This window comes from Mauremys reevesii, linkage group 2, assembly GCF_016161935.1.
Source record: "Mauremys reevesii isolate NIE-2019 linkage group 2, ASM1616193v1, whole genome shotgun sequence".
In the NCBI taxonomy this organism is placed as follows: Eukaryota; Metazoa; Chordata; order Testudines; family Geoemydidae; genus Mauremys; species Mauremys reevesii.
In genome coordinates this window covers 153,855,080-154,143,437 of record NC_052624.1, presented here as the reverse complement: position 1 = coordinate 154,143,437, position 288,358 = coordinate 153,855,080, and the positions used below count along the sequence as shown (strand labels likewise).

Sequence of the window (288,358 nt, the reverse complement as noted above, 5' to 3'; positions counted from 1 at the left end):
GTTTTAATCCACTCTTACATTCACTTTGCACACAGATACAAAGAAGTGGAGAACCAGGTTCAGAGCACTCGGCTTACTGGACCAAACCACTAGAAATGGAGGCTTTCCTTCTAGTCAATCAAGTCTGGAGTCCTGTTTCCAGCAGTGGCCAAAACCTGATGCTTCAGATAGAGGCTAAAGGCAAAATGTCTCTGGTTAATTATAGAATGTAGTATTTTGGAGGTGTGGGAAATTCTTTCCTGTCCCCTGTGGATAAGAAGTCAATCACTTACCAGATAATACCTTTCTGTAACCTCCACATGTCAGCGGGGGTATATCACACAAACGAACTATTGTATTTTCTATCAGCTGTGACTCAGGTGTGCTAGGAGTCAGAAGCAGGAAGTTGTATTCACAGAAAACAAAAGGGCCAAATTCTCATCTCAGTTCCACAGGGGGTAAATACAGAGTGACTCTGCTGAAGTCATTAATAGGATTGATTCTTCACTTTTTTGTATCTTTTGTAGGGATTTACATGAATGCAAAGTAGGGTGACCAGATAGCAAGTGTGAAAAATCGGGATGGGGCGGGAATTAACAGGTGTCTTTATAAGACACAGCCCCGCATATCGGGACTGTCCCTATAAAATCGGGACATTTGGTTACCCTAATGCAAAGTGGGTGCATTCCTGGTTGAAGAACTTTTACATTCTTGTTGAATCAGGGCCCAAAAGCTGGAAGGCAAACTCCCATCGACTTCAGTGATAGGAAGATTACCAATAGGATAGATCAGGTAAAATATTTGGTATGTGCTGTATGTGACAAGCAATCAGAACCCATTGCAGAAGCATCATCCAGGTACAACTATCTCTGCTTCCCCCTTTGCAAATAAATAAATACAGACAAAAGGGATGTGCCTGACTCTCTTCTGAACTTTTCCCAGTGACGTAAACTCCCAAATTAAAATTAAAGACCAAACTGTGACCCAACTTGCAGGGCAACACATAGGACCAAAAAGATGTAACCGACCCTTTAACGTGTTTGTACTGGCTAACTATACCAGTGTTTGAAGCATGGACAGCAGACTCCACAGGTGGGATGGAGTGGAGTTAGCCTTTGCTCCATTCCCCCAGTGCACTGGCTAGAATGGCTGCACTGATATGCTGGGCCAGAGAGGCGAGTACGCTGCCCTAGATATAGTCCTGGAGTAGGGTGCTTCCTCAGTGGAGCATGGGAAGACCAGCATACAGGTTGTGAGACTGAGGCCTTGTCTACACTACCAAGTTTTGTCACCAAAAACTGCCTTTTGTGGCAGAACAGCAAGAGTGTACACACTATCAATGGGACTTTTATCGTGAAGAGCGCCCAGTTTTGGCGACAAAAATCTTCCACCCCTATGAGAGACTTTTGTCTCTTCCCCTTCCTTTATTGTCAACAAAGAGCCAGAACTGGCTTCCGCCAGTATCCCACACTGCCTGCCCTGATTGCTCTGCTGCCCTCCCCTTTCAAAGCTCCGGGAAGTATCTGTGGGCTGCTCCCTTTGGGGAACCAACAAAGGGCAAATCATTGGAATGCTCCTGTTCTGTCCGGCACTAGGAACACAACAGCAGGCAGACTGCTACTGCAGGGGGGAGGGGGACAGACTGCTCAGCTGCTTTGCAATTCCTCAGCACGGAGAGCTCACAGAGCTGCTCATGATGCTGCTCTCAGCAGCTGAGGGGGCGGTGGAAGAACTCGGAGAGAATCCCAAGATGTGCAGTGATCAGCTCTTCCATCCCACAACACTGCACGGTGCATTTCTCACCCTGTCGATGATGGTGTCCCCAGCGTGGACATGATCTGTTGACAGAGGGAGCAAGCGTGAACACCCTTTTGGTGATTTTTGTTCTGTCGACTTTTGGGTATCAATCTAAGTTTTGTCAACAAAACTTGGTAGTGTAAACAAGCCCCGAGTCACAGACTTGCTTCCTTCTCTTGTCTGAAGCCAGCATAATGACTTGCTGCCCCTTTGCAAAGCCACACCTTGATTTGATTTTAAAGGAGAAAGGAATGTCTTCTAAAAGACGAGTTTGATGATAATAGGGCCTGATCCTCCATTGCTTTGCCTCATCGTTTACACTGCACACTTTGCACGGATGCGAATGATGGCTTGGGATGCAGGGCAATGAGGAATCAGGCCCCTATTAAGACAAATTGTTAAGAAAAGTTAGTGTTTCTTGAGTATCAGAGGGGTAGCCATGTTAGTCTGGATCTGTAAAAGCGGCAAAGAGTTCTGTGGTACCTTATAGACTAAAAAATGTATTGGAGCATGAGCTTTCGTGGGTGAATACCCACTTCGTCGGTAGCATACCCACACCGATGAAGTGGGTATGCACCCACGAAAGCTCATGCTCCAATACGTTTGTTAGTTTATAAGATGCCACAGAACTCTTTGCCCCTTTTATAGTGTTTCTTGAGTTACTCCCCCTTCTGCCATGCTTCCTCCTGCAACATGTGCTATGCCAGTCTTATTCCTTGTAAGTACTGATGCGGTGGAAGGATGCGGTAAGCAAAACACAATAGACATAGCGGAATCGGGCAGGAAGCTGTAATAATACATGAATTCCTTTAAAATAAAAGGGGAAGGAAGGAATAGAGGGAGGGACCTAGGACAGAGTTTTCATTATCATCTATTTATATTATGCATATGCTGTTGCACAAGACAGAAAGTGTGACATGGGCCCAGCCACAAAGAGTTTGTGATCTAAGGCCCTTCCTTAGATTCTAAATGGACCTGAGTGAGAAGTGAGGGGACTCAGTATCACACTGGAGGGACTCTGCACCTTGTGAGATTGGACCTTATTACAAGTAAGACCAAACAGGGTAATCTAGGGAAATGCAGGGAGACCAAGAGAGGGGAAGGCTTCATGGAAGAAGTAGGTTTTAAGGAGGGATTTGAGGGACAGACCCAAAGTCCCTTGAAGAGAATAGCAAGACTTCCACTCACTTAATTGGGCTACAGATTAGCTGTAGAGGAGGGAGGAGATGCTAGGCTTGCAAGAAGCAGCAATATGTTGGGGGAAGGTTAAAATGTACCTGAGAACAGAGAAAAGAAACAAACCGGGAGGACAGTCGGCCTCGAACCCAGATGCTTAGAGACCATGCAAAAGCTTAATGGTTTTGTTTGTATCGCAGAAAATATTTTTTTTGCATGTGGCTTGGGTTTGAGTTCTGGGAAAGGAAATGCAGAGAAGGCAGGGGGAAGATGGGCATTATTATTTCATCCAAATCAGTTTGCCCATCACCGAAGGAATGTTCTGGGATGGCAATTGGGTCTCTGAGGTCACGTGCTCACTGAAAACGTACCAGTGGGGACTAACTTATTAACAGTCCCCATTCGCTGAGAACTAGAAGTTGAACCACTCACAAACTGAAATTGTGCAGGGGACCAGCATGAAGTCTCTGCTATGGCAGTTACATGGCCCTCATTACCAAAGTACCTGAGCACTTCACAGCTGCTAATGTCATGAACCTCACAGAACTCCTTCCTGTGAGATAGGGAAGTGCCATAATCAGGCCTCAGTTCCCCACGAGTAAAATGCTGGAGACCCAACTTCTATTGAAATTAATGGGAGTTAGGTGCTTCATCTGGATCTTTAGGCATCTCAAAACCTTCGATAATCGATTCCTAATTGACTTGCCCTAGGTCATACAGGGAGTCAGTAGCAGAGCTGAGAATGGCACCCTGTTTTCCTGAGTCCCAGCCTAGCATCCTAACCATTGGACCACACTTCTGCATTTAATCCCCATTGAATTCCTATTCTAAGGATGTAAATGGAGCATAAGGCTGTGTTGGGCCTCTGCACAAGGCTGAATTTCACCCTTAGAGATTATGGATTATTGTGGGATTTTGATAACACATCTGTTTTTTTCCTCCTTTCATTAAACAAAGCATGTGGTGCATATTTAAGGTAAACTAACTAGCAGTGAGATGCAAAGATGTTAGTTATTGAAATTAAAGGTGGAATGAACCAAACTTGCAAAAACTGTAATAAAATTTTACCAGCCCAGGAACAAAAATCTATTTGCCTGGCCATTACAGTGAGGATGAATGACACCAAAAAAGCAAATGATAGCTCACCTGCCAATCAGATCATACTGTATGGATATATTTCTGATCCCCAACCTCGAGACACGCTAGAAAGTATTAGGCCATTAAGGAATCCCTGAAACAAGAGGATAACCATTTAAAGTTACATCCAAGGCCCTTTCTACTCCATCCAGGGACTTCGTGCATCATCACATGGTCTGGTGCTAATATTGTCAGCTTCTTGGCATGCCGTAACCTTCTTCAGGATTAATTTGTATTCATTTAGATTTTGAAAGTGCAGTTTGTTTAAAAACAACAATTAATTTATGAGATCACTATGGACACGGATGATGTTCAAAGGCATTGTATTGAGTTCATGCCTTGGGAGGAATGCTTGGGAACAAGCCATACAATTGTAAGCAAAATTGTTCAGATGAAGGTAATTTTTTTTGGCAATCGAGTGCAGCCATATTTATACTAACTGAGGATATGGCCCAGTAGATTTACTTTATTAGTATTGTTTTAAACAAAAATGTTCCCAGATTTCTATGTACATCTACAATAAACAAGCAAGCAAGCAAACAAACAAGTAAATACCTAGCTCATTTATAGCATTCTTCATCCATAGATTTCAAAATGTTTTCAAGGAGGTCAGTATCATTTTATCCCCATTTTACAGATGGGGAAAATCAAGGCACAGAGGGGCAGAGTGGCTTGCAACAGGCACCCAGCAGGCCAGTGGCAATACATTCCAGGTCTCCTGAGTCCCAACTCAATGGTCTATGCAGTAGGCAACACTGTCTTTACTTATAGTGATACATATTTTCTCACTTGCATGAGACCTCTCAAATATCTTACATCAGCTAGACACCTTGCAAACACAAATTAAACCATGCAACCCCTCTGCGAGGTTTGCCATTATTAAAACACACTTACATTGTGTGTGCACACACCCTTTGCAATGAGGCCTCTTGAGGTACTAGTGTTGATGGCTCTTGCCCTATGTGGAGCAACCCTGACTGATAACACCTCTTGCTTTAATTGGAGGCAGCTGTCTTGCAGAAAGTAAACATTCTGTGTCACCAAGCTGGAGTGCCCCAAAGTACTTACCTCCAAAGATCCTTTCTGTCTCAGGGGTGTTGCATTACAACTTTGTCTCAATGAGGTTTCGCTCCTTACAGACCTATCACAAGAGGCCTGAAGTTAATGGAGATAGGAGGGAACCGTCCATCGTGGTGTTCTTTGCGTGGGCAACATACAGCCTGAAATTAAGACAGGTCACATCAGCAGAAACAAATAGAATTAGAGATCATCATTGGCATCAATAATAACCTACGAATACAATTGTGGCTTGTCAAAATGCCTGGGTTCCATTCTTTTAATATGTGAATCTATCAGTAGAGGTAGCAATTTAATAAAAACTGATTCCAAGATAAGGGCCCAATTCTCTATTGCCTGATACTTTTTGTAGTCATTATACTAAGCTAAAGCTATTGCAAAGTGGGTGTAAAACTCCACCAAATTAGAATGGTAGCATTTTGAAATCACTTTGCATTTACTTTGCACTAGTGTAAATGACTACATAAAGTGCAGGGCAGTGGAGAATCTAGCCCAAGCTTTGGCACAGTGACAGCGTTTTTTGTTGTTATTTTTTTACAGTGTCACGAATGTAAAATCCTTCTTCACAGGAGATCATGTGGGCCAAACACTCTATCTGGGCCCTGGTCCTGCTTTGGGATCTGCTAGTGCAGACCCTGTGGCTTATGAAGAGACCCACTGGCTTCAAGTGAAGTAACTGTGCTAATAGAACCTGCCACAGAATTGAGGCCTAAAAGAGTTGAACTGCACATATTTGTACCCAGTATCTTTGTTCCCTTTTCATAGAGGTTTAAAAAAACATTATTTAATTAAGCCTCCCAACACCCTATGCAGTGTGTCCATTTCCCAGATGGGTAACACGGAGGCATTTAATTGAGGGAAATTAAGTGAGTTGCCCAAGGCCACACAGTGGCAGAACATGGAAGAAAACACATGGAACAGTCCTGATCTCCAGTACTGGTGACTAGGTCTTTGCCCCTCCTTTGCAATCAGCCTTGGACTTGTATTACTAATCCTTGTGAATCTAAACTATTTATGAAAGCTCAATGTATTGAGACTTACAATATTGACTGACAGACAGACAGACAGACCCCTAACTCTCACTGCACCCTGTAGATTAAATATATGTTATCAAATTGTTTTAACCAAAGGTTAAAACTGAAAAACATGGAGGTTAAATACCAATATTTCCAAATGGGGATGCTTTGAAATAGACACCTAAAACTATGTTTAAATACCTAAGTAAGGCCTGTTCTTCACTTGAAAGTTTTTCTGGTATAACTACTTCTGTTAGGAAATGGAATTTTTACTGATATAGTATAGCAGGGGGAAAAAAAATCGAGTGTGGACAGGGTTATATCGTATAAAGATGGCTTATACCAATATAGATATTACACTTCTCAATGCTAAACTGGCATAAAGCCCCTTTATTCACCTAACTGCTTCCACTCTAGCGGGTTTGTACTGCTTTAGTTACACTGGTATAGTTAAAAAAGTACAACTTTGTAGTGTAGGCAAGGTCTAAGTTGTAGAAACTTACTTTGTTTCTTTCCCTCTAGATTTTTGACTTCCAGGTTGTTCTCATTATTGATTTCATTAATTCCATTTTCACTTCTCTGTAATTATGAATCTACATAATCAGCCCAAAGCGAACATCACTAATGAAGGCGTCATGGGGGAGGGGACATGAGTGTAGTGTTTAAAAAATAGAAATGATTCACAGACTGGCCATTACTTTCCCCTTACTTATTGCTCAGAGCCCTACCCTGCCTTACAAGTTAAATGTTAATCAGCACAAACTGAAATTCACATTGATTTAATGGTGATAAGTCAGGACCTGAAACCTTTGTGGTGCTGAAATCCATTGCATATCTTTCATTCTCCATGGAAGTATAAGGTGCTCAACATTCCACAGTCTCTGATCCTCTCTTCCCTAACCCTGTATTTACATGTAAAAGGCATGAACATACATATAATCCCAACTCTAATGGCATAGAAAGAAAAGCTCCCTGCATTGTAAGCAGCCATGTCTGTTTTCTACCAGCCAGGTCCAGGCTAAACAAAAAGAGCCTTCGGACAATTCCAGTCCCTTTGGCAATAGGCAGTAGCTCTGTGAAATCACTTGAAAGAAGCAATCAATATATCACAATTCAAGTGACACCAACTAACTAGCAGTAACTTCCGCATGCAGTGGCATTGCTGTAACTTGAAAATTGTGCAACACCTTTAGTAAACACTTCCTCATGTAGGAACAAGAATAAAGCCGAAGGACCCAGTCTCCCTCCTTCACTGCAGAAGGCAGGGCAGGTTAAAGTAGGAAGAAGCTAGAGGCCAGTCTTTCTCAAATCAAGGAGACCGCTTTCCTGGCTTAGCTGACATGATTAAAGTACTTCTGATTTCTACAGTTTTGCTCCTTTCTCAACACCGAGGTAAGTTTTTTCCCCTTTTATCAAATCGTTGCTAAGTAGTGACTGATAAGTTTCTATAGCTTTTGTGAGCTTTTAATTAACAACAGGTGGCTGATACTGAAGAACCATGATTGCATTTGTTGTACTCACACCAGATGAAGTCACTTGAAGACAATGGTGTTGCTGAATATAGAGGTTTTTGTTTCACTACTAAAGTTAAAAAGTAATCATTTAAATTCTCAAGAAAGGCAGATTAGTAAAGAAATATTTACCCGATTGACTACACTGGACACAGATTGACTCAAGACTTGGAACAAGTTTGTTCTGAGGAAGTGAGAAAGCCATTTTTTGATAATTGTGAGAGAATTTATTCAACTTGGCTAATTTGTTGCTTTTACAACATTTGAATTATAATTTTTTATTGGAATTAAAGGAACAGTCGTCTACTTGCAACTGAAATAGAACGATAAACATATATTTATGCAGCACCAGGATAATATCTTGAGATCACCCAGAACATGATTAAATAATTATATATTAAGTCCTTCCCAATATTAAGTATGTATAATTATTTAACCGTATTCTATATGAGGTGCCATACATTAGTTTTTTAGTGTATTCTTGCTTGCTTGCTATTTGAATCAGGAGCAGATTTTCAGACCACGACATGCACAAATATACACACATTTGCACATGCAATTCATGGTCACTTGGACATGTAATTGTCTTCAGTGCACACACATATTATGTACAGAATTAAACACATTTGTGTATGGAATTATATGCATTTTCTTGTGAAGAGTTCTGAAAATCTTCCCCTTGAGACTTTATATATCTTGATCAAAGAGATTTAATTCCTATATGTAGATCCACACTAACTAGCGCTGTTAATTCCTGATTTAAGATGGTTGGGAAATTGAGGTATTTATTTATGCTTTATCACCAATTTTTTACCTGTTGTAACAGATCCAGAATCCATTTCTTGCTCAGAAAAAACTGAGTTAAAATCATGCCTGAAGCAAAACAAGATGACCGTACATTCACTCTGAAGAACTGACTCTAGGAAAACTATTAGAAACAGAACAAAATATAACTGCCTACTTAACACACCCAGAATTTTGTAGATAAAAATCCTCATATGAAATACATACCAAAGGTATTAAACTGTAAGGCTTGTCTTGACTAGAGAAAAGGTCAGGTTTAGATCAGGCTACCTAGCTAAACCCAACCTAACTTGAGCAACCAAGGCTGTAATTTGACTTGCTAAAAATCAAGCTAAAGGCATTACCCTGAATCTGCAACAGGAAATTTTGGTTAGGTTAATTTTAGTAACAACACTCAACCACTTTTCCTATTCTAGACAAAGCCAAGCTAGGGGCTGTTTCAGGAACTCATACTCTCTGATTAGTGCTCACTCACATTATTCACTGAAGAGACCCATTGATTTCACTGAAACTATTTACATAAGGAAGTACTTCTCAAATGGAGTAGCTGCAAAATCAGACCCATAGAAAGTAACATTCGTTGAGTGCTGAGCTCTTTTGAAAAATCTATCTACAAGTGTCACAATGGGAGATGCTTGGTCCTGAGCGCTTAGGAAAACCTGGCATTTATTTATGTGATTAAAATAGGAGCTGACCTATTTTTGAAATTCTGGTCCCAAATGTAGGTGCTGAACCCTTGAAAATGTGTCCCTTAGGGTGAAATTCACCCCCATGCAACAGGATTAAAGGGGGCTTATGTGGTACATAGGCCTTGTGATGTCTCATAGGACAGAATCTGATTTTCAGGGACTCTGAACACCTTCAAGGGAAGTCACATGTGCAAGCACCTCTGAAAATTAGGTCGTGATACACTGATGTTCTTCATGTGCAGAAGTTGAAAAACTCTTCTTACGCTTAGTAAGCTCTTCACTACCACAATACCTCTACCACATACTTCACTACTATACAGACAGACATACAACATAACCACGTGCACAAGGGGAGATGGAAAAAGGCCATTTGGGTCATCTAAGATGTCTCTCCTGCCACCTCCATCATGTACATGTATGTTCCCTACCTCCGGCACATTTTCCAGTGCTTTGCCCAGTCCATTTCAAATACCACCAGCCACAGCAGGTCCAAAATGTCATTGAAATAGAAACTTTCCATGGGAATGTATCAATTTTAACTAAGTTTCCATTTTTCAAAAACAAAAGTTGAAATGAAGCGTTTTGACCTTTTCAGAACAAAGCATTTTGAAGGTATGCATTGAAATGACTTTTCATTACAAAAAATATTTTAGTTTATATTATAAATTATGATAACATTTTAAAAAGTCAAAAATCAGAAGAAAACATTTCAACTTTAACACAATGAAATGCTTTGAATGGCCCAAAACAATGTCTGTTGTCCCCCCCCCCAATCATTTTGGGGGAAATCTGGTTTTTTTTTGGTTTTCATTCCAATTTGGACCCAGGAGCCCCAGACCCAGATTCTAGTTCTGCACATCCTAATGCCCTCTCACTCTAGTGATCCTAATGGATTCTGGACGTGTCTCCATGCTCCAGACAGGGATATCAAGAGCTTGCACACCACATCACACTGGTACTAGCAGGGGCGGCTCTAGGAATCCCAGCAAAGAATCCTGTGGCACCTTATAGACTAACAGACGTTTTGCAGCATGAGCTTTCGTGGGTGAATACCCACTTCTTCGGATGCAATATTCACCCACGAAAGCTCATGTTGCAAAACGTCTGTTAGTCTATAAGGTGCCACAGGATTCTTTGCTGCTTTTACAGAACCAGACTAACACGGCTACCCCTCTGATCTAGGAATCCCATCGCCCCAAGCAGGGCGGCGCACTGCGGGGCGCGCTCTGGCGGTCGCCGGTCCCGCGGCTCCGGTGGAGCATCCGCAGGCATGCCTGCGGGAGGTCCATCCGAGCCGTGGGACCAGCGGACCCTCCGCAGGCATGACCGCCAGAGCCGCCTGCCGCCCTGCCGGCAAAATGCCACCCCAAGCGCGCGCTTGGCGCGCTGGGGTCTGGAGCCGGCCCTGGGTACTAGTGTATGATCCACACTGGGCGTGATCTGTCCAAAACAGGAGAGTGGCTGTAGTCCAGTGCAGGGGTTCTCAAACTTCATTGTACTTCAACCCCATTCTGACAACAAAAATTACTACATGACCCCAGGAGGGGGGACTGAAGCATGAGCCCACCCAAGCGGGGGGCCAAAGCTGAAACCCCAGGGCTTCATCCCCAGGCATGGGGCTTGTAACCTGAGCCCCGCCTCCCACAGCTGAAGCCGAAGTCTGACCCCAGGCAGTGGGATTCGGGCTTGGGCTTCAGCCCTGGGCCCCAAACAGTCTAACTCCAAATCTGATAACCCCATTAAAATGGGGTCGTGATCCACTTTGGGGTCCTGACCCACAGTTTGAGAACTGCTGGATTAGAGGATGAGGGAACAAGAGCAGCTTGGAAAACAAGAGCAGCTGTTACCATAGATATTAGATAATATTTCATGACTCAGTTCTGGATTGGTGACAAAGAAGCTATAGGAATATGGAGATCTAACAGGTGCAGAGTAACCATAATACTCTGATCCAGATCCAGCAGCTAGGATAGACTGAACCTCAGTGGTACCAGTACTAGTCATTGTTCCATACTTGATGTAGTGGGCATTGTACAGCCATTTACATTCGGATCACTTTGCAACGCAATGGCTAATATTGCTTGGAAGGCAGCATAAGAGAACATTTTTGGCTACTAAATATTTTCTCAGCCTGGCATGTGCTTCTAGCAGCAGCAATGCAAAAACTAGGAGACATATTACCCATTGGCCCAGAACACTCTGGGGCCAGGTGCATCCTCTTTCTGCTGGGAATGATAAAGGGGCCTTCCCTTCCATTGTGCGGCTATTTCTGATTGCTTCATAAAGTGAATAAATGTCAGCAGTTTTAGCTGAGCTGTTTGTTCTGTGGATATAGAATAGTGTCCAGAGGACACAAAGCTAGATCTTCTCTGGAATAGTTTAGACCAGGGGTTCTCAAACTTTATTGCACTGCAACCCCTTCTGACAACACAAATTATGACCGGATCCCAGGAAGGGGGTCCAAAGCCTGAGCCCTGCCACCCTGAGGTGGGCAAAGCCCAAGCCCTAGGCTTCAGTCACAGGCAGGGGGCCTGTAACCTGATCCCCGCCACCCAGGGCTGAAGCACTCAGGCTTCGGCCCTGCATGGTTGGGCTCAGACTTTGGCCCTGGCTCCAGCAAGTCTAATACCAGCCCTGGCGACCCCATTAAAATGGGCCCCGACCCACTTTGGGGTCTCGACCCACAGTTTGAGAACCACTGGTCCAGTGCATCAGTCATATGGCTTCTGCTATCTCAAAGCTTGTTGAAGGGGAGATCATGGTAGATGGAAATAATACAGGAGTAACAGATGCACAGCAGCCACCTGGGATAGGAAGATAGATGGACTCGTGTATATACCCACATATATATGTCTAGTAATGATCAACATCACACAGGAATCAGTAGCAATCCAGAACAATCAAGTTCTTCCTGAAGGAACTATCTCAGAAGACCCCTATGCAACTGGTCTGTTACAGCTATTAGGTAATATGTTAATCGTACCTAATGGTATGCTAGATGCTACCCAATATATACAAGTTCTCTGCTGCAAAGAGATTAAAAACTAAGTTAGACCCGGATTCAGGAAAGCATTTCTATTTAGGACAACACTTAAGCATGTGCTTAAGTCCCATTGGACTTACAGTTAGGGCCTAAGTGCTTTCTTGCATTGAGGCCTCAGATATAATGCAATAAAGGGGTTGTACAGAAGGTTGGAGGAATGCGCCCATGGTTAAGATCATGGGGTTACTCAGCAGAGGCCGGTGTACAGCATGATGGAATAATATTTAGAGTAAACGGACATTAGTTAGCACTAGTATATAAATGACACACAGGTGCCACATATCCTCTGCAGCCTGAGGGTAAATTCTATTTATATTCCTCCCACTCGGAAACAATCACAAAATTAGCCTGTTAACATGAAATAGGTCAGATTTTTCAAAAACCACTCATGCGCCTTGAAACAGATGCTCTGTCCCAGTCTTTCTTCCATGCACTGCTCCAAGGTCTGAGTTTGTCGAGTGTAACAGAGGGATCTAGAAGCAAAATCACATCTAGCCAGAGCTACAGGCTTAGTTAATAATTTAAGAAGGGCTGAGCTCCCAGAGCCAAATCCACAATGCCCATCTGAAATGCAATTCGCTCTCCTACCCTAAGCTCAGCATTATACCCAATAGAGATTTGAGAGCCCTGAGAGAAGAATTTTGCTCTTCAGGTAGGACAAAAGCAGGGGCGGCTCTAGGCATTTTGCCGCCCCAAGCACAGCAGGCAGGCTGGCGACAACCGGCAGAGCGCCCCCAGTGGCTTGCCGCCCCAAGCACGCACTTGGCATGCTGGTGCCTGGAGCCGCCCCTGGACAGAAGACACACACTGGCAAAAGAGCACTGGCAATATGATTAGGGCCAGATCATGATAGCACAAGGGGAGCAAGAGAAGGAATGAGGAGCCAGCTCCGCACAGAGAAGGTACAATTGAAACCCCCAGGCCCTCCTCAGCCCATGGCCAATTCCTTGCTATCATCCATCTGGTTGTAATCCACCCAAAAAGAGCTATGGTCCTGCTCCCATCTGCACACCCACCAGTGAAGATAGCCAGATGCACTGGGGGGGGGGGGAAGGGGGAGGGGAGAAGGGTAGCTTGCTGCACCTTCCTTAACACAATCCCCACCCACTCACCAGCCCCTGTGACAGCCGGATGCACCTGCCCCAAAGAACTATCCACCCTCAAGCTAACGCTGAGTTGATGCAGCTCTGAAATGCCCCCAGTGTGGGCAGGTGCCTATCAAGGTACAATCTGACCCTTAATACAGACGGCAGCTCTCCCACGCAATAATGGCACAGGAGATAACTACTGGGTATTGCAAAATGTGCACATGCTGATGTACTGACTAACCATGAGGCTCTCTGGTTACCTAACTGGTTTGCTTGTATTCTGGCATGATGATTAGTGCTGTGCACATCTGTTCACAGTGAAGTGTGCTGTCAGTCAGTCATTACCAAAGTTTCATAGCCTCAGGGCCTTTTGGCATTTAACTCACTTTGGTCTTGGATATCTACAGTGCTTTTGTGTGAATCTGTAGAACATTTAAATAGCCTCAAGAGGAGTTAATGAATGAGATTTGTCCAATCCAATGGCCATACTAATACATACGCTTTGCTGGATAAAATATCCATATTCTACCAACTCATACTTCTAGTATGCAAGCACCTGTATGCGGTCTTTGAAATGAATTTTTTCCCGATGATAGTTCCCTCTGAAATTTTTCTGAGTTTGGCATACAAAGATTCAGATTTTCAGGTTTTCAGTGAAAACTCTTTTTTTTGGACAAAGCCAGAACTTTTTTGGCAAAAATTTCTGTTTAATTGACAAGCCATTTTCCATAGGAAAAAAGGACATTTTGATGGAAATTTTCCAACTTACTCAAGTGAAGAGGGGCAGAGAAAAATGGTTAGAACACATGCCTAGCCATCTAGCCTCTTGGGGTTTAGTCTCAGCTCTGCCACTGACTCACTATGCAACTTATTTATCCTTTCTATGCCTATAAAATAGAGCTAATAAAAATACCTGTCTCACTCTGGTGTTATGAGAATTAACCATGCACGGAAAATGCTTTGACATCCTCAAGTGAAAGGTGCAGTCTCAGCCCAGGCTATTAATGAGTTCCGGCTAAATTTTCAAGAGAGACTAGTGTCCAATGTTTCCAATGCCCAACTTGAGACAGATGTTTTAGCAGGGCCTGATTTTCAGAGCACGTCTGCTTAGTCCTTAATGAAAATCAGGCGCTCTAAGGTTGTTGCAGATTGGACACCCAAAATCCAAGGCACCAAAAAATCACTAGTCACTTTTGAACGTTTTGGCCGCACAATCCAGTGTTGCATTTGGATTCAGCACCATGTGGCGCCCAACTGCTTGTGCTATGGACTGGGTATAGTTTCTGCATGAAGAATGCAATATGGAAGCTTAGTTCTAAGGAAACATGGTGGTCACCAATTCTGCTTCCAGAAGAGATAGCTGCAACCTCTTGGCCGGCTGAAGATGAGAAAAAAGCCAATATGGCTGTTGCTGTCCCTGGATATTCTAGCAGCAGCTGAGGAGCTAACCACAAACACAAATTATGAATCCAATCAACCAGTGATGGGCACACCCTCAGTCTAAGGGTCTGATATCACTCCTGCCATCTCTTACAGTTCCTTCCTGTGGCCAACATCACTTGGACTCTATTATGCAGGAAGCCAGTTTAGCTGATTGTAATGGTCCCTTCTGGCTTTAAAATCTATGAACCCCTCTTTCTCCTACAAATGTCCTTGTACACAACTATATTGATCACAAAACAGCTGGTTTGAAGTGTTCTCATAAGGAACTAAACATATTCCATATTCCTATATAAAACCCCAATAAAAAGCGGGAGCAGGGAGTAGGAGAGGACTGAACAAAAGGAGAGAAAAAGAAGACAATAAAAAGCAGAAGAGAGAAAAGTTTTCAACTATCACATGCACACAATTACACCCAGTAAGATATAATAGGTGAAACATGCTACAGGAGGAGGATTAACTGGAACTATTTCTGTGAAAAGACTAGTTGAAAATATCTCTAAAGAATTAATCTGAGATTGCTCCCAGTCCCAACTACCCATGAATACTGTAAACTTACTTACCTACCATACAGGAGAAATTCTTTGTTAATTTGCACAACTTTCTGTAATAGAGTCTGGCGATCATTAACTCTACAGAACCACCTGACCTCACCTGCATCAGTTGCAAAACAGTGAATGCAAAAGTAAAGGTGACATCTTGAAAATCTGGCCCAACGTGTTGGTATAAAAACTGTGCAGTGCTAGAATATGATTCTATGAAATGCATGAAAATTAAATAAAATGATACAGCATTTAGAAACTGTGGAATTTAAAAAAATAAATACATTTGTTTTGACAAATCTTTTTGTTTCCCCTAGGGACTGCACGAAGGGAATTACCTGGGGTGAAGGACTACGAAGTGATATATCCACACAAACTACACACGTTACATAAAAGAGATGTAGCAGGAAACCAAAATCCCAACAATGGGGTAATAAAGGAGGCATTTTTTATTTGTTAGCATGGGAATGGGATAGTTTTGTCTTGGGTCAGAGTGTACTTAACTTTCAAGACAAGTTAGATCCAGACATCAGATCATACTAATGGAACAGAATAACTAGACTATTGAATCCATTCCCCTGCAAGGGCAGGCCATGATAATCACACAGTAAAAGTAAGTGGCAAAGTCTAAATGTGATTGGTGTGTCTCCTCCTAGTTCATAACAATACGTTTATTCACAGTGTAAACCAACTCATTCGTTGGCATTAGTGGCACTTTTTGCTCAAAAGTAGAGCTCGGTGGATAGTGGAAAACAGTAGAGCAGAAGCACCTAGCATTCCGGGGTGTTGAGTTTTAGATCCAAAATATGCAGCACAGCCACATCCTCCAATCTACCTTTGGGTGGAGGTGGAACAAATCAGTGGGTAGGGTTCAGGACAGAGTTCTACTTCTAGCTCTGCCACCAACCTTCTGGGGGGATGTTGAGTAAGGCCAGGTCCATACTCACCGTGCAGGTCGACGCGGTGAGTTCGACTTCTCGGAGTTCGAACTATCGCGTCTAATCAAGACGCAATAGTTCGAACTCCCCGTGTGCTCCGGTCGACTCCGGAACTCCACCACCGTGAACGGCGGTGGTGGAGTCGACCTTGGAGCCGCGGAGTTCGACCCTGCCGCGTCTGGACGGGTAAGTCAGTCGAACTAGGGTAATTCGAGTTCACCTACGCTATTCGCATAGCTGAACTTGTGTACCCTAGTTCGACCCCCCCCCTTAGTGTAGACCAGGCCTAAGTCACTTAACTTCTCTTGGCCTCTCTTTCTCCATCTGTCAAATGGGGCAGTGAGATTGGCTGTCCTTTATAAAGTACTTTGAAATCTATGGATAAAGGCCCCAACACAGGAGAGCATAAGCACATGCTTAACTTTAAGCACTTCAATAATTATTACTATTATTGAGATAGAGCCTAGTGATCCACCAAGTGCCTATTGTGTTAGGCACTGCATAAACTGAGTAGTAGAAGGTCCCTGCCCTGAAAAGTTTACAATCTAAATAGACAAGACAGACAAAGGGTAGGGGAAAGGGATATAACATACCACTGAGTTCAGCTAAGACAATTCAAATGCTTAAAGTTAAGATCATGCTTAGGTGCTTCGATGAATAGGGATAGGATTATTCACATGCTTCAAGTTAAGCATGTGCTCGAGTGCTTTCCAGAATTGGGTCTTAAGTGAAGTAGAGTCTCCTATGGAAGTCAGCAGAGCTGTACATGTACCTTTGAGAGCAGACTTTAGATTTTAGAGTTCAATTTATTAACGTCATTTAAAAACTGATGCTTAGTCTAGAACTGCCAGTGAGTTTATTGTCGTGGGGGAGTTGCTGTTGGCATCTCAAGACCAGTAAATTCACAGTGAGGCTGGTGCTTATTGCTATTGACATTATAACACTCAAATATTTGCAGGCAAGATATGACGACAGGATGCAATATGAAATTAAAGTCAACGGTGAGAAAGTGATACTTCATCTAGAAAAAAATAAGTAAGTTCACTTTCTTTTCTTATAACAATCACTATCACCCATGTCACTGGAAAAAGGTACTATAAAGCACTCAGGATACAGTTTCTAAAAGCAAATGGGACTTAGGGTCCTAAGAGATAGGTGTATTTGAAATTTTAACTCTCAGATATCATAGTGATGGCAGCAGAATAAGAGCCTTAATAGAATAGAATAGAATCGGTGGCACTATAGCAGAGCCTGGCTAGCATGCCACAACTCCAAAACAGATATATGACATTTGCTGTGATTGTAATGACATTCCTGCAGCTCCTGCTGCTTTCTGTTGGATTTGAAAACTTTGGCTGCAGCAAATATGACTTGTGATCACCTGTCCATGCCTCAGTTTCCTTATATGTAAATTGGCGATAATAATACTGACTAACTTTCAGGGATATTGTGTATTCACATTTGTAAAGAATCCTGAGATCCTCATAAGGAAGAAATTATTAAAATGCGATAGGTAGATAGACTATTACTGCCCATTTATGAAATCATACCTGCCTTTACTGTTAACTTTGCTCTCTCACTCCTACTTATTGGTCTAAATTAACCTGTTGTTTATTGTCTAAATCCTAGATTATAAGATTTGTGTGTCAGGGGTTGTCTTTGTGTTATGTTTGTTCTTTGCCTAATGCAGTGGAGCTTTGATTCCTGTTTGCGGATGTGGAGGCGCTCTCACATTGGAAAATATTATAATAGTAATAAGAAGAAGTCATCCTGACATTTTACAAGTGATCAGACTTCTAAATCTTACTGGGTTCTCAATTAATATTGCAAAATAAGAAACACGTCCTGGCCTAAGGAGCTTAGTCTATACATATAGTATATGCAAGGTACATAGAGAAGAGGCTATAATACAAAACAGAGAATAGCAGAACACTATCGGACCATTCAGCGCAAACATGAAATAACGTGTAATCATTATTTTGCATTGGCTGGGTGTGTCTTTTGAATTCTTTATGTTTGATGTTGTGTCAATTTAGGTACATTTTAAGTGGCGTGTTTTTAAAGATTGTGTAACTATTCCTTAAAGTGGCAATCAATCAGAAATAGAAACAGAAACAGAAACAAATGTTAGTCCCTGTTTTAATCTAATCAAACTATTTGAAGGGAGCAGAGGAAGAGGAATTGGGAAGCCTTTCTGTGTTAGCTTCCTTTCTTTAAAAATATGGTGACCCATCGAACTTGCTCATAGAGGTTTGGAACATTAGTACTAGCTGAAGTGAATTGGGCCTCAATTCATGACTGACTTCTGTGGGACTGCTCTGGTTGCTTTAAATTAAGCATCTGTTTCAGTGCTTTTGTGGATTGGGACCAGAGCGCTCAGAAACTTGCAAGATTGAGCCACTGGTGATCAGTGTGCATGCAAGCAAGGCAGAATGCAAAATGAATGCAGTGTATTCAGTGGTTGCTGAATTAAAAGAACGTATTCCAGGGATATCATGTCCACATATTTAGTGTTTTACTATTTCTGTATCTACACCTATATGTATGTCTTTCTAAATGTAGATAGACTTACAGTGAAAAAAAAATCAGCTTCAACTACAAACCAAGTATGGACAATTTCATCCCCACGGGGGAAAGTTTGACAAAGTTATAAATAACTAGAAACAGAGGGTAATAATGGAAAGTATTGATCAATCTCTATATATGTGTGTGTGTTGTACATAGATAAGCCAGATCTTCCATTGCTCTGCATGTTAGTCAAAGTGGGTGGAAAGCACTAACACATCAGAATAGTAGCGTTTCACATTCACTTCGAACTGGCACAAATGACTACCCAAGGTGTAGCAGCCCAAGAAAGAATCAGGCCTGTGTATGTATTTTAAAATGGTATAGTCTTGTACTCTCAGGAAGTTATTTTATATTAATACAATGAATAGGCTTTGGTTTGACTTTAGAAGTCTCTCTTTGTTTGGATAAGGGTTGTGAAGAGGCCTAACTGTTCAGCGGCCTTAATTCTCTAGTCTTTTGATGCTAAAAATAACAACACTATGCATACTAGTGTTTAAAAAATGGTTTGAAGCTCATTATGTAATTACTTCTTCCCTTGATTACTCCAGCATCATTATTAGCTGGAATAACAGGCCCATTGTATTCTTTCCAGGGATCTATTTGCCAAGGACTACTCTGAAACTCATTACTCACATGAGGGTCGAGAAGTGACAACAAGTCCTCAGATCAAGGTAACATACGAAGGCTCTTCTACAAATCTGTAATCACATGGTGTTCCATGGGGGATTCACCGCCATATTAGCAACAGCACAATCCACTCTTTAATGGAAGATATAGGTCCAGATCCTAAACTCTTATAAATTGACATAGCTTCACTCGCCTTCATGAATGAGGTTGTGTTTCTTGACCTCAATGGAACTGCACTGATTTACACCACTTGAGAATCCGAACCATAGCTTTCTTTATAACAAAGAAAACATTTTTCATGTCTATAGCTTATGAACACATCTCCCAACCTGCTAGAATTCCCAGAGGAAAGGGAATGGGGCCCATTGAGACTAAACATTCTATGGCTCTGTATGCATAATTTAGTTTCACAAAAGGAGCAATGTTATTCATTTAACGAGCCTAATCTCAGTGAGATCATGAACTCAGATAAACACACCTTCACTCACACACTTACCCTGCCTCCCACCCACACAGCAGATGCATTAAAATGTATTACAGGTTATACCGGATGGCTTCCTTGGACCATGACCAATCAGTTACTCAGTTATAAGCACAAAGGCAGTCACTGTACAAGTTCTTTTTTTTTTTTTAATTAACTGTATGTCTGTGGGTCTTAACCCACTGAACTACAAAACTCCCCTATTTTAAGCCATTGTTCATTGTATTTTTTTTAAACAATTACAATTTGAAATGCAGAAATAAATATTCTTTGTCCTGGAGAAGGCAAGAGTAACAATAGAAATTTGGATGGGTAAAATCTGTGTAAGGACTTCAGGATTCCTCTTCTTAATATTACAGAGGCCAGGCCTCATCGTTCTATTTATTTCTCTCACCAAATGGAAGTTTGCATTTGGTTAAAGATTATTCCAAACAAGGCATGCTGCACAGACATCTGATACGCTGTATGACTGAGGAATTCCAGCTTTGCTCATACTGCTCTGTGGTTAAACATTTTTCAGCTTACCTTGCATCAGCATGAAGTGTACAGCAATTGTTTATTATTTTCTCTAATAATGTTCCTTTCGTCAATGACTCTTTCATTGTAAAGAAGCTGACATATCGTGATGAATGGCTGTTAAACCGTAATGTGAAACCCAGCATCCATGAGCAATAAAAGAAGTACATTTGTATGTGGGTTTAAATGCCATTTCACAAGCCCGTATTCAAGAAAGTAGTTAGGGTAACATTTTCAAAAGCACCCAAGTGAGTTAGGCATCCCATTGAACCCACTTGGCTCTATTGGAATTTAGGTTCTTAAATCACCTGGACATCTGAAAATTTTATCCTCAAGCACATATTCACTTTTAAGCATATTCTTAGCTTCAATGGGACTTGACAGGACTTAATCATGTTAAAGTTAAGCACATAATTAAGTGGTTTCCTGCATTGGCATCATACTGAAAGAACATAACCCCTGATTCTGCAAAGCACTTACGCATGTGCTTAACTTTAAATACAGGGGTAATCCTACCCTATTCCACATTTAAGCACATGCTTAACTTTGAGAACATGAGAAACACATGTTTAAAGTCAAGTACATGAAAAAGTGCTTTGCTGAATCAGGGCAACAGAAGGCAAATAAACTTGGCAGCTGTAATCCACTGGAAGATTCTTCTATGGAGGGGAAAGCCTGCGCTGGTTAGACTTGCCAAAGTTAGGGCATCTTTGTGCCAACAGACCAACAACAGAGCTACTGTAACTGACCTGGGAATTGTCACCCTCCATTTCCATTTCAAGCAGGAGGTACCACAGATCATAATTTCCTTTTGAAAGCATAGACAATTAAAGTGGATGGTGGAGAGGGTACCAGTCTCCTTTCTGACCAGAACACCGTAACTCAGATTTGATATAAAACAAAAACTACAATATTCGGCGAAAAATCTTCTCCAAATGGGACATATCCACCGATAATGTAATATGACATAATGCTACAGATGTAATTGGAGCTAAGCCAGTTCACACCAGCTGAAGATCTGGCCCAATATGACAATTTATCATTGCTTCCTAACAGGACCACTGTTTTTATGACGGTCACATCCAAAACGATAATGACTCAGAAGCAAGCATCAGTGCCTGCAGTGGTTTGAAGTAAGATTGTAGCTAATGGTCTTCATGGTGAAATGATACATGAATGTACTTTTTAATCTACAAGACTTTTTGTTCACTTGCTCTTTATTTACAGTCACAGTTGCAGCCAGTGCTATGAATCAGCAAGATCTCAAAAGTTTAGCTTTATAAGGGTGAAATCACTATGAGAATGGGTCTGAGTAGTTATCCTACAGATCTCCTGAAGAAAACTGTTTATAAAGAAAAGGGAAAAAGAAAAGAAAAAGCCAGAGGGTATCAGCAATTGTTTGGAGGGAGTACAACTGCATATTTTCACTCTGTTTCTAATACTAGATAGGAAACTAAAGGAACACCGATGTGCTGTAGGAAGTTATGTTGATGATTCAGCAGAATGTGCTGAATCTTCTCATTCAATGCTAAACCAGTGCATGAATATGGTGTTAGGTGGAGCTGTGTTGATGGAGATCCAGTCTTTTGCATAAGACAATCAATTCAAAAATCTATCCTTTTGTAACTATTAAAGAGTCCATTCAATTTGAAGGGCTGGGAACATTAGTCAAACAATTTTAAAAGGAATATTGTTCCATCAGAAAATGAGGTTTCATCCACACAGAAATTTTCTAGGGGAAAAGATTGATTTCAGCAGAATTCTCTGTCAGAATGTTTTGTTTCAGGTTAACACACAGAAATGAAACCTTCTGATTTTGGAATGTGAAAACATTTTGTTTTGATCACAAATGTCAAAACAAAACATTTTGACATTTCCAATTAAAATATTGAAATGAAAAGTTCTGCACAATTTTAATCTTTTCTTCTTGAATTAGGATGAACACAAATGCCAAAATATCAAATTTCCCATGGAATCAAAATTCCATTTTCTGGTCAGAGCTCATCTGTATAAAAGTCATGAACAGAATTCTGTTCCACTGGCTTAATTCCAGTTTGAGTAGTTTTACTTTTCTAACCTAATTTCCCCTAGAATTTCAGTTTTTCATGGCATTTTTTACTTCCTGTTGTGTACTGTATTTGAGGGCTGTTAAAATTCTACTATGTACCATTACACTGGTGTGTAGTGTGATCCTTATACTAGGGGAGAAAAGTACTCCACAAACGTGAGTCGTTATTATTCTGATAAAATCCTATGGATTCTCAAAGATCTCACCTTCATTCTAATCTGAGGGGTTTAAAAAAATGTTTCACAGAGGATATTTCAAGACCCATGGTCAAAGATACCTTATCCAACCCCTGAAGCTCACAGACAGCGAGGAACATGCAGTCTTTAAATATGAAAACCTGGAAGATGTTGAAGGCCCAAAAACTTGCGGCGTAACCAACACTACCTGGGAATCAGAAGATCCTATCAAAAAGTCCTCTAGATCCAGCACCAGTCTGGAAGTGAGTACCAGCCTGAAGATAAACTAAATCATTAAGAACATTTCTGAGAATTAGTTTTTGTGATTCAGGCATAAAGGGGTGAATTACACCATATTTTGAAAATAATCAATCAATTATTCCTACCCAGAAGGGCAATGTGAGACAGGATCTTAGGTGTAGTAGTTAGGGATTCACCATGCTATTGCTGGAATAGAGGCAATCCGTGTTTCATGTTGTGTGCGCTGGGTAACTCCATGAGAGAATTACATGCTTGTAAAACTAAATGGGTTCTTCATTAAAGCACCTATTTATAGAGATTCTGCAACTGTGACTAGCATTCTAGCCATGTGTACACAGACTGACTCCTGGTGCCTGCTCTGAATGCTTCTCTCCTGCAACCTGTGCTTCTCCCTCCAAGTTCCATGCAGGTTGCTACACTGTATAACTTGTTGTTTTAATTGGGAACCACAGCTTAGAAAGGGAGGAAAATATTATCCGTTTTCAGTTAATTTAGTTTTAAATCAGTACAGATACAATCCTAAAGTCAGCGTCTGTAACCATGGGCCTGATCCTCAGTTACAGCTCCTTTACATCAGAATCAGTCCCTGTGCATGAAAAATGCACACATCCATCCAAATTACACCTGAAATGGCTCCAATTTAATATGCAAATATTGCATCTGCAAATGCACATTTTGCACATGGAAATGGCACAGTTTGCACACACATTTTTGGAGGCATTTTGAAAATGTGGCCTTGACAGGTATACATTTTTAATATGAAATCATAGATCTGAAATGTGACTCAAGCTGTTGAAACCTGTACACAGCTGAAGGGAACCCAATTTATCTTTCATTAGTATTGTGCAATGTTAATTAACATAGTAGCAGGCAGCTTTAAACACAAATAAAGGCAAATTCTGCCTGCAGATACAAGCATGCAATTGCCAATGGGGAATCAATGGATTGAGTTCACCCACTACAGTTTTGAATATTATTGGTCAATACGAGTTGCGCACTGATCTAAGGCCAAAATTTAATTAATTTAAATTAAAAAAAGAACTATAGGCTGGATTTACAAAGGTATTTAGGCTTAGTCAATGGGACTTAGGTGCCAAACAATATCAATGGAAGTTATGCACCTAACTGACTTAGGTGCTTTTGTAAATTCTACTAGGTGCCTGTCTGCATCTTTAGGCACCTAAATACCTTTGAAAATCTGACCCTGAGCTTCTCAAGTGTAAAATTGGGATGACAGCATTTCCACTCTCAGTAATTTAGAGAGAGAGAGTATATGATTATAAAATATTCTTCTTGAATCTAAAGGGGGCAGATCGGAACAGGTCCTAACAATCTTTTGCAAAATGTTTTTCTTAGAAACAGGAATACCTGAAAGCAAAGAAGTATGTTGAAGTCTACATAGTTGTAGACAATGCTGCGGTGAGTATTCAGATAAACATTTTTCACTTTACCTTTACAACAACTATGGATTTGATTTTTCAAAGCACTCAGCACTGGTCTAACTGTGCTCCCATTGAGATAAAAGGGTATATTATCCTTGACTTCAGCGGCGGGCAGTGTTGAGCCAACTTTGAGCAAGGAAGATCCTGCCCTATGAAGATTTGAAATTCACAATGCACAGCCAAATACAGATCTCAAGTAAGACTGATTGGAAAATGTTCGTCAACACACTGACATTTTTTGTATGACAATATACGTGTATGGCCTGGTTCTCTGTTACCCTGCAACTAGTGTGAGAGCCTATCCCACATGCCTTCCCCAGTTGCACCACATAGAGCTATAATGAAGTGAAGGAAACCTAAAATCCCCAGTTCTAGCTATGGGAGGATTCCCCTAGAGCAGGCACTGAGAAAGACAGCTGTAAAGCTGTCCTCTGAAGATCCTTCTTAAGCCCTGGCTTATGAGGTGTGCTGGGGCAGGGCTGCAGAATCCCAGGCAAGGCTGCCATAACTGAGACAGACCCCCAGGGCTATCTACATTATATCAGGCATCCTGGAGCGGGCAGGACCCAAAGGTGACTTAGCCACCATAGTCTTCTCCGTCCCTCTGGGCTGCAGGTTCTGTGCTGTGCCTTTAAGAGGCTCAGGACAGGATATCATATGAGCTAACTGGTAGTAGCAGGAGGCTGTCACCCTCAATGTGGACTAGTCACATGACACACTTTGACCCTGATCCCACAAGCTGCTCCACACAAGCAAATCACTGTGCCCAGGTGGAACCCCCAATTACCTCAGTCGGACTCTGCAGAAGCGCAGGGGATAGTATGTGCAGAATAGCGTGTAGGATCAGTTCATTAGCCTGTGTGATCTTGACCACCATCTCGTCCCCAATACCTTTAACAAGTATTTTCAGCAGCATTTCAAGGATTTGGGGCTCACCTGACCAGAGGGAATATGGAGAGAGAGTTATGGCCACCAAAAGTATTTATGAGCCAGGAGAGGTTTGCAAATAAAGACGGAGATTTTGAATACAAGAGAATCGTAAATAAATAAATTGAATTAATGGAGATATACCTATCTCCTAGAACTGGAAGGGACCCTGAAGGGTCATCGAGTCCAGCCCCCTGCCTTCACTAGCAGGACCAAGTACTGATTTTGCCCCAGGTCCCTAAGTGGGCCCCTCAAGGACTGAACTCACAACCCTGGGGTTAGCAGGCCAATGCTCAAACCACTGAGCTATTGTAGCTAATCAGTTATACAACCTGCTGTGTAGGTAAAATATGGATATTATAAAAAGGCCCTGATCCTGCAAACAAATACGTGCTAAACTTCAAGCACAAGAGTAGTCTCAATTGTAACCAATGGGCTTAAAGTTAAGCAACCTGTGTTTGCAGGATCAGGTCCACAGCTGATCATATTTCTGATAGACACTTTCATGCTTACTGATTCATGCTCCTCTCATCCACTGGACCCAACACTCGGAAGTTACATCACGAATGAATGTGTTTCCATTAACTAAAACAGCGCAGTACCAGGAAAGGCGAATCATCTTGGCATGAAAAATAATGAACAAAAACTAGAACAATTTTTTTTCCAAATCGTTGTTGTTTCTTCTTCTTTTTTTTCCCCCCCTATCAGCATATTTTCTAAGAACATTACTATATTTGGTGCTGTGAAAGTAGGACACTTCCATCATATGTCCCAGTTTTCAGGGGGAAGTTTACTCAGCCTTAAATATTTGCCAAAGGCAGAAACTTGACATCAGCCCAGGAGCAATCTCTTTTAAACTAATTTTCATAAAACCGGCTATTACCCTTTTTTAAAATTTAAGATTCTAAGGGCCTCATTTGTACTACAGCCCCTTTACACCACAGTGAAAAGGGGCCTTAGAGTGAGTGGAAATTTACTTTACACCTATTCTAAGGCTCCTTATTCTGTCAGAACAGTGTAAAGGGGCTTTAACGTAAACCAGACCCTAAAAGGACAGGAAGAAACTCAGATCTGTATGAGCTTAGGCTACTTTGTCACCTTTGTACCGCATCCTCTAACACTCTACAAATCTGATTCTTCCTCACTTGCACTTGTGTCAATCAGGATTAAACCAACAGAAATCAGTGGTGAAAAGTGGATTTCGGTTGTGATCAGAATCAGGCCTGGGGTGTGTACCTTCTATTTTAGCACACAAAAACACTACCAGATGTAAAGCCCAATCCAAAGCCTATTGAAATCAAGGAAAGTCTTTCCACTGACTTTAATGGGCTTTGAATCAAGCCCTTCGTGTTTATTATGAGAAGTAGTGCCAATGATTTCATATTAATAAACACTTATGGTAATGCTACACCTGATAGTAAGTGTTTGCAGGCCCCTTAGGCTAAGCCCACCAGACCGCCTAGGCCTGAGAGCCTAAGCTGCAGTCCAAACCACAAAGTCCACACTGATACTTAGCTCAAACTCCACTAGCACTATTCTGTCTGCCTGGGCTGGGAGACTTGCTCCCGGCTTCAGTGTTGACGTAACATTAGATATTTACAGGTGCTGGTCATCCTAGTCTCTAGGCACTGTGCATTAAAAATAATAGGTCAGATCCATAGCTGGTGTAACTCAGCATTGATTTCAATGACACTATGCAGATTTACATTAGCTGAAGACCTGGCTTAATATCTAGAACGGCTGTTATTTGACAAAGAAAAACAAGAATAGGGGGACAGGATTTGGGACCTAGTCCCCGAGCCTTAAATTCTCAACCTACACTATTGTGATTGCAGTACAGTAGGTGTTGCAGGCTGCAGTACCTATAGTGCAGTGTGTAGTTGTATGTACAAAAGAGACAAATAAGGGGGAATATGATTGAGGTCTACAAAATCATGAATGGTGCGAAAAAAGTGAATGGAAAAGTGCTGTTTACTCTTTCACATGATACAAAAACTAGGGGTAAGCTGGTTAAATGAATAGGCAGCAGGTTTAATAAAACTGAGAGGAAGTATTTTTTCCACAAAATGAACATTTACCCTGTGGAACTCGCTGCCAGGGGATGTTGTGATGGCCAAAAGTATAACTGGATTCAACAAAGAACTGGATAAGTTCCTGGCAGATAGGTCCATCAATGGTTATTAGCCAAGATGGTCAGAGACATAACCCCAGGCTCAGAGTGACCCTAAACCTCTGACTGACAGAAGCTGGGAGTTGAAGACACAGGTGGATCACTTCATAATTGCCCTGTTTTGTACACTCCCACTGAAGCTCTGCTACAGGCCACTGTTGGAAACAGGGTCCTGGACATAGGGTGACCAGATAGCAAGTGTGAAAAATTGGCATGGGGGTGGGGGGTAATAGGAGCCTATATCAGAAAAAGATCCAAAAAATCAGGACTGTCCTTATAAAATTGGGAAATCTGGTTACCCTACCTGGACAAGATGAACCATGGTTTGACTCAGTATGGCAGCTCTTATGTTCTTAATATCACCATCTGCTCTCAAATAGCTATTCACTTCTCAACGACTAAGGGGTGAAATTCACTGCTCTGCAGACAGGCAATACAAGGTCTATGCACCACCAGGGCCGGTGCAACCATTTAGGCGACTTAGGCGGTCGCCTAGGGCGCTAGGATTTGGGGTGTGCCATTTTCTTCGGCAGTGACCGCGGCAGCCGGATCTTCGGCCGCCCCGGTCGCCACCGGCATTTAGGCGGAGGGAGCTGGGGCAGGGGAGCACGCGGAGGGCTGCCTGCAGCAAGTAAAGGGGGGGTGGCACACAGGGGAACTCCCCGCCCCAGCTCACCCCTGCTTCTCTTCCTCCCTGAGCACGCCGTGGCTGCTTCACTTCTCCCGCCTTCCAGGCTTGCGGTGCCTAAGCTGATTGACGCCGCGAGCCTGGGAGGTGGGAGAAGTGAAGCAGCGATGGCGTGCTCAGGGTGCTCGTGCTCAGAGCAGGGGTGAGCTGGGGCGGGGGGGTGCCTCAGGGTGGAGAGCGGCCACAAGGAGGGCGCCTCAGGGCGGGGGGGGAGGGAGAGTGCCTCAGGGCAGGGGCACGGGGGGGGGGGAGGGCGCAAGGTGGAAGTTTTGCCTACGGCGCGAAACATCCTTGCACCGGCCCTGTGCACCACTGAAGTCTCACTTAAATGCATAAAATAGAGCATAAGGTGGGGGACTTCAGTAGGCCTTGTGCTCTCTCTCTGCGCAAGGGCTGAATATCATACAATGTGAGGGATTTGAAATATACAATATGATATGAATAGGAGATAAATAGTAAACTGAGATCAGTTGCTATACTAATACCTTCATTTCACTTTAACAAAGACCACTAATTTGTGGTGCATTTTTATTTGAAATGTTTCAGGTCTTTTTTCCCCAATCGTTGTTTTATTTTTTCCCCTTATCTTGTTACTGATGCTTTCATATTTATTTTTGCAGTATAGGAAGTACAATCGCAACATGACGAGTATAAGAACACGGGTTTTTGAAATAATCAATTACATCAACATGGTAAGCCCTGTTATTATTAACTAAAAATGCTACATAATTGATTAAGTTTTGCAGTCTTGGGAGTTTTCTGTAATTACACCTAGAAAAGAATGAAGAAAATTGGATCTGCTGGCATTTATGAAAGTGAATAAAGCAGAAATAAAGGATCAGATGGAAAAAATGAAAGGAGAATCTGTGCCTTCACATCTATAAAAGCAACAGAACCATGATATCAACCTAATGAATTTTTTCCTCATAGTCCACAATGGTTTGGCTGAAAACAACTGTCGACACTGGATCTGATTCTTTACTGCCCCATGCCTTGCACATTTTATTCACAGCAGTGAAAAGTGGGTATGAAACGCTGCCAAATCAACATAGTGGTTTACACCATTTTTGCACTCAAGCAACTTACTACACAAGGTCAAGTCAGTGGCAATCCATGCTCATGTAAAAGGCAAAATTGTAATAAACACTAAAAAGGTCTTTTTTTTTTTTAATTAAAAGACCAGCTCTTCACAAAACCTTACAATTTCCATCAAATTTTCAAAGAAAATTCTTCCTTAAGAGGAAACTCTATGCCAAGATTCTTATAGACTGCATTTTTATACAGTTAGGCTCCAATCCTCCAAATGCTTATGCATGTGCTTAACTTTAAGCATATGATAAATCAATCAAATTCAACTCCATGTGCCTGATTCTCATTTACATTAATGCCCCATGTATTATATTGCTCTAAGGCCTGGTCTACACTGTGGGAGGAAGTGGGGGTCTCAATGTTAAGATACGCAACTTCAGCTACGGGAATAGCGTAGCTGAAGTTGACGTATCTTATTTCGACTTACCTCCCATCCTCATGGCGCGGGATCGATGGCCACGGCTTCCCCGTCGATTCTACTTCTGCTGCTTGCCCTGGCGGAGTTCCGGAGTCGACAGGAGCGCGTTCGGGGATCAATATATTGCGTCTAGATGAGATGTGGTATATTGATTCCCGATAGATTGATCACTACCCACCGATCCGGCGGGTAGTCTGGACATACCCTTAGAGGGTAAAGGAGCCTTACTAGCACAGCAGCTAGAGATCTAGTCCCGACTGTATGCCACATGTCCATAATATCCCATGCTATATGTTCAGAAGTGAGGGAGAAAGAATTACATAACTAAATCAAATATTTTAAGGAAGGGTTTATGGCATCGGTGTCTAAGCAATTGTTACAAAGAACTGATTAGAGTTCATTAAAAAGAAGGTGTAAAAAATTTCCACATTTTTTTCTCTCTTAAGTTTGTAATTTCTTTAAATATGCTGCTGCAATTTCAAAATGGGACTTATTTTGACAGTTTCTTCAGATGGTCCAAAAATTGGGGGGAGGGGGAATTAAGAAAAATCATATTTTTTGCCTTTTTTTTTTAAAGTTTCAAAACTTCATTGGAATTTCAGAATTCAGAAAAGTTCATTTAGTTTTAGAAATGATCAAATGTTATCAGAATAAGACCCTGCTGTCTGAAAAAATTATAAGTTACTTAGGGTATGTCTACACTACACGCCGGATCAGCTGGCAGCAAATCAATCCAGTGGGGATCGATTTATCGCGTCTAGTCTAGACACGATAAATCGACCCCCTGAGCCCTCTCCTGTCGACTTCTGTACTCCAGTGCCGCAAGAGGAGCAAGCAGAGTTGACGGGGGAGTGGCAGCAGTCAACTCACTGTGGTGAAGACACCACGGTAAGTCGATCTAAATACGTTGACTTCAGCTACGTTATTCACTTACTTCTTAATTCTTCTGTCCATGATCTCTCCTTATGGCAGGTTTATAAAGCCATAAACATTCATGTGGCTTTGATTGGTCTAGAAATCTGGTCAGCTGGGGATCCGTTCACTGTGAATTCTTCAGCCGGCACCACGTTGGACAAATTCTCAACATGGCGTCAAACGGACCTGCTGAAACGGAAGAATAATGACAATGCTCAGTTACTCACGTACGTATCATGTCCTTTTCCACTTGTATTTCCAAATATGCTAGAAGAATTTGTACCCAGAAATTTGTTTACAAAAGATAAGCAGAGGTGCAGTTTATAAGGGTCCTAGTTTTGTCATTTCAAACAGTGGGTTGTAATATTCACAGATCGATAGGGTGAAGCCCTGGCCCCATTGAAGTCAACAGGAGTTTTGCCATTGACTTCAATGGGGCTAGCATTTCACCTATAGGTTTTTAAGGGCAAAAGAGATTGTTATGTTCATCTAGTCTGAGCTCCGGCAAAACAGGAACACTATAAAATGTGGTACAATGCAAAGTGTTGGTATAAATGCAAATAAAATGAATGAATAGAGATGGACTCAAGCACCCGTGCATTTTGGAGGGGGGAAGTTTAATATCCAAATGAGGAGCTGGATATGAATTTTGCAGCTGGCTATCTAGCTATCTGGGCCTGAAATACAGAGCTCAGACCCAGATTCTGATCTGAATCCAAACTCTGGAGAGGTGCCCAATTCAGTATTCTGGCACGAGCCCACTGGGCCTGGTTTATCAAAGCACGTGTTTACATTTAAGCATGTGCTAATGTCCCATTGATATCAGTGGAACTTAAGCACATACCTGGCATTAAAAATGTACTTAAGTGGTTTGCTGAATCAGCTGCAGTGTCGTATTTGTGACCCTCAGGGAGAGAGCCAAGGGCACAAATGACAGATAAGTGCCTAAATCCCACTGAAGGCCAATGAGAGTCAGGCTCCTAAGTATTTGTGCCCTTGAAAATCTCTCCCCTATCACACTGGTTCTGACTAAGGGGACCGTGCCTAAGGGAACCTCCAGTTAAACCAACAAAACCACCAGCAACGTCATCAGGTTTGCATCCTTGTGACAGACCGCTGGGTTTCACGCTGTGTGTTTTTGCTTCCTTACAGAGCGATTGACTTTGATGGACCAACAGTAGGTCTGGCCTTTGTGGGAACCATGTGCAGTTCTACTCATTCCTCAGGCATTGTTCAGGTCTGGTTGGTTTTTTGGGTAACATTTAACCAGCAGGCAACTGTCACTAGAATTTTTAACATCTCTATTCGCTGTGTGGCATGATTTGGGTACATTTCATTGCTACATCAGGCTGAAGAGCGTACAAAGCTGTTTATTTATGAACTAATATAAGGGAGAGCAGAACCATATACCGCAATTTAAAAGAAAGGGATAAATGATGGAATCAGTTTTGACCAGGATGCCCCAAAACACAACACTGAGCATCTTAAATTAGAGACAGATGAACTGGTTTGGAGAAAGAAAAAAAACAAACCCTACCAGATATGGGCCTAAACCAGAACATTAGATGCAAAACCTCTCCCTGAAAGCAGGGGACGTTCACCTCTGGACCCAAAGTTCACTGACTGAGCCAAATGCTTTAAAGGACCGAGCCAAATCTCTAAAACCAAATACCCCCTGATTTTTAAAGCAGTTGAGATTTGGATGTGAAGCCAGACAGAACACAACACACAGGGGCCAAGAGGTAGCAGCATGTACTGCAGTGGCTGATGGGGATTTTGGAATAATGCAGCACACCTTGACTTTTATGCCCTTCTATTATCAGACACTGCTTATTTATTTAGATTTCCACCCAAAAGCAACTTCTTACCAAAGAGATAGCCAGCCAGAGTTCTGGGAGCCTTTGGCATATATTTAAAAGCACACAACCACAAGAGATATAAAAAACATGAATTGTCCCTAGCAAGAGTCGTTCTCTTTACCCCTTATCACTTCTCCCTACCACACATCATTTAACAGCATGTAAACATATTACAGTGTTAGATGTGATAGACAGAGGGAGAGAGGCTGGGATTTTCAAAGAAGTTTAAGGGATTTAAGTGCCTAATTCCTATTACAATTCAATAAAAAAATATCTGCCTCTCTCTTAGGCCTGGTATACACTAAGACGTTTTACCAATATACTTAGGTCAGTTGGGGGTGTGATTCCCTCCCGCTTCCCCCGATATAGGTATTCCAGTGTAAACCCTAGTCTGAATACAGATATATTGGTATGAAGATGCCATGTTTTGCTATAGTTTGCTTCACTTCCCGATCCAGAATAAGCTATCCTGGCATAAGCACTTGTATACCAGTTTAACTGCATCCACACTGAAGGGAGGCAGAGTTTTACTGCTTTAACTGTATTGGTATAGTTTCTAGTCTTAAGACTCTTTTGAAAATTCCAGTCTAGAGAGACAGATGGAGAAAGAATTTTGAGCTAAATAATTTTGTTGCTTTCTAATTAAGATGCAATTAATTAAATGCTTTTTAAAAATCCCTTTCCAGGTTTATACAAAGTAAAACAGCCAGTTCTTCTGCATTTGGGGATATTTATTTTGGGATTCCTATTTCTTAGCTATGTCATTTCTCTTATGCTGTGCTCTTATGCTGTTCCAAACCTGCTTGCAGGCTTATAGGAATAACTGACAGTTCTATTGTTCCCATCACTGCAGGACCATAATTCCAATCCAATTTCAATTGGAGCCACCATGGCACATGAGATGGGGCATAATTTTGGCATGAATCATGACACTAGCTTATGCCAATGCAAGTCTGGATCTTGTATCATGGCAGCACAACTCAGGTGAGGCGTTTGCATCTGCAAAAAGGGAACTACACCTCTACCCCGCTATAACGCGATCCGATAATACACAAATTTGGTTATAACACGGTAAAGCAGCACTCTGGGGGGGCGGGGTTGCGCGCTCCGGCAGATCAAAGAAAGTTCGATATAACGCGGTTTCACCTATAACACGGTAAGATTTTCTGGTTCCCAAGGACAGCGTTATATCGAGGTAGAGATGTACAAAGCCCATGAGTGCTTTAAAATACAGGTGGGCCCGATCCAAGGCCCATTGATCTCAATGGGGGGGTCTTTCCATTCGCTTCATTTTGGATAAGGCTCAGAGTGTACTGTTGAAATGGATCTATCAACTACGCCACAAACACTTACAGTAACTATACCATGTGAAACAATGCGCCCAGAAAGCATGACTCTTCATGCGTTTGTGGTGAAACAGAATTTACCCAGTCTTTGTATATCCTGTTTCATATCCTGAAAATCTTGTTTGTAACTTAAGTGGATTTCTCTTATAGGGAGACTTGCCTCTCCAATAAGCAGCCAATTGAAAGCATCCCTGAGGTTTCCAGTACAATTTTATGTAACCTTTAGATAAACACCCACCTCTCCTAGACATCTGTATTCACAGTTCCCACAGAGGCTTGCTTAAGATTAACTTCCCTTTAAACTCATGACGATGGTTCACTTCCTTTTGTTTGTGTTTAGCTGCAGAATTGCTCTTTTCTCAGCATTTAGTTAATGTGGGTTTGCCGCACTTCTGCCAGTGATCCCATTTATACTCAACTCATCCAGGGTCCACTGACGTCGATATAAAGACTCCCATTGATGTAGATGGGCTTTGAATCAGATCCCAGCTGATTAAAATTTGTGTAGAGCAAGCTTGACTCCTCTAGAAAGGTGGCTTTTCATTCTGTGTAAACCTCCCCCTCTCTCTCTTTAATTGTTTCACCAGTGTTTCTCTTACAGCCACACATCCTTTATTCTCTTCCCTTTTGTTATGTTATTTTTCTCCTCCTTTTTCACGTCTGAAGTAGTTGAGGCAATATATTTTTAGTTAAGAAAAAAAAAATCCTGCCACTTTAGTCCACGTGGTGAAACTCCAGTAAGAGAGAAGGAGAACTTCCTGAGGACAAACTATTCAACACTGATTTGAGACTTTAGGATGTTGGTGGTTGAGACATAGAGATCACTGATTAATCTTCCTGCCACAGGACCATAGTAGGGGAAACTGGGTACTTCAGGTGCCAGAAGTAACCACTGTATCACATTGGTCTTATAGAGCTAGGAATTTATGATCTAAGAAGATGATCTCTCCATGTTGTCAGTATCTCCAAAAAAAAATTATTATTTTTTTTACTTTTTCACCCCAACAAAAATATCTGTAAATGCCCAGAAATTAAACATTTCAGGTTTTTAAAGAGTATTTGGGGAAACTACTGTATTTGATTAATTGGGACGAGGGTATTCTTTTAATTCATATCCTATACACTGTTGTGTGTTGTTGTGTAATTAGTTGCCACTGAAATCATGTTGATTCATCTATGCAGCTACAACACCCCCAAGGATTTTACTGCATGCAGCCTCCAGGATTTTCAGAAATACATTTTGGACCGAACACCAGTATGCATCACCAATATGCCTGCCCTGAAAGACATAGTAGCACCCCCTGTTTGTGGGAACAACTTTGTAGAGACAGGAGAAGAATGTGACTGTGGAACTCCAGAGGTACCTATGAATAGTTGTGAAAAAATAATATTAATCGAGAGGCAGAAACCCTAGAGAAGCTTCTAGCTTTTTGAACGTAGCCTTGTTTTTTAAGTCCACCTCACTCTTCTACAAGTAACGCCTGATTGTCCAGAGGTCTTGGGAGACAGCTGAAACCTTCTGCTACTTGAGGATGCAGAAAACTCCAAGTTGCAGAGAAGGTGCCCGATTCTCTATTTCTCTGCCCTTTGGGTAGCCATTTAGCCCAGTGCAACAAGGTTACAAAATGCTACTACTCTGATTCATACCTTCCCACTGTCCCAGGTTTCATGGGGCTGTTCCACTTTAACTCACAAATGCCCTTGTTCCCAGTTAAAGCGACTCTGGGCTTGGCTTCCCATTCTGGGCTGCAAACATTATGACCTGCTCCCCGTCCCCCTTCTCCTCCCTGGCAGCCTCTCCCCTCCCTACTCTCCCCACTCCCAGCTTTGCCCCTTCACACACCCTCCCTTCAGTAAACCAGGCATGTGCTCAGACCACTGGAGCCAAGCCCAGCCAGCCCTGCAGGACAGGAACTGCAGGTGCTGCCAGTGCTGAGTGAGTGCAGGACAAACTTGCAGCTCCCCGGTGCTACCCCTCCCCAGTATCCCACCTCTGGGGGCAGGAACTGTCCCACTTTAGCCACTGGGAATGTTGGCAGGTGTGCTGATTTGGTAGCATTTTCCATCCACTTCGCAACTACCCCTATATTAAGGCCCCTGCCTGGGTTGTGCAAAGGAACCTTAGTGTAATTGAAAATGAGGCCCTTTGTCTTCAACCCTGAGAAGCAGAGGAACGCTGCAGGAGGGAAGGTTACCAGTCTTGCCAAGGGGGAGCTTCAGTCAGTGCTGCCTTAGAGAGCTCAGAACGCACCTTAAATTAACCCTAATCTTCAGTTAAGCCAGTGTTATGGCTTGTTGAGTTTTACATGCTTCTGAAGTATAGCTGGAAGAATCAAGGCTGACTCAAATGTACATTAGCCCAAATGAAAGAATTTTCTTGCTCGCTCCCAGAATGAACTTCTGCCAGAATATGCTTCAGTAGCATTTTTCCATGGAATATTCATTCAAATGCCACGAGACACACAGTACAGTCATTAGGGCCATAAAAACAGTCTTGAAGCTAGTGCGGAAACTTATTTCTAGGAACACCACGTTTCCAGCTGATTGTCAAGGCAGAATGTGTGTGTTGGGGGACAGCAGAAAGCTGAGTGGGGAGGCGGAGCTGAATTGTAAGCTGATTCAGTTACAATAAGGAAGAGCTGTATGTGATCTGTGCTGAAGAAAAAGAAGAAGAAAAAATCAGCCGTTCCCTGAACCACTTGATTCTGCAGTTTTATAATCAAGCACACTTTGTTGTCATGCACAATCCTCCTAAAGAATGATTAGTATCAGTTTGTGTTGTCGTAAAGCCATTTTAGATACGTGGTGTACAAATGCGTCTCATTCTCTCTCTTTAAGCGAAGTACAGGCTGTCCTATCAGAAATGTGTTACGGGGGGGGGGGGGGGGGGGGACAAAAAACAGAGCACTGTACCGTGCCCGTAACTTTCTCTGTTATTGTTTCACAGGAATGCACAAATAGCTGCTGTGAAGCTGCAACGTGCAAGCTGAAGCCGAATGCTAAATGTGCATTTGGAGAGTGCTGTGAAAACTGCCAAGTGAGACCCCTTTTGCTCTCAGCTATTTCTTCACGTTTTGGTGGTGTTTTGGGGCAAAGCCAGAGGACCCCTTTAAAATGGAACAATGGCTATTATTTATCATTGATGCAGCATTGTAACAACTATCATACTTTGCACTTCTCAAGCACCTTCCACAGGAGTACCTCAAAGTGCTCCACTGATATTGATTAATCCAACCTGATGTTAATTAACTTAACCTCCCAGCATTCCTGTTTGCCTCACGTCTCCAGATGGGTAAACTGATGCATGGAGCACCAGATTCTCAGTTGGTGTAAATTGACATAGCTCCATTGAAGTCAGTGGGACCACCCTAGTTTACACCCGCTGAGGCTTTGGCCCAGAAAGTTTGTGTGATTCATGCAGTGTGGCTGTGGAAGAGAAGGGAATAAGATCCACATCTGACTCTCATGCTTGTCTCTTAGCCACAAGATCATCCATTTCCCTTATATCCTTCCTGCTAAGTCATGGGTGGCAATGGTATGTTAAGGACAACTAAATAATCGCAGGGCTCTTCTCCAAAGAGCTTGCAGTCTAACTTAGCCATAAGACAGCCAGGAGTGCTTAGAAAAGGTGTGCAGGGGAGAGCATAGGAGGTACACAAGGCATCATTGCCACTCCAGCAAGCCTCAGGGCTGTCCCTGTGTGATATGCCGAGTACCTTTTGCTATAAACTGCAAAGTATTTTATTTGCATTATTATTAACACCCATTGTGCTGGGTTTGCCACATCTCCAATTCTCATAGTATGATGTAGCTTATTTTTTTCCAGCCTTCTTTAAAAAAGGCAGTTGCTGCTTAACCAGGGATATCTCTGAATCTCATTGGAAATAACAGTATCCAGCAAATAACTGAACTGCACCAAAGCTAAAATAATCCTCTCCCCGGAAATTATATTAGGTGTTTCAGAGCAATGGCACATGACACTGAAAGAGCACTTGCTAGAAGCATTTTACAGCTAGCACCAGTGAGTTTATAGGATGCCTGCTAACGTCATTGCTAAGCAGGCTCAATGAAAGGGCCCAGTGATGCAGTCATTATATATGCACAAGTCCCACTGATTTCTCTGGGAATTGGAAGATCTACTAGTTTCAATGAGGGAGGCATGCATGAAAGGACTGCACAATTGGTTCCAGGTGGCCTGGTTTTCAGATACACCAAACTCACCCTTTTCCCTTAATGGGTAACATGGGTGTTCAGACCATTAGAGACTTTTAAGTCCTGTTCAACCCTGGCGTAAGTCCATTGCTGGGTATTTTAAATGACTTGGGGGAATGGCATGCTTAAGACCACTGCACGCTCTCTCTCTGCTACAGCTTAAAAGAGCAGGGACTCTTTGCCGACCTGTAAAGCATGACTGTGACCTGCCCGAGCTGTGTACTGGCCAGTCCCACCAGTGCCCAGTGGATCGATTCAGAGTCAACGGCTACCCTTGCAGAGATGGCCAGGGTTACTGTTACATGGGGAAATGCCCCACCCTGCTGAGCCAATGCATTGCTCTTTGGGGATCAGGTGAGTGGATGCTGTCTTTAAATGAATCAGATTGTTTAAGGTGAGGGGGAGAGTTTAGGACAGATTTGAGACAATTTGTCAAGTACATTTTGAGAATGGGAGCCAATACATCAATGTAATTGTGCTATGAAGTTATGCAGGTGTAGTCCTAGAGTCTTAACATTCCACCTGTTGTGGAGGGGGGCTGTATTTACAGCATTGTATTTACTTTGTCAGCCCAGTTTATCATCAGGATTAACTGGTTTTCGCAAGTATTCAATTACCACTTTCTCAGCATGGCAAAACATGTGTATAAGGCATGGAGGGGGTGTGTAGTTTTAAGCCTTTCTTCCATTGGAGAACCTGGTTAATCTCCTTTTCTCATAGTCACGTTCATTTAGAAAACAAAGCCCACAGAAGCGTTTTGAAAATCTGTTAATACTTCCTTAAAAAAAGGGAGCAAGCGGGTAGTGAAACTATCTTCCCTTTTCTGTCTTAATGCCTCAGCGCAGATTTGTTAGTACCGAGGTTCCTTGAGTGCTTGTGTGTACAAGCCACATAGTTTTTCTTGCACTCTATTGGTAGATCAAATGGTTGATGGTGGCTGGGCTTCAGCCTCCCGGGTGTGAATTGCAGTGTGTATTAGCATGGGCTAGTGTGCTGTACTGTAACTGCCCCAGACACTTCCAGCGCGAACTAAGAGGTCCAGGATCCCAAACTAGGTATCTTTTAGTTTGCGCCAACAGTGTCCACACAGGAGAGCTATAGCACAGCATTGTAGTTCAAACTGCAGGGCCATGTAAATAAGTACCAAAGGCACCCTCAATGCAGAGTAAGTGTGTCCACACAGGGAGTTAGGGCTTTAAATTCACACCCTAGCTCACTCCCCACTAACTCTCCTTTGTAGAGAAACCCTCAGTATTTGCAGCTGGTCTATCACACATCTCCCCTCCTCCCCCCAAAAAGGAGGAAGAAAGCTTTAAAGATTTCATTCCATTGGGGGGGTTTTGATTGTTGTGTCGTGTGTGCTTAAAATAGTATTTTTACACTGCCACTGCATCAGATGATCCCTACCAATTTCATAAGCTCAGTGCCCCATTCCAGACACTTTTTAATATGCATTTCTGGGGAAAAGAGGAAGCTGGAAAGCAATTCCTCTTTTGCACAATGTTGGAAAAAAGGTAGCCAGGGACTGAGTGGGGAATTATTTACATGATAAATTGAAGCAGCAAAGAGTCCTGTGGCACCTTATAGACTAACAGACGTTTTGCAGCATGAGCTTTCGTGGGTGAATACCCACTTCTTCAGATGCAAGTCGTATTCACCCATGAAAGCTCATGCTGCAAAATGTCTGTTAGTCTATAAGGTGCCACAGGACTCTTTGCTGCTTCTACAGAACCAGACTAACACGGCTACCCCTCTGATACATGATAAATTGAGGAACTCTCTCTGTTTTCACACTGATGTGATGATGATGACCATGTTCCCTTTTTACTTAATAATCAAAAATTTGTTTTTGGGGCACTACAGGGCATGGAGAGCAAACAAGATGCTACGCTCCCTTGCTTGTTATCAACAAATTTTAAACTAGGTTCCAACTGCAGAGTCTTCATTACTGACGATGTTTTAGAAGACAAAGAACTCAAATTAATCTTTCGATAATAAGCATATTGCACTTGTTGTCTTAACACCCAGCCATCAGAAGCGTCAGCTACTCTTCACTGGGTATTATTAGTTTCATCACACCTAGCAACTCCAATGTGCAAGGCCCTGGGCGAATTGAGCTTATAGTCAATATAGGCAATGCAAACTCAGGGGCAGCAGAGGTACAGAGAGTGGTAGGGATACGACCAAGGCCACACAGCAGGTCAGTGGCAAGCTGGGAATAGACGTAAAGGCTCCTGACTTACACTCCACTGCCCTATTCACTGGACCATGCCCACCTCACAGTTTCAGGCACTAAAGGATCATCTGCAAATATTGCCTTCATTTATAGCCAGGCACCCCTGCGTTTATATAGGTTTACATAGGACCAGAGCCTCACTATGTGCAAGGAACAGACGGTGCAGGTTGGGGGTGAGGCAGAGAACAAAGGGGCAAAGGTTTGCATAAAGCTCACCTTTGCCTTCCCCTAAACTTGGTCAACTAGCCTGGTCCTCCAGCGTAATCTAGAGCCACCTAAAGTTACACCATGGGCCTCAAGGAATCAAAATGAAAAGCTGGGGATTGGCGTCTCCCAGCCATGCCCTCTGGCCATACACACACTCACTGATCTGAATGTACTTTATCCCTCATCTATTTCTTACAGAAATATGCTAGCACTTAGATCATGGGTGCTGCTATAGTGCAGAATTCATTTGAGTGATGTGCCACTGCAAAACGGATTAGACGTATGTGAGATGTCAACAGAATAGATCATTTCCTCAGTTGGCGCTGTCAGTGGAGTTCCACCACTTTTCCATCAGCGGAGGATCTGGCCCATGGCGTACTGTTTTCCATGCTCTTCACCGCTTGTCTGTCTTTTTTGCCTCCTTCCCAGGTGCTACAGTTGCTGCAGACTCTTGTTATAAGACTAACCAGAACGGAGTTTATTATGGACACTGCAAAAAGGCAAACGGCACGTTCATCCCCTGTGCAAAAAAGTAAGTAAAAAAGTACTTACCTCTTTGAAGTCTGTGGGTTCTAGGAAACAGAGGTAATTCACGTCCATATGAAGAGGCAAGAAACTAGGAGAACTCTCTTCTAGCAGCTCTTCCTTTCATATTGGGCTGGTTTGTTTTTCTCATTTTAACCTGGACATTGCAGTAAAGCAGGGAAGTTTCTGATGGAGAGAGAGAAGTACAGTTTCTAAATACAATTCTGATTCAGGTAAAGAGAACATCATAAACTAGAGTGAGATTAGTCAGAGAGAGAGCAGCTTTTGAGTAAGAAAGAATGAACCTGAAGAGAATCAGAGGCTGGGTTCAGATAAATTAAACATTCTGTCCTGCAAAGTACTGTGAGCATCCTCAATTCCCCATGGAAGTCAGTGAGAATTGAGCACCAGGACTTGTCTACACACAAACTGGAGCTGAAATAACATGGGTTATAATTTAAATCTTTAGTTACTTCAGTTCTAGTCTATGTGTGGACTCAGGGATATGGCATCTGATGAAGAGACAAAATTCCATAGGTTTGCTGTGCTCTGACATTATTCTAGAAGATAAGGATTGTTTTCCTCCCAGAGATACACAGTGTGGGAAGTTATTCTGTACTGGTGGCTCACGAATGCCTACAGCTGGAAACCTACTATCTTTTGACTCATGCAAAGGCAGTTTTTCTAATGACAATAATGAAGACACAGGCATGGTCGCTGCTGGAACTAAATGTGGCAATGGAATGGTAAGTGAAAGTTTTTATGCCTCCGTCATTTCTTTTCCATTAATTTTGTTAGTTGTTTCTGGTTTATAATCACAGACACTCTTACAAGACAAAAAGGACTTTTAAAAGTCATATTCAAGGTGACTCAACTGCGTAAAGTTTGATTTTCTACTACCTCACTCTTTGTGCCATCATTTATTCCTGTACAAAGTGAGTGAAAAGTGCTACCTTCTGATTTGGTTGCATTTTACAGTCTGCATTAGGATAAAGTTACTAATGGAGAACCTGCTGCCTGCATGCACATCGCCTCTCCTGCCTCCTTCCCTCACCTGTAGCATGAAGATGCTCTTCCCCTAGTCAATATTGTAGCTCTGGCTGATGAAGCACTGAGATGCTCCCTCTTCAGCACAGCCTCAACCCTGTTCTCCAGGTGGCCTGCGGGAGCCAGTGTTGTGGCACACATGCACTGAGCCGAGCGGCTGCCAGAGGAGCCCAAGTGCATGCACAGTGATTACAGCAAAGTCTATACCCTGTCCAGCTGGTTCTGACTGCAAGAGAGAGCACTAAGGGGACTGGGATGAAAGGCTGCCCTTTTAATTACCTCAACACCTGATTATCCAAATAAAAATCTGTGCTCCCCCTCCCTGCCCAGGCTATTCAGATAAACAGGAGAATGCTGTATTGTGGTAGTTTCTCAGTGCCCTAGTCATAGACCAAAACCCCATTGTGCTAGGTGCTGTACAAACACAGCACATGATATATCAAAGATTTAGTAACACCTCTTAGCTGCATTTGGTACAGTCAAAGCTGGTTTGAAAAACAGGGAAGGGGGATATTGGTATAAACACACATTTTCCCTTTTTAGTAACCTATTCAAAATTCAAAGTTTCAATGAAAAATGACATCAACATTTCCAGGTTTCATAACATTTCTACCAAACCTAGGTACAATGAAATAATGCTTTGGACCCCAATTTTCATTTACATGAACTCCCCTGTATGCTGCTGTAGCTTGAAATGTGGAGTTAATATAATTGACGCCCACTTTAACACCCTTTTAAACTGCTATAGCAGTGTACGGTGGTCTTGGTGTAACTGAAAATCACACTGTTTTTCTTTATACAGTGTCTGATTCTTAGTTTTATTAAGGACCCTTTACACCTATGTAAAATACATTTGTACAAACACTTTAATGCCCCTTTACACTGCTCACTACATTATAGTTGAGACAATTACTATATTGTGATGCAATTTATGAAACCTGAAAGTCCCTTCTTGTTGATCACACATGTGCTTTGCATTTCAGGTGTGCAGCAAGGGACAATGTGTTGATATCGAGAGAGCCTACAAGTCAACCAACTGTTCTGCCAAGTGCAATGGCCATGCTGTAAGATTGGAGTCTTATTGCTAATGACACTAAGAAAGGCTCGTGTGTGAACTAAAGTCCAGTTATGATGTTACAGTAACAGTTATAGGATGTTTAAGTCCAGGGGGTTGGGAACATGTGATCAAATGAAAGAATCCAATTGAACTGAGTCCAAAACTTCCTATGGTTTCAACAGGAGCATGTGTAACCCAATAACATATTAGTACCTTTGCTTAGGAGATCACATACATTGATAGCATAAATGATTTTTAGGAGGGAACATAGTCCTTGAGTAGCAAACTGGACTGGAAGGCAGGAGACCTCGGCTCTATCCCTGGGAAAAATTCACGCCTCTGAGCAATGTAGTTAGAGCGATCTAAATTTTAAGCGTAGACCAGGCCTTACCCTCCTTTATAAAGTGCTCAGAGGTCTAGACATGTGGGATCTGATTCTCTGCTGCCACAGAGAATCAGATAATAATTTACATTGGTGTAAAATGCCGAGACAGACAGAGCACTCTACATTGGCTTTGCACAGGAGTACAGGACTGTACGAGGTGCAAGAGAGTGGAGAATCAGGCCTGTGAACATGCATTGTAAGAAGTCAGTATTATGATTACGTGAGTTAACTTCTCATCCATCTGAATAGGAATTTTACACTTCTCTGCAGTGGGACCATCATTGGAAACCTGATCCAAAGCCCACTGAAGGCAGTGGAAAGATCCCCATTGACTTCAATGAGCTTTCAATCAGGCCTGATATACTTATGTATAATGGGCCAAATTCTGTTCTTACACTGGTATAAGTGTGGATTAACACTAGCCACTGGCATTAAGCCAGCTTCTTCACTCTCTTGACCCTGCTTTAAAGACTAATATCAGACCTCTGTTTTCTTAGGTGTGTGACCATGAACTGGTATGTCAGTGTGAAGAAGGATGGGCACCGCCCAACTGCGATAGCTCCACAACAGTTCAATGTGAGTAGGCTGTGATAAAGAGAGATACTGGTCAGACTATAAACTATGGGCCAAACAGAGCTGGTGTGAGCCGCACAGCTCCACTGACTTTAGTGAGACAACAACAGGGATTTGCCTCAGCTGAAGCTATGACCATAAGGGCTTGTCTACACTTAAAACACTGCAGCAGCGCTTCAGTGAAGACACTACCTACGCCAATGGGAGGGGTTCTCCCATCAGGGTAGGTAGTCCACCTCCAGAGAGACAGTAGCTAGGTTGATGGGAGAATTCTCCTATGGACCTAGTGCTATCTACACCAGGAGTTAAGTCAGTTTAACTATGTTGCTCAGGGGTGTGGATTCTTCATAGCCCTAAGTGATGCGATTATACCAACCTAAGTTCCTAGTGTAGACCAGGATACAGCACCTTTTTTCCCCACGTATCTGCTCTCTGCATGTCTGTCATAGCTGCTTATTTGAGTGACTAAAAAAATCTGTTACTGCTGATAGCCCTAAAGAACTGGCACATCTCGGGGGAGGGGGGGAGAAGGGGAGTTCGGTCTTCACTGCTTTAAAATGTGTTTACACCTGTAAAAGCCTGGTAGAGACCATCTTCCTGTAGTTTTTACCACAGAGTGAGGACAACGCTAAACTGCTTGCCCATGGTTGACTTCTCATAAATTTTGCCTCGTGGTAAAACTAAGGTGCATTTTCTCCACTAGAACTTTACAGCAGGATGGCTAATATGTTACTCCATGGTAGAAACACCATTTTAAGCAGTGAAGACGAAGCCCCAGACTCATTCCTGCTTTAAAGTATCTACAACAAAATAAAAAGCTAAATTGCAGTCAGAGGGGGTCACATGCAGAACTGGTGTACGCAGCTGCAAACCCATTGTGGTTGGTTAGAGGAAAGCCGCCTACACCAATTCTGAATTTGGTCCAGAGTCCCACAGAGGCACTATGAGGATTAGTGAGTACGTGCGAAATGCTTTGAAGACAGAAAGCACCCAAACATACTGAATTTTATTAAGTCCTCACCTGCCCTTGCCCCAACTTGTGTTATTGAACAGGAAACTTAAGATCATTATGTGCGAGATTGAGCTTGAAGGCTGAGCTCTGAGTACCAACAATCTGACATTACACATCCTCAGGAGCGGTACTGGGGAGACGGGAAATTGTGTCTCAGAGACACCACTCCAAATCACTATTTCTCTGGATTTCCATCTTTCATCGGATAGAGAAATATGCGGAGTCAGCCTTTTCTGTGACACATCCTCCTCCCCCTGGAAGCCCTTTGGCTGACACAAAGTCCTGATCTACTCCCTAACCTTCTGCCCATCTCCCCTGTGAGGTGATGAGTGAATATTGAGCAGACATGCAATTCTTGTTCTCCCCTTACATGCTCAGACCCAGGATCCAGCTAGACACAGCACTGATTAGTCTTACAGAAGAATGGAGTGGAGTCTGTCTCCCTCATGTGGCTGCTTGTGACAGAAACACAATTTAGACTTAAGAAAGCCCTTACCGTAGGAAAATGAGGAGGCCATATCTACATGCCTCTGCTACCTCTCAGTGTTGAGAAATAGTCACATATTGCAATGTATCATCCCTGCAGATTTCGCCATCATTGCCGGTGTGCTAGCTGCCCTTGCTATCATTGTGATAGTTGCTGCTTTAATCATCCGCTACCGAAACGCTAAGAAGAAGCAAGCTCAGAGGTACAATGTTTATCCTTTTGGAATAAAAAAAAATCTTGAAGGAATTTAGGCTGGAGCTCTTCAGTATGGAATGGGCTCCTGGCTCCTACAGGCTTCTATGAACTGTGCAGGATGGATGTGAGATGTCAACCAGGGACCTGAAAGTGCCATGGTCTTACCCCGACCTCTCAGGATGAATTAGTGTCCATACATTGCTCTTTAAAAAAGTAAACTGCTATATAAGTGCTAAGTAAACAGTAGTAAGTCAGCTATTTAAACTCAACATGTGGAAAGCTTTCCATAGTATAATGTCTCTTTTTTTAAGACAATTGAGATAACACATACAAACTGAAGTGCAAATTATAAGTCACATGGAATGTCTTTGTAGTGGCCAGAGCAAAGGTGTATCTGGAGAGACAAACCCAGGCTTCTCAGGGCAAGAACAGAAGAGAAGACCGAACATTGCACCCATCCAGGAGGTGAGAATCTGGATGTATGGCTGAGTCACAGACTGCTTGATGCACCACATATATTCTTCCACTGTAAAAGAGTGGCTTAAATTTCAAAACTTACTTGCAGTTACTGAATAATAGGTTACCTAGGGAGATGGTGCAATCTCCATCCTTAGAGGTTTTTAAGGCCCAGTTTGACAAAGCCCTGTCTGGGATGATTTAGTTGGTGTTGGTCCTGCTTTGAGCAGGGGATTGAACTAGATACCTCCTGAGATCTCTTCCAACCCTAATCTTTTAGGATTAATAAGGGCCGAGTTTAAAGATTAATTTAGTGATTAGAGCAGAGTGCTTGGAATCAGGACTCCTGGGTTCCGTTCCTGGCTTTGGTAGGGTGGGAGCGCAGCTTAGTGATTAGACCAGTTGGCTTAGAGTCTAATTTCTGTGCCTTGTCAGTCTGGAGTGGGGGGCTGCGAGCAAAATCAATAAGCAAGATAAAGATTTTAAAGTAAGACATGTCAAGTTCCTTCTCTTTTTCTTTTTTCAGGGCCATGGCACAAGATTCCTCCTTCCCACTCCTCCACGCCAGGCAAACAACCCACAAGTCTATGTTGTAAGCACAACTGGAGACTGTTTTCTTTTTAAAAACTGATTTTATTTTTTGACAAGGCCGCACACAGCATTCAAAGGGATGTAATGGTCAGCCACAGCGGGGGCCAGATCCCAAGTCCATGGAAAGGGGAATGACTTCCATTGATAGAAGTGGACATTGGATCAGGCCTCTCCGTGTTCTTTCAGGGCTAACATAGATGGCTAGAAAGAGGGAATAATATCCAAACAGATTCCTTACAAAATGGGCATTGGCAACTCATCCAAGGATTATAGATCCCAGTCTAGCAAAGCACTCAAGTACCTACTTGGACAATCTGTTCATTATCTGCTTATTCAATGAGAATTCATAGGCTTAAAGTTAAGCATATACCTAAAGGATTTGCTCAGTCAGGAACATAAAGAACTTGCAACTGAGAAAATAATTGAATAGCTGCCCAATAGCGTAAGCTTGTGAGCTCCTATTTGGCCTTTAATTGCTAGCAGCAGTGGATGTACATCAGAAGTAGGTGATATATGCACAAGAAAAGGTGAAAATGCTCTCAACCTTTTAGTGTTCCACTCATTTTGCTGAAGAATGGAGCCCATTTCACAGGAAAGTTTGCCAGATTTCAAAGTTTTCACAGGAAAACGGACCCTTTCAAAATTCAAAAAGGGTAACATGGAAATCTTAAGCTTTTGATGCAAAGATAGTAATTTCTTTACATTTTGCTGGAAAGAAAAATGTAATGGGTGTGAAGTCACCAGAAACAAACACAAATATACTTTGTGCAAAAATTGCTACCAGTTTTGCTTAGCTCTAACATACTTCAATAATTTTTGAAGATCTCTTTCCTCCTTGATGATGGGTGTCCAACTCCCATTAATGCTAACAGGGGACTTGCATGTGCATATCATGGAAGAATAGGCCTCAGAGTAGAAGATCATTAAAGCAATTAAAACCACAAATAGTTAAACTGATACAATGTCATCTCCAAAGGATTAAAGAGAAGACCAAGGCAAAAACTCCAACTTCAATTTGCAACCACATCCCCTCTGGTAAAAGCCTGGGGGAACAGATAGGTTTTTATCAGTAGTGTCCTAGATATCAAATACTACAATCTGTGCTGTTTTCAGCTGTTTGATGTTAATAGTTCAGCATCTTATCTGCCAGAAAACTGTAAGCTGCCTTTTTGTTCTGTAACACTAATATATTGTAACTTACTGTTGCTCCCTAGACTATCCCAGAGGAGAGATCCAATGGCAGGCCAGCCATCCACCAAAATACAAAAATGGTAAGAACCCCATAAGTGAAATACTGGTCCCACTGAAATCAATGGCCAAACTCCCCTCGACTTCAATGAAGCCAGGATTTCATCTCTAGACTTGTAAGGTTGGGACAATTCTGAATTAGGGACAGAGGCCTTTATGTTTTTTCTCTCTCTCACGCACAAGCTCTCAGAATAAACATTTTATTGTCTTCTTTTTCAGCCTATCGTAAAGCCAACCAATCCACCACCTCCCGTTCCTACTGCCAAACCAGCCTTTTCTCCTGTCACGGGTAATTCTGTAAGTAGACTTCCATAATTCCGGTCCATTCTTTTCTCATTATCTTATCTAACCAAATGACACATATGATGTAGTGGACACTAGCCAGTAGTTTCAGTTTCTGGTTTTATGGTTAAAACTGATGGAAGCTAATTCGATTGTAAACTCTTTGGGGACAGGACCATCTTTTTGTTCTGTTCTGTGTTTGTAAAGCACCTAGCACAGTGGGGTCCTGAGCCGTGACTGAAACGGCTAGTGATACAAATAATTAATAGATTTTGTATGTCCTATTTTTGCAGCGTTCCTATGTATAGCAGGTTGAGTAATCACTAAAATGGCCTCAGATGTACTTAAAAGGCCGTACCAGGAGAGTAGGTCATTGATAATTTAATAAAATTGAGAGGAAAATAATTTTAAAACACAGAGGGCCTGGTTTGCATTTACACTAAGGCCACATCACACTAACAGAGTTATAGAAAGCACCATTGGTGTAAATGAGAAAAAAGGCCAGAAAGTTTGCCTAAAAAGCAAAATACCCAACCAAACCGCCACTCAAACTCTTGCTGTCACAGGGATTGAGCCTCCAGTCCTTACTCAGACTAGCGAGTTCTACTCCTGCTAGTAATCCCATCACAGTCAGTCAATGCTACTGCTTGCACGAGCAAGGATTTTTCATTAAGGTTTTGATTCAGCAAAGCACAAGCATGTGTTTAAACTTAAGTGCAAGTCCCATTGACTTCAAATGGGACTTAAGCACATGCTTAAAATTCAGCATGTGCTTAAGTGCTATCCAGAATAGAGATGCTTTCCTCGGTCATTGCCTCAAACACATGCCTGGCTTTAAGCAGCTGAGCAGCCCTACTGAACACTCTTTGCTGATAGAGATGAATTTATATCCCATGAGTAAAGTTAAGCATATAATTAAGTGCTTTCCAGAATCAAGACCTGTATTTCTGTTTACATTTGTTGTGTGTGTAGGGGAAAAGATATTTAGGATCACAATGCTACTTGATCTACTTTTTGTCTCTGGAAATGTCTTGGTAAATATGAGAGAGAACCCCAATAGCAGCTCAGCTCTGTACTCACTTTAAAAGGAAAACAACTATATTTTTGTCACAGGTAGCACAGACGAAGTCCACTCCTTCACCAGTCCCTAAGGGCAAACCTGCACCCCCACCACAGGTAAGTCAAGTGCACCATACACAAGATAGAGATCAAGATGCTGCCAATTCAGGATTTCAGTGTGAGCTGCAGGATTCTTGGGTTCCCCCCGCCCCAAAGGCCCTAGTTCCTGGAGTCATGTTTCAACAAACTCAAAACCAGTAAGGTTTTAGCACTCCTGGCTGTGGAGAAAAGAAAAAAACATGACTCCTTAAAGGCTCAAAATTTTAAGACAAAGAGAATCCAGTCTGGTTACTTTGGGGAGAGAAATGGAGGAGCAGCTCAGAGCCAAGATTTTTGGACACACAGAGCTGTCAATACTGTTATTAGCACAGTCCAGTAGTTGGTATTTAAAATGCTTTTACTTTCTAATTTTCTTCCCTTGTTTGCATTACAGTGCAGTGTTTGAATCCTGTGATAAAAATACAGAATCTCAGCAGCACTACTCTGCATGCGATCTAGACTCTGACCCTGCAGAGTATACTTAACTTTAAGCATTTGACTTGTCTCAGCATGGCACAGGTCTTTGCAGAGTTGGTGCCTTTGAATGAGACCTCTTTCATACAGGGATGATCATATTGCTTTATACAAGAACAATGCCTAGCATAATGGGCCTCTATGTACTACTGCAATACAAAAATTATTCTGTAGAACAACTGTGGGCCAGATTTCAATGACCTTTACTCATGTTGAGTAGCATTTCATACAACATGTGATTCAGTGGGACCATTCTCAGAGTAAGGTGTCATTCAGAATGAGTAAGGGTATCAGATCTGGCTCTTAATAGGGTTGCTGGAATATAGGATCAAACCATTTGTCCATCAAGTGTGGAATCTACAGCAATAGTTATTCTCTGAGGCTACAGTGATATGAAAACCCCACAATGCATCTCACCACATCGTGCAATGCTGAATAGAATTTGTGGAAAATCTTGTGCCAGTCACTTGATTTGTTCATTTGTTTGTTTTCACTTAGGCTTTAAAACCACCAGTCAAACCCAGAGTATGAAGCTACTGAAGAAGAATTGATCGAGATTCCTGACATTCTGAGGGACTGTTTCCCTCTCTGTTCACCTTGTGGTTCCTGCCTTTGCCAAGGAAATGACAGTCCCAATAACTTTATTTTTTTTGTAAATGGACAGGCAATTTCCTTGAAAGAAAATGTGTTTTTTCAAATAATGTTGTAGTCCTTGGATAGTGACATCAGCCTGCCATTCCTGGCTTTCCTGAGGAAAAGCCAGGGGAATAGCAAACTGCCCTGAGGGGTAGACCATATGTGAGTTTTTAAAACCAGCTCAGTATGTGTTTCTGGTTGGACACTTAAAAAAAAAAAACACCAAAAAAACCCCCCCATCCTGTCAGGGTGGTTAAGCCCTGGAATAAATTGCCTAGGGAGGTTGTAGAATCTCCGTCATTGGAGATTAAGAGCAAGTTAGACAAACAGCAGGGATGGTCTAGATAATACCTTATATTATAATAATAAAACCTACCATAAGTGCAGGGGACTGGACTAAATGCCCTCTCCAGGTCCCTTCCAGTCCTAGGATTCTATATAGTTTAAGATTTAGGAAAGTCTGGTGCACTGGATTCTGTCTGTAAATTGCAAACTACTGTACATGTAAAGTTAAAGAACCATCAAAGTGGCTGGATCAATGACCCAACATTGCCTTTTGTAGTGAACAATTCCTGATGCTTCAAAAGGATGTGCAAAGCTGTCCATGGTAGAACAAAATTCCTTCCTGACCCTTGGAGGAAGTCAGCTTGTATCATTGAAGCATGAGGCTGGATTACCTTCCTGTTGGTCAGTTCATTAGCTCTTGCACTGACCGGCAACGCTTGAGATCTGAGAAGTATTTTGGTTCGGAAAAGATCCTTTGGGATTATAGTACCCCTTTAATCTCAATCTCTTTAAAGGCCCCACAAAGAGCTATTTCGAGCTGGGAAGATTGGAGACGTGATCAGAGACTGTATGAGAGTCAACCAGCTAGTTGCTTGGATCACAGGTCTCCTGGAAAGCATGCTTTGCCAACCTGACATGGAACTTCAGGTGTCATAATTGAACTCCAAGGACAATGAAAAAATATCCCTTAAATTTCTTTTATTCACCACTTAGTTCCAGAAATACCTACTTCGCCCACCCCATTCCAGCAGACACACACTGGTATTTTCTTAATTGTAGGATTACTCTTTGCACTCTGCTGTATTATTGTAAATTTGCTAATGAGTACTAGGCTGGGCACATTGATTTATTATTGTAAGACTGCTCCTGGGTATGGGGCTTTGCACACTAGAATGTTACTAGAGGGTTGTTCATTAGTTCTGGGCTGCTGGCACTGCTGTTATTGATACTCGTGGCATTGATATGATTGATGTTGCTAGCATCAATATATTTAGGTTAAAGCAGATGGGTGTATGTGTCAAGAAAAAATATGTTACAAAAAATAAGATGATGAACCTTGTATCCAAAGCACCCAAAATTTTATAGAGGTTCCAGTTTGAACCAGGTTTGGTTCTAGGTCAGATTAAAAAGCAGAATGGTCCTTTCATTTTCAGAACTGGTTAGGATGTGGCTCAGGAGGACAGATTTCCACCACCTGAGCACACAAGTGTCGCTAAGGGAGATCTTCTCCCTGCTGCAGTACCACCGAAGTGAAGTCATAGCCTTGAATTAGCCTCCACGTGAAATTTGGAATCGCATCCTAACTCAAACCCATATCAGGTCCTGAGCATTCCCTGTTTGGCCTGCTCTTTCAAATGAGCCATATCCTCAGCTGGTGTAAATCTAAGCTGCATAGATGTTAACGAAGTTGTGCCAATTTGCACGAGTTGAAATTCTGGCTTACAAAGTCTTATTTTGATAGTCAACAGCTACATTTAAAAAAAAAAGTAGAAGTATTGACCTGAGCACTGTTTCTCTGAAACAAAAACAAAAATGTGAAAAATATCCATTCCTTCTTTTATGCTGTGATTTCCTTTGGGCTATCAATCAAGCACTATAAAATAAAGAACAATGCTATGAAATAATAATATTCTGTTACTTGCCTTGTAAGCTGTCAGTTTTGGGTGTACATTTTTTTTTAGATTCAACTTTATTGTGAGAACATTTGTCTCCCCCACTGTGGGATCATTTCTTCTCTATTTGTATTCAGAGATGTATTTAATATAAGCAAGTTTAAACATGGTGTATGGAGATTTTAAAATGTTATTTTTATTACCTATAAATAATGTATTTACAAAGATTTCTGTATTAAAATGTTCTAACAGTATTTTTTTTGTAGATTATCCATTGCACATACATATGAAAGAGGAGTGGGATACTTTATAATCCTAGAAAATCCACGGGACTTCAAATTTTGCTCTAAGTGCCCAGCAAAGTTTTGTATTAATGCAATGGGATACATCTTCAGCTGATGTAAATTGGCATAGTTCCATTGAATTCAGTTTATATTAGCTGAGGGAATGGCCCAATTGCTCTAAAACAGAGCAGCAAAACCCTAAATACTTGATGTAAAAATCCACCTTCTTTCAATTTGTCTATCCAGCTAATTTATCCAGCTGGTGGCTATATAGATAATTATATGACCACAATCATCACAAGTATCTGAGCACTTTGCTTTACTCATTTCAAATGCCCAATGCTCAAGAGTTGCTTCTCAACTGGACCAGTCTTCCAGACAATAGCACATGTATGCAGCAACAACATATCGCTATCTATCTTCACTCTAGCATAGACTCCTGCCAGCCATAGCATATAAACTCCAGAGTATATTTGTACATCCCCATTGTTCTGTTATACAAACATGACATCTGCTGTTAGAGAGCCTCAACTGCAAGCAGAAAGCAGCCCAAATCTGAGCCAATAATATACAGGATAGAAGAATAGTTAGGACATTTTCAGATGTCAAAACTTCCAGGGCCTGATCTGCTCCCCGCAGCTGGTGTAAGCCAGCAAAGCTCCATTAAAAGCCAATAGAGTTGCACTGACTTATGCCATCTGAGGCTCTGCCCCCAAATATTTGCTATCTTTGATCTGGCGACAGATTACATAATGCGCAGTTGCTAATGACAGCTATGCTGGAGGGCTGGTAGGGCTGAGCGTTTGACAAGTCTCAAACCCTTGTGTTCTCACCAGAGTTCAGGCTGAAAAGGGGGCATGGCCAGAGAACAGGTGCGTCTTTGGAAACATAGGTATGTCTATACTGCAGTCACAGGGTGCAACTGCAGTTTGAGCTGATGTACTTGAGATAGCTAGCTAGGTTTAAGCTCAGGACCCAGATCAATGGAGACAGCAGTACAAGCTTCAGTGCGGCTTTTACAAACCTGTCTGGAACCCTGGGTAGTTACTCACGCGGCTAGGTTGCACTGAAGTTCTGGGACCTGGCCTAGCTTGATTAAAGCTAGCTCAGCTACATCATGTGGCAAATGGCCAACACTACAGTGGGGGGGTCCCGTGCTTTTTCTTAGTGTAGTGGGTCAGGGCGCTGCCCCTGCCCCTATTCTTGGGTATCAATGGCTCTGCTAGTGCCCTGGTCGGGGAGAGAAGCAGAGTGGGAGAAGGGACCAGGGTCTGCCCCCTAATCCAGGTCTCATCCCCTTCAGTTTAGCAGACTTCTTACCCCCTTTGCCCTTGGACAGGGTTTCTCTTGGTCTTCTGTGCTGGGGGGAGTCCCTCTGCTTGGGCAGGGTTTCCCTTCCCCTGGTACGCTGGTTCTTCGGTCAATAACTGTACCTCTCCAGACTACAGTCACCTCTCCTTCCCACCTCCTCTCTGACTGAAGCAGGGGGTTATTAGGTCTCTGGTCTGGCCTTAATTGGCCCCATGTACTCTAATTAACCTCTCCTTAGTCCACAGGGAACAAGGCTCTGATCATCCTGGGGCTCCCATCTCTCACTCTCCTGCTTCATCACAGTCAGCTCAAGCTGTAATTGTATCCTGTTAAGAAATGGTCTGTGCACAGCCTTGCCTAATGGGTGGAATTGGGTGACTGGGTATAGCAGCCAGAACCCAACTCAGGAGAAAGTTACCAAGTCCAGAGAGCAAGCCAGAACTGGGGTGGGGGGAGGAACCAGGGGACCAGGCTGAGATTAGGAGCTGAATATCAAGTCCAGGTCAAAGCCAGAGTCAGATACCAATACCAAGTCCTGGGAGTGAGATGGAGCTGAGAGCCAGAAGTCAGAGGTCGGAACCAGAGTATCAGCTGAAGCAGGAACCAAGAACTGGGAGCTAGAGACCAGGTGTAGGAACTGGGGACAGAGGCAGGAGCAAGTGCCAGGTGTGAGGAGGGAGCCGAAAAACAGGAACAGGATGCGGAACCAGAAACACAGCTGCGTGCAAGGAACACTACAGAGCAGTCAGCAACCTGGGAGACTGCAGGGCTTAAGAATTTGACTGCTAGAGTCTTCAGCCTGTCAGAAGGTCAGGTTCATTAACTTGAATCAACTGAGTGCAATGAGCTGGAAGTGCATTCCACTGTGGGTCCCTGACACACCCTATGATTGCAGTGTAGACATACTCTTATCTCTTAGGTGAGACCCTCATCATGCTATTTTGCTCCCATCTGTGGTTTCAATCCTACTACTAGGGAGCTCCCCAGCCATGTGCTCAACGTGCATAGGGCTAAGCCACCCTGTGCGCCTGGTTCATTCCACACATGCACTGGGCAGCATCATAAAGACCATACTGGGTCAGACCAAAGATCCATCCAGCACAGTGTCCTGTCTTCTGATAGTGGCCAATGCCAGGTGCCCCAGAGGGAATGAACAGAACAGGTCATCATCAAGTAATCCATCCCCTGTTGCCCATTCCCAGCTTCTGGCATCATGACCACTGTGCAACATTTTACCGTTATGGGTGTAAAAGATCTTGGCCTAGTGGGATCAGTGAATAAATACTCGGGCTGGTTGGGAATTTCAGTGAATTTTTTGGGGGGTGTGTGCAAAAATTTGTTGCAACCAAAACAGTTTGTGAAACAGGTGCAGTTTCAGTGCATCCCGACTCCAAAAAAACAGTGGTGAAAAAGTTCCAAAATTGTCAGAAATGTCCCACTTCAACATTTTTAACCGGAAAGATTTGTTTTTCCGAGCTGAAATGACCCTTCATTTTGAAATTTTAGTCTAAAGAGGTTAAAAACAAGGTTGAAATTGAAAAAATTGACTAAAATTTGAACTTCTCTAAATGAAATGTTGCAATTCCAATTTCCAGTTTGTAAAAGTTTGAAATTTTTATTTTTTGTCCCAACTTGGAACATTTTTTTTCACTCTCCCAAAGTTGTTCCGGACCCAGGAAAACAGCTTCCTTCCCCGCTGTAGTTAACAGGGACAGGGTCAGATTTCATAGATGCAGGGATTCAAGTAAGGGGGAATTGTGGGGGAAATGCATCACCCCTTCCACTACTACAAACAAAAAGGGAGAACTTCTAATCCCCTCCCTGGCTTGGATAAGTGCTCCTCCTACAGTTGTCTCCCCTCCAGGGCTGGTGTTGTGAGAGCACCTCCTACTGTTTTTATTGACTTTAAAACCCTGCGCTCACCCTCCCAAGTCCCCAAGAAATTTTGCTGCAAGAAGTGGCCACTCCCTTTCCCCTGCATACCCACAAAGTTCTTGCAGAGCAACTTCCTGGTGTCAAGGGAAGGTCAGTGCATACTGCAGAATTACCACTGCAGCCTGGATCCACTAACATCTGCTACCTTCTGCAGGCAGGCTCTTTTGATCATTCAACCCCTCTGGCATATGGAACATAAACTATTTGGGGAGGTGGGGGATATAGGATGAATCCAGCCCAGACAATCCACTGTACTGTGAAAAAAAGCTATTTAAATATCCAGTCAGAGCTTGCTTGGTAGCCATCATTTCAAATTAAATATGAATTTCAGTGAGTTGCATGCCCCTTGGCCTTCAGTTATAGATTCAACTGCATTAACAGTGACAGAGCAGGAGGGTAAAGGCAGCATGAGAGCCTCAAACAGGCACCAGCCAACTAATCAATAGGCTAAACTCACTCTCCAAATGGAATACCATGGAAAGTACATGCTCAAGGATATTCAGGTTTGGAGGAAGCCCTGGCTTTCTAAAGCCCTATTGACCATAAAGCTAACCTAAGGCTTACACTTATTCAGCACCAAATCAGACGGCTAAAAGATGCATCACTTCTTTTAGCTTGAGATTAAGCGCCCCCCCCCTTTTTAACAAACTCTCCAGCAGTCTCAACCCAGCCAATAAACATGGGTGCCTTACAACATTGCATCCATATTTATCTCAAGGCAAATGAAGGACTGAAAGTCAGATCCTTAGCTGGTGTGAATTAGAGCTGAGCAAATAACTGATTTTAGAAAGAAAGAAAAATCAGATTGGGACAAACAAGAATCTGAATTTTTTCAGTGACTGCAAGAGTCTATTGCAGGTCTGTTCCAGAGTTAGGATTTGAACCTGAGTCTCCCCCATTGCACGTGAGTGCCCTAATCACTAGGCAAAAGGTTATAAAGGGTTGAGGGGAGAATGGGTGGTGGCAGCACCAGCAGCTCTGGCCATTTTGTGAATGGCCAGAAATGTGTGTGTCAAATTTGTGACTAAACTATGTGCCTGAAAAAAATTCTACTCAGCGCTGGTGCCACCGTCCATTGAAATCAACGGAGATAGTCCAGCTGACAGTAGCTGAAGATCCAGACCCTAAAAGCTACTGTCCACTACCCACTATCCAACTGGGCCTAATGGCTCACATTTCCTATGGGACGGAAACAGCTCTTGCAGCAGGGTAGTTTGCTGTATACTGGTACATTTCCATATGTGAGCCTCAGCAACTAGCTACTTATTAGTGGGAGAGGAATGACTATTTTCCATCTTCGGCTTCTTGAAAGCTTCCCAAGTGTTGCATAATTGGACGCCTTTAATCTTCCTCTAGGCGATTGTGAAACTGAAGGCCCCAGTGAGGCACAGTGCTATCTGTAGAGCTGCCAGCAACTGCCATGGCCACCAGGTTACTTTAGATCAAACGTTGGAAGAGTGGCATGGCTATCAGCATGCTATAATTGGTATTAGATCCATAAATAATTCTGCACAGTACATGACCCCGGCCTTCAAAGGGTCTAGAGGGAAAAAATGGAGGCTGGAGTATTGATAGATGCCTCTATAGCAGCTATCAAAAGAGTGGAAGTGGTTTCCCTGGGATTTTGTCAATGTCTCTTTACAAAGAAAGAGAAGGAACCTGGATCATCTATTTCAAACAGGAGAACTCAAAGCCCACCAGGACAAGTGACTTAGTGTACAGTGGAGAGATTTGCTTCACTCCAGCCAAACATGAACCAGAGCCAAGTATCCAACCTTCCCAATCTCCAAGAAAAAACCTTTGGAGTTTCAGCTGAAATGAGACATGGATCCAAACTATTACCCCGGCTTTGTAAATCTAAAATGGACTCCTCAATTGACATTGCAACTATTTAGCTAAGTACAGTGGTGGTTTCCCCATTGGGATTACCTAAAGCACTGCCCCACTAAGTAAAAACTACAACACACAATCAGAAGGAGGCAAAAGAAATGTACCTTAATTCCAATTTCTCACGGTCACAACTTTGATAAAGGGGAGATTTTAGGTTTACGAAGCAGGGGTAGTTTGGATCCAGATCCCCTTTCTTCTGAAACACTTCAGTGTTACCAGATAAAGGACCCAAGGAAAGCCAACTTCTCCAAGACTATCAGACAACACGACGATGGATGCATTATATGGTAGATAGGTAGGTAAATGGATACAGTACTCATTCCAGTAGAGAGCAACATAGCATCAGAAGACTTCAGGGAGGGCATCTGCACTTCAACAGCCCAGAAGCCCCAGCCAAGGACTTAAGTGTTCTTAATTAATGGGCCCTGTCCACGTAGGTTTTATTTGGATTTAATGTATACTGCAGCTGGGGAAAAGGTTTTATCTTTGGATCTTTTACTGAATGCAGATGGAAAATAACTCCCTTTTCAGCATGCTGGACCCATTTTGTTCCGTCCTAAAATGCACCAGCGTGATGCATTTTCCACCTTACTCTTTAAAAATATTACAGGGGAACGTGTTCCTAATCCCAGTTTACTGGCATTTTATGTTTTAGTGCTGTATGGATTTGCTAAACATTATATACACATCAGCTGATTCCGAGAATCCCTGACATACAAGACAGTATCCAGATGATGAGGCTTTGTAGCAGTAAGATGTGAGACTCGCACAGGAACAACAACAAAGAGGAGGAATAGTCTAGAGCAGTGGTTCCCAAACTTTTGTACTGGTGACCCATTTCATATAGCAAGCCTCTGAGTGCGACCCCCCTGATAAATATATAAAAATGTGTTTTTAATTTAACACCATTATAAATGCTGGTGGAAAAGCGAGGTTTGGGCGGGAGGCTGACAGCTCGCACCCCCCCATGCAATAACCCCATGTCCCCCGAGGGGCCCCGACCCCCAGTTTGAGAACCCCTGGTGTAGAGGGATGGGACTCAGGAGATCTGGATTCAGTTCTTGGCTCTACCACAGACTGTGTGTGACCTTCCGCAAGTCACTTAGGCCTTGATTTTCTAGAGCTCAGCATCCTCAGGGTCTGGATTCTCAGACGAGCTTAGCACCAAGATGTGCACGTAGCATGCTGACCTCTCTGGAAAATCTGCCCTCAGTTGTGGATGCTAAGCACTTGCTCCCTATGCTTCAGCTCCTCATCTATAATGCTCCCTTTCTTTCACATGTCTGTCCTGGCTGTTAAAACCGCAAGAGCTCTGGAGTAGGAACCATCCCTTATTCTGTTTGTACAGCACATAGGGCACCGGGGCCTTGATGTTGGCTGGGGCCTCTATGCACCACAGTAATTAATGCAAATAACGTTGCCACAATACATCCAAAAAATTGAAGTGGATAGGTCTGCTGTGTTAGATATCGAAAGCAGCACTCCACCTAAATTGATCTTTGCGCTGTAACTATTTGAGAACCAGGGGTGGCTCTAGCCATTTCGCCGCCCCAAGCACGGTGGCACACCGCGGGGGGTGCTCTGCCGGTCCCGCGGCTCCGGTGGACCTCCTACAGGCATGCCTGTGGATGCTCTTCCGAAGCCGCGGGACCAGCAGACCCTCCACAGGCATGCCTGTGGGAGATCCACTGGAGCTGCCGGCTGCCCTCCCAGCGGCTGGCAGAGCGCCCCCCACGGCATGCTGCCCCAAGCACGTGCTTGGCGTGCTGGGGCCTGGAGCCGCCCCTGTTGAGAATAGCGAAAGCTTGAAATGGAAAGCAAATAAACTTACGCTCCACCGGGTACAGCACAGAGCAGGAGGTTGTCCTAAAAAGGGAAATGTAGTGCAGCAGGACCCACATGTCTGAACCTCCTGACGATCACCAGATCTCCGGATAGCTGTAATTCGCTGTGAATTTTTCATGCCAGAGTCAGCTGTGCACTTCAGGCATGGAACAGAATGGAAAACAAACCTGAAATATTAATGACATCTATCAGAGGGCAGGCAGAATACAGAGAAAGGAGATAACTAAGGACAAGGGCAGGCAGAATACAGAGAAAGGAGATAACTGAGAACAAGGAATATATAGACATTGGGAGAAATTGTTCCCTTTTTGTCCAAAGGCAGGCTAAACAACTGGTTACAACTAGCCAATTTTGGTTGGATGAATTCCTGGAGGTTTCACCCCATGACAAATCTTTAATTAAAGATTCATCTTTAATTGCTGGAGACTCCAGGACAATCCAGGAGGGTTGGCAACCCTTGTTGCAACTCACAAACCTGGTCCTTATAGTGTGGTTTGCAGAGGTGCTGAGCACCCACTGCTCCTATCGAAGTCTAAGGGAATTGCAGGTGCAAAGCACATTGGTCTCTAGGAGGTGTCTCAAGTTGGACGCCCCTAAAAATTAAAATATCTTTGATGATCAGTCCCTATTAGCGCATATAAAGGGCCAGATCCCTGAGTCCAGCCAAGCTGTGCTTGTTACAAGAGATAAGATCCCACCTTTCTCCCCTGATTTGCACCATGACCGAGGGTTGAACCATTCCTAACAAAGACAGACCCTGGTGCCAGGATTGTAGGATGTTCATAATCCATACATTTTACAGCTTTTATCCATCTCTGCACTGGGGGTATGAATCCATCTGAGCCAAAACCATTGTCACTAGTATTACCCAGCCAGGCCTGACCCAATTGTGCTAGGAGCTGTATGCACATTTAGTAGAGCATTTCTTGACTAAACGTTTTTGTTGGAAAATGTCCATTCATTGAAAGGGTTTCAGGTCAATGATAGAATTTCTGGTCATGGAGAGTGAGAGAAAGACCAAGAATAGTCTACAGCCCACTCATCTGGGATATATGAGAGTCAGCCAAGTCCCTGTGAGGACTTAAATCTGGATCACCTACATCCCTGATGAATGTCTAAAAACTAAGCTATACAGTCCCTCTCTCTCTTGCTTAGCCTCACCTTTTGGAGCTGTTCCACTAGTATAAAAATAGTTAAATATTAATTGGGCCAGAGAGAGAGAGAGAGACAGACTCTCCAACAGGATAGCTTGAGTCTAACTCTATAGCTCGCTGATTAGGGCATTTACCTGGAAGTGGAAGACCTCAGTTTACTTCGCTGCTCTGCCTGACATCCCAGGGAAGTATCTAACCACTGGGCTATGGAGTCAGTCTCTCAATCCCTCCTGTTGGAGCTGTTCTACTTTGTATCAATAATTACCTATATAAAGGGGGGTTAGGATAGAGGTCTATAAAATCACAAGTGGTGTGGAGGAAGGAATAGGGAAGTGTTATTTACCCCTTCACATAACAGGAGAACCCAGGGTGACCCAATGACATTAACAAGCAGCAGGTTTAAAAACAAACAAAAGGTGGTACTTCTTCACACAACGCATAGTCAAGCTGTGGAATTTGTTGCCAGGGCACATTGTCAAGGCCAAAAGCATAATGGGGTTTAAAAAAAGAATTAGGTAAGTTCATAGAGGACAGGTCCATCAATGGCTATTAGCCAAGATGGTCAGAGACACAACCCCATTCTCTGGATGCCCCTAAAAGAGTAACTACCAGAAGCTGAGACTGAACAAGAGAGGACAGATCACTCTAGGATTCTGTTCATTGTCTCTGAAGCACCCAGCATTGTCCACTGTCAGAAGACACAATACTGGGCTAGATGGACCAATGGTCTGACCTAGCATGGCCACACTCATGTTCTTATTCATTTCGCAAGAGAGAGGGAGACGCAGACAGTCTTTATAGCATGAATCGGGCAGAGCAGGAACTTGAAGCTGATTCTCTCACATCCCAGGTGAATGCTCTAAACCAGTAGTTCTCAAAATGTGGATCACGACCCCATTTTAATGGGGTTTCCAGGGCTGGCTTAGACTTTCTGGGGGCCAGGGCTAAAGCCGAAGCCCAAGTCCCACTGCCCAGGCCAAAGCCCACTGCCTGGGGCTGAAGCCCTTGAGCTCAGGCTTCAGTCCCCGCTCCTATGGTCAGGTAGTAATTTTTGTTAGAAATTTGAGAACCCCTGGTCTAAACCACTGCTATTCTGGGAGGTGTCTCTGGTTTTCCACGACAATTTTTAAAGAGGTCTAGCTTTCATTCCACAGCAGAACGCAAACAAATCTGAAAACTTCTGTATTTTTTGAAAAAAACAGATTTGTTTTCTGGCCAGCCCTAATATTTAGTAACAAGACAGTCTCATGCTTACAGTCTTGGCTAATGGCATGAAACAAGAGGTGGATTAAAACAACCAACAAGAGTGAAGAGGTAACAACAACACAAGGATGCTTTTGCATAGACTATTGGTGCACCCAATATAGCTTTCCAGTTGCTTAGCCTAAACTGGCAGATAACTCCCCCACCCCACACCACCCTTAAATAGGGCCTGATCCCAAACCCTTTGAAGCCAATGGAAGTCTTTCCATTGTCTTCAGTGGACTTTGGGTCAGTCCCATATATCATTACCTAGAAATGAATGCGAGCTTTAATTGGTATCATCCTGAATTTCTTCTGCCTCTCAGCTTTTTGTACTTATGTATTTTACTCTTACTCTTCATTTACCTTGCCAGTTTCCTGCCTTAGAAGGTTAGTGTGTTTTATCCAATTGCCTCGCTTCTTGGGAATGCGGCAATCAGGAAAATATTGACTGCTCATTATTTTAAAAATGCAAACCAGTATGGATTTTTGAGAAGCATAGTCCATCTGCTGGCCAAAAGATCCCCAAGGGAAAGGGTCACATTCATATGCACCATTCAAATATCTGCAAAATATGCAGAAGCATGTCAGAGCAATATGGAGAGAATGCTGGCTTTTTAAAAGTTAAGGGACAGTGGTCTCCTTCATTCTAACAAGGCTATTCCTGGAGTAAGGTTCTTCTCACGAGTAAGCCGCTATGCACCATAGACTGTAGTTTATTGACATTTACCAACAAAAATCCTTCTAAGCTGAGTCAACCAGTATTAACTGCTAGCCTTACCCCCATTTCCGTTTTAACACCTGTGTTACCATGACAAGGGAGAGTCTGCTTATCCCTCAGCCATGCTACAAGCCTGCCTTCTCGTACTTAGCACGAGGCATTCATCAGAAGTAGTCCTACATAGTGCAAGGAGCTAGCACATACCTCAGCAGGGCCAAAGGTGGTCAAGGGCAACAAATCTGGAGGAATTTTAAAAGCCCTTTAAGTGGGAGGCAGGTGAGGGTTGCTAAGGCCAGCTGACAGTAGCTGAGGATCTTGCTCTTGTTTTTAAGAAGTGAAAGATTCTGGAGCATGAGTCTGTGGCATGGGTTCTGTAGCATATTCTGTCCTTGTGGAATCATAGTAGACTCAGACCTGCCAAGCCAAGGGTAAATAGATCTCATTGGGGATGGGCTCAAGGTGCAAGATGTGGGTTGGGATCTGCGTTTGGATTTCAAACCTCCCCAAGGGTGAGGCAAGAATGCTCTGCCTATCTACAATCAAACCACCACCTGCCTCTAAAGCAGGGGTCAGCAACCTTTTGGAAGCGGCATGCTGAGTCTTCATTTAGTCGCTAATTTAAGGTTTCACGTACCAATAATACATGTTTAATGTTTTTAGAAGGTCTCTTTCTATAAGTCTATAATATATAACTAAACTATTGTTGTATGTAAAGTAAAGAAGGTTTTTAAAATGTTTAAGAAGCTTCATTTAAAATTAAATTAAAATGCAGAGCTCCCTGGACTGGTGGCCAGGTCCCGAGCAGTGGGAGTGCTACTGAAAAAATCAGATCACTTGCCGCCTTTGGCACGCGTGCCATAGGTTGCCTACCCATGCTCTAAAGGATGAAGTATTGGACTACTGCCAGAGGGAAGGATATCAGACTTAATGAACCAATGTAATAAATCCCGTGTTCCACTGTAGAGCACAAACAAAAATCACACCGAGACAGACAAAAGACACGTACATACTGTATGCTGGTCATGTGAGCTGCACACGGAATCAAGTTGGGTGTCTTTAGTTCCTAAAAGCTGCTGAAGAACCCATTTGCATTTCCTTCTCTTTGCCACTGGATGGAGTCAGGAAACTGCACTTCAGCATGTGGTTCCAAGCAGCTAGTACAAATGCAGTATAGATGCAAACACTGTAAATGTTGTCCCCCGGCTGAAAAGAATTGCTGCTGTCTGTACTGGTGGAATAAAAAACATAATAATACAGCCTTATTATAACTTTCTTGAGAGTTATTTTCACATTTAAAAGACTCAAAGCCAGATTCTCCTATACACAAGCAGTAAGCACCATAACAGTTACACTTGCAAACCACATCGAAATGTCATTCACATCATGACACAGCAAATGTGAGCTAGCAAATAAAGCGGTAAATTCTATCCCCAGCCCATCAGCTGTCCCCAGAAGTCCTCCTCCCAGATAGATAATTTCTCCAATATGCCATAAAGGTCAGTCAGTTCAGGCTACTTCAGAGCCAAGGGGCTTTCCCCAGGAACATACTACCTCCAGTCACCTCTCTGGATCTAATTCTGCATCACTTAAGTCAATTGGAACTTTGTAATTGATTTCAGTGGGTGCAGGATCAGACCCTCTTACAGGGCATAATGGAAAGCCCGTTGAAGTCAATGGAAATCTTTCTGCTGGTTTAGTTGGGATGTGTATCAGGCATAGAGCAGAGATGGGGCATTGCAGAGTCTGCTGGTTGTGGCGGTATGGCACGGGGAGAGAGGCCATCTCTCAAATAGACAGGCCCCATGCCATTCAAGATTGTAGACTATATTCTATTGAGACATGAAGATACCACCTATGCCACATTTAAAAAAGTAGTCATTTTTATGAACCTGAGACAAAAATCAAGGGCCATTGAACACAAACTTCAGGTTTCATAAATCTCAGATAGGTTATGATTCCTATATGTACTGTATACATGTCTATACAATATATGTAATACTGCATACATAAATATACACAGCAGATACAGAGAATACTGCATACATGTATGGAAGATGATGTACAACATGACCCAATAATCTTAATTTTTGTTTGATTATACTTTGGGTCATTATTTCCTTCCCTTCATTTTTATTACACTCATTCATTTATTTTATTTCATAGAATCATAGAAGATTGGGGTTGGAAGAGACCTCAGGAGGTATCTAGTCCAACCCCCTGCTCAAAACAGGACCAACCCCAACTAAATCATCCTATCCAGGGCTTTGTCAAGCCGGGCCTTAAAAACCTCTAAGGATGGAGATTCCACCACCACCCTAGGTAACCTATTCCAGTGCTTCACCACCCTCCTAAAGAAATAGTGTTTCCTAATATCCATCCTAGAGCTCCCCTACTGCAACTAGAGACCATTTGTCCTTGTTCTGTCATCTGCCACCACTCAGAACAGCTGAGCTCCATCCTCTCTGGAACCCCCCTTCAGGTAGTTGAAGGCTGCTATCAAATCCCCCCTCCCCTCCAACTCTTCTCTTCTGCAGATTAAGTAAGCCCAGTTCCCTTAGCCTATCCTCACAAGTCATGTGCCCCAGCCCCCTAATCATTTTTGTTGCCCTCCGCTGGACTCTCTCCAATGTCTCGGCATCCTTTCTGTAGCGGGGGGCCCAAAACTGGATGCAATACTTAGATGTGGCCTCACCAGTGCGGAATAGAGGGGAATAATCACTTCCCTCGATCTGCTGGCAATGCTCCTACTAGTGCAGCCCAAGTTGCCAAGAAGGCTAATGGCATAAAGGGCACACAGATGACTCATATTCAGCTTCTCATCCACTGTAATCCCCAGGTCCGATTGCCATGAGTTTTCAAAGATAATGGCCCATGGTTCTACAATCACTCCCTCAGCACCCTCAGATGCCCCCACGGACTTGTGCATGTCCAGATTTTCTGAATAGTCCCTAAACTGTTCTTTCACCACTGAGAGCTGCTCACCTCCTTCCCAGACTGTGCTGCCCGGTGCAGCAGTCTGGGAGCTGACCTCGTCTGTGAAGATCAAGGGGAAAAAAAAAGCACTGAGTACTTCAGCTTTTTCCACATCATCTGTCACTAGGTTGCCTCCCCCATTCAGTAAGTGTCCCACACTTTCCCTGACCACCTTCTTGTTGCTAATGTATCTGTAAAAATCCTTCTTATTACCTTTCACATCCGTTGCTAGGTGCAACTCCAATTGTGCTTTGGCCTTCCTGATTATACACCTGCATGCCTGAGCAATATTTTTACACTCTTGCCTAGTCACTTGCCCAACCTTCCACTTCTTGTAAGCTTTCTTTTTGAGTTTAAGCTCATCGAAGATTTCTCTGTTAAGCCAAGCTGGTCACCTGCCATATTTGCTATTCTTTCTGCACATTGGGATGGTTTGTTCCTGCGCCCTCAATAAGGCTTCTTTAAAATACAGCCAGCTCTCAGGGATTCCTTTCTCCTTCATATTAACTTCCCAGGGGATCCTGCCCATCGATTCAGAAAAGCAGACTGAGTCCCTCACAGAAGTCCAGGGTCCATATTCTGCTGCTTCCCAGGATCCTGACAAAAGGAAGAAAGAACTCGACCATCTCATGGTCACTACTGCCCAGGTTGCCACCCACTTCTACTTCCCCTACCAATTCTTCCCTGTTTGTGAGCAGCAGGTCAAGAGGAGCACAGCCCCTAGTTGGTTCCTCCAGCATTTGCACCAGGAAGTTGCCCCCAACACTCTCCAAAAACTTTCTGGATTGTCTGTGCACTGCTGTATTGCTCTCCCAGCAGATGTCAGGGTGATTGAAGCCCCCATGAGAACCAGGGCCTGTGATCTGGAAACTTCTGTTAGTTGTCCAAAGAAAGCCTCGTCTACCTCATCCTTCTGGTCTGGTTGTCTATAGCAGACGTCTACCATGACATCACCCTTGTTGCTCTCGCCTTTAATCTTAACCCAAATCCTGTTTCATACTGGAGCTCTGAGCAATCATACTACTCTTACATCCAGTGCAACTCTTCCATCTTTTCTCCCCTGCCTGTCCTCCCTGAACAGTTTCTACCCATCCAGTCATGTGAGTTACTCCACCAAGTCTGTTATTCATAGTTCCTTGACTGTGCCAGGATGCCCAATTCCTCCTGCTGGTTTCCCCGCCTTCTTGTGTTCATGTATAGGCACCTAAGATAACTAGCCGATTACCCTACTTTCGCAGTATGAATCAGGAGGCCTCCCTGTTGCACCCTCCTCCTTGTGTTTCCTCTCAGTATCCCACTTCCCCACTTACCTCAGGGCTTGGTCTCCATCCTCCAGCAAACCTAGTTTAAAGTCCTTCTCACTAGGTTAGCAAGCCTGCCTATGAAGATGCTCTTCCCTCTCTTTGTTAGGTGGATCCCATCTCTTTCTAGCAATCCTTCTTCCTGGAACATCCCATGGTTGAAGAATCCACAGCCCTCTCTCCGACACCACCTGCACAACCACGCATTTACCTCCACAATTCGATGGTCCCCACCTGGGCCTCTTCCTTCAACAGGGAGAATGACTTGTGCCTCAGACTCCTTTATCCTTCTTTTCAGAGCCATGTAGTCTGCTCAAGGTGACCAGCTCAAGGTCATTCTTGGCAGTATCATTGGTACCCAGGAGGAAAAGTAGGAAGGGGTATTGGTCCAAGGGCTTGATCAGTCTCAGCAGACACTGAATTCTAGCTCCAGGCAAGCAGCACACTTAGAGTTTCACGGTCTGGATGGCAGATGGATGAATTTCTCCCTTAGGAGGGAGTCCCCGACTACCATCACCTGTCTCCTCCTCTTGAGAGCGGTGGTCGTGGAACCCCCATCCCTAGGGCAATGCATCTTATGCCTTCCGGTCAATGGGGTCTCCTTCTGATCCCTTCCCTCAGATGAGTCTTTCAAACCATTCTCCACCGTAGTACCTGTGCAGAGAGCCTGAAAACAGTTTCAGAGGGGTAGCCGTGTTAATCTGTATCTGTAAAAGCAGCAAAGAGTCCCGTGGCACCTTTTAGACTAATAGATGTATTGGAGCATGAGCTTTCGTGCATGCATCCGACGAAGTGGGTATTCATCCACGAAAGCTCATGCTCCAATACATCTGTTAGTCTATAAGGTGCCACAGGACTCTTTGCTGATGAAAACAGTTTCTTACCTCTATCTGCACTGGGCATACATGGGTTCTCCTCTTTCTTCTTCTGGAGGTCACATGCTGCCAATTTTCTTCCCATTGTGCACTTAACTTCCCTTTAAACAGCCATTTATTCCCCTCCCCCCATACCATCTGCAATTTGATCACTGAGGCCTGATACACATTTCATACTTGGCTCTGTTCAGTAAGACGTCTTTAATGATTAGGTTATTTTAAATTATCTAGTATTGATTTCTTGGTGGGTGGAGAAAAGTCAGAAACCAGCAATAAACCTGCCCAGCAGCTGCTACCCTGAGATACAATTGTCATACATGGAGCAGAAACCATTCACGATTCAAGTCTTTCTTCTTGGTTATTGTTTGGTAGTTCTTATGTTTTGGTCATCCACATTTTTTGCTGGAGGGGAATCAATTAATCTTGTGTTACTTGTGAAATCACTAGAACTGGTTGGGATTTTTCATTCTAAATATTTTTTCAATGAAAAATCATCCTTTATTAAAAAGAATAATGTTCATCTTTACAAAGTTTTCTTTTTGATCAAATATCAGATGTCTTTATCCATTTTTCAACTTGTGCTTCCCCATCCTTTACTTTCAACTTCTCCCCTTTTCTCCCTTTATTCTTTTTTTCCCATTTTGACAATGGAAAAAAAGAGAGAGTGGAAGAAAAAGTGGAAATGGAGTGACAAGGGAGAAAAACCACCCTCCCATCCCAAATCCCCATACCCCCACAACCGGGGGTTTCATTTTTTCAGTTGCAAAATTTAAGAACTTTTTGAAATGAACATTTTTCAATTTTTTTGTGAAACATACTTAAGCACTTTTCAACCAGCTCTAGAAATTAATTTTATCCCATGCAAATAGAAAAATAGGAAGTGGAGCGTGGACAAGACAGATGTTCTTGGGGTTAAAGCACAGGACTGGGACTCGGGAGACCTGGGTTCTATTTCCAGATCTGCAACAGCCTCCTTGTTTGACCTTGGGCTAATTGCGTAGGCCTTGATTCAGCAAAGGATTCAAGCATATTCTTTAAATACACGCTGAAGTCTCATTACAGTTAAGCATGTGCTTAAATTTTTTGATAAATTGAGGGCTCTCTCAGATCCCCTTTTGTAAACAGTGATATTACTTCCTTTGTCTGTCTTAGGCTACATCTACACTACTGCGGTAAGTCGACCTATGCTACGCAACTCCAGCATAACATAGCTGGAGTTGACGTACCTTAGGTTGAGTTACCGCAGGGTTGACGGGAGATTCTCCCGTCGACTTTACCCTGACGAGAAAAGTAAGGTGAGTGCAGGAGTCGACTGGAGAGCCATCTGTAGTCTATTTGATGGATCTTTACTAGACCCACTAAATCAACCGCCGGTGGATCAATCTCAGAGCATCGATCCCTGCCATAGTGTAAACCTGCCCTTTCGTATTTAGATAGTACATTGTGGGGCAGGCAGCCCCTAATTCTGTGTATGTACAACACCTAGGAGAATGGGGCCCCAATTATGCTTACCGCTGCCATAGTAAAAATAATAAATAAGTGGAACTGACAAGTTTCCATCACTACTGCTATGCTGCATTTTTTCTGGAACCAGCCACTCAGGAATAGGCGAATGACTTTAGAAAAAAATAACTCCATCACAGTGTCACACATAACCACACACCTCTTTGCCCCATTTTTTAAATTTGCAACCGTAAAGCCTAATCCTATTTCTATTGAAGTCAATGGTAATTTTAGCACTGATTTCAACAGGCATTGGACCAGAACTTTCTTGCACAGAAAGAATTAATAAATACAGTTTGTTTTGCCTATAAACCATTGGCCCTGCATTCTCTCTCTTTTTGTTGCTGTACGACCAAAACTTAATTTTATCACCAAGCTGGTGCGGACTTCATGACTGATGGAGAATACATATGGATTGCACTTAAGGCATGGGCAGGACACCAAAACCAAAAACTTTCACCTTAATTAACCATAATTAGATGTGGCAGGTCTTTTATCAACCCTGTCTGTCCAATATTCACTTTATTAAGAAGTCCATGATGCCAGGCTGCATAATGCAATTGGCAAAGACAGACAGTAAATTCATAATGGGTGCATAAGATTTGGGATTTTTGTTTTAAAGGCCCCACTTCAGGAAGAATCAATTTAGGGAAGGCAAAATGGGGGAGATTAAATCAAGTTTGGAGATTTACTTTGCAAATACTGGCTGCAAATGAGCCAATTCCACTAAAGGTTTGGTTCTAAAATGAAAGACCATTGGCACATATGACAAATTTAGGCCAAGATACTGCAAGCTAATACGCACACATAAGACTCCTTGAACCCATGCAGAGCCCCCATTGACTTTTATGGAACTCTTGGCATGTGTCAGGGGCCACTGGCCTGGATCAGTTTGCAGGCTCATGGCCCAGTTATGAATAAAAAGAGGCACTAGGCAGTTCTCTCTCATGCACAGTCCTAGGACCCTCAGCAGCTTTTCCCATATGGAAGATACACTTCCCACTTAACCTCTCTGTACCTCAGCTTGTTCGTCGGTAGGTGAGGAGGTTATAACACTATCCTACCTTACAAGGATGTTGAGAGTGTCCACTGGCTTCGGGACCCTCCATTTTGGGGTGTTCAACTTAAGGCGCCCATGATTCTGATTTTCAGAGTTGCCGAGCCCTCACAGCTCCCAAACCCTTCAGCTGGAGTTGCGGATACTCCTCTCTAGAAGTCAGACCCAAGCTGAGCACTCAAAAATGGAGACACCCAAAAATCAATGGCTGTTTTTGGAAATTTAGGTCTAAATTTCTACATGCCTCAGCTTCCCCCATCAGCTAAATAGGGATAATACATGCCTCCTAGGGGGGCTTGTGCCATTTCTACACTGTCCTGAGTACAGGGGGCAGCACAGAGCCACCCCAGGAAGGGGTTTTGCTCCTGTTTCAGTAGGCAGGGGAAGTGTGCAGTTTCCCTTAGACTCAGCTCTGCTTCCTCCCTTCCTTATTGTCAGAGGGACACCAAGACAGGCTCCTTATAGCCTTAGATCCCTGCCCTTCCCCACACAGCACATCCCCAGCTACCCTGATCAGGGACAATCTGGGTTTTCATCAATTCATTCCTATTAGGTATTTTCAGACCCTGGGAAGTACATTGCTATATCACAGCATGGTGTTATTTTTTTCCCTTTCAAATTGCTTTAAATGGGCTCCGTAACTTTAACTTGAATTTAAATAGCCGCTTTTCATGAATGCAAGGTACTGTCCCCTATGCAATCACCTGATCTAACTCTTCCCTGTAATAGAATACAAGCTGTCACCTTGTTGTAGGAAAGCTTTCCTTTCAGTCTGAGCCAGCTTGTCACGTTCCATTCACATGTGCTGTGGCCCCTGTTGTCAGGAGGCACAGCCTTGCATGCAGACTTGCCGCAACTTGATGCAGTGTTAGCAGCATAACGCGGCAAAGCACGTTTCAAAAAGCAGGGCAGGACAGAAATGGAATGCTGCTGGCTGGTCTCATGCGAGGACTCCCACTGACTGGGTAAGCCAAGCAGGAGCCAGCCCTAAAAGTGGAGAACGTGCAGCACCACCTTTGCTCTGAGCACGTGCAGTAGAGCAGCCTCATGAACTGCTCTAACTTATGGCAGCTGCCACAAGTCAAGGCAGCCGCCCACAATAGCCTCATTCCTTCTCCTCCACTAGCCATGACCCTGCCACATCCCTACATTGGGGTGGGACAGGACTGCTCTGCCAGCCTTACCTAGCCCAGAGAAGCCAGCAGATTCCAAGGTGGCCTTTTCCACCTTCTTTACATCCCCCGACACAGCTAGCATGCAGGAGCTGCGCGTATTGTCCAGGTCTGGGACAATATCTGCAAAGGGATGAGCCTGGGACAAAGTTTGGTTCCAGCTCCGAAAAGCCCCAGAGTCAAGTTTATCATGCATGTGTAAGTGATGTATTCTGCCTTCCTGCAGCTGGGCCTACAAAGAGATCATGGCAGAGTCAGGGAACTCATTTTATCCCCACAAAACATGTCAACATCATTTTTTGTTTGTTTTCCTCAAATTTTCTTTTAAATTTTTTAGGGTTTCATCTGAACAACTGAAATCCAAAGATCCGACTGTGATGGTGCTGCTGAAGAACACACACACAAAAAAACAAAAAAGGGACACCACTGAACCCTCCAAAACAAATAAGACCCTCACAAATTTGGGTTGTTTTGGGTTTCATGGGGGTGAGGGAACCCAACTTTTCAATGAAAATTGACATTTTCCCATGAAAAATTCTATTTGGTTGAAAAGTTGTTTTCTGCAGGAAAAAAAGTTTCAGTGGAAAATTTTCATGTAGTTCTAATCACAGGCCACACTGTTAGTGTAGCTAAAAGCCTGGTAGAGGACTATGCTTCTGGAGCTAAAGGAGAGGACTTCTAGTTCCTGTGGTGAGGGTTTAAGTGGGAGATTGGTGGTGCATAGACAATGCACTGGCTGCTGCAGAAGGAAGAACTCCACCCGAATGAAATTAATAGGCAGCAGGTTTAAAAACAAACAAGAGGAAGTATTTCTTCATACAACGCCCAGTCAACCTGTGGAACTCCTTGCCAGAGGATGTTGTGAAGACCAAGATTATAACAGAGTTCAAAAAAAGAACTAGGTAAGTTCATGGAGAATTTCCATCAATGGCTATTAGCCTGGATGGGCAGGGATGGTGTCCCTAGCTTCTGTTTGCCAGAAGCTGGGAATGGGTGACAGGGGATGGATCACTTTATGATTAACTGTTCTGTTCATTGCCTCTGGGGCACCTGACACTGGCCACTGTTGGAAGACAGGATACTGGGCTAAATAGACCTTTGGTCTGACCCAGTATGGCCATTCTTCTGTTCTTACCCTCTGTGCTGTGGTTTGTATACTCGGCCATGCTGTCTGCGGCACCTGGATCCCTTACGAGGGGCACTCAGAACTGGGATTCTGTCCCTGGCCGGTCTCTAATATGTTTTCTGCACAAGCTCAGGACAAACATTTATTGTGCAGCCTTGGACTGTCACTCACTTGCAGTCTCTTTCAATCAGTGCTTGCTGGGACACACATACACACTCAGGGTATGTCTACATTGCAAGTGAAAGCGTGATTGTAGCATGGATAGTTTAAATCTAGCTAGCATAGGTTAGTTACGGGTGCAGTTTTACCGATGGAGAAACAGCAATGCTGTGTGACCTGCCCCACGTCACAGAGGAAGTCAGTCTTAGAGCCAATATTAAAATCCAGGTGTTTATGTTTCCAAGTCCTGTGCACACATCATAAGGAGCATGCACTGCTTAAATCCAAACAATTAGATGTGTAGGCCATGAGGCCAGCTCTCTGCTTTGCAGTGAATTTCACCCTAAACGGTGTAAATTAAAGTGGCTTATGCTACCAGACTGTACTGCCGAGAGAATAGCTGAAAACTGCTGAGAGAATTCCTCTCCTCTTACATAGGCAATTCCTACACCGAGGCACTCCTGTCTGGGGGTAAATCTCCACACCCAGGAGCATATTAACTGGACTGAACCCCAAGCTGGTGGAATTTTCTGTTGCTCTGGCTTTTTGCTTATGTTTATCTTGGTGTTTATAGTTATCAGCATTATCTCCCAGCTTTGCAGGGCAGAAATGCCGAGTTGTGTGTTTACCGGCGCTGTGTTCATAGGACGGGAGGGCGTTTTTCAGAAAGGTCAGCTGTCAGAAGAAATGCTGAGTTACAGAATAGCACTAGCACGAGCTTTCAAACCAGTAATTAAATATACACACTGTCTGTGATGTCAGTTATGGGGCTCTTTCGGTGACATTAGTTTTCAAGATGATGTCAGCAGAGTTTTCTTGACAGTGTGGGGAAAAAAATGTGCCTCTACGTAGGCCTGACCAATGGCTTTGAATTGAATGGAAAGACTCCCATTTCCTTCAGTGAACTTTGGAGCCAGCTTTATATTTGAATCCAGAGCTTTGTCTTTTATAATCTAGTTACAGTCTGGGTAGCAAATAGAACTGGTACAGTCTGAATTTAGTTCCTTATTCCAAATCACATATTGCAAGTTAAAGAAGATTTCGGAGAGCCTGATTTCAAATACTGTCCACCTTCAAACAAATGAACATGCATTCTAAGTCTGATCCTGCTGCATGCCCTTTCAATTAAGTCATTTTGAATCAAAGCATCCATACTCGGAATTACAAGAATAAAACTATTGCCTTGTACCCTGTGGATACAAGTTTTAAGTGAACAGCACTTAACACTTTATTGGGAGCAGGGCTGGTGCAAGGAAGTTTTGTGCCCTAGGCGAAATTGCCACCTTGCGCCCCCACCCCAAGCCCTGCGGCAGCTCCGCCCTGAGGCGCCCCCCTGTGGCAGCTCCCCCCCCACCCTGAGGCGCCCCCTCCTGGGGAGCCATCCGGCACCTTCCCACCCCAGCTCAACCCTGCTCCAGAAGCCCTGCTGTTGCGCCCGTTGCCTAGCTCGTGCCACGTGTGCTAAGCAGAGCTGCAGAGCTCTGCCCAGCCACCGGCGCCACTGCTGGCAATGAGAAGAATTGCATGGGATGGAGCGGCCGCTGCGCTGGGAGGGAGAGGAAGTCTGAGCCACCGGCAGGCAGCCCAGGGGTTCCCTGCCCGCGGCAGCGCGCTGACCCAGGGGAACCCCTGGGCTGCCTGCCGGAGGCTCAGACTTCCTCTCAGAGCAGCAGCCGCTGAAAGGCTTTAAAAAATTTTTTTGGGGTGCTGCTTTTTGGCGCCCCAAAATGTTGGCGCCCTAGACAATTGCCTAGTTGGCCTAAATGGTAGCACCGACCCTGATTGGGGGAGACGCACCTAAAAAGTCTTCTTACCTGTTTGGGATTAGAACGGATTTAAGAATATCAGACCTACCAATGGCCCCTTCAAGCAAACCAGGTATATCCAGCAAAGCAGTCGAGCATTTGCTGAACTTTGACTTCAGTGGAGTTTAAGCACATGCTTAAGTGTTTAGCAATATAGGGATGCACTTGCGCACGTGTATGAATGCTTTGCTGAATGGACATAAATTATTGTTTACATAGCACTAGATTGTCTACCTGTATTCACATTGGCGAGCGCTTTAAGAAACAGAGCCATTAATTTCTTCCAAGTAAGTGCTCACAAGCATAAACCTAATACTGACGTAGTTCTCGATTAACACACAGTACAGTTTGCATTGTTTGTTAGGGTATGTCTATAGTATGAATGTTACAGCTGCAGCACTGTATCAAACACTTGCTACAGCAACAGGAGAGGTTCTTCTACCGCTGTAGTAAATCAACCTCTCTAAAGGGCAGGAGCTAGGCCCCTGGAAGAATCCTTCCATCAGCCTAGTGGTGTCTACACCGGGGCTTAAAATCAACTTAAATTTTCACAGGCCTGAGTGATGTAGTTAAGCCAACTTAGCTTTTAGTATAGACCAGCCCTTGCTTGACAAAAACCAAACTCCCCCTGAGTTACGTGCCATCCTGGATTCTAATGAGTAGCTCCAGCACCAGGCAGGCAATCCTATTTTGCACAACAAGACACTTTCTTCTGAAGGGTTCCATTAATCTGCTTCACAGCTTGTTCAACATTATTCTATTAAAGCATGATTGGAGATTACTTCTAGAGCTGGCTGGCGTAGGCCTTGCATGAACAAGAAAACAGAAGACAGACAAGAAATGAGCAATGGATAAAGCATGAATTCATAAGTGATCTTGTAAATAATATGTAGCTAATAGATAAAGAGTAATAGGAGAGAAGCTTGCAACTACAGCTTTGTTTACTAGCACACTGTAGTGCGTGAACAACTCATGATCTATACAGGCACTGAATGTAATGCACATGTGTTAGTTTGTTTTAGAACGTGTATACAATTTGCTTTATAATTATGTATTTTGGAGTTGAGGCACACCCTAACCCACCCCCCACCTGAGCCTCAGGTGTAGCTTTATTGAAATGCCAATAAAGAAACCACAGTGATAAGGTCGGATTTGAATAGAGTTTCTGTATTCCAGAGAACTGGATAAAGTGTTCTGGATTAGAAGACTGGAATAGGTCAGAGGGAATTCCAACAGCTGGAAAATGGAATTTCCATCCCATGAAAAATTACAATACTTTTGGAGGAAATAATCTGATTTGGGACAAAGTAAAAAAACAATTTTTCACTAGAAGAAAAATTCCAAAACATTCCATTTTGGGGAAATCTGATACGCAATTTTTTGACTTGCTCCTGACTGTCTGGCTCCTTGAGCAGCTGCCTGACCCCACAGGCAGCCAGTCCCCTGGAGAGTCAAGCAGCCGGGTAAAATGCCTGGTTTCTGATAAACATTTTGACAGAACTGGCATATTCCCATAGAAAGTTTTGATTCTGTAGAATTAGCATCTGCAATGGGAAAAAGAGTTCCACCAGAAAAATTTTGACTAGCTCTAATGACTTCATCCCACCCCTTTATTGATGACAAGATCATAAAGAGGAGTATTGGTAGCTGAACAAACTTAGAATGAGTAGGTTGGTCTACCAAAAGCACTTTGTTCGTTGAGACCTGAACACAGAGGTCACACAGTCAAGCTCTCGTTTCTATGTTGGCAGAGATTTAGAGCTTTACAGAAATTGCATGCAAGTCAAAGAAGGGAGGGAAATGACCCTTAACAGATGGTTTAGCAATACAAGATTTGCCATAGATTAGAGCTTTGGTCCCTCAAGTCCAGGATGCTACAGCCAAAAGTAGCCAATACACAATAATTGAGAGGAAGGTGGTAAAAAATAATGCACCTGGCCATCTGTGCAATGCTGTTCCTGAAGGGGGATGAGGGATCACTTTCTGATCCTTGCTTGTGATAAGGATGTTAACTGAAGCATGAAATGAGCTTATCCTCATCTTATAACGCATAAGAAGAGTTTCTAAGGATCATAAAATTAGTCAGTATTGTACTTATCTTCATGCAGAAATGAATTCCACAGATTAACTCTATACTCTGCAAGGCAATAGTTGCTTTCATCTGATCTAAGCTTTCCCATCCATTCATTTCATTGAGTGACACTACGGGATGTAACATAGGAATTGCCATACTGGATCAGAACATCATGTCCTGTATCCTGCCTGTGGACAGTGCCAGTTTCTTCAGCAAAAGATGCAAGAAAGTCTGTAGTGGGCAGTGGTGGAGTAAGCTTGCCCCCAGAGGAAGTTTCTTCCTAACCTGCATTAGTTAAAACTTGGCTCATGACTTCAAGCATGAGGACTTGTATCCCCTGAAAGACTATTGAATTTAAAAAACACAATAAAGTGGTGGGTTTTTTTTTAAACGCTACATGCTCTCATTAAAGCTGGGCAATTTTTTTCAATAGATAGTAAATTTGCCCAAAAATGCACTGAAAAAACAATTAGTCTCCCAGATCTCTTCATTATCCATATAAATATCCAATCCAGTAAGATCCTGATCTCAATGGTAGCTTGTGGCGATGAGTTCCTCAAGCTAAATAGTAAGAAAGTGATTTAGGAACTGTTTTGGCGAACATCTAGTCCTGGTACAGCCCTCCTTGGTTGGAAGTTTGCGTCTCTGATGTGCCGAGTTATAAAGGAGATATACTGGAGCTGACCCTCAGGATTTCATTTAGAGCGTGGAGCATCGCAGCGAGGAAGGGAAAGAATTAATCTCCTTTCAAGTGGGTTGAATGTTCCCCCTATAAATCATCATAAGAACAGGTGTCCATAATGAGAGAGCTGCTGTGATGACTGGGGAAGTGATTCCAAGACTGCTCTGAGTCTAAGATGAAAATGTCCCTAGTTTAAGCTGAATACCTTACACATCTTTATTAACAGGTATGATTGATTGGAGTCCTCTCTGATACATGCCAGGAGACTCTTCCAAACAGCAGATTACCTTTCTGAAGTGTATTGTGTTAGAGCCTGGGTCTCTTGCACTGTTACTGGTTAGGAGGTTCATATTGTTCAATTCCTTTTAAAGGAATTGTTCCACTTTTAAAGAGATGCAAACACTACAAGAAATAAATGATTTGTAATGGAATAGGAAGAAATAGTAGGAGCATATCCTTGTTGTGATACAACACTGTGTTTGGGGTGTAAAACAAAGGCGATTCCAAGATACAGTGGGCACCGTAAACAAAGATACCAAAAAATAGGGATGCAAATAAGTAAACTGCCTTTTAACATTATTTCAGATTGGTTTAATACTAGAGCACCAGCCAAGTGCTCTTACCAGGATGCTCTGGGAAAACAGGGTTTAAAGGGGCTCTGTCCTTGGTCTGTGGGGATAAAAAATTAAATACGACCTCGAAGGAAGAGCCTCTTTACATTAGTCTCAGTATCCACCTTGTTTTCAGAGAGGATGACTCCACAGAACCCTTTGTCAAAACATTCCCAAAGGGAGTTGTAGATTTCATTGGGATAGTGAGGAGGTGTCTTGCTGCCAAGACCAGCAATTCAGAAAAACCTAACACACAGCAGCAAGAAATACATGTGTCGATCAGGCCCCCAGTTAATAATAAATGGATTAAGTGGAATCATATTTATGGTCATTTGGATTATGTAATATAAGGAACTGAAGGTACTAGATTTGACAGTGATAGATAAAATAGATTTAGATAGACCAAATGACGGACAGGACAGTCTTACCGAATCAGACCAGTGACCCATCTCTCCCAGTATCTAGTCTCTGAAAGCAGCTAACGGCATCTGCTTCAGAGGAAGGTGCAACAAACCTGCCAGCTCACAATGAAATTTTCCTCTTAAATGCTATTAGAGTTTTTCTTATGCCCTGCAAAATGAGAGTGCATATTCCTTCCAAAACTCTGGGCTTGTTTTTAATCCTTACCAGAAGAACATTGAATGTTCCTGTCACACAGTTACATGTTTAATACTTTTTAAACCCTGCTGAGCTTTTGGCTTCAGTGATATCTTGTAACAATGAGTTCCACAGGCTACTTGTGTGGAAAAGTATTTCCTATTACCAGTTTTAAATTTGCTACTGACATTCTTTTGAAATTACACCAGCTTTTCTTTTCTTCTTCTTCTGTTAGTATTTCTTAATCCTTAATTACCTGGCCCAACAGACAAATACTACCATATTTAATGGTATTGTAGAGTTTACCACAATAGCTTTTAACAAGTTAGTTAAATGACCGACATTAGGAAGGACAAATATTCAGATTTCATATCTTTCTATTTATAAAGTAGTCATTAATTGCCAACCACTTTATACAACACTCCTCTCAAGTTAGCCAAGGTTAAAAGGTCACATGCATCATCAATGCAGTCTGTACAGCAGCCATTGCCTGAAACTGCACTTCGGCACTTGTAACAGCATTGTGGCATCTCATAAGACATTGGAATCTTGCCTTCCCCTCAAAGTGTACATGTAACTCCCATTAGTAGTGCCACTGAGGGGAGAATGCAGCCTGGGCAGCCTTGTCTACAGTGGCTACATTTATTCAGCTTGGCATCATGATGTAGCGAATAGCAGATGAAGCGGAGATTAAGAATTTCTGAGGCTCCACAGCAGACTGTGGATGTCCTCGGAGATGAATTGCTTAACTTCACTGCATCACATTTGCCTTGTCTATGAAATGGGGCTAACATCACTTACCACCTACCTCACTTACAAGGAGGGGGTGAGTCTTAATGTTTGGGCTGTACATGGTAAGTGCCACATGTTACTGTAACAGCTTAAGATGCATTACAAATGTCTCTGCTAATGAAAGGCTAGACTCTGCTTTCCGGTGCAGCCCTGAGCAAGAGTGGGTGTTTAAACGGCACCACCCCCAGTAATAGCCTTAGGAGGCAGAATGCCTCCAGCACAATTCCCTTCCTGCTTCCCCCTTACTCTGGTGGCAAACATAGGAGGACCAACTAGCAAGTGTGAAAAAAATAGGGACAGGGAGTGGACATATCCCAAATATCGAGACTGTCCATATAATATCAGGACATCTAGTCAGCCTAAGACAACACCCTTTGTACTAGCTCAGCTCTAACTTGCTGGTGGATAAAGAGAGATGGAACCAAGATTCCTGCCCCTCCCTCATCTTGCATGAGAGAATTAGGAGCAGGCATAGAGTACCCATTTATTCCTGTACACCTGCACCCATGGGCAGGGTAGTTCAGCAGGCCTACAAATTTACCTGAATTGTGAACTCAACTGTGAAAAAGTGAGTGAAAGTTCATAAAATGCCACAACAATCTATAACAAATGTTGAAGGGTAAAGGCTGGAAAAGTGAGACAGAAAGACCAAGATTAAGACCTACTGATATAATTCAAAACTGTGCTGAGATCACGCCTGCTAAACAAGAGCAGTGTGGGACCAGAAACCAATGAACCAAAATTGGTGTGTTGGAAATTAGGCCTAGCTGGTGGACAAAATAATGTGAGGACTGGCTATTTTGCAACACTCCTGTGAACCTGTGACTAGAAAGAAGCAGCTGAACGCAATGCACTAAACATCCCAATGCTGGAACAAATTTGCCAGGTCTTAGAGTAGCTAAGACCATGTGCTGTGCCAGTCTTTTTCCAGCAATGAGGTTACAAGTAAGAATCAAAGCCAGAGACAGGAGCTGCATTTTCTATCTTTGCTGTTCTTTTCTCTCTCCTTTTGTGCATGTCTCTCTTGTGGTGTCTTTTAGGAAATGGGATTGGACTTCAACAGCAGAAGCAACTCCTTCAACCCAATTCATCTAACTTCTCTTTTCCCCAGACAGGACAGTTATTACCATTTATACCTACTAAGAGACTGTCACGTGGGGGTTTCCTTCTAAAGATTTCCCTTCAGCTAAAAAGAAAAGGAGCAAGGGATGATGTTAAAATGGAAGATATATTTCATGTCACTACCAGCATAGTAGAGACACAAGGTGGGTGAGGTAATATCTTTTGTTGGACCAGCTTCTGAAGAGCGCTGCGTGAGCTCGAAAACTTTTCTCTCACCACAGAAGCTGGTCCAATAAAAGATATTGCCTCTGTCACCTTGTCTCTTTATTTAATGCTTTACATGTCAAATACTTTACCTGTTTAAAAATCCTTGATACAGGAAAAAGGAATGATGGGCTTGCCACAGTAGTCAGCAGGTGGAGGTCTCCGTATAGCAAACCCTGAATATTGTTTAAAATCAGTTTAATGTTGGACAGTTACAGGGTCATGTTAACTCCGCTTACTCAGTGTGCTCATTTATTCCATCTACACTGACACACCAACACCCACAGACAGAAAGGATGTTCTTTCTTCATGTTGTTCCATGCTGGTTCAATCACAATGGAGCCTCAGTCAGGCTTTCCTGTTCTGTATGTCTGTCTCCACCTGGTTTGGGATTCTGCATGACCAGGTCCTTCTGTACGGTTTGTTGATGCTTCTGGACACATCCCAACCTCAGAAAAGGTCCATTTAGTTTTATGGTGAACTTTTGGGTCCCGAACAGCTTTCCCATCCCTAATCTTGATGAAGCATCTTGGTATGGATTCATTTTGTTCATTGACTGTCTTATCTTACATACCCTCAGATTATCTGCATATTACGCAATTTACCTCCTCTGTCTGTGAAACTGAAAACAGGCAGAGTGCAAGGAACTGTTGGCTGACAATGCCTGGGCTTCTTTATGCTGACTGTATGAATTACATTACCTTTTGGAAGCCAGCCAGACAGGACTGATGCTGTTTACTACAGAAAAATGCAGCAGACCTAAGAAAATAAATTGTGACCATAACTTCCCCTTCAAGCCCCTCTCCCAAACCCTAAAACCCTGCATTAAAGTTAAAAATCTACCTGATGAGTGTAGGGAAATACAGTTCAATGCAAATGAGTTATAAGGAGCTTATCATAAATCTTCAGACTTTTTCTTCTGAATATTCTCTCTCTGCATTGCAGTCCTACCCTAGTTATAACTCCAAGCCTATCATTACATTTCTGACTGTAACCCAGCACGGCCCACTCCAGCTGTTCATTTCATTATGAGTGTTCATAATGGAATTCATAAACAATACATTTTAATTCGAGGACAAGCAAGAACAACATGTGTCTTGCCAGTTATGCTTAGAACCCCCATTAGGGAAAAGATAAACACCTCAGTTCTTAAGAAACAAAAAGTTCATAAATCTGTCTCTACTACAGACTCCTGAATGTACAGGAATAGACATTGAAACCTTGATAACCTCATATATACATGCTCAGAAATTTGCTCTTCGTGCAGCAGCATTCTTCTAAAATTGTTCCCCATTCTTTTAACCTAGGAAATGGGTGATTTACTGGAGATGCAGCTTACAACCCAGGTTACATCACACTATTTTTCAGTCGAACGTGGGCATAATGCTACTTACCTCCTTTGCACTGTGCTTTGAGATCTGCAGATGAAAGGCTCTCCATAAAAATTAGCTATTATATTCTTCAGATAAACCCTTACCTGTTGTAAATAGGCATGGTTCTTCAGCGGATCTCTTCATTTGCTGTCTATTTACAACAGCTCAATATTTCCTCTTGGATTCAAATGTCCCATCTGATTCTTCTTTCACATATACTGATTTCTATCACGAGGTGCTCCGAAAGCAATGAAAAGCCGTGTCATCCAGTGGATAGGTCACTGGTAAAGCTGGCTGGGAAATGTTCCCCTCTCCCTGCCCCACAAACAAAAACAAAATATTGGCTCTCTTAGGGTTTTTGTCAAACTCCCTCCCTCCCCCCAAACATCTGCAAGTTTTGTTAACCTGAAATTTTTCAGCAACTGAAAACTATAAAAATCAGTTTTAACTGTTTTCTTTTTTCAGTTTTAATTTGTTTTTCACAAAAATTGAAATTTGCAACAATTTCCATTTAATAAAAAAATCTTTTTTTTTAAAAAAAAGAAAACTCCAAACATTTTCATGAAATAACCAAATCTAGTCAAGGAGCTCAGTTCCATTTCTGGCTCTAAGCAGCTCTGATAACTGGAGCAATTGCTTCCCTTTATCTGCACCTCAGCTTCTCCAATGGGGCTAGTGATCTTTATCCTTTTCTAAAGTGCTCAGACTCCATTTTGAAGTGCTTGTCCTAGTGGCTAACCAGGCTGGGGCCTACTGTGTATGGCACTGTACAAATACATAGAAAATGACAGTCCCTGCCCCCAAACAATTTAAAATCTGAAAAAGTTTACAATCCAATCAGCTTCTCTCAGCTAGGGGTGTAAAACACACAGATTTCTTTGCAGCAGCTGAAGTTAAAGCGTGTGTGGTGATCGTAGGCCTGCACACTGGGGACTGAACAGGGGACCTCCAGAGCTAGAAGCACAAACCCTTACAGCTGGACATAAAAACACCAAGGCTCTGCAACTGCTGGCTTAAACAACTCGTACCCTCTGTGGATTGTCCCAGGGAGGGCGGGGGGCAGGGAGACCTATAAACACACAGCAGCGAATTACATGTGCACTGAAGATAAGAATGCACCCTGCTGTAAGGAACGTTAGCAGAGACTTGTAAAGCTGGCTTGTCAGCGCACGCTCCTGTTAGTGATACATAGGTCCCATTAGACCCCCTGCTCGATCAGCTAAAGCAACTGTTTTGGCAGCTGACGCACACATTGGCATCTAAGATCCTGACATCTGAGGCCTTCAATTGTCTGTCTTCTGCAGTGGCATCCGAGTCCGTGCCTACTCCCTGATGCTGTATTTTTTTTTCTTTTAAATGTATGTGCTTGCTGTCAAACAAGCTAAGGGCTTGCGCTGGGGTCAGCATGCTGCAGGGCCTTCCTATGAGCCCATTTGGAAATTCCCTCCCCGTCAATTGGGAGGAACATGTGAGGGCAGCAGAACGCTCATGCTAAATCAACATTGCATTGGCACTGGGGATGGCTTTTACTATTTTTTTCTTGGTGTCTGACACATTGCGCTGTTGCAGATGGTATCCAGTGAAGCAAAGATCTGGGGAGAGGATGGGTACAAATGGAAACAGACTGATCATTACAGAGACTGACTCAAGCTGCAAAACTCAAATCTAGGTTTCAAAACCTCCTCTTGTGTTTATGGCAATCAGACCCAGAGGTTTTGATTCAAACAGCACAGCTAAAGCCATTTCCATGGTCCAGATTCCACCGAAGTCAATAGAAAGTTTATTTATTTGAACGGGCATTATACAAGGCCCACAGTGTAGGTGCAGATCAGTGTCAGTTTCTGAATCTCTAAGAATTTGAGGACACTAGGATCAGAGGTTTGGATTCAGACCCACCTCACAATGGCTACATGGGTGGCTTGAAATGTAGCCCTTCCTGCCATGGCAAGATGCATTGTTAGGGCCTGATCCTGCAATGAGCATCAGATGGGTGGCTCTCCATGCCTATATGGAGTCATCTCACTGGAATCAGAGGTTAGGGTTCACAGAGGATAGGGGCTATGGCCCCTGAAATGTTGAGAGTCAATGGGACCTTGCCATGAACTGTGGAGCGAATGCCGGTCAAAAATATAGAATGTTAGATTACACAATCAGGGGCCCATTCTCCTCTTACACTAGTTTTACATTTCTGAGACCTCATTGACTTTTGCGGAGGAGCTCCCAATTTACACCAGTGTAAACGAGAAGAAATTCAGGACCTCATTTTGCTTCTTTGGTCCCTTTTTAAAGTCTGCATTTAGGCACCAGTTCAGCAAAGCACTGATGCTCTTGCTTAACCATAAATGCGTAAATGCCACTGACTTCCCATTGTCCCATTAAAGTTAAACACTTAAGCTTAGGTGTGTTGCAGAACTGGGGCCTTGAAATGCAGAGTATATTAGTATCAGGCAGGTCTGATACTATCTAGTACAGCTTTTTGTGAGACAGGCACAATTGTTACAACTGGTGGAGGGGAAGGAATGAGTTATAATTCCCTCTAGCAAACATGGTCTGTCACTTTGAAGTGCAGAAATACCCATTGTGACTCACTGAAGGACGCCGATGTAGGAAGTTATCACAGACATATGGAGAAACTTCTGCAAACTGTAGTACAACAACAAGAGGAGCTTGTCTGGGTAGGGAGCTTGATAAGGAAATACAACCTGATTTTTTATGTCATTTCCTTTCGAGTGGATGGGACTGGATGATGACCAGAAAGTACAGGTTATCTTTATGCCAGTTACCACCTAATGGGGGGTGGGGGAGGGGGAATGTGGATCTATAAAAGAAGCAGCTGGTTTGGATTATTATAGGCTATGAGAGTTGACTGATGCACCATTTCTTTAGCTTTCCTTTGTACAAATTCACCTTAATGATTTTCAAGTCCATGAATGCACTGATATGTAAAGCCACATGATGCTAGATAGACACACATATAAAGTGAGGCTGTATCATTTGAAGGGCAACTGCATAAAATCTACTATATGGGGCATATCAAAAATTGTTAGAAAATGACAGGCGTTTCCCCCCACACCAGCAATTACCAAATCAACAGAAGCCAAAGTAATTAGCTTCATTTGTGGATATAAAGCTAATTGAAATAATTAAACTTCTCAGTCTATAGCTGACATTCCAGCAAGGTCACCCACCAACTCTTATTTTAAAGTTAGTTTTTAATCCAGCCTGCTAATATACACAAATCACTGGGTTTAAAACCGAAGGCTTCCTGTAAGCACTATTACATGAAGCTAGTCAGTGACATCTTATTACTGTGACTACATAGAGATGTTTAGAGATCTGTCCAAGATTTAGACTGGCAGCTAACCTAATCAAAAACACTGCAACACATTGATAGGATAGCACAAAAATTGCTATGGTTGATTCTCCATCACTGACAATTTTTTAATCAAGATCGGATGTTTTTTCTAAAAGCTCTAGGAATTATTTTGGTGAAGTCCTCTGGCCTGTGTTATACAGGAGGTCAGATTAGATCACAATGGCCCCTCCTAGCCTTGAAATCTATGAATTTACATTGGTTTTACACCACCATAACTCCACTTTGTTAATGAAATTACTCTGGATCTGCCCCTGTTCTTTCTTGCATACCCTTTGTACTGCCAAATAAATTGACTGGACGATTGTCTTAAACCAAGAATGAGAGTGACTGTGTACTTTTAGGAATACAGTAGCAGCTTACTCATATATTCTATTGCTGTTTTCAAAGCTGGTCAGACAGTTTAGTCAGGGGAGAAACTGACAACAGGAAAAATAAGATACTCAAGTTCCCTCTGTGTGTTTGTTAAGGATTGAAGGGGCTTGATTTTCAGAGGCATTGAGTATCCACACCTCCTGCTTCCTTTATTGGGAGTTATGGGCCCTCAGCACCTCTGAATAGTCAGCCCATGGCATATAGTACAGCGGAAACTGGGTTGGTGGGATTTTTGACCCTCTTCGGAGCAGACTAATATCCGAGGTGAATCCTTAACCCTATTATGGGGACATAGTGTGATCTAGTGGATAGGGTACTAGCCTGGGGGGATGGCGCACATGGGTTCCCTCCTTCAGCTTGGCTGGGCCAGTCACTTGCCCTCTCTGTGCCCTGGTTTCCCCTCTGACCCTTTGGCTGCCTAGTCTCTTCAGCCTGCAAGCTCTTTTGGGAAGAAACTGTCTATTGCTGAGTCTATACAGTGCCTAAAAAGAGGGCCATGGTCTCTCTTGAAGCCTTTAAGGGGGACACTGGATTTAAAAAACCTGCAGCAGAGAGAGAGTCTCAGAGCCTGTATCTACAGACTGGGGCTTGCAGGTCTCACACTATGGCACTAAAAACAGCGGGTTGATGTTTGGGCTTGGGCTGGGCTCTGGAACCTGGGGAAGAGGGCAGGTTTCTGAGCCCAAGCCACAACTTTTACACTCCTGTTTTAGTGTCGTAGCACGTGCCCACGTCTGTAGACTCAGGCTCCAAGACTCACTGCCACAGGTTTTAACACACAATGTAAACACCCTGTATGCTTCTCTTTAACCCCTCCCCCGCCACACACACACCCTACCACAAAATCTCCAACCCCTCCTCCCTCAAAACCCAAATTTTTGAACTCCCATTGACTTCATTGGGAGCAGAAACCCCCCGTTCTTTTTCCTCTAGGTTGTTGGTTCAAATCCAGCCCACTGACAGAGAAAAGATCTCCCCCCCCCCGTACTTCCATTTTTCTCACTCCCCCGCCCAGCCCTCACTATCTTTTCTTCACAATGAATGACTTACTACTCCATTCACATATTGTCAAAGAAATCTCATTCTTACCCATTTTTCCATTTTCCCCAGCCCAGGGGGTTCCGCTGCTCATATCCTAGCGGAACCAAAAGTATTAAGCATCCATGGTACTTAACATGCATATTATGGGGCATGATTGGTGCATAAAGCAGTACAAGCAAAACTGATGTTGAACATGTTGATAAGTTGTCTGAAGAACATCAAACACTTAATCACACTAATAATTATATTGAGCACATCAGTAAGATGACAGTCTACATTCAGCACTGAGCTCCCCTGTGTTATATTCTTTTATCTTCTAAGCCTCTAGGGTGAGATTCATCCCTGTGAAGAGGGCCAGGACAACACCTATATGCCATAGAAGGCTCACTTCTGCATTTGCATGAATTGGAGTCTCCAAGCCATGGGGATACAATAGCTTTCTTGGTGCCAGATCCTCACCTGTGGTTAAATTGGCAGAAGCAGAGCTTTGCTGATTTATACCAGATGAAGAGCTGGGCTCCAGATTTTTCAAAGGTATTTAGGCACCTGACTCCCACTGAAACCAATGGGATCCCACAGAAACCTTTGAGGATCTGGGCCAGGACCTTTCACTTGCACAAAAGCCTGACCTTGGAGTTGCCTTGGATAAACTGAAAAAGGAAAGGTTGTAGCAGAATAGCAGAGTACTGTGCCAGAGAAAGGAATACTATCTAGCTACCTTTCCCACTGCTTATGGGGCCCAATTCTGCAATATGCTGACAGCTTGCCATTAAAATCAGTGAGCGTGGAGCACACAAAATCTCACAATCAGGCCCGCTTTGGTATCCAGTTCTATTAGATTCTCCAGCCTTTAAACTATTTTCTGTGCTCATGGGTGAGCGGAAGAGTGAAAGCAGCTCAGCACTTAAATATTTTATTCCAAAACATCTCAGGCTTAAATATTGCCACTTAGACCTCCAAGCCAATGCTGTTAAAAGGAGGAGAGCATTAATCAACAATGAGGCAGAGCGTACAAGCCTCTTGAAGCCTGCCGGTCGAATAGGAGCTCAGCTCGGAGGGCCCATATCCTCTGCAACAGGGAATAATTAACTGCGACAAGGTCTAGAATGTATTCACTTCAATTACTGTCCTATTGCTTGCCAGGTACCCTTATTCACAACTCTTTGCACAATAATCAAATACTGGCACCTATTTCCAAGTGCTTTCATTCTAAACCAATACCACTGTGGGGTTATGGCACTCTGGTTAAAATGTATCAGAGGGGTAGCCGTGTTAGTCTGGATCTGTAAAAGCAACAAAGAATCCTGTGGCACCTTATAGACTAACAGACGTTCTGCAGCATGAGCTATCGTGGGTGAATACCCACTTCTTCAGATGCAAGTGGTGGAAATTTCCAGGGGCAGGTTTATATATGCAAGCAAGAAGCAAGCTAGAGATAACGAGGTTAGTTCAATCAGGGAGGATGAGGCCCTGTTCTGGCAGTTGAGGTGTGAAAACCAAGGGAGGAGAAACTGGTTCTGTAATTGGCAAGCCATTCACAGTCTTTGTTTAATCCTGAGCTGATGGTGTCAAATTTGCAGATGAACTGGAGCTCAGCAGTTTCTCTTTGAAGTCTGGTCCTGAAGTTTTTTTGCTGCAGGATGGCCACCTTAAGATCTGCTATTGTGTGGCCAGGGAGGTTGAAGTGTTCTCCTACAGGTTTTTGTATATTGCCATTCCTAATATCTGATTTGTGTCCATTTATCCTTTTCCTTAGAGACTGTCCAGTTTGGCCGATGTACATAGCAGAGGGGCATTGCTGGCATATGATGGCATATATTACATTGGTGGACGTGCAGGTGAATGAACCGGTGATGGTGTGGCTGATCTGGTTAGGTCCTGTGATGGTGTTACTGGTGTAGATATGTGGGCAGAGTTGGCATCGAGGTTTGTTGCATGGGTTGGTTCCTGAGCTAGAGTTACTATGGTGCGGTGTGCAGTTACTGGTGAGAATATGCTTCAGGTTGGCAGGTTGTCTGTGGGCGAGGACTGGCCTGCCACCCAAGGCCTGTGAAAGTGTGGGATCATTCTCCAGGATGGGTTGTAGATCCCTGATGATGCGCTGGAGGGGTTTTAGCTGGGGACTGTATGTGATGGCCAGTGGAGTCCTGTTGGTTTCTTTCTTGGGTTTGTCTTGTAGTAGGAGGCTTCTGGGTACACGTCTGGCTCTGTTGATCTGTCTCCTTATTTCCTTGTGTGGGTACTGTAGTTTTGAGAATGCTTGGTGGAGATGCTCATGCTGCAGAACGTCTGTTAGTCTATAAGGTGCCACAGGATTCTTTGTTGCTTCTGGTTAAAATGGACTCAGGGAGGAGGCTTTGCATGAAGGATCACAGCCTGGGGGCAAGAATTTATTTTTTGGAGGAAAAGAAAGTCCTCCGAGAGATCTGTGAATTAGAAGAGAAAGAGGAAGAAAGTCACTTTTATGCAGTGGGGTTGTCTTCTCCCCTCTTAACGCCAATTAAAGCATTGCTTTGTAGGCTTGACACTAAACTTGCAGAGTTGAAGGCTTAATGACCCCTGTGATGCATGTTCAAATCTAAAAATGATGGGGCCCAAACAGCAAGAGGAGCTGACTGCCTGACTTTCACATCCTCTCCTTTGGTGCAAAGCACCAAGAATGCTGGCTTAACCAGCTCTTACTCCTTGGGTAACAGAGCCAGCCTACTGGCTCAACACTACCATCCCTTCCGGCCTCCAGCCCCCAGCCCAAGGAATGGTACCAGGAGAAAGAGGCTGTGGCTAAAGCCCTGGCAATTCAGGACTGCTGCCAATATTTCCAAGGAACTGTTTCAGCAATCTACGGTCAGGTCTACACTTAAACTGCATCAGCAAAAAAACCCAGTGAAGATGCAAATATGCCAGCAATAGGCTTCTGTCAGTATAGCTAATGTCATTCAGGGAGGTCATGTTCCTACACTGGCAGAACTCCTCCTTCTGTTGGCATGTGCTGCATCTATGCCAAGTGCTGGGATAGCCTCCGAGGCTGCTCGGAGTTATGGCAAGGGACTGGATCAACTCCAGGAATGAAGGAATGTCAGAGACGGCCAAGGTGACTGAGCCAAATCTCAGCTGCAATGAGTATCTCCGCTGCAGCTGAGGATCCGACCCAATATTTAATGCAAATGCCAGAGTTAATTTGAAAATCCTGTGCAGATGTGCAGTAACATCTCCTTCTCTTGTTACCTGAACTGCAACACAACCTGCAGCTTTGTTAACTGCAGCAACCCAGTGGCCTCACAGAATATCTATTAGAAGCCTTGCTTTACGATTACCTTAAACCTCCTCCCTGTGACAGTTCTTTTGATCGGCTTTGAAATTAACAAATGAAATTTAATGTGGCTAAATGTAAAGTAATGCACATTGGAAAAAATAACCCCAACTATACATATAATATGATGGGGGCTAGTTTAGCTACAACTAATCAGGAAAGAGATCTTGGAATCATCATGGATAGTTCTCTGAAGATGTCCACGCAGTGTGCAGTGGCAGTCAAAAAAGCAAACGGGACATTAGGAATCATTCAAAAAGGGATAGAGAATAAGATGGAGAATATCTTATTGCCCTTATATAAATCCATGGTACACCCACATCTTGAATACTGTGTACAGATGTGGACTCATCTCAAAAAAGATATACTGGCATTAGAAAAGGTTCAGAGAAGGGCAACTAAAATGATTAGGGGTTTGGAATGGGTCCCATATGAGGAGATATTAAAGAGACTAGGACTTTTCAGCTTGGAAAAGAGAAGACTAAGGGGGGATATGATAGAGGTATATAAAATCATGCGTGGGGTACAGAAAGTGAAGAAGGAAAAGTTATTTACTTGTTCCCATAAGAACTAGGGGCCACCAAATGAAGTTAATGGACAGCAAGTTTAAAACAAATAAAAGGAAGTTCTTCATGCAGTGCAGTCAACCTGTGGAACTCCTTGCCTGAGGAGGTTGTGAAGGCTAGGACTATAATAGAGTTTAAAAGAGAACTAGATAAATTCATGGAGGTTAAGTCCATTAATGGCTATTAGCAGGATGGGTAAGGAACGGTGTCCCTAGCCTCTGTTTGTCAGAGGCTGGAGATGGATGGCAGAAGAGATCACTTGATCATTACCTGTTAGGTTCACTTCCTCTGGGGCACCTGGAATTGGCCACTGTCAGTAGACAGGATACTGGGCTGGATGGACCCTTGGTCTGACCCAGTATGGCTGTTCTTATGCTTTATCCGAGATCCAAGTTCTAATGGAGAACCCACCGGAAACATAAAATGGAACTGTACCTAGCACTGGGCCACACTTGATCAGACAACCCCATCACCCAAAGGGAAGTTCGTTTGTCGCATTAATACAAAGCTCCACGGACAAACCTGCCCAATAAGCAAAGAAATTCAGCAGATGCCTAGGAAGCCAGTTAAATATTTATGACTGTTTTAGCCTGCAAGACAAAAAGAAATCTGGACTAAAACTTATTTGGAACACAAAACAGCTTGATGTTTAAAAAAAACCAAAAAAACCCAAAACTTATCACTGTCTGTTTCCTTAATGAGGCAATTCTTGTCTGCAAAGAGCATAAGGTGCCATGCAACTAGAATTTTTATGTGCATAGTTTTCTACTGATCAAAGCCCTTTTAACTAGGGACTAAATGTCAGGCTCATTCCTCGGTGTCCCCAAAAAGGCAACAAATGAAATGGGGTTAAGGAGGGTCTTGCTTAAGTGTGACTCTGCAGTGTAGGGCCAGTGGAGCTGTGCTGATTTACACACCAGCTGGGATCTGGCTCTGATTCTAAGCCCCATTTCACTGTTGTAAATCAGGCCATGTCTATATTAAATCATCTGTATGCATCACCAAAACTTGTAAAGACCATAAATTCAGCTATGCAGTCAACAGCCATGGAGAATTACAGAGTCTGATGCGACTGCCAAGAAGTTCTGCTATCAACTTCACTCTGAGCAGGAGCAGGCCCCAATAATAGAGAATCGATTTCATCCTGCCAGGAAAAGGTTTCTCCCCCACCCCACCCCTTTGTGGTTACCTTATTTATTCATTTATGTACACAAGTATTTCCATTGCCAAAATGGAAAGATGTAAAGTGTATCATGGGAAATGGATATTAAACTACACCTCTGAAACAGAACTGCTTCTCACCCCTCCCCTAGGGGTTGGGGGGGCAGGTGGTGGAAGGAAGGACTCTGAAAAGACTTGGCCCTGCATGGTGCTGCTGCACTTGCTCATCACCATATTTTGCATCCACCTACTGAGTCAAACGGGCTGCTCAGTCACCCGTGGTCCCTATTCTGTGAGGCCAGCTTCCCCTAAAGATGTAGATGGATTTTGAAGTACTTTGGCTCCCCTCCAAAGCCTTTCATGGCAAGGCTCATTTCAATCTCTTTGGATTAATTTCATCCTTGTGCAGATTGGCCTTGTGTGGATAGGCCACTCTACCTCTTCAGGTCTGGTGGAAGGCTTAAGTGACACTTACGGGGGAAACTGAACTTCACCCACTGTCTGATTCCTTCAGCCTCCTTTCCCATTGCATGTTCTACTCAATAGGTGAAATCGTGGCTCCATTAAAGTCAATGGGAGTTTTGCCATTTACTTCGATGAAGCAAAGATGACACCCCAAGACTGCTCACCTTCCAGGCTACAAATGCCATCCATTTACAAATACTTTTGCCTGAAGCACGGCTGAGGCTCTGGGACAGTGTGAGGGACGAAAGGAAAGGAGAAATACCCAGCTGATCTCTTGTCATCTTAGATTGATGTAATATCACGCAAGCTTAGTCGCCGAGTGACATTGTTAACTGCAATTACTATGTCAAAGAGTCCCCCCAAAAATATCAATAGTTCTTGATATGGGTACAAAGCATTGGTTTTTCCCTTGTCTTCCCAGTAAAAAGTAAGATGTCTCAACCCTACCACTGTTGAGCTGTGTGAATTTTGCCAAGTCACTTTGGGTAAAATGTTCCAAAGCACCAAAATAACTTAGAAACTAAAGTTCCATTTTTAAAAGTGACAAAGGCTCCTTAGAGTCTATCTACTCTGCATTGCAAGGCCAGGTCTGCGGACCTCCAGGCTGTGTGTTGGGCTTTCCAAGCACGTACTTGAGCTTCCACAGTGCTTTGTAAACCTGGGCTTACCATTGCTGAATCTGAGTCTGACAGCCATGCTAATGCATCCATACTGCACTGTGCAGACCTGAGGCAGTTCTGCAGCCAGGTTGAAAAACAAAAGGGCTTGTGCCCATTCCTCAGGCAGGGTCCTAGGACTTGGGTCCAGAGTACCTGATGGATTTGTGAGAGGATGGAAAGGGGACTTGGGCTGAAACCTGAATCTGAGCCCAGGCTTAGTGTGCAGCATAGACACATCAAGTGCCTAAGGCCTGGATTCCCAAAGATTTAGGTGTTTTACTCTGCCCCTCTCTAGAAACTAAAGAGCCCCAGGAAACGAAAGAGACCCAGTACCCCATATAATCCATTTCTCTGCCCAGTACCCCACCACACTGATATTAGTGTTTTATCCAATCTAATGGACATATTCTAAGCAACGGGGCTTTCACCACTGCTCTTTGGAATTTGCTAAGAGGATCACCTGTAGCAGATGCATTGAATGGCAGCTATTTGTGCCTCTGTAAAATGGATACAATACCTACCCACCTCAGAAGGGTGTTCTGAGACTTCATTACTGAATGCATGCATCACTCATTCAAAGGAGCTGTTTAAACAGTGAGCCTGATTCTGATCTTACTGATGCAGCTTTACACAGGCATTGTCCTTACTGCTGATTACCCAGCTACTGCTGAGAGACCAGAATCATTGCATTCATATGAAAAATATATGGATTCTAGCATAGCTCTGATCTTGAGTCTCCAGATCTTCCTGGGGAACTACCCATCAATTAACAATCTCTCTTCCCAGAATGCGGACTTCTGGAAATGCTAAGCATGCATTTGGTTACTGTAACCCACTCAGAGGGCTTGTGTTTGAAAGGCACCACCTAACTGTTTCATTGATTTTAAAGGTTAATATCAGTGAACTCTGGATGCTAGTTACTCTGTTCGAGCCTGATCTAAACTCCACTGGCATTAACAGACAGATTCCCATTCACTTCAATAAGCTTTGGAGCAGACCTGTAAAGACATGCAATAGTACAGCGTTGAAGGAGGCTCACAGAAGCTTGCCTTCAACATGCTGGCTAAAGTAACAAGTTCCAGTGCCATTTTAAAAGGATGTTAAAGTGTCCTTGATGTCTAGAGTGCTGCGGCCAAGTCTTTATAGATCAGCAAATCAGAGTGGAACATGCTTATAACACTCACAGTGCTGAAAACACACAACTATAAATCTTAATTTTTTTTTAAAGCAAAATCAAAGAGGCAGTGTGATTCAGAGAGTACCTCACTGACCTGGGAGCCAGGAGATGTGGGTTCTGTTCCTGGCTCTGCTGCTAAATTGCTGTATGACCTTCACGTCTCTAGATTTCTATTTCCTTTCACACTTCATCTAGTTATCCTTCAAGGTCTTCAGGGCAAGCACTGTCTCCTACTGTATTTCTGTACAGTATTTTTGTACTTGTATTTTTTCTTAGCCCAAAGGGACCCTTTACCTCATTTGGGGCCTTTAGGTTTCACCATAATATTGGTATAATGAAGAGTTTGCAGATTCATTTTACCTTACAAAGAATTCCACTTACATCTGCAAACATTCAACTTTGCATCATATTTTCTGCCTGTAAAGTATGGAGGGTCTGATCTTCGGCCAGTATAAATGGTCATAGCTTTACTAAAGTTAAACGGAGTTATTCTGATTTGCACCATCGGATGATCTAGCCCAGGGGTCAGCAACCTTTCAGTCGTGATGTGCCGAGTCTTCATTTATTCACTCTAATTTAAGGTTTTGCGTGCCAGTAATACATTAACGTTTTTAGAAGGTCTCTGTCTATAAATCTATAATATATAACTAAACTATTGTTATAAGTAAAGTAAATAAGGTTTTTAAAATGTTTAAGAAGCTTCACTTAGAATTAAATTAAAATGCAGAGCCCCCTGGACCGGTGGCCAGGACCTGGGCAGTGTGAGTGCCACTGAAAATCAGCTCACGTGCTGCCTTCGGCATGCATGCCATAGGTTGCCTACTCCTGATCTAGCCCTTACAGGCTTTTTATTGTAATTTGACTCATTTTCATCTCTGAAAAACTTGTACTCAGAGTCCTGCTGCCTACATTAGTGAGTTGCAACAAAAGACTCTCCTTTCAAATGACTGCAGCAGCAGCTGGAAATTATTGCTTAGGGGAGTCTCAATTCCCTCTTGCCACTGCAGCGCATAACTGTAGCAGGTTAGAGGCAAAGTCAGACTGGCTATCACTTGGGAGGGGCAGTCACATTACCACATTCCATTATGGGTTGCTATTCTGGGCACCGATCAAATTCCTTTGCCAAGGCTCATTGTCTGAGGCATCTTATCACCCTTCAAACTGTAATTAGAGGGCATTCCGCCTTTCTATCTTTTTAATAGGAGGTTTTATTTTTCAGCAAATCTTTCATCTGCCACTTGCAATGACTTCTGGGCTGCAAAAAGACTGAAAATATAGTCCATCTTTATTTAACTGTTCCAATTCATATCCAGCCGAGGCAGAGCAGTTAGAACAGGGAGCTGGGAGCCAGGACTCCCAGCTTCTATTCTCAGAATTGTTTAGTGGTTTGAGTAGGGCACTGGAGTGAGGACTCCTGGATTCTCTCCCCAGCATTAGGAACTAACTTCGTTTAGTAATTACAGCAAGGAATTAAATGTCAGGACTCCTAGATTCTATTCCTGACTTGTCTACTGATTCACTATTGAACCCTGGACAAGTCACTTCACTGGGCCAGTTTATCCAATTGCAAAATATAAATGCACATACCTACTTAATAGGGAGGCTTAATTAATACTTCGGAAATGATTTCAGATCCTTGGATGAATAGTTCTTTATAAATGCTTATTATTGTCTATTCATGTGCCACATGTGCACGCTCTGTGTCTGCAGGCTAGCAAGATTTGTTTTAAAATAATTTTGGAACTCTAATCTTTCAATTCCCTGCCACGCCCTTTGTTTGCCAAATACAGTTCACATGGCCAGAGAAGCACTGACCGACTAGGAGGAGACTGGCTGATACAAATGACCCTCTGACCTAGAACATAGGGACCCTTAGAGGCTGAATCTCACCCTGTAGCATATTTGTAGCATAAAATGGACTGTTATTAATCCATCTACAGCCTTAATCCATCTGCCCTTCATCATTTCTCCTTTAAGCTCAAAGCAGTTTACAAGCTTTGATTAAGTGAGCCTCACAATAAAATAATAAATAAGTAGATTAAATGGATGTTGTAAAGCCATTTCTCATTCACCACAGGCAATATTCACCCATATGCCAGCACAAGAGCTATAGACCCCTTACATTTCACTTAGGCCCCATTTTGAGGGTTTACATGGGACACAGAGTGCGTGCTAGCCCCTTGCAGAAGTGTGAATTGCACCTTAAAATTAGATGGCTGGTGTTTCTATTGCAGGAATTCTGACACTGGCTGTGCTATGGCAGTTCTTTTTTAAAGAAGAGGATACTACAGTGCTCCCTGTGGTACTGAACCAGCAAGTCACTTGTGCACACACTTCAAGTTAAGCATGTGAATAGTCCTATGATTTCCATGGGGGTGCTTTTCACATGCTTAAAGTAAAGCACGTCCTTTGCTGAATCAAGGCCAGAGAGGTCAGCACCTTGCAGGTGTGAACCTTCACAGACTGGGGATTTTAGTTAGAAAGGAAGCTATGATCCCTCGGGTTGAAAAAAGGGACCTCCTTTGGGCAAAACTGCTCAGTGAGCGGTCTGTGCATGGAGGATGACATTCTACAACTAAAGCTGAGAGCAGATCTTTGAGTGGAAGATTTTGTTTTTGAATTTAGAAAGACTTGACAGGCTTTGACAGCAGACAAAATTTTACGGGATTATACAAAACCGATGGTCTTCCAGACATAGTGAGTAAGTTCAGAGACCATAAGCACCTCACATTTCATATTGCCTTTCTGTTATAAGAGTTTAATTCCTATACTGAAAACCTTCTATCAGGTCTTGAGCCACACATGCAGTTCCAACTGACATAAGCTTATAAGACCTTTTGGGTGTGAGCCTTCTTCTTCACTGTCTTCAGCCTTGTGTCATGATTCACACCAGCGTCAAGTGGTTGTAATGCATTGGCAGATTAGATCGGTATTATTTTAATACTACTCTCCAAATGTGTAAATGGCTAGAAGATGCAGGGCAGTATAGAAATAGGATCAGAACACATCTCCTGGACCCCAAATGTACTTATATTGCAATGTCTAAAACACTGAGCCTTATTCTTACACCACTCTGAGTCCAATGACAAAAATAGCTCCTCCTGTAGTAACTGTACCCCAGTATTACCAACAGGAAAACCCAAGCCTACTAGATCAAACTCACCTCCAGTACAGCTTCCTTGGAATTACACAGGCATGAATTTGGCTCATTTTTCAATCATCTAGAAAAAATCAGATTTTTTTTTTAGATTGATCTCTTTCATAAAGGGAAGCAAGGAAGATCTTTATGATTATCTGTATTAGATTAATGTTTAGAGGTCCCACCCATCAGAGATCAGTGCTCCATTGTGGTAGGCACTATACAGACATTTAGGGAGAGAAAATCCCTGCTGTAAAGAGCTTATAGTCCAAATATACAAGATAGTCAAAAATGTGGGAGGGAAAAATCAAAGCAGAGAGGGAATAACTTGGTCACACAGCAGGTCAGTGGCAGAGCCAGGAATAAAACCCAGGTCTCCTGACTCCCAGTCCAGTGCCCTATCCACTTAATCCCACTGCCCTCCATAAAACTTGTAATAGAATGGAAGGTTAAAAATTACAACTAAATACATTTAAAAATAGTAGCTAATATATTTTTGTACACCTATTGGGCAAGAATCCAGACAACTGATGACATCCCTAAAACCGTGACTACATATCATGCAAGCAAATCTCTTCTAGAACAGAGCACTGAATTTAAGACTTCTGTGTGGGTGGAAAGCTTTTAATCTCACCTTGAAATTAAGCAATTTCTCTGCAAACTGACGGCCACCAAGTCCCTTACATACCAGAGGCCAGCAGGTGACAACAAGGAACTAAGAAAAGCAAAGCACAGCACATTTCAGCCTCCCACATCTTTAAATCTATTATTAATTTAAGTCAATTTACCAGAGCAAATCCAGATGACTGGAATTTCACTTACTTTACTTGACAGGAAGCCAGAAGAGAGCCTGTGGTCTGGTTTCATTTACCAAAGACATGATGCTGTGCAGAGCGGGTGTAACATCTCACATCCATTTTGCACAGATGTAGAGGACTGCACAAGGCATAAGGCAGTGGATAATTAGGCCCCTGCTCTTTGGGGTAGGGACTATCCTTTGGTTCTGTGTTTGTACATTTCCTTACATGTTAGGATCTTGGTCCATGACCAGGATTTTAAGTTCATCCTTTTTTTCAGGGCAGCACTTAAGTGCCTCCCTAGTTTTAAGCAGGTGTGTAAATATTTTCTTGAAGAGATGCTTTCCTCAACTGGGATCATTATTTGCATGGCTATTATATTACAAAAGTAGTATGCTAATGACATTCTATATAAATTACCATATTAAGGGATTTTTTTTTCCAGCCCCATAATTGGGAATAAAGAGGTTAGAACAAAGAATTGGCATCATTTGCTAGTTGATCTTGGTAGAATTTCAAAAAGAAACAAGCAAAGAAAACGTTAGCATGTCACATTCAGACTGACAAGTTCACACACGCCACTTGTTTCCATTTATGAGGCGTAGTTCCTGTTTGTAGAAGAATATTTAACTTTTTCTCCACTTTGTCCTTCTAAAGCTTTCTTATTCCACTGTATATCAATGGAATTTAAAGTTGTGTCACCTTTTTTTACTTGCCAAGTGACATTTTTACTGCCTTCAAGTGTTGGCAGATGTTCACATTAGAGTAGGATATAGGAAAATACTTACAGTCGCCTCTACTAATATGAAATAAAGTCTTGACTTTGTAATTTGATACACAAAGGCAGACCCTTTCCCACCAGGGAATCCCACTGAAGTCAATGGAGCTCTATAGTGGCACGAGGATGCAACTACCAGACCCCTATCTAAGCTTGTCATAATTTAAGTGATGGAAGCGTACCATCCAGGAATAGCCTTTGCATCTCAGAACCTGGCTAGCAGGGATAAATATTCACTAAGGATTTCTGTCTAGTTCTTATACCTTGGGCAATTGCCTGACTCTCCTAATCTTAACTCTGACTCTGCTACTACTTTCCAGCCAGCTGCCAGGTACGATGTGTTTTTAAATATACCACCAGTAAATATTTTGTGTTCTTAGAGTAAGACAGTGATTAGAAAAAGATAGAATTGATCATCTGGGCTGTAGCATACTTAACCCAGCATTTATTGGCAACTAGACAGAGATGGGCTGGCCACCTTTCTAGAGATTATTCTGTATACAATACAAAATGTTCATATTTAAAAGCTCTTTCATGGAGGCAAGTGGGTTTGCAGATTGGTTTCTTTTGTTCTACTTTACTGTGAGAACTTCCAATAAATCCAGCTGTTGCCTCGTCCACTATTTTAGAAGTACACATCATTTGTTCCTGTCTTGTATCTTCAGGGTTTCATAAGCCAGTTCAATAACGGGCTTAGTCAATAGGTCAATTAGGTGCCTGGTATGATATAACCTTTTCCAGAGGGTTTGGGGGAGTCTTCTCTTGTGCTCGGGTCGGTTCTGAGCGCCGCCATGGGGGGGGGGAAGAATTTCCTCCAGGAAGATTGGCAATGGCCTGGGGTTTTTTTTTTTCCTCCGAGGCATGGGGGGCATGGGGCTGGGGAGAGTGGGGTGGGTGGCTGGATCGTGGGGCCTGCATCTTGCAGGAGGTCAGACTAGATGATCATAATGGTCCCTTCTGATCTTGAATTCTATGATTCTATGATTCTATGAACTACAATTCAATAGAAAATACTGAGAAGTCCCCTGAAAATGTTCTTAGGGGTCTCTGGATCTCAAAGTTATACTTATTTCACAGATAGGTAAATAGGCCCCAGAAGTGGCCTCTAATTTAGAGTGCTTTGGTTTTCTGGTGCCCAGATTTAGATACCAGTGACATCTTGAGAACTGTATTAAAATTACAAGCTATCACTAAGTTCGTAAGGGGTTTCCTGGTTCTTCTGATTGCAGCCTAGAGGGCTCTGTAGAGCAGTGGGTGATGTGGGTTTTCTTCAGTCAATCTGCACAGACCCAGCCTCTCTGCTTTAAGGAGCAGCCTGTTTTTCCTCTGTTTCTGGTTTGGGCACGCGAGAGTTCCAGGTTTTAAGAAATAAAGGAGTGTTGCACTGCAACCTTCCAAAACAATAAAACACACAATATTCTAACTTTTCTGTATGTAAGCCATGAATATCACAGATATGGCTGGATTTTCAGAGGCGTTGAGCCCCTTCCACTCAATTTGGTAGAAGATGCACAGTGAATTTCAACCCCCTGGAATTTCTAGTCTTTAATAAGCAGGCGGCTACTTTAGGACTAAAACAGCTGGCCATGCTTTTAAAAGTACTCCTTCCTGAGAAACATTGGAGTTGATCCTCCCACCCTCCACCTAGATAGACTGACTTCCATCACATTTTTCATACTTGGCAGTGGAACATGGAAATATTCAATCTTTTATTCGCCCCTTTGACATGTGGTTCTCTGTTGCAGCTGGGGTGAAATCCCTTTGACTCTGCATATTTCCCCTGGCTAGGTCTCCAACAGCAGTAGATTTGAAGAGAGATTGTGGGCCATTTTTCTTTGAGATTATGCAGACCCTACCCATGGTTGCCCATTTTCTTAGCTGGAAATGGTCACACTGACACAGTTACAGGGTGATAGATACATAATGCTGGCTAAAATACCTTTGGTGAACTAAGCAAGACTAAATTTTTACATGCCCATCCTCTGGTGATGAAGCAGGGATTTCACTAGCACAAGGAATGTTACAAGGTTCCATCTTGCTTTAAAGAATAGATGCTGAGGGAGGCATGCCCCCTTCCCTGTTGATTTATTCACAACCTTTGGGTCAAATTCTGTTCTTGGATATGATGTTGTCAGGCAGGTGTAACTCCACTGAAATCTACGCCAGCACAAAACCAGGGTAACTGAGATCCTGATCTCACCCTAATGTAACTCAGGAGTAATTCCACTGTGGTCAGTGTGGTTACAGTGGTGTAAAACTAGTGCAAGTGTACAGGAGAGAGTCAGTCCCAGTGTGTGAAAGCAAAGGAAACCAGAACAAAGCCCCACTCTATGGTGGTTTAAAAATGTTGTAAGCAACACAAGCAGGCAGCATCTGAAGTTAAGGAGACAGAACCAAGTAATGATATCTTGGTGCAGTTGTGCTAAATTAGGGCCAGACCTTGCTGCTATTTACACTAATGCATATCCAGAGTCATTCTTTTGAAGTTAAATTGGTTTACTACAGTTAGGCAGCACTTTCACTGAGATCAGAATCTGGCCCTAGGTTGTGCTGCTGAGAGCTTTATCATCAGCTGATTTAGTTTTGTTTTCATATTTACAAAATAGATGCTTCTGATTTAATCTGCTTTACTTTTAAATCCCTGTTGTGTTTCAAAGTGCATTATGGCATTTCAATATTGAATTAGCAAATGTACGTTATTGGATTATATATATTCTCTGTGCAGAGACAGAAGGAATTTCTGATGCTGAGAGTGGCCTTTGGATGTGACATTCTGCAGAAGCACTTTAATTTTTCATTGTCATGTGAAAAGAATTCTCTTTAAGTGGGGGGGGGGGGAGGAAATCCTACAGCACTGCTGATTGCAGGCATATTCTGCAGACTGATGTCAGATCTGCTCATGCTGACCTACATGTCCCAGTGGACTTTCTAATTCATGCTGCAGATACTGCAGAGATATGGGTGGGGTTTTCAAAATAAAAAAATATCCTTTCTACACTGTAGGACAGAGATTTAAAGATGTAACCACACTGTTGATCAGCCAGAAAACTAATGGGCCTTTGTGTGTTGAAAGTAAATTGAAGTAGTGCTATGTTATGCAGATGAAGTAAAAAAACATTTTAATTATAGAGAAAACATTTCAACTCCCTTACAGGTGTTTTATAGGGTTTGAACTGAAATAGTGGCATTTAGCAAACAGGATATCGAGCAGAGCATGCAGACGGGGTATACAAACGTACACTTTCATCCACTTATATCGGAAGGCTAATGTATGCAACAGAATTCTAATTTGCCCACTTGGCATAAGATTAAAAAGATTGAGATTTTCAGAGGACCCTAAGGGAGTTAGGTGCCTAGATACCTCTGAAATTCAATGGAAGTTGGGTGCCTAGTTCTCTTAGACTCCTTTCAGGAGCCAACTATCAAGCCTGGGGTTTTCAAAGAATTTAAAATGAAGTTGCAGGTGTCATTATGGGCTCCATACTGCAAACTGCTAAGCAACTCCTACCACTGATATCAGGAGTCAATCAAATATATTTTGATAGGGTATGATCCAGCTCTCACTGCTGCCAAATCCTGTTGACTTCAATTAGTGTCTGATCAGGTCCACAGTATGCTATGTGCTTTGACAGGCTGGTTTTCTATTGCCTTGAATCTTGGGCCATCATTTATGTCTAATCAAAGTGGATGTAACAGTCATGTGTTACACCCAACCTGCACAGGTGAAAAGGACAACACAAATTGCAGGGCAACAGAATCAAATTTGAGTTTGATTTTCAATCTAACTTAAGGAGACAATACCAATTACTGACCCAGGGCCTGATCCAAAGCCCATTGAATTCTTTCTTGGCAGAATTGCTAAAATGTTATCAATTATTAACCACCACCACTGACGGATTAACGTAACGCGACCTTTGATTTCCAATTCAGCCCTATCATCATTTTGTGTTTCTATGTGTATTGAATTGTATTTCATTTGTAAACAATTGATCTAATTAAAGGAGCAGCTACTATTATATCCCTCATAGAAAAAGTATATTCTCTCTTCCCCACACACCATAAAGCTAGTTGAAAGCAGCAGTACAGCCTTACAATTTCCAATGATGCAGCACTGACATCATTTGGAGCCACTTAAGTTCCATTGTGATCCAGTGCAGAAAGGGGAAACTGCAGGAGGTGCAGAATTAGCCTGAATGAGCCAGCGACTGCTTCTGCAGCCTGCATAGTGACCGGAAAGGACTAGGAATTGCCATTTAGGAGGAGGGGAGCTAGCTACCAGAATGATTGGTGATATTAATCCTGTTAAACTGATTACTTAATCCTAGGGGGGGCTTTATTATGTTATCAGGACGCTTATGTAGCCAATTTATTTTAAATCCAAATAAATAATCAAAACCTGCCTTCACTTTTGTCTGACACTGCTGCTCATAGCTTTGGGAGGGGAGTGTTTGTGAAAAAGAAAATGAAAGACGAGGGGGAGGGGGAGAGAGAGAAGTTTGCACCATTTTAATGTGGAGCTAAAACTCACTTTGGCAAAAAATAGCAATGCTCAAATAATTCCTGTGTGGATACAGCTCTAAGTGCAGTGAGCAAATTGCCTACAAAAACATGGTAGGAACAGAAGTAGGGAAACTTCCCGTTAATTGTAAGAGCGAGTGAGGGTGGGAGGAATTAAAAATCTAGGGAGATTTCACACTTAAGGCTCAGTTAAAAAAAATTGATAGCTGCAAGCAAGATGGAAATTGATAACTAGAGAGAGGAATGCACTGAAAACTGCTGTCCATGGAACAAGGCAGCCTATCAATAGTGTAAAGTAATACAGCCAAAGGCAATTTAGGGCCTGATTGTGCAAGATGCTGAGTGTCTCCTGCCTGGTGCTCAGCACCGTCAACTTTTGCAGCCTTTACTGGAAGCTGAGAGCGCCGAGTACCTTGCAGGATTAAATCTCGCTAGAGCAACCAACATAGTTCTTTGCAAGTATAACTGTCTGCCTGCTCTTTATTTTCCCCACACTAGTTTGCTTGTTCTGCTTTAATTTGCAGATGTGTAAAAAATTAGGGCTCATCCCGACAGATTTGCAGCCTCCTGCATTGACTAATGTTGTGCAGCTTTTACACCAAGAGAACATGGCTGGCAGATGGAGTCACCTGGAATTAGTCTTGGAGAAATTTAAATTATGAAAGGCAAAAATCAGGCCTGGGTCTCTCCACCTACCTGATGGGTGGAATGCCAGATTCATGCAGACATTTAGATTAGACTCTGGTTGCACAGAGAGTCTATGCAGATTTCACAAAGAGAGAGGGCCAAAAAATGAGGCACAGCAGAAGAAGCGATTTACCCAAACGGAAGAGCCAGGAATACCCAGGTCTCCTGGTTTTAAAGCCAGAGCCCTACCCACTGGACAGAGCTGCCTCTAACTTGGTTGACTGCCCTCCTACTCTGAGCAGCAGGAGTCCCATTTGACCCTAGATCTGAGGCATGGACTGATACAGTTAAATTTCTTGAAGACAAGTGCAGCTTATAGACATTCTGATTACATGCATAAGGCTGACTCATGTCTATCAATCCTATTACAGAAATCACTGGTTCAGGAGTTTCCACCCTGTGAAACTCTCCCTGGGATGCCTTTAGTTGACAATCACACATCCATTACATCATCTGAGCTCTCTAAACCCATCCACCACATCAGCATGGGAGTGAGCATTTTGTATATTTGAAAGCCTATAATCCCTTTAAACTGTCACTAGTGCCTCTGATTATGCAACTTGCTCCTTCTAAGACTAAAATGAATAGCCCTTATAGGCAGGATGACTCAGGGAGCTGTAGAGAGGGCTGCTTCGCCTCCCTGCATTTGCAATGAGAGTTTCCTGATTTATTTCCTCTGCAGTAATTAAGGCGTTTTTTCCCCTCTCTGCTGCAAAGATTTAAAAATAGCATGAGAAACAGCACCAGCCTAGACAAACTGATCAGCAAGAAAAGCACTCCAGGCAGTTAGAATTTCACCTTAACAGACCCAGAACACTTTATGATGCTTAAGAACATTCCTCCCTGGTAACATTACGAAACAAAGCTCACACTTTTAAAATAGGCAGAGGCTGATGCAGACAAGCCATATGAAAAGGAGTTGGTCACACCTGGCACTGTGTAGATTTTGCTTTACCTGCAGGGAGGAGGGCAGGGAGAGGAAGAGGGGGGAGCGCCATCAGTGCCCCAAACCAGTGTAGACTGCAGTGTCTAGCCTAGGCCATAACACGGAAGAAAACGATTTCAGTAAGGATCTCGTTCATAAAGGGAAGCAAGGAAGTTTTCATAAGATCTTTAGGATTATCTGCATTACATGAATGTTTAGAGGTCCCACCCATCAGAGATCAGGGTTCTCTTGTGGTATCAACATGAAGACTCTGTTTCTTTTCCCTTCATAGAATAGATGCATAACTCTTCCTTGTTGAATTAGCAAAGACAGCAAGATTTTTGTATGCAAATAGGAACAATCCTAGCCATGGGCATAGCCCAATGCTGGAAGTCTGAGTTTTAGTGATAGCTCTGTCATTGATTTGCTGTGTGATTTGGGAACTTTACATCAGCGTAGTATTAACAGTATAGTTACATGGGTGGGTGCCCACTTCTAATGTAGATACAATGCACCAGTGCAAAATGGGGTTTGCATTCATGAAGCTGATTCTGTAAGGGATCTATGGGGAGCCAAGCTCCATACCAGTCTTGTTCTGCATTGAGGTAGAGTGATGACGTTAGAAGTGTGTATGGATGTAAATATATAAAGGTTGGTACCCTGGTGCAGGTTTCCTTAGACAGTTTACCTCTCTCTAGTGCTGTTACGCACACTTGCTCTGTGAGGTGCTGTGAAGTACGATCAGTGAATGTAAATCAGCTCAAGACTCCCAGGCAGAAGGTACTTCAGGACTGCAAAGCATTGTACTATGTTAAAATCTGGGCAGGATCCAGCAGGCAGCAGCTGTTGTAACACTTTGAGCCCTGCCTGAACCGTAGAGCGATGTCCACCTCATGAGAGGGTGGATGAGCCAAAGGCTGTTTCTAACAGACATTGGCAATGAACTGAAGCCAAGACATTGCTCTGCCGAGCTCCATTTAAGGAGACAGATGAGGGAGAGCATGTTCTGGCCCTTTTCAGCTTGGCGTGCCGGGTGGCTGATTGGTCTGAAAGGGCTCTCCAAGGAAAAAAAACATGTGAACACCAGCCACTCTTAGAGCTTCACACTGGGGACATGCAGCCGGTCATTGGTGTAGAGAGCTCGTCTGATTAGCCAGAGGAAAAAGGGAAGTAGGCCAAGCAAGAGCAGAGGGAACAAAGAAGGGATGAAGACAGTGATGCTAAATGGAGCGTACAATTGTATTCATTCAGGAGGCTAGCTCCAGACATGTCTGAAACCTTAATAGCTACCCTGAAAACAATCAGGACAGATCTTGCCCCCAGTGCACAGCCTGAAAAGAGTGGAAGGGGGCAGAGAATGAGAAATCCTCCCCTACCTCAAGAGCACACTGTGGCAGTGGAGGTACTCCCACAGTCCAAAGTTAGGAGAGTTCTGTGTCTGTAGCAATGTAAATAGTGCTCAGGAACAGGCAGCATTTCTCAGAGTGAAAGAAAAAAAATCAGCTGTTTCCACACAAAATATTTTGCAAGAAATTTCCATAGCAAAAGATTTTGGCTGAAAATCATGGTCAGACTACATCTCACATGGCCTGCCCACCTGGTGAGAGGAGGCAGTGCACTATGGGAGTCCTTGGCCATGGTACATCATGGGAGAGGTAGTTTAGTTGGAGAGCCCAACACATAGAGAATGGGGATAGGAGGCAATCACAATACCACTTCCAGGAGGCTCTGCAGCAGCAGTTTCAAACTGAAATATTTTGGTTTGCAGGTGTTTGGTTTTTTGGACAAAAAAATTGTGGGAATTGGACATTTCAGGAAAACGATTTTTAGTGGTTAAACTGCAATTTTCTTTTGCAACAACAGTTGCGATGGGGAAAAAAATTGGCCAGCCATGTTCATAGGTTTTCTAGGTACAATAATCTCTCTGGCAAATGGCAGCATTTTATATGCAACTCTTAACATGAGTCTGCTAGGACTCCTGTTGCATAGTAAGAAAGGCCAATGAAGGTGCATGGCAGACAGTACTGTGTCTTTCCTTTCCCCCTAGTCTTCCCCAACAGCTCATATGGGTTCCGCAGCATATAGCTTGTGCCTTCCCTGCAGAGGGGTCAAAAAACAAGCCAATTTAACCTCACTAGTGCAGCAGCTGTGTACCAGTATTGTTGGTGCCTGCAGAACAGCAGGATTTGCCACTAACATACATATAAAAGGAAGAAGGAAGAACATTTCCTCCTAGCTCAGCCAGTATATTCCAGGTCTGAGCTGTCTAAGACAGGCCCACACGGTGACCTTCTGGAGAGGACAACATGGAAACTGAATTGGTCCCAGGGCTTTTACCCAACTGCTGGTGATTGGTCTCAATCTTCTGTCTTTAGAGACTAACTGCTAGGGTATGGTTCATTGCTCCTCTGGAATATCAGAGCAATCTGACAGATGAACTACAGATTCTAATTGGGGAACTCCCAGCAGGTGGATAGCTCCTCTGCTTAGTTGACAAATTGTTACAAGCTAAGTGGGCTATCAGGTCATGGTGACCACCACTAATTTTAATAAATCCCAGAGGGTCCTTTTAATTCCTATTTATCTTGGGGCTTGTACAATGTGAGCTCACATCAACCACATATGAGGAAGTGAAATAAAATCCTTGTGCAATTTGTCCAGGAAATACAGGCAGTAACTAAGTGAGGTAACATGGAGACATTATTATAAAAGGCCCAATTCTGCAAGGTGGTGTGGAGCATATTCAGCTCCCATTAAAGTCAGGGGGACTTGAGGGACCTTTCAGAATCACTCAGCACTCTGGACCATCAAATCCAAAGTTTGCAAGTAACAAGAATACAGGTAGCTGCATCTATTTCAGGAGGCACTTAGCACCTTGCATCACCAGACACTAAGCTGGAAACCCCTCTCATTATTTGTAATACAATTCATAATGCAATCAGAGGCCCAGCACGTATGCATAGTAAGAGTTAAGGACTGAGATTAATTATATTTCTTCCAGACTGGAAAAAAACTCTAGAAATTTATTACACCAACTGGAGGCCCCAGTTGGGATGAGAGAGATATTTACATTGCATACACAATCCCTGCCTCAAAGTATATATAGACAAAGGCTGAAATAGGAAACAGAGGCACAGAGAGGAAGTGACTTGCCCAAGGTCACCCAGCAGGTCAACTGTAGAAAAGATCCATCTGTAGCTGGGAAAAGAAGCCAGATTTTTATCTCTGGTACTTATGTGCCCTTGTTACCGGGCATCTCAATCTTTCATGCATTTATCCTCAACACCCTGGGAGGTAGGGAAGTGCCATTACCCCCACTTTACAGATGAGGAATATCTTTCAGGACCTGGGCAAGAGAGACCAAGTGATTTGCTCTAGGTCACACAGGGAGTCTGTGGCAGAACAAGGAGTTGAAACCAGGTACCAGGCTAGCACCCTAACCCTGGCCCATGCTCTCTAAATTTCCTGCATTTTAGTCCTGTTTCCCCACCACTTGCTTCTGCCACTAATACCTGCTGAGGCATCTAACATCTCAGCTACTTTGGGGGAAAATGTAATTAATTCTTGGTGATAATCAGGTATTCTGTAACTTTCCGGAACCCAGTTGTGAACGAAGCAGCGTGAAAATAAGGACTCCCTGCTTAGCATAGGAAACAGAATTCCAGGACAAGCATTGACAGAGGTGGTCATTTTTGTGTAGTGCTGCTGCCCAAGGCCAGACTGCAATAGTAAAATAGTCACGGAGAACTCAAAAACTAAGTTAAAGAATAAAATGGAACATTGTGTGCTCACAAAACGACATGATCCCCTATTCCCTGCTCTCGCGGACTGATGTCACACAGTAATGAACCAGGCTCAGGTCTCCAAGGGAAACTGGCACTTAGTTATGGTCAGCTTAATTTTCATGCTGAACTCCCACATCATGCCTTCCCTGGAGACATTTTGTATATATTTGTAAGGCTCATGCCTTGCTCCTCCACTCTATAGGACTATAACATGGGAGCATGGGGTATCATTTACACCAGTGAGAAAAGCTACTATTCTGAGTTGGTAGTGACTTGCACCCAATGTTCACTGCTGTCAATTAGATACTCCTGCAGCCCCACATCCAGTGTGCCCAAACACCTCATCAGCATTGATACACCCACTGTGCCCCAGGGGAGGTAGAAGATCATCATCATCATCATCATCCTTACAGAGAAACAAACTGAGGCAAAAGTGAACTGAGTCCAAGAGGTTATTCAGGAATCAGCAGGAATTGAATTCAGATCTCCTGACTCCCAGTCCAGTGCCTTAGCTACAAGGCAAACTCCTTCCTACCTGACCTATTCTCCAAGATCGGATTCACCTTTCTGCTTCAGCCAGGCCTTTTGCATAAGAGGCTTGTGGGCATGTGTAAATTCACCCCAAGGACGGACAGAGGTCTCTCCTAGCTGCAGAGGGGACACCTCATTCCCACTCAACACTGCCTGTTTTGGGCCACCCTGACTTTCTGATAGAAGACAACTTATAACCCCTTTCCATTCCCCTGACAGAGAGTTTCCACATTTGGGGCCCCAAGTCAGTTTTTGGTCAACAGAAATCCCCAACCCTTCTAGGTCACCAGGACTTCTCCCCACCAGCCCATAGACTAGGAACCCAGCTCTCTCAACACCATTGGGAACCCAGAAAACTTTCTGAGCAGCCTGATTTCAATTTCAAGTTTATGGTGAACCTGTAGCCAGGGGTTCTTTCCATGTTCTACTGCCCAACATTGTGGGTGGCTCTCACCTGCAGACATTAGAGCTAACAACTGGGCTACCAATACTCATGCCTCAGGGAATTAAATCATCACCAGCTGGGGGGTCAGGAGGGAAACTCTCAATGTGGTACAACATTGCACAAACAACTAGGACCCAGGTCTTCAGTTATTTTGGCACCTAATTCAATAGGCTTTCAACGGGAGTTAGGTACCTAAATACCTTCAAGGCTATGGGCCAGTGAATTGTCAAGCAAATTGCTTCTCTCAAGCACTAGCTGCAGACCCATTCCGCAGGCAGCATAGGACACTAGATTCTCTGTTCCTGAATGGTAATTCTTTTGCTCCTATATTAGAGACCACCTACAGGAATTTGAGTCCCCAAGCCTGCTTTCTTTGCTAAGTAATTTGCGCCAGACCTAAATCTGGGACCAAAATTTGAACAAGATAATCAATAGCTATATGAAGGAAAATTTCCATCATTTCTAACAAGGAGCTTTGGGTTACGTTTCATTAGTTACGGTCAACAAAACAGATTAAAATAGCAGGAATCTAAAAGATGCCCAGTATGTCAGCCAGCAATCCGACAGGCTGTTAGAGTATCATCTTTATGAATGGGTGATTAGCTTGGTACAAGCTGTTATTCAATGGCATCATATGCAGAACAATCAGAAAGTTAATACTTGATTTTCTTTATTGACTAACTGCTGCAGGTAGCTTTGCCTGGTAATGGATAGATTTAAAAGGTGTTTTCAATAAATCATGGTGCAGGAGCATCTTATCCAGAAAGGTTGAATGATGATTTATTATTGTTTGTACTGCAGAAGCACCGAGGAACCCCAGTCATGGGCTAGGATCAGACTGCATTAGGTGCTGTACAAATAGTGTCAAAACCCCTGGGGCCAAGTTGCAAGAGATTGTGAAAGTATAAGATACCATCTCTCTGGTACGAGAGGGCTGCAGCTGGCTGATTAGCCCCAGCCTCTGCACCTCTAAAAGCTCAAACTTCATTAGCGGAGCCTAATAGAGGGCTGCAATATCCTCCAGAAAGCTGAGGGGCCGGGGGCAGTGTTCCCAATGGACTGCTCTTGGAGCTACTGCAGAGAGGAACTGCTCCAGAAACCAAACAGACAGAAGGGAGACTGTGTGGAGTCCTGTATTCCTGAGTCACTGAAATGAGAGCCAGGACACGTTCATTACAGGGGCTATTGGAGTGAGGGACAGACTTGGGGAAGGGACTGCTTTGGCCTGCATAGACTTTTGTGGGGAAAAGTCTACATGGGGACTTGGTCCATTATAGAGAAAGGCAATAGACAACCTTCTCTCCCAATGAGCATAACATACCTCAGCACAGCCAGCCTAAACAGAGGGTCATCTGTAGGAGTTTCATGAGAAATTAAATGAGCCATGATAGCTGAACTCCACACTGATTTCTAGAGATGGTCCCTCCAGGTCAGGGTGTGGAGAAAGCTCTCATTACCACCGCCTGTGCAGGCTAAGGCTGTCCAAATAGCACCTTCATCAGCAATAGGAGAAAAAGTATCTGGCAGCAAAGTGCTTGTCCTAGTGCATGCTTACAAGCCTATAATCTTTGCACATAGAGACCCACCTTTTGGAGCCTCAGATGGAAGGTTATCATTTTTACAGATGGAAAAAAAAAACTGAAACAGAAGGTAGAGTGACTTGTTCAAGGTCACACTGAAGGTCGATCTATGGCACTTGTGCCCCACCCCCCATTACCGTAATATGAGTCCCTCACAATCCTTAATGCATTTATCCTCACATCCTACCTCACTCTTGTCAGTGCTATTATCCCCCTTTTATAGATGGGAAACTGAGGCACAAAGTTTTAAAGGACTTAGGTGCCAAAAGATGAAGATTGAAAAATCCCACTAGGTGCTGATCTTCATCTTTAGGCACCTAACGACCTCAAAAGCTGGCCTTAAAATGCTGAAGATTGCACAGGACATCTGTAGTAGACAGGGACCTCAACCCAGAGTTCTGAGTCCAGGCTGGCATATTAACCACCAGTAGCAGTATCCAATTCTACCAAGACCCTCTGATCAGACCATTAGACTATACTTCCTCCCTTGGGGAAATGGACAGATTGTGGCACTAAACTTCTATATTTATTCTTTAGTTTGGCATTGAATATTGCACCAGAAAGGATCTGACACACTGGGCTAGAGCATCCACATTGTTTTCTAGCTACATATAGGACACATATGTGGAGAATAGGTGTCTCAGCCTCATCATTTAGAAACACCTACTCCCTGACATCTTATTGTCTGCAGTTACAGTAATCTGCTGCAGCTGCCCCACCCCCACCAAGAACAGAACTGCGGCTTGATCAGAGGTGCTGAGCACCCAGAACCCCATCTTAAAGCAATGGGAGCGGAGCAAATCTAGGCTCTGCCTCTGGGTGTCCCTGATTCTCAGGTGAGCTAAGCAGGCACCATCAATACGCCTGCATAATTTTAGGTCATTTTCACACTACCTGGTAAATCCTCAACTGGTATGAATCAATGTCACCCCTCTGAAGTCAAGGGAGCTACACCAGTTTAGAATCCAGCCCCATAGACTGAGCCAGTGCACAAGATGCAAGGGCAATCAGTAATGGAGCTGAAAGATGTGTCCAACTATCCGGAAAGTGTCACGTAGTTTTTAATGACAATAATCCATGCCTCTGACTCCCTGTTAGTGCCCACATCCCAAGAGCCCACTAAATCCTGCTTGTTTTATTGTATTTGGTATGTTGCATGGAATGGATGCTTTCCATGAGATGTCTTTAAACTCCTTAATGAAGTGACATGTGATCCAAGCTCGAGGGAACTCCTGCTTCAAGTGCAATTATGATGTAGTCCCATTACAAACCTTAAACTAATTTAAGATTCTTCTCTCACCCCCAGCTCCCCGACACTATAGCAGGGCCTAGTCTACTTACTAAATATAATCACAGTTTCTATAGTTCTCAGACCTCTATCCATGCCATTAATCTCTGCATGAGTGAGAAAAGAGATTTGGTGATCAACTGCCAGCAGCAGAATTAGCTCAAGGGTGAAACAGACAGACATTCTGGACTGTGATACCAGTGGCCTCTATAGCAAAGGAAACAAAGCACCAGACCCCCCTTTTTTGTGAAGCACAGAGGGGGCAAGGAATGCCTCTAGCAACTCCAAGTCTGCTTGTAAGAGGGTGCCAGGTTTCTGACCTGTACAACAATACAGCTAGGAGGCAGGTTTGATGGATCCTGAACTTTGTCACAGTGCACAGATGCTTTGGCAGAGCTTGGAATAAAAATCTAGATTCTCTAAATCCCAGCCTAATGCCCTAATTACAAACCATCCTTCCTTCCATGATAATGAATTTGGGTCTGCGGTGGATTTAAATGCATTGAAACAGAGATGAAAAGCTCCATGTAACATTACACCTAGTCCCATGAGTCATGCAAGCCACTACACTTTTACTCAAGTTATCAGAATAAAAAAAATACACTCTTATTCTTTCGTGATTTTTAGCTTATCTACAATTGTAGTCTGTAACTGAGTGCCCTACTTGTTTTACACTATTATTCTTTCCATTCTTTTCAGTTTCTTCCATTTTGGAGCAATGAAGCTTCCAGCTGTCCCATGATTATACCTTAGCCAGTTGCATTAACATCTCAGTTGGAGCTTTGTCAAAAATCAAAAGTGAAAAATCAGAACTTCACATCTGTAGCACACTCTGCCATGCATCGAAGAACTTCAGCAAATGTTTTATGAGGTCTGCTCAAGCTACCATGCAAACATTTTCAGAAAGGCCTCACTGCATTTCCTATTTTAAGCTTGAACCAGCAACAATGAAGTGAACTCTACATTTCATTTTTATTCCACCAGCCATTAAGAACAGTTTACAGCAGCAAATGCTCTTGGAAGTTGTGATGAATTGGGGAGGGCAAGAAAGGTGGTTAAGGTACTGGAGAGGGATTTGGGTTTAATGTAGACAGAGCCAGAATTACGTCCTGTGTGACTTCTTGCAAATCACTTAGGGCCAGATTTTCAGGTGAGTGCAGCACATTGGGTAGTAGAATTCTTCTGAAAAAATCTGTGCATAAGTGTCACAAGGGGGAACTACTGAGTGATGAGCTCTTGAAAAAAAAAATCTAGCATTGATGGTGAGTATTGAACACTTGAAAGTCTTGCCATGGGTTCTTTGAGGATCTGGCTCCTAATCTCTTGCTTTAGAACTGGGGGAAACCAAGTCAGAAAGTTGGGATAACATTTTCCCTGTGAGATAGGGAAGATTTATAAGTCACTCAGACTAGAGTGACAAATTTGTGGGAGTAGGAAGGAAAGATACGATTTGTCCACTGTTCTTCCTCCAGAGTTTATACCTCAAGGCAGTAGCGCATTAGCCTCAATATTTGTACAGATGTCTATTTCACTGCTTTGTACAGTATGGGCCTGATTTATGTACAATTTAGACATGAACATGTACAATTCCTGGCATTATAAGTGTGCAAATGCGTGTGCATAATTGTGGCAATTTGACATACAAATGAGGCATGCAACTTCACATACATTGTGTGTCTCTAATGTATGGCAATGTGCATCAGAATTGAATACAAGCACTGTATTCCAAAAGAGACAAAGGGTGAAAAAAAAAATCGATGTTTACAGACTGAAAATGAAAGGCAAAAATCAGAGTAAGTCTTTGAACTCTTCACTCAGATTATTTGACCTCTGAGACCACCAGCACACTATGAATTTCTAATACATTAGCCATCAGATTAAAAGCCATTATGATGTACCCAAAAAATGGAGCTTTTTGCATTACCTCATTTCACAGCATCCTCAAGAATCTATCATTTTAATCCCCTAATGTAATTGCCTGTCATATTGTAATAGCAAATTCAATTAAATTTGCCCGGTTTTAAATGGGTCTCAGATTTTATCAAGAAGTTGCATGATGCATAAAAAAAGGGTTTTTTTAATACATATATAGAGATATACACAAAATACAGACACATCTACACACTTCATCTATATAAAGATATAGAAGAGAACTCTGTGTAAACTTAACATTTACATCAGTTGTAAACCATAGTATCTGACCTCAATATTAGAGAGATCAGGGTTATTTCCTATTGCAAACAGGGGAAAAAAACTGTGCTATCTCAAATCCCATTATGTAGTAACGGTTGTCAAATATTACCTTTTCAATGAGGTTCACTATGTGTGTGCGTATGCAAAGGAGTGTATATTCATTTGTGTCATTCTCTCACTTTAAATATACATCAGCCCCTGGACTTTAAACACCTTTATCAATGTAAAGTTACCTTGAAGGTTGGCAAGTGAATGCATGTTTTTTTTCCCCTAAATGAAAGCATTAACGAATACACAATCACATCAGAGGCTTTGATGGGAGGCAACAGCAAGCATAAATAATAATAATAAAAAAAAATCACACAAACACCCAAGTCCATTAATTTATGGTGGTGCATGCAACTTTTCCTTTTAAAATGCTAATCTAATCAATACAGCTAGATTTTTAAAATGACAATCTTGAGGTAATGCCCAAGAAAGTCACTTTGACATCTGTCAAACAGAAATGGCTAGGAACATGGTAAATTATTAAGGTCCAGGTCTTTATGGTCACAAATCTAAAATAGGAACATTGAATCCATATGGGACAGAAGCTAGAAGATAAAGTATCACTGCACCCTAATCCAGGGGGTCCATTTAATTCCCCCCCGTGATGGGTTGGGTTACAGAAACCCCCTTGGGAACTGACACATGATGTGCCAAGACTACTTCTGCCCCCTGCTTTCCTGTCCTGGCAGCTTAGGACTCCGGCACCCTGTCTTGTTGAGCCAGACACACCCGTCCGCTCCAACACCGACCCAGGGTCTGAACCACGTGCCCCAAAGCTACAGACTTAACTGAAAGCTGCTTACAGAAGTGTTCCTGTTTTTAAACACTCAGGTGTCCAACTCTCAATGGGGTCCAAAACCCAAATAAATTCATTTTACCCTGTACAAGCTTGTTTGCCCTCTAACATTGATAGAGATGCACAGCTGTTTGCACCCCTCCCCCCCAGGTATTAATACATACTCTGTGTTAATTAAGTAAAAAGTGATTTTATTAAGTAAAAAAAAGTAGAATATAAGTGGTTCCAAGTAGTAACAAACAGAACAAAGTGAATTACCAAGTGAAATAAAACAAAACATTCAAATCTAAGCCCAATACAGAAATACAACCGAGCAGAGGTAAAATTTTACCCTGAAAAAAATGTTTCAATAAGTCTTTCACAGACTGGACGCCTTCCTAGTCTGGGCACAGTCATTTCCCCTGGTACAACCCTTGTTTCAGCTTAGGTGGTAACTAGGGGATTCCTCATGATGGCTGCCCCCTTTGTTTTGTTTCACCCATTTATATTTTTTTTGCATAAGGTGGGAATCCTTTGTCCCTCTCTGGGTTTCCACCCCCTCCTTCTCAATAGGGAAAGACCAGGTTAAAAAATGAATTTCAGTTCAGGTGACACGATCACATCACTGTAAGACTTCATTGCCCACTTGCCAGCACACACATATACAGGGAAACTTACAAGTAAAAACAGAGCCATCTGCAAACAATTGTCCTGGTTAATGGAAGTTATTAAAACTTTAAACCACCATTAATGGCCCACAATTTGCATAGTTACAATAGGCCCGCCAAGTTATATTTTATATTTCTAGTTTCAGATACAAGAGTGGTATATTTATACAAATAGAATAACCACACTCAGTAAATTATAAGCTTTGTAATATATCTTACAAGAGACTTATTTCAGTTGCATTATATTTAAACTCATTAGCATTTTTATAAAATTATATAGAATGCAACATATCACACACACACACCCTGATAATGGTCACCTGCTGCTGAGCCAACTAAGAAATAATGTAGTCTATTGACTGACTTCTGATTGCTTTGCTGTACTAACCCTGATGTAGCTTTTCAAAGAGATTGTGGAATTCTCCAGTAGACCCATAATGAACTAAGCAAACAGAGGCTAAGTGGCCAGTTTGTAATGACATTCAACACTAAGCCAGCTTTATGGAGTTTTGGACATCAGTATAACATGTTCCATGGCTCTGTCTTGCATGTGCCTGTATCTAGAGCTGGTTGGAAAACGGGCTTGTTTTACACAGAAAACGTCTATGAAAATTAAGTTGTTTTTGCCCAAATTACAAAAAAAGGTAATTAAAAATGTTTCATATTTTCAGTTTTCAGCAACTAAAAGTGAAGCATTTCAGCAGAACACAAACTGAAAATTTTCCATTTCAGGGTGTTAAAAACAGGGCTGGCTCTATGTTTTCTGCTGCTCCAAGCAGCATGCCGAATTGCCGCTGCGGACAGCAGGGGCAGTCCGTGTGCCATGAGGGCGGCTCACGCGTTTCCGCAGTGGCGGCAATTCGGCAGCAGCTCCAATGTTCAGCTGTCCGTGGCGGCGCAGCTTCTGTCTTCTGGCTGAAGACATAAGCTGCCGCCAAATTGCTGCCACCGCGGAAATGCGCATGCCGCCTTAACAACTGCCCCTGCTATCCGCAGCGGCAATTCAGCGTGCTGCTTGGGAGCAAAACACACACAGACTGCCACCCCTTGCAAATTTATGCCCCAAGCACCTGCTTGGAATGCTGGTGCCTGGAGCCGGCCCTGTTCAAAAAAACATTTTCTGTCAAAGATTTGTGGAACATTTTCAACCAGCCCTACTTAGATCACTGAAAAGCTCACTTCTCTAGATGCCCTTATTCTCCTGCCACTATTAACAGGATCTCTTAAAAAAATTCTAGGGGAATATATCTCCACTGCAGTAAAAGACCTACAGCATGGATGTGGCTGGCCCAGGTCAGCTGACTTGGGCTTGTGAGGCTATAAAAATGCAGGGTAGACATTTGGGCTCAGGCTGGAGCACAGACTCCGAGACCCTGCAAGATGGAAGGGTCATCTGACCCGGGCTCTGAGATTCTGTGCTGTGGATTTTAATCTCACCATAGAAACCCAGTGGGATACTCAGTCTTACTCAGCAAGGTACAGGTGGTAGAAACAGGCCTAGAATGATTAGCTACTTATTTAGGGTCACACTAGAACATCTAGCTTTGCACCAGTAGTAGGCCAAGAAATTAATTTTTACTCTGAATCCCAATTCATTTCTTGATTCCCTGCATTGCTTCAGGAATAGTAGCCTACTACTGGTCTATAACAGTAGCAGATTTCATCTGCTGTGGCTGCATTGAAAGGGAGGAGAGTGAATTTAAAGTTTTGCTCATTCTCAAGTACTGCCCTTGCCCACTGGTACAGGAGGGGAGTAGCATCCCTATAGGAGGGAGTGCCTTACCCTTTTCCCTGCACTGATACATAGAAGAGACAGGATGGAAATCAGAGGCGGCTCTAGACATTTCGCCGCCCCAAGCACGGTGGCATGCCACGGGGGGCGCTCTGCTGGTCGCCGGTCCCGCGGCTCCGGTGGGTATCCCGTTCCACCGAAGCCGCGGGACCAGCGGACCGGCCGCAGGCATGCTGCCGAAGGCTGCCTGCCTGCTCCCCTCCCGGCGACCGGCAGAGCGCCCACCGCGGCATGCCACCCCAAGCACGCGCTTGGCGTGCTGGGGCCTGGAGCCGCCCCTGATGGAAATATACTCTAGTGGTTAAAGCAGCAAACTGAGCAGGAGATCTGGGTTCTAATTCCTGCTTTGCCACAGAGTCACTGCAGCGGACAATTCACTGAACCTAATTTTCCTCCTGTGTACAATGGGGACACTACCCAAGTCTCAGAAGCCTGGTGAGATTTAACTCAGGGCAGGGGCTGTCCTTTTCTTCTATGTTTAGACGTGGCCCACGACTAGAGTTTATAGGTGTTACAGTAATGCAACTAATCAACATACCTTACAAGGAGATCCTCATGCAGAAAGTGCTAATCGAATGCAACTAATCATCAATTATACACAGACAAATCTGGGTAGATACAGAATGACTTTCATTCTCAAATCCCTGTGTCTGAGTGTTTTAACAGAGACAGCAGCTTCTCTGGGCTCTGTCCTTAGATGACTTTTCTAGCCGAGTGATTTTACTTCACCTATATAAACATGCTCTGCAGCTGTAAAACATGAATTTTTTACTGCAAGAATGAGTCATCTTCAGAGCTGCAGAAAGAAGCAGTCACGCAACATACCAGAGAACCACTTAATCCAGGTAAAAAGAACAGGAGTACTTGTGGCACCTTAGAGATTAATAAAGTTGAGCATAAGTTTTCATGGGCTACAGCACGGCTGCTACTCTAAAACTTGTCATTAATCCAGGTAGTCCCAGTGCACTTCACTGGTTATTAAAGTGAGACATTTGGAGGGATGAGTGTGTTACGCTTGTCATAGGCCAACTCTTTTCTTAGTCGATGGGGGAAAAATAGACAAGAGGATCATTGATTTTCTTCCCACTTCCCTGGCACCTTTTTTGCCCATCTCAGAGGATTGTATTTCAGAGGTGCTGAGCATCTGCAATTTCCACTGACTTCAATATTCTGAGCTCACTCGCTTTGCCAACATTAAGACAACTCCTGACCTACAGCAACGTATACAGCCCTCATCACTGCTCTATCGAGGCACCTCACGATCACTATTGCATTTTTGGCCTTCCAGCACCCCTGTGAAGTAGGAAAGTATTTGCATTGTACAGATGGTACATTTAGAATGACAATTACGCATCAAGGCAGCAAGCAGAAATATGGCTGTTCCCCCTCCTCCCTTCATGCTTATTAGGTTCTTGGTTTCAATCTCCACTGTGAATAGTGCTCAGGATGACCTAGTGCAGTAATATTCAGCGTTCAGAGGACAACATCAGGGACGCAGGCCAAATACTGCACTACAGAACAAAGTGAGCAAGGAAGCCATTAGAACAAGGGACCATATTGCCATAATTTTTCACCAGACTATCCAGCACTCCCTACTGAACATCATAGTTGCACTGTCTAAAGAAAAAGAATATAACTTACTGTCCACTGCTGAGCCAGGGAGTAAAAAGAGGAATCAAGACCCTTCTGCATGCACCACCATGCATATGACCCTGAGATCCTGCTCGGAGCAGGAGAGGAGAGCAAGCTCACTAGGGCTGCAGCTTCCCAACACCTGTCCAGAGCAAGATCAGGAGTCAGTTCTTCCCTTGGAGTGGCTCAGCCATGCATCCCTTCTTACATCTGGCCCTAAATAAGAATCCCCCATATGGGTATAATTGCATCCTGTGCACATGACACAGCAGTAAGGTTTAGGGACCAAGATAGGCTTATCCTCAGGCTAATGCAGGGGTTATCCCTTGTCTAGCATAATCCAGACAAGCACAATAATATATTCAATAAGCAGGTGTTACTCTTGTAATCCTCCAGCCTGAAATTAAAGGCAATGATTCTTTGGGAATAGCCACCACCGCAGCTCCAAATTGAGAACTCATTTCAGTGGGAGGGGAACTAGGTCCCTTCTCAGATAAATGTGACCTTTTATCTTGCCTCTGGATATTTTGATGATGGGCACACTAAATGGAAGAGGGCCAATTCTCATTTATGCTTATGGTCCCTTTGGACCATACAGGGACCTTAAAGTGGATAGAAGTGTAAATTTAAAGCCCTCACATTACTACAGCAATGTGAAGAGGCCTTAATGCAAGTGAGAATCAGCTGCAGTCAGCAATTGATGCTCTCTTTGTACTGCCTTGGTACCTTGCTACTTTCTTTGGAGAGTCTTTTTTATTACACATACAGGCTTTTCTAAAGTGTTAAGAGGAAGGATGGTCTTGTAGTTAAAGCACTAGACTGGGACTCAGATGATGTGCATTTAGTTCCCAGCTCTGCCACAGACCTAGGGCAAGTTATTTAATCCTTGAGTCCCAGTCCCCGCTGTCCCCCAATCTGTGAAGTAAGGATAAGTTGTCTGTCTTGTCTATTTAGATGGTAAGTGTAATTCACTGGTGAGTGTGTGCTATGGGTTCCCAGCTGTGCCAGTCCACAGAAGATAGGAGTTGTTATAGCCACCGGCTAGAGGCTTAGCTCTTCAGCTCAAGTTGTAAAGAGTCTCATACTTTTAACTCTGGAGATTCCTGGTGTCAGCTAAGAGGAGAGCGGTCATATTAGCTCAGGGCAAAGATTGCGTTTCACTATGTATAGCTCCATCACATAGCACAATGAGAACCTGCTCCTAGCTGGTCTGCTCAGAGCTACAGCCAACTAATTATATGAGGCTACGGTAACCTGGCACAGTGGGACTAGTTCTTCATGTACCAGAACTGGGGTCATGGCAGTGTAAATATGAGCTTCACATACACTGATCTGCACTGTATATGTCTTGACCTCAGCTGAGCACCTGGCCCAAGGACTTCAGGATCAAGCCCAGTTGTGACTTTCATATAAACGGTATCCCGGGATGCTTTACAGAGTTAAATACAATTACAGGATCAACAGGTATATTTGTGCTGGGGGGAAATGTATTAATGCAAATTAACAGTAGCGTACAATTTGGCAGACCTGCAATGTCAAAAAGAAGTTAGAATATAAAACTGGCTTTAGTGCCACAATAAGCATTGTTCTAGGGAACACAGCAAATGCTATTTACAATCAGATTGAAAGGACATCATTTGGCATTACAAGTGACTACAGAAGCATCTTTTAAAACACTAATTGGTTTATGGCAGCCTGACTCAGACTGTGCAGCTGATCCTGCTGTCCTAGGAAATTCCATGAAACTGTTTTTAGTTAATTTTTTTTAAAATTAGAATTTTTTCAAGATAGTATAATTGAATCTCATAGGACACATTTTATGTATTTCAGGAGAAATTTTCCTAAGCTCACATCAATCCAATAAACAATCTCCTCTTTAAAATCTCTTGATCATAGGCCACTTGAATTGAAGCCAAAGGAGAAGCCTCCAAGACCAGAATTACATGTGATTTTTTTGGTCCTGGTCTCTCCTCAATCACAGGAGGTAGCCCTCAGAATAAAGTATTGGCCAGCTGTAGATTCACTTTACATTCTAAGCCTCTCAGGCAAACATTGTGATTTCCTGAGTTTGCTAAGCAATCGTTGCTAGGTTCACTTAGACAAAGTTTGACTCTCTTGTAAATAACGATTAAGGCTGTGAGAGCTTATGTTCCTCATGCAAGGCTACATGAAGGAAGTGTAGTTCTCTTCCTCTCGGAATAAGGTATTAAGTTGTTATTCTGGAAAGAGATTGAGCCATACAATACATGCAATTGACAGCAATGACCATTCTAGAGCTTATTGAAAGTTCTTTAAGTAGTTCACATGATACAGTGGTGGCAGGACTGATTTAGGCATCGATCCAGGAAAGCACTTGAGCACATGCTTAAATTCATCCTAATTTAGGAAATCATTTAAGGCGATGCTTAAGTTCCTTTGACTTCAGTGGCACTTACCATGCTTAAAATTAAACATTTTCATCAAAGTACTTTGATGAAACAGGGTCTTAAAGGAGGACAAACACCCTATAAGAGTACTACCATTTCAACAGTAAACAAATATACAGCACAATTACAGTGACTATATTTGCAATTCCAAATCTACTAGTTTCTTCACAGCAGCAAAATTATGCTCCCCCAATTTATTAATGCTGACAGATCTCTTTTGGAAAGCAATTTATTCCACCAGGTATGCAAAAAAGGTTCAGCAGAGAGAAAAAACACCATGTCACTGCTTTTCAGTCATGCACATAGAGGTGAAATTGGAGCATAAAGCTGAATGGTGCTATATCCACCAGGTTCCACGTCATATTCTGAGGCTAAAGAATATCATTACCTCTTGACGCCTGTGACAACATCTCATTCTAAATAGGAATTACCTCTACCATGTCAATGTTTGCATCCAGAAGATGGCAAATCAGACTCACGATCCCCCATTAAGAATTTGTAGGCTCTAGTTATTATTGCTAAAGACACGTTTATTTGTCAAATGAGATGCAGCAATAAGTAAAATAAAGAATGGCAAGTGTTTGATAATTACATAATGTCTTTTCTTCCATTGATCCCAAGTGGGAGCATGATCCCACAAATGCTTCTATGTATGTTTAACTTCACTGTTATGAATAGTCAAATTGAAGCTCATAGAAATCAATGGGACTACCAAACATAAGTGTTGGCAGGATTGAGGCCTAGGATAGCAAATACATGAAACTCTCAGTATTAGCTTCATTATTTTGTTTAGGGTGAAACCCAGCCCTAAACCGAGGGACCTGCAATATAGCAAGAAAAAAAATATTCAAGATTCTTCACTAAAATGTTTGAAAGTTTTACTGGTTGAAGAAAAACTAGCAAATTATGAAAAATGTTAATTTCTCTTTTAAGTTTATGTTCAAATGTTTTTGCAAACTGTTGAATTTTGAACATTCAAAATTCAGCCAGCAGAAAATTACCAGTTGCAGGATAAAAATGGATTGAATCAATTCTCTCCTGGAGTATTAACAATGGCTGATCAAGCTAAACCATATTAGGTATAAGCTAGTGAAAACAGCTTTGTTGGCCGAACAGTTATAAAATGTCTTTTATACCAATTTGTCTAGCTACAAAAAAAATTTGTCTTTTCAAAATATTTTTCATGCAAAAAAACCCCCATCTTTTCTGACCAGTTCTAATATTAGCCACTCTAAAGTCCCTACCTAACGCTAAAGGAAATGATATTCAGTAGGACACGCAAGGAAGGGCCAAATCTCACACAAGAGGAGCTGGAAAGGAAATAGTAACTGGGATTGAGTGCACTGGATACAAATGCACATCCTCTGATCTCATGTACAAGGAACTAAGGCTAAGATTGTGACTTTTACTAACAATATCTATGATAAAATGAGGAGCCACCGGGGGTGCTGCCACCTGCTGGCAGGGGACCCTGTAGCTCCCTGCCGGGGCTGTCTGACGTCATGGAGTTCTTTGGAAGTTATGGAATCAATGATTTCTGTGACTATGTCACAGCCTTACTTGTGACATCCAGTATTGATTCTAGTAGGAGCTTGTGGCACACACACTAGCCACATCCTTATGAAATGTTTAATCGTTTTTGCTTTACAATCTAAAACAATGTCCAAGGGCAAATCTGCAGCTGAAGCAAATCAATGTAGCATCAGTGATGGCAGCCGCCTTTTACTGGGTGGAATCATTGACAGTTTTGTGCCATGAGGAAGATCCTCTGCATTTTGAGCTATCATAGGAATGGGAGCATCAGTTCCTTGGACACAAGATACAAGCAGGAGTGTCTCAGCCTCCCTTCCAGTTCCTCTCACTTGCCATCACTGATGTACATCAGCTGTGGATTTAGCCCTATAGATTCAGATCCTAATTTATGTTCTGGCTTCTGAAGCTATTTTACAAAATGAGATTTAATTCTCGTTTAATTTCCACAGTAATTCTTGTGTCCCAAACATTTTTGGGACCTCTTCTACTGTTCTCTTATGCATTCTGTGTTATATTATGAATATATGCATATTATTGAAGTTAACACTTTATATGGATCCTCCAGGTATTACATCCACTCCCTTTAGACAATGGAATCATTAACTAACATTTTACCTCCTAGTCTGACCACGATATGTCATTTACAGTGTTTCTATGGGGGTAGGCTTGGCGGGGGAGAAAAACTAGCTGCTGCTAGTCATTCAAATTCAAATATACTCTTTTCCATACAAGGCTACTGTGTATGTTTCCATGAGGAAGGCAACAAAGTGTGCTTAGCTCTACTGTAATAAACATGGCTAAGAACCACCAAGATTGGGGTCTCATTGTGTTAGGTGCTGTGCAGAAAGAGCAGCAGAGCATCCTTGCTGCAAATAGCTTACAATCAAATGAGACAGGACAAAGGGTTGAGGACAGGAGCATAACAAAAGCAGAGTGAAAAGCAGAATGCAGAAACAGCAAAAAAAATTAACAAAAAGGTAAATGGGTGTTTTAGAACCTTCAAAAAAAGGGCCAGTTTCCTTTTTATCAAACCACCATCATCAACTAAGGACCCTTACGCCAGCCAGAGTGGCCATGGTTGATGTCGTCACACTAGGCATTGTGTTGTGAAGTTCCCAGGTCTGGCTCATTCCTGAGAATCAACAAATCTGAGGTGGCCCTAAGAGTGGAGCTAGGTCAGGTCACGGCATGGCATGCACCACTTCATGCGTCAATGGAGACAGAGCATAGTGTGCTGGGTGTTTCATTTGTAGGAACAGGCCAAAGTACAAGTTGGATGGGGGAAGGTTCTCGTGCATCTGCTTTGCCCTTCCTTATTTTATAATGCATAACCCAGGCCACATACAATGTGGTCTACTAGGTCAGGCATTAGAGGGAGAGTTGGAAGACCTGGCTCTGTCCCTTGATTCCAAGTCTCTGTTCCTGCATTCGGCACACATACAGGCTACAAAGGGAAACATCTGTGTGCTCCTCTTCTTGGGGCAGCTGAGAGCCAGCCCAGCTCCCAGTATAAGCACCATTCAGGTTCCACAGGGTCCTGGACAGCTGGGAATAGTCAGAGTGATTACATTCCAGCTGCACCCACCCCCTCCATGTCACAGGACTTGCAAAACAATCCCAGTCCAGTAATGTTTTCCAGGAACAGGTTCTGCCCATAGTACAACCCTTTCCTACCACCAGACTCCAGCAGAATGGAATTACACTAACACAAAACAGGCATAAAGTAGAAGGTAATCAAGCCAATTGACTAGCACAACAATAGAAATGATGGATGCTTCAATAGAAGTCCATATGGGCCCAAACCCACTGCCCTCAGATCTAGTGTATTTGCATATTGGATTTATAATAAAAAAAGCAGATATTCAGGAAAGTGCTGACATTTACTCCACTGTCTGACACTGTCTTGGCAGGTTTTTTTTAAATAGGTTATAGATTATCTTTTACATCCTCCTGGGGGTGCCCCATTTCTGAGGAGAGGATACATTCATCCATCTTAATGATCAGCCTCAAAGTGCTTTGTGGTATGAAAGAAAATTCAATCATTTACATTAAGGCCAGGCCACCTGCAGTGTGAAATACAAGGCTTGAGGCATATACAGGAAAAGGGTCTCAGGAAGGAAAATGGTTATAGTGTAGGAAATAAGGGAGAGGATTTTCAAAGACACCTAGACAAATTAGGAGAACAAGTCTCCAAGTCACTTAAGTGACTGAAAAAATCATCATAATCTTTGAAGAGAAAAGGTAGATCCCATGGTTAAAGTGTGAGTCTAGCACTGGGGAAATCCAGGGTTCAATTTCTTCCTGCATAACCTTAAACAAGATCATTTAATCTCTGTGCATCAGTTCCCCCTCTGTAAAATGGAGCTAGTTGTCTTCCCCTACCTCATGAAGGATAAATACATTAGAGACAGATGCTTAGATACTAGGGGCCAGTTAAGATTCATGTAGATCATTAAAAGCACAGATATCTACACAACCACATGCTCTGGGAGTCCCTAAACCTTTGACTGTTAGAAGCTGGGACAACAAGGAGTGGATCACTCAAATAGCCCTGTTCTGTTCACTCCCTATGAAGCATTTGGCACTGGCCAGTGTCAGAAGACAAGACACTGGGGTAGGTGAACCCCTGGTCTGACACAGTATGGCCATTCTTGTATTCTATGACGGGAATTTTCAGAAGGGCTCTGTGCCCACAACCAGGGCCAGATTTTTGGAGTATCTAAATCAAGGCCCTTACTGAGGTGCCTAAATGGGAGCTGTGCTTAGCCCACATGGAATAGATATTCAGAGGGGGGAGAGAAAAATATCACATGCACATTCTTCCATTAATAAAGCAGAAGCCACTCGCCTAATTTAAGGGGCACTGCACAGAAAATTTACCATATCATACTGCAAGACTAATGGGTACGTGAAATTTTCATATAAAAAGGAGTTTAACAAAAGGTAATGCATGATTTACATACTTGTTCCCTGCCCCTCACCAGTGACACTACCAGGAGAAGCAATTCACATATCATAACAAGTCACTTCTTAAGGACACAGACATGTGATACTTTATTTTTCCCCCTTAGCTGTTTTTTACCTCTGCAACCTCAGCTCCTCAAATTTTAGATACTCCATGGTTCCCCTTTGGTGCTCTTTGTCTCTGAAAGAAGGGACTAAGGGGGGGAATAGGATAGATGTCTATAAGAGATGACTATATGGGGGGCGGGATATGAGATAGGGCTATAAAATCATGAATGGTGTGGAGACAATGAATAAGGCAGTGTTATGGGAAGGAGGAAGTAACAAGACAGAGGTCATCCAGTGAAATTAACAGGCAGAAAGTTTAACAATTACAAGGCCGTACTCCTTCACACGCTATCAACCTGTGGAACTGGTTGCCAGGGGATGTTGTGAAGGCCAAAAGCTAACTGGGTTCAAAAAAAGAATTAGGCAAGTTCATGGAGGATAGGTTCATCAATGGCTATTAGCCAAGCTAGTCAGAGAGGCAACCCCCATGCTATGGGTGTCCCTAGACCTGTGACTGCCAGATGCTGAGACTAGATGACGGGATGGATTACTCAATTGCCCTGTTTTGTTCATTCCCCTTGAAGCATCTGGCACTGGCCACTGTCGGAAGATAGGATACTGGGACAGAAGGATCATTGGCCAGTACTGGGTCAGACCATTCTTAAATTATGTTCCAAATGCAATTAACAGAGTGCATTTTTTTTTATTCTTACTTCACTTTGTCACATTTACTCAGATAAACCAGGGAATTCCCACTGTCCCCCAAATGATAAATTTCCATTGGGACCCTCCATGTGGACTTCTGGTAAACACAAGCCAAGGAGATTCAGGCTTACAGTGGGCTGTGTGTTATATACAGAAGCCACTAGTAAGAAGCTAGTGGCTTCTTTGACAATGGCTGCATCTGACAGTTATGTATGGAGTCACTGCTGCTAGTTTAAAAACAAATTTTTTAGCTCAGCTCTAGGAAGGGGACAGATTCTCAGTTCATGTAAATTGGTGCAACTTTGTTAACATCAGTGGAGCCATCCTGAGGTTGGAAGTTGTGACCCAAGGTGTTTAAAGAAAAACAAGGCTAAGCTTTCAATATTGTCTGAATCCCAGCTTTGGCTGTTTAATGGGGTCACACCCCAGCTGGAATCCTATACAGCACACTGATATAGAGCAGAGGGCCCCTGAACTGCCACTCCCAGGAGGTATCACAATATTTCTACCCAAAACTCAAATTTTTCACCAGGAGAGGGGAATGTGGGGGTGCAAGGGGAAGAAGAGAACCTTTTCCAGCCAGGTCTAGCTATGGTTCTGGGGAAACATTAAACAGCCTGTACACAAAATAGAGAATTTATTCCTTCCTACTCCACTTTGTGGCTGACCATATAAGGCAAGGGAGCAGTCTAGCCCTTAGTTTATAAAGCTTAGGGTTTCTTCAGGATAAAGTGTGCTTTGAGAGAGTAATAGTAATGCATTAGCACTAATAATTCTGTACAGAACATATCCAATGCTACTAGTCAATCCTCACAAACACTCTGAGGCAGCTAATTATGATTACTTCCTTCTGCTTCAGGGTCCTCATCTGTAAAGCGGGTGCGGTGACTTGCCACTACACAATGAATCACCGGCAAACCCTGGATTCACATGCAGAATTGTATGTGTCCTTATTTTTAGCTTCTGCTTATTCAGCTGCAGAGAATGCCAAAGCCATGCTCTTAGAATGTGGGGCTGTTGATTTAAAGATAATCCAGTGTAACAAGATGGGGAAGATATGCAATATACATTGGGGTAGAAGCCATGGTGCATAGCAATGGAGAATGAGGCCCAATGTTTCTAGGCATGTGGGATCTGGGTACCACTGGGGTACCTTGATCCCACATGCCTAGAAACATTGGGCCTCATTCTCCATTGCTATGCACCATGGCTTCTACCCCAGTGCAATGAGGGTTTAAAATGCTTCCAAAGCAGAATGTTAGCAATTTGCATCCAATATACACTGCATTAAGTTCAGGGCAATGGAAAAACAGGTCCAGCATTTTAAGGTAAGATGGAGGAGTTAAAATATATTGACTACTGTCCCAGTCAAAACCCTATTTATTCTAAACCACATCAGCCCATGCTTAGACTATTTTATCTTGCTTGAGATCACTCCTAAGCATAAAGATCTTGAATTTCTTTATCTAGTTTATGGTACTGGCTCCAGCAGTGGAAAATGATAAAGATGAGAGATGTTCAAATGCACTTCTTCTGTTATCCTGACTCTGACAGGAACAAGCTTCCAGCCACATCCTTGGACATTTTATTATTTCCTTTGAGGATAATTACCAGGTGTTCTGACATGAACCTTTCAGCTAGACCAGGGGTCGGCAACCTTTACTATCAAAAGAGCCATTTTGCCCCCTCTTCCACTAAAGAAAAATAGTCTGGAGCCGCAAAACATAACACTGCTTATAAACTTTTAGAAGTTTTAATCTTTTTTAAATTTTACCTGTTACAACAACAGAATACAACAAATAGAAGTGCAGTGTGCCTGTGTAGGCCTACTTTGAAATAAATTAAACACTGAACTATGCAGGCCTTTTTGAGTCCTTCCCGTATTTGTGTAAAATTAAAATAAAACGTAGCCCACTTTAATATAAAAAACCATATAGTTGCAGCTTAGCAGTTTTTAAAAAGTAAACATAAAATTAGGAACGTTTTTTGACAAGTCCATTTCAGCCATCCTCTTGGTTTCTTTCTCGCCAGCAATCAACGAAGCACCTGAACATACAATAAAAACTACATCAGCTCCGGGTCTGAAATAAATGTTTTTTTCTGAATAATAATAGCCTATTAAATGCTAGTGTTCTCACCTGTTTAATGTGACTTCTGTTTCTGAAGCTCGATGCTGATCTTCCCTATGTCAGGGCTGTAAGATGTGACTTTGATCTTCACACAGGACTGTAGGCTCTCATTTGTGAGGCGGGAGCGATATTTGGACTTTATGAAGTTCATGCTCAAGAAAACTTGCTCGCATAAGTATGTTGAGCCAATGATGGACAGGACTTCAAATGCATACTTTTTCATGTTCATATATGTGTCGGGAATGGCACTCCATGTTTCAAAAACAAGTTTGTCGGGTCTGGGGAGGTTTTCAATATCATTCCATTTGTGCTCTTTAGCGAGAGTGGCCTTCTGACGGGCGACTTCTTCGAGATCCGCTGTCAGGCTTTTGAACTTGGACACCCATAAGTCTTTATCCACTATGTCGGCCAGTTCAATTTCAAGATCGGGCTGACTTATCCCTGTGAATGCGGATATGTTCAGCAGGGATGGGTCGATGTCCAGTGGTGTGACAGGGAAGGACAGAGTGTTTTTTTCCTTTCTGAACTCGCTGAATCTTTCTCCAAATGCAGCTTGCATTGCCATAATTGCAGTGTAAATAATCACAATTTATGTGATTGTTCTCTTCTTTGAACTCTCTCAGGGAGGGGAAGTGAGAGAGCGTACCTCTCTGTACATCTCTGGCAAACACTGTCATCTTGCGCTCAAATGCCAGAACATCCTCCAGCAACTGCACATTCCCTGGAGATTTTTATTCAGCGTGTTTAAGTGACTTGTCATATCCACCATGAAATAAAATTTTTCCAGCCAATCGAGGTCTCCCAGTTCGGGATAGCTGAGGCCTTTGCTTTCCAAGAAGGTTTTCACATGTTCCAGACAAGCAGCGTGACAGCCACCGAACTCTGTTGTGCAGCAGGAGATCCAAATATGCTCTCGACTTCATCTAACCATGAACAAAACTGTTGGTGGTTTAACCCGTTTGCAATTATTTTGTTCACTATCTTAATAACGAGGTTCATCACTTCCACACATTCAGGGGGGAATGTTTGAGCGCACAGTGCTTCTTGGTGCAAGATGCAGTGAAACGTCATCAGCTCTCGATCCAGCGACTTTTGAAGTAAATTCACAAAGCCCTTCTGTGCTCCTCTCATACTGGGTGCACCATCAGTAGACACTGACACCAGGTGAGTGGTGTTTATTTCTTTGGCTTTTAGACAACTCAAAACAGCCTCACAAATGTCCTGTCCTTGGCCCTTTAGCGGTATGAGTTCAATCAGTTCTTCCCATCAGAGTTCACATATCTGCATAACAGTGCTGTCTGCTCAATATCATTTACATCACTTGACTCATCACAGGCAATTGAATATGCTTGAGCTGAATTGATGTCATCAATTTGCTTACTGGTGATGTTTGTTGCCATTTTAATGGTCCTGTCCTTGACGGTCTTTGCAGAGAGATGCATTTCTTTAATTTTCTGAATAATTTCCTGTTTGTTTTTGAATTGAATAGATGCTCTGATATTTTTATGAACAATTCTTTCATGTATTCTCCGTCTGTGCCTCCTTACGATCTCATGAGCTGCCACAAAACTAACAGCTGTAGTTGAGTTTGGAGAGTTGATCCACTTCTTGAAAGTATGTTTGCTCTGCTCAACTTTCCGTAGTAGTTCCGAAATCGCTCTCTTTCGCCATCTTCAGTTGGGTACTTTTCAGAAAATGCTGAGTGCTTGTTTTGAAAATGTCTTTCAACGTTACATTTTTTGTTGTTTGCTAATTTCTCGCCACATATCAAGCACACAGGTAAGCCAGCATCGTTGGCAGTGAAGGCAAAGGAATCTGTCCATGCAGAATTAAACTCTCTATTTTCTTCTGAGATTTTTCTTTTTTGGGATGTATTCATGGTTAGCTTACCCTGCAGGTAAAGGCGAGCTATAGACGTGGATGTTATTTTAATTGACAAATTATAAAAAAAAATTAAAAATTCGATGTTAAAGTATCACCTCGAACTCCAAGATAACTGTGCAACAAAATAAACAAAAATAAAATAATATATAAATAAAAATTAAATTAATAAATAACCGTTATTCTTTTTTTTCTTTTTTTTTTTCTTTTGTCAAGGCCGAAGGGAGCCACAACAAGGAGGCTGAAGAGCCGCATGCGGCTCCGGAGCCGCGGGTTGCAGACCCCTGAGCTAGACAAATCCAACCCCTTAAGTGGGGAAGGTGGCCTGCAGGCACCACAGAATTAAAGATTTGCAGGCAACTCCAACATTTCAGTCTAAGGTCCAGATTTAGCAAAAGCTCTGATGCATGTGTTTGGACCCATTCTCATTTACACAAAGGTCCTTTTACATGGTGAAAAGCTGCCATAAGGGGGTGAAAGGGTAATTTCTCCCCACTTTAAGGCAGCTTTTCACTCTGCTGGAGCAGGTTCAAGGGGCCTTAGAGTAATGAGACTCTAGCCCACTTAAGCAAGTGCTTCTTTCAGTCCGGGCCTACCTTCTTTATCGTCATTTCCTTAAGTTGGGGCCAGAGCAGCTCCCAAGGCTGGTTCATTTCCTTTTATCCTCCCATCTGTGGCTGTGAATCACGTTGGAGACGCGGGAGCTGTGACCTGCAAAGGAAAGCTCATTTTCACAAACATCTCCACTTCTGACAGTTTGAGATAAGCACTTTTGAAAATCTGGCCCAATAGTGGGTGCTGAGTGTTTCTGAAAATTCCAGGCATGTTGGTGGAGACTTGAGATTTTTGCCTTGCCCCAGATCACTGAGCAGAGACCATTTCTGAGTGTCAGCCGAGGATATCCCCCTTGATTGATTTCCTAAGGCCGCAGGCTGGCTTTGGGGCTTCTGTATTTCAGAAACCTTTATAATTGCAAATTAACACCAGCCCTCTTGTAATGCACTGGCTGGTGTGTATATGCACCCCACCCTCTACTGGCAGGGTACTCACATGTTGACATCTAGTAGAGACAGCCTAAAAAGTTGTCTAGCCACAATACAGCAAAACATGTACTATCTTTAGGCACGTGTAGTCCCACTGAAGTCATATCACTACAGTCAATAGCTTCTTGCCACAGATTTAAAGAAACAATACTTACATCTTCAAAAACATGGTATATAATTGTGGGTAAAATCCCAAATAATAGATTCAGAGTTGAAGGCCAAAAGGGACCATTCAGTCTAGCACAGACCATTAAACATCACCCAAATACCTCTGTTGGTGCCCATGTCTTCAGTTGAACTAAAGCATTTTAGTCCTCAAACTAAACTCGTGTGACAAAGAACAGGAGAGATCAAGGTGCCATCAGTGGCCAAGGCCCCTGCACTAGATCTACCAAGGTCATACAAAAAAGCACTAATATCAGTGTTGATGAGATCTCCAGCTTCTACCACTACCAACATGGGCTGCATCTGAACCAGCTAGCTGATGCACCCAGTTGCCTAACACAAACAAATGTATCCTTGAAAAATATAAAGTTTGGCTCCAATTTTGCAGCTGGATCCATGCAGGTAGCCCCTGGAACTCATACAGAACCCAACTGACTCATTAAGTCAGTCATATGAATCCACCTGCAGGCCCGGAGCTGTAATAATGATGCCAACATGGAAAAAATTCTATACAGCTGATCTGTCTGGATTTTTATTATGGTAGTGCCTAGGGGCCCTGCTGTACTAGGTTCTGTGCATAGCATAGCAGGAGACAGTCACTGCTCTGAAGTGTGTGTAATTTAACTAGAAACAGCATACAAAAGGCGGGAGGGGAACAGAGACATAGTGACTTGCCCTAGGGCATACAGCTGGTCAAAGGCCAAGCCAGGACTAGAACTTGGGCCACCTGACACCCAGGCCATTGCCCTGGGCTACAGCATCTCTATTTTTGCAATCATTTCTCCAGTGCTTACCACAATAAAATTAAAAGCATGAGTCAAAGCAGTTGGTAGACAGCATAAGAGTTCTGTGGATCATTTACAGGGATAGCTGCTAAAGACGGCCTCTTTGGAACAGACTGAGATGTTGATAAAGACAACACTTTTAGGAAGTGACAACTGCTGCAGAGACCTGACATATTGATATAGCCAGCTTTTTAAATACAGGGAAATCAAACTGCAATGCAGGCTGAAAATCCAGTGTTATCAAAGCTAACCTGCAGAAAAAATAGGGCCAGCTCCTCATCTGGTGTAAGTTAGCTGAGCTGCAGTGAAGTCAACTCAAATCTACACTAGCTATGGTGTGGCCTGAAGTGCTCTCATCTTTCCCAAGTTACACAAGTTTCAAGTTTGATTTTATTATCCCAGCCTTTAGAAGATTAATGGCCAGGCCCCTGCCTCTCCCAGGAGCCTTTCCTCCAGACAGTGAAACTGTGGTTCATTAAAAGTTACAGGGTTTATTTCATTCCTGTATTTTACGTGAGTGGGGGTTTTTATGTAAGAGATCCCAGAGGAACAATCTTGTGTAAAATCACTTCTGTTATAGCTTTGCACCGACTCTCAGTCAAGCAGCAGCCACTGGCTTCTAATGACTAGGATTCACCTTTATGTTTTGAGCTATCACTGCTGGGAAGCTGCTACTGCAGCTGTTCACTAATAGCTACTGCTGAAGGAAACTGGGGGGGGGGGAGGAGAGAGAAGAGGGACTGATACTCCCTTTTCCCCTAAAGCAGAGAATATAGTGCAGTCTCTCAAATGTGGCCACTTGGGCTGTGATTGGGGGGGGGGGGGAAAGAAAGTAACAGCCCCCTCCTGGTTGCTCCTGGATGCACTGCCTCAGTGTTGGTTGCTGGGGCTGCCAGCAGGGGTTGGGCCCTGCCCGCCTCCAGCACAATGCTGGAGGATCTGGCGAGTTCCCCACCTTGCCAGGGGCAGTGGGGCTCAGGCTTTGGGCTTCAGCCCTGGGGTGGCAGGGCAGCAGGCTCTGGCCTTGGGGTTCGGGGCTCCAGCCCTGGGCTCTGGCTGTGCAGTGGCAGGCCCTAGCAACCAACGCTCCATCCCTAGGCCCTAGGGTTGCCAACTTTCTAATCCCACAGACAGGGGCGGCTCTAGGAATTTGGCCGCCCCAAGCACGCCAGTCCCGCGGCTCCGGGGGACCTCTTGCAGACATGCCTGCGGGAGGTCCACCGGAGCCGTGGGACGAGCAGACCCTCCGCAGTCATGCCTGTGGGAGGTCCACCTGTCCCGCGGCTCCAGTGGACCTCCCGCAGGCATGACTGTGGAAGGTCCGCCGGAGCCGCCTGCCGCCCTGCCGGCAAAATGCTGCCCCAAGCGCGCGCTTGGCGCGCTGGGGTCTGGAGCCGGCCCTGCCCACAGAACTGAACACCCTAGCCCCACCCCTTCCCCAAGGCCATTCCCCTGCCCTGCCCCTTCCCCAAGGCCATGCCCACCACTCACTACATTTCCCCCTCCCTCAGTGGCTCAGGGCTCTCCCCAACCCTCACTCACTTTCACTAGGCTAGGGCTCCGGCTGGGGGTGTGGGCTCTGGGGAGCAGAGGTTTGGAATGCAGGGAGGGGCTCTAGGTAGGGGTGGCGCAGAGGGCTTCAGGGTGTGGAAGGGGGCTCTGGGGTTGGGATGTAGGGGGTGAGGCGTTCAGGGGGCTCAGAGCCAGAGCAGGGGGTTGGAGCTCAGGGCATGGGCTTACCTCCGGTGGCTCCCGGTCTGCAGCGGGGGCTAAGGCAGGTTTCCTGCCTGTCCTGGCACTGTGGACTACACTGCACCCTGGAAGTGGCCAGCAGCAGGTCTGGCTCCTAGGCAGAGACGCGGCAGGCAGCTCTGCAAGCTGCTCTTGCCTGCAGGCACTGCCCCCACAGCTCACATTGTCCGTGGTTCCTGGCCAATGGGAGTTCAGAGCCAGTGCTCAGGGTGGGGACCATGTGTGGAGCCCTGGGGCCCCCGTGCCTAGGAACTGGACCTGCTGACCACTTCCAGGGTGTAGTGCAGTGCAGCGCCAGGACAGGTAGGGACTAGCCTGCCTTAACTCTGCAGTGGTGCCAACTAGAGCCACCAGGGTCTCTTTTTTACTGTGTTCTGGTTGAAAACTGGACACATGGTCACCCTACTGGGCCCCAGCTGTAGGGCTTCAGGCTCTGGCCATGGGACTTTAAGCTCCAGCCCGCTGCTACCTCCCCTCACCCTCCATCCAGGGCTTAATTTATCCCCAGGTTTGCCAGTGCTGAGCAAGTCTGTGAAATGTAATATTAACACACAAATATCACATTTTACAACAGACTTTCTAGCAAATTATAAATTACAATGATTTGGACATGCATCTGTACATAAGTATTTGGTTTTCCTAATGCTAATTAATTTTTTTTCCCTAAAATGAGAGCGCAGCCACCAGCAAGAGTTGGTAGCCGCACCCTGAGGCCACCAAAAAATTTGTTCTGAGAACCCTTGATCTAATGCAAGACATGAGAGAGGACGAGACCGAGTGCGAAAGAACATCAGGTTTGCCCAGAAATTCTGAGTAGGTGGGAAGGAATAGAACTTCAGCCAACACTCCCTGATTAGATGGAGTAAGGTAGTCAAACAGAGCTACTGGACGGCAAAAAGGGGTCATAATGGGATGCAGAACCTACTGGGCCAGATTCTGGCTCCTGCTGCATCTCCTTTATGGCTTGATTTTCCCCACTGAAAAGCATCAAGAGGGATGTGCAGCCCCCTAGAAATTCCCCAGTACAGGGGCAGGGTAGGATCAAGGTAGGCAGCCCTGCACTACCTTCTTGCAGACCCCTCAGCACCATAGTATTGCAGGAGATGAGAGGGCATATGCTGGGCCCAGAAGTGGGAGTGAACAGAGGGCAAAAGGCTCTGGTTATTCCGGACTGCAGAACAGCTGATATGCCAGACTTGCACAGCTGCTTAAGAGCCAACCGTTCTCAAACTTCATTGCCCCACAACCTCCTTCTGACAACTAAAGTTACTACATGACCCCGGGGCGGGGGGGCAGTTGACACACCGAAGCCTGAGCCCTACCACCCCAGGCAGAAGGGCAAAAGCCAAAACCAGAGCCCTACCACCCAGGGCTTTGGCCCTGGGACTCAGCAATTCTATCCCTGGTGACCCCAATGCAAATGGGGTTGCAACCCACTTTGGGGTCCCAACTCAAGTTTGAGAACCTGGGATAGCCCATCCCCTAAGACCACTCTGACATACTTGGGAGGCCTAGGCCCCGAAAGAGGGTGACACTAATGGGCATATAGTTCCCCCTCCCCAAACCACAACGTTCCTGCACTGAACCCTTCAGTGCTGTGCCTCTTCAGAGTCCAGCCCTGTCTGTCTAGGTCATTAGAAAAAGTTCAGAAAAGGGCAACTAAACCAAAGCCCCAGATCTCAAACCACACAAACTTTCAAAGAGCCCAGATTTAGATCTAAACTTCTCAGCCAACATAGGGAGATCTAATCTCTTTCCTAGCCACAAAGAGAGTCTTAGCCACAGTCACACCCTGAACTTTGGAGCTGTGCTCCAGCTCCGTTACAGCTCCAGGCAAAAACCTGCAGCTCCACTGCTCCGGAGCTGCTCCATGCTCCGGCGCCCTGCTTTAGAGGAAGTTCAATTTCAGCTCTAACAAATCATACCTTGGATCTCAGCTCTAGTTAAAACAAACTGCAAACCAAGATATACAGTAGGCACAGATTTTAGGACTTGCAATACACCAGACATTTAACCACCAGGAAAGAAATAAGTTTTCCATGGTATTGTGTAGCTATTTTGCTATGACAGCTTGATTGCATATAAAAATGATTAACTGCATTTTGTAGGAGAAACCTTTAGAGATCATCCTATCTGCTTGCGAGAGTAGGAAGAAAGGCAAGAGGAAGAAAGCTACATGGAAAACTTTATAGTACAATCAAAATGCAGACACTGTTTAATGGTTCTTAAAAACTAAAAAAATCTGACAGTGTAAAAAAAAATTTAATGAGCTACATTGTACTCCCTTCAGATGCAATTCATCCATGTGCAGAAGATAGAAAGAAATTGTACACCAGTTCAATTCCATTCTGAGTCTGAAAGTCTTGTTTTCAGTCCTTCATAAGTTGTGTGACCCCTGTGCAGAGGGGTGAGTTTCACTCTTGCAAACCAGCATGCAGCCCACTATCAATGAAGCTATTTTGGAGACCTTTGAATGGGTCAGTGGAATACATTCCCTGGCTGTGCCATTTACACCAATGCAGTAGTATTGTGCTACTGTTCAAGATCTACAAAAATGAAACTAGCTAGAAAAATGAGATTCTTGCTAAGTTAATTCTATTGCCAAGGACTGAGTGAACTATAAAACCTAAACAAGGAGAAAAATGTAATACATGGTCAACTGTCAATACATCTATTTTAATATGCTGTGCTATTAAATAAGTAAAACAAAAAGTGTCATGTCTTTGTTCTCTGTACAACATTAAGAATGAGGAAATCACAAGGCTACAGTTGGTTTTAAATAACTGTTTAACAATACACACATGCAAGGCTACACCTACACTGCTGTTTTAGCAGGGTTTGGCATCTTACAGTGGACCTCACCATCTATGTTCTAGAAGACATAAGCTATTTAAAAGGATACAACCCAATTTCTACACACTACAGTAGGCTTTTTTCATAAAATAATCTGATGTTTCATTGGATTTACTCCAGTGTAAATGAGAGGAATCAAGCTCATAATTTCTATTTTGACAGCAATCTTTTAAGTTGCCACTAGTGTTTAAAAAAAGTTAAACAATCTATCCTATATTTGGAAAAATATAAGCCCTGATTACACAAACACTATGTTACATTCTCCAAGGTGTCACTTTGCACCCCATTCGTGAAGGAGAACTCTGTGTTGCTTTGATTTCAGCTAGTTCAGCAGATGACTGCTTACCACCTGACCTTGTAAGTCACTAAAAGCTGACAATGTTCACCTCCTCCCCACCCCGCAGCAGTGAATCTATACAGGATATGAATTTTTAAACACACACAAGCTATAGACATGAGGCTTTTATATATTATGTTCTCAATACATGTCATTCCTCAAGCATGGAATATACCTGAGAGCTTTCTCAATATCACAGGGAAATGAGATAGTTAGGCAAAAGGCAACAAACAAACCCATTGAAAAGGCATAACAAATTCTTCCCTAGAAGAACTGAATGAATTGCAGCAGGATGAAAGCACTTCTTTCCAAACAAGCCATCCATAGATCTGAGACACCCTAAATTTCAGATGCAAAACTATTTAGAGACAAATAAAAGGTTATCTATAATAAAGTGCACAAATCTCTAAGCCTACACATACTAATCTGACACACAGAAACCATGAGAACTTAATTCCATGCTCTGAGACACATGGGGTACCATTTTCAAAAGTCACTTAGGCTCCTAAGACCCATTGGAAGTCAAGGGGAGTAGACAATTTTTAAAGGTATTCGTGCTTAAAGATGCAAATAGGTACCTAGTAGGACTTTCAAAAGTTCTGAGGCACATAACTCCCTTAGGCACCTGGATGCTTTTGAAAGTCTTCACAGAAACACTTATCTGGATCTTAAAGCATCTAAACTGCTTTAAAAGTCTGGCCCTAGGTACCTAAGGCACTTGGGCCTTTGGGAAAAAAAAATCTACCTCTAGACTCCTAAGTGACATAGGCCTGGTCTACACTAGGACTTTAATTCGAATTTATCAGCATTAATTTGAACTAACCGCTCAACCGTCCACACCAGGAAGCCATTTAATTCGAACTAGAGGGCTCTTTAGTTCGAAGTTGGTACTCCACCCCGGCAGGTGGAGTAACGCTAAATTCGCACTTGCTAGCTCGAATTAGGCTTGGTGTGGATGCTAATCGAACTTAGTAGCTCCGGGAGCTATCCCACAGTGCACCACTCTGACGCTCTGGACAGCAGTCCGAGCTTGGATTCTCTGGCCAGCCACACAGGAAATGACCCGCGAAAATTTGAATTCATTTTCCTGTCTGGGCGGTTTGAATCTGACGTTCTGGTTGCACATCGGGCGAGCCGCAGCACCTGCAACGCTGCAGAGCTCTCCAGCAGTGGAGTCCGGGCAATCCCAGAATAGAAAGAGGTCCCCAGCATGGACTGACAGGGAAGTCATGGATCTGATCGCTGTGTGGGGCGAGGAGTCTGTGCTCTCGGAGCTGCGCTCCAGCAAGCGAACGCAGACCTTCGAGAAGGTCTCAAAGCTATGAAAGAGAAAGGATACAGCCGGGATGCGATGCAGTGCCGCGTGAAAGTGAAGGACCTAAGACAAGGGTATCAAAAAGTCAGAGCGGCAACGGACGCCCGAGCCCAGCCCCAGACATGCCGCTTCTACGAGGCACTGCATGCCATTCTAGGTGGGTCTGCCACAACTGCCCCACCAGTGACGGTGGACTCCGAGGACGGAATAGTGTACCGGGACAGTTCCTCCTCCATGTTCGCCGATGGGGAAGATGAGGAAGGGTCTTTTGAGGACAGCGCAGGCGACATCGAACCCACTCCCGCTTTCCCTGACAGCCAGGATCTCTTCATCACCCTCACAGAGATCCCCTACCAACCGTCCCCGCCCGTGAACCCGGACTCGGAATCAGGGGAAGGATCAGGTGGTAAGTGCTACAAACAGTGAAACATTTATTTTTTAAGAAACAGGTATATATATAAAAAATAGAAATACTATATAAAAATTTTTAAATATCGAACTATACAAAAAGTAGGTCTACACATACAGGAATCGAGCAATAATCCTCTGGGGACAGTTCAAAAAAGCTCTCAGAGAGCAGCTGGAAAAGCCTCAGCAGGAGGTTCCTTGGGAGAGGTGCTTTATTGGGTGCTCCGTGGAAGCACACTCTTCCGCGCCAGGCCATCCGAAGGTAAAGGGGAAGCATCGCCTCTACGAGCATGGCAGCGTATGGTCCTGGTCTGTGCAGGGCTTCTGTTAGCATCCGCTCTCTCTGAGTCCGCCTGACACGCCTCAGGGTAATGTCGTTCTGGAAGTGCTGCATCTAATTAGGGGAATTAGTGTACTGTTACTATTGTGAATGGTAGACTTTTACTTTGCATAAGAATGACCCTCGCTTAACAGACTTTTCCTTTGCATAAGAATGACCCTCGCTTAACAGCCACGTGTTGGAGGCCACAGAGGAAAAGCATACAGTGATCTTTCCCGTGCACTGGCGGTAGGGGCTGCAAAAGGGTCATCTTTTCTGCTTTGCACATTGCCTTTAGCAGGAGAGCACAGCTAACCACTAACTGATAAGCAGTATGTACTGTAAGGCTTACCAGGACTTTGTGCAAGAGGGATGCAGCTGTCTCTCCTCGCTTGTGCGCTATCCAGTGCAATGGCGCCGCCAATGAGAGCGTATTCCGAAATCTCGGACTAGTTCTGAGATCTCCTGAGACTTGGTTCCCTCTTTGGTCTTGTTAACTGAAACTGACTAGACTGTGTTTACTGTTGGCAAACATGTATGTGTTCAAGGAAATCACCTACTTTTTCGCATCACACAGCTTCGGCTCCTTCCCGGACTGCCCCGGCATCCCCCTCGCAGAGATTAGATTAGACGCCGAAAGAAAAAGACTAGGGACGACATGTTCCAGGAACTGATGGCCTGCTCCAGAGCGGAGGCGGCAGAGCAGAGACAGTGGAGGGAGACCCTGTGTCAGCAGCATAACACACATGGAACGGGAGGATAGGTGGCGGCAGGAAGACCAGCAGGCGACTCAAACGCTGCTTGGTCTAATGAGGGAGCAAACGGACACGCTCCGGCGCCTTGTAGATGTTCTGCAAGACCACAGGCAGGAGGAGAGAGCCCCCCTGCAGTGCATCTGCAACCGCCCTCCAACGCCAAGAAGTCCTGTCCCCCCCTCACCCAAAGTTACAAGAAGGAGGGGCGGTAGGGGCCGTGAGAACTGTCCCTGCACCGCAGCAGACCGCTAATGTTCGAGACAACTCTCACGCTGTAAATTTGTACAAGTTTTTTCCTTACAGCATCAACCAGTCCCAACTCCAAGTTTAAACCCCCCCACTGTGTACTACATTATTAAAAGCGGTTTGGTGTTACTCACTGTTTCCGTCACGTTTCTGGTGTCAGAAGACTTTCTGTGGGTGGGTGTGTGGGGGGGGGGGGGAATTGTAATTTCAGTGCATAGCCCACAGTGCCATGGTACAGACTTGGGTAAAGGGTCAACTGCAGGGCACACACAGACTGCAGTCACCAGGCACCAGGGACAGTCTGTGTGGTGTATGCTGCCCCGGGTCTTTCCTTGATGTGTATGCTTGTCCAGGGTCCTGGTGCCTACCATCCCCGAATGTAAAGGCAGGCTTCCCTTCACATGCACTTGGACCATAGCCACGATCCTCCCCGGTGCCCTGAGCCCCAAAAAGAGCCCTCATCCAGGGGCAGATACTCACCCTTCCCCCACACCCCTCACCCCTTCCAACGCCCAAACCCACAGCCCACAGCCGTCATGTAAACCCCTATCCAAAGACGGCACCCCTCGCCCCTTCCTGTAAACCCACCCATTCCTGCAACCCTCCCCCTACATGCACAACCACCGTAAACCGTCCCCCACCCCACAGACCTATGTAGGAGCAGGAGGCTGTCCGTCCTCTTTTGGACAAGTAGTCTGTACATCAGTGCACACCTTACCCAGCACAGAATGCTTCCATGTTTCAACCAAGAAACAGAAATGCAAAGTCAACAAAAGATTTATTATTAATTACTGAAACATGTCCTTAGTTTTAAAACGTCCTTTGGAAGTGGGGGAAACTTGGTTTGTGATCAGGCTCTCTTAAAATCAAGTGGACAGTCACAGGTTATCCTGCTCTGCGAGGAAACTCGCTTTCAAAGCCTCCCTGATGCACATCGCTTCCCGCTGGGATATTCTCTCAGCACGGGTGTCTGGCTGATCGTAAACAGCAGCCAAGCGATTTGCCTCAACCTCCCAAGCGGCCAAAAAGGTCTCGCCCTTGCTCTCACAGAGATTGTGGAGCACACAGCAAGCAGCAATAACTACGGGGATATTCTTTTCGCTGATGTCCGAGCGAGTCAGTAAGGTCCGCCATCTCCCCTTGAGACGTCCGAAAGCACACTCCACCACCATTGTGCACTTGCTCAGCCGGTAGTTGAAGAGTTCCTTCTCACTGTCCAAGGCGCCTGTATAGGGCTTCATGAGCCAGGGCATTAGCGGGTAGGCTGGGTCCCCGAGGATCACTGTAGGCATCTGCACATCCCCAACCGTTATTTTGTGGTCCGGGAAGAAAGTACCTGCCTGGAGGCGTCTAAACAGACCAGAGTTCCTGAACACACGCGCGTCATGAACCTTGCCCGCCCACCCGACGTTGATGTTGGTAAAACGTCCCCTATGGTCCACCACAGCTTGCAGCACCATTGAAAAGTAGCCCTTTCGGTTAATGTACTCGCTGGCCTGGTGGGCTGGTGCCAGGATAGGGATGTGAGTCCCATCTATAGCCCCACCGCAGTTTGGGAATCCCATCGCGGCGAAGCCATCTCTGACGACCTGGACATTTCCAAGAGTCACTACCTTTGAGAGCAGTTGCTCAACGATTGCGTGGGCTACTTGAATGACAGCAACCCCCACGGTAGATTTGCCCACGCCAAAGTGGTTCGCTACTGACCTGTAGCTGTCTGGCGTGGCAAGTTTCCAGAGGGCTATGGCCACTCGCTTCTGCACACTCAGGGCTGCTCGCATCCGGGTGTCCTGGCGCTTCAGGGCAGGGGACAGCAAGTCACACAGTTCAAGGAAAGTGCCCTTACGCATCCTGAAGTTTCGCAGCCACTCTGTGTCATCCCAGACCTGCAGCACTATGCGGTCCCACCAGTCTGTGCTTGTTTCCTGGGCCCAGAATCGCCGTTCCACACCATGAACGTGACCCATTGCCACCATGATCTCCACTGCCCGGCGTACCCTGCTTTCTGAGAGGTCTGCGCCACTCTCCTCACCGTGCTGCCGGAGCCTCCTCGCCCGGTTTCTCAGCATCTGACTGTGGAAGAGGTGGACGATAAGATGCGAGGAGTTGACAACGGCCATAAGTGCAGCGATGATCGCAGCGGGCTCCATGCTCGCAGTGCTGTGGCGTCCGCGCTGTAACGGACCAGACAAGGGCGCGAACAGATTTCCCACCGGCGCTTTCAAGGAAGAGAGGGAGGGCGTGATTGACGGTTCAATGACGACACTAACCCAAAACCACCGTCGGCACATTTTTCCCCCCAGCATGCATTGGGGGGAAATCCCAGAATTCCAATGGGCAGCGGGGAGTGCGGGAACTGTGGGATAGCTTCCCACAGTGCACCGCTTCCAAAGTCGAAGCTGGCCCCGTGAATGTGGACTCAGAAGTTCGAATTTGTGTATTTAGTATGGATACACAAATTCGACTTATTAAGGTCGAATCCACAAATTCGACTTAAGTAGATTCGAAATAGTCCTGTAGTGTAGACAAGGCCATAGATGCTTTACACTCACAATCAGATATAGGGGCCTGATCCAAGGGGAGTAGGATTGGACCTGACAGGCAAATGCAGAAGAAAGACTACGTTTGCTTAATTCAGCTAGCATGAAAGTCACCTCTGGCCAGAGGTCCTACATAGCCTTACACACTACTAGAACCTCATTAAAGACCACAAAATAAGGTTTAAGGTGAAGTCAGAGGGACTAATCATGTATTTAGAGAGGCTTGTACTTAAGTACATTACTGCTAACAAAAGCCCTGATTCAGCAAGGCAAGAGAAACTCACCATGGGCTGGTTTTGATTGTTCTTTTCTGAGCACAGGGGGAAGTTACTTGCACTAATTAACTCCAAGCCAACACACAGCAGTTCACCTTATTTTTAAAACAGCCTATTTTGTTTTCAAGAAAATAAAACCATTTGTTATAATTAATAGGCACTGTTTTGTCAGTTTCAGCATGTGTGTGGGGAGAGACTGAGCTGGTTTGGCTAACTGCCATGGATTGATGCATACAGGCAAAGCTATTTATTTAGTACCTTGGTGAATAAGCTGCTGGTACTAGTAGGTTCCATTCATTTCTTTTTATTTCAAATGAAAAGTCTAGGGCCAGATTCTCCACTCTTACTGCAAATTAATGCCACTATGTTTTTTTCAATGGAGTTACGCTGAGTAAAACTGGTGTAACAAACTGGAGTATCTGGAGGGTAAACTTATTTTTTTTTTGCCTGATTCTGCCCATTTAGAGTTTTTATATAATATATATTAATTACATGCAGCACTGAACTTGTGCATTCAATACAGCAAAGGGTTTCAACAAATTCTCTTATTTAGCTTAAACTCCTTTGGAAGTAGATTAAGCAAACCTGGAAAAAAGCATTCAAACTCTGAAATAAGAGTATTCAACAGGGATCATTCCACAATAGCTTTTGCACATTAAATTCACACTTTACCTTATTCCAGAATAACTGCCCTTAGAACAGGTTTTTTAGAAAAGCCATCTAGCCTTTACCAATATTACATTAATTTGCAGACAGGACATGACTATTTGTAGGGTCAGTCTATGTGACTTTACTCACCACTGGATGGCACCACCTACTGGCAGTCCTGGAGATTAGCTCTGTCAGTTCAAACCTCCTTCCAGCCATTACACCCCCATCAATTTCTTCTCCACAGCCCATCTCTTGCTCTCAGGAGTCTCAGCACCCTCTTCGTAACTCAGCCAGGTCACTATTGTGGTTTCCCCATTCCAGGGGAGTGTGTCAAGATTCCTGCTCTCCAGCAGTCTTCTGCTTCACTGCCTCGCAGTACCACTCCCACAGTGGCTAGCAGGGGAAACCAGACTCACGGGCCCTCTAAATGGGGGGCCATTCCCTGCACCTTACTGCCTTTCCTTGAGCCACTTCCATACCACCTGGCCTTCCCCAACCTTCTAGCTTTACCAGGCTCTTTACTCCTGTCAAGGTTCCTTCCCCACTCTGAACTTTAGGGTACAGATGTGGGGACCTGCATGAACACCTCTAAGCTTAAACTACCACCTTAAATCTGGTCTTGCTGCCACCACTCCCAAATATTAACTCACTTCTCTGGATAGTCTTGAGAGACTTCTTCACCAAGTTCCTGGTGAACACCGATCCAACCCATTGGATCTTAACACAAGGAGAATTTAACCATCCCCCTTCCGTTCCCCCACCAATTCCTGGTGAGTCCAGATCCAATCCCCTTTGATTTTTTTCCCCTTGGTTTAAGATCCATCAGGTTCTTAAAAAGAAGGCTTTTAACTAAAAGAAAGAAAGGTAAAAATCATTGCTGTAAAATCAGGATGGAAAATAACTTTCCAGGGTAATCAGATTCATAGAGCCCAGAGGAACTCCCCCTAGCCTTAGGTTCAAAGTTACAGCAAACAGAGGTAAATCCTCTTAGCAAAAAGTTGAGAAAACAAAGTTAAACCTAACACGCCTTGCCTGGCTGTTACTTACAAGTTTGAAATATGAGAGACTTGTTCAGAAAGATTTGGAGATCATGGACTGATGTCCTGGCCCTCTTAGTCCCAAGAGCAAACCACCCCCAAAAACAAAGAGCACAAACAAAAGCCTTCCCCCCCCACCAAGATTTGAAAGTATCTTGTCCCCTTATTGGTCCTTTGGGTCAGGTGTCAGCCAGGTTTCCTGAGCTTCTTAACCCTTTACAGGTAAAAGAATTTTGGTGTCTCTGGCCAGGAAGGATTTTATAGTATTGTACATAGGAGGGCTGTTCCCTTCCCTTTATAGTTATGACAACTCCCTCCTCCCAGGGAGTAACTTTAGGCAGCTCCTCTCCACAGCCCCCCAAACACACCTCCCTTCTCCCAGGAAGTAACTCCAGACTCCTTCCCTACAGCCCTCTACTTCTTATTTCCTGTCTTTGGTAGAAGCCCACCTGTCCATCACAGGTGAGCTGCTCTCCAATCAGCTGCCTCCAGCCTAAAGCTCCACCCCTTTGCAGCCTAATTAACTGATTGGACCCACCTGGCCTAATTCAGCTCTTGCAGGGCCAATGTGAGGCCCACACCCTATCACAAGATCCATGGGACTACATAGGGGGTAAATATCATCCCAGAAGAATATCTTCCATAGCAGTCCAAGAGAGTTACACATGCATGTCGACTCTTCGCTCTGTATTAATTGAAATTCTCCTCTAATGGGGCAACCAAGTAATCTGTAAAACTTTAGAAGATCTGCATTGAACATTTATCATTAAGCAAGCAGTTTAACCTTCATCATAGAGGGGAATGTGCTATTTACTTCCTCCAGCAAAGTCAAACATCTTCTGTGGCTGCTCCTTAAAGGATGAATAATGATTGTGTTTGTCAAAGGGATAAAAATATCTCTATACATTATATTAGGTTTTTAAAAAGTCTGAACTGAATGAAGGATTTGCACACTGGGCAAATATTCTGCCAATGAAGCAGAATTGCTGTAGTCTGCACCCCTACAATCAATTATTTGATTGCAATGCACTTGGCCTAATCATTTATCTTTTGCTGCTTGGCTTTGGGGAACATGGCTCCAGTGCACTGCCTGGCCAGCTGAGGTGTGTGAAGTAGCTCCATGGAGAGCTGAATGCAAAGAATCTTCCCTACAGCTCATGGGGCCGTAGTGCAGCTGTCACAGAGCTGAAACCCCAGTCTTAGGGCTGGAGGAGCCTTCATGCAACCCAAAGGATCAAAGGTAGAACTGAGAAGAGGAAATAAGTTTTTACACAACATGCAATTAGTCCCTGGAACTCCGTCATAGGATATCATGGAGACCAAGAACTTAACAGGGTTCCAAAAAGGACTGGAGATTTACATGGATAATGAGAACATCCAGAGTTAAGTTAAAAGATCTTTAGAGCAGATGTAAACCCTCCTGCTTCAGGGAGCAGCCATCATCTTGCTAATGGTGGTTAGCAAGAAACTTTTCCCCATGGGAAAGTTACTTAACACTGCATTTCCTGCTGCTTCCTCTGAACCAGCTGGTGCTGACTACAATTGGCAACAGGATATTGAACCAGATGAAGCACTCTTTATACAGGCACTGGGGCTCATGAGTCCACAAAGCACCCTTAGATACCTTGAACTGGGAAGGAGATGTATTCTAGCTCACCCATCTAATAATTTTATTAAAAGGATTTCCCATACAACTTCCCAACATTTCAGGGAATAAACCACCATTTGCTATCAATAAATGATCTATATCTCTAGCAGGAATAATATGAAACAGATACCACAAATCTGTGTTAAACTGACTGTGAGGCATATTTTTGTCTTTGTGAATGGATGGCAGATGTATATATTTGATCATGAAAGTTGGTATAAATCTCTCTTTAATAACTTTATACCAACAATATCCCCACACACCCTGCTGACATAGATGCAGGGCCTGATCTTATGCACACAAATTCTCGCATTGATTTAATGAATTTCAATAGGACTACTTGAGTGAATAATGATTATTCACTCGTCAGTAAGGATTTGCAGGATCAGGCTCAAACTGTAAGGTCCTGATTCAAAGCCCACTAAATGTATTGGAAAAACTCTGGTTGAATTCAACAGGCTTTGGATCTGGCCTCATACAAATATAGCTTTGCCCTATTACAATACATGAACATTTTTACATCTACTCCCCAACTCCTTACCATGGATGGATGATAAAGAAAACAATGTTGATAAAACTGACATTTCATTTGCCAAACATTATTCACTACTGGCATCAGGCGAGTAAAGTGTGGCAAGGCTTATACTGTATCTGTTGGTAGAAGATTAGATAAATCAGTCTTTATAACATTTTTCCCCTGACCTCAGTAACTGCCCATGTTGATGTCCAGTGAAATTGGTCATACACATATATATATATATAATTGGAAAAAAAAAAGAAAGAGAGTCTCACATTGATAATTGTGGGGTTCAGACTCAGCATTCTAAACATCTAAAAGCATATTTAGCCATTGTGTCGGGCCCTGTTCTCTTGGGGCTGCCAGTAGAAAGCTTTTATATTGGTTTAGTTCAGCTGTCTATATCTGGGAACTGTCCAAGTAATCTTATTACTGCATTATGGACTGCTATCATTTTCTACAACAGAATTAAACTTATATGTGGTGTGACAGTTATTTGAGACACAGAGAGACTCTCCATGGTCCACAGAGGTATCATTAGACCTATTTCTCCAGAGAGCTATTAGCTACCCATTTTCATTAACACTGGAGACTTTATAATAGCATTTCTTCTTTGACCCACACCTTCCCTTTTGTTCTCTTTATGAATTTCAGTGCGTCTATCATGCCTACAGGCTTTACGACTAGCAGACACACATGCATCTGTAGCTATCTAGTGTGGGGGTGATGATTTTGTATGAGTGTTCAGATCTAGCTGTAGATCAGAGACAGTTTCCTTTACCCCTTAGTGCCCACTTGCAGACAGTACTTAGATCTGATCATCACAGGGAACTAAAGCGAGGGCATTCTGAGTGAAGGGGCCTAGGTTATGGACTTCACTGCCCCTGTTGGCTAGGGGAGGGGGAGAGGAGCCCAAATGTGTTGACCTTCAGTTATAATGCCCATCACCTTACTCAAGTTTTCTTGCGAGACAAAAAATCTGTCTCTAAAACACTACCACACAGCTTGATGCTAAGGGCCAAATTCAAATGAGAGTCTAAACTGGTGTAATATGCATCTTCTCACAGCCCACCACTGAATACAAGATGCCATTTTAGACACAGACTCCTTTGGACTCTCACCCATTTACCAATGTCACTGATAGCTCACACTCTGATGCGTCACCTCCTCATTTCAACCACTGAGGCTAATGGAGCTGAAGGGAGCCTTGCATTCAGAGGGGTCATGAGGCAGGAGTGCAGCAGGGAAAGCAACTAGCTGGTGGGTATCAGTTTTGAGCAGGCCTCCCTTTAACCACTTCAGTAAGTGGATGTGAGTGTAAGTCAAACTTACTATGGTGATGAGAACCTGTACAGAATGGCATGAGAACTTATATAGACTAGAATGGAGTTTAGTGAAACTTAATATTTTCTGACTTCCTCAGTGAGCATGTTGGAGCATCTTCAATGGCTTTAGATTCACTTAGACTCACCTCTGAATTGTAATATGAATTTAAAAGTTTCTGGATGTGGCATCAGAACGGCTGGCTACGTGGTAATATCATGTAACCATTGTGCATGCTGACCTTTTACACATGACCTTCCCTTTGATGTTTCACCACATTCCTGATGTTACCTTTGAAATTCACCTCATAGGCCCACTTTCAAGTCTATCTCCAGCTCCCACTAAAAACAGCCTGTGGGTGAAATGTTTCTGGACAATCAACTATCTATTGCAGGGGTAGGCAATCTTTCAGAAGTGGTGTGTTGAGTCTTCATTTATTCACTCGAATTTAAGGTTTCGGGTGCCAGTAATACATTTTAATGTTTTTAGAAGGTCTCTTGTTATACATCATAGATTTATCGAAAAACTATTGTTGTATGTAAAGTAAATAAGGTTTTTAAAATGTTTAAGAAGCTTCATTTAAAATTCAATTAAAATGCAGAGCTCCCCGGACTGGTGGCCAGGACCCAGGCAGTGTGTGTGCCACTGAAAATCAGCTTGCGGGCTGCGATCTATTGCTACAGAAGCTTCAAGGGGCTCTTAGAAAAAAACAACAACAAGTTTTGAGAAGTGCTAATGAAATGGTTTCGTCCATTTACCTTCATGCTGTCTTTGGCTTGAAGGTCATTACCTGTCATTCTGTCCCCATTAACTGAATTCTGTGGCTCAATCCCGATGGCTGCGGATTATCTTCCAGAACAGATATTGCCTTAGCCTTCTACTCTCCTGGAGGGACTGTTCCCTGACACCCCCTGAAAGTGTGAAAATAAGCCAGTTCCAAAATGTGGCAAAAAACTCTTAATGTCATCCTGGCAATATGTGTAACTGATGTCCAAATTTAATTTATGCCCACGTTAAGGCCCTTTTACACTGCCAGGCCAGCGTAAAGGAGCCCTAGTCTAAATGAGAACCAGGCCCAATATATTTAAACTATCTTTGTGCCAGTGTAAGGGTCCTGCAAATGAAAAAGCCCTACCTAAGCTTTACCCGTGAAGAGAGAGAGAGGTGATGTCAAGTTACCTGCTTCCTATTTTTAACCAAAAGTTTCCTACTTTATTACAAATAAGTCAAATAAAAGCACAGAAATTGGTGTCTCTGAGCCACTGATTGATTGTCTCAAGGTTGAGATGAACTGATTGGATGTGACTATTAAAGCAACAGACCAAGAAAGTTAGTTGAATTGGATGCCTGGCCGTAATCCAAGAATTAATACATGTCCTTTGAAACCAGCAGGCCACACGGCCTCAAGTACTGGGACTTTTGTGCAAACTGGAAAACCCCCCAAAATGTCTCTTCTATTTTTGATGAGTAACAATAATCCCTCATATAAATTTGTTAGTCTCTAAGGTGCCACAAGTACTCCTGTTCTTTTTCCCTCATATATAGTTTATGATTCATAACTTTGTTCAGGACACTTTTCATATTATTCACTAATATTCATTAAAAAAGGGGCAGATAAATATTGACTACAGTGATTATTACCAAAAAAACTCTCATCGTAGAAGAGCAGCCATTGGTGCAAATAAAGGTCCCACTCGGTTTTTATAAAGAATCATTAGTTTGGTTTTATAAATATAGAAACCTGGTCATTTGAGCATCCCCTAGTTGCTATTTTGTCTTCCTTACAGTGGGTCATGTTCAGAGTCCAGCTGAAATATTGAATGGAATTCAACCCTTTGCAGAGGGTCAATATGAGGCCTGTTCATCTGATAAGTCACATTTAAGATCTAGGGTCAAGGCTTGAGTAGAATTTAAGTAGTACGTTATCTTTGTTCTGGAGTCACTATAATAGTCAAAGGAGGAAAGCCCTCTTAGTTGAGTAGGACGAGTGGAACTGGAAAAAAGGGTCAGGTTTCACAAGACAGCCATGTAAGCAATGCGGTGTCTATACAAACACCGTGTCACCCCTAACTGCACTGACACCAGCACTACTCCTCTTGTGGAGACGGAGTTATGTCGGTGTAGTAGGGTACTTAGATCGGTGGGGGCAAGGCTGTAGTACGTACATTGACAGACATAAGCTGCCTTATGTTGACCAAATTGTGTAGTGTCAACCAGATCTTATGTTCAATGGGCCTGTTTCTCCTTTCACACAAGTCTACTTCCATTGGGGCCTTTCCAACTTGCAATACTGTTGTCAGATAAAAAAAAAAGTCCTCAGCTGCCCTAATCCCTTTTAATATGATATACCTAGCATTATCAGTTAACCCTGGGCATTTCCCCCTTTTTCTCTGTGCATTAAAGAACTTATATTTGCTTTGGGGCGGATTCACAGCTTGCCAAAATGGGCGTGGCTCCATTGAAGTTGATAAAGCTATGCCAATTCACACACCAGTTGAGAATCTGGCCCTTTGTATCTGTAACGCATCATTAATACTCCATGTTTGTTAGCTCCTTTCCCTTCCCTGCTGCCACATAGTTTGCTTTAAGTTGCTGCGTTGTCCCACAGGACTGCAGCATGTCCTGATTTAGACTAGTTTAGGCAAGAACATCTGAATCAGCTGTTGATAAAAGTGCACAGTTGTAAACTCCTGGGGATGGCAAGGACTGGGCAGCCATGAAAGTAAAACAAATGATTATGAAGGTGATCCCAAAGATGAAATACTCAACACAGCCACCCAATAAATGGATTTAAAAGTATGTTTCCACATGAAAAGTAAGATAAACAGGAGAGGGAAAGAGCAATAAATAGCAGCACTTACAGTTTCTGTATACATTGAGTGGCTCTTTTTATAGAGGAATGAAGAATTTAGTCTAGTATTAAGAGTAATAAACTTAGAGACTAAACTGACAAAGTGCTGAGTAGGTGCTTAAAAAGCATTAAAGAATTATAGTTGAATCAATCTTTATGTTTATAAAAAGAAGGAGGCATACTTGTGGCACCTTAGAGACTAACAAATTTATTTGGGCATAAACTTGTGGCCCAAAATCCACTTCATTGGATGCATGCAGTGAACGATACAGTAGGAAGACAAAGACACACAGAGAACATGAAAAAAAAAAGTGTGTTGTCATACCAAATAACAAGACAAATCAATTAAGGTAGACTATTAGGAGAAAAAAAAAACTTTTGTAAGGATGGCCCATTTCTGTTTTTGAACAATCATAGGACCTAATCACGTAAGCCACACCCTCAGAGGCTCGTTCACCTGCATATCTACCACTGTGATATGCCAGCAATGCCCCACTGCCATGTACATTGGCCATACCAGAAAGTCTCTACACAAAAGAATAAATGGACACAAACCTGACAAAGAGTTATAACATTCAAAAACCCGAAGAACACTTCAACCTTCCTGGTCACTCAGGTCATAGATCTAAAAGTTGCAATTCTCCAACAAAAAAACCTTCAAAAACCAAACAGATTCCAATGAGAAACTGCAGAATTGGAATTAATTTGCAAACTGGACACCATTAAATTACACTTGAATAAAGACTGGCAGTGGATGGGTCATTACACAAAGTAAAAGCTGTTTCCCCATGTTAATTTTCCCCTACTGTTACTCACACCTTCTTGTCAATTATTGGAAATGGGTACTGTGGTGGTGATCTATGTGGTATATCAAGCACTATATTGGAATGGCAAACTATTACTTCAAGAGTGTGGTGGGTGGAGGGTCCTGGTCCTGCTTGCAGGCTACAGAGCTCTGTAACAATGTGTGTGATCAAATATATTCTGGAAAGAGCCAGCTTAAAGCAAGATGGCATGAGTTGTTGCTGCCTTAGGGAGCAGCCTGCTTTCTCTCTGTTTTTGGGTTATTCTGAATTCTAGGAAATAAATTAATGTGTTGCATTCTACCAGCAAAAATATTTGTTTTTAAATCTAATTTGTGTATGCTGTGAACATAAAGTGGTGTATGCATGTTTTCCTTTCAGTGTCTGGTTCCTAGCCTCCCTTCCTTCAGTCCCACTACGGGTGGAGGAAACCAAAGGAAGGTTTCAGTCAGAAACAGTTAAGCACTTTTGCTGATGAGCTACGTTTCCTAAAATGGATACCTTGGCCCCACATGAACTACTTTCAGATGAGGATAGTGATTAGAAGTCGTGCGTGAAGAGACATGCTATTCTCTTCCAGCTCTTATTAAAAAAGCACCACTGAGCCTTGCTCAGAGCTGGTTCATTTAATAAAATAGTAACTTAAGTGACAACCTGTTGCCAGAATTAGCCTGTGAATGACTTGTGCACCAAGATGTACAGGCTCTGAAAGCTTACCTATTGCCTTTCTAATGCATCCAACACCAAAGTAGCAGGACACCCTACATAATTCTGATACACTTCATTATCCCACTAAGAGGAAGAAGTCTCCTCCCATCTGCTAGACAGAAATTAAACTGGTTAGATCTCAGCCGTCAGCATCCCAGGGAGCCTTGTCTGGCTGGTTTGGTTGGGAAATTTCTGTGTATCCATGGCCGTATTGTATCACACCGTAAGGGCCAGATCTTCAGCAGTGCAAATCAGTGTCACTTCATTACAATGAAGATATAACATTCCCCACCTAGGGCTCTGGCCCCACAGATAGAAAAACCTGGGTTGAGCTTGCTATCAGGCAGGAATGACTTCCCCAAGATATCTGGAAAGAAGGGGGAAAAGGCTGTTTACACCTAGGTTATGAGCACAGAAGCAGCCCTTCTGAATTGGTTTTGTGGTGGTATATGCAGAGCTGGGAGGTGGAGGTAGGGGAGGCCTGTGAGATAGCTGGGCTCTTGCCAATTTAGGCCTTTCAAGATAAGTAGGAGTTCACACTTAATTCAAAAAACTGGATTGGCAGCCATTGCAGAGTGTGGATGTCTGAAGTGATATCACTTTCCCCATGTTGATCTGTGTAGCGGAAGGGTAGTCAATAGGGTGACCAGAGGCCAAATCTGGACCGCCAGATGCTTTTGAACAGACCTAAAAATCTTTATTTACTATCATTTTTTTAAATTATTTTCTCTGGAGCCTGGACCTTAACTATACTTAGCCTAAGAAATTTGGACCTTGACAAAAATAAATTGACTACCCCGATCTAGCTTTTTTTCAGGTTGCCCATCACCACAGCATCTGGGCACACTGGAGGTGGGCTACTGTATACTGTTCCCAGTTCTTTTGCAGTACTTCATAATGAGATTCAGTCTGTAATTGGCTTTGCTGTCTCATGAGGAACTACAGATACTGAGTGGGGAGGGAGGGGACTCTTTCCTTTGACAGGATAGGCCCTTTAGTCTCTCTTTAATGAGCCTGCATTTGGCTGCTTCTTCCCTGCCTGCCAAGTGAAGAGCAGTATCCAAAAATCCTTGCCACAAGGTAGATCATTGAGCTCGTCCTTCAATCTCAAACCAGAATGGCTCTTCTGCTCACTCCAGGGAGGCACACAAAGTACATCGATTGTATGCTCTGTAATTAGCCTTAACAAAGGATTACAAAACAAATCACTTCCAGACAGAGCCAGATTTACACCTTTTGCACCCCTAGAGACACAGCATCTTCAGCACCCCCACCTGCCTACAGCAGACCTTCAAAATATGAAAAGAAATATAAACAGCCTCCTGGGGAAGGCACGAGACCCTCTGCCATGCAGAGCTCCCAGCCTGAGTGCCCTATGTGAGGCACAAAGGGGAATGGGGGGGAGGGCGCGAACTGTACCTCTCCCCTTGGTGTGTGGCCCCTGGGTGTCTTCCATCCCTCCTGCAGCCCAGCGCAGCAGCCACGCTCCGGCTCTGCCTATGCAAGTGAATGGGGCGCCAGCCACACCCCTTCCTCTCCCCTCCCTGTCATAGGGGTGGCAGAGATAGGGAAGTTGGCTAGGATGCTCCCAGCATCTTCAGCAGCTGCTATGCCTGGCCATGGCTCAGTGTGCCCAGGTGAGCTGACTTGGATGCTCACCCTGCTCTAGCCCCACACGCTGGGTGGCCACCAACCATTGCCAGGAGCCTGGCTGCCCGCAGTGAAGCTGTATGTATTAAAATTTAGGTGCCCCCAAGCACGTGCTACTGTGCCTAACCGGAAATCCAGCCCACCCTGCTTCAAGCAGGAAATCAGAGGGAAGAGCTAAATGTTCCAGAAGAAAGAGGCCTGTTTCTATGAAGTAACGGCTCCCATATTACCTGCTAGGTAATATCACTAACTCCAAATCCACACTTTTCTTTTATTATTCTGGTTGTGCCCAGGAGCCCCACTCATGGCCAAGGACCTCACTGTGCTAAGTACTGTACAAATACAGAACAAAAAGATGGTCCCTATAAAGTCACTAGGATTAAGGCTAGATTCCTCTGGGGATGGTGAAACAAAAATCGTGCTTCTTTGTTCCATATAAATCCCAGCTCTGTTTGACATCCTCTCCCAGAACTTGGAGAAGTCTGTATATTGACCTGTGCCTTACAGGGATATTAAAATTATCTCCACAACATACTGAAGCTGGGGACCTCAAAAAGGCCTCAATAGCATTTTGAAGTGGTTATTCTTACCTCTAATTTTATTCATCTCCTTGTAGCTCATCTTGTTTTCTCCATCCCCATAAAGATGGATCAAGCAAACCTCAGACCAGGGATTAAATCTTCAAGCCAGGAGGAATGTAACTAGGTGAAAAGCACATCTCTCCTCTTCATTGGGAGAAAACAATGGACTTTTACCAAAAGGAATTTAGATTTTTCAGGCAACATATCCATCATCAGATGGCACAGTGCAACTGGATGGCATTGGAGAACTTCACTGTATTTGCAGAGCCCTAAGCATCTCTGATTTTGAGAGGTGCTGAGCACCCATAGTTCCACTTGATTTCAGTTCAATTTGTGTGCTCAACATTTCTGAAAGTCGAGGACCGACAGCTTCAGAAAAGGCCATGGTGGTGTTTTCATGACTAGGGAAATCATAGATGAATGCATTTTTGTTTGCATAGATACATTGTTTCATAATTAAACAGCAAAGCCTATTTAAAGGAAAATAAACTCCCAGCCTTAAAACCAAAGATGAAAACCTGAAAAATTTAGCTGGTGTAAACCAGTGTCATGCCAATGCAGTCAGTGCTGATTTACACCAAGGTTCTGGCCCATAGTAATTTATGGACTGATTACATGTAATTCTTTCAAAGTCACATTAGCTATTGAAGATGGCATGTAACATTTTGTACTTACAGCAATTACTATAGAATGAATTTAATTCCAAATGCATTTTGTCCAGCCATTGGCACAAGGAAAACAGTATCAATTAATTCTTTTCAAGCACCTCCCCACCCAGCTGATTAAGGAGACTTTGCTAGATAGTGATGCTGTCAGTATTGAAAGACCCACAGCTAGGCACTCAACTCCCAGTATATGAATAAATAGCTCCCAGTCAGAGTTAGGAATCTAGACACTTTTGAAACTCCTTCAAGGGCCTATCTTTAGGTGTCTAAATATCTGACCCTCAGTGCCTTGATTTCCCTTCCTGTACTCACTAGTGGTAGATGGCTTAAATCAGTGTTTGATTTCCATAATGCACTGAAGAAGGGCAAAGTATTAGCCTATGAGGAACTAGAATTATAGTCCGTCTCCCCTCAGTTCACCTGAATTGACAGAAGATTGGAGTGTGGTCACGTCCCTGGATGGCAACTTCATCCATACTCCATGTCAAAGGTCAATACAGATACTAATTAATGTGAGAGCTCTCCTGCCCAGCTGCACACCTTTCCCTGGCAAATGACCATTTCAGCAGGTTTTCACATCCTCCATATTCGTGAATTCTGTTTCAGGATTTCAGAGTAATGTTCAGAGTGAATGACATCTGCCTCTTGCATTCTGGAGGGGTCACCTCCTAACCTGGAGCTGAATCCATTACTGAGATGCTAACATGGCACTCTGCATCCTCCATGTTCTGAGATGCAACCGCTTCTTTGGGTAGTGTTGTGTATTAGAAGGGGATTCTTTATGGTCCCCATTATCTCTCCTTTACTTCTACTTATATAGGCAATTCCCAAGCACACCTCTTGGAGACCCTGCACCATAGCAATCATACCTCAGAGCTGGGCTGCCCATTGCCTGAGGGTCACTTATTACAGGGGTTGGCAACCTTTTAGAGGTGGTGTGCCGAGTCCTCATTTATTCACTCTGATTTAAGGTTTCACATGCCAGTAATACATTAATGTTTTTAGATGGTCTCTTTCTAGAAATCTATAATATATAACTAAACTATAGTTGTATATAAAGTCAATAAGGTTTTTAAAATGTTTAAGAAGCTTCATTTAAAATTAAATTAAAATGCAGAGCCCCTGGACCAGTGGCCAGGACCCAGGCAGTGTGAGTGCCACTGAAAATCAGCTTGCGTTCCAGCTTTGGCACCCGTGCCATAGGTTGCCTACCTCTGACTTATCAGAAGTGCAGAGCACCTGACACCCTTAGGGCTGTTTGTTGCCTTAGGGGTATTTGCCCACAATGTGACTTCATCTGCTATCGCACCCTTTGTGTGAAAAAATTCAGAGAGTTCTCAGTTTCATTCCAAAGCAGGACACAAGGGTCAAAACCTTGCGAATTCTGACAACTCATTTTCCCTATTTGTAACAGCTACAGAAGAACGAAAAAGAACTAAGTGGATCAATGAGGGGGAAAAAAAACAGATTGAGCTGGAGTCCTCCTCATATTTAAAAGGCTTCTTCCATATAGTAATTTCTATAATGCTCTGCATTCATTACCATTCCTCATGTCAAAGCCTCTCATAATAAATACTAGTATGATCAAAGCTCTCATTTTCTACATCCCTTAAGTAGTTTTCATTGTCATGTTCTTGCATTTTTAACCTTTTATCCATGCAGCAAATTAACTTGATTGCTAAAATGCTCAGGTATAATTTACCTTGTGTACACCTGTGCTTAGAGGCTTATTAACCACTTTGTACCTCCATGTGTACCTCCTAGGAATTCCATGATTCTTCCGAGCTCATCTTCTATTATTATGTTTATCTCTTAGTAATGACTTAGATCATTTAAGAATTTAACCTTTTCAAGTAAAAATCTCAATTGGCTTGTTCTTTAGATGAAAGATGTACAAGGTAACTTTAGATAATGTTTTCACCCCTCAGCCATAAGGCCGAGAAGCTACTACTAGCATTAGAATGGGTTACCTAAGGAGGTGGTGCAAACTCCTTCCTTAGAGGTTTAAGGTCAGGCTTGACAAAGCCCTGGCTGGGATGATTTAGTTGGGGTTGGTCCTGCTTTGAGCAGGAGGTTGGACCAGATGATCTCCTGAGGTCCCTTCCAACCCTGATATTCTATGAATGAATTCTGGAGGCCGCAGACCTGGGTTATATTTGAACTGGTGATCAAAGCAGCAAAAGGAAGCCTGCTGCCTCCACCCCCACCCTCCCAAATCTCCCAATACAGCCAGCCAGCCTTATGGAGTAACCTGAGAATTTTATAATGCTCTGGAGTTCTAACACCACAATTGTGAGGTAGGAAAGGATAAATACTGTACATTAAAGATTGAAGCACTGAGATTTTCTTCCTGCTATATTTTATTAATAAGAATGCTTATTTAGCTAGAAATACAGCACTCTTACACCTATGCTAGTCTTCAAATGAACTTTAGGATGAATTACAAAGTTCTTTCAGGTAAAGATCTCTCCTTGGGTTCTTCTGGAAACCAGGGATTGCAGTGCAGGAAAATGTTAACTGTCTAGTAAGTACAATCCAATAGTTATAGATGAATGCAGCATTTATTCTGAGTTGCCCATGTGCACAGGCATGCAGAATGTTGCCTAACAAGGGCTGCACTTAAACTACTGACACACTGCAGATAAAATGCAGATCAGCTTTGTTGTTTTGATAGTGATCCCATCAGGCTGGAGAGCTAGAATTCTATCACCAGATTGGAAACAAACACTTATATTCATGTTGCTCCTTACCCCAACTGATCAGCATTAATGTAGACAGACTGGCCTTAGGAAGCACACATACCCACCCACTTTCATTGTGGCTGATTTTAAGAGCTAACATTATTTGGATATTCTAAAGCTGCCTTTTTGCATTAAAGCCATCTTTTAGCCCTCTAGGAGGGATTTAATCCTTTGCAAAGAGGGTATCCTTTCTTGTTAGTCAATATACCTGCAATAGTTAGAGTAATTTTTGCCTGTAGATCTTAAAGTGCTTAGCAAAGTTAGTGTTATCCCTATTGCTTAGATGGGGATAGAGGCAAGAGAATTAGTGACACATTGGGGTATCTCCCAAGATCAGAGCCTGATCTTGCCGCTATTCAACTCAGTGGCAAAAATTCCACATCCTGCAACAGTGCAGGATCAGGACTACAGCGAGTCAATGGCAGAGCTGGGAAAAGAACCAATGTCTACTATACCACGCTGCTGCCCCCCAGCTGAATTAACAAGAAGCCCATAGTGAAGAGTAGTATAGATTGCTGTAGCTTCTCTAGTGCTGTCTTGTTTGAGGGCAAAAATGCATCTTCCCTGCTGTCCTAGCACAGCTAAACTGAATACATTGGCACTGGAAAGGATGTCACCAATACTCCACTGCAGCTGGGATGAATGAACCACTTGGAGTGAAGTAAGGGGCCCACTGAAGCCTTTACAAGCCACAGCACCAACCTAGACCTTCTACACTATTTAAGGATTTATTAGCACAGGGTCAGCTTTTACATACCTCTGCCTTTCAAGTATCTGACTGGCCCCAACAAAAGGAGGGACTTGTCCCTGGAAATCTCCCTTTTAAAAGGCCTTTGTATGATTTCCAGACTAATTCTGCAGAACCTGAAGCATCTAAACTGAACTTGCCCTGAAAGGAGCAATTGGCCTCAATTAAACACCGGGGTTTGAAAATCCCTGAATAGAGGGGGCAAGATTCAGGAGCTGGTAGAATGTTTTCCCTCTAAATGTTTTAGAAGGAAAACTGGGATTGACAATTTCTTTGCAAAAAAGTCTGACTTACTTGAAAATGTTGTTTCATCAGAAATCTGACCCCCCCCCCCAAAACCCAAAAACTAAAAATATACACACACACACACACTGAATTTTGGCAGTTTCCAGCTGAAAACTTCTGTTTTAATTTTCCACTATGAACATTCCCCTCTCTCATTTCGTCCCTGTACTGCTGTAGGAGACTCTGAATCCAAATCCGGGTATAGACATTTTTGTAGCCAACCATATCACTATAATGGGCCAAATCAAAACTCCAGGCCTGAAAAGTTTATTTTGGTTAAAAGGTTTCATTTCCAAGAATGAATTTTTTTTTAAAAGGGGAAAAAACACGTTTGTATGTGTCTTTTTTTCCTGCTCAGAGAAAAAGAAAGGAGGGAAGTAGCGAGAGGAATGAGGATAAAAAAATATCACTTAAAAACCCTCGCTCTCTCTCTTATTTCCATTGCAAGTGGGGGTGGGAGGGGAGGAAGAAGGGAAAAGAGAGTGTATTTTCTCCAGTTTCTCTTAAAAAGGCGAGAAAAGGGGACTTCTCCCCACTGAAACCAAATGGTTTGGTTTTTTTTTTAAAAGAAAGCTTTTGATTCAAAAATTCATTTTTTTACATTTTATGTCCAAAAATTGGAATAAAGAAGTTTCCCTACATTTTTCAAGAAACACTTCCTTTTTCGACCAGCTCTCAAAGACAGAAACAAGAACTGCCCTGTCTAAAAACTATTGTTTCAGTCTAAATGTCAGGTAAATGTACATTCAGTTCATTTATAAAAAAATTTCCCTTAAGCACAAAGGCTAGAGATGTAAAAAAAAAAAAAAAGGAAAGCTTAGCTTCTGCAGCACAAGTTTCCTCCCATCAAGAAAAAATATTCACTAACTTGGTTCAATTGGGCTTAATCCAAATGTCAGAGTTCTACTTACTAGACCGGGCTCTTGGTCCTTACTTAGGCAAATCTCTCATTGCCCCAGGGGGAATTTTGACTTAGTGAAGACTCGAGGATATGATCCCTGATCCTTTCCCATGCTAGCAAAACTGTAGCACACCACAGTTTTGCTTCTCTTTGTATATATTACTCTAGCTCAAGTTCACTTTGGAAATTAAAAAGCTGCAAAGTCAACCTGGATGTCTGCCTCTGCCAATACCTTATGCAATAGCTCAAGCCAGAATGCTTTGTCTTCTGCCACTTGGAAGACTTTCAGAGTTACTTATATGAACTCTCAGCAGACTGGGAAATGAAGATCTGCTGCAGGTAAGAGCTCAGCCTGAGCACAGCAAACTAATCTATAAGGCGGCAAAACACATCAGCGAAATGAGTCTACATTGAAGACATTTTTATCTGGCTGCACACCAGCCTGCCATAATATCAATCAATAAAATCCTGTCTCCTAATCCTGTCATCAATATTATAAGACACCACTAGCAAAGAGCTGTAACAGAATTGTATCATTCTGCAGCTGCAATATAATCATTTACCCACTAATTGCACCAATCATCCACAGCCTTTTGTATATGAATATTTTTGATGTCCCAGACATCAGCTGCTTTTGATGCTATTTTTATATTAGAGGCCCCAACTGAGATCAAAGCCCCATTGTGCTGGGTGCTGTACAATAGAAGACCAGATTCTCGTTTACACAAAGGGTGTGACTGCAGCTTGTGTAGACATACCCAAGCTAGCTTCCATGCAGCTAAGGCGTGTGCTGAGAGCATGGACTAGCACCCTGGGTAATTACACAAGGTTCCATGCTGATGCCCATACTGCCGAAGCTTCACTGCTCCAGCACCTGAGCTAGTGAGATTAACACTAGTGTGGGTATGTTTACAAAAGCTTCAATCACACCCTAAGGCCTCTTTACACTGCCAGAGTGGTGTAAAGGGACCGTAGTGTAAATGAGAATCAGGCCTTCTTCTCATTATTTCCTACTGGCTATCTTAGGCTGCTCTCTGCTCAGCAAGATTTTGTGAATCCCAATCATAAGTGACGAACTCCCCATGCATTGTAGAGAGCCTGGGCACCTAACTCAGGGCTGTTGATTCCACCAGAGCCCTAAATATTAGTCTTTGCAACTCTGAATCCAAGTCACCTTTGTGGATCTTGGAGATCCAAGAATGTAGGATTATAAATGCTCAGTAATACCACCAAGCACTGGAGCTTAAATACAGTCTGGAAATCAAAGTACAACACCGAAACCAAACTCAAGATTTATCAGAGCTGTGTACTTTCAACATCACTTTACAGTGTGGAATGAGAAAGGACATGTCCAAACTGTCTTTATTCTATACAACCTGCCTCAGAAAAGTCCTTTGCATCTTTTGGCTCAGAACAACCTCAAACCAAAAATCTATTGACAGTGCAGCCAAGAGGATATGAGCACCATCATTGCCACGTGGTGTTGGAGATGGATTGGCCATGTGCTTTGGATGGAAACAGATTCCATCACCAGAATGGCAATAAGACAGACACTTGAAGGCAAGCAAAAGTGAGGCTGCCTAAAACCAACATGGCAAAGAGCTGTGGAAGCTGAGCTGAAAAACCTGGGGAACCATTGAAAGACTTCCCAGAAAGAGAGGAGTGGAGAAGCTTAGCTGCTGCCCTAAACACCAGAGACATAATGGGAACATAATGATTAATACTAGGGGACCATATCATTGGCAAATACAGACTCATTGCAGGGGCAAAACTCACATTGAAGTCAATTGCAACTTTGAGTTAAGGACTCAGCCCTGACTAATAGTAAGGCACTGAGACAAATTCATCTTTGATTAAACCCCACTGACTCTGATGAGATTACACAAGGAATTAAACATGAGCTTGATCCTACTCCTACGGAAGCCAATGGGAGTTTAGCCACTAACTTCAATGGCAGCAGGATTAGGGTCTGTATACAAGACATAGCAATAATGAAAAGAGAATGATAAACAGCATGGTACTTTTCTTTACCTTGTTAAATGATTTTCTAGTTCTCTAAGCACTCTATGGGATACAATTGACAAATTTCATCTTGCATGGCTTGTCCATGGTCATGTATCATAAAGCACTGCTGGAAATTGACACAATGAAGTCCTAGATCAAATAGGATGGTGTGAAGATTATTAAAATCTTGTTTTTGTCTCTCTCACTCTAGGCTTATATCTGCCATTTGACTGAGCCTTACAGCAGTTCTGCAAACTAGCCAAGTCCAAACATGTGCCCCATGAACCATTCCAACTTTTTGGAGAGACTGCCTGTCTGAAGGAGGGTGGGCAGCAGGAGTTCCACCTTGAAAGCTCCTTGCAGAAAAAGCATCTACTAGGTTGAGCTGGTGCCTACTGCAGTATACAGAGTTCTGTACACCACTGTCAGTGGGCTGCAGGCCAGGAATTAGTAGCAAGAAAGTGATGCCAGGAGCAGCTATGCTAGTTTCAGTGCCATGCTAGCTGGTCAAACACATTTAGAATTCTGTATTTATTCTCTTGGCTGCCTAAATGCCTTTGTCCTCCCACAAAAGAACAGAACTCATTCCCTGTGTCACCCCTAAGGACGGATTTTGGGCCAAAGTCTCCTCTGAGGGCTTGTTTGTGACTTGATGACTATGCTGAGGAGAAGTAAGAATGACCCCTACTTTATCTACCTGGACCTGGGGTCTCAGCATGGAGGACTGGACAGGGTATTTGTATCCTGCTACTGGCTGTTGCTGGGAGCTGATATCAGAGGAAGGGGGCTCCTCTCAAAGATACCTAGCCCAGGACTCCAACATCACTTTGTGAAAGGAGGATCCTCTCATGGACCCTCATCCCACTGCTCTCAGTCCCCACCCTGCTTTGTTCTCCAAGTGTTCGAGTCCATAGGGAAAAGCTTGGCCGCTCACTGGTGCTCCACGGACTGCAGGTTAAGAACTGATAATGCCAGCAGAGCCCTTCTGCCAGGGCCGACTCCAGCTTTTTTGCCACGCCAAGCGGTGAAATAAGGAGGGGGGAAAAAAAATAAAGCCGATCGGCGGCACTTCAGCGGGAGCTCAATCGTGCCTCTCCCTCTCTTCTTTGGTGGCAGCTCTAAGAGGAAGAGAGGAACTAAGGGACCTGCCGCCGAAGACCCGGACGTGCTGCCCCTTTCCATTGGCCACCCCAAGCACCGGCTTCCTTTGCTGGTGCCTGGAGCCAGCCCTGCCTTCTGCCCATTGGGAGGGAATGAGGATGTGTCCCATTGGATGATCAGATGACATTCTGAAGCATGAGATTTGATTATCCTTATTTTAACTTAATTACATTTTATTAATGCTCATAAAATTACCCAGATCCCTTTTTCCTAATTCCAGCTTCTGTACTTAACTCTAATCTCCCAAGGCAATGTATTTCCCATGCTGGCGATATACCTTAACTCTCCTTTTAAGTATGTAGATGCCTGGTTGTCTGCACTCTTAACTACATGGTGTTTTCCATCCTTAAAGTGCTTTACTGTAAATACTGTAAGTGATTGCACTTCAAGGTACCCCAAGGGCTTGTTAGGTTCTTCTTTCATATGGCTAATGCAGAGAGCAGCAGCTACAATTTGATCTGAAGGTGATGTAGCCATTTGGCTACATCAGGACTAACAGAATTTATTGCAGTAATGCCTCCTTCATATTTATAAGTTGGGCAGTAGGTAATGATATGTTTGATGGTCTGTCTGGGGAATCACATGCACACTGGGGAGTCCTTGATGTTCCATTTGTGCATTAGATATCCGCATCTACCATGGTTGGTTCGAATTCGGTTCAGAGTTGACCAAGATGACCGTGGAAGGTTAAACCCAGGAACCTTCTGCCTGGAATCTGGCACAAGATGCTTATTTTTAAAGTCTTGTTTAGCTCAATCTGCTTTCCAAGCCTCCTTGTTTAGCCTGATTGCATGAGGCTAAAATAAATGTCCCCAGAAAGGCTTGTGGGATTTAAAATGTTGCAGGGAGGGTGTTGTCTTCCTAGTCACCAAGACCTTGACATCTGTTTTACTGGATTTGCTTATTAGGCAAGTAGTAATATCCCCATTTTACAGACCCAAGCACAGCTAAATCAACTTAAGAAATCTGCTTCTAAGTTCAAGGCAATTTTTTTCCCCCCAGACTGAAAATACACTTCAATACTGGCAACAAAACGACTCTAGAGGGAGTTGCTTAGCCACCTTGACTAATGCCAAAACTGGAATAGCCAAAAAGACAACAGAAGCTCAGACATTGTAATATGATAGTGTGGCTACAAGCCATCTGAAATACATCTTCCTGTTCACATTAGCATCCAAGAACAGTAGTTACAATACCCATATAAGGGGCTTGATTCTCTTCTCACTCACTATTTACACCAGTGCCACTATACCGATGTTAAGATATGTTCAACAGTATAAATAAGGAACAAACAAGTAGAGAAACAGGCCTTTAGTGTAATCTAAGAATCATTCATTAATTTGGTATAAAATCTGAGTTAAGAGATGCCAAATGACTGTGTGTTAGTTAACTGAAGTCCACGAGAGCAGAGATTCAGCACTAAGGCCATGGTTAAAGTTAGGATATTAGCCAGGATTCCTGGGTTCTAGTCTAAACTTGGGGAAGAAAAGTGATTTAGTTGGTACAGCAGGGGTTTGACAATCTGAGAGAGTTCTACCCATTTGACACATTATATAAACCTCTGTAGCCATCTGTAAAAGAGGTACAATAATTCTCACCTACCTCACAGGAGTCATAGTGAGGTATTTGCTAAGGATCTGAGTTCTCTTTACGAAGAGATTGTTATATTGAAATCTGACTGTTTGCTACTGCAGCATATATAGTATGTGAGATCATCCCCCTATCTGTAGGCATTATAATAGCTGGCCCAAATGGAGTGAATGATGGATGTCATTTTGCCTTTAACATGGAGTATTCATATTTTAGATCAGACTTTTAGCATTCTGTTAGGTAGTCAGATACCATTGTGCTGAGCAAAATATAGATTGGGGCCTGATGCTGTTCATACTTATACTGGTGTAATTCAATACAGTTGCTCCTGATTTGCCAGGTAGGTGAGAAAAATCAGATCCTCAGATTAACAAAGGATTAGATACATGAATTTCTCTTACTGAATCTGACCTGTACCTATATTATTCAGAACTTGCAAATAGGCATAACTTGAGTAAAACGCTATAGGAAACACTCTGGTAGAAAACTGTTTCAGCACTATGCTGACCTCACTGTTCCATCTTCTCCTACCTTACTTTGGGTATTTGTGATGGTTTAGAAATTCCCCTACTATTTGGGGGGGGAGGGGTTAGCAGCTCAGATTTCAGGGGGCCTTTGAGTGATAGAAAAGCACCTCTTTGCTATGATACAGTTCGTCACTAGATAATCCTTCAATAGGAACAGCAGAGATAGCAGAAGCCAGTATGCTTAATGCAGTGAGATTCCATGCTGAATTGTGTGTGTAAATCTCAAGAAAAGTGAAGAATTCTTCATGGGGGAAGGAAAAAAGTCCTCAGCTGGGGTAAGGTGATGTTTCTCTAGAAACTTCAATGAATGGATGCCACCAACTGAAAATCTGGTCCTTGGAGGCAACAGAGCTACACTGAAAGTACAAAGTGCCCAGCACAACCCCTTATCTGGTTGCAGATCTTTCCTCCCCAAGGAAGTAGACCAGCAGCCTGCAGGCTACATCCCACTTTAAATGGTTTCCTGCTAAGCCAGTTCAAGAGGAAATCACAGCTGCCATGCACTTACAGGGAACAGCTGTTCTGCTTCACCTCCTCACCTTCCAGTGGATTGAATATCCTGCTGTTTTGCTGTCAGCCAAGTTTCAGATACCTGAGCAGCCTGGTGGCCTGACTCAAGGAGGGAGTTGAATGTGTTTTCAATACTTCATTAGTGTCCTCAGCTGACCAGAACTAGGGCACAGAATTAAAGGGCTCTCTACCTGCTTCTCAGTTGTACCTACTGGTTCAGTCCATCTGCATTTCTTTCTGTCCAGTTTGTCCATCCCAGATTGTCTCTCTCTCCCACAACACTGTCCCACCAGATTTTATTTCCACTGCCTGTGCATGCATATCACCACATCTATAGCTCCTGCAGCTCATGGCCAAGAGGGAGGAAGCAGCACTGGTTGGCTGTCTCTTCATCACCACCTGCTGCACACAGTGTGGAGCAAGGAATCCCGCAGAGGGAGCAATGAGAAAGGGAGAGTGAGGGGGCAATCTTGGCTTCCTGGTCAGCAGCCCACAGTATGGAGAGGAGGAGTTGCAGCGACTGACAGTGAGACATCAGATGATCTCTCCAGATGAGAGACTCAGCAGGTGTGCCTTGGGAAGTGCACCTGCTTACAGAGCTCTGATTTTGGAGCAGTCTCTCTGGTCCTATTCTGAAGTTTGGAAGGCAGTATTCTTTGGACCTTGGAGAGTAGTGAGTCAGCAACATAAGCTGATGGTGCCTTAGCTCAGCTCCAGAGCATAACAATTGGCCTTCGCTTTTCCTTCCAGTACCTAATTACACCACAGGAGAGGCAAGTAAACCTGCTGTTCCTGAATCATCATCCGGATACCCTCAGGCCAGCCTCCTGTCAGCTGCTGCTCTGAGAGAGATAGCTCATGCAGAGTTGCTTTTATTCATTTCCAGCATATGGATAACTGACACCATCTGCCCCCCCTCCCTCCAGTGTGAGGAGTCCTAAAGCATAACTATCTAGGAACCCAGAACAGAGAGAGAGATCCTACTATGTAGAGAATGCTTTATATCAAAGGAGCCTCCAAAACTTCACAATTTCAATTCAGCCTCCCAACAGCCATATGAGGTAAACTGAGGCACAGGGGGTTAAGCATCCAGGTGGCGAAGAGCCCTTGCATCAATGTGCAGAGTGGGAGAGGATAACAAAAAACCTTCCCGTATCTTGGGCCCCACACACAAGGCCTAACCACAAGTTTATCAGCATTTTGTAAGAACAGTGAATTTCCATTCAACCTATTCCTGGTGTCCCCTGTCAAAATAACTCATTATGCACACTCAAGTTGTTGTTGAGCTCTTTGGAAAAAAAATCTAGTCTTTAGGTAGGTGCCTAACTAGGAGATCTTTTGAAAAATCTGGTGCAATGGAGAGCACTTCAAAAAAAAAAGTCTCTTTGGGCTTGATGCAACTCCCATCTAAATCAGTGTTACATATTCCATTAACTTCAGTGGGAGTTGGATGCAGCTCATACTGAAGAGGATTTTTACAGACTCCAGCTGTGAACATGTGGTTAGTCTTCATCCCTTGCATTCAAGGTATTTCCTTCTTGCTCATGTTTAACATACATTTCTTGGTAATTACAGCATTTAGTCTCCAAAAGCTTCATGCCTTATTCACTCTGAAATTATAGAGAATCAAGTTCATATTCTGTACCTCAATCTGTGTAAGAGTAAAGGGGGATTACCCCTCCCCCCATAGTAATATTATGATCTCAACCATTCCTCAAATCCATCTGTAAGGAATCTGAATTCCAGCTGAAAATTATTGCAAATATAAGGAGTATATGAACAAGAAAAATAGACAAGGGCCCGCTTTGGGGTAGAGATCAACCAAATTTTTTATAGTAAGCAATTACAGAAGCATGGAGCAAAGCAAAAAATGCTGTGGAGTTGACACATTTCAGTTGGGTAAAGTGTAATAGGTCTAATTAGATAATTTAGTTTTCTGGCACTGCAGCATGTGGGAGATTTACATTAGCATTTTATGAGGAACATAGGAATGGATATACAAATCTTTCCAGTTTTACAAGGAAATAGCCTTACAACGCATGTGCCTCCAAACTGACAGTTTATACAGTTTTCATACTGGCAACTTAGGTGCCTTTTGGTTACATTATCCACTTTGATTTGTATGCTTTGAATATGCTTTGTCTCAGGGAACTTTCAAAGGCAAATTTCTCCATGCTTTTGCTGTCCATAAACAGTTTGTTACTTTAGAGCCTATAGGCTCCAACCAAATCAGAGGCCCATTATGCTAGGATCTGGGCATAGATACTCACCCATTATTGGTGGACTCAGATCTCCAACTTCAGGTGTGCAAAGAGGGATCTAGAACTGATTTTTCTTCTGATTGCTGTATATGGCTAATTTCAGATAGCTAGAACTGCTGGAGGCCCATTTGCCATAAAGGAAAAAGGCAAATTAATGCTAAATTCAGTTAACGGTTTTGTGATAGGGACCCTTGTCTACTAACAACTTGATAGAGATGACCCAAAAAACAGTTTTGGCCACAACCACTTCCATCTCTTTTGCTTAGGGCTAAATCATCAAGGGGTGTAAACTGGTATTGCTCCTTTGAAGTCAGTGGAGCTACACCCACTTACATCATCCAGGGATCTGTCCCAAATATTGGATTTGTCAAGATTCTGGAACAGCTGCTTTAATCTGTGACTGCAAATGGAGGTCATCTGATCACTAAGAATTTAAAAAAAAAATTAAGGTCTCAAGTTTTTGCAGTTTGAAGGAAAATATATGAAGTTAAAAAATGCTAATACCACCTCAGCAAGAACAATTTAATGGCAGTAAAAATGCTGCACTCTTAGGCCTGGTCTACACTAGGACCTTAATTCGAATTTAGCAGCGTTAATTCGAATTAACCGTTCACCCGTCCACACCAGGAAGCCATTTAATTCGACATAGAGGGCTCTTTAGTTCAACTTCTGTACTCCTCCCCGACGAGGGGAGTAGCGCTAAATTCGACATGGCTATGTCGAATTAGGCTAGGTGTGGATGCAAATCGAACTTAGTAGCTCCGGGAGCTATCCCACAGTGCACCACTCTGTTGATGCTCTGGACAGCAGTCTGATCTTGGATGTTCTGACCAGCCACACAGGAAATGCCCAGGGAAAATTTGACATGCTCCAGCACCTTGTGGATGTTCTGCAGGACCGCAGCCAGGAGGACAGAGCCCCCCCCGCAGTGTATCTGCAACCGCCCTCCCCCGCCACAAAGTCCCATACCTCCTGTCACCCAAAGTAACCAGAAGGAGTGGCGCCAGGGGCCGTGAAAACTGTCACTGCACCCCAGCAGAGTGCTCAAGTACCCAAAAGCTCTCATACCCTAATTTTTGAGAATTCCTTCCCTTCCTGACTCACCCTAGCCCCAATCCCAGTTTCATCCCCTGACTGTCTGGTTAATTATTAAAAATACTTTGCTCTTAATTACTGTTTCCGTCATGCTTTTTTACACAATGCTGCGTTTGAAGGGGTGGGTGGGGAAGGGGGTAGGGTATTGCATAGGACAGTCACCTTTACCAGGGTACAGACACGGGGGCAGGATCAGCAGCAGGTCACACACACAGTGCAGTCAGTAGGCACCCTGGTCGGTATGGGAGGTGGTTTGCAGGTTCTGTGTGGGTGGGGGGGGGTACGTGACTTTGTAGTGGGGGAGGAGGGTTACAGATCTCATGCAGTGGTCCCTGTCCTGGACCACAGAGCCACGCAGCAGAGGAATCTGTATCCTTCCTCCCCCGCCACAAGGCCACATAGCCCCCGCACACAGAGTCCCAAAAAGGAGGGATGGCAGGCTCTGTTGAAACAACCAGTCCGGCACTGCAGACTGCTCTGGGAGCAGGAGCCTGTCATTCCTCGAGTTTAGAGGCGGTCTTTACATCACCGCACACCCTACCCAGCACAGTCTGCGTCCCAGTTTCAACCCTTTAATGCAAAGTCATCAATAAAGAAACCTTTGTAAAGTTACAGTGGAACATTTATTTTATTTTTAAACGTGTGTTGGAAGTGGGGGAAGCGGGGTGGATGGGGTATGTAACTGCAGATGCTGGTCAACAGTAACGTGGTAAAGAAACAGGGGCAGGTTCAGCTTCTCTGTAAAGAAACTGAACAGTCACAGGTCATGCTGCTTGCTGGTACTTGAAGAATTCCTTGTCGCTGTGCAAGGCGCCTGCATAGGACTTCACGAGGCAGGGCATTAGCGGGTAGGCTGGGTCCCCGAGGATCACTATAGGCATCTGCACATCCCCAAGAGTTATTTTGTGGTCCGGGAAGAAACTACCTTCCTGCAGGCGTCTAAACAGACCAGAGTTCCTGAAAACACGCGCGTCATGAACTTTGCCTGGCCACCCGACGTTGATGTTGGTAAAACGTCCCCCATGGTCCACCAGTGCTCGCAGCACCATTGAAAAGTAGCCCGATTTCTCAGCAGCTGACTGTGGAAGAGGTGGATGATAAGGTGCGAGGAGTTGACAACGGCCATAACTGCAGCGGGCTCTGTGCTCGCAGTGCTGTGGTGCCCGTGCTGTCACTGAGCAGAAAAGTGCACGAACAGGTTGCCCACAGGCGCTTTCGGGGAGGGAGGGAGGGCGTGATTGACAGTTCAATGATGACAGTTACCCAAAACCACCCTCGACACATTTTTTCCCCCAGCATGCATTGGGGGAAATCCCAGAATTCCAATGGGCAGCGGGGAGTGCGGGAAAGCTTCCCACAGTGCACCACTTCCAAATTCGACGCTGGCCCTGTTACTGTGGACTCACAGTCGAATTAGTGTATTTAGTGTGGATACACAAATTCGACTTCATAAGGTCGATTCCACAAATTCGACTAAAGTTGATTCGAAATAGTCTTGTAATGTAGACATACCCTTACATGGTGACTAATGGGAATGTGTTTTATCTGATTTTGATGAACATGCACTCTTTCTAAAGAAGAATATGCATTTCAGCTTCAGGTAGACTTTGAAAACAAAGTTGCTTTCAATCAATTTTATCCAAGCAAAGATTTTATCTCCATATCTATTATTGACCTTTCAAATTTGGCATGTTTAGTGGTAGTGCCCCACTAATCTCTTAATATGTAGTCACTGAGGAAAAAGAAATGGGATTACCCAGGCTAAATTGCCAAGATTCATAAGAGTCCAAAAGCACCAAGATAGACGCCAATAATTTAAAAAGCATTCAACCCCAGGGCAGCATAGACTCAGACTTAATCCTTGCTCTGGATTCAGGATCACAAATATTTAATCTAATTGGAAACCGACAGGGCATGGCCTTCTGCTTCTGTCTTCATTCAAATGGCTCTTGCCTCCAGTTTGTGAACACCTATGTGGTTTAGGTATTTATCTCAACCACCACCCTTTATAGCCCTGTGCAATCACTCTGTTTACACCAACTATCCACTTCCCCTCACTTGTCTTTGGCAAAGGGGGCTGAAGATCCCTCCATGCAGAGACCTCCTTTTACCCTGCCCTTGATAGCCTCTCTCATTCCCCACTTGCATTTCCTTCCTGTATGCCTGTCTGCTCTTCCATTTAATGAGGTAAGTAGCTCCTTAGTGCTCCCCAACTCAGACTGATCTAATTAGCTCCAGCTTCCCTCAGTCATGCCCCTCTCCAGGGAAACTAATTGGATTTATAGTGACCAGAGTGTTGGTTCAGCTGCTGGTTCTCAGCACTCTGCTACAGACCCCTTTAATTGAATGTTTTAAACAGGGCTCAGGTATTATTTTCAGCCTATATGGGAACCTTTCCCATTCCCACCCATCTCCTTTTCTGTCTCCCTTTTTGATATCTACTTAGTAACAATACTTTGTTTTGTTGCAAATAAAGAACTAGGTTATACTCCAAACTGCCACTGTCATGGTCTCTTCAGCTGACTGAGCTGTCTGTAAAATAGGGGAAATGGCACCTATCCACATTAAGATGCTTGGATGAAAGGCATCCTATAAGGGCCAAGTATTTTTAGTTTGTTATTATAAGGGCCTAAAATACCATGGTGAACTGCAATGTTTATAAATTAGAATTAAGAAGAATCATAATTTATTATTTTAGTGCCCAGGAGCCCTGCTCATGGACCGGAACACCCTTGTGCTAGATGCTGTGCACAAGGAACAAGACAGTCCCTGCCCCAGAGCACTTACAATCTGAGTAGGACCAGCCCTGTACTACAGGACCCTGGAGTGGGTTTTGTAAAGAATGGCATTTCAGTCATCATACATCTTAGCTGGTGTAAACTAAGATGTCACCAGTGACTTCAATGGAGCTGCACTAGGTTGCATCTTGTTCCCATAGTTTAAGATACTCCTAATTCAGCTGTCTAAACAGAGCGTAAATGCACTGAAGTTTTTGGCATTGCACTACCAGCATAAGCCAAGAGTAGATTATTATACCCCAGAACAAGGTGGAAGCAGCAGAGGCATTGGGCCTCAAAGTGGAGTCTGAGAGTAACAGCCTCCAGTGGCTACCACCATGTTGGTGAAGAACACATACTGCCCTGTGCTTAGGGCTCTTGCCCGAAGACAATCTCACTCCACTTGTTCACAGCTTGCAAAAATTCCCCCCGTTGGATTTCTCTGAAAAAACTTAGGCTCTTCCATCTTTTTCCACCACCCCATCACTCTATACATTTGGTTATTTTCACCCTATAGTATTAAGCTATGTGCAATCTAGTAGATTCCTTGCTCAGCAGATTTATACTGTATCAAATTTTCTAGCTCTCAACCACAATTATATCTATCAACATTTCCAAGGGTTTTCTTTTGGCTGCTGGTTCAAAAGATGTATTTGTCCTTCCTGTAAATGTCATCCTGGGTCCTGAGATTTGTTGGGTGAGAGTCACCCTAACACACTTATCACTTGTGCCAGAGACACCCCTGGATAACAAGCTTTCCAACCAGTATCATGGCTTTGGTGATTGCTTCCTGAAAAGATAATCTGAATAATACTGCCTGATCCAGCTCCCATTGAAATCAGTGGCAAAACTCCCTTAGACTTCAGTGGGAGCAAGATTGGGCCCTTTGTTAATGTAACCTGTTCAGCAGCATTGTGTTTTTCATCCCTTAATCTCTTAACAGCTTTAGTTATTAATCTTTTGCAGTTCTAGAGGTGAAAGGGAACCCACCTATTTAAAAGTGTCCTCCTTAGATTTAGCTGACAGGGCTTATTTTCTCCTCTGTTGCCTTTTATCTCAGATTTATTGCTCGCCTAATTTTTCCTTCCGAGTGCTTTAGCTTTCCCTGAATTGGACACCATATAAATCTGGTATGAAGGAGGCCTGCACTGGTCTCTAGTTTCCACCGTTTAAGTCAGGAGAAGTTTTCATATTTCAGAAATTTGAGGGGACCTTTCAAAAAGTGCCTGCCTTCCTCTCTCCTCCCCTGGTACTTCTCAGCCAACATGCTGCACCCCACTTCACACAGTAACTCCACAGGGCCATATTCTGTTACCCTTCTTCCCACCAATGGCCCCAGTGACTGAGGATGCAGTTAAACCAGTACAACTCCCTTATACCAGTAGAGCTTATTCCTTTTCCTGTACTGAATAGCTACGTGATTTTATAGCTATCACTGCATCCACACTCGCAGGGGGGGAGCAGGGCCGGCTTTAGGAAGTGCAGGGCCCAGTTTGAACATTTTTGGCGGGGCCCCAGCAGGGATGACTTAAATGAAAGGCTTTTTTTTTTTAAACTTTTTTTCTTAGCAGCCGGTTCCCTATAAAAAGTTCTGATTTAAGGGATGTGCCACAGTGTGTATTTTTTGTACCAATAGGGTTACCATGTGTCTATATTTTCTTCCCAGATGGTGATTTAAGAACCAAAAAGCCTGACATGTCCAGGAAAATATGGCTGTATGTTAACCCTACCTAAAGTTCTTTTTAAAAAAAAGATGGGCTTGAACTAGAAATGAGCTCTGTTTTACATGTGTGGGTCCCCGCCACTCCATGGGGGTGTGCTAGGGTGATCAGATGTCCTGATTTTATAGGAACAGTCCTGATTTTTGGGACTCATATAGGATCTTATTACCCCCCACCCCGTCCCGATTTTTCACACTTGTTGTCTGGTAACCCTAGGGTGAAGTTCACATGTGTGGGTCCCAGCTGCTCCCTGTCCCCCTCATTGAAGCAGGTGTGCAGGGTTACTGCCCTGTGAACTGCAGGGCACCAATGGACATGGGGCTGGCTGGAGGCAGGGCAGGGGCTGACTAGAGGTAAGGTGTGGCTGCAGGCAGGGAAAGGGGTGCGGGGCTGGTTGGAGACAGGGGGTGTGAGGTGGGCTGGCTGGCTTCAGGCAGGGCCACAGGGGGCTGTGGCATGGGTTGGCAGGGCTAGAGACAGAGGAGTGCGGGACTGGCTGGCTTCAGGCAGGGGGTGCAGCAGGGGTTCGCTGGAGACAGGGCTGGCTGAGGTCAGGGGGTGCAGGGCTGGCTGGAGACAGGGCAGGGGGTGTGGGGCTGGCTGCAGACAGGAGCTGGTGCAGGCAGGGTAGGGGGTGTGGGGCTGGCTGCAGACAGGAGCTGGTGCAGACAGGGTAGGGCTGGTGCGGGCAGAGTAGGGGGTGTAACAGGGGCTGGCTGCGGGCAGGGGATGCAGGTACAGGGGGTACAGCCCACCCTGTACGGTGAGTGCCCCCTCCTCCTCCTCCTTCCCCCACCAGGGAGGCAGCAGCAGCCCAGGGGCTATTTAAAGGGCCCAGGGCTCCCCTGCTTCTTCCGCCCCAGCCCTTTTAATAGCCGCGGGAGCCCTGCGGAAGTGGTGGGGCTCCCGTGGCTATTTAGAGGGCTGGGGTGGTAGAAGCAATGGGAGCCCTGGACTTTTTGAATAGCCCCCAGAGCCCCGCAGCCCTACCCCAGGGCTCCTGCAGTGGGGCTCTGGTGGCAATTTAAAGGGCCTGGAGCTCATCCCTGCTAGGAGCCCCAGGCCCTTTAAATTGCCCCCTGGGGAAGCTGGGCCACCTCGGTACAGTGCACCGGCTCTTGCCAGTATGCTGTACTGGGGCTTGGGCCCGATTCAGGAGAATTGGCCTAAAGCCAGCCCTGGTGGGGAGCTGTATTGCTAACTACAGCAGTACAACTTGTGTGCACACAAGCCTTGAATCTGGCCCAAAGGTCTCAAATCTGCAAGGTGCTGAATACCCTCAACTTCCAGCACCATCAGCCCCTCAAAGCATTGGACCCAAGTTCAGGCTAATCCTAACTACAGGTTACCCTCCCCTAAACAGGATTTTGCTAAATATGCTTTCCATCTCCTTGAAGCTTGTTCTACTAACCTCCAGAGCTCAGTCTTTTGACTTTCAGAAATGTCTCCTTTTAAAAAGGAATGGACATTTTGGTCTGACTAGATTTATCATTTATACTCATTCTGTTGCTTCTTTGATTGAGATTTAACAAAATACACCCCACAGACTATGCCAATTTCTTCATTATCCCCTCAATCTGTCAAAGATCATGAGCTTGACATCTAATCATATTTCTTTGCAGGGTACATGAAATGAATTTTGTTTTATGGTTCCACAGTCTGAACATTTCTACAGTGGTTATAGAAGGCAAAGCATATGCTATTTTTAGTAGTGTCCCTTTCTCTGCCTTATTGGTAGAGCAGGGTTTTTTGCTGCGATCTACCATAACATTTGTCTCTTGAAGTTTCCCAATTTACACAAGCCTCAGTGCAGGGGGCTAGACTAGATGACCTCTCAAGGTCCTTCCCTGCTCTACATTTCCATGAGCTGGAGTTCATGATCTACAATCAGAATTGTGTTTGTGCTTCCCTTGTGCGCTCAGTTAGGATTTGTTGTAAATTAACCAAATCCCACACAGTTGTGCACATACTTATCTTTACTCAACTGAGCAGACTCATTGCTATAAAACTTGGGCACCTGTTGAAGTTATGAACTGTATTAGCAGATTCCCAGAGACCCAAGGACCATGTCTAATTTACATGCACATGTTGACCAAGATTCTTAAAAGTCACTAGAGAGTCTGGTTCCTCAACTTGAGATGCCTTAATAGGCATGGTTTTTCAGAAAGTACTGAACACCTGCCCTCTGAAAATTAGTCTCCCATGGTCCCCACCCAAAAATCACTAGTCACTTTGGAAAAAAAAAATATCTAGGCTACATTTTATTTGGTCAAAAAAAATGGGTACAACCATATTTGTTTATGCTTATTCACAATGATTGCAATGGGAGTTGCACATTTGTCCATGAGGTGTGGATCTTTAGTCACTTAAAGATCTTTTAAAAAAAGATCAGCCATTTTTTGAAAATGGGAGTTAGGCTCCTAAGTCATGTGCATTCTTAAATTTGTATCCCAGCTTCTCAGATGGTGTAAATCTACATAGTTCTGTGGACTTCACTAGTGCACCACTGATTTTCCTTCAGTGAGAATCTGACTGTATACTTTTATAGCTGTAAATTCCTTGGGCCACATCAGCCCATTCATTCTGAAGCAAAATTCTTCATTATGTTTTTCCAAGGAGTTCTGCTTAAAAACAGATCATCCTCTGACTAGGCAGCACATCTCCGCTGTTAATCCAAGTAGGACCAGTTCAAGATCCACTTCAGACATTTTTTTAAAAATTTCAACTGGTTTGTCAAAGGTCAACATCTTGCCAATAGCTAAGCAGATACAGAACTGTATGTGTTATATGCTTGACAGACATCTGAGACAGCCAGTTGTAGCATTTGAATAGGCTAAGTAAATACATCATGACAAAGGGCATATGCTGGAATTTAAGTGCAATTGGAATTGCCCTGCCCCAACCATCTGAGATGGCCAAGGGGAAAAGAGTCAATACTAATTCTGCATTCTTAAGAGATACTGTCAGGAATCACTTCATATAAGTGATTCTCCTCAGTGAAAGCTGAAACCCAAAGGGTGAACAAATGGCTGTGGAAATACTGTTGGAGGATGCCTCTCCAAACCACCTACCAACAGGTAATGGGGTAAACTTCTGCAACTTAAGACTATGAGTGATGGAAAGTAACCCAGGTGTTAGATTGCAGGCTTTTTGGGGCAGGGACCATCTGATCATCTGTGTTTTGTACCACACTGAGCACAATGTTCCCCCCCCCCCCGCAATGCTTGGCTGATCCTTAGGCACGACTAATAGGCCCAACCAACCAATGTTTCTCCTAGAATGCATAGTGCAGGCACAGGAGGCCTCTGGCAGAGAAACAGTGGGGTTGAGAAAAAGGTCTGAGGACGATGTAACCAGAGGAACCACTTGCTGGAAGCCCAGCCAAGCGGCCTGTCTGGAACAAGCCCCTCAGTGAGGGTGGAGGGGAAGATAATGAGGGAAAGAACTGTTCTGAAGGACCAGAGTGAGCCTGGCTCTATGCCTGGCTATGGCTCATCTTCTGGGTCCAGAGAGGCCAGGCCACAGTGGAAACAGTTGGCAGGAGAGGGGAGGCCCAGACACACTGCTATGATGGAGGCTAGGCAAGTACCTGGAGAGAAGGGCTGGGGTGAAAGGGTGTATTTGAGACAGTCCAAGTGAGTCCTGTTGTACAAACACAGGAATGTTAACATCTAGCAGTGAGGTTCTGGTCCATGAGGGGGGCTCTTAAGTGCTACAATAAATAAAGGGGACTGGGAATCACCACTTCAACATTTTTCATGAGGTTATTGACTTGGTGTGCAGCCTTGTCAAGTCATTTAACCCCTATGGACTTTTTACATTACAGGGTGGGGTGGCAAATATTTATCAGATAGGTATTATTGAACATTTTTCAACATTCACCACTCAGGGCTGGTCCACACTAAGAAGCGGGGTCGAACTAGGGTACGCAAATTCAGCTACATGAATAGTGTAGCTGAATTCGAAGTACCCTAGTTCGAACTACTCACCCGTCCAGACACCACGGAATTGAAGTCCGCGGCTCCAAGGTCGACTCTGCCACCGCCGTTTGCAGTGGTGGAGTACCGGAGTCGACCACGGCGCTTCCGGAGTTCAAACTATCGCGTCCAGATTAGATGCGATAGTTCGAACTCGAGAAGTCGAACTCACCGCATCGACCCGGCTGGCAAGTGTAGACTAGCCCTCACACACTAACTGGGTCTAGATTCAGAGTTCCCACCATGTCAGATGAGGAGCTCTTTTGAATATTTGGCCCCTTGGAATAGACACATGACAGGCTTCAATCCAGTATTGAAAGCAGATATTCTGAAGGACTTTAAGTACCATACTGAATTTCAGACATTGTAAAGAATTTTCAAGAGCAACTTTGCACAATTATACACACAACATTTCCAAGGGCAGTGACATTCTGCCTTATTTTCCACTTGAGTAATTTCAGAGGCCAATATTGCTTGTGCATTTTTCTTTCATGAAGATATTCTAAGTTTTTGCTCATAAAGAGGCTTTAATGAATTTTGGGTGCCAACTTCCCCACCTAATTGAACAATCTTACATTAGCTCAGGTTCATTCCAGAGATGTTGGGGTCTGGAGTTTGGCTTGCCTCCATCTGTGGACTTTAGGGAAGTTTTGATCCTGATGCACATCCGAACCCTGGACTTGTTTATGACTTTAGGGCAAGGAGCTAGGTATAAGCTGTACCACCCAGGTGCGGTACCTCAAGGATACACTGTTGCAGAGACATCCTTCTGAGTTGTTTCTCCCCACTTATCACTTTCAGGGGGAGGCAGAAATTTACCACTGGTACAATCAACACTAGCTCAGGTATCCAGCCAATGGGCTGAGGGGGAATGGAGAGCCAAGGTTCCACCTACTCCCATGGAGAGAGTAAACAGGCAAGCAGCCTTGTTTACTTTTAGAAGTGTCCAGGACTCCAGACCCAACGTCCAGGTAGCTTATAGAAGAGCATAAGTGGGTTATTCTTTTGTGCAGTCTAAAAAAAAAAATCACAATCTAGCTTTTTATAGCTAGCCCTTAGTTCTGTCAATGGCTACAACTGAAAGCAAGTGGAAGCTCAGAACCAGATTTGAACCTGTATCCAAACACTGCAGCTTAGGCCTCTCTCTAGTTTTTAAACTCAGAGCTCCAAGTGCTATGATAAACATACAAAACTACCTCATACAATAGGACTGAATTGAATTCTCTCATCTACAGTGCCTGTTTCTGATTCTATTTTGTTTTCCTTGGTGAAAACTTTCTGGATGACCGCAGCATAAATGCCCATGCAGATGTCTATTTTGATATTTTCTAGACCAATTTCTGTTAATCAGTAAGGGTGAAATTATAAACAGAAGGAAACTAGCTGTGATGTCATTACTCATCCCTTTTTCCACCTTACTGCTGTGAAGCACCTTTTGGAATTGCTATTAAAATACATAAAAAAAGTCGCCTATCCTTGATTCCTTTTTCCAATAGACTTCTACTTTGCTGATATATGCCACTCACATGCAGTCCTTAGCAAGGGGAGAGGATGCTTTCTGACAGTGGATTTGTTCTGTCAAATGATCTAGATTCAATATTCAAACCCACCTGAGACCCTACTGCAAGCTTTTCCTAAGTCCTATAGGACAGGCAGATCAGATCCAAAGTTTGATGAATAGGACTGTACATTGCACTGCAAATTCAAACCATGCCTGCAAAGGTAATGGGAGCAGGAAATGGTTATTATTTAGGCTATTAAATTCTGGGACTGAGCTCTTCATTTGTATCTTGTGATGATTTGAGGATTATATTCTTTAGATACACTTCAGAATTAGAACAGTGTAATAATGACAGTGTAAATGCAGTACAACACACTAATTGATGTACCTGTATTATGAAACGTATCCCACTATGTAGTGGTTTCAGATTTCAAAATGCCAGGGCAAGGCAATGGCACACAAAGCTTTGTGGCTGGGACTACAAGAGCTAGATTCCATTCCCATGGACATCAGTGGAAAGACTCCTGCTGATTAGTCAGAGTTGGATTAGGCCCCCAAATGATTTGGGTCCAACTGGGCAGCAAGAGCCTGATTCTGAGAAGGTACAAGAGGTGTTAAGTATCCTTTGGGGCTGGGTCTCATATGTCAGTGCACCAAAAGAATTAATTGCATCATTTTTGTCCCCATAAACTGTATACGATCTCTAGGTTTGCCCAAGAAGACAGAAGCATGGCTATCCAGATGACCCAACAGTGTTCTGATAAACGACTTTACTCAAGAGATGAAGATCATGGTTGCCTGAGGGTAATTTAGTAGATACAGGGTCCTGGTTTAATAACAAATTACAAAGCAGACTTGAGATCCAAGTCCTAGGCTTTAAAATGTCTGATTGAAAGGCTCTCATTATTTTAGGTAACATTAACCTTAAAAAACTCCATATAAAACCTCCTTTGGGGCAAGTGAAGGATTTATTTTTGGTTGCAGAGAAATAATAAAAGCAGCCTGAGAAGATCAATCTTACACGTCAAGGTCTGAGTGAATTAAAGAAATCCTTCCTTCAGGTCATGTCAAATAAAGACATCAACTGAGAGTCAGCTGCCACAGGTTCTGAATAAAACATATGCAGGGCAGAGAGCATTACTGTCATTGTTCAAAGTGAGTATATGCTACAGTAGCTAACCCCTGCACTTGTTTTCACATGAAACCAGTGAGATTGCACCATTCAGTTATTGGTTTGGAGGATTTGCTGGGGAGGTTTATTTTGTGTAAGGAAATCAATTACAGGTTAATAAACTAAACAGAGGACTGATCCCACAAGCTCTCAGTTCGTGAAACTCCCATTGAAGTCAGTGATTTTCAAATCGGGGTGCCTAAAGTCAGGCTGCTATACCCATACTTAGGAACTTAAATAAAAGCAGCTTGATATTCAGAGGTGCAGAGCACCTGTGACATCAACTGAGTCCCATCAAACACCTCTGGCAATTTAGGTCTGTTATTTAGGTGTCTAACTATTGATCAGGGCATTTTATGTACCCAAGTTTAGGGTCAGATCCTCAAATGGGGTACATTGGCATTGAAGTAAAAGCTGCTCAACCAATTTACACCAGCTGAGGATCTGATCCTTAAAATGGAAAAGCTTTTACACAAAGTACATACACAAGAGAAGCACCAAAGAGGATAGGTATTTAAAAATGTGCTCTCCCTTTCTAGTGTACTCAGAGGATGGCTCCCCAGCAGGCAAACCAGAATTTAGCCAAGTTCTTTGAATATTAACCTGATCTTGAACAAAAGAGGTCCTAAATGACACTGCCATCTTCACACATCCAGTGAGAAAGTTAGGAATAGAGCTGCAACTCATATGCCCTGCTTAAATATCCTGTTGAATCAAGTGCCTAACTTTACCACAACACTGCAAACAGCATGTACTTAGCGATGTTGGTCCCAGGATCTGACAGTCAAGGAGGGTGAGCTAATATCATTTAATGGTCCAACTTATGTTGGTGGAAGATACAAGCTTTTGAGCTACAGAGCTCTTCAACTCTGTAGCTTGAAAGCTTAAGAAGCATTGGACCATTAAAGGATATTACCTCACCCACATTGTCTCATTAAGCATATGAGCAGTCCAGCTGAAACCGATGCTTAAGCATCTTGCTTAACTAAGGCTCTAGTCCCTTGCGCTACCGTCTTTGTTTAATGGCTATTAAACCTCAATGGCTATTAGCCAGGATGGGTAGGGATGGTGTCCCTAGCCTCTGTTTGCCAGAAGCTGGGAATGGGCAACAGGGGGATGGATCACTTGATGATGACATGTTCTGTTCATACCCTCTGGGGCACCTGGGATTGGCTACTGTTGGAAGACAGGATACTGGGCTAGATGGACCTTTGGTCTGACCCAGTAGGGCCCCTCTTATGTTAATGCTAATATGTGGGTAGTTATATAATAAATGCATAGGTCTTTGTGACTTAGCAAAGCATAGGAAAAAAGCACCCTGAAATATTTGGCCAGATGGAGTTGCTATTTGAAATGGGTGACAATTTACTTTGAACTGTAAGATCCCCTTTTCTGCCTGGACAGATAGGGGCCCTGTTTAATTCCTGAGCTACAAACACCTGAAAATAAAATTCATTTTGTGATCTGATACAATTTAAACTGCGTAGATGCAAACTCATCCATCTACAGCATCCATGCAATTAGGAGAACCAACTGACAGATGATTCAGGAATGAAACAAAAATATCACTATCTGCTTGCCCCTGCTTGAGCCCAAGCTTTTCAGCCTCTTCTCTAGCAACCAATCCTATTTGACAGAAGCTTTTCATCAAATTGCTTAGACAACAGGATCTACAGGAACTGCAAGAGAGTTGTTGAAATTCTAAGAGGGCTGACCTTTCCAGGCACACTGGTATGAAATTCAATCTGGGTGCAGATATCAGGAAGCCCCAATTTTAAAAAGCTCACTAACTTGCCTTGCTTAGGAATTTATTGGTGTGTTAGCTGTGTTCTTTCACTGTTGTCATAGTAACTGAAGGGTTAATTATGTTTGCACATGGGCTAAACTCTAGAATCATTGGGTTATTCTGGTCATAACAGGCCAAGAGGGCCTGGAAACAGACCAAAGCCAATAACTTTGTTGCAACTAATGCTCCAACCAGCACTTATGCGAGAGTGCACATGAGTCGGTGAGCTTTAAGTGAGTTAGATTGCTGTTTTGATTTTCACACAGGGGACCTTAAAGGAAGGCTCCTAAATCCATATTGGGGCACCAGCCTGATTTTCAAAGGCACCAAGCAGTGGTTCCCATTGAAAACACTTGTGTAGGATAGTCAAAGGGTATTGGTATGAAGTTTTTGGGTCCTCAGAAGCTCTGAAAATTAGGCTGGGACCCAACTATGGATTTAGGAGTAACTTTAGCCACTTATGTTTGAAACTTTTGGACTTGATCCCTATTCTTCCTTTGTGTTGGGAATTCACATGAGTGCTTTGAGATCCCCCACTACTAACACAACTTGAAGACAGAAGCCCAGATTCTCAAAGGTATTTAGGCACCCACCTCAAAGTGATTTTCATGAGCTAAGTGGCTAATTACCCTTGATGATCTGAGCCTAAAGGACAATATGTATTTAGGACCAATACTGCCCTTGGGGTGCCCACTGTGGTACTTTAGAAGGTAATTCTACTGATTTCAATGGAAAGCTTTGGTGGGTGGGAGGAACCTTAACATGTTTTTGCTGTTAGATAATTGTTCTTCAGGTGTGTTTTGTCTGAGATTTTCAAAGTTGTGAAAGGGAATTAGGTGCCAAACTTTCACAGTTCCAGTGAGTATGGCACCTAACCCTCTTAGACTGCTTTGAAAATCCCCACCTTTATCACTGTAAATTTAAGGAATTATCAAGTTGCATCTAGAGTAATGTCTGGGGACTCCATTTTCATGGATCTTGTAATTAAAGGAGGAAATGTAAAGAAAAATTAAAATATTCATAGTGGAGCGTTAGAGGGGAAGGATGGTCCTGTGGTTTGGGCACTACATTAGGAGACCCATGTTAAGTTCCCTGCTCCTCTATAGGCCTCCTGTGTGAACTTAGCCTCCCTGTGCCTTAGTTCCCCATCTGTACTGGGGAGAGAATAGAATTTCGCTGATCTCAAAGGCTATTTTAAGGATAAATGCATTAAATACTGTGAGGCACTCAGGGTATATCTACAATGCAGCTGGGAGCAAGCCTCCCAACCCAGGTAGACAGACATGCATTAATAAGGGTTCAAGCTAGCATGCTAAAAAACAGTGTTGACATTGCAGTTTGGTTTGCAAGACCACCTGACTCCCTTGACCTGAGGTCCTGAGCCAGGCTGCTATTTTTAGCAAGCTAACTTGAGCCCTGTTAGTGCAAGTCGATCTACCTGGGCTGCTCTCTCCCAGCTGCAGTGTAGATATAGCCTCAAATACAACAGGGATGGGAGCCATATAAGTGCCTTTAACAGACAGAACAGCCCCCAAAATACTTAGGCCTTTTCACCTCACTGAAACTTGTAAATTAGGAATAACTGCACTGGAGTCAATAGAGTTACCAAAGTGAAATGTGTAAATAGGAGAAATCAGGTCCCACAAGTAGAAGAATTACATTAACTATCAGCATCTTAGATGTTGTAAATCAGTGCATTGCCATTGATTTTACACCTGCTGAGGAGCTGTCCCACAAAGTTGAAGTCCAGAAAAAAAAAACAGTGCAACTTCTATGGGCAATGAAAGGACTGACCAATGCCATTTTTCTTGGGCTCCTGACTTCCTATTTGGATGAGAAGAGGTAGTTTTAGCTGAATTGCTTTCAGTCTCGTGATTAGGAGTTAAAAAAACCACTCCCTTCACAGCTTTGCATCTTCAACTGTGCTCCTATGAAATGAATCTGTGGACCTATTGCTTCTGTGTGCTACCTATCAGTTTAGGAATCATTTATTTTTAAATAACTGTGCCAATCTTGTGTAGGATCCATCTTAGTCTGTCTTTGATAACCTTCCTTTATCTCCCCTGGTTACTGTTAATCTCACCAGGACATTAAACAGAAAGCTTTGGCACTCACTTTAGCAATACATTATTCTAAAGCGATCAGAACAGGTAAAAAAAGTTTTCTGATAAATTAAAGGAATTTGATCTGACCTTCAAAGTATCTCAGCTAACATGAACATCAGGAGCCAAGAGTACAATATATCTTCCAGTATCTAGGAAACAAGGGTCCGTTTCTGTTCAGTAGAAGACAAAATTATGTTTGCATGAGACTTATTTGGGTGCTGTTTCAGCTGTCAGTGATGACAGCTCATGTTTTCTAATCGGATTGGGGTTAAGCTCTCTTGTAAGGTAAAACAAGAAGATCATCTCACATAAAAATAGGCAGGTCTAAAAGGTTTTGCTTTGGATCTGAACATCTTCCAAGTTTAGGGGCCCAATCCCAGAAGCCTTCCCTGCAATGTGGAGCTCCCATTGGAGTGTTATGCAATTACACTGGTGTAAGTGGGAAAAGACTCAGGCCCTTAGACTTTTGGATGTACAAACTGGCCTGAAACAAAACCCCAGATCCAAAGCCCCCTAGCTCTGAGGTCTTCCAAAGCTTTAGATCTGAATTTCAGAGCTGGTCCCCCTTTTTGGTTTGTAAGGAACCAAAGGAAAAAAAAATGATTTGAAATACTTTCCCCCTTACATATTAGATAAAGAACATTTGGACCTAGTTTCAAATCCAAACTTTGTAGGGTCAGGCTTCTCTTTGGATGCTTAGTTATATCTTCTGATATTCACTCATTACTGCTTAAAGCTAAACCCTGTCTACATTGGGGATTTTAGCTCCCACTGTATCTATATCAATGTAATTGTACCAATCCCAAACCCTAGTGGAGTTGTCCTGCACTGGTATAAACCATGAACTGCATTCCAGCGTATCCAGATTTGCACCAAATCTACCTTAGGGTTTTGCACTGCTGTAGCTGCCTCGTAAGCTTATTGTCAATAAGTCTAAGGATCAGATCCTCAAAGATCTTTAAGCACCAACTCCCATTGATTTCAATGGGAGCCTCCTGCTTCTCAGTCTGGGGTGAAATTAGGGGTAGTAGTAATTGTTGTGGATCTCTGTTTGAAACAGGGAGACTAGAAGAGGGCAGGAATTCTGATCTTGCGAAGGTGATAGGGACTGAAGAGACTTAGGAAAAAAGAAAAAAGCTTCATTTGTTCTACAAATGAATGGCAAGTGGCTTTTAGTATTTATGCAAAATTTAGATTAAAGGCATCTGGCATTGAACTCAGGTCTGTTTTCTCAATGTGTCCTGTAAAGCCATTAATTTAGGAACCTGAATAGAGTTGACTGACTACCATACTTTGTCAAAAACATCTCTTAATAGCTTAGTGCTCGACCAATGTTTTAATAAAGACAGAAGACTGGGTTACAACAGATCCATGCTAAGGGCTTGTCTTCACTACAGGGGAGATCAATGTTGCCGCAATAGATGCAGCAGGTGTCAATTTACCAGGTCTAGTGAAGAGCCACTAAATCGATGGCAAAACTCTCCAGTTGACCCCAGTACGCCACCCCTGCAAGTCGACTGTAGAGCAGTTCCTGTTGACTCAATGCAATGAAGACCCCGGGGTAAGTTGACCTAAGTTACACTACTCCAGCTACATAGTTTAGGTTGACTTAGGGCTTGTCTTCACTACCAGGGTAAGTGTTTCTTATTGACCTGTGACAGAACTAGGTGATCAAATTTCATCTGCCATTTTGTTGCACAATGTTGATAAAGGCAAAGTAATGCACACTGAAAAATAACCCTAACCATACATACAAAATGGGATCTATAATAGCTGTTACTGCTCAAGAAAGATCAGTCATTTTTGATCATTGTTAGAAAATATCCACTCGATGTGCAGTGGCAGTTAGAAAAGCCAACAGAAATTTTAGAACCATTAGGAAAGGGTTAGATAAAACAAAATATAATGCCACTATATAAATCCATTGTATGCCCACACCTTGAATACTGCATGCAGTTCTGGTCACACACACACACACACACACACCCCCACTGAATCTCAAAAAAGATATTAGAACTGGAAAATGTGCAGAGAAGGGGAACAAAAAAATTAAGGTTATGGAACAGCTTCCATATGAGGAGATAAAGACTGGGACTGTTCATCTTGGAAAAGAGATGAATCAGGGGATATGATGGAGGTCTATAAAATCATGAACTGTGGAGAGAAATTGAATAAAGAATTGTTGTTTACCCTTTCACGTAACACAAGAACTAGAGGTCACCCAATGAAATTAAAGGCAGCAGCTTTAAAAACAAACAGAAGGAAGTACTTCTTCACACAACAGTCAAACTGTGGAACTTGTCGCCAGGGATGTGGAAGACCAAAAGTATAATTGGGTTACAAAATTAGATGAGTTCATGGAGGATAGGTCCATTAGTGGCTATTAGCCAAGATGGTCAGGGATGCAATACCATGTCCTGAGTGTCCCAAAATTGCCAACTGCAAGAAGCAGGGACTGGTTCACTCAAAATTGCCCTGTTCTGTTCATTCCCTCAGATGCATTTGGCAAGGGCCACTGTCACAGACAACGGGCTAGATGGACCATTGTCTGGTCCAGTATGGCCATGCTTATATTCTTAGAAGAAGTTTTAATTGCTGACCTGGAAATACCTCTCAGGCTTAATACTTGGTTGAGTTTGTTTTCTCCTGCAAGGGGTATCACATTGATTACTACATCTGAAATTGGTATTGGTGTCCACTAATAACACCATCCAGGTCACTCTTGTAAACAAACTGAAATATTGTCAGTGTATTTACTGAGGCTAATGCAACTTAAAAAAAAAATCTTAGTCTTAAATTAAGTTTACAAGTTTTAGGACTCAAATTTAGCCTTCCTTTTAATTAAAGTTATAGGCCAAAGTTTTTTCAAACTGAATTTTTCCAAAGTTTAGGTGCCTAGGGAAGGCCTGATTGTCAGAGTGGGATGCCCAGCACTGTCTGAAATTCAGTCCCCTTACAAGCTGACCACAGAAAATTGATACAAAGTCACAAATCACTCTGGAAAACCTTGACCCCAATTACTAGGTTAGGGCCAAATCCTCCACCTGGTGTATGTTGGTGGGGCTCAGTTAGAGGCAAGATTTATATTTTCATACTAAAAAGATTATCAAGAAAATGGACAATAAGAATATCAAGGACAGTATGTTAGCATGACTTTAAACTATTTTGAAATATATATATGTCCTTGATTATTGCTTATTTGGTGTGGAAGTTTAAATCCTAGTTCTCAAATAGCTCAAATTATTTTGGTTCCAGGACACAAGTTCATTTATGAATCTAAACATCCTCAAAATTTAGTATTGTTCTAGGCCTCATCTCTAATCAAGCTTGATTTCAGGGTTGATTGTCCTGTTAAGATAGTGCAGGGGTAGGCAACCTATGGCACACGTGCCGAAGGCGGCACATGAGCTGATTTTCAGTGGCACTCACACTGCCCGGGTCTGGGATGCTCTCTATTTTGATTTAATTTTAAATGAAGCTTCTTAAATATTTAAAAAACATTAATTATATATTATAGACGTATATAGAAAGAGACCTTCTAAAAACATTAAAATGTATGACTGGCACATGAAACCTTAAATTAGAGTGAATAAATGAAGATTCAGCACACCACTTCTGAAAGGTTGCCAACCCCTGAGATAGTGTGTTTAAAGGCAGAACAAACAGGAAAGGAAAAAATATACATCATGGATGTGAAATTCACACTGATTTATAAGCTGACAACATATCAAGTGGCCATCTATTTTGAGTTGTATTTCACCCAGACTACATTAGAAAAACTAAAATCCAGAGCATGCAACTTTCTGTTCATATCAGCACTCACTATCAGGGCTATATAGTTATGAGTTTGTCAGTTCTACCATTATAATCCCTCTTTCTGATGGATTTATATCTTGGCTGAAACAAACAAGTTCACTCAGAAGTGAATCTTGGCAGGCATTCAAGATCAGGCCAACATTAAAATGAAATGCTTTGGCCCACTGTCAGCTGGACAAGGGGACAATGTGGATGAGGGAGGACAGATCTGCATTTTCATAACACCCAAACCAAATGGCTTTAAGTTAGATTTTCCAGCTGAATGCAGAGGTAACAGAGCTAACAGGTCTTGGAATATATTCTATGCCAAATTAAAATTGCCAAGATTTGGAAGTTTTACAGCAGTAGGATATAACTAAAGTGAACTTCAGGAGTAAAATGATGTTGAGCACCAGGGCTGATTCAGACAAGCTGCCAAATGGGCTAGGAGCAGGTTACTGATCCTCCATCAGTGGGCCACAAACAGGCTAAGAACCAGTAGCTCCACAGGGGCACACTGCTCTCCAACACCTCCCCACATCTCAGCAGTAGGTGTGGAGGAGCAGCAGCTGGACAGAGTAGGCAGAGAAGGACAGGGAATGGGCCCCTGTGTGCCAGACACTGGAGGCTAATAGCAGAATATTCCAGTGGGGAAGGAAGGAAAGAATTGTGACAGCTCTCTTTAGACTTTCTGGGGGGTTGGCTGTGGACAGGACAGCTGTGCACCTGCCCCTTGCACAGGTCTGTCCATGAGGCACAACCATGGTTAGATTTTCAGAGGCACAAAGGGCAGGAAGATGCCCAAGTCAATGGGAATTGAGGGTATAACTGCCGTTTGTGGTTTGAAAAAAAATCTCCTCCTCTATTAAGCTTTCATCTCCCCACTTCACCGCAGTAAGGGGTGCTGAAAATTGTCAGGCTGGCCCAGCCTGCTACAGGGAAACCCACAAGGCAAACATGAAATGAAAGGCAAGTGGGAGGAGAATGTACATCCCACAGGGCCCCAATTTTCCTCTCCGGCCACTGTAAACTCCACTGAACACAATGGCGTCAAATCCACGTAAAGCAGGTGAGAGTCAGATGACAATCAAGGCCCATGTATGCTACTCAAATGCCTGCAGACTAAACAAGAACATGATCCTGTTCCCACTGAAGTGAGTCGTAATTGTGTCAGGGCCCTAACTCCTTGGGAACAAATAGAAATCCTAGGCTGCCATGGAGGCCCTGCTTCCAACCTGAATGTATGCATATTTAGTTTAGGTATTTTAATTTACTTATTTTGGTCTCTTTCTACTACTTGCACATTTGCCCTTTATAAAAATGGGTTATAGGAGAGAGGCATCATATTAATGGAAAGAAATAATTTTGCAGGCTTTATAAAGGGCCATACATTGAACCCTTAAGGCTATATTTTCAAAGTGCCACTGTGTGGTTACAGTTAGAAAATGACTGTAAAAATAGGCCCTGGTTACTCAACAGGTCTTCTCTCTAACCGTAAAATGGACACCAATGCAGAGGACCAGCACCATGCAACATAGGGCTTATTTGGGAATTACCTGGTGCATAAGCATTATGCTGGACAGGGATGAATTTCACTCTTAAACAAGTATCCACTGACTCCAGTGGCTACTGACACCTATCATTACATGAGACATTTGTGACTCTGGTCTAGATCAAGTGACTAGGAACTTGACAAAGTTATTGTACCATAGGCTTAATCCTTCCAGGTGCTGAGTATCTCCAACACATTGCTGAACAGCCTTTTGACTCCCATTGATTTCTTCATGCACTGTGGGTTATCAGCACTGTTTGTCATCATCATGGGCCCTAATTTCCTTTGAGCCATATCTACTCACTACACCAACAAATGCAAGAGTTTTACTCCTCTAAGCACTGCAGAGCCAATACACTGGTGGAAGCAGTTTCAGCACCTGTTAGGATTACACCCTATGTCTCTCCCCTTTTGCAAAAGTTGAAGCTTTTAGGGGGAGTTTCAAAAGGCATAAGAGCATTGAGGCATCCAATTCCCATGGGAAGTCAAGGCAAATTGGGTGCCTCACTGCCCTTTATGCCTTTGAAAAAAAAGTCTTACTGGATAAAGGGTACCTCTGCTCTCATACACTCCAATACTTCCCAGGCCTGATACAGGTCAGAAAGAGACCTTACTTCCCAAGCCACCTGAAATCAGCTTGCCTGACACCAAAGTCAGCTGAGATTAGTAGTAGTAGTATTTATTCGTATTACCATAGTGCCTATCAGCCCCATTCATGGACACAGGACCCCATTATGCTAGGCTCTATACAAACGGAACAAAATTATAGGTCCTGCCTGTAACAGGATCAGCACCCACCTCTCATGAGCACCCTCCATGGTTATGCATGTCCAGTCTTTAAAGCAGTCTCAGCTCTGCCTTCAGGCTATACCCCCAGGGCTTCCTCCCTGGAAGCAATGGTTTTGCCCCAGTTTTCAGTTGGGCCTCCTGACAGTTCAGTCCCTTTCTGGGGGTTTACTTATGGCCAATTGTAGGCCCTTCCCCAGTGGCCTATTGTGGGGGGGTGCAACCCAGGTCCACCCACTACTCCAGCTCGCAGCCCAGGAACCCTAAGAATAGCAGCCACACACCACCATGTCCCTTTAGTGAAACTGTTTTCAGTTCCATAGGCCACTTCCCCCCAGCCCTCACCAATTCCTTACCTTTAGGTCAGGGCTTTTCTAAGCTCAGGCCCAGTAGCCAGCCAAGAACTCTTCCCCTTGCTCTCCCAGCCCCTACTAGCACTGAGCTGTCTGTTGTTCTGCAGTTTTCTCCACCAACCAGGAGCCTCTCTACACTCTAGCTCCAACAGGGCAATGCTTATTTCAAGACCTGCACCTCCTTTTTATAGGGTCCTCCTGGGCCCTGATTGGCTGCATCCCTGATGCCACTCTAGCCTGCTTGAAGGACCTCTCCACTGCTCCTTACCTGGGACAAGTGTGGCAGGACCCTAAGGCCTCCAGCAGGGGGCCTCTGGGTCTAGTCCACCCTGCCCGAAGGAGCTTATTATTAGTACAAGACAAGAGACAATGTGTGGGGGGGGTGTTATACACTGACAGGGAAAGTAAAAAGAAATAATGAGGCCGTATTGGTCAGCATTACAGGCAGCAGTCTCAGCACAGCAGCCGTCCCATCATTATCAAGTTTTTTGTAAGCGTCTCAGCAGAGGAGAGTTTTAAGGAGGTCTTTCCTCTCCTGGTCTGGATTGAGACCTCAGTGTATTGCCCATGAGAGCTCTACTTATGACTCAGTCTCCAAAACCTATTGCAAGGCACCTGGAAACTTTAAACTGTTTTTATTTGTCTCCATTATTCTGAAGCCAACATGTCAAATGGGAATCAGCCCCTGGGGGAAAACTGCTGAAACATTCTTGTTACTGGAAAGCTGTAACATTTTTACCTTCACCTTAATTTCACAAAGACAATAAATTGCTGCATGGCCCCATCAAGCATCTGTAGAAAAGCGAAGCCAATGCTCTATTAGTCATCAGTGTAATGGCTTCAGAGGGCCAGTCTTCTCAAAAGCTAATATTTCTCTCCATCTTATAACTACTAAAATGTCAAGGAAGAAATGTCTAATTTCTGAGGTTCGCCTAACAGCAGAGAAAACAAAACAAATGGCTTGCTTAAAAAAATCAATCTGTCGATTAAAACTCTAATTCCACCCAAGGTCACCTCATTTGCAAAGCCAATTTCTGAAGTTGAATTCCATCAGTGCTAGAAAAAAAACAAAAAACAAAAACACAGTTGGGGACTGATTGTGTAGCTTCTCACCAAATCCTTACCCCAGCCTTTTGTCCCCTGACCACTGGATCAAATCATAAAACTTAGCATTTATAGTTGATACTGGTTGTTCACCTCCAGTGCTTTACAAAGGTAGTTAAACATTGCTATCTTCATTTTGGAGGTAGGGAAACTGAGGCACATTGAGGTTAAACCAGTGGTTCTCAAACTGGGGCTGCCACTTGTGTAGGGAAAGCCCCTGGTGGGCCGGGCCGGTTTGTTTACCTGCCGGGTCCTCAGGTTCGTCCGATCGCAGCTCCCACTGGCCGTGGTTCGCTGCTCCAGGCCAGGCGAACCGCGGCCAGTGGGAGCCGCGATCGGCCAAACCTGCAAACCCGACAGGTAAACAAACCAGCCCGGCCTGCCAGCAGCTTTCCCTACACAAGCGCAGCCCCAGTTTGAGAACCACTGGGTTAAAGAGACTTGCCCAAGTTCACACAGCAATTCAGTGGCAGGGTTGTGAATTAGAACCTAGATCTTCCATCTCCTTGTGCTATACTACTGGCCTAAGCTTCTACTTCTGAGTCAGTAATGACCATACACCAATTTTTGGCAGGTGTCCAAATATGGCTTTAGGTGCCTAACTTAAATATATCTATGTTTGAAAATGCAGGTTAATACAAGGACCAGAAATAGAGGCCAGGCCATGCTCTACCTTTTCAGTGTGTCTAAGATGATGAATTGATTTTAGAACTTTTATTAAATATAACATTTACTTTTGCTCTTGCAGAGCTGTCAAAAGACATGTAATTACCAGAGAACTAGTAACAGCCTTGGCTGTAGCCTCTTTTTACTTTTGTTTTGACAGCTACATTTTAAGACACATGCCCGCCCCCCCACCCCCAAATGCAGGATAATGATGCAGCAAAGGTTTTGGAAACCTAGGTCTGTGTCATTGGGTATATCATTGGATTCAGTGGTCCCTAGGGAGAGAAGCTGATTCCACTGACTTCCTTGGTGCAGAACTTAACCCCTAGTCAGACCAGAAATAACAATCCTTTTTACTGTACACACTTTTAAAAAGGATTCACTGTTATGGGACTTGATCCTACAAAGTGCTACGGGTCCTCAGCTCCCACTGAACTCAATTTCCCTTCCTAACTAATAAGTAGCAGCTGCTGGAGGGTAGGAGGGCTTATATATCTAAGCAAACATTGCTCAGTCTGAGGGTGCTGAACACCCTCTAGTCCTGCTCGGCAATGAGCCAGAGAAATGTGGGGAATCAGCCCCCAGCTCTGTAGAACAGATAGATCCTGGAAACACAGGGCCATTGATTTCAATGGAGCTATGCCAATTTATACCAGCTGAGGATCTGACCCCAGCTTCAATCACCACCAAGGTCAGCTCAGTCCTTCCAAGACAGACACATTCTACGGTAGCTCTTCAAAGCTTTAGGCCTCCTAAGGCAGATACATCAAGTACCTGTTGGGTTTAGTGGATTAGACCTTTGAAAAATGAGGTCCCATCTCCACCACATCAGACCCTCCATCCATTCAGCCATGACCAACATTTCCTACCCTCCAGCTTTTGTGCAGCATGGTTTGGGCTGCGTATGCCTCTCCACCCCAGAGATGGCTGCATTCCAGTGGCACTGAATGTGTATACAGTAGCACCTTGGTTTTAGGAACACCAATCTTATGAACAAACTATCATTCCCAACAGCAGCAAGAACAACAACAAAAATCACATAAAAGTGATCTTGATGAAGAACAAGTTGACATCCCTTCACATTCTGATGCGTTCAGGGCCTTGGAAATCTCTTCGCAGTGGTTTGACGTACAAGAAGAAAGTGACACAGTGCACCGTGCTGCAACTTAAGCACCATCCCTACTGTCATTTTGAGATGTTCCATTTTATGATTTTATGAACTCCTTAACCCCCAATTAGTTAGTAAAAGAGGGTTTCTACTGTAGTTCATGAATCATTGCTATTGGATTGGCACAGAATATGCACTTCACTGTCATCTGCTGGGATGGTGTAGGGGGCATGTGGCAGTCTATTCCCCCGTCCCAATCACACAAACAGGGTGTCAAGGGCAGAAGAGCATCGCCTATGAGTCTTCTCTGAGGCTTTCTAGATGACCGGGTCAGGGTCTAGGGTCCAAAACACAGGCAATGGCCCCTAGGATCGGGGCAGTGTGGCCTAGCTGCCAGAGTTCAATAGAGCCACCCTTGGGATGCAGGGTAGCATGGCCTAGCAGCCAGAGTTCAATGTGGGGGGCTCCCACCAAGGGGTGTGGCAACCCCAGTAGGGGGGCCCAGGCCCACCCAGCTCTACCAGGCCCCAACCCAGGGCCTAACAGTGGCAGAGCAATTTGCCACTGACTCAGCAGGGAGGTCCTACCAAAACACACTGAAGTTTCCCAGATGGGAGGTACCACTCCATCACCCTCCCTGGATCACTTCCTACCAGTATCTGCATTGGGGTCTCCCATGCCTAGGGAGGTTGTGGAATCTCCATCTCTGGAGATATTTAAGAGTAGGTTAGATAAATGTCTATCCGGGATGGTCTAGACAGTATTTGGTCCTGCCATGAGGGCAGGGGACTGGACTTGATGACCTCTCGAGGTCCCTTCCAGTCCTAGAATCTACAAATCTATGAGGCTTTGAATTCTCAATGGTCTGTTGTACCGGTTGCCCCCTTTGGCTCCTCAGTTGCAGGAGTTCAAGCAGGCCCAGTGAGGCTCTGGTTCCCAGAACAGTCAGGGGGCTGGTCCTCCATGGGCATTTCCCAGAGAGGTCCTTCCCCTGCAGTCTCCAGTCCAGAATGAGCTGGGCTTCCTCCCTTTATACTGCTAGAGCATTTGGAGCATGCCCAGTCCTGCCTGGGAGGCGGGACTTCCTCTGTCAACAATATGGGTTTAACCCTGTCTGGACCAGTGCAGGGTAAGCAGACCCCATCACAGGGCACAAGAGGGAAGCTTGCATTGCGTGCGCTAAGGTCCCACACCATTCATCCTTTCCCTGCAATAGCAGGGAGGTCAAAGGCCTGACTCAAACTCGGTCTTGCATGTCTTCTGTCTTTACAAGAAAAACATGGTGCACAGTTGCAGTTTGACCTCATGATCCTACTGCTGCTCACAGAAAGGTGAACAGCCACTTAGACCGAGCAGCAGCCTTTCCCATCAGATTGCACAAGCAATTTACATGCAGACTAAACAATTATTTTCTACACCGTTCAGGGTGTCCCTGACCCAGCCTTCATACTCAGAGAATCAAGGTTGTTTTATTGTGAGCCCCACTACACCTAGCACAAGCTCACTCTGAACTCTTTATAATCACAAAACATCAAATCCATTTTCTATATAAATGTGACTACCAAGATGTTCCTCTCAGCTGTGAAGCCTGCAAAATACAGACACAAATTAAAAGGTCTTGTGAATTTTCTGTCCACTGGGTGGAGAGCAGGGAGATAGACACTGACTCTAAAGTGTGGATCAAATTATTCATGTTAGTGGAAGTGTATTTGCACTTTTCTGTACACTGCTTTATTCCGTTTCTTTGAGTATAAGCTCTTTACTCTCAATAGGATAACAACTGGAAACCCTGGAGGCTGGTAGTGCCCCTCATAATGTATCCGTATGCTAATACCATGTACATCACATGTACTGTGGGTCTGATCCAACTTCCAATCAAGTCAGTGGAAAGTCTACCTCTAATTTCAAAAGGAGTTGCACCAGACTCAAGATGACACAATCTTGCAGCCTATTTGTATTGCCTCCACCATTTATGTGGCTTATACTCTGTAACATGGCAATTCATACAACATCCCGACAGTAATGTAGCATGTCTCTTGGCAATCATGCACACATGATCCTTAAAAAAATGAATGGGATTATTGAATTGTACATATAAAAGAGAATAGTTAATTCTTATTATCAGATTAAAGTTTACATGAGCAGAGGAAGAATACTAAAGTCTGGCAGGTCAGATGATTTACCATGGTAAAAAGATTAAAATACATGTGGTAAGTAAGAAAAGATTTCAATGAAACTGCTACAAAGAAAGACTCTACTCATTTAGGACATGATCCTGCTTAAGCATGAGGGTAACTTTGCTCCTGAGTGTAGTTAGATGGATTTTGAGTTGGGGCACTCTTCAAATTACAGCAGTATTGAAACCACAACTCCCAATTCAATCATACCTCCCATCCTAACTCCTTGATCCCATCAACAGTGGCGATCATTGAACATAACTGTCTGTAGTGAAATAAGATACATTCTAAACTCCTTAAATATTGAAAATATGGTGTTGATTCGGGTAACTAGTTAACACTCAAAGTGGGTTTGAAGATGTAAAGTCAGTAAAGCAGGTCAAAAGTACCAGTTGTTTTTTTTTAGGAAATTTCAGGAATAAAATGGTCTTTTCTTCAGTATTTCACATAAAATTTTGAATTTTTTTAATGAAAAACCAAAACTGAATACTGAAAGCTTTTGGTTTGCAAAGACCACTGTCAGTAAAAATGTTTAGGTTTTAGTTTAAAAAAACCAATTTATTTTGGGGTTCCAAAAAAAAAACCAAAAAACAAAAACCACTTGTCCTAGTAAATGGAAATGTTTCCTGACTTTCTTGGGGGGTTGGTTTCTTCTGTCATAAAAAAAGACCACCAGAAAATATTGCCGGAAATGAAACTTCGGAATGAAAATGTTCAATTTAGTCAAAAAGCCATTTCTGTTGAAAAAATTTTTTCAACTGGCTCTTTTAACTTTTCTTGGGACACAATTCATATAGTTGCATGGCATCTGGCCAGCTCTTCTTCATGTATGTCAAGCTGAGGGGCATGGTATTTATTCCACATGGCAGCAATGGCCCCAATCTTGCTCCCCCTAAAATCAGTTGAAGCTCTGTTGAGAATCAGGCCCTTGCTCTCCCTGCAGAGAAGGAGTGGTCGGAAGCAGCAGAGCCAGATCAATATTCTTACCCTGGAGTATGCTATTTAATTACCTGGGAAGAGGCTTGCTATAAATGAGATTTCCAGCTCAGGCCATCAAAAAGCTTTTCCTATAAATATCCCTGCTGTATGTCATCAGATGAGGGAGTGCCCTACTCCCCCCCAATTTAGTCTATGAGGCAAACACATTTGAACAGGGGTGAACTAAAGATTCCCCACTCTGAAAGCTGCCTTGAAATGCCCTTTGGTGAACAAAAAGGCCCCTTTAGCTCATGCATTAAGAAAATAAGCCTTCATTCCCGTCCTCGGGGCACCAAACCTCTGGTGAGCTGTAAGAAGAGCAGCGATCCATCTCCCCTCGCATTAACTGGTTTCCTCCATTATTGGGTGGCTCAGAACAAAGGAGTCTGTCAAAGAGCCACTTTGGCTAATTGGAATCCTGAGCTATAAGCATCAGGGTGCAAACCCACAGCAGCCTAATGCAGGAGCAAAGGTTAATGCACAATTATATGAGATGCATTTAATCTTATAGAAAGGGGGAGGGTTTTTTTTGTCCCTGTAAGGGGGGGAAAATTACCTCAGGCCTGAAGTCTAGTGAATTGAAAAGGAAACACCCTTCTGCTTCCGAGCCTCTTGTTTTATGTTCCTCAGCATATGCCTTTGCCCTTTCTGTAGTGTCCTTGGTGGAGTTACCGATAGATTTACCGTTGCAGAGAAAGCTGACTCAGCCTTCTGCAGACATCACCTCACACAGTTCTGCTCTATATCCCATTCAGAACACGAGCTGCTCAGAACCAAACACAGCTCCAAAGAGATGTAGCTTGGGCCACCGGGTGGTTCGGGGGAGGGGGGCGGAGGAACAACCAAAGCATGATTAGCTCCTGAGTCCCACACTATGCAGAGGCCATTGAATTATTTTGATTGATGATAGCTGAACCGCATCCAACTCTATCTCCCCACTGAGTGATGCACAATAAAGAAAACTCCCAGCCAGTGACAATTTCAGTGCAGGAGGGGGACAGGAAATAATACATCAACTCAGCAGCAGCAGTAGGAAAGGGCAGAGCATCTGAAGTGCAGACTAGCTCTTTAATAAAGGACAATGCAGGGGCGTTTCTGCAGTGATGGCCAACATAAGAGAGAAGGCTAGGAAGGGAAAGGGATAGTGGGAATACAGTGCAGACTGGCTGTAAGTCAGAAGCCCAGTCCAGGGATCTGCAGGCACCTTAGTGACGGACAGGCTGCAGCAAGGAAGAAGTTGCACTGGTGCTGTGCAGAGAGGATACTGCACTCTTTAGGGAGGCTGCTGATGGCCCATGGGGCCTGAGCCAAAGCTCACAGAAAGCAGCGGAGAGATTCCTTTTGACTTCAGTGAGCTTTGGCTCTGGCTCCTGGTTTGCTCAGTGATGTTACTTCCATGAGCATTGGATTAGGCGCTAAGATTCCTGTAGGAATCACTTACCAAAGTGTAACTTATGCCCCCATTTTAAATATCACCTCTGAATTTGCCCCAAGTGAGTCTAAGATGGTGCAGCTTGGATGCCCAGGAGTCAGAAGAGAAGAGCTCACAATAAGTCAGTGAGCAGAGGGTATATGAAGGGGTAAATCAAAGCAGTCCCCACCCAACTTTAGCCTGCACCTTTTAGAGCAACTTGGGCTTCCTTACCCATCAGTAAAGGGTGTAAGTATTTCTAAGGGTCTCTAACTTACACATCGCCTTGCAGTTTGACCCTCCTGTCTCCAATTCTATAATGATCCTTTGATTTCTATAACAAAAATTCAGATACCATCATATGGCTTAGATTCTCCGCTGGTGTAAATCGGTGTAGTTCTATTGGGACAATGCTGATAGACACCAATGGAGTATCTGTTCCAAGTGTTGTACCTGACTTCAAGGAACTTGTGCCAATTTATACCAGCTGAGGAACTGGCCCCAGATATTTGGGCATTTCTAAAGTCCTCATCACGCCGGTATCCAGGCATCAATCTACCTGCAGTGTTCGTCTCAAAATATTAACTGCTTGCTCAAATGCTCCAGTCATCAAAGCCAATGTTCTGAGCAACTGGCACTTGGATTAGTGCATAAAATTATACAGACAATACAAAAGTTAGTAGGATTTTTTTTCCTATTCCCTCTCTCTGTTCACAAGAGGCCAGAGGGATTTATTAATGGCTAAAAGCACTGACCTTTCACTTGTGTGTGTGTCTGTTAAAATCAGAGTGGTCTTACTTGAGTCCCCTGTGAGTAGAAATGGATATCACACAAAGCAACTACCATGGTGATGCTCTGAGCAGTACATGTCCATGAGTCAGTAGGGAAGAAAGCTGGCTTCCGAGAGCCTTTCGTGTTAATTATTGAACAAAAGATGCAGGCTCAGCAGTGGAGTCCGATCAGCAATTCAAAATCCGCATGTTTCAAGATGAGAGCCGTAAAGTTTGAAGCAATACAAAATTAATATGTGGTTGGACGCTGCCTAGAAAAGAGGATTCAAAAGGCACTATGAAAACTTGGCGAGTCTATTCTCAGAAAAACAATCATGCCAATGCATTGCATTTATTCTTGAGCCTGTTTGATCATTTTCCTTTATTACAGAGCCTTGATCTTGGCAACAAAATGGAATCAACAACATCCCACACGTAGTTATAGGCAGATATCATTTAAGTTAGTGCCAACTTCACACTGCTCCCACCGCCTGGTTTTATGGTTTGGCCATGACGCTTTTAGACAGCTAAAGCTTATTTCATCAATTAGGGATGGTAACATCTGCTTGAAAAAAGCGACAAACTACTTGATCAAGGAAAGTTTGCTTTGACCTGAAATGAGCCTTTGCATCTGATCAGTGAGAATCCACTGAAAAGTGAGGAAGAATACGTTAAGCATTGTGGGAACATATAAAAGCAGCTAGGAATCATCAGGCCCTTATCCGATCCACAACTTTCTATGGCACTTTTCTATCCCCCATTACTTTGTGATGAGAGATCTTCACAATCTTCAGTGTATCCTTTCTTACAACATCCTTATGACACAGGGAAGGGCCATTGGCCCTGTCTTACACATGGGGTACTAAAGCACAGAGAGCGGCTTGCTCAAGGCCTCTCAGGAAGGCTGTAGCAGAACAGGAAAATCGACCCCTGTCTCAGGCTAGCGCTCTAGCCACAGGGATCTTCCATCATCGCACAGGAACTTGCAAAGAGAGTAAGCAAGCAGAGGAAGGTAAGTAGATTGTGAGCTGCCTTGGGGTAGTTTCCCCCGTCTCCTTTGACCTTTCACAAGAAGCATCATTGTCAGTGTGGTGGTACACCTGTTGGAATTGACCCCACAAAGCAAAGGTCCAGTCTTGCAAACCCTTACTCCTGTGAGTAGTTCCACTGAAGTGAATGGGGCTACCTGCATCAAGACTTCTGACAGGAACAAGGCTTGCAGGATTGGCTCATCAGGGGCCTGTCATTACCGCATTACCAGTTTTACCCTGGTATAACTGATTTCACTGATTTCAATGGAGCTGCACCAAGGTAAAACTGGAGTCAAGCAGTGGTGGCAGAGCAAGGTCTAAAGGGCCTAATCCTTGTTTACACTAAAGCCACATTACATTGCTCTGGCGTAAAAATGGGCACAAATTGCATTTAAGTCTCATTTACACTGCCAGAGTGGGGCAAAGGGGCCTGAGTGTACATGAGAATCCCACTAGATATCATCTATTGGATCCAACAAGGGGTCTAAGTCTCAGTTACACTACAGCTGCTTTACATCACTTCTGACAGTGTAAAGAGGAGCAGTGTTGTCACGGAATCCCTGGGCGATGCTCTGCAACTGCTCCCCACAAAGCCAGTCAGGACTTTGGGGAGCCTCCTCTCCCTTGGAGCAGACTGTCTTCAGGGCAAGAAGCTCAGATGGCTTCATTTCCTGGGTCTGACCTTGGAGCATTCAGCATATGCCCCTCCATGCACTTCCCACAGCGAGTCTGCCCAGGTGGGGTCCTGGGGAAGCCAGAGGGTCCCGCACCCCCACTTCGCAGTCAGACATGACTCTCAGCCAGCCAATAAAACAGAGGTTTATTAGATGACAGGAACACAGTCTAAAACAGAGCTTGTAGGTACAGAGAACGGGACCCCTTAGCTGGGTCCATGTTGGGGCCCAGCAAGCCAGACTACCCTGTCTGCCCTCACTTCCTGTCCCCAGCCAGCTCCTGACTCCCCCTCCAGCAACTGACTCCCCCTCCAGCTCCTCCTCCTCTGGGCTTTGTCTCTTTCCCGGGCCAGGAGGTCACCTGACCTCTTTGTTCTCCCACACCTTTAGCATCCTCTTGCAGGCGGGAAGGGCCTGGGCCATTAATTGCCAGGAGACAGAGTGTCGGCCAGAAACTGTGGCACCCACACAGTATTCAGAGGAAACATTAAGAACAGTCCCACTTCATCACAAGTGTATAATAACCTTAGAATAGGTCCACACTGCACTCGGAGGTGTGATTGCAGCTCAGGTTGGCATAACCCTACTAGCTTTCATCTAACTAGCTTGGGTAACAATAGCAGTAGAGTTGTAGCAGCACTGACCCCAGTACGGGTTAGCAATGCAAGTATGTACCCAGGATCCTAGGCAGTCTTATATAGTGACATCTGTGCCACCCTCAGCACAGTTCTACTTAAAGCCACCTATTTGATAGTAGAACCGCTCAAAAAATTTCACTCCAAATTTTTTTCCCAATGGAAAATGGCTTTACAATTAAACAGATTTTTTTTTCTAAAAATTCTACTTACACTAATAAATTTCAGGGATTTTGCTGGCAATCATAGGGTCAAAAATCATTTCCTAGCCTTCTCTGTTGATTGGGTTTTTTTCCAGATGGTTGAAAGTATATGCCCAGAATACTAGCAAATGGAAAGGAGTGTTTTGGCAGCTGGCTGGCTTTTCAAGTAGATTTCTGTGTTCCTGTGTTCTTTAATGCTGCTGGGAGTATTTTGTTGTTGTGACAGAAGTGTCAGGTTGCCTGGAGCTCTTGTATAGACATCTCTTTTACTATTTAAATATAAATAAATACTTCCAGTGGCTGAGGATCTGGCCCTAATATCCTCGGATAGTGGGTGTGATATGAGTGTAAAGTGTTAATTTTACACTGTTTTCCCCCCCGTATAAAATGAATATTCTCCAGCTAAAAGCCTTGAGGTCAAATCAACCTTGAAGTTCTTGGAGAGCACCTTGTTTGCCATTAATGAAACATTGGTTTTAGCAATAGATTTGTCATGGGGGATGCTCTGAACCTTATTGCTATTCTCTATCGATTTCACTGCAGGCGGAGGGGCCAGGGAAGCAGCTGCACTGTTCTGCTCAGCATAGCTGGCCACAACGGTTTTGTTAGGACATATGGGAGACTCTGTCAATAAGGTGTCTCTGTGAACCAGTCAGGTGGGACCTTGGGTAACATGCCCAATCATCAATAAAACTTTTTTATCAGCACATCAATACAGCTGCAATCCAGGGTGGTTTTTGCAGAACTGAACAGATTAGACATTCATAATAGTTTATATTGTGGGGCTGGGATATCCCAGGCTGTTTTGCCGTGTTGTGTTAGTATATGAGCAGCATAAAAAAGTACAGCAGTTACTGGGGACTACCCATCTGCTCCAGTGAAGGGCAATCGTGTCCTCTCTGTAAAACGATGTTCAGAATAACATATCAAAACTTGTCTACACTACAAGACTATTTCGAATCAACTTAGTTCGAATTTGTGGATTCGACCTTATGAAGTCGAATTTGTGTATCCATACTAAATACACTAATTCGAATTTCTGAGTCCACATTAACGGGGCCAGCGTCGACTTTGGAAGCGGTGCACTGTGGGAAGCTATCCCACAGTTCCCGCAGTCCCCGCTGCCCATTGGAATGCTGGGTAGAGCCCCCAATGCCTGCTGGGGGAAAAAATGTGTCAAGGGTGGTTTTGGGTAACTGTCGTCATTGAACCGTCAATCACGCCCTCACTCCCTCCCTCCCTGAAAGCGCCTGCGGGCAATCTGTTTGTGCACTTTTCTGGTCAGTGACAGCGTGGACGCCAGTGCACTGCAAGCATGGAGCCCGCTGCGATCCTCGCCGTTTTCTCCTCCTCGCACTTTATCATCCACCTCTTCCACATTCAGCTGCTGAGAAATTGGGCTACTTTTCAATGGTTCTGCAAGCACTGGGGGACCATAGGGGCCTTTTTACCAACATGAACGTCGTATGGCCGGGCAAGGTTCCTGATGCGTGTGTTCTCAGGAACTGTGGGCTGCTCAGACGCCTGCTGGAAGGTAGTTTCTTCCTGTACCACGAAATAACTGTTGTGGATGTGCATTTGCCTATAGTGATCCTCGGTGACCCAGCCTGCCCGCTAATGCACTTGCTCATGAAGCCCTATACAGGCGCCTGGGACAGCGACAAGGAACTCTTTAAATACCAGCGAGCAGCGAGCAGCGTGACCTGTGACTGTTCAGTTTCTTTACAGAGAAGCTGAACCTGCCCCTATTTCTTTACCCAGTTACTGTTGACTCTCCTCTTCGGTTAAATACCCCGTTCTCCCCGTTTCCCCCACTTCCAAGACACGTGTAAAAATAAAATACATGTCACACTGTTACTGAGGAGAGGTTTCTTTATTCATGACTTTTCGTTAAAGGGTTGAAACTGGAACGCAGACTGTGGTGGATAGGGTGTGCGCTGATGTAAAGACCGCCTCTAAACTCAAGGAATGACAGGCTCCTGCTCCTACAGCGGTCCGCATTGCCGGACTGCTTGTTTCAACAGAGCCTGCCATCCCTCCTTTTTGGGATTCTGTGTGCGGGGGGCTATATGGCCTTATGGCGGAGGAGGACGGATACAGATTCCTCTGCTGCATGACTCAGCGGTCCAGGACAAGGACCGCTGTATAAGATCTGTAACCGCCCTCCCCCGCTAAAAAGTCACATCCCCACCGCCCACACAGAACCTGGAAACCACCTCCCATACCGACCACGGTGCCTACTGACTGCACTGTGTGTGTGACCCGCTGCTGATCCGGCCCCCGTGTCTGTACCCTGGGAAAGGTGCCTGTCCTATGCAATTAGCAACGCACTTCCCCACGCACCCCATTCAAACACAGCCTTCAGTGAAAAAACATGACGGAAACAGTACTTAACAGCAAAGTATTTTTATTACTTAAGTACACAGTTATGGGATGGGACTGGGATTGGGACTTGTTTGAGTCCGGAAGGGAAGGACTTATGCAAACGTAGGGTATGAGAGCTTTTGGTTACTTGAGCACTCTGCTGGGGTGCAGTGACAGTATTCACGGCCCAGGGCGGGCATCCTCCTGGTTATTTAGGGTGAGGGGGGTATGTGACTTTGTGGCGGGGGAGGGTGGTTGCAGAGATACTGCCGGGGGCTCTGTCCTGCAGCGGTCCTGCAGAACATACACAAGTCGCCGGAGCGTGTCCGTTTGCTCCCTCACTAGTACAAGCATTGCTTGAGTCGCCTGCTTGTGTTCCTCACGCCACCTCTCCTCCCATTCGCTGTGTGAGCGCTGGTACAGAGAGACTTTCTCCCTCCACTGCCTCTGCTGGTCCGCCTCGGCTAGGTAGCAGCCCACACATTCATCGAAAATCGTGTCCCTTGTCTTTTTCTTTCGCCGCCTAATCTTCGCCAGCCTCTGCGAGGGGGATGGTCTGGAGACAGTGGAAGCTGTGAGATGGGAAACAGTTAGTGAATTCCTTGCAAAGATACTTTTTTGCGAACAATTAATTGAGTCTAGGCTGTCTCTGTGAATTTTTTGTTGAGACCCCTGTGACTGCTGTTGCACAAATCATTTGCGCGGTGGATTCTGGGTAAATGTTGCCAGTCATTCCTTCCTCCGGGAAAGCAACGGCAGACAATCATTTCGAGCACGTTTTCCATGAAATGCCCTGGCACACGCCATAGCGTGGCAACAATGGACCCTATTTTGCCTTTTGTGTATGTCACCGTATGTGTACTAGATGCCGCTGACAGAGGCGGACCAGCAGCGTTACACAGCAGCATGCTTTTGCTTTTGCATGACAGCAGCGATGGTTACCAGGCATACTGTACCGTCTACCATACCATGAACTGGTAAGAAGACGGTAATAAGATGGTCATGGTTACCTGTCCTTTTGCACTGTGCCATTTGGTGCTGTCATAAGTGCCCCTGGCCGATCAGCCAGGGGCGCAAAAGCAAAATTTGGGAATGACTCCCCAAGTCAATCCCTCCTTTTTGGGTATCTAAAAATAGAATCAGTCCTGCCTAGAATATGGGCAACTGTACTAGAGAACCACTGTATCATAGAACCAGAGAGCACAGCTGCTCTCTGTCCAATCATGCATAAATTTTGAGCTGAATGCTATTCACAGGGTGTGCTCCTGAAACAACCCCAGCTGTTCATTCCGTTCTTCCCCCAGCCTTCCTGGGTTCCAATACCATTGTCCCCCCACTTGTGTGATGAAGTAATATAGAATGCATGAATAAGACACAGGTAGTCGTTTGTGAGAAATGAGTGGAAGGAAGCCTCCAGCTGCTATGATAGTCCAGAGATGACATTAAGGGGTGTGGAGGAGGGAGCCAATCATCCCTCTGCTAGTCCAGGGGCAATTGAATCTTTTCTTTACAATGAAGGGTGGGGGCTGATGGAGCTCAGCCCCCTGTTGCAATGATGAGGACGGTTACCAGCCATACTGCACCATCTACCATGAAAAATTAGGACCAGGCGACCTTGATCGACCTGTCCCAAGCAAGTTGGTATGGTTACCAGTCCTTTTGCACTGCCCCATGTGCCAATAGGCTGATGATGAGGATGGGTAGCAGTCCTATTGTACCATCAGCCACCCATGGCGGGGTGGGAGGAAGGATGTTGTTGTTGAGTGCTGCAGCAGCGCGTCTATCTGCAGCATTCAGTACAGATACGGTGACATGTAAAAGAGTCAACAGAGGATTGTTTTCCCTTTAACTTCTGGGGGTCGGGGGGGGTGCGTAAATTGCCGAGCTATGCCCCGACCCACCGCGGACACTGTGTTTGACCCTAGAAGCATTTGGAGATCAGCCAAGAATGCAAATGCTTTTCGGAGACAGCAGGAACTGTGGGATACCTTGCGTCCTCGTTCCCCCCTCCCTCCATGAGCGTCCATTTGATTCTTTGGCTTTCCGTTACGCTCGTCACGCAGCTGCGTGCTGAGTCTGTGCTATGCCGTCTGTCCGTTTATTTATTAAAAATACTTTGGACCAGGCGTAACGTAACAGTTCTTCCCCTACTTAGATGCAGGAGTCTCCGAGCGAGATAACCGTGAGGACGGGCACTGAAGGAGATAGAGAGCGCATGCTGCGTGAAATCTAGCACGAACCACGGACCTATGCAGCCGTGCTCTGGGAGGCAGTGCTCCCTGAATACCGCATGAAAGCCTCGCGCGGAAAAGTGTGCTATCACGGAGCACCCAATAAGGCAGCTCTCCCCAGGAACCTCCTGCTGATGCTTATCGATTAACGGCAGGAGAGCTTCGTGGAGATCTCCCAGGAGGATTTCTGTTCTATCACCATATATACAGAGACCTCCTTTTCACACACTTCAGATTCCTGTTATATTAAGAATAAAAGTTAACATGGTTAAAGCACTTACCGACTGCTCCTACCCCTGATTCAGGATCCGGGTTCATGGCCGGGGAGGGTTGGTAGGGGATCTCCGTGACGGTGATGAAAAGATCCTGGCTGTCGGGGAAAGCAGTATTGTAAGCGCTGTCGCCTGCCTCGTCCTCCACAAACCCTTCCTCATCTTCCCCGTCTGTGAACATCGTCGAGGAACTGTCCGTCGACACTGTCCCATCATCAGAGTCCATGGTCACTGGTGGGGCAGTGGTGGCAGGCTCCGTAGCATCCATTGGCCGCTTTGATTTTTTGGTAGGCTTGTCTGGGGTCCTTGATTTTCACGCGGCACTGCGTTGCATGACGGCTGTATCCTCTGTCTGTATCATGGCTTTGGAGACCTTCTCGTAGGTCTTTGCATTCCGTTTGTTGGAGCGCAGCTCCGAAAGCACAGACTACTCGCCCCCCACACCGATCAGATCGAAGAGTTCCCGGTCAGTCTATGCCGGGTCCCTCTTTCTATTCAGAGATTACATGAACTCCTCTGCTGGAGAGCTCTGCATTGCTGCCGGTGCTGCTGAGCTCGCCCCGATGTCCAACCACAAAATGAGATTCTAACTGTCCAGAAAGGAAAAGGAATTCAAATTTTCCCGGGTCGTTTCCTGTGTGGCTGGTCAGAGCATCGAAGCTCGGACTGCTGTCCAGAGCGTCAACAGAGTGGTGCACTGTGGGATAGCTCCCGGAGCTACTAAGTTCGATTTCCATCCACAGCTAGCCTAATTCGAACTAGCCATGTCGAATTTAGCGTTACTCCACCTGTCGGGGTGGAGTACCAAATTCGAACTAAAGAGCCCTCTGGTTCGAATTAAATGGCTTCCTGGTGTGGACGGTTGAGCGGTTAGTTCGAATTAACGCTGCTAAATTCGATTTAAAGTCCTAGTGTAGACCAGGCCAAAGAATGCTGTGTGCAGCAATCTCCCTGAAGCAGGATTTAATGTTATGAAAGAACTCCTGGAAAACCCATCTGTCTCTCTATGAAATATTTTGGACAGCCACTGTATGCTCTTATTTTGTGTCTCTCTCACTGCCATCTTCCCCCCTCCCTCCCTCTTTCTACCTGGGATGTTTACAATGTCATAAATGAGCCATTTGCCTACTGTAGCCAAGGTTCACATGAAGAACTGTAGTACTTGTGGCACCTTAGAGACTAACAAATTTATTTGAGCATAAGCTTTTGTGGGCTGCAGCCCACTTCACTGGATGCATACAGTGGAAAATAGAGTAGGAAGATATATATATACACAGAGAACATGAAACAAAGGGTGTTACCATACACACTCTAATGAGAGTGATCAGTTAAGGTGAGCTATTGCCAGCAGGAGAGAGAAAAAACTTTTTGTAGTGGTAATCAAAATGGTCCATTTGCAGCAGTTGACAAGAAGGTGTGAGGAACAGTGTGTGTGTGTGAGGGGAATAAATATGGGGAAATAGTTTTACTTTGTGTAATGACCCATCCACTCCCAGTCTTTATTCAAGCCTAATTTAATGGTGTCCATTTTGCAAATTAATTCCAATTCAGCAGTCTCTCGTTGGAGTCTGTTTTTGAAGTTTTTTTGTTGTAATATTGCAACTTTTAGGTCTGTAATTGAGTGACCAGGGAGGTTGAAGTGTTCTCTGACAGGTTTTTGAATGTTATAATTCTTGACGTCTGATTTGTGTCCATTTATTCTTTTGCGTAGAGACTGTCCAGTTTGGCCAATGTACAGAGGGGCATTGCTGGCACATGATGGCATATATCTCATTGGTAGATGTGCAGGTGAACGAGCCTCTGATAGTGTGGCTGATGTGATTAGGTGATTATGCTCAAATAAATTTGTTAGTCTCTAAGGTGCCACAAGTACTCCTGTTCTTCAATCTCCCTGGTCACTCGATTACAGACTTCTCTCACCAAGGAGCCACCATCCATCTATCCAGGCAGTGCAGTTTGGTTGCTACAGACCCAAGAGTTCCAAAAATGATTAGTGATTTCAGGTGCCTACATTTTTGGTTGTCTCAAGGTCGGCAACTGAAAGGGGCCTGATCTGTGAAGGAGGCTGCTCAGCACTATCTGAAAATCGGGCCTCTTTAAGGTATCTCAGACTGGGCACCCACAAATGGGTACACCCCCAAATCACTAGTCACTTTGGCCCTGGCCTAGAATTTGAAGGCTCTATATTCTATTACTGCTTCTATGAGCAAGTCAGTCCCCCCAGCACTGTTCTCAGCAGGGCTGCCTGGGGGCGGGGCGGCAAGTGGGGCAATTTGCCCCAGGTCCTGGGCCCCGCAGGGGCCCCCACAAGAGTATAGTATTCTATAGTATTGTGACTTTTTTTATGGAAAGGGCTCTCAAAATTGCTTTGCCCCAGGCCCCCTGAATCCTCTGGGCGGCCCTGCACATTAGAAGGGGCAGTTGTTTTCCTGATGCTTTGCGATGTGTGAACTGGATTTGTCATGCCCTTTAGTTTGTGTACTCTCAGGATTAAGTGGATGTTAAACTATTGTGTACCCCTTTGAGAGAGGAGAGAGGAGTGAGGTTAACTTGTTTAGTATTGCTCTTCCCTTTCCATTTTCAGTCCTCTGCTTTCAAATTGTAGATCTTGGCTGATTAGAACAGCAATTAGATCACAGCCCAAGATTTCATTCTTTGATTTTGTGTGTGCTTAACACTGGTGTAGAGCCCTACAATAGGGCAGCTTGAGCTTACTTCTTCCAAAGGCTAATGTATTCAATGTGCCATTGTCAATACAACTGGGACCTCAGGGCTGGAAGTCTCTGCTTTCAGCAGCTCAGTTTTGGTATTAATGGTTTTTCAGTTAATTGTGTTATTCCGTTAAACTGATTTAGTGCCACGTACGAGCAAAACAGCCAGCTATTCCTTCATTAATATGTTTGGGGTTTTTTTGTTTGTTTTTTAGCAAGGCTAGCATTTTCAACAGAACAGTGCAAAGTTCGGTCAAACTTTCAGCATTGCGAGAATTAATGAGAGAAAATTAGCACACTGGGTAGTGCCTGCAAAACACAATGGTGATGCTGAAGAGGAAGAATCAGGTGGCGGGGGGAGAAAGAAAAACTGTGGAAGTAATGCATCAAGGATGTCATATTATAGGGGCATGAGCAGTAGCACCCAAATATAGCACCCACAGCCAGACACATCACAGACTGAGGCTAAGGGCTTGTCTACACTACCGCACGGGGTCGATCTAAGATAAGCAACTTCAGCTACATGAGTACCGGAATCGATGGGAGAGTGCTCAGCAGTTGATTTATCGCGTCTAGACTAGACACGATAAATCGACCCCCACTGGATCGATTGCTGCCCGCTGATCTGGCGGGTAGTGTAGACAAGCTCTATGTCTACACTAGAGATGCAGCTGCACCTCAGTAAGATCTCTAGTGTAACTGTTCTATGCCGACAGGAGAGAGCTCTCCCACCGACATAGCTCTGTCCACATTGGTGCTTATATTGGTGTAACTTAAGTCACACCCCTAAGCGACATAAGTTATACCAATATAAGTGGTAGTGCAGACTGATTTAAAAGATGGAGCGAATTAACACAGAGGTCCTGTCCCAAAAACAGAATATGTTTTCCAAGGGGAATAGAGGCAGAAATTCTGAGGATCCACCCTCCACTAAAACTATTTACATCGCAGCGAGAAAGAAGAAAGCAGAGCAGCTGTAACTGACACGTGGGGGTGAGGCTTGGTGCCAGGCCATGTCCCCCTTTCTCCTTCCCCTGCCACTCACCATTGTGCAGCTATTAGCTCTGGTTGTCTCAGTTCTGCAGTGGAGAGAGACATCTACCGTGTATGCTTGTTTAATTGGCAGGCAGTTGCTTGCTCTGTTGGAAAGCACGTGGGCACATGAATTACTCAGTGGTACATTTTAGTCTGCAGATCCATTTGAAGCATCATTGATTTAAAGCTCCTCTTCATTTGTTTTCTGTATCGCTTGTTGCTAGGGGCTCTCCCTTGAACAGAAGAGGATAGAAATGCCAGGCTGTTATGTAAATACAGCTTGAGACGTAAGGAAAAAAAAAACCTTCCTAAGTTTGGCAAGCTTTCATTGCACAGAGGTGCTCAAGAGAGGATGAGGTGCAATGTGAGAAAAGGAAAGACAGAGGGTGCTTGTGTACCTGTAAGACAGAAATCTGGATCCCTCCCATGCCATGAGACTGTGCTTAGGGCATGAACAAGGCTCTGTCTAGCTAGGTCTCTCCTTGCATATCTGCTATGTGAATTCCCATAACTATGCCTTCTCTGAACAGTGGGGTTCTTCCAGTCCTCTTTTGTATATGCCTCCAGCTGACAGACAGACACACAGACAGATGAAGAGCCTTCTCGTGGAGTAAATTTGTGCTATAAGTGTGTTTAAATATGTAAGGGTTGGACAATGCTTTTTCTGTTCATGCCCCGGGCTTGTGTAGGGGTAGCTGTGGAGCTAAGTTGCCCTAAAGAGCATAAGAGACTCAGTGCCTCAGGCCAAGCTAGTCTCTCTGGGGCAGACTGCCCCCTCAGCGTGCCAGACAAGCTCCATAAGCAGATGTGGAGGAAGGCACAGCAGTGGCCCTGCTTCCTCTTCCTCGCCGCCCCCTTTTCAGCCTCTTGCTCCCAGGGTGTGGCCAAGCAATCCTAGAATGCAGGTCCTGCAACAGTGGGGTGGCTTCTTGCATGCCCCTCTGCAGACACACCAAGGGCCTCTCGTGATCTGACCTTTAATGGTTAAGGTATAAAATTTCATGCTGGTGTCTAAGTGTCTAATCCTGCTCCCCTTGATGTCAATGGGAGCATAGCCATTAACGGGGGCAGGTCTGAGGACTGTATTAGTTAATGTTTGCATTGCACTTTGAAGTTGTACAGTGCTCTAGGTGCTAACTATTAATTATTAATAATTACACAATGTTTGTTCTTTGGGGTCATCTCAGGAGAGGATCACGAAATGGTAATGGGCAGAGACCTAACTGCAGCCATCAATAGAAATGCAAGAGACACTGGGGAACATGAGTCAGCCACCGGAAGCAAAGTGCTTGATTATTATTCATTGCTTTCCTGAGCTACTTGAGCCATTAATTATCTGCCTCGTACATTATTCGCCATGCATATTAATACCAGCTCACTAATCCGGTCTGGCCTTCCTGTTAATTTTGAAGAGTCAGTGGGTCATATTAAATACATGCTTCATGCCACATGGGGTTATGTATGGGAGGAAAAAAGAATCGGGATCCTGTGTTTTGCAATGCAGCAGAATATAAATAAAAACCTTTTTTGGGGTGTATGTATGTACGCTTGAGTGGGGTGACCAGTGTTCAGTACTAGCTTTATAATTCGTGCAAAGAAACTATGAATGTATTTTACGAAGGGTGAAAGTGGAGGGATCTCATCCCTAAAGGATAAAGCCAGATTTTCAAAAGTATTTAGGCACCTAAATATGCAGATAGATTTCAATGGAATTAAGCACATAGATGCTTTTGAAGATCCCACTAGGCACCTATCTCCATCTTTAGGCACCTAAATACCTTTAACACCTGGCCCCAACTGCACAGGACATTTCTGAAAATGGGACTTAGGAACCTAAGTCACTTAAGCACTTTTGAAAGTTTCACCCTCCCTCTCAGTAAAGTCAATGGGAGTTGGGCTTCTAACCTGCTTAGGTGCTGTTGAAAATCCTGCGAGGTACCTATCTGCATATTTAAATATCTAAATACCTTTTTAAATGTGCCCCCAACAGCTTAGGGCTGATGGGAAAATACAAGAAACCAGGAATATTTTTGAAAAATGCTCAGATATTTGGTTACCTTCCTTTGTTCATTGTTTTTTTTTCATTTTCATTCAGATCTGGCTTTTCAGGCGCTGGTTTGCATCACAACCCGAAATGCAATATACCATGATAAAGATACGTCTAGTCCAGGTGTGCACCAGCTGTGAGAGTCAAATCTGTATCTGAAGGGCCCAAAGTCTAGGGGTGGGTGAGGTGTTCATGTCTGGAGTTTCGCTTTGCAGCATTAGTGTAGTCAGCAATATGCCATCACTGCTAAGACCAGGCCAGCATTTATGAAGACCCTGTGCATTTGTACGAGGTGACAAGCTCCGTTAATTGAAGAAGTGGGTATTCACCCACGAAAGCTCATGCTGCAAAACATCTGTTAGTCTATCCTCTGATACTTAACATAGACTGTGTTCAGCAGCTGGAATAAAGAATCCTTTTCACACTCATTGTAACCCAAGTCCTGTCACCCACCGCCCAAAAAAGAAAAAGAAACAAATGAGAAATTGTGGGCTAGATTTTTTACTATGACTGAGAACTGCTCAGCATACCAGGGGGACAAGGAGTGTCAGGGAATTCATGACATCTTCCTACTTCTCTCTTTGTCTTGGCGTAGGTTAGAGCAGCCCAAGAGCAGCTGCACCAGCTGCCAGCAGTACCAGAGGGACCATCCACCACCTGACAATAGCCACAGCAGAATGCCCATCTCATCTTCAGCACACTCCTGCTTAAATGTTGCATAGACCTTATGCTGGTCCCATACACAGGAATGTATTTCACCTCCTGAAGCCAAGATCTCTCATTTTCACCCATCATTAAAATAATTGCAGTGATTTATCCCTAATCTAAATTAATTTCTAGCCATTTAGGAAAACTAATCCAAAGTTTAAGGGTCTAATCCTTCTGCCACATGAGCAGTCCTTACCTCAGTCACCTAGGCCTTCTTGCATGACTAAGGACTACTTCCATGAGTATGAGTTTGCAGGATGAGACCCCATGTTCAAAAATCCTGATATGCAATAAAATGTAGAAGAATGCCTTTTGCCTACACTAGTATCATAAAGCTCCACACCAATTTTTTTTTAAATACAAGCCCCACACTTATGGATGTGTGACTGAAAATTTTGCAGATTGAAATATTCCCTTTAAAAAGTGCATTACCATCCAAGGGCAATCATCTGCACTATAACTGGTAAATGTTCATGGAAAGTTGCCAGCCATGAAATTTGTGGAGGAAAATATACAGATAAGTGCACATCCAAGGAATGCAAAGCAAGCCAAGTAAGACGTATTTGTGCATTATAGTTGGAGGTATTTCATGTTGTGGGCGTGCAGATCTTTCTACCAAGATATTGCTGCTGCAGAAATATTATGCTATATCTATATATATTCTACAGTTACCAGACCAGAAATAATGGTAATATTGCAAAGATATTGCAAATGAATAACTCTAAAGAACTGTAGCATTACTGTTCTCCTGCAAATTATGCTCATAATCTAACAATTACATCATGGGTCATCATTGGGCATTGAACCAGGATCTCCAGCACTAAAAGTACAATCACTTCAGCTAAAGGACAAGCTCCTCCCTCTGAATCTTGTAGAAATAGGGTGACCAGACAGCAAATGTGAAAAATCGGGATGGGGGTGGGGGGTAATAGGAGCCTATAAAATCGGGACATCTGGTCACCCTATGTAGAAATCTCATATGCTTTGTGGACTAGCCTGAGATATGGTTGTATAATATACACCGAAGTTAATGATAGTAGCACTAGGATTCAGACTACATACTGAGGAGTAAGAGAGTGCTAAAAGCTGTCAGGGGGGACTTGCCCAAGAAGGAACTTCAGAATTTGTACATAGGAATTCCCACACTAGTTCAGACCAGTGGGTCCATCTAGCCCAGAGATTTGTTTCCAACTATGGCCAGCACCAGCTACTTCCCAGGAAGGTGCAAGAAACCCCACAGAAGGCAGTTTTGGGATAACCTTTCCCCAGGGAAAGTTTCTTCCTGACCCACATTAATCAGAGGTTGACTTAAGCCCTGAAGCATGAGTAATTATAGCCCTTCCCCAAACTCATGTTTTCTTTTTAATATTTACTATTATAACTCTGAATATTCTTGTTATTTGGACCTATGTATCACAATATTGGTTTGTTACCTAGCATGACTGGAACAATGACATACCTGGGCAGATAGATTGGTAAATGGGAGGTACCATGTGAAAAAATGATGGCTTGGCTTTTCCAACCCCCTATAAGCTTCTATAGAGTGGGGTTTTCCCATAGAGAATAAAATGGATCAAAATAACTGTGTTGGAACTACAGGCTCCTCTTCAGATACTAATTATTGTTTTTTCTATTTTTGCCTTGTGCCTTTAAGCACATGCTTTTTTTGTATTAGACATAAATGATATCCATTAATGATAATAATGCTTCTATCCCATTATCACTTAGACACATCCATTATCACCCAGAACAGCCTCTCTACCTGCTCCCTGCTTTCTTTTCTCACAGCCTTTCCATTTCTCTACAGAAGGTTATAAATGTACTTTAAGGCCTCTTTACACTGGCAGCATGGAATAAGAACCATAGTGAAACTGAGAATGTATTTAAAAATAATAGAAGCACATATTGTGGGATCTTTTGCCTTTATTTTAATTGTTTTTATGCCCATCTTTTTCTTCCCTAGAAGAAAAATATTTGTATTAAAAAATACATGTTTGTGAAATGCCCTTTATCTTGACAGTGTTAAGAGCTCATTTGTTGTAACTACAGCAGCTTACCGGCACTAGTCCACATTCAGCTGAGCATAAAATACACATGTGTGCTTTAGATCAATGCACTGTGTGCATACACCACCTGCACTCCCTGCCTTTCGATTAAGGGTTTATCACTTTGTATGGATTTTAAAGGGCAGAACTGCACGCAGTATGGACAGCCACACAAAAAAAACCTAGAAAGCTGTAAATTCCATCTGGATGGTACATTGTTTAAATCTTTTAAAAGCAGTTTTTATTTGTTTAATTCATAAAGGAGCATCTGCACTTTTTTGATGAAGATGCTGCAGTCGTCAGTCCTGCTGACTCTCTGCAGCCTGACTTAAGAGCATTTTAGGGCTATTGCTACGAAGGCAAAAATGGGACATAAAATTCACAGTTAGGCTCTGATGCAGTTCCACCGGGATTCGCAGCAGTGAAAGCTGTAATGTAGACAGGGGTCAGGGGTCTTTGCTGCTGTTTAGCCCCTGCATTTTCCCCTGCTCTGAGCCAAGGTAAAAATTCTCTGCATTGTCTATAGGACAGCCTAGACCCATGAACTGCACCCATAGTGAATCACAGCTCTCATTCTTGCCAGAGTAGACAAGGGCCGATATTTTCAAAAGTGACTAGTAATTGTGAGTGCCCAACATCAGACACTTTCAATGGGCCTGCTTTTCAGAGGGCAAGTGGCTCAGTGCTTTGAGAAAAATCAAGCCCCTTTAAGATCTCGCATGTTGGGTACCCAAAATCTTTAGCCACTGGCCAAAGCCTATGGGCAGGGTTATAATTCAGGATAAGATTATGTCACGGAGGTCATACAAGTCACGGATTCCATGATTTTCAAGACCTCTGTGACATTTTCTGCTTCAGCCGAGGAGCAGCAGGACCCAAGAACTTTTAGCCACCTCGGCTGCGGCAGGGGACCTGCAGCTCCGAGCCGCTGGGGCGGGGCATGTGGAGCTGTCAGCCACAATGGCACCAGGTGCTGGGCCCCACTCCCTTCCTGCAGCAGGGTTTGGGCTCTCATCCCCTTCCCCCCACGCTCAGGCTTCAGTCGTCCCCCCGTCTGCCTTCCCCCCCATCATTGTTAGTAAAAGTCACAGACAGGTCAAGGGCTTCCATGAATTTTTGTTTATTGCCCACTACCTGTCCGTAACTTTTACGAAAAATACCCATGACAAACTCTTAAACTTACTTATAACGTATGTTGTCTTGCTGGTCCATTATTATATGCCAACCTTTCCACAAGAGACACATTTCTGTTTCAAGTAATCATCTGAGGTTCTGGCTTTAGCTGGAACAATCCCTGGAAATGGAAACAACTCTGCAAGGGAAGATTGCTGTGAAAACAGAACAATCTCAAGACAGTCTAATGAGGCTGAAATGAACAGAAGACTTTGCTTTGATGGACTAAATGGCAATAGCACTGGCTGGAGCATGGACAGAAGAGATGCAGGTTGGGCTACAGGTCTGAGCTTTGGACAAGGATCCAGGAATGCTGGCCCAGTCAAGTCATTTATCCTCTATAGACTTCAGTAGGCTTTTGCTCAAGAGCCTCCATTTCTCTATTAGTAAAATGCAGAGGATAATACTGACCCATTTCACAGGTGGGATTTTCAAAATTTCCTAGGTGTCTTAGGAGCACAGATCCTATTCAAATATTTTATAGTAAACAGTAAGATCTTAAACCAAATTGAAAATGCTGCCTTTAAAAAAAAAAAAGGCCACCAGGTTTTGTAGTCCTGATGTGAGGAAAACAAGAGTCTGAAAAAGAGCCCATTGTTTCTCTGTAGGAAAAACAAAATGCCTCTTGATGGCCAAATCCCTAAAACTGAATGGTGATATATGTAGGACCTGAGCCTACAAGAACTTGTTACCAAGCCTAGAGCTTACTACTGAGTGAAATACATCCCCTACAGAGACCAGTGTGCCATTTAAACCCTGGTTTGAGGACTAAGACCCAGAACTTCCAAGGTAGTTGATTTGAGTAAGAGTTAGGCACCTAAATACTTGGAGAATCTGGGCTTAGGCTCCCAAACCTGCAAGTTGATCCATATGAATAGACCCCTGGACCCACACTGAGCTCTGTTGAAGGGTCTGCCTGCAGGCCTTCTGTAGCCTATAGGATGGTTTGGATTAAGAAATAAGTAAAAGTTAGGCTAATTTAGGCCCTTCACCTAAGTGTAGAGGAGTATAGGAAATTGAAGTTGCTAGTGTGAGAAAAGTCGAAGATAAGTTGAAGACAGATTATCGGCAAGTCAGAGCTAGGAAGGACATAACCCAGGCTTGTATCGTCATTATGTTTTAGTTATAACTGGTTTAAGAACAAAGTTTATAAATGAGTATTTTTGAGAATTATGCATGTTCTATTAAAATGCTATCTATTGACAGTCTGAGAAGGACATTGGTGCAGATGTTTATTTAAATAATGTGTAAAGAGCCAATAAGAAGGTGGTGGAAATCTAGTTATGGTAAGGAGCAGGTTAATGTTAATTAGTATTATAAGGCTTATAAAAGGAGTAATTTTGCTACATTGCAGAAGCGCTCCAATTAACATTCCCAGGGTACCATTCGGTTCGAAGATTATAAGGCAGGACTTCTCTGTTGTCAGTGGACTGATCACCCATTGACACACCATTTCATCTTTGAGTGAGAGTATAATTGTGGTATTATGTAAGCAGTAATTGCATGTCTGTTTGCTTAACTAATCTTTTTTTCTTTTTAATAAAGTTTGGTTGTATCATCCAAAGTGTCACCAATGGGTCGTCTGCTAAATACATTTTCTCAGGGCATAATTTGTAATGAAAGAGGTGCCGGGGCTCAAGCAGTTTTTATACATTCATAACTGAGGCAGCAAGCCCAGAGGTGCTGGGCTATGAACTGCCAAGCCTAGAGGTGCCAGGGCTCAGCCCTGGCAAGCCCTGGCACAAATTAAGCACTGCATTTTCTGTAACTAGCCTAAAGGCTCAAACCTGAAAACTAAGTTGGGTTTTATAGCACCCTTACCCTTAACAGTTTAACATTCATTGGGAACATTTCAACATCCTGGTTACAAAAGGTTACACTACCTCGGGGTCCTAAGTGATGCCAGCCCTCTTCCTGTGTTTTGACTGTTGATACTGAAAAGCATGGAGTTGGGATAAGTGTTCAAACTAAAGGCTCCTGAGAACTCTGCAGCTCTATCAATAAAGAGGATGTGGATCCCTTCCTACCCAACAAGAATTGGGAAGTAGTCATGGGTGACTTTGTTTGGATTCAGAAGAATAACTGTGAATATCCAGGAGGTGAGCACTTAGCCCCATTGAAAGCAATGGAAGTTTTTCCATTGCTTTCAATGGGGTCAGGATTTCACCCTTTCTGGCTGTGCAAGCTAGCTGATCCTCCTGAGTCTGCAAAACAGAACTAGAAATTTCCTCTCTCTTTAGGGAAGTTTCCAGTATCTCTAGGTTAGCTTCAGCATCATGAGAGGATGGACTTCTGGCTAGAAACTCAAGACAGTTCCTGAATCTGCCACAGACTATTCACATGATGGTGGGAAGTCATTTATTCTCTCTATGCTTGAGTTCCCCACTGTGGCTGATCTGTGCCCCATCTGTAGCAGAACCAGGACCTGAACCCCCATGTCTTGAATGCTCATCCACTACCTTAGCCAAAAGTCCATCCTCTCTCAGTGATAAAGCTATTTGATCAGATCATTTAAGAACTTTAACAAGGGTTCTAGTCTAGAAATTTGTAAATGTTTGACTCACACAGACATTCTTGATTTTCCTCATCTCTAGTCTATATCACCATCAAATGACAAAGGAGCAGCATGAACAATGAGTATCACCAGCTTCCTATTATCTCCATCAGGTTGGAGTATTTCATATTCCATCTTCAGATTCACTGATCTATTGAAGCAATTATAATTGGATTTTTTTGTTGCTTGTAATGAGAAATAAACTAAAACTCAAACAAATAAACTTGTTAATTTTCCTCACAAGTTTTTAAAAAGTCAGTAAAATGTCAGGAACATTTTTATATATGGCTCTAATTAAAGCTAATAATGAGGCAGAGAATATTAGATTCCAATAAACATATTGCACAAGAGTAAACAAATTATTTGTTTGACTATCATGCAGGGGAATTATCAGCTCAGGAACCTTTATGGCAATGATGTATTACCCGGAATGCAGAATAACAAAAACAGCAATTTCTCAGGGCTGGCTTGCTGCTAGAAAATCTATACTTTAATAAGAGTAATGAGATGCTTCTTCATTCCTATGCCTGAAGAGAACAGAGATGATGGCATAATTATGTTATCAAAATATGCAGCAGAGGGAAAGGCATTTTTTGAGGAAGCTCGTAGCCAACAAATCCTCAGCAATAAAATAAACCAAAACAAATTTGATCTTGAGACACATTGAAAACATTAAATATAATGTTCACTGATGTGCTCATCTTGTTGAACTACATAGCTGCTCTAAAATGCATCAATGTCTTCAATTTAAGCTGTGTTATCTCATATCTCTGTATGATCCATTCTAGATCTGCTATAGCAGAATCAGGAAAGTTCCAGTCCTAAGCTAGGATTAATAGGAAAAAAATGTTGCATTATCTCAGTTGAATAATTTTTATTAGCCAACTACAGGGAAGAGATAAAGATAGGGCATTTTCCTGGGAAATTCATACAGATTGTGATGTGTGCTATAAATCCAATAATCATATTTTAATATTGTCTTCCTCCTAGAGCATACACATTTCTTAATTAAATGATTATTGTATATGTCTTTCTAGTAGATATAGCCATTGTCAGATTTTGTATCACTCAGGTAGTTTTGGTCTTCCTATAAACAATTCAATTTTTAATTAAAGGTCCGGAAGCAAACAGAAGCGATCAAAGTAAAAACACAAGACCATGTGCACTAGCCCATCGTTGTGTGCATGGAAGTCTTAATGAGGCCAGCACAAGTTCTGCATAAGAAATGATGGCAGGATATGGCTCATAAAATTCTATTGGAACAACACAGCACCAACATTCTCTTCATTTATTGAATGTCACGTAATCGCCAGAATGGACAATCACTGGGGAATGGATCCTTCAAACCCTCATTCACATGAGGTGAAATTCATAGCACCAACGCGCCATTTGTAAGTGATGAATTTTACTTGTGAGCAGTTCTCATTCCTGAGTGTAACAACAAGACATTGCTCTGATATAGCACTTTTTATCAGTGGACTTCAAAGCACTTTACAAAGAGGGTAGGTATTATCTCCATGTTTTACATATGGGGAAATGGAGGCACTGATAAACTAAATGAGTTGCTCAAGGTCACCCAGCAGGCCAATGGCAGAGTCAGGAATGAACCCTACCTCTTCTGAGTCCCATTCAATGTGCTATCCACTAGCTTACACTGCCTACTAATAAGGTTATAATAATAGAGTAGTTCTGTTGAAATAAGAACTGCTTATATGACTAAAGATTTGAAGATCAAGCCGGTGGCTAAAGACAAGACAATCAAGTTCAGTTGCATTGTGCTCCTCAACAAACTTCCTTATAAATAAGGCAAACAACACCTAAGGAATCTGTTTGTCAAGTAATTAAGTGTGACTAGTGTAGTATGCAAGAGTTAGGTTCATCATGAAAGGTGCTTTTTTATCATAGTTGTGGCTTCCACTATCAAATCCATGACTTGGAGCCCTTCTCTTCTGATAAATTCACTTTAATTTTCTCCTGGAAATAAAAAAACCAAGTGCCTTCACTTTTGGTGCTTTTTTTGTTTATTGAATATTGAAATTAATTTAGTCCCAGTCCCTCAAAGATATTTAGGTGCTTAACGTCTATTGAAATCAATGGAAATTACATAGTTAAATACCTTTCAGCAGGAGTAGTCAATAGGCGGAACGCAGGCCAAATCTGGACTGCCAGACGCTTTTGAACAGACCCCGAAATCTTTTTATTTACTTATTATCATTGTTATTGTTTTCTCTGGAGTCTTGACCTTGACTATACCTTGACCAAGAAATTTGGACCTTGACAAAAAATAATTCACAAGCCCTGCCTTTCAGGATCTGGGCCTTAGTGTCTGTGGAAAATGTTGGGATGACATCCCTGGAGAATGAAGTCACTGAATCATTGTAATAGATACAGCAGCAGGGCAAATTTCTGCTACAACAGCCTCTTCTCTGGATCAGCCACCTCTAACATGCTGAAGAGTATTCTGTCTCCATGGACCACTCAGTCCTTGGCTGAGAAAGTTGATAAATCATGATGAGGATGTCCATACCTCTGGGCAGATCAGAGACTCATCCATTTCTTCAACATGCTTTTAGAGTAATACTATTGTGCATGTGTATCGCTTTCTTTCATGCATAGATCTCAAATAACTTTATCCTGAGGGGAAAGTATCACGGTCCCCATTTTACAATCAGAAACAAAGAAGTGAAGTGATTTAACCAAGGTCCCACACCAAGTCAAGTGTCAGGAATTCAACCCAGGTCTCCATCGCTCTAACCATTGGATGTGTCTATCTCTCATGACTGAAGGGTTGTAGGAAATAGGCTTTGGAACTGCTTGACAGATTTCAATGTTTATATGGAAGTATGAAGGAAATGAAAGAATAAGAATAAGCCATATTGTACCCAGGCCTCTGCTGACTGAGTGCAGAGGGCACAAGGGACAGTCACAATCCTTGTTCATTCTCATGGAGTGTAAGGAATGAGCTACACTAGTACTCAGTGATTCCAGCCTCCTGAAGTGTACTGTGGGCTCATGTAGAGGATGAAAGATTACATACCACACCCTACCAAAAGGTGTCTGGCAGCTGCAGCCACACCCCTGTTACACTTGACTGGCCAAGCCACAATGCCTCCAAGAACTACCAGCAGCTGTTAAAAGCCAAAAACCGGCCCAATGTGTTTTCAACAGTAGGCTAAATCTGCCCCCAGGAGTTAACTATCTTGGGCCTGGTCTACACTAGGACTTTAATTCGAATTTAGCAGCGTTAATTCGAATTAACCGTGCACCCGTCCACACCAGGAAGCCATTTAATTCGACATAGAGGGCTCTTTAGTTCGAATTCTGTACTCCTCCCCGACGAGGGGAGTAGCGCTAAATTCGACATGGCTATGTCGAATTAGGCTAGGTGTGGATGCAAATCGAACTTAGTAGCTCCGGGAGCTATCCCACAGTGCACCACTCTGTTGACGCTCTGGTCAGCAGTCCGAGCTTCGATGTTCTGACCAGCCACACAGGAAAAGCCCCGAGAAAATTTGAATTCCTTTTCCTGTCCGGACAGTTTGAATCTCATTTCGTGGTTGGACATCGGGGCGAGCTCAGCAGCACCGGCAGCGATGCAGAGCTCTCCAGCAGAGGAGTTCATGTAATCTCTGAATGGAAAGAGGGCCCCAGCATAGACTGACCAGGAAGTCTTGGATCTGATCGGTGTGTGGGGCGAGGAGTCTGTGCTTTCGGAGCTGCGCTCCAAAAAACGGAATGCAAAGACCTACGAGAAGGTCTCCAAAGCCATGAGAGACAGAGGATACAGCCGGGATGCAACGCAGCGCCGCGTGAAAATCAAGGACCCCAGACAAGGCTACCAAAAAATCAAAGCGGCAAACGGAAACTACGGAGCCTGCCATCACTGCCCCACCAGTGACCATGGACTCTGACGATGGGACAGTGTCGACGGCCAGTTCCTCGGCGATGTTCACGGACGGGGAAGATGAGGAAAGGTTTGTGGAGGACGAGGCAGGCGACAGCGCTTACAACGCTGGTTTCCCCGACAGCCAGGATCTCTTCATCACCCTCACGGAGATCCCCTACCAACCCTCCCCGGCCGTTAACCCGGACCCTGAATCAGGGGAAGGAGCAGTCGGTAAGTGCTTTAAACATGTAAACTTTTATTCTTAATATAACAGGAATCTGAAGTATGTGAAAAGGAGGTCTCTATATATATGGGGATAGAACAGAAATCCTCCTGGGAGATCTCCACGAAGCTCTCCTGGAGGTAATCGAAAAGCCTCCGCTGGAGGTTGCTGGGGAGAGCTGCCTTATTGGGTGCTCCGTGGTAGCACACTTTTCCGCGCCAGGCTTTCATGAGGTACTCAGGGAGCATTGCCTCCCCGAGCACGGCTGCATAGGGCCCTGGTTTGTGCTGGCTTTCACGCAGCATGCGCTCTCTATCTCCTTCAGTGACTGTCCTCAGGGTGATCTCGCTCGGAGACTCCTGCATCTAATTAGGGGAATTACTGTAATGTTACGCCTGGTCCAAAGTATTTTTAAAAAATCTCCGGACAGACGGCGTAGCAGAGACTCAGCACGCTGCTGCGTGACAAGCGTAACGGAAAGCCAAAGAATCAAATGGATGCTCATGGAGGGAGGGGGGACTGAGGACGCAAGGTATCCCACAGTTCCTGCAGTCTCCGAAAAGCATTTGCATTCTTGGCTGAGCTCCCAATACCTGTACGGTCAAACACATTGTCCGCGGCGGTTCAGGGTATAGCTCGTCAATGTACAACCACCCCCCACCCCCAGAAGGAAAAGGAAAAAAAATCGTCTCTTGACTCTTTTAAATGTCTCCCTATGTGTACTGAATGCTGCTGGTAGACGCGATGCTGCGGCACTGTACTGTAGCATCCTCCACCCCCCCCTTATGGGTGGCTGACGGTGCAATATGACTGATATCCGTCGTCATCATCATCAGCCTTGCTGTAGATGGTGTAGTGCAATACGACTGGTACCCATCCTCGTCATCAGCCCATAAGTAGACGGCCTGCTAACTGTCTTCATCATAGCAACAGGGGGCTGAGCTCCATCAGCCCCCGCCCTTCATGTGTAAAGAAAAGATTCTGGACTGTCATAGCAGCAGGATGCTGTTTTCCTCTCCCACACACTGCTTAATGTCCTGTCTGGACAATCATAGCAGCTGGAGGCTGCCTTCCCCTTATTTCAAGTCACTGTTTCTTATTCCTGCATTCTGTATTACTTCAGCACACAAATCAGGGGACACTGCAACGGTAGCCCGGGAAGGCTGGGGGAGGAGGGAAGCAACAGGTGGGGTTGTTGCAGGAGCACCCCCTGTGAATGCCATGCAGCTCATCATTCCTGAATAATCTGACACAGAGCAGCTGTGCTCTCTGGTTCTCTGAAACACTGGATCTCTACTACACTAGCCCCATATTCTATGCAGGAATTATTCTATTTTTAGATACCATAAAGGAGGGATTGACTCAGGGAGTCATTCCCAGTTTTGTCTTTTGCGCCCCCGGCTGATCTCAGCCAGGGGCACCTATGACAGAAGCAGAAGGTGTAGTGCAATAGGACAGCTACCCGTCATCACCTTGCCAATTTACATTGGCGTGGTTGATGGTGCAATATGGCTGATAACCATCTCTGCTGTCATTCAAAAGCAAATGAATGCTGCTGTGTAGCGCTGCTGAATCGCCTCTGTCCGCGGCATCTAGTACACATACGGTGACAGTGACAAAAGGCAAAACAGGCTCCATGGTTGCCACGCTATGGCGTATGCCAGGGCAATCCAGGGAAAACGGGCTCGAAATGATTGTCTGGCGTTGCTTTCCCGGAGGAAGGAATGTCTGACTACATTTACCCAGAACCACCAGCAGCAATGAAATTTGCACCATCAGGCACTGGGATCTCAACCCAGAAGTGCAAGGGTCGGGGGACACTGCGATGGGGTAGAACAGGGGCAGAGTTTATGCTTTCAGGATTGCCTGCTGCAGGAGTGCGGACGAGATAGGTGCTGTGCATGGTGTTGTTCACAGACACAGACTAGACTGTGTTCATTGTTCGCAAAAATGTATCTTTGCAAGGAATTCACTCCCTTTTTCCCATCACACAGCTTCGACTGTCTCCAGACCTGCCACAGCATCCCCCTCACAGAGGCTGGCAAAGGTTAGGTGGCGAAAGAGAAAGACACGGGACGAGATGATCGCTGAAGTTATGGGCTGCTCCCGAGACGAGGCGGACCAGCAGAGCCAGTGGAGGGAGACCCTCTCTCTGTACCAGCGCTCACACAGCAAACGGGAGGAGAGGTGGCGTGAGGAAGACAAGCAGGCGACTCAAACGCTGCTTGGACTAATGAGGGAGCAAACGGACACGCTCCGGTGCCTTGTGGATGTTCTGCAGGACCGCAGCCAGGAGGACAGAGCCCCCCCGCAGTGTATCTGCAACCGCCCTCCCCCGCCACAAAGTCCCATACCTCCCGTCACCCAAAGTAACCAGAAGGAGTGGCGCCAGGGGCCGTGAAAACTGTAACTGCATCCCAGCAGAGTGCTCAAGTACCCAAAAGCTCTCATACCCTAATTTTTGAGAATTCCTTCCCTTCCTGACTCACCCTAGCCCCAATCCCAGTTTCATCCCCTGACTGTCTGGTTAATTATTAAAAATACTTTTCTGTTAATTACTGTTTCCGTCACGCTTTTTTACACAACGCTGCGTTTGAAGGGGTGGGTGGGTGGGGAAGGGGGTAGGGTATTGCATAGGACAGTCATCTTTAGCAGGGTACAGAGACGGGGGCAGGATCAGCAGCAGGTCACACACACAGTGCAGTCAGTAGGCACCCTGGTCAGTATGGGAGGTGGTTTGCAGGTTCTATGTGGGTGGGGGGGTACGTGACTTTGTAGCGGGTGAGGGGGGTTATGGATCTCATGCAATGGTCCCTGTCCTGGACCACAGAGCCACGCAGCAGAGGAATCTGTATCCGTCCTCCCCCGCCACAAGGCCACATAGCCCCCGCACACAGAGTCCCAAAAAGGAGGGATGGCAGGCTCTGTTGAAACAACCAGTCCGGCACTGCAGACCGCTCTGGGAGCAGGAGCCTGTCATTCCTCGAGTTTAGAGGCGGTCTTTACATCACCGCACACCCTACCCAGCACAGTCTGCGTCCCAGTTTCAACCCTTTAACGCAAAGTCATCAATAAAGAAACCTTTGTAAAGTCACAGTGGAACATGTGTTTTATTTTTAAACGTGTGTTGGAAGTGGGGGAAGCGGGGTGGACGGGGTATGTAACTGCAGATGCTAGTCAACGGTCACTTGGTAAAGAAACAGGGGCAGGTTCAGCTTCTCTGTAAAGAAACTGAACAGTCACAGGTCACGCTGCTCGCTGCTCGCTGGTACTTGAAGAGTTCCTTGTCACTGTGCAAGGCGCCTGCACAGAGCTTCACGAGCCAGGGCATTAGCGGGTAGGCTGGGTCCCCGAGGATCACTATCGGCATCTGCACATCCCCAAGAGTTATTTTGTGGTCCGGGAAGAAACTACCTTCCTGCAGGCGTCTAAACAGACCAGAGTTCCTGAAAACACACGTGTCATGAACCTTGTCTGGCCACCCGATGTTGATGTTGGTAAAACGTCCCCCATGGTCCACCAGTGCTCGCAGCACCATTGAAAAGTAGCCCGATTTCTCAGCAGCTGACTGTGGAAGAGGTGGACGATAAGGTGCGAGGAGTTGACAACGGCCATAACTGCAGCGGGCTCCGTGCTCGCAGTGCTGTGGCGCCCGCACTGTCACTGAGCAGAAAAGTGCACGAACAGATTGCCCGCAGGTGCTTTCGGGGAGGGAGGTAGGGCGTGATTGACGGTTCAATGATGACAGTTACCCAAAACCACCCTCGACACATTTTTCCCCCCAGCATGCATTGGGGGGAAATCCCAGAATTCCAATGGGCAGCGGGGAGTGCGGGAACTGTGGGATAGCTTCCCACAGTGCACCGCTTTCAAAGTCGACGCTTGCCCCGTTACTGTGGACTCACACAGTTGAATTAGTGTATTTAGTGTGGATACACAAATTCGACTTCATAAGGTCGATTCCACAAATTCGACTTAAGTTGATTCGAAATAGTCTTGTAGTGTAGACATACCCTTGTATGTTCACCACTTCCCCCTACAGAATAGGCTCAGAATCGCTCAGCTCTGTGTCATTAGCCCTATATTACAAACAGTTACCAGCGATTCTCCATTGACTGAGGTAGTCAGTACCTAGGCTTTTGAAGTACAGCATCTGAATTATCTTCATGAAGTTGTAAATAGTCACCAAGTGAAGCAAGCTTCCCATCGTAAAACTGTCCACAGATCTGTTACAGTACTGTGCCCTTTGGCTGAATTGTAAAAGTAAAGCAAAAACTAGTAGAAATTTTAAAAAAATTTCAATGCAAATAGTCTCTTTTGTAAGCAAAAGTTAGGCTACCTGTTATTCTAATAATGCAAAATTTATAAAAGCAAAAATTGTGTAAGGCAAGTAAAAAAACTGTGTAAAAAGTTGTTGCAACCTTGTGTTAAATATAAAATATAAACTTTAGTCTAAATAAAAGTAAAAAAAATAAAATATCAAAATAACCTATATATAAACAAAATGCAGCTGTTGCTTATTATTGTATATAACACAAATATAAATGCTTGCTATAATTATTTACCTGTAAAAAAAACCTGCCTAAAAAAAACCAACCCTGTGTCCTAGTGCACTCTCTTCCTCTATGCAATTGCTTAAAAATAAAGTATCTAACTTTGCTGTACCCAACCAAAAAATAAAAACTGTGTTTTTCTCCAACAGAGTTTAACGGACGTTAGCAACTCTACAGCTCGCACTACTGGATATTGACAAGATTCAGGCAGATTCCTCACTTGCCCACATCTCTTCCTATGAGACATAATTATGTTCTGCAGTTAGTGAGTCAGGCCTTTTAGTGGCTGTAGGACAGGAGCAGTCAATCATATCAGAGCCAAATTAGCAACGAGTAGGAGTGTACAGCAAATGGCTGCGATACATTGCAGTTGTAACACTACACAGGGAAAAAAGTGCATATGAGGAAAAACTAGTGATCAAGACTGAATCAAAAAAAAGAAAAAGGCCGACCCAAGAGGAAGTATTAAGATGTAATAAAGGAAGACATGCTAGCATGTGGTGAGAGCATATGACATTGAACAGAGCATGCTGGAGGGAGCGAACACAGAGCAGATGCTATTTGATGAGATTAACACCAGGAAGAAGAACTGAGAAGAGGATCAGGCCCAGTGTTGAACAATCAGATGCATTGTGGGGGTATTACATCTCCTTCTGAAGTCAGTCATTATCCACTGTTAGAGATAGGGTTCGTCTGTTCTGAAGTGTTATAGCAATTCCACTCTAACAACGGCCTTAAGGTTTTCAGTGAGAGAATTTTTCTATGAGTTTACCGCCAAAATAGCAAATTTTCACTTTTCTTTCTTTTAGATAAAGGGAAAATATATAGTATTCCCAAATTTGATTTCATATTGTTAATGCTGGCATAACTCTGTGGACTTACTTGAGTTACTCCTCATTTATGTTGGTGAGAGATCAGAATCAGACCTGAGTTGTGTTTTGTGAATTGGTTCCTCATTCCTTGGGATTTTAATGGTCCTTTTTCTAATCTCTTGCCAAATCCCGAGGCTCTGATTTACACTACCACTTAAGTCAATCTCACTTATGTCGTTCAGGGGTGTGAAAAAGACACCCCCATGAGCGATGCAAGTTACAGTGATAGACGTGCTGTCCACACCTCTTGCGGAGGTGGAGTAATTATACCTCAAGGCAAATGCCCACTGACTTCCACTGCTATGTAAAAACTGTGTGAGGAGCTCAGTTTTTGGCCAATCCCCTGACAACTTACATGATCAATACCATTCTCTGTAGACAAAAAGGAAAACAAGTCAATGATTTCAAGGAGGGTTGTGCAGGGAAGGTCAAACAACATCAAGGTCCATTACAATCCCCCTGCTATTCAAACTCTGAATAATGTAGAAGTTCAGGTTTGGCTTTATTAATACATATGATATTTTTAGCTAGAGAAAATATTTTTGCACATTACTTCATAAACATGCTCAGTCATTTCACCTATCTGCACAACGCCTTCAATTAAATGAACCCAAACCACTTTGCAATACATGATTTTAGAAGATTTAAAACAATATAACTAAAAATACAACCTCAGCTTTATTTTTTTTAAGTGAAAAGTTTCAGCTGGTTATAACCAGAGACTGAAGTCCCTTATTTAACCACAGAACAGGCCGCTGGGTTGGGGGGAGGGGAAACTTCTATTCCATTGTGCCTCAAACTAGTTCCAAAGAGAATATCTGTTACATGAAGATAGCTCCAGTCAACCCATCCCTTAGCCTCTCTGCTGAGATTACCATGTGGCAGATGTTATGTTATAGGCAGACACCTAGAGCTTGTACAGCATTAGATTGTGATATCTTCTTATGTGGAGTTAGATTGTGAATTCACTGACTCATTTCACAACATCAGACAAAAGTTTCAGTGACCCCTAATATTAGGTGCCTCAGTTTTGGAGTCCTCAACTTCAGACACCTAGTAGAGTACGGTAACATTTTGCAGGAATGATAACATATGTAGGTGTCTCAGTCTTGTCACCCAGACACTGAATAATTCTCATCCCTTCCTCCCATGTCCAGAGCTGTGTGCTGCCCCCTCATTCTACTGTTCCCTTCCTCCTACGTCACTTCATTCCCCTCCTCCCTGGGACCCCATACCAGTGTTTCCCATTCTCACCACACACCCCATGCCAAGGGCTCTATATGCACCCTCATTCCAGTCTTATTTCTTTTCTTTCTGTCTGGAAGCAAAGTTATTCCAGGCATCAGCCTGGGAGGGTGAACAGACCAACAGAAATGCCATCAACTTGAGTGACAAGGTGGGTGAAGCAAAATCGTATTGGACCAACTTCTGTTGGTGAAAGAGAAGCTTTTAAGCAACAGAGAACTCTTATTCAACTTGAGTGTAAGGTCTCACAAGTTTGGCCAATTAGAGAACGAGCTGAAGTCAGGGACGACATGATTATATTTTATGAGGCACAAAGAGGGGACAAGTACAGCTACAGAATAGTCATCTTTGCCTGCTGTTGAGTGGAGAGGACATAGCACTGAAATAGCTCCAGTTAGCAAAGAGCTTCACATCTATCATGGGAGTCAGAATGTTACCCAAACACTGCATCTGCATTACACTAAAAAATGTTTCTTTCCTAAGATGTCTCCTATTCAAGTATTAACCAAACCTAGCTCTGCTTAGCTTGGAAGATCTAAGAAGATCAAATCCAGAAGTTGCACAAAACTGTGCATGCCTCCCAAATATCAGCCTTGCTTTCTCTCTCTCTCTGTCTTAGGGTTTTTGGTTGTCACACATCATAGTATCCAATGGCTTTCCATGAGTGGAAACTTCCTGGGTCCAATGTATAGGGCATTGGACTGAGCTCCATTGCTACCTTGGCCACTGACCTAATGGGCAAGTCACTTCCCCTTCCCTGCAACTCCATTTCTCCATCTGTAAACAGGAGACAATGACACTTTCCTTGTAAAGTGTTTTGTGATATCTGCTATAGAGTGGCTAAGTAATAATAAACCACAGGGTCAGCTTACAGCAAACAGTGTGAACTCTAATGAAATAAACAAGTTCTCCCCAATCTGGATAGTTTAAGACATCATCTCCTGTGAGCTATCACAGGCAGCATTTGAAATAATAGTGTAGAGTATTATTATTAAAGTTTACAGACAGTGTAATTTGGATTTCCTGAGGCTGCATGAATTTGACTATTAATTTACAAGGGACTATGTAAATGTTAGGCTGAGAACATGCAGGTTACAAAAAATGCAGCATTGCAGCATCACAACATATGCAGTATCAGTCTTGCAATTAATGCAGCATTGCAGAAGATAATATGCATCCCTGTATCTTTTACATCTGCTTTTGCTCTTCAGATCATTCTCACTCTCGCCTTTCAAAGGGGATGAGAGAAGAAAATCTGAGGCAAGAACATGCTGATAATCAGGGACCCAAAGACTTACAAAGCAGAAGCACCAGAGCCTGAACATGACAACAATCTATAGGACCCTAATGAATATAATTGTTCCGAAGAATACACAATACCATTTTATATTGGCATATTTAGAAAAACTCTCTGACAACGTCTTTCCATTTCAGATGAAAAACTGAGCTCCTGTCCTATCTCAGACACATTAGTCATTGTTATGTCAGATCAAGAGCGACCCATGAAAGTCACTGATTAAAGAAAAAAGAAAAGATTTCCTTTGATTTTTCCATTTCTAAATTATCTAATGTAATTATTTCAAATTTCCAAGGGCAGCTCACTATATTCCACATGTATTTCTTTAGAATGTGTTACACTAGTCTCTGTATACATTCTGCACATTCTAGCTCCTTAGCTGGGGTGACTTTTAGCTCTTCTTTAACAAAATCATTTAAGAGATATTTTGACAATAAAATTAGCTGGCAAAATGTATTACCAGAAGTATTGATTTTCCTCCTCTGAATGCTTGTATTACTCAATTTCTTTATTTATTGGTCTCCTGCTATTAACTTGGAGTTATTTCTACTGAAGATTCACAACTGGTGTTATAGCACTGGCTCTGAGCCAGTGGGTACTTGCAACATGTAATTCAGAATTCTGAATACAGTAAATCAGGGGTAGGCAACCTATGGCATGCATGCCGAAGATGGCACACGAGCTGATTTTCAGTGGCACTCATGCTGCCCGGGTCCTAGCCACCAGTCCGAGGGGCTCTGCATTTTAATTTAATTTTAAATGAAGTTTCTTAACCATTTTAAAAACTTATTTACTTTACATACAACAATAGTTTAGTTATATATTATAGACTTATAGAGAGAGACCTTTTAAAAAACGTTAAAATGTATTACTGGCACGCAAAACCTTAAATTAGAGTGAATAAATGAAGACTTGGCACACCACAACTGAAAGGTTACCGACCCCTGCAGTAAATAATTCAGTTTTAGGAAGATTTGGGGTATTGTACAAAGCACACACAGTCCTGCAATTACTTCTCTTATTGAAACAAGTCATATTTTGATACTCACAGTTCAAATCACTGTTCAATCAGACCGTGGGCATGTTAGCAGATATGTCAAATTTTGTTGGAAAAATTGAGAAAGTTTTGTTTGCCTGATGGCCAGAGTTTTGAATAGAAGTGGTCAAAAATGCAGCAAGGGACTTAATGAGCATGGCCCACACCCTAAAGACACCCAACATCCATTGAAACCAATGGGAGTTAAGCACTTGGATACCTTTGAGGATCAGGATCCGTGCGCCTTTCTGTAAGCATGTGAGTAGTCCCAGTGAAGTCAATGCTGTTTACATGCTTAAGGTGAGGAACACCTTTAAGTATCTTGCTGAATCTGGAACATGAGTGACAAGACTAGAGTCCAACTGAGTTCTTGGGAACCAGCTGGAATAGGTCTCAGGGGAGCCTCAACACTATTCAATCCATGCAATGAGCAGCGGTTTATCCTCCTTCAGACAGATTATTTGGGAAATATTGGGACAATTTAATCCCTGATGCAACTAGGTTGCAGTTATGCCAGGGATAAGTTGGTCACATTCGTCAATGATATGCTGCTCCTCAACCTCCACCCTCTCCATCTCTTCATTGGATTAAGGCCCTTATGCCATTTTGCACTGGATTGTTTATCAGGTGGTCCAAGCCCAGGAACACTTGCCGGACCTAAGTCCTTGAGCAGTAAGTCACAACCCATCTGTAAGAAGTAAAGTGGCCAAAAACTAATCCTGGGATTTTCAAAGGAGTCTCATGAAGTAAAGTGCCCTAATCCCATTGGGAAATTCAATGACAGTCAGGCAGCTAACTCTCTTAGGCTACTTTGGAAGCCTCAACCTAGGTGACAAGATGATATTAAGGGGGTCTCAGTTGCTTTCTATTAAGAAAAGACAACAAAAATTTTATGCAAGATAAGCCTCTTGAAGAGGCCATTACTATGTTTTAATGCTTACTAGATTCTTTTGGTTACAATCAAGGGTTCCCACCTGAAAGCATCTTCAACTATGCTGCTGTGTATATCAACACTAACAATAGAGTCTGCCTTTGAAGGAGAATATGCATGCATCAGCAATAGCTCAGCCACATAGAGTTCTCAATAGACTTCTGCAAGGTATGTACTCCCTTTAGCTCCAGTTATAAAAAAGGAGTCATGACAGTTAATGCAGAATCATTGCTGAGCTTCAGACTTCCATTGGCTTTCCCACTGCAAATCAAAGACATCAGCTAGAAGTGCAATTAACCTAGATCCAAATTAGACTAGTGGGGGGAAATGTTTCTTTGCATCAGTCTCTTGTTTAAGAAATGGAATCATCCATATGTAAGTGTACACTTTTCTCCCCTTCCTCTGACAAAGGCAAGTCAATAAAAAAAGGAAAACACTGCAAAGAAAAGGCATGTTACTTTTTTAATAGGCACTTACGTAAAGCTGAGTGCAAAAGTTTGGTGCCAGTGAGCAGATGAGTTAAAGACAAGTGCAAATAAAGGACCAGATCCTAAAACTTAATACCAGTTTTCAAGTGTGACCTACTCATGTGTTTGCAGAATTGGGCCAAGATTCTGAGCTATATCCTTAGCAGGAGTAAATCAAAGTATCTCTCCTGAAGTAAAGAGGGCTGGTGTAAATCAGCGTTACTGTGGATTTACCAAAGAGTTCAGCATCCAGAATTGAGACCATATTTTCCAAACAGCTCAGATCCAATTTAAGGCACCAAGGTAAGTGGTCAGTTTTGTTAAACAGGCTCAGAGCATTGGCCATTAGGGTCAAAATGGGAGCCAAGCACTTTTGAAATTCTACCCCTTATTTAGGTGCCTAAATGGGAGCAGAGATCTTTGGAAAATTTAGTCCCATGCTGAGCACTTAAAAATATAGCCTAATGGTCCTGAGCCCCACTCCATGGATCTACATTCAGTTCCTGGGTTTACTAAAGATTGTGTGACTTTAGAAAAGTCACTTAATCACTCTCAATGCTGTATCTGACAAAAAATGGTGATAGCAATATATCCTCTGTCTATTTTGACTGAAATGTTTTCAGATCAGGACTTTTCACGGCATATGGTCATTGTCTTCCACAATGGGGTCCCGATCTCCACTGGCACTTCTACAGGCTAGCACACAGTATAACTAATAATAATTGAAGTCAATGGCAAACTGTCTTTGATGTCTCCAGCCTTGAAATCATTGTTCTCCATTTTGTCTGAGAAGCAGCCCTTCCAGGAATAACTTCACAGCGCGGCAGCATGTGGAGTACGCAGAACTGGCAAGAGAAGCAGCCACACTGAGCGTGTATTGTAACCACTTTTCAAAACTGTTTTTAGTTCAAGGAGGTTCAAAAGCCATCAAAGTCGCTATCAAAGCTAGAAGGAAAGACAAGCTATTCTGGACTGCTTTGGCACTAAAAAAAGATTATTTTCCCCAACTTGTGCTACTTTCCACGTGCCAACTTTCAGCCCGGTTCAACTGAAAACAGATGGCACAGCCAGGAAATATGACCACTGACCCTTAAACATGATGCTATAATTTGGAAGCACCAAGGTAACAAAGAGGTGATTTTTCTTCACTTCCCAGCTATACCATTTGGATTTAGGGCAGGTATGATTCTTTTCCCTTTAGGATGTGGCTCAGCTGTGGAGACCTGACCCCTTGCATTGTTTATCTTGCTGTATGACTCACAAGGACAATTGACCAGCCCCTCTGAATATAGTGTGGGTAATTGAATAGCTCTAAAGCAGCAGAATTCTCCACTAGGGACCAAACAATTCTAATTCAACCATTTCCTAACTATTGATCTGCAATCCCATGACCCTTCTGTGCTTCCCCTTCCATCCTACTACTCCTATCATTCATTGTTATAAATGCAGATGACAGGTTATTGCATACTATGCTGCATTTTCTTTCCAGTTTGCCATTTCTAACAGCATTATTACTTTAAGCGTATGTTGCAGGTATATTCAGTGACCAGTACAGCAAAAGACAAGCAGTACTGATTTGAATTATGTCTAGAAAGGCCAGGTAATATGCAAGTTTCTGCCATTGTACCTCAATCTTGATTTCCTGCACCTAGTGTTCTCTTGTCCCAGACATCCTCCTCCTTTCAGCAACTCTACCGTCTACTCCCAGCCACACACACACACATTTCTAGTTCTGGGCCAAACACACACCTCTCTGACCATACTACTCCAGCTTTATCCACACCTCAGACCAATCCTAGACCCACAAGCTCTGCCTCCACATCTTTGCTTTAACACGAAGCACCCCTCGCTTTTCCAGCCCTAAGTTTTGCATGAGCAGATGCTTTCAGTTCTGCCAAATAGTGTGATGGGTTTTTGATATGCACAAATTTCCACTAGGAGCATAACATCTTCCATTCTCACTCACCTTAGTGACTTAGTCAGTATTTGAACCCAGCTTTCCAAACTGGAAAAAAACTAGAGAGTTAGAGCTATCAAAAATGTGAGTGACACAAGATGGTGTTTAAGAGGACACTATTACTGAGTAGCTCCAGTTGAAGATCTTGTGGCCATTTCATTGCAACCACATATTTTCAGGAGTTTCTTATTTACATCCTAATGACCTGATTCTCATTTACACAAAGGTCAATTTACACCACTGACAATGAAAAGGGGCTTTTGAGCCTGACTCCCAGTTGCACTAAGGCCTCTTTACATTGCCAGAGTGGTGTAAATTGACCTTTGCATAAATGAGAATCAGGCTCAAATTCTCAGCCTAGGGACATTTTTTTAACTCAAGGAATGAAAGTTTGCTCCCTTTCTGTTTTAATGCAGAGATTATTTAATATTTTGTTCTTTTATAGCATGTTTGATCCAGGGATTTCAATGTGCTTTGGCAACATGAATGATGTTTCACAATCTCTCTTTAATGTAGCTATGCACTGTTATTACTATATTCTATCTCTTCTAAGCACTTAGGACCTGCCTGATACAAAGCCCATTCAGTCTTCCACTGATTTCAGTAGTCTTTGGTCAGGCTCTTAAATACTACACTGATTTGTACTATAGAAAACCTGAAGATGGTGTAGAAGAGTTGACTCACCCCGGGCACACCACCTCATGCAAGGTATGACATGGGGCTCTTGTCCTCTCTAGCACCCTGCTGATTGTCACTCCAGTCCCACCGGGGTCCACCACTTCTCATAGTTCAGCCTTAGAATCATAGATTATTAGGGTTAGAAGGGACCTCAGGAGATCAGCTAGTCCAAGCCCCTGCTCAAAGCAGGACCAATCCCCAAATCCCTAAATGGCCCCCTCAAGGATTGAATTCACAACCCTGGGTTTAGCAGGCCAATGCTCAAGCTCACTTTAAAATCTCTTCCCTTCCAGGATAACCAAAGGGTCCAATATATTAGACTCAAGCCCACAGCTTTTCACCCCCTACCCAGGTCCCACAGACTGTTCTGGGACTCTGCAGGGGTGTTCTCTCTCTCTCTCTGTCTCTCAATGCCTCCCAGGCCTTTTCCCCTTTCTGCCCAGCTCCATACTCAATAATCCTTCTCTTGCCTGAACTAAGGATGTTTCTGCACTACCTTATCTGGTGGATCATTAGGGGAACCCTCATTACGACCCTCTCACCCCTGGAACAAGCAGCCAGGGTCTGTTCCATCAAACCCCCTTCCTGCTGCTTCCCTTGACTCCTCTTTACTTGGCTTTCCTTCTGCCCTTTCCCACAGCCCATCCCTGGGTTTACTATACATCTTCTCTCTAGGCCCTTCCTTCATTCTCTAACAAGAAGACAGACATTACAGAATTCTTCCCTGTCTCCTCTGGGTGTCCTCCCTTTATAAGCTTGTCCTCCTGCAGGGCTTCATCTTCAATTGGGCCTGGCCCACCTTCCAGGTGCCCTACTTGAGCTCTGTAGCCCCAGTTAGTCCTTTTGGGGCCAGTGTAGGGTATATACCCATCACAATTGTTAGAGATAAAATTCATTTAATCAACTGGTAAATTGAGGCACAGAGAGATTAAAGAGACTTATCAGGACTTGAATCCTGAAGTTCTGTCTGACAATCCCCTGCAATAACCAAGACAATGCTTGGTTAATAGATGTGTTTTAAGTCTGCAAACCAATATACAGACCAGTTTTTCCCCAGGTGAGTGGTCCCATTGACTATGTATGTGAAATGAGACTATTCTCATGAGTATGGGTATGTGGGATTTGGCTCATTACTGATATAATCATTTTAGGCATTTTTTCTTTTTTGCTTATTAAAAAATAGCTCGTTAGACTAATTTCCAAAGCCCATAAAGGCAATTAAAAGACTCCCATTGACTGCAGCGGGTGTCAAATCAGGCCTTTTATTTCTATAGCTGGATGAAAAGGATTGGTATTAAACGTGGTTACTGTGCACGCATGTGCTGTGATGGCTTTTCAGATTGCAATTTCATTGCAGATTGGAGCTCAGTTGTCAAAGAATACACTTTAAGTGCTCAGTGGGGCTCAGTTCAGCAACTATTTCCAGGATATGAGCATGACGAGGGGGAGATTTCCTCAAGTGCAACTGAAGAACCTACTATAGTGCCCTTGTAGATAACATGAGCAATCTGCACCATGTGCACTTTCTGTGATGAAACAATAAAATAATTTCTTTTACCATGCAGATGAGGCTCCTTAATGTTCACAGGCATATTGCTTTAATGAAATATACTTTAAAGAGTAAATATTGATTTCATTTCAGGGTCTTGGCAATTTGCAGCTGGAGAGTGGGGGATAAGCAATCTGTCAGATTCTTATGGGATGAGATGTACTATAATATAAAATTGATTTCACCCCCCAGGGTTTTGCACTTCAAATGTATTTGCAAGTTTCAAAATAGTCCCAGCAACTAATAATGACACCAATTTGTTTACAGAACCATTCCATCTCGCACCTGCCAAAAAAGTACGATTGCCATTGTATTGTTCAGAGGATAATAATTACCCAATTGAGCCATGTATCAAATTATACCTCTCAAGCTCCAACTTGTGGGACAAAGACACCAAGTTATGTGTGTGTGAGGGGGTGAGAGGTCCGCACGGGAAATGATGAATGCTCAGAGTTTAAAATGATATGGCATTTGCCTCTTAATGTTAAATCATCTGTGGCTGAGAACACCAAGCTTTGGATCATCTGCATGCTGATGCTGATGCGATCAAAACCCACATTATTTCGCTGTCTTCCTCAGCAACTTTGCATGCAAAATAAGGCATTGATCCTGCAAGGCCTCATATTGAGCTTTGCAAGAAGCACAGGCCTGTTGCATTCCAGCATAAGTGTGAGTGGAAACCAGAATTCTGCAAGAAACATTCATTCATCCTGATACTGAATGCAAGTTCTGTTTAGGATTGGGTTTTCAGGATTGTACTCCTTTCTTAGTGCAGTTTATTATCATCAACAGCAACATGAAACACTTCTGCATACAGAAAATAATGCATACGTATGGAAATATTCAATTTCAAGTAATAAAGCACACACACTAGTTGAATGTGAATGTTGAAAAGCGGTATAGTGCCATAGAAGTGAGACTGTGTTTTAGCCCTGCCTTGAGCAACTATAATTAGAACAGAAAGGAAATTGGGCGTGGGAATTTCTCAGGCAAGCAAATGTTTTCCCCCATCAAAAGATTAATATTTTATTCTTTGACACCTTATCAAAAAGCTTTAAAAAGTTAAATTGCTTAGACTATGCCGCCTGATCCATCACTCTTATGAAATTTGAAATAGAGTGTTAAAAAAAACATGTTTTTCATCCTCTCTTTGCTTTTGCTTCTCTTCCCTTCACTGCACTGGATGGTTCTCACAGCAGTGCTGAATATGATCTATAAACTTGTAAATGATAATCTATCATTAATCCACAAGCACAGCCCGACAGTTTTGGTTGTGCGATCCCAAGCAGATGATGATAGGGTAAAAAAGGCTGTTCACTGACAGGCAGTTTCTCATAGCAGCTTCATGTGAGGCTGAATAATTGGATTTCTTATTCATTTGGTGGCCAGATGCTGTAAGGTACTGAGCAATTCCTTTGAAGTGATGAGTACCCCTTGACTTCAATAGGAGCTGAGGGGCCTAAGCATCTTTCAGGAAGCACCGAGGCCCTTTCAAGATCAGGCTTCTGCTGCATAGACCTGAGTGTTTTCTTCCTTAGCCACTGCCATATCCTCAGCTGGAGTAAACTGGCATCATTCCATTGCCTTCATTGGCATGAGGACAATTTATGCTGGGGATGATCTGGTCCATCATAAATTAGAAGTAAAAGGAGAAAGGTAAAAATATCTGCTGGATACCATATTCACCACCATATTTAATGCTCCAATACGTCTGTTAGTCTATAAGGTGCCACAGGACTCTTTGCTGCTTTTACAGATCCAGACTAACACGGCTACCCCTCTGATACTTGACACCATAGTTAAGATTCCAAGGAAGCCAAATCCTCATCCAATATAAACTGGGGTAGCTTTTTTTACTTCCATGGAGCGACACCAATTTATACTACTTGGGGATCTGGCCCCTTGTTTTAAGACTACCATTAAAGGACAAATGTTCAGCCAAATCCTGAAGTCTTTACTCAGGTTTTACTCAGACAAACGCCACATTAAAGCACATTTATTCCATCTTACATGAATATTATCAATGCTCTCCTAATGAATGTAAAATGTGATTATATTAAAAACTGCTAGTTCCTGAGGAAAAGGCTCTAATCTGGTGTATTAGTTTATTTATAGATTTCTCTCCCCCCGCCCAAGGTATTGCATTAGCTAGCCTGTCCAATTCACTGCAATCTCTCTCTATAATATAATCAAATCCTTCTCTCTGTCAGATCCCAGCATGGATTTTCTTAAAAGAGTCTCAAGTTTTTCATAATAATGATATATATTTGCTGGAATATTTTTATGGCAGCATTCAGCATTCAATATCCTGATTTTTGTTTCTTTCAAACAAGAAGGTTGGAAAAATCAGTCATGTCTTTCTACGGTATCTCTCCTCTTAACACCGGTTTTCCCAATAATGCACAATCAAGATTAAAAGTAATGTATTTTCTTTTCTACTCTGTGTAACTGGCAGCATTTTCCAGCATTATCTCCAGGTCTTCTCTGCAAAGAGTGAGACACTATGATGCTCTTTGCTCAAAAGTAACGATACTTGTGTGTTAAACTCTGAGACAAGAAGCTCTCCATATTTAGAAACAGTAGTCTTCATCTCAAAAAATCCTCAACCAGATATTGACATAAAGTGGAAAAGAATTAGTTGCTAAAAAAAAGTGAAATATTTTAAAGATTGTTTTTGCTGGCTCATTCTAACCTCCATATCACCTTCATAAAAATGTAGCATTCGTTTTATCTACACATACTTTATTATGGACCTGAAGCGAATGTTACCAGAACAGTGATTTTTGAAAATGAAAAAAACTATCTTTCTGTAAAGTGATTACATAAAGATTTGTCCGAAAGTGTGTGTGTGCATCTCTTTTTGTCATAAATACTCTGATTTTTTTAAAAGGTAATCAAGATATACTATGATAATTATTGTATTGTATACAACTTTACATTGCTTGAATTTAAGTATTCAATAAATAAGTCAAATTGTATTACACTTGATTATACAGTAACAATGTGTTTTGCATACTATTTTGAATAATCTGTGCATAAACATATTTAATGCAAATTGATTTTATTGCAAGAGTAAATATGGCTCTTCTTTTAATTGTCTTTCAGCACAATCATCTTGTTTTCAGAGCATTAAAAGAATAATAAAAGTCCCAGGCACCTGTGTTAACCATATGTTTTCTTTTACAGTAAGTTCTCCCTGTGAGTAATACAACATGAACATATTCTGTTTTTCTACAGTTCTTTAATCAAAGGGGAAAATAACAATAAACCAGATCATAACACATCTTTTAACCTGAAAATTAATAAATTGCAATATCTTTCTTAATAGCATTTTTGTCTTGACTTCCTGCTGAGTCTAGAGAGTTCTTCCCCCCACCCCTACCCCAGAAAAACTATTAGCAAAATTAATAGAATGCATTTAGAATCCTTCATTGCTTCTATTACACTAAAATCTTCTCCCTATACCAGTCCTATACAACTCCAAATAGGTTAAACTGTGGATCTGTTTGCAAAAGCAATTCAGCAGATACCTTGGATAATTCTGATTTCCTTTCTCCACTGACTGCAGTGCTGCAGTCCTATGACAACATCATATTAATGAGTGAACTGTGGTACAGTGTTCCATGTGGTTTGAAAGTTTAACCCTGTCCCTCAGACTTTTCTAGCTGTACACAGTGAAGAAATGCTGCAGCATTTTAAATGTCATTTCATACACAGGGCTAAAAATAAGAAGGTAATTAGTAAACATAGTTTTGTTTTTCAAATGTTACAGATTTTGGAGTAGAAACAGGAATACATTTTAAGTGCCTACAATAAGGAAGGAATGCAGGAACCATGGATCGTTTTTATTCTAGCATCAGCAATGATTTATCCCTGTAATTAACTATTTAATTGCCTGTGTACCTGTGATACATCCAAGAATGCAAAGTCCACTGGACGCTAGCTAGTCACCACAACGTACTCATAACAAATTACATTGTACCACCAAAAGAGAAGTTTTAACAAGTCTTCAAAGAGAAAATGCACCAGGCATTATTTTTTTAAATAGCTAGAGATAGATTGATCTTTGGGAAAAAGCAAAGCCAAGAGCCATAAAATGAGTAATAAAAGACTTTAGATCCAAGGGGATTTTGAAAAATCCTGTTTACCTGTACCAATTACAATGTGGGTGCTCTATCCCTGCAGTGGTTACACGCTAGAATGCAATCAACTTCCTTCTGCAGAATTTCACGTTTCTGATTTTATTATTTATCCCTAAAACTCGAAAGCCACTTCTGGGGCTTTCAATGATCACAAAGCAGCAATCCCATTTTCCTATTAATCCACCCAACCTCTCTTCTTTTTTCCAAGGCATTGTTGACCTTCAAATGTCAGACCTTTGTTGGGGGAAAGGGATTGTTTCTTTTATCCCATCTTCTCCCTGCCTTCCTGCTCCCCGTGATTCATCTTAATAGGAATGTCTCGGTCTAAGAATTTTACAGCTGTATGTGAAAGGAAATGACTTCAGGGGGGAACGTCTATTCACTCTCTGATCCTTCCTGCTACTCTGCATTGCAGAGAGAGCCCAGGCTTGACACTCTCACGCTGCTCATTTAGAACAAATAGCATACTAGCTAGGCTTTATTATAGTTGCGTGTGGGGGGGAAATCACAGCACCGGACAAACCACCCGGAGACGTGTTTTCATTCTGCATAGATTTACCCTTCCATCGCTTTTCTAGTTGCCTGTGCCGCTGGCCGTGGTGCTGAAACCGCCATGGCTATCCCTCCTACACAGACACACACACCTTACCTGCCTCCCCAGTGTATTCAGTGGGGTCTCCCTCAAATCTAATGCAGAATGTCTGCCGCCCCCCCCCTCCTTGGAGAAACTCAGCACCCCCACCCACCTCCTTCGGCTTGTCGCTGTTCTTTTGCTGGGAGTGAACTGACCCTGCTCCATTGTGCTTTGCTCCCTGCAGTCGGTGGAAGCGAGCAGGGAGGGGAAGGAAGGAGAGGGGAAGGATGGGAGGGGGAGGATGGGAAAGAGAAAAAGGAAGAGTGGTAGGGATGGAGGAGATGAGGAAGGAGAGAAGAAGGGGAAAGCTAGGGGAGAGGAAAGGAGAGGAGGGAAAGAAAGAAAGAAGCAGACGGGAGGAGATAAAGAGAGGGGAAAGAGGAGAGAAAAAAGGAGGGCGCCTGGAAAAGGGGGGAGAACTGGCTGGGAAGGTGGGAGGAGCCAGCTGCCGGGGGGGGAGGGCCCTGGGGCTCGCTGCGGTGCCTTTAGCTGCCACGTGTTGCCTCCCCGGCCCGCCCCATCGGAGCATGTGGCTGGAGCCGCGCGGCCGGCCCGGCTCCGGTATATAAGGGGCGGGCAGCGGCAGGAGCCGCGCTGTGAAAGCCGCACACATCCCAAAGTCTTCCAAGATGAGCTACACCCTGGACACGCTCGGCAACCCCTCCTACCGGAGGGTGACCGAGAGCCGGGCCATCTACAGCCGGGCCAGCGCCTCCCCTTCCAGCGGCTTCAGGTCGCAGTCCTGGTCCCGGGGCTCGCCCAGCACCGTCTCCTCCCCGTACAAGCGCAGCGCCCTGGGCGCGCCGCGGGTGTCCTATGGCTCCACCGTGCTGAGCTCCTCCGAGAGCCTGGACCTCAGCCAGTCCTCCCTGCTCAACGGGGCCGGGGACTTCAAGCTGAGCCGCTCCAGCGAGAAGGAGCAGCTGCAGGGGCTGAACGACCGCTTCGCCGGCTACATCGAGAAGGTGCACTGCCTGGAGCAGCAGAACAGGGAGATCGAGGCGGAGATCGCCGCCCTGCGCCAGAAGCAAGCCGGGCGCTCGCAGCTGGGCGACGCCTACGAGCAGGAGCTGCGCGAGCTGCGCTGCGCCCTGGAGCAGGTGAACCACGAGAAGGCGCAGCTCCAGCTGGACTCGGAGCACGTGGAGGAGGACATCCAGCGCATCAAGGAGCGCTTCGAGGAGGAGGCCCGGCTGCGCGATGAGACCGAAGCCACCATCCGCGCCCTGCGCAAGGACATGGAGGAGGCCTCCATGGTCAAGGTGGAGCTGGACAAGAAGGTGCAGTCGCTGCAGGACGAGGTGGCTTTCCTGCGGGGCAACCACGAGGAAGAGGTGGCCGAGCTCCTAGCCCAGATCCAGGCGTCCCAGATCACGGTGGAGAGGAAGGACTACATGAAGACCGACATCACCTCCGCCCTTAAGGAGATCCGCAGCCAGCTGGAGTGCCACTCCGACCAGAACATGCACCAAGCCGAGGAGTGGTTCAAGTGTCGCTACGCCAAGCTCACCGAGGCGGCGGAGCACAACAAAGAGGCCATCCGCACGGCCAAGGAGGAGATCGCCGAGTACAGGAGGCAGCTGCAGTCCAAGAGCGTGGAGCTGGAGTCGGTGAGGGGCACCAAGGAGTCGTTGGAGAGGCAGCTGAACGACATCGAGGAGCGCCACAACAACGATCTCACGACCTACCAGGTAAGCGACCCACACCGAGCAGGTGAAAAGCACAGCGGGGCGTCATGCGGGCTGGCCCGCGCGATGCAAAATGCAACCAGAAAATCAAAAAGACGAGTTGCCTCTGCCAATGTAAAATTAACTCGTGCGCTGCAGAGCAACCGTGTGCAGAGCAGGAGCGCAGACTGAATGAGTTATCGCTGACATGCAAACGTGGCTTGTGCAAAACAAACCAAAAGTACATGAAAAGGTGCAAAAAATAAGTAAAGAAAAAAAAACACGCTATGCAAAATTGGCTTGCGTAGTGCAAAAAGACCAGCTGTGCAATGCAGTCCGGACGTCTAATAGCGGTGTTCAATGCTTGTCTGCGGACGTTCACGCCCTTTGCAGTCTGCTCTTCCCTCTGATAGTAAAACATTTACTCCACAGTGCCTCTTTACAAAGAGCATTTTTAATATTCCTGCTTAGATTTTTAACTATTCTTTTAGAAAACACTCTCCATTCCCCACCTCCATGTACTATGCAAACTTTTAACGGTAAGGATATAGTAAATGACCTTCTATCAGAGATGTTTAACACTTTGCAAATATATAGTCTACATTTTGCTGTTGCTTAGTCATAAAATAGACAGAGACAGGAACTTAAGGCAACAGAAATAAGTGCACTAGCCGCCCGCCAGAGGCATTGCACAGACGCGACGCTGAGCCGGGACAGAGGCGAGTTACTGTCTCAAGCTGGAGATTTTAAAACGATGTTTCGAAATGTTTTAACACAGCTTTTAACTCTTGACAGTAGTTTACGGATAGCTAATAAATATCTTAAAATATATGGGGAAAGTTAAAAGGTCAAACCCACAGTCCTCGCTGAGGTAATGCTCCATCGTAAAGAGTTTTGCCTGATTAAGGACTGCAGACTCAGGACCCAAAAGCTTTATTGTAAAGAACAATTATTTGCAAAACAATAGGCCTGATTCAGATGCCCAGTGAAGGCAGTGAGACCAGGATCAGACTCCTTTTGTGCTCTTATCCCTTTCTTATTTTAGCCCTGGATTTTAAGATGGGCTTTTAAAAGGCTTCCTTACAAAAGTTTTTCAGTGCTGCTATTAAGCTAGAATATAGAGGTTAAGACTATTATCTGAGCAGGAATGCTTTTTGGATGCAAGTCCAATGATGTTATGGGGATTTTATGTATCTGTTGCAGGACACGATTCATCAGTTGGAAAATGAGCTGAGGGGTACAAAATGGGAAATGGCACGTCATTTGAGGGAATACCAGGATCTCCTCAATGTCAAGATGGCGCTGGATATTGAAATTGCTGCATACAGGTACCATAGGAATGCTGTGGATGTGTCTGGAATACTAATTGCACTGCAGATGCTGCTGGTTCCAACCAACCTCTTCCCAAACAGCTTGTATCATTGGCAAGCATTTTCCCCTATAAGCATCAAACAAATGCAAGAATAGACACTCGACCAAATTATTAGCACTCTTTCAAATCTGTGCAAATTCAAGACCTTTTCACATTAAGAAATCTTTTTTGAGTTAATAACTGACCCGGCTTTGTGAAAGTCAATGGCAAAACTCCCATAGACTTCACCGGGAATGGAATAGGACCATTAAACTGCAGTACAATGGTTCCATAATGCAGCATTCTGTTTTTATTATATTTACAAAAGTATGATGCAGATGACAGTTTTTAATCTGTAATTATTTTCTTTTACTTCACTTTGCACATGTCAAGCAAGCAGAGTGGGTAGTTTTAATGTGCTCTTGTTATTTTAGAACATGGCTGTACTTGGGTATCAGATGAGCTCTGTTAATCTGCACATTGCAAAACACTTTAACTTTTCTTTCTTAACTTTTCTTCAGAATCCTCCATGAAGTAATCCTGGAACAGGGATGTAGCTGCTATTGCCATCATCTGGCAGGATGTTTTTTTAGCTTCTTTTGCATTGCTTTTGTAACTGTTTATTTGCCACTTTTATTTTTGAAACCAGGTAGCTTACTAAATAAATAAATAGACTGCAATCACAGCTTTAAAATAAAAACATGAAAGTGCTGATTTTCTGGGTCAGAGGATTAGATGGGGAAAATGCATTTCTGAATATAAATAACATCAAAACAGACTATTGGAGAGCAAACATTTTTAGAAGCCTGCCGTGTGCTGGGGATATCAAATATACAGAGAATGGACATCTTGTTTTATTTTATTGCCCAGGTTAACATGGTTTATTCTGGTGAACATATTATGGCTGAGAGTTTCAAATCATAAGGAATTTGGATGCCCAAATTAATGAGAAATAGGGATTCAAATGCCTTAATTGGCTTTAACAATCTAAGCTAGAATATTTCTGTTTTAAACATATAGGGCCCAATCCTCAGAAAGGCTAGATCAGCATGGCTTTATTGAAGTGAAAGGCTATGCTCAGAACTGTGCTGATTTACACCAGACTGAGAATGTGGCCGATGCATTTTTGTTATAGTTTTACAAGACAAAAAACTTTGTGATGGAGTATGACAATCACAAGATTTAAACCAAGCTAAGAAAAACTGTGTGCTGTACGCAGGACTGAGATATTACCGTAGTGAGCATAAGGTGCCTGGTCCCAGCCTATTGAAGTCCCACTGAACATGAACAAGCGATATTTTCATCATCCTGAGCATATTCCACATGCTTGAAACACCTTTCTAATTCTCTGAGACACTGCAGACACAAGTCAGACATTTTACATGCTAACTTCCCCTCCTCCTCTTTATTTCCCTAGGAAACTACTGGAGGGTGAAGAGACAAGATTCAGTGCCTTCTCGGGAAGCATTACTGGTCCCACATTTACACACAGGCAACCCACGGTCACAATATCAACTAGTAAAATACAAAAATCAAAAGCTGAGCCGCCAAAGCTAAAGGTCCAGCACAAATTTGTAGAAGAAATCATTGAAGAGACAAAGGTGGAGGATGAAAAATCTGAAATGGATGATGCCCTGGTAGCTATTGCAGAGGAATTGGCAACCGGTGCCAGGCAGGAAGAACAGAAGAAGGAAGAAGCAGAAGGGGAAGAAGCAGCAGCAGTGGAAGAGGAAATTGTAGCTGAAAAGAAAGCTCCAGTGAAAGCAGCTGCACCCAAAGCTGAAGAAGAAGAGGAAGAAGAAGAGGAGAAGGGAGAAGAAGAGGAGGAGGAGGAGGCTGCAAAATCTGATGAAGCAGAAGAAGGAGGTTCTGAAAAAGAAGAAGCAGAGGAAAAGAGTGAGAAGGAAGAGGGTGAGGAGGCTGAGCAGGAAGAAGAAGAAGGAGTCGAGGCTGAAGCTGAGGGAGAAGAAGCTGAGGCTGAGACTAAGAAAGAAAAGGAACCTGAAGGGAAGAGCAAGAAAGAGGCTGAAGAGGCTGCAGTGGGAGAGAAGGTGGAAAAAGCGAAAGCATCTTTAGCAAAATCTCCACCTAAATCTCCTGCAGCAGAAGAGGCTGAGGAAGAACAGAAGGAATCAGGAGAAGAAGCTGAAGAAGGAGAAAGTGAAGAACAGAAAGTGGAGAAGGAGGGTAAAGAGGAGGAAAAAAAGGAGGAGAAGCCAGGATCCCCAGTGAAAGAAGGAAAGGCTGTGGTGGAAGAGACCATCTCAGTCACAAAGGTAACAAAAGTCAGCGTAGAGAAAGAGTCCAAAGCGAAGGAAGGGAGCAGTGAAGGAGAGGAAAGTGAGCAGGCCTCCAAGGGGTCCATGAAAGAAGACATTGCAGTGAATGGGGAGGTGGATGAGAAGGAGGAGGAGAAATCCAAAGAAAAAGAAATTGAGGAGGAAGACAAGGGTGTGGTCACCAATGGCCTGGATGTGAGCCCATCTGAAGAGAAGAAAGGGAAGAGCGAAGAGAAAGTTGTGGTAACCAAAAAGGCGGAGAAAACCACTAGCGACAGTGGGGACAGTACAACCAAATACATCACCAAGTCTGTGACAGTCACCCAAAAGGTAGAGGAGCACGAGGAAAGTTTTGAAGAGAAAATGATGTCCACCAAGAAGGTTGAGAAAGTCACTTCTCATGCTGTAATAAAACAAGTAAAAGACAGTGACTAATAAATAGTAATTAAAAAAATAAAAAAAGAGCTTGGGTTGGTGAAAAAGGTGAAGCCATATGACAGCTGCAAAATGCATGTGAGTGACAGCTTAAAGCAAAACAGGTTCTCTCATGGAGTCTCCAGACACACTGTATTTTACTTTTTTGTGTGTGTGCGCAATACTGGGGGGAAATGCATGCAAGCTCAAGATGTTCTCCCTCCACAGAAATTGGGGAATTAAATAAATAAATAAATGCATGAGGAAAGGAAGCTTTTGAATTCCCTAAACTGTTGGAGGAACACATCTGAGGAACGTCTTAAGAGGTATTATGCAAAGAACTAACTGAGCCAAGAACATACACAAAACAAAACAATCATGAAAAAAAACAAACCAGAATTCTCCTAGCCTTAAAAAAAGCTACTTATGAATAATTATGTTTACCTCACTGGTGCAATTAAGATGGACTTTTGTTCATGGGAGAACCTAGTTGACATTCACAGTATGCAACCTTTTGTTGTTTGATGTAGAACCGTCACAGCAGTACTTGCTCAATAAAGGTCATATTGGAAACATGCTTTGCTCTGTGGTGTTTCTCTCAAGAGTAGAATTTCTCCCCAGGCTTTTTTTTTTTTAATATAAATGATTCAGCATTAATAGTAAATTAGCTTCAGTTTACAAACTGCTTGGGCTTTTTGCAAACTTCTTTGCATTTTCCAACCACTGGGAGCTTCTTTAAACAAATATTTAACAATCTGATCCAATGTCCATTGGAGCCAATGGGAGTATTACCATCGAATTCAGTGGGTGTTGGATTGGAACTCACGTTTGTAAAAAAAAAAAAAAAGTCCAGATTCACAGCCCTACAAAGTGAAGGTCTCAGTTTGGTTCACATCCTGCAAGCCTTACTTGTGTGAGTCGTCCCGGTCACCCTCACAGAACTATTTGGGTGAGTAGGGTGGACAGTATATGATGTTTTAAAGCATGGATAGGAGTCATTTAAGCTTCCTCTGTACACACTCTACCCCAATCTGTAGGGGCCACCTAAGGGGTGGAAGAGAGTCTCTAGGGCCCATACAGTCCTTGGCCTCTTTGTTGAGACTGCCGCCAAGTGAGTCAGTAGGGGTTGTGATGGGGTTTGGATACAGGTGTTTGTCCATTAGTAAGTGGGCTGAGAACCATCAATATATTTCACAAAGGTCTCCAAATACCCTTCAAAAGGCATTGACTGCTGATGGCTATGGCTCTAGCTATGATTCAGCCCAGCAACTTAGAGGTGGATACCTCCTTGACCAGATCCCTAAAATCATCTGCTCCTTGACTCATATTTGAGACTCTTCCTTGTCAATGCAAAACACCATTACACAGTTCAAAAGTTAACAGTAATTATACTCTTTCAGGAACAGAAAACTGCCTTAGAGGCAATGTTGACATTAAATATAATTATTTTAAATAGCTATTTATTTTAAAAAAATATATTAATGAGATTATTCCAGACACACAACTCCAATTAGTGATTGACTCATAGATGCTGTAATCTGAACATATAGAAAACTGAAATGAAAGCATCAATTTCATCCCACTGAAATGAGAACAAAGGATGGGATTTTCAAAAGCCCTCAGCACTGGCCTAATTCTGCTTCCATTAAAGCCAAGCGTTAACCTCCATAGGAGAAAAATTAGAAGCAATGGCCCGCTGAATTCCAACCTATATAGAAAATAAAAGTTTTAATACACAATAAAACAAGAAGAAGATAAAAGCAAAAGAACAATATAAATGGGTCTTGATTCTCCATTGCGTTCCATCTTGTGTGACCAATGAGACTTGTGTAAAATTAATGGGAAACACGTCCACTCTGATTTTACACCTATTTTTCAGACATGTAAATTGTTATTTGTATAACTGTAGCACCTAATTGCCTGCACAAGGCACAAGACAGTGGGAAATTGGGTCCATGATTTATTAAAAGCTTAATCAAAAGAGATCTAAAAAAAAAACCACAAATAAAAAAATGCTCAGCTGGTGTAAATCATCATAGCGCCATTGAAGTCAGTGGAGCACCTTGAATTTACTCCAGCTGAGGAGCTGACTGAATATGTCCTGTTACAAGATAAATCATATATTCAGTCTAATTAATGCTTTTATGGGAATTCAGATAAGGAATACTACTTGCTTCCTATTACCTTTGCATATCAGTTAAATAGAATATTTACAATACCACCAGTGAAAAGAGTTGCCAATCATTTTTTATCTGTCTGTATTCAGAATGAGAAGCATCCTGAATTTCATTGGCTAAATGTAGCACTGATCAAAAATCAGTGATTTGCATAGGTCTTCTGGGGGATTTAATTCTTTACTCTATCAATAATTGAGGGGAGGAGATGTGTATGTTCATAGCTGAAGGAAATGTAAAATGTCCACAGTGGAGAAAACTTTTCAAATAAATCTAAACCCCTTTGTGTAGCAAAATAATGAATCTTTCTCCTGCTGTTTTCATTAATGAAATCTCTTCTCAACAGATTGCTGGATGACTGATGTTTAATTAAAGCAAAAAAAAAAAGGCAAATTAAATGGCAACATCTCAATAGCCAGTTTATTCATAAAAGATTTATCTATCTATATATAGTGGCTTAAAGAATAGACTTTTGCAGTTCATATATATATATAAAACTTCACTTTTATGCATAAGATACCAACTAGCAGAGCCACACAGATCTGTTCTTTAAGTCAATCAGAATTAATGAGGAGTGGTATGCAGCCATATTTAACTCCCAAGGGTGATATAGTGTATTTAGACTTTTAAAAAGCCTTTGACAAGGTCCCTCACCAAAGGTCTCTTTTAAGGAAGTAAGCAGTCATGGGATAAGAGGGAAGGTCCTTTTGTGGATCAGTAACTGGTAAAAGAGAGGAAACAAAGGGTAGGAATAAGTGGTCAGTTTTCAGAATGGAGAGAGGTAAATGGTGTCCCCCTGGGGTCTGCACTGGAACCAGTGCTATTCAACATATTCACAAATGATCCGGAAAAAGGGGTAAACAGTGAGGTGGTGAAATTTGCAGATGTTACAAAATTACTCAAGACAGTTAAGTCCAAAGCAGACAGCAAAGCGTTACAAAGGGATCTCACAAACCTGGTTGACAGGGCAACAAAATGGCAGGTGAAATTCAGTGTTGATACATGCAAAATAATGCACACTGGAAAATAATCCCAACCATACATACAAAATGATGGAGCCTAAATTAACTGTTAACTCTTAAGGAAGAGATCTTGAGGTCATTGTGGATAGTTCTCTGAAAACATCCACTCAATGTGGAGCAGCAGTCAATAAAGCAAACAGAATGTGCTACTTCATTATAGCACTCATTAACTCTTATGTAGGTTCCAAAGCATGAAGAAATGTTCAGCTCAATGGACCACTACCTGGGTCAAAATACTGGACATTATAATTAGTTACAAGAGATTAATTTTGAGTGAGATTTGCACCATTCAGTGGGCATTATGCATTTTAGATTTTCCCCATTCATTCTTTGGCTTCTATAAGAACATTTGGCTTCCCTCTGTGGTACTTCAGTCTTAATACAAGCTAAAAAGGAAGAAAGAAAACAATGACCAGTAGTTCAGACAGAATTATCTGTAGGTGCTATATGCATATAAAATAAGCAAGTAGGTTCATTACAGTCAAGGGGCCCATTCAGGGTGCAACAAGTTAAGGATCTGTATAAGACTCTGCAGGATCAAGGCCTAATGATGCTCACCATGTTAATTTAAGTGAGTTACATTTTGATCTCAGACCTAGTGGACTTTCAGAGGTGTACCTGGAGTCACCAGTTAGCCTGATATTTTTTGTGTCATGCCCTCTTCCACAGTTATGTTACCTTAAGTATATGGGCAAATTCTGCTTACTAGTATTGTAGTTGTTTATATTAGGATAGCACCCTAGAGGCTCCAATTGAGATTAGGACATCATTGTGCTAGGGGCCCTATATAGATAAAGTAAGAGACAACCCCTACCCTACTGGGTTTAGGACCTAAATAGACATGACAGACAAAGGAAGCATTATTAACCCCATTTTGTAGGAGGAGAAATGAGACATTAGATGACTTGCCCAAGGGACCACAGAAAGTCTGCAGCCAAGACGCCACTGGAAAGCAGTCTAATACTCATTAGATACCTTTGTCCTGTGCCTTACCCTCAATACCATTGTTATAAAGGTCTCTGAAAAACCACAGACTTTGTAAAATCAGGAAGGCAGAACAGTCCACTCTCACCCTAGGGGACAGAGAGACACATGAGATTAAATAGAATTTTATTACACAAAAGTGACTTACACCAGCATTCCCTCATGTTAATTTGTATTGTGATAGCACTATTGTGGTAGGCATTGTACACACATACAGCAGTCAGTCCCTGCCCCAAAGAACTTACAATCAAAGTAGACAGTCTTTCCTACCCACAATCTTTGCACCCCTAGTGCCAGTGTCAACTGCTCTTGGGGCAGCCTCTCTAGAGAGGCCCCAGCTGTTTCCTAACTGATCTCCCTCTGGTCATCTCCAATTAGCCCAGTCCATCAATCTATCCTAAACTGAGTCAATCACTAAACTTCAGGGCTTGCAGTCTTCCTTTATTTTCATATCAATAGCTTAGAGACAGGCTAGCTTGGGGCAGTAGCTGCTACCTCTTCACTATCCCAAGCCTTTCTACCTCCTCATCTCACTCTGTCTCCTTGCTTTGTAGCTGGGCTCATCTTCCTTATTGGTCCCATCTGTGGGTGCATGCCTCCATGACTGGCAGTTCTGGCAGCTGTGCTGGGGGATGGCCAGCCTGGTTACCCATAAGGAGGGAAGGGAAGAGTCTCCTTTCTCTCCTGTTTGTAAATCCCATTACAATCAGGTTATAAATAATATATACTAACAAAAACACTTTTATATCTGTATAATGGTATCCACACTAAGGGGTTACACCAAGCTAACTATATTGGTTTCTAAAATATTGTAGTTAAATTGGTACAAAACCAGCATGTAGACTATAGGCAATAAGTAGATATAAAAAAAAAACAATGAGGGAAGCGCAAAGAAACAATAATATACTAGTGAGTATGAAAAGCAAAGGTCACAACTACCTGCTGCCTATCAATTGTTGAAGTTTGTTTTGTATTATCACTCTTTTGAACAAAAGAAAAAAAAGTAATATTTCAGCCTTTAATTATTTTCTAGCTGTAGATTTTCTATCTGTAAACTCTGATGTATAAAACATGTTAGTGAATTCAGGATATTTCCCAAAGTAAATGTTTCCATCTGATCTGTTTGAATAACCCACAGGAAATGCAGCGCAAGGTGGAATAAGTAACAGAATAACATATATTTCTAAATATTTATAATGTTGCATGTTTTAGATTAAATTAATATTTAATTTTGCCAGGGGGGTTTGTCTGCTGACATCTCATATCAAACACAGTTTGAAGAGAGAGAGTAAATTCAGCTCACGGAGGCAAAATGGTTATTTCATTTGTCTGATTTATACCAGTTACTTCTTAAAATCCGCATAATCGCTGGAGGGATTAATTAATCTGGAACCCCAGAGAAGTTCATTAATTGATCCAAAAGCCCCCGTGAAAGGAATTTTAAAAATCTGAAGTTATGTGTGGCAGATACGTGTGTGTAAATTTAAAAGGACAGACAAATACATGCAGAGACTACCACTAGACTACCAGTGATCTCAATGGGCTTTGGGTCAGGCCATAAATTACTAATGGATGATTAATGAGAGTCATAAAAGCACCACCACTGCTCAATAAGGGATAAGAAAAAGTGAGCAAAGCAAATATAGGTCAGGACTGAGATTCATGGGGAGGGCTGTTTGGAAGGAACCTTATTCTGGCCATTGCCATCAGTCCTAAATTTTCCAGAACTAAAACCCAATTTAGAAGAAGAAATGCTTCTTTTCTGGGAAGCTAGCAGCTGTACTTCACAGGGTATATGAATGAGTCCCCATTCCCAGTGTATGTCACACATTACACTCAACACCTGGGGTTGGCTTGTTTTTCATTTGTTTGTGGCTTCCCCCCCCCCCCCAACAATGCTAAAAATAATATTAAATAATAAATGAAAGCAGCAAATAATTAATGGTGAAATATTGAGCAAATACAGTATCCTGAAGCTTTCAAGCATTTTGTTCTACCTAAGAGGAAAACAAAACAAAACCAACCTGATTAATAAGAAAAATCATTGGTTTGAATACAGTTCCGATCAGTTGTGACCTATGGATGTTTTGCTCTCCTAAGATTCAGTCCCAGCATTGGCAGGGGTGGGGGACACAATAGATCTTGTAATGAAGACAGAGCCTAGGAAGGCAACTTCACTGACTATCCTAAACTGCTGCCCAAATTAAAGTGAGAGGAGGAAAAGTTTCCTCATGTTCCCCCCTCTGCCCGTCTGGTTTACTGCATTGCGTCAAAAAGAGCTCCCAGGTTTATAAACATAAAACAAGTGTTTCTAGCAGAATAACTAGGCGCCCTGGGGTCTGTTCGAACTCCCACGCATAGCAAATACAGATTGTCCTGTTCCTTTTTACCAGCACAGCAGAACTCCAGGAACCAAACAAGGCTGAGCAGTCCCTGCAACCTGTAAATATCTGCAGTACATTTTTCCCTGTCTGTTTCTTGCACATTTCCTAAAGAGCTGGCTTAAACCTTTAGCCCTTTCTTCCAACTAGCCTGTAGCATGTTCAAAAGGATGAAGCTAAATGGGATCTTCTACAAGAAAAGTGCAGTCAGAGGAAATCTTTGATGACAGGAGTCTCGCTAGGCTTCTTTCATCTTTGTTTATTTGTAAATTTCAGGTAGCGTTGAAGTGGCAGAATAACTGTTTTAAACAAAGCAACTCCTTTGCAAAAGAAATACACAGGACTGAACAGGGCAGGGGGCTGATCCCAGAAAAAACATGAATAGAGGGACAAGGCAGGTGAGGTAATATCTTTTATTGGAGCAACTTCTGTTGGTGAGCAAAGCAAACTTTTGAGCTTGCATAGAGCTATAGAGAGGTCAGTTCAGATGATATGCGAGACTTGGATCAACAGCTGATGTTCCTAGAGGGTTTGACGTTGTGCCGTGTTGAGGAGCTAAAGTTTCCCCTGAAGTCAGTGCAAGTGGTAGGTGCTCAGCATTCCACTAGATCAAGCCTCCAGGTGGGAGGCAAGCCCGTTAATTTTGTACAGTTTTGCTTTAATGTCCTGGGGCCTGATCCTGAGGTCTATGGGAGTTCTGCCTGTAAGATCAGACTGTGATGCCCTACGAATATGGCAATTATAGGCTTGTCTAAGAAAGGCACAAAAATGAAATTCCAAATATTCTATTTCACACTGATAAGACACTGCTGTACTTAAATGCTGCTTTGGTGGCCAGGGAAACCACTTAGCAAAAGGCACAGGAAGTATCAGGTAGTCTGAACTTCTCCTGCCTTCTGATCAAATGGCAAATAGCATTGCTTGTGATTTCCTCATCCTTTTTACCATAATTGTTATGCATGGTTGGTTTTGCTTCACTGGAAAGGGAGAGAAAATGTGTTTAAAATAGCAAGAATCTAACAGTATAAATTTTTGATTGTGGTTAGCAGAATTGGCCAACTTTGGAAAGAAACTCTCCCACCAAGAAAGATGTTGAAAAGAAAAAGCATTCTGAGTTGTCTAGCATATGAGCATTACCAGATGTAAGGAGAATTAGAAAAAAAACTAGCTTTGACAGTGCCATTAGGATTCCTTGCCCAGAATGAGCAGTCACTCCAGTTATCACAGATTCCAAAGCCAGAAGGGATCATTGTGATCATTTACTCTGACCTCCTGTACAGCACAGGCCATAGAGAATGCCCAGAATAATTCCTACAGCAGATCTTTTAGAAAAACATCCACTCTTGATTTAAAAATGGACCATGATAGAGAATCCCCCCGACTCTTGATAAATGGTTCCACTGTTTAATTGCTCTCACCCTTAAAAGATGACACCTTATTTTTGTTATCTCTGTATGAGGACAAGGTTGCACTTCCTAAATACCTTCTTGCTAAACTCCCTTATGGTTTGTCTACACATAAACCACTACAGTGGCACGGCTGCAGCACTTCTGTGAAGACACTATCTACACCAACAGGAGGGGTTCTCCCATCTCTCCATAGGTAATCCACTTCCACAAGAGGCAGTAGCTAGGCTGACAGAATTCTCCCATTGACCATGGGCTGTCTACACTGGGTTGATTTAACTGTGTTGCTCAGGGATGTGGATTTTCACATTATTAGGATTATCACAAATTATCACAAATTAGGATTCAACCTAATTTCCTACTATAGACCCACCTTAGTCTCTTTTCCACTGTTTCCTGGGAGTTTGTGGGGAGAGAAATCGTTTTAAAGGCTGACACCACACAATCTCCTCTTCACAGCTCTTTTCTCACTATCACACAGATGCCTTTGGAAAAAACACTTGAAAACTCTTCAAAGAATGAAATACACCCTCTATCTCTTGAATGGTTTAGTAGGCAGAGTGGGGGGGAAATAATAACCTACTATTTAAAAAGTGCTATCTATGACTTATTTCATTCCGTAAAAGCAGCAAAGAGTCCTGTGGCACCTTATAGACTAACAGACATTTTGGAGCATGAGCTTTCGTGCTTTGTCGGATGCATGTATTCACCCACGAAAGCTCATGGTCCAATACGTCTGTTAGTCTATAAGGTGCCACAGGACTCTTTGCTGCTTTTACTGATCCAGACTAACACAGCTACCCCTCTGATGCTTATTTTATTCTGTCTCTTAGGAGTGCTGTACATTAGAAAACTTGCTTTGGTTTAACTCCTAAATCAGTTTTAAATCGATTTAGCTAAACCTGTGCAAACCCTTTGTGTAGACACATTTAAACTGGTGTAGAATCATAGAATCATATAATATCAGGGTTGGAAGGGACCTCAGGGGGTCATCTAGTCCAACCCCCTGCTCAAAGCAGGACCAATCCCCAACTAAATCATCCCAGATGGGGCTTTGCCAAGCCGGGCCTTAAAAACCTCTAAGGAAGGAGATTCCACCACCTCCCTAGGTAACCCATTCCAGTGCTTCACCACATTCCTAGTGAAACAGTTTTTCCCAATGTCCAACCTAGACCTCCCCCACTGCAACTTAAGAGCATTACTCCTTGTTCTGTCATTTGCTACCACTGAGAATAGTCTAGATCCATCCTCTTTGGAACCCCCTTTCAGGTAGTTGAAAGCAGCTATCAAATCCCCCCTTATTCTTCTTTTCTGCAGACTAAACAATCCCATTTCCCTCAGCCTCTCCTCGTAAATCATGTGCTCCAGCCCCAGTGTAATCTTTGCTTAAATTGGTTTAGCTTCACTTGGTAATTTACCTAAGTGGGACTTAAGTGTTGCGTAAGTCTTGTGCTGGCCCTCTGCATAGGGGCAGAATTTCATCCTGTGTCCCTATACACTAGCTTCGGTGCAGCTTCATTTATATGCACTGAACATAAATATGCTCAGAACAAGATATGAGATGCTTATCTTGTTTTGAGAGTTGCTATCTTGTTTTGCATCTCTCTTCCCTTTCTAGTTGCTTTCATTTTTTGTCTACTCTGTGATCCTATTTCATGCAATTTTAGGCTGATCTTTGGAAGTTGAAAGTAATTGGGTGATTTGCAGTAGAAAGGAAGACTCCTGGGGGGAAAGTACGGAGATAACTTAGTGAAAACTCTATGGGAAAGCAGGTCGCATTCAAGTAGAAAGATATAAATGTTTGCTGTCATTCCCCTTGAGTTTCTCATAATGCAACACAGCTTTGATCATTTTTACTAAGGAACTGATCCAAAGCACACTGAAGTGAATTTCCATTGACTTCAGTGGGCTTTGGATCAGGTTGTAAAGCATAAAGGACCTGAGTGATTCCAACTGATGCCCTCTGAGAACTGTGTTTGTGCTAGAATATGCTAATATATATATATATATATTCCCCTTTCTATCCACATTGGATTCTCTCATATTGAAGTTGAACTAAACCTGTCCCTTATGCCAGTATGTGTGCAATGCAACTTCCAAGTTGCAATGTAAAGCCTTTCCAGAAGTGTAGTGACTATGGCTTTAAATCATGCAACTGAGAGCATACACTCAGACTGCTGTGCCCGTATGGAATCACTATTTCTTCAGTGGGGTTCTGCATGAACCTGGCAGTGTGTCCATGTGCTACACTTTGCAGCTGGGGGGAGGGGCTTATAAATACCTCCCTCCCATTATTTCCTTCACTTCTTAGACTGTTCAATACAGATTATATTCCAGACACATGAAGAATTTGTGAATGATAACTCAGTGTTTACATCCCCAAAAGCACCAGCTGAAGAGGAATATTTACCAATATTACATGTCCATCTGTATAGGACTGGAACATTAGTACTTTATTCTAATCGTGTGTATAATTTCATCAGTCATGTCCAGATCTTTTGGTAACATATGACACACACTCTGAGAAAACTGTGTATGCAGTTCTTTATCTTTATTGTCTAGCTTTATTGCACATACTTTATTGAAGCCTTCATTACTTTACCACTCAAGGTTTCCATAGCTATTTTGAATTTAGTTTAAACATATTTTGTCTCCCAAGTGACTTAATTTTATTTTAATTTTAAGGTTTTGAATCATCCAAATTGAACATAGCTCCTGAACTGATAAGTAAACACCATGCATATTCTGGAAGCAAGCCAATGGGCACTCTGCAAGCATACCGATACTGTGCATAGAGAAAAAACTTTATAGAACTTTAACTTTAAACCTAAATTGTCTCTGAATTAAATACATGGTGCGACATTTTTAGCTCAGTAAATTTATGGATTGTTTTGTGACCTGATTGGGAAATCGACACACAGTCTAAATCAATCCTTCTTCTTCCCTTTTTTCTTGTCCTCTCCTGCTGCCTCTTCCTTCTTCTCCCCATCTTCAGCTTCCTCAGCAGCCTCTTGGGATTCCTCTCCTTCTTCTGCTTCTTCCTCTTCTCCTCCTTCCTCCTCCTCACCCTCTTTGGCTTCCTCAGATTCCTCTTTGGTACCTTTAAAAATTGAGCAGCAATAAAGCATTCCACATTTTGCATGTAGCAGCTGCTGAGCCAGGGTCTTGATTCTGCTTTAATTGAAGTCAATGATAAAACCCCTACTGACCTCAATGGGAGCATAAGTGAACTTAGGTTACATCTACACTACAGCCAGGATCCACACTCTGAGATCGAGCCACCAACAGTCGATTTAGCAGGTCTAGTGAAGACCTGCCAAATGGACAGCAGATCACTCTCTAGTCGACCCCTGTACTTTACCCCTGATGACAAGAGTAAGGTAAGTCAATGCGAGAGTTTCTCCCATAGACCACCCGTGGTGTAGACCCCTTGGTAACTTGACCTAAGGTACGTCGACCTATTCACATATCTGGAGTTGCATAGCATAGGTCGATTTACCATGGTAGTGTAGACATGGCCTTAGTTTGGGGGCTTCAAAAAAATTTATATTAAGTTTAGGGTGTGTTTATTTGGGCTAGGGCTTTCAAGAGACTAAGGGAGTTTGGTACTAAATCATATTGAATTTCAAAGGGATTTGGGTGTTTAACTTCTCTAGACTCCTTTGAAAATCCTGGTCTTAAAAAAAACCATAAATGATTGGCAACTCATTTTAAGCCTTGATCCAAAACCCACTGAAGCCAAAACGAGTCTTTCCACTGACTTCAGTGAACTCTGGATGAGCACATTGGTGATCCACTAGAAAATGCACTATCTAGTTACAGATGAGCTTTCATACTAAGTGGATCTTAGATAACTGTTTAAATAAAAATAAATTTGCTTTCAGATGTGTGTAGTTGAAAGCCTCCCTCAAGGATTAATCATCACAGATCATTAATATCTGCCTGTTTAATTTTTTTTCCTGCTGTTTAGGCATTTAAGATTTTACAACCTATTGTTTAGTCCAGCAGACTATGTGCCCTGAGAATGATTATAGCACCAAAAAGAGAATGAAGATTCTCTGTGGAGCTCTAATTCAAAGACGCAGGATAACAAAACAAATTGCAACAGGAACTGGGAAAGGATGCTCCGGAGAATTATTATTTTTAAATGTTTCTTTAAAAACTTCCAAGTTTAGTAAAGAATGTAATGGAAAAAAGTACTTTGGTGGAAGGACGATGGAAATAACTGGCAAGATCCCCAGCTGATGTAAATCAGCACAGCTTCACTGAACTCAATAGCATTGATTTATGCCAGCCGAGGATCTGGTTCAAGATGTTCTCTGGGAATTAATATTTAGTTCAAGATGTTCCTGTTCTTTTCAGGAATGTCTGCAAATGGTAAATTAAGTATTGTTTATTGGCTTGAGAATTTGCCAATAGCACTTTCTATTAACATAGCCCAATGCTCTTTCTTTGAAAGTCAATTGCAAAGCTCCCATTGACTGCCAGGAGAGCAGGATTGGCCCCATAATGTATTGAACATTCAATATTTGTCTGATTTCATCCTTCATATTGTACTTAGGTTTTCCCACACATGCATCATGGGATCAATCCAGCAATTCCTTACCTATGTGAATAGCCCCATTTAAGCCAATGGGTCTATTCACTTGAGTTAGGAGTGTTTATATTAATAAAGATTTGCAGATTGAGGCCTCATATATGAGCATAGGTGAATTCTGGAATAGCATGCTTTGAAAGTAACCAAATGTACCTTCTTCCTCTTCTTCAGCTTCTTCTCCTCCCTCCTCTTCCTCAGCCTCCTCCTTCTCCTCCTCCTCACCTTCTCCTTCTGAAGGGGGCGCTGCTTTGGCCACTTCCATTTTTGCTGCCTCAATAGTCTCCTCTACTTCTATCTGTTCTTCCTGAACGTGACTGGAGTAGTAAGCAGGGAAGGAACGGGCTGACATCAAATAGGAGCTGCTCTGTAAACCGCTGTAGGCAGACCTGCCAAAGACTGGGGCACTCTGAGTGTAGCCACTGGTTATGCTTCCAACACCAGTGAAACTAAGCCGTGTCTCCTCACCTTCCAGCAATTTTCTAGAGGAGAAAAAAGAAACAATTATGTATTGTTTGTCCTGCAGTTTGGCCTAGAAGCCCCATTCATGGGCCAGGGCCACACTGTGCTAGAGGCTGTACAAACAGAGAACAAAAAAGATGGTCCCTGCCCCCCAAAATATTACCATCTTATACACGTTTAGTAATAAAGACCATTATTCTACAATAACCAACTGTCTGGCAATTATACATTGATCCAAAAAGGGATGGCACTTTAATCTAAATGAGTTACAGGAGGTAGAAATTAGACATCAATGTGCATCACTGGATGTAAAGAACCCTTTGAAAGGGAACTAATGAAAAACAGCATAAAAATAACATCACTACACCAACGATGGAAGATAGTTGTATTCTGTTATCCTGTAGGACTGCACAGAGTAGGGACACCCAACAATTTGACCTCATCCTTTTGTTCCAGGGGGGTGCATGTTTAATAAATATACCAAGCAGTTTTATACTGAAAAAATACTCCCCTGCTTCTACACTCAGATGCAGGTAATCAAAATAATTTTAACTTGGTGTTTGCAGTTTCCATTAATACCAAGGGTCAAGCATAAAACAATGATGTAGCAGTAAGTTTGCTCCCAAACATTAGCCTTCAGCTGAGATTTTAAAAGCACTTAAGTAAATTGTAGTGGGATTTGTGCTCCTAAATCACTTAGGCACTTTTGATAATCCCAACCTTTGTATTTATTATTTTAATTAGGCTTTGCTGGTTCTAACAAACTTTTTGTATTCAACAAATATAAGCATGGAAGTTTTATTATATAGTGAAGATTTTGTTCTGAAGCAAACATTTCACCTTCAAATCATTTTTGGTTGGCTTTTTTTCTGTGAGTGGGTTTAGGGGCTAGTTAATAAAAACACTGAAGAATAAAATAGAATTCTATAGGAAACCTGCAGCAATGTTTTCTATAGTGATGAGAGAGTGCAGAAAATGACCTCGTAGTTCTTATCTATTTCAGATACCTATTAGTCTATGAAAGGCTAACATAGTCAGCAGCTATAATTCTTGCCAAATATTAGAGCTAATTATGTAAAGGGCTTAAAGCTAGTGAGAGGTATGAAAAATAAAATGGAATTTCTCCATCTGCAAGAGAAAATTTCTGATTCACTTAACACTTTCTCCATCATACCTGTAGGCTGCAATTTCAATATCCAGAGCCATTTTCACATTGAGAAGATCTTGATATTCTTTCAAATAACGGGCCATCTCACTCTTTGTGGTTCTCAGTTCATTTTCTAATTTATTAATTGTGTCCTGTTGGGAATAAGAATATTCAAAGACATAAAATCTTTAGTTCCCCTACAATCCTATTAAATGTAATCCTGCTGCAGCAAGGGAATGTATTTGATGGCCCCACATCTGGCCTCAAATATAACGTTGAAACTCTCATTAAGTGCCACATCATCTGATAAGGTTTTTCCATGCCTAACATATATGATTCCATTTCATTTAATGTTTTTAAGATCCAAAGTGGTTTTGATTTTCCCTATTTCCCACAAACAATTGCCAGAATTTATTTTAGTCCCCACTATTTTTTAAAGAAGAGATGCTTATTTGAGGGCAGAAAGCAAGTTATGTTGTGAAGCTACAATCGTTCAATGGATAGTATTTTACATTTTAGCCTAATGTCATTTTTCATTAATTCATGGAACTTTATGCCAATAAACACAATGGGCCAGATCCTTAGATGGTATCTACTGGCATAGTTCCTCAGTGGAGCTACATCGATTTGCACCAGCTAAAGATCTGGCCCATTAGATTCTGTGCCCACTACCTGCATTTGCAGATATGTTTATCTAGTCCATTTCCATCCCTTTTCATTAAAGAAGTGATGGATTCTTTGCTACTTCAAACTAGTTAGTTCCTAATATGGTGGTTACTAAAAGAGAGAATGACCTTCTTGAATCATATCTTATTTTAATGATATAATCCAGTACTTCTTACTATGGCAAAACTTCCAATTGACTTTAATCACAGAGTCATAGAAGCATAGGATTGGAAGGGACCTCAATAGGTCATCTAATCCAGTCCTGTGCACTCAAGACAGGACTACCTAATAACTAGACTATTCCTGACAGATGCTGATGAAGAGTTTTACCTGAGTAAGGGCCACAAGATTTTACATACAGTAATAAGTGATTCAAGGACTAAATTATTCCTGAAATTTTTGTATTTTTTTAAACACAAACTCCCTTCATTTTTTCTTAATCTTTTATTCTTTACTTCTTTTGCATTTTCTAGCATTATCTTCTTAATTAATTACATTTTTTTCATTAAAGGATCAATTAAATCCTTTAAAATGTATCCATGTAATTAATATCACCTAACATGCATTAGAACTAATACCACCCATTCAGATTTTAGTCATTAACTACAATATACAATTCATAAATCATCCAACCCAATGAATTTTAATCCTGTTAATAGAGCTGTACTCCAACGTTTATCAAAATGATCATAACTAACAATGTTTTTAATTGTAGTCATGTAATTAGCACTGTGTTGAACACCATTGTAAGTAATGCAGCACATTTAACTGCATTCTGTTATAAGCATTGCAAAACATTCATCATAACTAATGGCACCTTTTTAGTTGCTACTCTTATTGCTGAGTTCCGCTTATTTCACTGGAATTGGGTTTGAACTTAACCCTTTAAAAACGATTCCTGTAATGAATATACATCCTGCTTAATGCAAACCTTTGTGTTACTTTCTCTTATACCTGAGGATACAAGCACCATGGACATTTTGCATTTAGTTGCAAAGAAGCACTGTCTATGTTCTGGGGGGTCCATGCCGAGGGGAGATCTCTTACCTGCTCAGAAGACTGCAGGGGTCAATTCCCTGAGTAGGGCCTGATCCAAAGCTTGCGTTAGTGTATTCCCACTGACTTCAATGGGCTTTGAATCCGGGTTTAGGTGATGGGGATTTCTGCACCGTGCCTGAACAGGTGCTGGGGTTGCTGCCTTCATTACTTATCTAGGTGCTGGACAGCTCCCAGGCTAGGAGCCAGTGATACCCCCCAGTGCTGGATAACTCCCTAGGTTAGCACTAGTGATAAGACACCCACGGTGCTGGACAGCTCCCTGGGTTGGGGCTAGTGATATGATACCCCCCGGAGCTGGACAGCTCCCTGGGTTAGCGCTAGTGATGTGATACCCCCCGGAGCTGGACAGCTCCCTGGGTTAGCGCTAGTGATGTGATACCCCCCGGTGCTGGACAGCTTCCTGCCTGGGCGCTGGGGATGATGCCTGTAGCTACCCGCCCGGGCGCTCGGGATGCTGGACAGCTCCTGCTGGGGATGCTGCCCGGTGCATTGCACCGTTGCCCGCCCGAGTGACCTGCCCGGGCGCTCCAGGGGTCTCGGGTACCCGCCTGCCCATGTCCCGGGGGAGGCTCACCTGCATGGCGGCGATGTCGGCGTTCTGCTTCTCCTCCAGCTCCTGCAGCTGCCTCTCCATCGCCTCGTTCATGCCGCGGGTGGCCTCGATCTCCAGCGTCTTGGCCTTGAGCAGCCGGCGGCTCTCGGAGATCTCGTCCTTGGCGGCGCGCACGGCGTCGGTGTTCTTGGCGGCGCTCTCGGTGAGCACGGTGAAGCGGCTGCGGAACCACTCCTCGGCGTTCTGCATGTTGCGCGCCGCCAGCTTCTCGTACTGCGCCCGGATGTCGCGCAGCGCGGCCGAGAGGTCCGGCTTGGCCGACACGTCCATCTCCACCGAGAGGTGCGCGTACTGGATCTGCGCCTGCAGCTCGGCCAGCTCCTCCTCGTGCACCTTCTTGAGGAAGGCCAGCTCGTCCAGCAGGCTGTCGATGCGCTTCTCCAGCTCGGCCCGCGCCAGCGCCGCCTCGTCCGCCCCTTTGCGCACCTCCAGCAGCCGGCCCTCGGCGTCCTCCCGGCTCAGGATCTCCTCCTCGTAGCGCGCCTGCAGCCCGCGCAGCGTCTCCTCCAGGCTCTCCCGCTCGCCCTGCAGCGCCTGCTTCTCGCCGCTGGCCTCCTCGGCCGCCAGGCGCAGCTCGCGGATCTCCTGCTCGTAGAGGGCGCGGAAGCGGGAGGGCTCGGCGTGCTTCTGCCGCAGCACCAGCAGCTCGGCCTCCAGCACCTTGTTCTGCTGCTCCAGCTCGTGCACCCGCTCGATGAAGCTGGCGAAGCGGTCGTTGAGGTCCTGCAGCTGCGCCTTCTCCTGGCTGCGGATGGACTTGAGGTCGCTGCTCATGGCCGCCACCTGGCTCAGGTCGAAGCTCTCCACCGAGGGCAGCAGGCAGCCCGAGGCCGACGAGGCGGCGTAGCTCCGGCGCACGGACACCGAGGAGACCGGCGCCGAGAGGCTGGAGTAGGTGGAGCGGGACAAGCCATAGCCGCCGCCGCCGCCGCTGCTGCGCACCGTGGCGATGTGCAGCCGGGGGCTCTCGGCGTAGCGCCGCTTGTAGGCGGGGAAGAAGGGCTCGTAGCCGAAGGAGCTCATGGCGCCGCCCGCGCTGGAGGAGAAGCTGCTCTGCGCCCGGCCGCCGCCCGCCCGCCCCTACTTATACCCGCACAAAGGGGCTCTGACGCAGCCGCCCCGTCGCGGGGAGAGGCCGCGGGCGCCGGTGCCAAGAGCAGGGAGCGCGCTGCGCCGAGGGAAGGGGCCGGGCTCTGCTCCGCCTCGGAGACGGGGCTGGTCTGATCGCCCGATCCGCGTCAGTAGTTCCTCTCAGCCCGCTTCAGCCCATCCTCCCAGCTCCCCTCCCATCGCCCCCATCCTCCCAGCTCCCCTCCCATCGCTCCGCTTCTCCCCATCATCGCCCCACCTGTCCCCATCCTCCCAGCTCCCCTCCCATCGCCCCCTTCATCCCCATCCTCCCGCAGCAGCTCTGTACCTATTGGGTTCCGGGACACAGCAGCTCTGTAGCAGAGCAGTTACCCCACTCCTAGGGGGAAAGGTAGGCTGAGTGGGGAGGCAGCCACAGCTGCCTGTGGCCACACCCAATCAGGCCACAGCTGGCTCTGATATAAGGGCTAAGGGAGAAGCTGGGTTAGTCTTACTCCTGTCTTGGAATGGGAAGGACTAAGCTCCCTGGGAGCACGGGGTACTTGAAGCAGAGCAGTGCTGGGCAAGGGCAAGGGCAAGGGGAACTGGGGAGGTCTAGTCTGGCCACTCCCCAGGCTGAGGCCTTATTAAAGCTTAGGGAGGTACTGGGGCTGCAGAGGTAGCTGGTCCAACCCCCTTGCTAGTGATGAGTAGCCATTACAGACTGCAGTCTGCCCCAGCAAATGGGGCTAGATGACAACTGGCAGTAACCACTGAGGCAAGGTGGACATGGGGGTTGGGGGTTCCCCTGGGAGGGGAGACCCAGAGTGTGGGGGTATTGCTGTAGGCAGCCCTCCAAGGTAAAGGGCACCAGAGTCTGGGAAGGACATGGGCCAGGGGGCTGAGGCAGGAGAGACACCAGACAGCAGAGGGTGCTCTGAAGCTGGAATTGAGCTAATTTCTGGATGACCAACAGGAGGTACTGCAGTGGTGAGTCCTTGATCTGTTACAAGCTCCCATTGCCCTCCTTTGTCCCCATTCCCCCCACCCCACCTCCAGGAGCTCCTATTGACCATCAGCCCCTGCACATCCAGCAGCTTCTTGCCACCTTTGTCCCATCAGCCGGTCACACCCCATTGGTTTATTTCATTCCCCAGCCTGGCCCCAGCTGTTCCTTAAGCCCATCTCCATTAATTCCTTTCAATCCAACCCCTTTTCGATCAACTCCTTTCTCCTACAGCCCATCATCTTGTCCCCACCCTCTTATCCCATCAGTTGTTTCACCCAATCTCGTTCCAGTCCAACCCTCTTCCCCCAATTAAATTGTGTCCGCCATCATCCCATCAGCACCTGGTATTTCCATTATGTCCTTTCACCTGAATCCACCCCATCATCTCCTGGAATCTCCCCGTTACCTACTTTCACTTTGTGAACTCTAGAACTAATATGCAGTGGGCAGCCAAAGTAACTACAAATAATTCAGGATTTTTGCTAAGTCTCAAATCTATGCAGTGGAGATGGCTGCAAATCACTGAATAGGGATGCGATTCCTGCCTGTGTGGCTTGTGTAGTTTTCAAAGACCTTTGTGTGTATGTGGGGGGGGGATGCAAATGGAACAATTGCTAACCTGGCTGACTTGGCACATCATTATTGACCACATCCATGTTTATTTCAAGTGAGTACTTAGTTTACCATATGCTCTGGGTGTCCCTAGGCTTCTGGTTGATAGAAGCTAGGACTGGATGATGGTGGTTGGATCACCCAATAAGTGTTCTGTTCCTTTCCTCTGAAGCATCTGACACTAGCACCTGCTGGAAGGCAGGATACTGGGCCAGATGGACAATTGGTATGACCCAGTAGGGCCATTCTTATGTTCTTGTGTGCTACATGGATCTGATCTAAATCCCAGCCAGTGGAAAGACTCTCACTGACATCAGTGGGCTTTGGATCAAGTTATTATGGGCCAGATCCTCGGCTGGTGTAGATAGGCACAACTCCATTGATTTCAATGGTTCTACACTGATTTACTGACTGGAGAGCTGATCCTCTAGTTTTGTAGTATTGTTTTATTTAATATTTGAATATCTGAGTTTCAAACCTGAGGAAAATACGATTAGTAATAACTGGTTCTTATATAGTATTAAAAATCTGGAGCTCTAACACTCAAGTAGTCCCAGGGTGGGGATGAAAAGTGTGCAAAACCCATTCTTTTGGGTCATCAACTGGTGCCAGGAAGAAAGAGGGCTAGTGTCTTCCAGCTCTCAGACCCTGTCAGGGCCAGCCATAGGCGAAATGGCACCCTGGGGGAATTTGTATTTTGGCCCCCACTGTCTCCCTGCACTCCACACCCTTCCCCACCCTCCATCGCCACTGGCCCCCATTGCCTCCCCATTACCTCTGCCCCCTGCTGGCTCCCCAGGGCCCTGCTTCTTCTTCCCCCCGCCCCTCCCATTGTCCCAAGATCCCTTCTGGGGCTTTGCACCCTAAGCCCACCCTGCTCCTAGCCTCTTGACCACAGCACCCTGGGCAGCCACCTGCATCACCCACCCGTAAGACCAGCTCTGGACCCTATAGAAACCTCTGCATACCAGCTGCGGTGTTGGGCTACTGTGTGGCTCAGTGGGGACCTTCTTAGCTAGGAAGAGAATAGAGCAAATAAGTCATTGTTTAAGCCATCATCCCTTGGAAGTTTATAAGTATTTAGGGTAATGCTGGCTCAGATTTTTCTACCTACCTTTGTCCTACTGCTGTTTTTTTTCCCAGTGTGAAGAGCATAGTCTAGGCCCTGCTGTTTCACTATAAATAAAAAACAACCTAAAAGTGAAAAGAACAGGAGTCCTTGTGGCACCTTAGAGATGAACAAATATATTTGAGCATAAGCTTTCGTGGGCTACAGCCCACTTCATTGGATGCATAGAATGGAATATATAGTAAGGAGATGCCCCTCTGCCATGTACATTGGCCAAACCGGACAGTCTCTACGCAAAAGAATAAATGGACACAAATCTGACATCAGGAATCATAACATTAAAAAACCAGTAGGAGAACACTTCAACCTCTCTGGTCACTCAGTAACAGACTTAAAGGTGGCAATTTTGCAACAGAAAAGCTTGAAAAACAGACTCCGAGGAGAAACTGCTGAACTTGAATTAATATGCAAACTAGATACCATCAATTTAGGCTTGAATAGAGACTGAGAATGGCTGAGCCATTACACACACTGAATCTATTTCCCCATGTTAAGTATCCTCACACCTTCTTGTCAAACTGTCTGTAATGGGCATCTTGATTATCACTACAAATGTTTTTTCTCTTAATTAATTAGCCTCTTAGAGTTGGTAGGACAACTCCCACCTTTTCATATTTTCTGTATGTATATATATCTCCTTACTATATGTTCCATTCTATGCATACAGTAAAGTGGGCTGTAGCCCACGAAAGCTTATGCTCAAATACATTTGTTAGTCTCTAAGGTGCCACAAGTACTCCTGGTTTTTTTGTGGATACAGATTAACATGGCTGCTACTCTGAAACCTGAAAGTGGTGGTGAACAGAGGATTGTCTATCAATTAGCATGTAAGTGCTCCTGCTGCCTCTCCTGAAAAGCTGTCTGCATTTTTAGTACTCACATGAAAAAAACATGAATGTGGTCAATAGATATGTGCTGAGTCAGCCAGCAGTTTAGCAATTGTCACTTACATCTGCTGAAGCAAAAACCTGAGGCTGCACCCTTGCTGTATGAATTAGTTATGGGTCTCCCAGTTCCATCCGAATTAAACTTCCAGGGAAAGAATCCAAAGTCCAGGCTTGTGCTGAATTCTATGGAAATAACTCTAGCGGCAAAGGACTGACAGCTGCTGAGCCATTTACTAGTACTGCGTAGGCAAAAGCAAGTAAGAGGTCCATGGAAATAAACACCTGTAATAAACAGTTAGCAAACCTCCCTCTCTTCTATATAATGCAGTTATATTCTATGTACCTAATCCATCATTGGGATTACAGATCCAGGGACAGATTCTCTGGTCTGCTAAGGCCACTTTAAGAAGGATGGAGTGGTCTTGATATAGCCAGTGGAGAATACCCCCTGTGCTGGTGAACTCTCCGCCGGTGGAGATGGCTCTGCTTCCTCCTGGCTCCCAGCATAATGAAAGAGAGGGAACATCTTGGAGGTGTCGGGGCAGGGTGTTAGGGTGGGAGACAGAGAGGGGAAAGGGTATGGGGGAGCAGAAGCTGGCTACATCTGGTTCAGATCTTACACCAGCGATGTACATTAGGCTGCCTCATGCAGTCCTAATTTCCACTGGAGCTATGTTGCCCAGCCACCTCTCTGCAGCTGCCCTTCTCCACTCCAAACAAGCACAGCTAAGACAGAACAGAGACTCAAACCTCTGTGTTTAATATGTTACCGCCATGTAATGTCACGTCATGCACATGCTACTGTATATACTGGAACGTGTACTGTGATGTGATGCCATCTTTCACTGCACATCACCCACGTGCACGATTGGTGATACAGAGATGCTATTATGCATTTTACTTTGCAGCTTGGGGATTCCCCTTCCCTAGGCCTTTTTCTCATTCATAGATGTATTGCTGGTTTAAAATGCACCATAGGAAACTTTGGACATTGAGACCCACTCTTCACCTGTAGAGCAGCAGTTACAGCAAGGGCAGCCGATGTCCGCCATGTGCTGCAGCTCTGAGCTGAACTGCAGAAACCATCTCTAGGTCTCAGATTTTTCTATGTTTAATTCTAATGCATTTTGTTCTTTGTGAACTAGGGATGTATCATATCTTTTACGAAAAGTTTCAGCTTCCTGTATCCTAAATAACCCTTTAATATGAGGCAATACTGACACAAGTCATTGGTGCCAATGGGAGTTTTGCCTGCATGGAGTAAAGGATGTGCACACCTATCAGGGGAAGAATAGCTCAGTGGTTTGAGCATTGGCCTGCTAAACACAGGCTTGTGAGTTCAATCCTTGAGGAGGCCACTTAGGGATCTGAGGCAAAAATTGGTCCTGCTAGTGAAGGCAGGGGGCTGGACTCAATGACCTTTCAAGGTTCCTTCCAGTTCTAGGAGATTGGTATATCTCCAATTATTATTTATTTATGTATAGTATATAGAAGATGAAGAAAAATTTGCTAACAGGTATTTGTTTGTTTCCCTTGAGTTCTTGTTTGCTTTTGCCTGCAGAGTGGCTGAGCAGCTGTCATTATTTTATTATTTCAGCCAATTCCATATTGTTCAACACAATAACATTAATTTCTCCATTCTGAGTTTGTTCTGCTGCTTGATTACAAGAGCAAGTGGAAACATCCAGCAGCTTCTTTCATCTAAACTCCATCAGTGAGTGCTTAATTAGATGTCATTAGTTCTGTTTATGTTTTGGATCAGGATTCAAAACCAGGCCACACAATCAGATGGCAAATCCCTCCTTGCAGCTTCAAGGGGTTAGGTCTGAGCCCCGGAAATCAATTCAATGGATGACCTGGGTTTGTCTGCTTCGAGCAATTAAACCTAAACACAAAGAACAACCGATTTCAGATGTTTGTACAAATGAGCTCAAATTACCCTGGCTTGCCAGGAGTGAGGCACTCTCGGTGGTGAGAGTACCATAAAACAAGCCTACCCTGAGACCACTTTTGAAGAGCTCACTCTTTCCTTCTTCAGGCAGTCAATGGATCTTTTGTCTCTGTAAGAAATACAGGTGCAAGTTTAAGATTCTGAAGGCCATATCCTCAGCCGGTATGAATTGTCACTATGCTATAGACAAGCTATGCCAGTTTACACCAGCTAAGGATCTGGCTTTTGGATATGAAGCATCTCATTTCCCTGTGGATGATCCCCATCTCCAGGTTGTTTTGTCACTTGAAAAACAATATTTTATGCTGCCATAAAAGAAGTAAGAATAACCGTGGCTTTGGGGTGATCATGAGTTCCTCCCTTCCTTTTTCCTCTCACTGCATGGTGAACTATGGGCCAGGTTCTGATCAGTTGTATCCCAGTATAACTCCATTGCTTTCAGGGGAGTTACTCCTGACTTATACTAGAGTAAGTCAGGTCAGAATCAGGCCCATTATGTCATGTGATATATCACCCAGCTAATCCGTGCAACATAACATCCATGTAACCACAGGAGAAACACATCAGGGGTGGAAGGAGACGACAAAGCCCCCTTTAGAGACATCCCCGTATCATACTTATCTTACTAGCATTTGTAACCATTGACATATTTTCCCCCCTTCAACTGCTTCTCTAAGTCATTCTTTGAACCTGTTCATGTAACTTCCATCATTATCGTTGGAAACCTTTCTCTCCACATGAAGTACCTTCTGCACAAAGAAGTTGGACTCTCCAAATATGCAATGCTTTCTTATCTTCAGAATTCTTGCACCATTGTGTTGACCTGATGCTTTCTCACTCTCAAAAAGATTAAATACTGTGCAGCTGTTGTATCAACCAGTTTACAGAGAGTTGGTAGTGTTCTGCCCGCACAATAACATGTTTAACAGTGATTAAGGCTGAGATTTTTCAAAACAGCTTAAGCTCCCAATTCCCATTGGAATTCTGTAACATTTGGACACCAAATTCCATGAAACTCCTTTGAAAATCTCAGCCTAATAGTATGCTTGCACAGCTGTGCTTGCAAAAATGGATAAGCAGTTACCATGCTTATGCACACACATCCTTGATTAGCTGTGCAAGCAAATGGACACACATGAATAGAAATGGCCATTTTTCTGAGCAATTGCCTGATTTCTGCTTGCAATCACAGCCAATGTACGTGCAAATTAGGCACGTGGTTTTGCATGCATTTTTTGCATATGCGAGGGTGTGCAACATTTTAAAAGCCAGACCCAAAATATAAATTTTGTAAAAAATACACAACTGTTTAGGCATTAGGTTATGAGAGATCTGCTGTAAAAAAATACTTGGGCAGATAGGAACAGTAACAGTGATAAAGACAATAAAATGTGTATTTCAGCCAATCTCAAAATGGGTTGCAAATATTATTTAAGCCTGACAACATCTCTAAGTATTATACCTACTTTACACTAGGGTCACAGAGTGGTTAAGTGAGTTGGTCTAAGGTTAGACAGGAAATCAGTGGCAGAGTCCAGCTTTGAACCCCAGAATTCTAACTCCCACTCCCGTTCTACAGCTATTCCATGCTCCGACAGAGAAGTAATGGAGAGCTTATAATCACCAGCTGCAGTTTACACAAATGAATGTTGTCTGCCTCTCTGTTGCTTAGCCCTATTGAATATTGCTGGGTATAGCTTGTTTCAGAGACCTTGGCAATGACTATATAAACTGTATCATTACCCTGCAGGATAAGGACTACGGTGACCTGCAACAAGGATGCATGTCCATCTTTTATTAAGTGTTGATGCTCCCGCTAATACATTCATTGAGCTTTTATAATGAAATCAGCAAACATTTAAGAAAATTAAACTTCAGCTACTGTCTTAAGACCATGTGACCATACCAGACACAAATCCACAGGCATATTTCCCTGTCCAGTTCTACTAATGCATCCCCATCCTGGCTAGCCACATAACGGCTATGCTAGCCTTAGGCCTTCCTTGAGCGGGAATTGCTGGTGGCACAAAGTGTAAAGGTCCGTGAAGGATTAAGCAAAGTCCACCACACAATTCAGAGAGTATAAGGGTTCTGGATTTCAGGAACAGCTGAATCACCACAAAAGTATTTTTTATGTATCTGTATTACAGTAGGACTTAAAGGCCCCAAGACAGATTGAGGCCTCATTGTACTAGTTGCTATACCATCACATAGTGAAAGACAATCCCTGCCCTGAGGAACTTGCAATCTAGATAGACAAGACAGGTAAAGGGATGTATGACAGGCAAAGGAAGTATAATTATCTTTGTCATTGATGGGGAATCGAGGTTATGTGACTTGCCCAAGGTCACATACGAAATTTGTGGCAGAGCCAGGAACTGAACCCAGATCCCTCCTTCAGAGGCTTAATAAGACTATCATTCCCCAGAGCGTGGAGTCTAACTAAACCATGGGGGAGTTCGTCCCTTTTTACTGAAATGATTAGTTCTTCTGTAGAATTTTGAGTCCCCTCGTCTCTCTGTATAGACAGAAGTCCAGTACAACTAATGTGAGTTACACACAAACCCCTCCAGGCCCTCTAATATATGTATAAAATATTGCTTAGCAAGACACAAGTATCCAGACATGGAGCAGTCTGGCATGTGCTGCTGGCAGTGGGATGCCAGTAAAATTCTCTGTGTTGTACTGCAGTTTGCTGGTGGAGTGCGGTAGCAGAGAACAGCTGCGGCTGTTCAGCTCTGCTGTCTCTAAGCAAAACATTTACGCAGGCAATGCACCTAATTTCCCACACCAGATCTTTTTGTGCAAATCAGGCTGCAGACACCGCCCTTGGGTCAAAGAATGATTGACAAGGACTTGTGCATACCAGAGGGAATGCGAAATTCATGCCACTGCTCCAATATTACAACAGTATAACTCCATTGAAACCAATATATCTGCTAAGGAATAATCTCTCTCAGTGCTTTTCCCAGAGCAAAATAGCTTTGCATCACTTCATTGTGAGGCTATTGTAATTTACACAGTTTGGATGACAGTATCCACAAGGCTCTCACATCATGCATTACATATAAGAATGAATGTGTTTTATCATTGCTAATAATTAGAGCTGGTCAGGAAATAATTTTTTTCCTTTAAACAAATTGATGAAAATGAAAAAAAAAATCATTGTTGTCCACATTTTTCTTTAATTTTTTTTGGAAGGGAGGGTATTGAAAATCCAAAACATGATTTTTTTGTATTTGAAAACCATGGCTGAACTCCAAAAAGGTTTCATTTCTCAAGATTTGGGGTCTTTGATACACCCACACCTATACATTTTGACCAAAAAGGAACATGTTTTCATGCAAATTTTCATGTAATCCAAAAACTGTTTTCCAACAAAAAAAGTGTCAAAAGAAAATGTTTGACCCATTGTCCTAATAATACTCACACCACCAGTGTCAAAACCAGTGGGGGACAGCCTTTAGGTGTATGTATGGTACCATGTCACAATGCCACCCACTGAAATCTTGCCTGTCTGCCCCTCGGGAGTGGCCAGGCCAAACCTGAATGGCGCTGCGGCCCCATGCGCCAGGTCACAATACCCAGAGTGGGAAGCTGGCCCAGCCCCAAGGGCCAGGAGCCACCACTGCCAGGTGAGTGCAGGGCAGGCTCGCCCTCCAGCACCCACCCCAGGCCCTCCCCTCTGCTCCGGGCCAGGATTAGGGTTGCAGTGCAGAGGCAGCACATGCTGCTGTGGGTGGTCAGTGTCCACTCGGGGAGGTGAGAAGGAAGCGGCAGCAGAGCAGGAGGAGGAGGATAGGGAGGCAACACCAATGACCCATCACCCCACTGGTTGCAAAACCTGGCTCCACCACTGAACACTACTTATCTTAATCGTTTTTATGTTAAGCACCAAGAATGAGCTGTCAGTGCTGTGCAAGATACAAAATAAATCTGGCCCTTCCCCCTGGAGCTCATAGTCAGAGTCTGATAAGGCAAGACAAACCCATGCTGTGTAACAGAAACGAAGCTAAGCCTATGTGTATTCTATTGCTTATGCTGCATATTGTAATGATACCCTGTACGACACTGCAGTTAGTATCCTCTGAATTGAGTGACATACTGACATAACTTGTGATGGGCTATCCTGTCATTTTGTTATGGGCCTAGCAGAGATCTCCTTTCAACGTCCTCCCCTTGAATGAGAAGAGCTTAGGGTGAGAGCAAGGAATATACTTTGTTCTGTCACCAGAGGGGGAGCCCAAGAGTACAACACACTTATTTGAATGAGTCCCACAAGAGGAATAAATAATATTCCCTGCCTTTGGAGGTCCAGTGCCTCTCGTGATAGGAAGTCAGGCTGGATTAAAGGAGGTTCTCCCAACCTAATTCTCTCAGCTGAATTACAACACTGCCTTTAGACCCAAATCCAGCAGCATGGGGGGCAAGGGTTCCCTCCTTTGCTGCTGCAGACTTTGCCATCACCCAATTGAGCTACTGAGGTTGAGTTACTGGGAGAGGATTTGGGTCTTACTGAGCAGTGGTTTAGTGAACTACAGTTTGTCCAAATACATAGTCACAGCGCAAGATGAAAACTTTGTCAGTGGAACTTTACAGAGGAATAGAAGAGCATCAAAGCTCTTCACAGCTATGCATCCAGAAAGAGATATCGCCATGTGGCGCTTCAAGGCACTCAGAAACTAAGGACTGTGCTAACCAAGGTGTGCCATACCATAAAACACACTAGCACGGCTCGCCTAAAGGCTGAGCAGCCAACCCTTTTTTCAAGCTGCAGCATGCACTGCAAATATCAGACTGTGAGCTCGTCAGTGAAGGGACAGTCTTTTACTGGGGTTATGTGCAGTGCCTACTAAAACGGGACCCTGATCTCAGTTGAGGCCACTGTGCAGCACCGTAATGCAAATAATAATGATGAGAGTGATAATTACATGACTGAAAGAAAGCGGATCAACGCAATTATCAAAGATGTGCTTGGGCCGTTCCCAGCAGAAAGCTGTTGCTAATTAGCCGTTGAGATGGGATGTGGGTGGGTATCCATACATTATCTTTTGTGTACATTGCCCTTTATATGTCTCTAGACCTTCCCCTGAAGTCAAAGGCAAAAACGTAGACTTTCCTGTGAGCAAGAGTTGGCCATTCATTGGGCTGGATATTTTCTTGTATCCTCTAAATATTTCCCAAATATTTATATGAATGAATTCCTACTGATTTGTAGCTAGATCTTTGGCTTAATCACTTTAGTCATATTTTGTTTCCATTTGTAAAATATGCATTCATAAAATCCTTTATTAGTTCTGCTGTCTGTCTCTTGCCATACATACCCTTCTATCTAGCAATGGTATTTCTAGGGCCTCCACCCTCACAGTGGTCCAGATTCTCACAGGCATTTAGGTGCCCAACCCCCATCAATTTCAATGGAAGTTAGGTGCTTAAATACCTTTGCAGTTCTGGGCCTAAGCGTCTGCCACACTCCCATACTGTCATTACCTCAGTAACAACTTACGGCAACAAGTGAACTTTAGTATTAAATAAATAAATAAATAAATTCTCATTGTAACCTCAATTTCAGACACATTTAACCTAGGTAGCTGACCAGACTACGTCTGTGTATACGTGGTATTGCCAAAAGGCACTCACTCATTTGTTTTAATTACTCCAAAATCTCAATGGGCTGTTGTGGCAGTTGAGCAGATGGTAATGAGCATTCTCTTCTAAGTGACAGTCCGCTTCCTGTCTAACAGCAGAAATTGTGAAACACAGACTCTCTGTGGGACCAATAATTAATCCATGTGAGTTGCTGGGATTGTTCGTCTCATCTAGATTGCTCTGCCCCAGATGGGATGGAACTACATTAGCAAGATGCAGTAATGCATTTATTGGGTTAAAGAAAGGAGATAAATCTTCTTCGAAGAAGCCCGATGATTCATAAATACAGCCATCAAAGTTCACCAGAAATAGCACTAACTTTGTTTTCCAGGAGAACTACTTGTCTATTTATTATGAGATTGGAAATAGCTCTTGAGGCTACAATGTAGGGAATAAGTCTGCACTGGAAGGTGGAATGGGCAGGATAATAACCCCTTTTAATTCTCATTTCCATGCGTCTGTTGCTTGAATTCATGGGTGGATTTTGTGATGCTATGATAAGGTACATGTCAAACACTTAAATAAGCCAAACATGAGAGGTAATGCTTCACCTTTCAACAGCTGCATTTTGCACTGAAGAATGACAGCATGAATCAGTGATATAAAAGGTTTGTTTTTTTTTTTTTTGCTATCGCCGGAAAGAATGAAATGGAGTTTGCAATTAGATTTGTAGGGCTGGATTCTTACCCCCGTCTGGGGGTTTCACAGGATTCCACAGACTTTGATGCAGCATAATTATATTCCGGCCACTTCTCAATGGATTTCTCCAGCCAGAGATAACTGGGGTGTAGAACAGCTATTGGTGTTGGGTGAGCTACAAGGCCGTGGCAGATTTGGGCTGATTTATTTCTCACTTGCTACAAAGCAATTTAAAACCTGTCAGGGCTGCTTGGAATGGCAGCCATGCTCAGGTGTGAAGATATACACATGGGTGATCGCTGGTGTATTTTATTTCAGGTCAATATTGATGCGAAACATATGTGTTTGCAGAGAAGCAAATGATATGTGAATGCAGATGTATCGATATAGAGAAAGAGATAGATATAGAGAGAGAAGCCATTTTAACTTCCTAGGAAATGTGCATGCAATGTGCATGTAAACCGGAGACAAACATGCAAGTAGAATGATCAATATTAACAGTTAGGCCTCAAGCCTCAGCTGGTGTAAAATGGCAGCTCGATTGACATATCTTTTCTTCTTACTTGCTCTACCTCTCTACTGCAGTGACAGCTCCACTAGTGAAAATCAGCCCAGACTGTTGCATTTCATTAGCTGGATGTCATCAGACATCTCCCCATCTAGCACTCATGCTGAGACAGTTAATTTACAGATAAAGCCATGGAGGGATTATCATTCCAAAGTGAGAGCTGTGCTGTTGATTTAAAACACCAACAAGGTTTTACAGCAGGTCCAGAGAGTGTTTGTCTTAATCCACAGCGTTCTTGCCAACATACTGGGTCCATGTGCCTAATGCCACCAAAGTGACAGAGTAAATGTGAACAGGAAATGTGCACAGGACGTCTGGCTGCTGCAGAGTGATCTCAAGTATGCGTTTCACTTCACTGTCAAAGTAAGAGGCCGCTGCTCCATCACTTTATGAATTGTAAATCCAGTCATGACCTACCATTCAGTTGTGTACTTTGACTTTGAGTGCTTTAAAGTTTGGACTGGAGAAGGCTGTTCCACCTTTGGGAAAACTGGGCTATGAGGTTGTCATAAACAGATAGTTAAGGGTTAATGTCTCTTTTACCTGTAAAGGATTAAGAAGCTCAGTAAACCTGGCTGACACCTGACCAGAGGACCAATACGGGGACAAGATATGTTCAAATCTTGGTGCAGGGAAGTCTTTGTTTTGTGTTCTTTGTTTGGGGGTTGTTCGTTCTCCGGACGGAGAGGGACCAGACGTCAATCTGGGCTCTCCAAATCTTTCTGAATCAGTCTCATGTTTTAAATTTGTAAGTACCCAGCCAGGCAAGGCGTGTTAGTCTTAGGTTTGTTTTCTCAACCTGTAAATGTTTCTTTTGCTGAAAGGATTTTTACCTCTGTTTGCTGTGACTTTGAACCTGAGGCTAGAGGGTTTTTTTTCTGGCTATATAAATTTAAGTGCCCTGTATGCATTTTCCATCCTGATTTTACAGAGATAATTTTTACCTTTTCTTTTTCTTTAATTAAAAGCTTTCTTTTTAAGAACCTGATTGATTTTTCTTTGTTTTAAGATCCAAGGAGTTGGGTCTGGACTCACCAGGAGCTGGGGGGGGGAAGGAGGGGGGATGGTTAATTCCTCTTTGTTTTAAGATCCAAGGAGTTTGGATCTGTGTAAAGCCTCTCAAGGCAACCCAGGGAGGGGAAAGTCTGGGGGGAAAAGGAGGGGGGAATGATTAATTTCTCCTTGTGCTAAGATTTAAGGGATTTGGGTCTTGGGTTCCCCAGGGAAGGTTTGGGGAACCCAAGTGAATGGAAAGTGTACCAAAACACTATATTTTTGGTTGGTGGCAGCGCTATCAGATCTAAGCTAGTAATTAAGCTTAGAAGGGTACATGCAGGTCCCCACATTTGTACTCTAAAGTTCAGAGTGGGGAGGAAACCTTGACAGAGGTATTTTCAAATCCTAGGATTGCAGCATTCAGTCCCCGGGTTTCCATTTCAATGTGAGGTGTGTGCTTAGGATCAAGCTCTATGGCTCAGATCTTTAACGAGAGTTAGGTACTAAACTCTCATTGAAATTAATGGGAGCTAGGTGTCTAAATACCTTTGAGGTTCTGAGCCTTAATGCCTTGAAACAAGAAGCGGTGTCAAGAGGAGATTTATTTAGCTTCTTGTTATAAAGGAATGTTATCGGCATTATAAGCAATCCCAGGATCAGAGTAAAATGGATTCTCACCTCCCAGGGATCTACAAGGCTGTAGACCCTGGGATTTGTTCATCCTCAAGTTCTCTGACTTCCACTAGCAGAAACCCCAGAACAGAGCTCCCAAAAGAAAGCGCAGAGTTCCTAACCCTGTTCCATTAGGGAGCCTAGAGCCAGCTGGCACCGGTTCACAGACTGGCTAGCTAAGAAACAAGCATGGCCAGGAATCTGGAGCATGGGCTTATTTAACAAATTCTCCAGACGCCCTCCAGCAACTGAGCTGCTGGGGCTGTAGGCACCCAGGTTAAATCTACCCTCCCTCAGTGGAATGCCTCCATGTAGGGAGGAAGTGGAAACACCATATCTCCTCCCCAAGGGGTGTAATTGACCCTATTTTGTATCAGCAGGAGTAAACTACGTCTCCTATGTTTAACATCTTATAGGATAAAATGTTACCACTGTTAACCACGTGCTATTCCCCGTAAGCATTACCGTCCAACATAATGACATTAATGACAGGGTATTATACCTTCTATGGTACCCATGAAATGGCATTAGTGGCTTATTGCCTGTCATAGTGTTCAAAAGAATAATCCAGCACACTTACATTAGTGGTATACTGTATTACGGGAAAGTATTTCATTTGGTTTCTTGGCCAACCCCCACTGCAAACACCTGGAATTTAAACACAGTCTTCAGAAATAGGACCAAAACTTGTTGCCACTGGATCTAATCAAGCCCCTGTTTTTCAGAATGTAAATTATATTTATTATTATTTTATATACTCTTCTTTCTTGCCACTTCCCTATATGTGGTCAGTGACTTTTACTATTTTTATATATTGATTATTATTCTATTATTTCTACTATTTACTAAAGCTGTTCGGAGCTGCACAAACCCTGGCTGGTTCTTTAAAGTGTTGTTTAGAGCCTTCCATAACTGCACACCTGGAAAGAATATAAAAGTGACACTCTGGTACTAGACATCCTTTCACTCCTAGGGACTGGCTCAAACCTAGTCCCAGGCAGTAATGACAGGAATTCATTCCCATCTCGACTCTTTGGTAGCATTCATGAAATATTCCTGCTGTCTGCCCATGGCACACAATAGCTTAGTCTCCAGAGGGCTGTATTATTTTAGTCTAATCCAGGTTATTGGGTTTAATTCAGGAGTAACGGTGAGATTTAATGGCCTGTGTTATACAGGAGGTCAGACTAGACAATCCCTTCTGGCTTTGAACTCTATGAAAAACTTCTAGTGGATCACTGTTCAGTTCCAAGTGGACAATTGTCTGTATCACAAAAGCTATCAATACAGTTTGACAGGCTTGTCTGAAGTATCAGCAGAGAGACTAAGGACTAACAGTGCCACAGAGACAAGCCCCTTTCTCACTAAAGAAGGTATGGCCTTGTGGGTAATGCAGGAAAAAAGGCTTTGTTCCTGCCTCTGCCACAGACTTATTGTATGATGTTGGACAAGTCACTTCCCCTTCTAGGGCAGAGTCTCAGCTGATGTAAATTGGCTAGCTCCATGATAGTCACCATCAATGAAGGATCAGCCCTTCCCTGCCTCAGTTCCTTATCTGCAAGATACTAACAATAAACCATCTTTTCCTCCATTCTATGTCTGGTCTATTTAAATTGTAGGTTCTTAAAAGCAGGTGCTGTCTCTTATTCTGTCTGTTTGCTGCATGTAGTACAATGAAGCCCTGATGGCGGTTAGGGCCTCTAGGTATTAATGCGGTATAAATAATAATAAACTTGTAGAGGTGATCCTTCCAGATCAGATAAGACACAATGACAGCATAAGGAAAATCACACTGCTGCATCTCTTATTGCTACAAAGGAAGACTTCATTTTCCAAGGCTGTCAGTAAAGCACATTTTATGAGTAGTAAAATCCCCCCCCCCTTTTTTTTGGAGGGGGAAGTGATTTATCAAACTACTTTTCACTATTTTAAAAAAAGAAAAGATTCTCTGTTGTTTATAGCCCCTATTGGAAGCTTAAAACAGAAATCAGCTACTTTAATTCAATTGTTTATTCAGTACGCTTAGTTGCTGTCTGTGATTTTTTTGTTTTGTGTGTGTGTGTGTGTGTGTGTGTACAGAAACTAGGAAAATGTAGCACTGATTTCAATGGGACTGAGCACTGTGTGTAAAGTTAAACACGTGTAAATCTGGATGTGGGCACTGGTTCCCACTTATTTGGTAAAGCTGCTTGAAAACAAGGTGTGCACTTCTGTTTTCCCTACATTTTGTAAAAATCATGGAAATATTTCTATGCATACTAGGTTATTATCAAAATTAACAATAGAGCATCACTTGTTAATATAAGGGAAGAAGGGGGAAATAGCTAATTGTTTTCTCTAGTCACATTACGAGTATAACTGAAGTATAAGATAAGATAATACATGTTTCATTACATTATTGTTGTTATTAGTGGTCAGAAAATATTGTCATGGGAAATTTTGATATATTTTCTTCTTTTCTCCCCAGAATTTCTCAGGACATTTTTTGTTTTGTTTTTTTTTCCCCTCCTTTCCTCTGCCAATGTGCAACCAGCTATAACAATAATAATGTCGTTCTTGTTGTTCTTTGTTATTTATTTGTTTATAACAATGGAGGAGGGGTAAATGGATTGCTCCCTGTAGCTAATGTGGTCTTTAGTTCTGATTAACATCCAAGGGCCGATGGACAAACAGTAATAAGCCTTTCACAGAGGCGATGCTAGCAATGCAGATAAGAAGCAATGAGTGTGCAAAAGTGAAGCTGGTTGGCCAGTTTGCAGCCCCGGCACAGAGCTGCTGCAGTAGCATTGCACTGTCAATAGCAAGGAAATGCCACGTGCGGCCCAATCTAACCGGCTGCAGCAGAGAATTTGGGGTCTGTTCTCCAAGTGAGGGTGAGAGGAGGGGAGAGCAAGTTGTTTCTCTCAGTGACACGATGAGTGGAGCTGAAGGGAGCAGAATGAAGTACATGCCCTGTTCTCCTCCCAGCCATCAGCCACTGTGCACCGAGAAAAGTGCATTGCAGATGACGCTGCACCTGGCTGGGCTGCTTCTGGGGAGGATTCGGAACGTAGATTTCCTGGCTACCTGGCCACCAGAGCGCTATTCACACCTCGCAGCAGCCTACACTAAATGCCCTGGCACAGGGGGAGAGGGAAAGGCTGGGTGCCCAGCAGCTCATCCTGAGTCACAGCTCCCTGGAAGGCTGCAGTCATGGGCCATGTTCCTGCAGCGCCTCCTGCCTGTGAATCACCGTGATTGGAGCTGCAGCTTGGGGGTCAGGAGGGGTGGCTGGGTGGGTTAGGAGAGCTGAAGCCCCAGTGCATCTGCCTTCCCTTATACAGGGGAGGGAGGAGAGCTGCAGTCCCCGCGCTTGGGGTGAGGTAGGGGGCGTGGGAGAGGCAGGGCAGCCCCCCGGGGATATGGAGATGGCTGCATGTGGAATAGAAGGAGAAGGTAAAAGCTGCAGCCCTGGGCAGCACCGCTTGCCTGTGCATAATAGGGGAGGGAGGTGTAGATGAAGAGAGACAACCCCTGCGATTGGGGGTGGGGTTAGGGTTACAGCCCCCCCCGCACACACACACACATGCCTGTGCATAATGCGGGGCAATCCCTGTGCATTAAGGGGTGGACCTGGAGGGAGCTACACCTCCCTTGCATCACAGGAAGTGTAAGGAGATGGAGAGAGCTCTAGCCCCGGGCATGGATGGGGAGAGCAGTTAGAGTGGGCTACAGACAGCCCAGTGGGCAGCATCATCTGCTTGTGAGAGAGCTGAGGGTGCCATCCTGAACGGTACCTCCTGCCCAATCATCATGGGTTATGTGACTGGGGTGGGGGGTGGTGGTCAGGAGGTGAGGATTGAGCAGCTGTGGGGAAGCATCACTCAGCCCTCCTGTGCCCTCCTCCCCGTCTGAAGCTGCTGCTGCTTGCTGCTTCAACCAGACCAGTTGCTGGCAAAAGTTCAACACTGCACCAACTTCCAAAGGAAAAGGGTGGGGGGGAGGGAGGACGAGAGGTCCGCATAGAGGAGGAGCGACTGTGTCCTAGGCTTCCCCTGGCCAGGAGCCCAGCTGCTGCAAGGGAGAAGGGAGTGGAAGAAAGCAAGGCTGCCCTGTTACCATTCAATGCCAATCCTGTCCCTTTGCACGGGGCTTGTGAACTTGGGATCTCGATGCCTTTCTCACCTGCCTCAAGGACCAAAATTCCCCTTGTGGTACCAAAGCTCATCCAGAAACATTTCCCCCTTAGAACGGGTTTTATTCAAGAGATGAGGGATTTGGCTTCCACTTTAAGGGCTTTTGGCCCAAACGGTGTCTCTGCCCCAGGATTGCCAGCCTCCCCATCTCTTGTGCCCAGTGACACCAGGTCATCTGATTCCTTGAGATACCCTGAGGATGGGGAGGAGAGTGGGGACCGTGCAAATAAAATCATTTAAAAAAGAGAGGAGAGGCAAGGGTTAAAAACCACAAAACAGCAAGAGAAATAGAGAGAGGATGGAAAAATGTAACAGGCAGGGGGGTCAAACCAGACAGTGAAGGAAATAGGGTGAAGGGGTAAGGAACAAACAGGGGGACCTTATACAAATCTTGTACCCCTTCTCCTTAGCTTCCTTTTGGCCCAGTTCTGCAACTCTTATGCTGAGCAATGCTAGCTGGTATGAGCAGCCCTGTTGAAATCAAGTAAGTGTTAGTCCTGTGAATAAGGGTTGAAGAAACTGGGTCCACTCCTGCAGTGGGAGCCCTCAGCACCATGCAGGATCAAGCACACCTGTAACTGGCCTAGTCACATTGTAAAGCACTGTGAGACATGGAGTTGTCTGCAAAGTTCCTCCTGGCCCACACTGGGCTGTTCTCTAAATAGGTGGCGATCCCTTTCCCCACACAATCCCCCTAAAGTGCACCTTACTTCTGGAGGGACTGGTTTGAATCTATCCATTGATGGGGCCGCCACTGGGCATCCCTTAATTGGTGAGCGCTTACGTTCTAGTCTATAAATCTTCTTATACCACGCTTCGTGTAAGAGTGGTCCCGCTGGCATCTCACCAGCGTGTGTCAGGGGAGCAGGCTGCTGCCCTGGCCTTCCCACTGTGGTCCTCACTTCTTGGGAATGAGAGCCCTGGAGTCTTCTCTGCTTCTCTCAGTGAGTAGGAGCTGGGTATGTGAGGGTAGGACTAGCTTTCCTGCAGTGCTCAGTTGTTAGTAGCTGGGGGAGTGTAGTGGTATCCCTGGGTAGTAACCTGGTATGGGGGCGTGTGGCAGCTTTGCTGCTGCTCTCAGGGGGCCAGGGCTGGATTAAGTTTGAGGGGGGTCTGCAGCTGTTATAGTTCTGGAGGCCCCTCTGTGCACATTCAATTCCTTCCCCTGGCTCTTTTACTGCCGCCCAGGGCTGATGCCATAAATTACCTTAGTTATACCCGTTCCCAGTTTTAGAGGTGAGAGACCCATCCTAAAGCTGGATGGCAGTTATAACACACAAAAGCATTTTAATTTTGGCACATACCTGGAAGTCATGCACATACTGACGCTAACTACCTCAGTGCCTGAGTATGGGATATATGTTTGGGGGGCCCTCAAAATATGAAGGCCCAGGCTACAGCCCCTAGAGCCCCTGCATTAATCTGGCCCTGGTGGGATGTGGTGACTCCTTTGGTGGTCTCAGTGAGTAATGGCCGGGGAAGGGGAATGTGGCAGCCTCTCTTGTGCTGTGGCTGGGACAGAGTGTGTCCAGCCCTCTGGGGCTCCCAGTAAGTACTGGGGCATGGCGGGGGAGGGAGGTAGGCATTGGTGTGTCTCCTTCAGCTCTCAGTAGGTGGAGATGGGGCAGTGGCTTGTGCAGACTCAGTCAGGGAAAGTCGGTGGTGTCCTAGGATGCTCCCTCTTTGCCGCAGAATGATGCTGAGTCACTTCTGCAGCATCAGCTCCTCCCTTTGAGCTCCCCAGCCCTTCCTCCCCTCCAACACTAAGGCTGATGGAAACAGCTCAGTTCCCTCTCTCCCTACCCCCAGCTTTCTCGCTCTCCTCTGCTGGGTGCCAGCTGAAACAGCCTTTGCTTGAAAGAAATTATTGCAGTAGCCACCATAAGGAGATGTTGAATCTGTTCCCCCTTTGGTAACAGATCTTCCTGCTCCTCTAGGGAGCAGCAGTAATAGCAGATGAATTCAGTATGTGCTGCAGCAATTTTCTCTGTTCAAGACCTCCTGGGCACTTAATCAGCAGTGATCATGCAGCTTCAGGCAGGCAGTTCTCGGAAGAAAGGTTGGGAGGGGGGAGAAACCTGATTTCTTGTTTGTGCAGGAATAGGCAGCATTAAAACACTCTGTTCTGTACTAAGGCTGCCACACAACCTCTCCCTCCTTAGGGATTGCTGCAGAGACATCTCAATAAAGTTATGCATTGCACACAACACAGCTTTGGAGTGATGTTCCTGGGGAGAAGAGAAAGTGATACAAGAATCTAAATGCAGGATTGTGTCAGTTTCATGAGGGGCTGGGTTTGGGGTGAAACAGTTGCCGCATAAATATTGATGGATGACAGGAGGGGGGAGTTCCAGCAGGGGGAAAAAGTTCCACGCTCTTCTTGTTCTTGTTTGTCCTTTCAGAATGTTAATGGCATGTTTATGTCTTTGATAACAGATCTGAAAGGAAGAAAGTTATTTATATGACACACTAGTCCCTATTCTCCCCCAAATCCAAGCACGATTAGAGCATTTTTTACTGTGAGTGGATCATTCATTGCCTTATATATATCTTACATCTCCATTATTTACTATCATATAGCTATACCTTCCATATTTTATTACAGACAGGACTGGTAGCATCCTCTATTTTTAATGTTGCCCAACCCTTCCCCTTGTGAAACCTGGTTTTCAATTGTTGATAACTTTGCCAAATTTTTAACCACTCAGGCTGAAATTTTACATGCCAGTTGTTTGACTAAGGTTTGAATTTATTTGTGTGTTTATTTTGGAAAATTTCAAAATAGTTCTTGCATTTCTGAGAATGATGCTGGGGAAAAACACATTGTTTTGCTCATATTAAAAAAAAATCGGGCTCCCTTTTCTTTGAAAATCTCCAGCACCCCGATTCTTTGGAACTGAGAATTGAAATGCATCACGGTGATCGCATTTGTGTCAGGGAGGTGCCTTTTGCCATCACCATAATTAACTATGAAATTCCAGAGAAAGAATTAAATGCTTTGAGTGTTTTTTTAATTGTAGCGTGAACTGGTCAAATCCAATCTCACGATCTCCTTATTTCAGAGATTTTCAACAACTCAAAGGACCAAAATTGGTTTAGACAAGTGATAATCTTGCTTCACTAAAGTAAACTATTCAGATGCATCAAGAAAATACTATGCTGGTTTTGGGAGCT

The 288,358-nt window shown here is 43.6% G+C and overlaps 3 protein-coding genes and 4 long non-coding RNA genes across 15 annotated transcripts; 3 read left to right on the top strand and 4 right to left on the bottom strand.

Moving 5' to 3' along the window:
* Positions 1-7,403: 7,403 nt before the first annotated feature.
* ADAM28 (ADAM metallopeptidase domain 28) lies at positions 7,404-50,827 on the top strand. Its single transcript, XM_039527886.1, has 25 exons — positions 7,404-7,574; positions 15,617-15,729; positions 17,196-17,272; positions 19,398-19,476; positions 21,486-21,562; positions 22,744-22,936; positions 24,291-24,353; positions 28,782-28,853; positions 30,641-30,810; positions 31,736-31,820; positions 33,296-33,426; positions 34,971-35,148; positions 36,736-36,825; positions 38,159-38,354; positions 40,873-40,975; positions 41,558-41,714; positions 42,999-43,079; positions 43,955-44,033; positions 45,629-45,731; positions 46,099-46,189; positions 46,707-46,772; positions 47,986-48,042; positions 48,239-48,316; positions 49,415-49,477; positions 50,432-50,827. Exons 1-25 carry the CDS (start codon positions 7,523-7,525, stop codon positions 50,462-50,464), a joined length of 2,487 nt encoding a protein of 828 aa, XP_039383820.1. The 5' UTR covers positions 7,404-7,522; the 3' UTR covers positions 50,465-50,827.
* A 13,043-nt stretch (positions 50,828-63,870) lies between these two features.
* On the bottom strand, positions 63,871-97,625 carry LOC120396716. The gene is made up of 3 exons (XR_005593318.1): positions 97,566-97,625; positions 82,380-82,590; positions 63,871-64,077 (listed from the first exon to the last, which is right to left on the bottom strand). It is a non-coding gene; the product is annotated as an uncharacterized LOC120396716 (long non-coding RNA).
* A 27,306-nt stretch (positions 97,626-124,931) lies between these two features.
* LOC120396714 lies at positions 124,932-192,382 on the bottom strand. The gene is made up of 3 exons (XR_005593317.1): positions 192,247-192,382; positions 132,266-132,380; positions 124,932-125,487 (listed from the first exon to the last, which is right to left on the bottom strand). It is a non-coding gene; the product is annotated as an uncharacterized LOC120396714 (long non-coding RNA).
* On the bottom strand, positions 166,765-191,991 carry LOC120396713. Its single transcript, XR_005593316.1, has 3 exons — positions 191,903-191,991; positions 169,958-170,048; positions 166,765-168,973 (listed from the first exon to the last, which is right to left on the bottom strand). It is a non-coding gene; the product is annotated as an uncharacterized LOC120396713 (long non-coding RNA).
* LOC120396712 lies at positions 183,766-238,773 on the top strand. Of its 9 annotated transcripts, none has more exons than XR_005593307.1 (6): positions 183,766-183,885; positions 187,155-187,318; positions 234,218-234,351; positions 236,184-236,250; positions 237,258-237,315; positions 238,643-238,773. It is a non-coding gene; the product is annotated as an uncharacterized LOC120396712 (long non-coding RNA). The 9 variants fall into 9 exon arrangements; XR_005593313.1 differs by lacking the exons at positions 234,218-234,351; positions 236,184-236,250; positions 237,258-237,315; positions 238,643-238,773 and adding exons at positions 220,181-220,253; positions 221,256-221,531; positions 228,952-229,440; positions 232,131-232,401; XR_005593311.1 differs by lacking the exon at positions 234,218-234,351.
* Positions 238,774-244,177: 5,404 nt separating this feature from the next.
* NEFM (neurofilament medium) lies at positions 244,178-249,963 on the top strand. The gene is made up of 3 exons (XM_039527887.1): positions 244,178-245,301; positions 246,481-246,605; positions 248,046-249,963. The coding sequence occupies exons 1-3, from the start codon at positions 244,240-244,242 to the stop codon at positions 249,340-249,342; spliced, it is 2,484 nt and encodes an 827-aa protein (XP_039383821.1). The 5' UTR covers positions 244,178-244,239; the 3' UTR covers positions 249,343-249,963.
* A 9,855-nt stretch (positions 249,964-259,818) lies between these two features.
* Positions 259,819-266,852, bottom strand: NEFL (neurofilament light). The gene is made up of 4 exons (XM_039527548.1): positions 265,791-266,852; positions 263,519-263,643; positions 262,039-262,364; positions 259,819-260,388 (listed from the first exon to the last, which is right to left on the bottom strand). Exons 1-4 carry the CDS (start codon positions 266,850-266,852, stop codon positions 260,216-260,218), a joined length of 1,686 nt encoding a protein of 561 aa, XP_039383482.1. The 3' UTR covers positions 259,819-260,215.
* Positions 266,853-288,358: the final 21,506 nt, after the last annotated feature.

What these genes read in the sequence shown, in the direction of transcription:
- ADAM28 (XM_039527886.1), top strand. Translation starts at nt 7,523, where the DNA reads ATGATTAAAGTACTTCTGATTTCTACAGTTTTGCTCCTTTCTCAACAC. An exon ending in GCTCCTTTCTCAACACCGAG is followed by an intron (nt 7,575 to 15,616) that starts GTAAGTTTTTTC and finishes TGTTTCCCCTAG; the next exon opens with GGACTGCACGAAGGGAATTA. An exon ending in CTCCTGTCACGGGTAATTCT is followed by an intron (nt 48,317 to 49,414) that starts GTAAGTAGACTT and finishes TTTTTGTCACAG; the next exon opens with GTAGCACAGACGAAGTCCAC.
- NEFM (XM_039527887.1), top strand. Translation starts at nt 244,240, where the DNA reads ATGAGCTACACCCTGGACACGCTCGGCAACCCCTCCTACCGGAGGGTG. An exon ending in ACGATCTCACGACCTACCAG is followed by an intron (nt 245,302 to 246,480) that starts GTAAGCGACCCA and finishes TATCTGTTGCAG; the next exon opens with GACACGATTCATCAGTTGGA. An exon ending in ATTGAAATTGCTGCATACAG is followed by an intron (nt 246,606 to 248,045) that starts GTACCATAGGAA and finishes TTATTTCCCTAG; the next exon opens with GAAACTACTGGAGGGTGAAG.
- NEFL (XM_039527548.1), bottom strand. Translation starts at nt 266,852, where the DNA reads ATGAGCTCCTTCGGCTACGAGCCCTTCTTCCCCGCCTACAAGCGGCGC. An exon ending in ATTGAAATTGCAGCCTACAG is followed by an intron (nt 262,365 to 263,518) that starts GTATGATGGAGA and finishes TTTCTCCTCTAG; the next exon opens with AAAATTGCTGGAAGGTGAGG. An exon ending in AGCTGAAGAAGAGGAAGAAG is followed by an intron (nt 260,389 to 262,038) that starts GTACATTTGGTT and finishes CAATTTTTAAAG; the next exon opens with GTACCAAAGAGGAATCTGAG.